Below are 288,358 nucleotides of genomic sequence, written 5' to 3'. Positions count from 1 at the left end.
ACGATGATAACTGCTAACTGTGGTATATTGCAGGTATGAATATGTAATGAAGAAAAGCAGCTAATTTGAAAAAAATTCACTTCTCTGCCTCTTATACTACTCAATTGCTGTACTTATCTACTGCATAATATTAAGCACACACATAACTTAATTGATTTCAGATAGCAATATACACTGGAAAAGTTAACTACATGTTTACTATAAACAGTAGTGTTTTATCCTAGAAGTGAAATATGCTGATAAATTATAGGAAGAGTGGCTAATAAGATACTCTTTTAATTTATTTTTTGATTTCTACTTCTTGTCTAGGGTTTCTGTACAAGTATTATTTTTTTGGCAGCCAACATTTTAACCCATGGATTCCGCTTGTGACCATATCATATTGTCAGCTTATTCCCAAGAATTTTCAGAGTGCGGCCAACAAATAAAATGGAAATAAAGGATCTGCTAAGTTCAAATGAACTGCGCAGATAGCCACCTGTTTTGAGAAATTCTGGAGCATTTTGTTAGTGATCTTGCTCAGAGCTGTTGTCTGCTCATGAAATTATTCCCATGATGTGTGCACTGGAACTGACCTATGTTGCAGGCCAAGGTTACCTTGTACCACTTAGGGACTACTAGTGAGGTGCAGTTTACATTTATTGCTTACAGCAACAAATGGAACTGTGGGAAGATGGTCACATGCAATTCTGAGGGATGTGGTCACAGCATTGGTTCAAGAAGGAACGCTCTCTCTGCTTTCAGCCTCTGACCTGACAAACACAACCTTCCTTTACACTCTTAATGCTCCAGACTTCAGTCCACTGTAACTTAGCTTACCTCCCTTTGCACCCTATATACTGAAGTATACCATGCTTTTTACCTATTTCATTTTCCTGTTATCATTTAAAGCTGTCCTGGTTGAATGCCCACTTCCTCATCCTTCCCTGTACCTATACAAAACTGAAATAAGTTTAGCATGAGTGTCCACCTTATGATCCTTGAACTAACATATTTTCAAGCTGGAGGTCACCATATGCATGTAGTCATTGGTCAGGTATGGAGTAGGCCTATGCTTGGCATGCCTGTGTCTGGGTTTTGTTGGTTGACACTGTGGGGCATAGATCCTCTGCCTGTCTCACCATGCACGTTCCTCTGCTGATAGATGACCAGGCGGCTGCCACATGTTTATCACCAGTGTGCTTGTGTGGGTTGGGTCCAGTTAGCAGCCCATGCATCAGCCACACTGAGATGCAACCATAACCTCCCTGCCACACCGTGTCCCTGCCAGCAGTGCATCCTGCCTCCAGCCTCAATTGCAAGGGTTCAAACTTCAACACTGACAGAGCCACTGTATCCCTGTCTCTTTGAGGGTCAGGGATCATCAGATCGTCACTGCACGACACCACTAAGTGCCACGAAGCTGTCGTCACAAGTACGTGTTGCTAGCTACACATTTCAATCATCCTGTCACTGCTCTGCTAGTGGAAGACAACAAAAACACGACAGCTGAGATGAATCAGATAACTTTCTTCTTTTTCAGGTGTGACCTCCAGAGGACAATGTTTCTTTGCCTTACTTTATCATATTTTCGTTAATTATTAAGTTTTCATCCCATTATTTGTAACAATGCCTCCTGCGCACTCACAATTAGAGTGTGGAAGAGAAAGTGATAGTGAAGACCCCATTAGAGTTTTGCAAGAGCAGATGTATAAACTCACTCTTAAGAATAGTGACATAGAGAAGAAGTTCAAGCAGACACTGGAACAATTATCTATGCCAAAGAAAGATTCAAAATTCAGGCTACCCCTGGGGGCCTAGGAAACTGACACTAGCACTGCCAACACACAGTCTAACATAGTGGGCAGCTTCCCTCTCATTACTTTTAACCCTTCATTATCAGCAAAACCTACAGAGAATGTGCCTACTTTCTTACAGAAGTGTCTCTGATGTTCATTATTTTTGTTCATGAGCAGATGGCTTTCTGCTGAATGTGGTGCACCTGAAGCTTTTGAGTGATGCATGTACCTGAGTGGAGACAGTCCATGTATTACAAAATACAGAAAGCTTTGATGTGTCAGTGAATGAGTTAGCAGAGAGGTACACATACAAAACGAGGTGAGGTATTACCAGGACCAATTACCCATGCTTATACACAGGCTGGGAGAAGATTTCATAGCATTTGCAAACAGGACTCATATAATCTTGTGTTGATTACAGTACTACAAATGTAGTGTGGAACCTAATCAGGGAAATGGCTTGGAGAGGGGTGGGGAGGGGGGAGGGAGGCAAGTATAGTCACCCCTCTGCACCCCCATTAGGAACAATGAACTTTGTTAATTTTCATTGATTGAAAGAGATGACAAATGTTATTGTCCTTCAGAAAATTCATAAAAGGAGTGTAGAATCTTGATTGATACAGGCACTCAAGTGAGCATAATGTTTTTACCCCCTGGTGATGACTGGATGTTAAAGCCTCCTTCCTGCTGCATTAGTAGGTTCGGGGCAGAAATAATTAAGCTATGGGAACATGCCATGTGGAACTAACAACTGCAGGGAAAAAATACGAGTTTGAGATGGAAGCATTAAGGAAAAGGAGGCAGGATTTTGATGTCATCCTGGGAATTGATCTCCTGTGCCATTTTCAGGTTGTTATTGACTATAGGTGTTAAACTCCCCAATTCAGTGAAGCAATTCACTGTTTTGGCAGTGACAGCACTACACAGTCTCGACAAACTCAAGAAAAAAGGCCTTAATTCCCAAGTTTCTACTGAACCACTTATCTTGGTGTAAAAAGCAAACATCCCTGCAATGGTTTGTGGAATTACTGTAATAATTCTCTCTGTGACAGCAAAAATTCAAGAGCTTGAGAGCATTATATTCCTGGCACAAAGGAATTAAGGGCACTAGCTCCCAATGGCCATTGATTTATCTTAGTGGGGCAAGTTGAAAATTTGTGCTGGATGAGTATTCAAACCTGGGTCTGCTGCTTACCTTGCATCTTGTGCTGACCACTATGCCAGCCAGACACAGTGGTCACCACAACTACAAACTGTGCCTCCCATCAGACCCAAATTTCTAAACCTATACCAGACATTACTGATGCAGTGTCCCTGCTCATTAGCCTGATTACTCATTGCATCTCACTGATTCCTGTAAGACTTTGAACTTGGTGTGTATCTGCACTAAGGGATCATTGGTTGTCAGCAGTTTAATTCATTATATATGTGGTGCCTGTTCTTTCAGATGAGTTGTCTGTTCTTTTGGACATGTCCAAAAGACCAGACACCACATATATAATGATCTTCCTGGTTGACTCACTCACCCAGAATGAAGTTCTAAATTAACACCAAGCTTGTTTGGAACAGGGCCTTTGCAAGACTGAGACCATAAATGGAAGAATGTGTGTCCCATTGTGTTTAGGTAGTTCTGAGATTAAGGGTGAAATTTCATGTGTAGCTACCTATACTGGCCAGTATAAGGTAATAGTTGCAACCTCCAGTTGGAGGAAAGAAATTCCAATAGATTAAGTTTTCGTAGTTGGGGATGAGACACTCCTGTCTAATGCCTAACAAATAATTGGAAAAATAAAGTTCAAAATGAATACACCTTTTTAGCTTACATGTATGTGCAGCTGATAACTAAGTGAGAAATAATGGCGCTCATTACCTTTTCTTTTTGTTCCCTGAAGAAAATCTTGCTTGTAAAGCATTCTATCTTGCTGCAAATAACAAAGCCCATGTCTGGTACTTATGATCAGGCTGAATAATGCAGGTTAGACACTGATTGTGCCTGTTTCTTCATCACTTGATTTATTTTCTTTATTTAACACAAATTAAACTTACATTGGAAAACAAATATTAACAAAATATTTTCCAGCCAAAACCAAATGGGAACTCAGCACAACAGGTCATACCATAACTCATGAACTTGCAGCTTACTAATCCATAACTGACTCAACTGTTGACAAATACAAAGATATGGAAATTTTACAGACAAAAATATGTACATGCGCATTTGACGTAATCAATGTGAATTGTGAATTGTGATTTATTATTCTCATAACATACACTTACAAATCATGTGATTATGGTACACGAGACATGTCAAAAATTAGAAACTAGAATCTAATATTAATTTTTAAAACTATATTTAGTCTATGTAGCAGTATCTATATTTTCTTATTCTCCAGCATAGGTAAATATCTATCTTGATAATGGACCTTTTTTTTTTTTTTTCACAGTATAATGCTAATTTGCGGTTGGATTCTGCTCAAATGATCAGTTCATCTTCCATGAACTCTTCTAATGAGTAATAACATTTGTGTATAAGAATTTCATGTAACTTCTTTTTTAGTATTATATGGAACTACATGTTTAGAATGTTTTTGCCTTTAAGTTTGTTGTAGACTGAGCATATAATTTCAATCTATGGCAGGAAGCATAAAATTATCTTTATTCCTTGTACTGTCATAAATCTTGAAAATAGATTTGACCTGTTGCCTCAGTCAGAATCGGATAAGCCTCATGTAGCTGAAGCTGTAGAAAGGGCACAACAAGCTTTCAAGGACTTGAAAAAGGTAGGGAAATTTGTAAAGAGAAAGAAAGTTCTGTTGTTAGTAGTTCCCATGGTAGAGGTGTTGGCCAACTACTGCAGGAAAATCTAGGTCCAGAGTACCAGGTCACAAACTTTTTCAAGCCTAGTGCAGATCTGGGTCAGGTAACAGAGGATGTAGGTTCTTTATGTAAGGATTTCACAAAGGAGGATGCCGTGGTTATAGTGAGTGGTCCGGGAAATAGCATTGACGGAGACTCTGACTATTTCATAGAGAGTGACCTGGTGAAGAAAGCATCAGCAACAAAGCATAAAAGTGTGGGATTTGTGTCTGTGTTGAGATGCCATGATCGGCCTCATTTGAACTTTTCTGTAGGGAGGGTGAACTTGGAGATGGAGTGGCTGCTTAGGACGGATATAGGGTTCCATATTGCTTTGATTCCTGTGGATGCTGTCGATAGGTGGGACTACACTAGAATGGACTTCACCTCAATAGGAAAGGGAAGGGAAAACTGTCTGGGCTGATTGCAGAAAACTTAAGGGGGGGCACTGTCACAAGTGGTAAAATACCAGTGGTCACAGGTGTCAGATCGATGCCTTTTTTAGGATAGGGAAGGGGGAAAGAAATCGAGTTTTAAGAGAGATTGGCAGACACACTCCGTTTGAGAAAACAGATTAACAGAAGTCAGATTTTAGCATACAGCCTCCATTTAAACAATGTTTAATAGAAATTAATTGGAAACAACCAGTTCATCTTCGCCAAAGCAGGTATAATCCCATTAGTATGCAGTATCAATTATCTTTATTACACCAGAACTTTCCAAGACTCAGAAATAAAGTTGATGAACTACTCATTTTTATCGATGAAATGAATTCATCTAACCAAATTGACATAACCTGCCTCTCTGAACATCAAGTGACCACTGGTATAGATATGTTAGACATTTCAGGATTTAAGCTAGCTTCCTACTTCTGCAGAGTAGATATGGATGGAAGAAGAGCTGCCACATTTATTAAAAACTGCCATAAATTGAAAAACATTGACATTAATAAATTCTGTTTAGAGCAGCATCTAGTAGCATGTCCAACAGAAGTACAGAAGTAGAGTTCCATAACAGATCCTATATAATAGTAACTATTTACAGAGCACCTGCAGGAAAGTATAATCTATTCATAAATCATCTAGAAGATCTTTTGCATTATTTAACAGGAAGAAACATAGAAATTTTGATTGCTGCTGACTTTAATACAGATTTTCTAATGCAATCTTCCAGTAAACATATACTGCAGTTAGTCTTTCAATCTAACTCACACTGTAAATTTTCCAACTAGGATCACTAAATCCTCAAGGACAGCCATTGATAACATTTTTATAGACAAATCAAAGGAACAAAATTATATGATAAAACCTGTTATAAATGGACTGTCAGATCATGACATGCAGCTCCTTGTTTTAGATGTAAATTCTAAGCAGATTTTCAAGACTGCTAAATCTGAGTACAGGAGAGTAGTTAATCAACCAAAAATTGAGAGTTTTATAAAAGTGCTCAAAGATATGAACTGAAAAGTTGTTTATAGCCCTCATGACATGAATGAAAAATATAACACATTCATGAACAATGTCAGTACCATGTTTGAAAACTGTTTTCCTCTAAAAGTTACTCAAATTAAACAGAAGTCTATAATAAAACCATGACTTACATAAGGAATAAAGATTTCCTGTAAGACAAAAAGGAAAATGTATCTGTCGACCAAGAATAGCTCCAATGCCGATGATTTAGTTAAATACAAGGAATACTGTAAAATATTAAAAAAAAGTAATTCAGACATCTAAACAAATGCACTATGAGAAGAAGATAGCAATGTCAGGGAACAAAATAAAAACAATATGGGATATAGTGAAAGAGGAGACTGGTAGAACCAGAAAGGAACAGGAGCAAGTAACTGATGGGCATAGTGTGGCAAATCTATTTAACAAGTACTTTATATCCGTTACTGATAGAATGGGAATGTCAGGATCAGTAAATAATGCCCTTGAATATCTGAAACTAGCCTTTACAAATAGCTTCAGGTACTTGAATATGTCACTCACTTCACCAAAAGAAATAACTCATCATCATCATTTCATCGTCATCATTTAAGACTGATTATGCCTTTCAGCATTCAGTCTGGAGCATAGTCCCCCTTATAAAATTCCTCCATGATCCCCTATTCAGTGCTAACATTGATGCCTCTTCTGATGTTAAGCCTATCACTTCAAAATCATTCTTAACCGAATCCAGGTATCTTCTCCTTGGTCTCCCCCGACTCCTCCTAACCTCTACTGCTGAACCCATGAGTCTCTTGGGTAACCTTGCTTCTCCCATGCATGTAACATGACCCCACCATCTAAGCCTGTTCGGCCTGACTGCTACATCTATAGAGTTCATTCCCAGTTTTTCTTTGATTTCGTCATTGTGGACACCCTCCTGCCATTGTCCCCATCTACTAGTACCTGCAATCATCCTAGCTACTTTCATATCCATAACCTCAACCTTACTGATAAGGTAACCTGAATACACCCAGCTTTCGCTCCCATACAACAAAGTTGGTCGAAAGATTGAACGGTGCACAGATAACTTAGTCTTGGTACTGACTTCCTTCTTGCAGAAGAGAGTAGATCATAGCTGAGCACTCACTGCATTAGCTTTGCTACACCTCACTTCCAGTTCTTTCACTATGTTGCCATCCTGTGAGAACATGCATCCTAAGTACTTGAAACTGTCCACCTGTTCTAACTTTGTTCCTCCTATTTGGCACTCAATCCATTTATATCTCTTTCCCACTGCCATTACTTTCGTTTTGGAGATGTTAATCTTCATACCATAGTCCTTACATTTCTGATCTAGCTCTGAAATATTACTTTGCAAACTTTCAATCGAATCTGCCATCACGACTAAGTCATCTGCATATGCGAGACTGCTTATTTTGTGTTCACATATCTTAATCTCACCCAGCCAGTCTATTGTTTTCAACATATGATCCATAAATAATATGAACAACAGTGGAGACAGGTTGCAGACTTGTCTTACCCCTGAAACTACTCTGAACCATGAACTCAATTTACCATCAACTCTAACTGCTGCCTGACTATCTATGTAAAGACCTTTAATTGCTTGCAAAAGTTTGCCTTCTATTCCATAATCACGTAGAACAGACAATAACTTCCTCCTAGGAACCCGGTCATATGCCTTTTCTAGGTCTATGAAACATAGATACAATTCCCTGTTCCACTTGTAACACTTCTCTATTATTTGCCGTAAGCTAAAGATCTGGTCCTGACACCCTCTAAGAGGCCCAAACCCACATTGATTTTCATCCAATTGGTCCTCAACTAATACTCGCACTTTCGTTTCAACAATGCCTGAGAAGATTTTACCCACAACACTGATTAAAGAGATACCACTGTAGTTGTTACAATATTTTCTGTTTCCATGTTTTAAGATTGGTGTGATTACTGCTTTCGTCCAGTCTGATGGAACCTGTCCCAACTCCCACGCCATTTCAATTATCCTGTGTATCCATTTAAGACCTGATGTTCCACTGTATTTGATGAGTTCTGACTTAATTTCATCCACCCCAGCCACTTTATTGCACTGCAATATATTGACCATTTTCTCCACTTCCTCAAATGTGATCCTATTTCCATCATCATTCCTATCCCATTGTACATCGAAATCTGAAACATTACTCATCGTATTTTCACCTACATTGAGCAACTCTTCAAAATATTCTCTCTCTCTGCCCAAGGCATCAACAGGATTCACCAGCAGTTTTCCTGACCTGTCCATAATACTTGTCATTTCCTTTATACCTCCCTTTCGAAGACTGCTAATTACACTCCAGAATGGTTTTCCAGCAGCTTGACCTAAAGTCTCCAACCTGTTTTCAAAGTCTTCCCAAGACTTCTTCTTGGATGCTGCAATTATCTGTTTGGCTTTGTTTCTTTCTTCAACATACCTTTCTCTGACTACCTGAGTTCTACAAGGTGCATTCAAGTTCTAAGGCCTCCGATTTTTTTTCTCCAGACTGAAAAGAGATAGAAACATGTGCATTGTTTTAAAATGAGGCCGCGTTCATTGTCAATACATCCCAGAGATGGCAGCACTGTACAGCAGATGGAATTTTACCACCAGCGGCGAGAATGTGAACTGTTTTAAATACTTAAAATGGCAACGTTTTCCTTACTTGAACAGTGCGCAATCATTCATTTCCTGAATTTGCATGGTGTGAAACCAATTGAAATTCATTGACAGTTGAAGGAGACATGTGGTGATGGAGTTATGGATGTGTCAAAAGTGCGACAGTTTAATGAAGGCAGAACATCATGTGACAACAAACCAACACAACCTCAGGCTCGCACAAGCCGGTCTGATGACATGATCGAGAAAGTGGAGAGAATTGTTTTGGGGGATCGCCGAATGGCTGTTGAACAGATCACCTCCAGAGTTGGCATTTCTGTGGGTTTTGTGTGCACAATCCTGCATGACGACCTGAAAATGCGAAAAGTGTCATCCAGGTGGGTGCCACGAATGCTGACGGATGACCACATGGCTGCCCGTGTGACATGTTGCAACGACAGCATGAATGGGACTTTCTTTTTGTCGGTTGTGACAATGGATGAGACGTGGATGCCATTTTTCAATCCAGAAACAAAGCACCAGTCAGATCAATGGAAGTACACAGATTCACCACCACCAAAACAATTTCGAGTAACCGCCAGTGCTGAAAAAATGATGGTGTCCATGTTCTGGGACAGCGAGGGCATAATCCTTACCCATTGCATTCCAAAGGGCACTACGGTAACAGGTGCATCCTACAAAAATGTTTTGAAGAACAAATTCCTTCCTGCACTGCAACAAAAATGTCTGGGAAGGGTTGCGTGTGTGCTGTTTCACCAAGACAACGCACCCGCACATCGAGCTAATGTTACGCAACAGTTTCTTCGTGATAACAACTTTGAAGTGATTCCTCATGCTCCCTACTCACCTGACCTGGCTCCTAGTGACTTTTGGCTTTTTCCAACAATGAAAGACACTCTCCGTGGCCACATATTCACCAGCCGTGCTGCTATTGCCTCAGCGATTTTCCAGTGGTCAAAACAGACTCCTAAAGAAGCCTTCGCTACTGCCATGGAATCATGGCATCAGCGTTGTGAAAAACGTGTAGATCTGCAGAGTGATTACATCGAGAAGTAACGCCAGTTTCATCGATTTCGGGTGAGTAGTTAATTAGAAAAAAAATCGGAGGCCTTAGAACTTGAATGCACCTCGTAGTATGTAGCCATTTTTGATACGCCATCTTTTTCCTTTTACAGGCTGCCTTGACTGTGTCATTCCACCAAGCTGTTTGCTTCATCCCACCTTTACACACTACTGTTCCAAGACATTCTTTAGCCACTTCTAGTACTATGTCCCTGTACCTTGTCCATTCCTTTTCCAATGACTGTAATGCCTACATTCAACTAACTGGTACCTTTCTGAGATCACTGTTATGTACTTGTGCCTGATTTCCTTATCCTGAAGTTTCTCCACTCTTATCCTCCTACATATGGACCTGACCTGCTGCACTTTTGGCCTCACAATATCAATTTCACTGCAGATTAAATAGTGACCAGTGCCACCAAAGAATCCCCTGAATACACGTGTGTCCCTCACAGCCTTCCTGAATTCCTGATCTGTTATTATATAGTCAATGGCAGATCTGGTTCCCCTGCCTTCCCAAGTATACCGGTGAATGTTCTTATGTTTAAAAAATGAGTTTGTGATTACTAAGCCCATACTAGCACTGAAATCCAAGAGTTGTTTCCCGTTCCTGTTGGCCTCCATATCCTCTCCAAATTTACTCTTAACCTTTTCATACCCTTCTATTTGATTTCCAATCCTGGCATTAAAATCACCCATGAGCAGAACACTGTCCTTGTCCTTTACTCTAACAACTATGTCACTGAATGTGTTGTAAAAACTATCCATCTTATCTTGATCTGTCCCTTCACAATGCGAATATACTGACACAATCCTAATTTTCTTGTTGGACACTGTCAAATCTATCCACATCAGTCATTCGTTTATGTATCTTACTGCAACTACGCTGGATTCCATTTCTTTCCTGACTCTTGCTTTGACTCCTGACAGGTAAACCTTGTATTCTCCCACTTCCTCTTCTTTCTCACCCCTTACCCGAATGTCACTAACAGCTAAAATGTCCAACCCCATCTTACTTGCAGCCTCTGCCAACTCTACCTTCTTCCCAGAGTAGCCCCCATTGATATTAATAGCTCCCCATCTCGTTACCATTCGTTTGCCGAGTCGTATCTTAGGAGTTCCTGGTCTGTCAATTGGAGGTGGGGCTCTGTCACCTCCAAAGGTCTGAGGCATTTTGTTCTGATTGTTGCCAGCATCACATTTAAAGTACCAGGGAAGCAGGTTGCTAGCCTTACTTGCCCCGGGTCACATTGGGTTTTACCCCTAACGGCTGAGGGACTAACCGGTGGATTTGGTAGTCTTTGCCGTCTGAGCACAAAGGTGACCATGACTCAGAATATGTCCGAGATGCCCAGCCTTATTACAATGTAACTGGTATCCTGACTTTCAGGACCACTTACTTGGCCACTCATACGTTGCCCGTGGTTCATGAACTAGGACATGACAACAGGAACCCATAACATGAACCACAAGAAATAACTTCCATAATAAAATCTTTAAAACAAAGAATTCTAGTGGTTACAATGAAATATCAACAAAGTTAATTAAGGCATGTTCTTGTGAGTTTAGTATAATTCTGAGTTACTTGTGTAACCAGTCAATTTCAACTGGGACATTTCCTGACTGACTAAAATATTCAGATGTTAAGCCTTTATTCAAGAAAGGGAATAAAGAGATACCATCAAACTACAGACCGATTTCACTTTTGCCAGAATTCTCAAAAATTTTAGAAAAAGTTATGTACAGGCAGCTTCTCAGCCATCTGACCACAAATAACATATTATCAAGAAGACAGTTTGGATTTCTGAAGGGTTCTGATATCGAGAAGGCTATTTACACCTACAGTGAAAATGTACTTAATTCATTAAATAACAAGTTACAAGCAGCAGGTATTTTCTGTGATTTGTCAAAGGCATTCGATTGGGTGAACCACAACATCCTTTTAAATATGTTAGAATTCTATGGTGTCATGGGCAGTGTTGCAAAATCGTTCAAGTCATACCTCGCTAACAGGAAACAAAGGGTGTCAGTGCAAGGGGCTAGTGAATTAAGTCATCAGTCATCATCAGAACGGGAAGAAATTACATGTGGTGTCCCACAAGGATCCATCTTAGGGCCATTGCTTTTTCTTGTGTACATTAATGATCTCTCATCAGTGACACCTCCAGAAACAGAGTTCGTTTTGTTTGCAGATGACACAAGTATTGCAATAAATAGTATGTCGAGTGTAGCTCTAGAAAGATCTGCTAATGATATTTTCATGGATATTAATAAATGGTTTAAAGCCAACTCACTGACATTAAACTTCGAAAAGACTCTCTGTATGCAATTCAGAACCTGCAAGAGATTTCCACCCAGCATATGCATAAAGTATGAAGAAGAGCAGATAGATGAGGTTGACAGTCTTAAATTCCTGGGATTACAACTTGATAATAAATTCAGTTGGGAGGACCACACCACAGAACTGCAGAAACACCTTAACAAATCTATATTTGCAATTCGAGTGTTAGCAGACACAGGTGACATAAAAATGAAAAAGCTTGCGTACTTTGCCTACTTTCATTCCATAATTTCATATGGTGTAATATTTTGGGGTAACTCTTCAAGTCAAACAAAAGTTTTCAGAGTCCAAAAGCGTGTAATATGTATTATTTGTGGAGTAAATTCATGGACATCCTGTAGAAACCTCTTCAAAGAACTGGGTTTACTAACTACTGCCTCTCAGTATATTTCCTCCTTAATGAAATTTGTCCTAAATAACATATCTCTTTTTCCAACAAACAGTTCAGTTCATACAAACAATACCAGGAACAAAAATGATTTGCACAAGGACTTAAAAGCACTTACTTTAGTTCTAAAAGGGGTCCACTAGTCAGGAACACTCATCTTCAATAATTTTCCAGCAAACATAAAAAATTTAGTTATTTCTCACTGTCCAAATCCTTGGTCGGGATGTTCGCATGCAGGTGGATACTGGTTCTGCTGCCGCTATCATCAATTCTCAGACGTATCTTCAGTTGGGTTCTCCAATCCTGTCACCTGTCACTAGGCAATTACAAACTTACAATAAACAGAAGATTTCTCTCTTGGGACAATTTGATGCTGAGGTATCTTACAAATCTGTCATTCACATTGTTCCCATATTTGTGGTTGACCACAGTAATGCAGAGAATCTTTTTGGTTTTGATGCCTTTCGTGTTTTTGAGTTCTCCATAGATGACTCTCTCAATATCATCTCTGATGCTATTCCTTATGCTCAATTGGATTCCTTGTTGACGACATTTTTGTCCCTTTTTTCTTCTGGTTTAGGCCGTGCAAACGACTTTGAAGTTCATGTCACACTCAAACCCACTGCTCAGCCTAATGGCCAATGGGTTCGGTCCATTCCTGTGGCCCTTTGTGATCAGGTCAAACGGGAGCTATATCGTCTGACTACTTCAGGGGTCTTGCTTCCTGTCACTTCCAATGAGTGGTCCTCTCCTGTCATAGTCGTTGCTAAGCCAAATGGTGATATTCGTCTCTGTGGCGATTTCAAAGTCACTGTAAATGCTCAATGCCTTATCGACACTCACCCTATGCCTTCACCTGAAGAATTGTTCACTAAAGTTGCTGGAGGCCAGTATTTTTCTAAACTTGACCTGTCAGAAGCTTATCATCAACTTCCTCTCAATGCTGTTTCCTAGCAGTTTCTGGTCCTTAACATGCCCTTTGGCCTCTATCAATACAAACGATTGCCATTCGGGTTTGTCAGCGCCCCTGCTCTCTTTCAGCAATTCTTGGAACGATTATAGCTCACTGTCCCTGGGTGTATAAATTACCAGGACAACATTGTTGCCACTGGCTCCACCACTGACGAACATCTTCAAAATCTCTGCACACTTTTTCATGTCTGCCAGTCTTAAGTGTAATCTTCAGAAATCCAAATTTTTTCAGGCATCTATCACGTACTTGGGGTTTCAATTCTCCCGGGATGGTATTCGTCCACTTCAGCAAACTGTCGCTGCAATCAGTGCCCTTCCTCACCCTACATCTGTTAAGGAACTGCAGGCCTTCTGGGGGAAAATGGCATACTATCACAGGTTTTTATCGTCTGCAGCTTTGGTGGCTCAGCCATTGCATCACCTGTTGCATAAAAATGTGCCTTTTCACTGGTCCGCGTCATGGGATGCAGCTTTCCAGAAATTGAAGACTATGCTGAAACAGGCCCTGTGCCTGGCTACTTATCAACCTGGCCAACATCTTGTTCTTGCCATGGATGCCTCTCAATACGGGGTCGGTGCAGTCCTTGTGCACTGTTTATCTGACGGTTCTGAACAACCCATTGCTTATGCCTCCAAAACGCTCACGGATGCCCAAGAAAAGTATTCTCAAATTGAAAAAGAAGCTTTGGCTATTATTTATGCTCTTCATAAGTTTGGTGTTTTTCTCTATGGATCCAAATTTCATCTTGTTACGGATCACAAACCACTTGTTTCCTTGTTTCATCCATCAACGTCACTTCCCGACAAGTCTGCACTCCACCTCCAGCATTGGGCTCTTTACTTGTCTCGTTTCAATTATGAGATTCATTTCTGGCTGACGGCTCAACTTGCAAATGCTGATGCACTGTCTCACCTTCCCATGGGTCCTGATCTGGCATTCGATAGGGACAAACTGTTGTGTTTCTACCTGGATGTTGCCGAGCAGTGGGTTGTGGACAGGTTCCCCATCACCTAGGACCGGCTGGCAACTGCTACCGGTTCTGACCCTACCCCCTACTGGGTTTTACGCTGTATTCAGAAGGGTTGGACAGATCATTCATCTGCTAAGACTTCTGATCTGTTGTGGAACTACTATGCATTGCGTTACCGCCTCACGGATAGGGATGGTGTTATCCTCCTTTCTACCAACAATGCTTATCCGCGTGTTGTTGTACCTGCGTCTTTGCATGCTTTGGTCTTACACCTCCTTCACCAATGGCACTGGGGTGTCTCTCACACAAAATCTCTGGCACGCCGTCATGTGTACTGGCCCGGCATCAACTCTGAAATTGCACACATGGTCGCTGCCTGCGGCCCTTGTGCATCACAGGACGCCGCCCCGAAGGCATCTTTGTCACTGTGACCTTCACCTGAGAAGCCCTAGGAGCGTATTCATGCTGACTTTGCGGGACCTTTTTTAGGTAGTTATTGGCTTCTCCTTATTGATGCCTACTCTAACTTTCCCTTCATTGTCCATTGCATGTCGCCTACCACCGCGGCAACCACCAATGCTCTAGCTCACATTTTCTCTTTGGAAGGCCTTCCCTCTACTCTTGTTACTGATAATGGTCCACAATTTGCCTCTTCTGATTTTGCGGATTTTTGTGCTAGTCATGGCGTTATGCATGTCACAGCCCCTTTGTTCCATCCACAGTCAAACGGTGAGGCTGGATGACTGGTCCGCACATTTAGGGCTCAGATGAGGAATCCTGACTTCTTCTGCTGATGATGCGCTTCTTCAATTTCTGGCTTCTTACGATTTCACCCCCATGGGCGATCACAGCCCGGCTGAGCTCTTACTTGGCCAACAGCCCCGCAAGCTACTTCATCTTCTGCGGCCTTCCACCTCATGGCTGCGGGTGCCTTCGCTTGGCCGGTTCACTGCTGACGACCTTGCACGAGTACGGGGATATGGCAGGTGGCCAAAATGGAGTCCTGGCCACATCTTACGTCACCGTGGCCAGTGCCTGTATGAAATCCAGACGGGCACGGGTGTTGCAATGCATCATTCAGACCAGCTTCGTCCTTGTGTGCTGGCAATGCCTGTTCCGGATGCCGCTACACCACCTGCGGCTCTACCTGACACTCGGGATACTGGAATCTCTCATTACTCACAACACAGTCCTCTCACCATCGTATTGCAGACAGCACAAGAACTGACGCCACCAGGAGACGTGCCCATGCAGGAACCAGATGAACATCATCTGTCAGAGAAACTCTACTCGCCTCCTTCTCCTACGGATGCGGACGCATCGCCCATGTCTCCTGTTATAACAACCGGACTTGCCACAATGGGCTGATTGGTGCATGGGGCCCCAGCAGATTCGACCCTCATGTCTCCTGTCTTATCGACCCATTATCATCGGGGACATTTCTGTCCATACGGGGAAGCCTCCTCCTCCTGGAGACTTTACGGCCAGTCAAACAACACCTATGGACATTAGCAACCTATAGGCCACCTCCATCAAGGCCTGTGCAAAAAATTCAAAGGGGGGAAAAGTGTTGTGACTCGCCAATCTTTCAAAGTGCTGCCACACAGTTAGGCGCATCCTCTACATGCGGCACTGTCTGCCAGCCATGCAGCAGCAGCGCCACCTAAGTGGCCAGCCAGCCAGTGGCTGCTGGACTTGGACTCAGTTATGATTTGACTGTTAAAGTGTACACACCCCTTCCTCTGTTTACTTGATCTGTGACTTTCATGTATTGTGTCTTCCTTGAAATATATTTGTTCAACTTGAAGTTATTACATTATGAGGGGAAAGAAAAAAAAACAGCTCCATTACATGTTTCACAGTAATTTTGAATTTTTTGTAGAATATCATATTTGCCATTGACTGTAGAGCTTGTTTATTTCACAATTGCAGTTTTAGCTTAAGGCCATTATGAAATGGCACAGTAAAAGACTGTGCTTCAACACATGTCAGACTTTAAAATCTTCTGACATATGTACATATAATCATCAGAACAGAGCCTTTTCACTGTAAACAGTGTGTAATAAAATCAATTTACTGCAGTTTATGTAAGAATGTGAACACTGGCAATATTTCACATAATTTACTTTATTTTATGATGTTCAGACCTTCATGCCCTTTCAATGCTGCTGTATTTTTTACAGTGAAAAGGCTCAGTTCTGATGATTAATGCATATATCTCAAAGGAAAAGGAAGTTTGAAATGTGTTGAACCAAAATTATTTCCAGTACCACCAGCCTTAATGCTAAAATTGCAATTATGACATAAACAATCTCTACAGTCAATGGTGAATATGAAGACCTTTAAAAAATTTCAAAAGAATAGGAAGCAGAAGTCATTACCCATGGGGAAGTTTATATAGTCACGTAACATCATAAAAATTGCATGCAAGAAAAAATGTCACATTTATCGGTATCAAATCAAAGACTTCTACGAGGGTTGACTGAAAAGTAATGGCTCCACCTTCTTCAACAGTTGGCAGAATTGGTATGAAGCAGGTACTTGCTTGTTCTGTAGCCTCTTCTCTACAGCTCCAGTTGGCAGGAAGCCTTGGCACTGAATGGTTGTGTTGTTACAGTGTAAAGTATGGAACCCTCCATAGATGGTTGGTCAATGCGATTTAAGCAATGTGCAGTCACTGTGTGTCATTGTGTAAGTAAGTTAAAGATGTTGAGGTGGGAACATCTGACCTGCATGACAAACAAAGAGTTGGACATCCTGTGACAGCAACCACTGAGTTTCACAAGCAAAATGTTGACTCATTGATTCAGGACAATCATCGTATCACTCAGAAATTGTCAGCACTATTGGCATTTCACAAGAACGTCTGGGTCACATTATTGCTTTGCTTGGCAAACCACACACTTCACATGCCACCACAGCAGAACTTCAGAGACTGAATCTCACCACCGTACACACTTGGTACAGTCCAGATTTTGCACTGTCTGACTTCCATCTGTTCCTGATAATAAAAGAAGATCTGGGGTACACCGTTATGCTTCTGATGAAGACATTGAGAGAACTGTGAGACTGTGGTTGCAGAAACAGAGTGTCGACTTCTTCCATGACAGCTTCAGAAAACTTGTTCATCGTTGGCAGAAATGTATCCAATTGGCTGGTGATTGTGTGGAAAAGTGAATATTGGTAATTAAAGATCACATTCTAAGAATTATTTCTGAATTTGATTTATTAAAATATTCCCATCCAAACCCAATTAATGAAAGTGGAGGCATTACTTTTCATTCAACCCTCTTATATTTGTATGTGATGCTGGAGGAATCTGCATGACTTTCTGAGGAGAGGTAATACTTGCCAAACACAGGACATACCACGAAATTTTCACTGGGAATGCTGGTCTGACAGTGCAAAAATGGTATCAAGTGCCCTATCACCTCCTATCAGTGGTGGAAGAAAGTATTCAACAGTACTTAGACTCCAGAATCATTCAGCCATCATCTAGCCCCTGGGACCCTTCTATAATAATTTTGCCCAGAAACCCTGTTAATGGTAAGAAAACTATCACTTATGTGCTATATCAAGCAGTGTATAAAGTGTATGAAATGAGAATATCCTTAATTTCCTGTTGTGCCTCAAGACAGTCATATAACAGAATTTTTAGGGCTCTCAGATTTGTATGAATTTCTTAGAATGCCATTTGCTTTGAGGAAAGCACCCACTGCATTTTAGTAGTTTGCAGAGTTATTCTTAAGGGGTGTGAAACAAACCATATGTCTGTCTTACTTAGACAGTATCATTGTCTTTTCACAAACATTTGAAGAACATATTGAATGGTTCTGTCATCGTGAAAGTTTTGTAGATCAGGCCACAATTCCTGTTGCAAACCTTGCCTGAAGCCTTTGAGTAATTTGAGATTGTTGTGTTCAACATTATGGGACCCATTCTGCAGGTAAACAAGTATATTTTGTCCATTGTTGAGCATTTTCCATGCGATTTTGTATTGGTTCCAGTTACCAAAACGACAGCAGAGACAGTGGCAGTAGCCTCAGTCACACTCTTAGTGTTGCCTTTTGTAAGTCCTGATGCTATTATCATGGGTGTTCACATTTAAAAAAAAGAAATCTGTCAGAATCATATTAAGAAGAAAAACATGAAGAAACTGCTTCAAAAGACTAGGCATCTTAAATATTTACTCCTTGTACTTCTATAAAAACATACTGTATGATTAATGGAAAATCTCATATACTACTGTTTTATATGTACAAGTATGTATAATTTTAAAAATTAATAAGTGCAGAACTAATGCCCTTTCACACTAAAGTTAATGACAGAATGTAATGAGTTCATGAAATGATTGTAAAAATGTTATTTTATTATGTGAACAAGACATACAATGATTGGGATATGTATTTGCCATACATTTTGTCCACTTATAACAGTACAATTCATGATTTAGTGGGGATGCATCGTGAAAAGTAAGATATGGACACCGTAAGCTCTCTCTTTGAGTTAAATTCTTTCTGGGTGTTGATTTGGGGGAAATGAAGAGTTTAGCCCAATGACTTAAAATGTGTTGATGAAAAGTACAGCAGGGTAACTCAAAAGTAACTGTAGATTATATTAGATTAGATTAGATTAATACTAGTTCCATGGATCATGAATACGATATTTCGTAATGATGTGGAACGAGTCAAATTTTCCAATACATGACATAATTAAGTTAATTTAACAACATAATTAAGTTAATATAACAACTTCTTTATTTTTTGTTTTTTTTTTATATTTTTTAAATTTTTTTATAATTCTTTTGTTTGGTTTTTTTCTTTTTTTCTTAATTTATATCTAAAAATTCCTCTATGGAGTAGAAGGAGTTGTCATTCAGAAGTTCTTTTAATTTCTTCTTAAATACTTGTTATCTGTCAGACTTTTGATACTATTTGGTAAGTGACCAAAGACTTTAGTGGCAGTATAATTCACCCCTTTCTGTGCCAAAGTTAGATTTAATCTTGAATAGTGAAGATCATCCTTTCTCCTAGTGTTGTAGTTATGCACACTGCTATTACTTATGAATTGGGTTTGGTTGTTAATAACAAATTTCATAAGAGAGTATATATACTGAGAAGCTACTGTGAATATCCCTAGATCCTTAAATAAATGTCTGCAGGATGATCTTGGGTGGACTCCAGCTATTATTCTGATTACACGCTTTTGTTCAATAAATACTTTATTCCTCAGTGATGAATTACCCCAAAATATGATGCCATATGAAAGCAACGAGTGAAAATAGGCGTAGTAAGCTAATTTACTAAGATGTTTATCACAAAAATTTGCAATGACCTTTATTGTATAAGTAGCTGAACTCAAACGTTTCAGCATATCATCAATGTGTTTCTTCCAGTTAAATCTCTCATCAATGGACACACCTAAAAATTTGGAATATTCTACCTTAGCTATATGCTTCTGATTAAGGTCTATATTTATTAATGGCATCATACCATTCACTGTACGGAACTGTATGTACTGCGTCTTATCAAAATTCAGTGAGAGTCTGTTTACAAGGAACCACTTAGTAATTTTCTGAAAGACAGTATTGACAATTTCATCAGTTGATTCTTGTTTGTCAGGTGTGATTACTATACTTGTATCATCAGCAAAGAGAACTAACTTTGCCTCTTCATGAATATAGAATGGCAAGTCATTAATATATATTAAGAACAATGAAGGACCCAAGACTGACCCTTGTGGAACCCCATTCTTGATAGTTCCCCAGTTTGAGGAATGTGCTGATCTTTGCATATTATGAGAACTGCTTACTTCAACTTTCTGCACTCTTCCAGTTAGTTACGAATTAAACCATTTGTGCACTGTTCCACTCATGGTTTCTTATGAGTATATTTATTTCTTACGAGTATATTTAACTATTTTCTTGGGGAAGCAGTTTTCAAATGCATTTACAAAAGTTTTCAACTTCTGACTTTTTGTTCATAAAGTTTTCATTCAATTTGATGGTAATACTGTCTTCCTGTGCTCTTGGTTGACCTGTTTCTCTTTTAATAATATTCCAAATTGTTTTAATTTTATTATCAGAGTTGCTGATTTGAGACATGATACACATACTTCTGTATTTTTTAATAACTTTTCTTAATATAGCACAGTAGTTTTTATAATGTTTGATAGTTTCTGGGTCACTACTCTTTCTTGCTGTCAGATACATTTCCCTTTTCCGGTTACAAGATATTTTTATACCCTTAGTAAGCCATGGTTTGTTACATGGTTTCTTACAAGTATATTTAACTATTTTCTTGGGGAAGCAGTTTCCAAATGCATTTACAAAAGTGTCATGAGACAAGTTCAGAGAGATAGTAAAGCAGCAGTGCTGCTCAAGTATCCACCATGTGATCGGGTCTTGTTATGGAACACAATGATCATAAAAGGGAAAACAAATAACTTCTCCCCACCCTATGAAGGGCCATACCAAATTACATGTCTGACATCCCCAGTAAACACTGAAATACAGTTGTCAGACCAATTTGTAATCATGCACTTCAATATAATGAAGCATTATTGTGGAAAACCAGTGCTATTCCCATCTGTGGTTTCATGGAACCATTGCAAGTCAATCCTCACACCCTAAAGTGCACAATGAAGCAAAGAAATCTTCTACCCTCGCACCCTCTAGCTATGACCTGTTCTAAGCACCCTTATGCCCTGCGATCATGAGATTAGGCATGATAATCTCTAATTTTTTTGAGCTGTCGATGATGTTCAGTCACAAAATGAAAACTAATCCTCCATGACCTGGTAACTTTCAGAAGTTGACACAGCCATGGTGTTTTCCAGCAGGTTGTAGCAGTCCTTCAGTTTCTGTTTTCCTGTTATGATTCATCATGTACTCTGTCATCCTTGCTGTCATTGTGTAAGCAGTGAGCCCAAATTTGGGAATTTAATCTTGTTAACCTATTTAACTTGTTCTATTGTATATGATTCTGTGACTACTAGCACATCAAGTGTTGCTAAGCTGCATCTTTGGTTCCTCCCATGGTATAGCATCCCATTAACAGAACTGGCACTGTTTCTAATATGTTAGTTAGGGTGCACTTCACCTCACTTTGCAGCTGTTCACATCTTCATTCTGCTGAATGTGTGTATAATATTCAGGATGTAGGAAATGCAGTTATTTGTAAGCAATGGGAGTAGACACCCTTCTGCACTTTGATAAATTGTCAAGGCCAGCCTCCTGCCTTTCTTTACTCTGGAATGAGTAAGTATTTACATCACCAGACATCTTGTCCCACCTTGCTCCCCAGCTCTTGTTTCTTCATGTGGTTATTATTATATTCAATGTTTTATGTCTGGTTTGTACACCTGTAATGGGTGTATGGTTTCTTTGTCACATTGTGGAGGTTGTACAAACAGAGGTTCCTGCTGTTATTTTCATTAGCTCACTGATTCTGCTCCCTCATGTGGAGTGTCACATTTGAAAATTTGTATTTCGCTCTTCAGCTTAGCCCCTGAGCTAAGCATCTATTGTTATCAGTACATCCGCCATGTATTGTGAATACATGGACAGAAAGACCATTTATTGTAAGATTATGCAATTACAGAAAATAACTGGAAGCAGTTATTTCCATAAAATATCCAGGAGTGTGTGTACAGAGCAATTTGAAGTGGAAATACCAAATAAAACTAATTGTGCAAAGGCAGATGCCAGACTGAGATTCAATGGAAGAATCCTCAGGAAATGTAATCCATCAACAAAGGAAGTAGACAACAAAACACCTCTTTGACCAGTACCCGAGTACCAGTCTGCATTCAGAACCAGATAGGGTTGATAGAGAAAATAGGGAATATTCTAGAAGAGCAGCATATTTAGTAAGTATGCACCCTTCAGATTAGATTTTAGATTAGATTAGATTTACTTTCATTCCAATTGATCCGTAGTGAGGAGGTTCTCCAGGATGTGGAACATGTCAGAAAAACAACAATACATGACAAATATTTACAACTAAAACAAATAAGCTAATGTACCATTCCACAGGTCCCAAGTGGAATGATAGTCATTTTTTAATGAACACTAAGAGTCATTTTACAAATACTAATGCACTGAATTTAAAATAAAAAAGTTTTTTATTTATTTATAAGGTAATAAACATGTAATACAACTACTGTAATACTTATTTACAATGAACACATTACTGCACTGAAATGGTGCAGAAGTTAGATTATACTTACACACAATCACACACACACACACACACACACACACACACACACACACACACACACACACACACAAATTTTCAGTGAACACATTACTGCACTGAAATTGTGCAGAAGTTATGTTGTACTTATATACAAATCAGTTGGTGTTACTAAGAAATTCATCAATGGAGTAGAAGGAGTTGGCCACCAATAAATCCTTTAGGCTTCTCTTAAACTGAATTTCATTGGTTGTTAAGCTATTTATGGCTGCTGGCAAGTTATTGAAAATGGGTGTTCCTGAATAATGCACACCTTTTTGTACAAGACTAAGTGACTTTAAATCCTTGTGAAGATTATTCTTATTTCTAGAATTGATTCCATGAATTGAGCTGTTGGTTTGAAAAAGTGATATATTTTTAATGACAAATTTCATTAAGGAATAAATATATTGGGAAGCTGTAGTTAGTATCCCTAGTTCCCTAAACAGGCTTCTGCAGGATGTTCTTGAGTTCACACCACATATAATTCTTACTGCACGTTTTTGTGCCCGGAAAACTTTAGCTTGGCTTGATGAATTACCCCAAAAAAAATGACTTGGCATCTGGTAATGTTACTGATGAAAGGTCATTGATATACACAAGGAAAAGTAAGGGCCCTAAAATGGAGCCTTGTGGGACCCCACATGTAATTAGTTCCCTGTTGGATGATGCCTGATAGCTTGATACATGTCTCTTTCCTAATAACACCCTTTGTTTCCTGCCAGAGATATAAGATTTGAACCATTTTGCAGCATTTCCTGTTACACTATAATATTCTAGTTTACTTAAAAGGATATTGTGATTTACACAGTCAAATGCCTTTGACAGATCACAAAATATACCAGTTGCCTGCAATTTTTTGTCTAATGAATTAAGCACATTTTCACTGTAAGTGAAGATAGCCTTCTCAATATCAGAAACTTTTAGAAATCCAAACTGTGACTTTGACAGTATGTTATTTGAGATAAGATGGTTATAAAGACGACTGTACATTACTTTTTCGAAAATTTTTGAGAATGCTGGCAACAGTGAAATTGGACGGACATTTGATGCTATTTCTTTATCTTCCTTCTTAAACAGTGGATTAACTTCAGCATATTTCAGCCATTCAGGAAATATTCCACTGATAAACGACTGGTTACACAGATAGCTTAATATGTTACTTAGCTCAGAATCACATTCTTTAATTAACTTTGTTGATATTTCATCATACCCACTAGATGTTTTTGATTTTAAAGATTTTATGATGGACATTATTTCTGTTGGGGTAGTGAGGGTAAAATTCATATTATGGAAGTTACTTGAAATGTCTGGTCTAAGGTAATCCATAGCAGCATCTACCGAACCTGACAACCCCATCTTTTCAGTAACAGTTATAAAATGTTTGTTAAAAAGTTCTGCAACACTATACACATCTGTCACCAATGTATCATTTACTCTTAATGCTATTTGTTCCTCTTCATGTCTGGTTCTACCGGTCTCCTCCTTCACTATATCCCATATTGTCTTTATTTTGTTATCTGATATGACTATCTTTTCCTTGTAATATATTTGCTTTGACATCCGTATTACAGTCTTTAATATTTTGCAGTATTTCTTGTAATGTGCTATAGCATCAACATTGGAAATGTTTTGGATTGACAGATACAGTTTTCTTTTTGTTTTACAAGATACCCCTATTCCTCAAGTAATCCATGGCTTCTTTGTAGACTTTGCTCTAACCTTGGTAAGTTTTGAGGGAAAGCAGTGTTCAAATAAGGTAAGCACTTTATTAGCAAAAATGTTATATTTTTCATTCATGCCATGAGCACTGTAAACATCAGTCCAGTGAATGTCTCTGAGGAGTGTCCTAAAATAATCAATTTTTGGCTTACTGATTACCCTCTTGAGCTCAGATTTAACAGATTTTATATCCTGTTCAGTATTAACATTTAAAAGAAGGAACTGCATGTCATGGTCTGAGAGGCCATTGACTATTTGTTTTGTAATATAATTTTGTTCATTGGACTTTTCTATAAAGATATTATCAATGGCTGTTTGTGAGCAAGTGGCTATCCTAGTGGGGAACTTTACTGTGGGAATTAAGTTGAATGATAGTGTTACTAATTCAAATAAGTTCTTATTGGGAGAGTCTTTAAGGAAATCTACATTGAAATCACCAGCAACCACTATTTCTTTGTTTTTGGTTGTTAAATGTGCCAGTACAGCTTCAAGGTGGTTTACAAACAGATTAAAGTTACCTGCAGGTGCTCGATATACACTTAATATTATGAAAGATTTTTTGTGAAAATCTAATTCTGTTGCACATGCTTCCATATGCTGTTCTAGGCAAAATTTATGAATGTCTATGTTATTAAATTTATGACAGTTCCTGATGAATGTGGCAACTCCTCCTTTCTCCATTTCTGATCTACAAAAGTGAGATGCTAACCTAAACCCTGTAACACTTAAAAATTCTATACCAGTGGTCACATGTTGTTCCGAGAGGCAGATTATGTCAGCTGGATTTGAAGACTCTAATTCATCTATGCAGATAGTTAATTCATTAATTTTATTTCTCAGTCCTCGAATATTTTGATGCAATAAAGATAGCTGACATTTCACATTGACTGAGTTAAAATTGGGTGGAGTTAAAATATCTGTTGACAGTTGAAAATTCTTAACCAATGGCTGTTTATGTTGATGTAATAAGCTGGAATTATGTTTTTTGATTTCTTTCTCAAACTGAAGGTTTGTCTCAGTTCTAACCTCTTCTCAGGAAGACGAACAGCCAGCTTCAGTGGCAGATGCACATGCACAGCTAGGCACATGTGCATGCACACACACACACACACACACACACACACACACACACACACACACACACACACACACAATTTCCTAAAATTAGCCTTCCAACATCTATTACAAATTATCAGTTGCTTTTTGCATGTAGTGGTAAGAATTGACAATACAGATAAAGCTGAATTAATATTTATTGTGCTTTCATAAGGCATGCCTGCTAATAGTTCACAATTTAGCAAAGATGAAATATGAAGACTGTGGTTCCCAGCCAAAATCACTACCACTAAGGACAAACATACATGTCATTTGTTATTAGATTCCTTTGACATTCATTTGAATAATATCTACATTTCATTTGAAATTGTGGATACATTAGAAGAAATAAAAAATAACTGTGATGATTCCATGAATTGTGGTTTAGACAATGTCTGTTGTGCCAGTAGCAGTTCTGAAGAAGAATACCTTCCAAACCTAAACAAAACATGTATCGGTATTGCAACAGCTTTCAGTGACAAAGAAAAGGCAGTGAAATATTGGTTAAATGAACACAGTGTGCAAAGTTGTTTTTGTTTCATAAAATTGGAGCCTGAGCCGTACAGATGAAAGAATGAGTTACATGAAGTAAGAAGTATGCATCAAATGGAAACCCAAAACCATCTGAATGAAAAACAGTTGAAAAGATTTAGAATTGCTCATGAGAGGATATGCACCATTACCAATGTAGATCTAAGAGACTAGGACCTCCAAATTGCTACTGACATGAACATTGTTAATTTCCAGGCTTTGTCGACCTGGCTAATCAGGTTCAAGAAATCGTACAGAATAGGAAGTCACAAAATTACCCAGTTTACATAACGTAAACATGTAGTTCAGTTGCCAGTGATAGACAATGCTATAGAGAAATTCATAGCTGATGTAAAGATGAAACTTCCTGTTATTCCCACAACTGCTGTTTATAATGTTGATCAGTCATATTTCATGAAAGAACTGCTTGCACACCACACTTTATCATTTTGGGGTGAAAAAAAGACAGAGTTGGTTGCCCAGTCAATGAATACAATGACACATTCATATACAATAATGCCAGTGATAATTATGAGTGGTTAACTGTTTCCGCAGCTGTATATCTGCCTTCAAGAACTGCAAGGCAGATTATGACAAAAATTATGTAATCAACATATCAAAATCTGGAAAAATGGGAAAGAATAAGTAGTGGTTCACCTGCTGTAATTCTTCATTGATTGTCCTTGGTGTCAACGTACTGTCTGAAAAAATAGTGAGTGGAAGTGCAGTACTGTCTACTGTAAATGACGTATTCGACAGGTGCACATTTGCATTTCACAGTTATTTACTTTCACTTTTCACAACCCCCACATATACACATTTAATATGGCCAGTGCACTATTGTTTAACTTTTGATAAGCCTCATTAATAGTTTTCAGGTGAACATCCACATACTGCTTCAGTAGTTTATTGTTGTACATCTACGAGAAGTAAAAATCTAAGCACAAAGTTCACAGTTCTTGAAGAATAGAAAGGTACATATGGAGCAGACACTGTCAGTGTTTTAACACATGGCCAAATTGTGTAACACTTATTTCAGAGTTAATTTGATGCATTTTTGTTGTTCTAACCAACACAGGTTTCTCGTGTAAAACTCAGCCACAGACTGAATGTTTCAGGACCAAGAATTGGGCCCATATATATCCTCACAATAATGGGTACTGAAACTCCACATTGTTTGAAGTTGAATTTGCATAAATTACAATTAAAACTTAACTCATTAGATTAACTGAATACATTGAAAAATTCATTCCTTTTAACAGTTTCTGCTACTACAGTGTTTAGGCTGAATTATTTGTTTAAATGATGAAATTAACATATATCATTATGCAAACAATACTTTTCACAAAACTGTTAATCACTTTGGAATCAATTAAGGGCTGGCTTTGCTAACATGTTTTTGAATAGAGCCAAATAGGCCCTTTAAGAATATACTTGTTTGTTCCTGCAAATGTTTATAATTAGTACATAATTTATATTTTTTTATACATCAAGAATAGAATTTATGTTACAAAACTATTACTGATTTCATCCTATAACAAAAGATATAGAAAATCAATTACTTACATACAACTAAGCACAAAAATTATTAAAATGTCTTGTGGTATTGATGGAATTCCAGACAAGGTAATGAAACATAGTTCTACCAGTATAGGTACTCACCTACCTGACATTATTAATACTTCTTTCAGGACTGGGGTTTTCCCATCAAAACTAAAACTCTCCATAATAAAGCCACTTCAGAAAAAGGATAGTACAGCTGACAAATAATTATATGCCAGTGTCATTATTGTCAGGTTTCTCTAAAGTAATTGAAAGAGTAATGTGTGAAAGGCTAGGACTTCCTGAATAAAAATAAAATACTGACTAATGATCAAAATGGGTTTAGAAAGAACAGATCCACAGAAACGGCAATCTTCCAATTCATGAAAATGGTTCTAAATGCCTTGGACAAGAACGAATTAAGCTGTGGAATATTCTTAGATTTATCTAAAGCATTTGATTTAATCAGCCATGACTTACAAAACTAGAATGTTATGTCTGGGGACTTGCCTTCAAATAGTTCAAGTCTTATATCTCTGACAGACAACAGAGAGTACAAATATGTCATGAAGGCAAAGAGTATCTTTCAGATTTAAAAAAAGCTAGCTATGGAGTGCCCCAGGGTTCCGTGTTAGGCCCTTTGTTGTTCTTGGTGTACATAAATGATTTGCCAAACCATCTGACAGTTGCAGAGATGGTGATGTTCACTGATGACACTAGCATTTTTATAAAAGTATACACTGAGGATGATCTACAGCAGAGTGTCTCTAAGACAATAAATGAGACAGGAAAGTGGTTTAGTGATAATGCTTTGATCATAAATAAGGATAAAACGGTATTGATGAATTTCAGTAATATTAAAAGTAAAGCTAGAATAAGAGTAAAAGCTGAGTTAGGGAACTATGTTATTGCACAAACTCTGTGCACAAAATTCCTCGGTATATGGGTGGATGACCACTTGAGATGGGAAAAGCATCTAGAAGTTTTGAGTAAAAAATTAAGGAAATGCTGCTATGTGCTAAGAATGCTTCAGGAATGCTGCAACACTGAATCATTGCTGTGTGCCTATTATGCTTACATGAACAGTTTGCTTAGATATGGGGTGATCTTCTGGAGAAATACAGGTACGGCAACACAAGCTTTCAAACTTCAAAAAACAGCTATTAGAATAATGAAAGGGGTTCCCTGCAGAGTATCATGCAAGGAAATATTCAAAGAATTTAAAATAATGATTCTTCCTAGCTTATACATCTATGAATGTGTATGCTTTCTGAAAACTCACCGGGAATTTTCAACATTAAATAATCAGGTTCATAACCATGAAACAAGGAACAGGGATGATTTTCACAGAGACACCCACAAAGGAGCACTCTACCGAAAAAGTGTAAACTACAAGCCCAAAATAATTTTTAGTACATTGCCTTCTACAATAAAGAAAATCAAAGAATTTCGTAAATTCAAGGTAGATCTTAAACAGTTTTTACTAACACCTAGTTTTTATAGCACTGAAGAATATCTGAATATGGAAAAGTAATAGATATATATATATATATATATATATATATATATATATATATATATATATATATATATATATATATATATATATATAGTGATATAAAATATTTGTATTTATTATCCAAGTTTTTGAAACAAATTAAAAATAAGAAACTATATTGTAATTGACTACACCCACACAATGATTATTGATTATTGTTAACGGATGAATAAAGAGATGGATTGATTGATTGATTGATCTTGTTTCCTCACATCATCTCCTCATTGGATGGACCAGATAGATATTGCTAATAGCTAACTCAGCAATTCAATGATCACAAGTGATGCCAAAAATTTGGCTAAAAATCCACACAAAAAAATATTACATAAGAAATCTTATAAAAAAATACCGTACATATGTTTTTTTCAAATTTATACTTACATGAACTTTCCATGTGAAAATCCCCACACAACATATTTACATACAGTGTATTGTACAGTTGCACAAAATATCCACAAGTTATACTTTTAAGAGCAATTACGCATCTTCATAGTAAGTGATGTCCTTTTTTGGGTAAACAAAGACTACATTTTAAAACGAATACCACTTTGTATAAGTGCAGTCTTGCTCAACAAAATAAATTGTCATGGGTTGCAAAAAACTAAATTACACTGCAAATTAGATAGAAAATTTCACTTGCACAATGTTTAGTATTTTCCTCAAGCACTTTCACACTTTTAATGAGCTTTTACACACTTTCTCACCAAGTTTTCCATGCCTTCAATGGGTCCAAGTGGCAGTTAGTAAGGAAATGCACTGCTATCAGTTCCCTTGGAGATGATTCTCCTCCACCACAGTAAATCAAAAAATTAGACCAAATGCCCAACTTTAGTGCACTTACTTTTACTTCTGACTTAGGTATAAGAAACAATATGATCAACGCTAATGGCAAATGATAATCATTTCATCATATAAAGATACATTACATAGTTCTCATGACATTAGAATAATGAGCACTAAAATTGACCATTGTACAAAAGGGGTTGACTGTTAAAATTTTACAATGAAGTGCACATTACATTACTAAACATTAATCTTAAGCCGTCGGCACACGGACCGTGCTGTCGAACGTTAACGTTGAGCGTGCCAAGTTCAACGTGCTGCTGAACACTCAGGAACGATGCGACTTGTGCATACGGCACGTGGGCCGCAACGTGGTATACGCGATCGCAACGCACTCCAGCGGCACTTGTTTCTAGTAGTTCGTAAATCCCACTATTTACTCAACGGGCGTGCGTAAAATTCCCACGTTAGCCCTATTAAAACGCACATTTTCTCCATCGTCCACGAAAAGAAAAGTATCATGTCCAATCAATAAGGACACAGGCTTATAACAGTTCCATTACAAACAGCGAGGTACAAGTTGGAATACTTCTCTGCATACGATAAACATTATTTCATCATTCCCACATTTTAGTAAGACTCCAGTGTCAGGCTTACTTGATCACTGTTCCTACCCAGTAGCAGAATCCTTGCAACATGTGAATTACGAAGCGTAAAAGGAAAAGGAACAAAATAACTTTATACAAGTAGCGCAAGCTGTCCTGTAGATTAAGCCAATCGAACAAAGTCACCCCTCAAAAAAAGGTGAACCTATATTTACATAACATCAAATATTATAGCGTATAATTATATTAAACTAATAATAAAGTATCAGAACCTAATAATGCGAATGTTAGGGAAAAAATTTTTTGTAGTGTTAAGACGCGAACCACCGCCCCAACAAAACGAGCTTTTTAGACAGAGACGCTAACCATTACGCTAAACCCCTAACACACTTGACGTACTTAATCATATTGTATTACCGCGTCCTAAAACCGTTAATCGTAGATAATTATGTTACTAATTGCAATTTAATTATAACAAATTGTACCAAGAACAATGCGTTTTTGGTGGATCTTCAGTGTGTCGCTGCCTTCAAATAGCCTACTCTCATAATACACAGGTTACAATAATTCTTTTGCCACGAATACGATGTTCCTCACAATTTTATTGGAACGAATCACACAACTAACAACGGGTTTTTCAGTGATTCTCAATTTGCTGGTGCTCAGAAACGGCATATATACATATAGGTTTGAAATGAACGCCAATATGGCGCCTCACAACTCTGTACTGAAGGGAGACGGCGTGCATGTGACGTAGGTGGCGTTGTGCCATCTGATTGGTCAACGCTCAGACGCACGCTCAGAATATCTGGCATGCCAGATATTGCTCTGCACGTTCGGAAAGACTCCCGAACGTGCAATTCAACGCTATGACGTCAGAATCTCGGCACACTCAACGCTCAACGTTCGGATGCACGATCCGTGTGCCGACGGCTTTAGACAAAACTGTCTGAAACTTGTTAAACTTGAAAGATTTTTGTTTCTTTCCCATTTGCAAAATAGCAAAAGCTCAAGATTTGCAGTAGCATAGACTTACTAATCATTATTTTATGAAAAAAGAATAGAATCACCATCACATAACAAAAGTACCATTCAAATCAAAGTTACTGGGATGGAAGTTGTACCTAATCATCACCCCATTCCTCTACTTAGCTCTGAGCATTACTCTTGTGGAGATTGAGATGTTACGTATGGTAATATCGAACCCAACATTAAGTATTTGCTCATTTATAATGAATTAACTTTATTTTGATCATGTCGGTACAAACACATCTGCTCGAATACAGAGTTCGGAACACACTGAGATCAACAGTTTTCAAAGACGTTCGTTCTCAAAGATGAGGCGGTCAACTCTTGCAGTCAATAACCACCACAGAGCCCCTGCTGGTAGTGCAGAGCATGGTAAGGATGATGAGAGGCATGTGTGCACCCAGCCGGCTGATGGCACTGGTGCGCGTGACCAATCGTGTCGTGGCAGGCGCTAGTGCGAGGCGCGATTGGACCGTTTCTCGATGTCTTGGTAGGCACGACCAGCAGAGGGAAGGAGGCGCAGAAGGTGTCCACAGGTTGACCGTGCCATGCTGCTGATGGCACAGTGGAAGCAGAAGGCGGCAGTGTGTCAGTGGGGAGAACATTGTCATGCCGAGGCCGTGTGACGCAGCGGGGTTTTGATCTGATCAAAGACGCGGAGTACATCAAAGATGCGTTGCGATGTATTGCCAATGTATTTGCCGGCAAGCACCGCGGTAAGTGCAACATGTCTGGTGCCAGTTTGTTATTGGCCATAGGAAATAAAGGAGCAAGCATTTTGTGGCTTAACAGGTTGCAGAGATGCTGGATGAGCAACACTCATGGTAATGATGGAGTTATAGAGGCGCTTGATGTCACAGCAGGGGAGAAAACAGCAAGCTGCACATGACTGACCTTGGTGGTGAATGACTTTGGTGTAGACGGAAGCATCACCTCAGAGTCCATGGACGGTGAGTGTGTTACAGCGGTAGATGGCAGGATGTTCCAAGCGGAGTTGACAGTGTCGGTGTTTTGATGTGCAAAACAGCCATGATCGAAGGTAGGGGGGCGAGGCTGCTAGCCCTGTGCATGAGCCATGGTGACGGCAAGAGGTAGTGGGAGGCATGTGATCGGCGAAACCATGTTCGGAGCAGGAAGGCGATGACACGTAATGTGAACGTGAAGAAGTAGAATCGGCGAATGAACTACTGGTCCGTGGTAGAGAGGCGACACAGTTCGATGAAACTGGAGCTGTGTGTGTGCTGTCACTGTCAGTGCTGTGGTGGAGTCGTATGGCTGCAAGCTGCTCACGTGAAACTGCTGCACGATCGTGTGTCGGAGCGGAAAGATGCTCACTCGCCGAAGCAGAAACGGCAGATGTGTTGGTCGTACATTGCAGAGGTAGTGAGGAGGGCAGCAAAGCAAGCAGCACTGGAATGCAGTGGTACAGAAACAAAGTGTCTGGAACTACCAAGGAAAGGTGGCAGTGGCATAAATAAGTTGTGCATGTATCACATCAGTAACGTAGAATTTCCACTTGAGGTGGCGTGATGATGACAGTTGTGACATCTTGGACATAGATCAATGTAGCGTGATCATCAGGGTATTAGTTGTAGCGGGTAGTAACAGCAAAGGATCATCAGCAGTCGGAGGCGGAACAATGACAGGAGCATCTTGTTGCATGTCGTGCTCGGTCGATGTCAGCTGCAGCATGTGTAACTGATCTTGTACCAACAAGTTGTATGTCACAATTTGCTCATGTAGCTGTTGCAGTTGTTCAGGCAAAAATGTATATCGTGAAGCAGTCTGCTGTGTATCACTGAGTAAGATGGGGTTGAAACCAGAATCTATCTCTATCAAAGGGTAACCTGGCGTACAAGACAAGGTTGGCGGCACAGTATTGACGTAAAAGTTCGAGTAGAAGAGATGGTGTATGCAAATACGAAACTCAGTACTCGACGGTGGTGGAGTGAGAACACGTTCACTGCTGTATGAAGCATTGATACGGCTGAAATCATCTTCTGGGGTGGGTGAATAAGTTGTGGGCACAATCGAGTAGTGAACGGCCAGGCGGTAAGCGTGCGTAGTGTCGGTGAGTTGTTGACAAGATGCGGGTGTGGTAGCCGTAGTGGGATCATATGTCGCACAGCCGCACCTGTTTGTTTTGACTGGATTGAGGTCAGAGAGCCAGCAGGTGGCAGCCATGACGTCGCTGTCGGTAGCGGTTGAGCAGAGTCGGTTCGGCTCGGGTGCTGCGTAGAGGGAGGCGTGGCACGTCCAGTGTTGCACTGAGAAACAGCCAGCATTGTCATCGGTGTAATTGGTGCATTGTCATTGATCGGTAGGATGTCCTAGATGAAATTATACCTGTGAATTCGACCAGGCATGTGATTTAGCCGTAGTTCGGGGTTCGTGCAAACTGGGATTTGCAACATAATCCCTGTTTGTTGCAGTCCATTGTTTGGCATGATTGTCTGGTATCGAAGCACTGCACAGAGTTAATTCATTACACAAAAGCAAGTCAAAATTGTCCAAATTAATGGGCAAAGGAGCACTGCACAGTCCGGAAGTGAAATTACCGATGTGTTGAGAGGATTTCGAAGGACGACGTGTGCGCCTCGGTCGCATTGCCGATGTGTGAGGAGGTGACAAAAGTTACCGAAAAGCACAATTCATACAAGAGTCAGAAATTTACACACTAATTACACTTCCTGTACACTGCATCCAGATGCGGCGCGATGCGAAGTCGATGGACGTAGAAATCCAACCAAGGGTTGCTACATTGTTTGTCCATGGCATTGTTCCAGTACACATTTCTGGCATCGTAAGAAGCGTTCGTGAGCATTGGGGTCACCAGTGTGGGAATCAAGACGTTTCGTATGGTAATAGCGAACCCAACATTAAGTATTCACTCGTTTATAATGAATTAACTTTATTTTGATCATGTCGGTACAAACACATCCACTCGAATACAAAGTTCGGAACACGCTGAGATCAACAGTTTTCAAAAAAGTTCGTTCTCAAAGATGAGGCGGTCGACTCTTGCAGTCGATAACCGCCACACTCTCATTCAAACAGAAAATTAAATCCTCACAAAATCACAAATGACCTGTCAGAAATATTCACATCACTCTAACATCACAGTTCTCATTAATCAGGAAACATATTGTTCTTCATTCCAGTATTACCACTTTAAGCTCATAATTCCTCAGCACAAATAGAAGTTTTCTGATAATCTGTAGATCTAATAATGCAACATTATATGACTTGTGCCTCACTAAAATATTGTTCTTTCTGTTAAGCTCTCATTCCCAGCTGCAGTGTCATGACTTGCACAATATACCCAGTACCCAATGTTACATAGTTCAAAATTAGATCATCATTACAGTTACTCCACATTTGTTTGTATACTGTTATCTTTTCATTACTCAAGCACGTCTGTCAGCTCCATTCTTTTACTTAATTTCTTACGTCTTTAATTAGTGGAGTGCATTCTCAAAAAATATCCCTACTGCAAAGACAGGGTCCCTAACCATTAAGACCCTAACATTGCTCATTATTTTATTATTTCCTTATTGCTTCAGTAACTAATTAATAAACACCTGCTTTGCTTATCCAATGCAAAATTGACCCTACTGAAAAACACTTCACCATAACAGATCCTTATGCTAAGGCAAACTTAACTCTCATTACCGATCAGACAAAATTATCACTCAGAAAAATTATTACTTCCTTGTATTCCATCAAATTGCTTAAGATTCTAGACTGAAGGATGATATACATGCAACTCTTGCTTATTCTTTCCACACATTATTCCAGGCAATGATGCTTAAAGTTGGAATTCCTTAATGTTAGAAAAGAGTGTACCATGACACTTCTGTGGGTAGATAATTATCTCCATATACTTATTTCACTGAACACAAACACTTGTATTATACCACAATTAATATTAATAACTTGGTATCCAAGATGGTTTTTACTGCATATTGCTGCTGCTGCTGCACTCATGAGCTAATTACTTCAGATGTCAATTATCCTCCACATATGCTGACAACTTTCTTTTTCTGTTTACCTTACGTCTTTGTTTGACGGGAAATCCTTTTACTGTGGTACCAATTTATTTTCTCCCATCCTCTTATGATTCCATTACTAATAACTTACACAACATAATATACAGGGTAATTATAATTAAGTTAAACTTTCAAAGCACTGTGAAAAAAACTCCACTTGCCAGAATGACATCAAATCGCAACAGAATATTATCAGAGCAGGGGGAAAACATATGGCCGAAGAAAAATAAATAGTTACAAAATGTAGCAATAGATGGCGCTGTAAGCATCATATAATGTAATAGTGGTTGACTACAAATGACAAATGAATCATACAACAATGCCTAAGGTGCACGTTTGACACTAAACAAACTGTACTACTCAGTGTGCATGGGTGTACAGGTGTGATACTGTTATTTACATAAACCCATAAAAACAGCAAGGTCATATCTCATCGGATGGGCAAAATCAGTTTTTAATTGTCCTGAGGCCAAAAACCACTTAAAAAGCATCACTCACATTGGTTTAAAGTGTCCTGAGGCCAAAACAGCCTAAAAAGCATCAATCAAAATCAAATTTGATTATTATCTTCTGTGTGACTGGCGAAAAACATGTTCCACATTCAGAATGTGTTACGCAATGCATGCCTTCAACGCAGCTAAGTTTGCTATCAGAACACTGAACACAACATCTTTCAGATAGCCCCACAGCTGGAAGTCACACAGATTAAGATCAGGTGATTGGGATGGCCAGGCTGTAGGGAAATGGCGGCTAATAATTCTAGTATTTCCGAAATGGCACTTCTGCAGCTGCTTAACTGCATTTTCAATGTGTGGATGTGTGCCATTTTGCATAAAAATAATCCCATCCACACATCCATGCTGTTGGAGAGCTGGTGTGATGTGGTTGCACAAAACACACTCATAGCACTTACCAGTGTACAGGTAACAGGACTGGAAGCACATGTCTCTTTGTAAAAATATGGCCCTATGATAAATGATGTTGCAAACCCGCACTGCACAGTGACCTTTCCAGGATGAAGTGGTACAGGTTGATTTGTGTGCAGATTTTCCATTACTCATATTCGAGAGTTATGTGTATTGACATATCCTGTCAAATGGAAGTGGTTTCGTCTGTCCACAAAACCTTCCACGGCAAATCATTGTCCACTTCCATGTGAGCAAGAAATTCTAAAGCAAAGGTCTCTCTTCCTGGCAGATCAACAGAAAGCAACTAACGCACATGGGTAATTTTGAATGGATAGCAAAGAAGGACCATGCTCACAAATATGTCCAATGTTAAGGTAATTCACTGTGCACTACACATTTGCACACCACCGTTAGTCTCCCCCTGGATTGCTGTGGCCACTGCTTCCACTGATGTCAAATCAATTTGTTTCCTCACTCTACCATAACGCACACCAAAAGAACCCATCTTTTTGAATTTATGAATCATTTTCTCCAGACCCATGTCAGTCATCAAATCAACGCCTTTTTCCAAACCCTTCAGTGTCTGGAACTTCTGTAGAGCAATGTGTGCACAGTCATCATTCTTGTAATACAGCTGTACAAGCAGAGCCTGATCCTGCATTGAGACAGACATGGCAAACATCGCAGACGTGGAAGGAGGAATAGCTGTGTACCTGGTGTGTTTATACCAACTTCAATGGGTCATGTGCATGACAGGTGTTTTCATTTACATATTCTGTCACACACAGCGCCATCTATTGATCAATTTGCACACTATTTTCTTTCTTCTGCCATACATTTTCTACCTTCTCTGATAATATTCCATTGCAATCTGATGTCATTCTGACCAGTGATGTTATTTCTACAGTGTTATGAAAGTTTAACTTTAATTATAATCACCCTGTATATAAATAATATTGAAGAAACCTTTTCTAAAATATTCTTATACTTAAGTATCCTGCTGTACAAAATCATATGAAAGTTGAAGATGGAATGGTACTGCTTCACTTATGAACTACAAACAGGACAGGAGAAGAGTTTGACAGCCTGGGGAAACATGAAAAATGGGACACACAGCTGGGGTAAGCATTATCGCCACATAATGAATCCAACACGGAATGTTGAACCCCCTACTTGCTAGTTGCTCATGAAATTAGTGTCAAATATTATATCAATTCTGAGATTTTTAATCACCAACAAATTACACTCCAATAGCTGTCCCATCCATTCCACAGTTAATAGTACATCTTGTTTCACACTCTTTGATAGCTTAACAGTAGCACCAATAATTTTTATTTGAGACACCTGCATCACTACTGTAGCCTCTGGGTTTTTATAGATTCAAAAAATGCCTGTGACATGTCATCCAAAATCCTACCACTGTCCAGTAAACACTTAAGATGTATATATTGTACACTTGTTGTTATTACAGGTTGATGCACTTTCTTTTTACTTACCATGTGATCTTCTTCATACAACAAATCCTCATTAATACTTTCCCTGAAAAAACTATCATCCTGTCTATGAAAGTGATTATCAGACACAGTCAAATGACAGATAGCATGGTCCTCTTCCTCATTACCACTCTCGAACTTTAATTCTTCCATGGCCTAACATTCCCCTCCTTTAGTCTGTCTTCACTTTACACATTGTCATCATTATCAATTATAAATTCAAACACCTCATCCTCATCACTACTGGATTCATCATTGCTGTTATCATTACAACTGCTGTCAGAATCAGACACACTGTCACTTTCTCTACACTTTAGATTTTGTTTCTCTTCCACCTTCTTCTCCTTTTTAGTCAATTTTGAAGCTACTTTTCATTTACTTTTAGTGGTTTTTGCTCTACCACTACTACACACTTGTTTTCTATCTCAGTTTCTAAATCATTTTTAATATGATCAATTTGGTCCTCAGGTTTAACCCTATTTTCAGCACAAAACTTCTTGGCAACTTGGACTTTATCTTACACTGTTTCTCAGAAGCCTCCTACTATAGTCATCACAAAGCTCCTTTCTCTCTTCTACGCATTTACTACTCATTAATGTTAATTTCTCATTAGTATTCTTCTCAACTTTCTTTATCTTTCCATCACAATTTTTAACTGCCACTTCAACCTTCCTATTTGATTTGGAAAGATTTCAGCTGACTACCTTAATCTCATTTTTAATTTCTTTCTTCAGTTCATCCTTTAAGGTAACCATGAAAGTTCTAATGCAATCAGTTTTCTTTTCCACCCTACCAATGTCTTCTTTCACACTACTTTCCACGATATTAAAGTCTTTTTTCATACTAATTTTCAGACTATTCAAACTACTCATAATTTGCATTAACATCACTTCCCCTTTTCCGTCTGCCATACACTTTTGCTCTTACTGACTTTTGCTCCTAGATTCCTCCGCCTCAACCTCAATGACCTCATCCATTTCAGTACTGTTTTCATCCATTTTGCTCTTTACTGGACTTTCGTCCCCATCCTTCAAAGCTACATTCATGTCTGATCTCCCTAACTACTAGGGTCTACAGAACCCACTTAGGTCTTTCTGTTCACTTGAAAACTTAACCTCTACAGATTTGTTCTCAGTCACACTGTCTTGTTTTGTTATGATCACTCATTATGTATCACTTAATACAAAACAGCTTTTGCAATGAATTACCTTATTTTTAATTACTCATCTGCTGCTGCTTTGGTGTAGTTGTCATCTCGACTTGTCTTCTGCTGCAAGCTGTAATTCTCTTGGTGAGGCATCTTGTTTATCTCGGTCAGCTGTGTCCACCTGCATGCTGCTCCTATTCTCAATAGCTGCTTCCATAGAACCCACTTGCTTTTTGTCTGCTGTCATTCTGTGGCCATGAAACCCTAGCACTGATTTGCTGTATTATCTCTTTCATTGAAATCACTGTAAATCACCCGATTTCATAACTGACAAAGTTTGTGAGTTCTAAATCTACATCTACATCTACATTTATACTCCGCAAGCCACCCAAGGGTGTGTGGCGGAGGGCACTTTACGTGCCACTGTCATTACCTCCCTTTCCTGTTCCAGTCGCGTATGGTTCGCGGGAAGAACGACTGTCTGAAAGCCTCTGTGCGCGATCTAATCTCTCTAATTTTACATTCGTGATCTCCTCGGGAGGTATAAGTAGGGGGAAGCAATATATTCGATACCTCATCCAGAAACGCACCCTCTCGAAACCTGGCGACCAAGCTACACCGCGATGCAGAGCGCCTCTCTCGCAGAGTCTGCCACTTGAGTTTGTTAAACATCTCCGTAACGCTATCACGGTTACCAAATAACCCTGTGACGAAACGCGCCGCTCTTCTTTGGATCTTCTCTATCTCCTCCGTCAACCCGATCTGGTACGGATCCCACACTGATGAGCAATACTCAAGTATAGGTCGAACGAGTGTTTTGTAATCCACCTCCTTTGTTGATGGACTGCATTTTCTAAGGACTCTCCCTATGAATCTCAACCTGGTACCCGCCTTACCAACAATTAATTTTATATGATCATTCCACTTCAAATCGTTCCGCACGCATACTCCCAGATATTTTACAGAAGTAACTGCTACCAGTGTTTGTTCCGCTATCATATAATCATACAATAAAGGATCCTTCTTTCTATGTATTCTCAATACATTACATTTGTCTATGTTAAGGGTCAGTTGCCACTCCCTGCACCAAGTGCCTATCCGCTGCAGATCTTCCTGCATTTCGCTACAATTTTCTAATGCTGCAACTTCTCTGTATACTACAGCATCATCCGCGAAAAGCCGCATGGAACTTCCGACACTATCTACTAGGTCATTTATATATATTGTGAAAAGCAATGGTCCCATAACACTCCCCTGTGGCACGCCAGAGGTTACTTTAACGTCTGTAGATGTCTCTCCATTGAGTACAACATGCTGTGTTCTGTTTGCTAAAAACTCTTCAATCCAGCCACACAGCTGGTCTGATATTCCGTAGGCTCTTACTTTGTTTATCAGGCGACAGTGTGGAACTGTATCGAACGCCTTCCGGAAGTCAAGAAAAATAGCATCTACCTGGGAGCCTGTATCTAATATTTTCTGGGTCTCATGAACAAATAGAGCGAGTTGGGTCTCACACGATCGCTGTTTCCGGAATCCATGTTGATTCCTACATAGTAGATTCTGAGTTTCCAAAAACGACATGATACTCGAGCAAAAAACATATTCTAAAATTCTACAACAGATCGACGTCAGAGATATAGGTCTATAGTTTTGCGCATCTGCTCGACGACCCTTCTTGAAGACTGGGACTACCTGTGCTCTTTTCCAATCATTTGGAACCTTCCGTTCCTCTAGAGACTTGAGGTACACGGCTGTTAGAAGGGGGGCAAGTTCTTTCGCGTACTCTGTGTAGAATTGAATTGGTATCCCGTCAGGTCCAGTGGACTTTCCTCTGTTGAGTGATTCCAGTTGCTTTTCTATTCCTTGGACACTTATTTCGATGTCAGCCATTTTTTCGTTTGTGCGAGGATTTAGAGAAGGAAATGCAGTGCGGTCTTCCTCTGTGAAACAGCTTTGGAAAAAGGTGTTTAGTATTTCAGCTTTACGCTTGTCATCCTCTGTTTCAATGCCATCATCATCCCGGAGTGTCTGGACATGCTGTTTCGAGCCACTTACTGATTTAACGTAAGACCAGAACTTCCTAGGATTTTCTGTCAAGTCGGTACCTAGTATTTTACTTTCGAATTCACTAAACGCTTCACGCATAGCCCTCCTTACGCTAACTTTGACATCGTTTAGCTTCTGTTTGTCTGAGAGGTTTTCGCTGCGTTTAAATTTGGAGTGAAGCTCTCTTTGCTTTCGCAGTTTATAGTTTATAGTGCCCACATACAATAGCCCTTATCCAGGGCACCACATGTGCTGCTTTAATGCTTTAATGCTTCATTGATTGTCCTCAGTTTCGATGTAATGGCTGAAAAAATAGTAGGTGGAAGTGCACTACCGCCTACTGTATATGAAGTAGCCGATAGGTGCACATTTGCGTTTCACAGTTATTTGCTTTCACTTTTCACAAGTCCCATGTATACACATTCAATATGGCCCATTCACTATTGTTTAACTTTCGAAAAGCCTCTTTAGTAGTTTTCAGGCGAACATCTACATACTGCCTCAATAGTTTACTGTTGTACATCTACGAGCAGTAAAAATCTAACCACAAAGTTCACAGCTCTTTAAGAATAGAAAGGTATGTATGGAGAAGACACTGTCATTGTTTTAACACATGGCCTTATTGTGTAACACTTGTGGTGTCGATCCATGGATCGATAGGCCAAAACATCATATGTGTAGTATGTCTTCGAGTTGATCTTTGTTTTGTATACTTCCGGGACCCCAGTTCTGGCCTAGTCTTTGACCTTTATATTTGTCATGTAATAAAAGTATTGATGATTAGAAGAGAGAACCATGGTCATTACCTTACCACCTTGATATCTCCTTCAGTGGTGACCCCAAAGTTCGAATAATCCGTCAAACCAAGTACAAAATGACTACAGCGGCAGCTTCTGTGTTCTGCATGGACCTTTGTCCACTACACAAAGGCCTTCTACAACAAGCCGCCACCGCCCGGTTTTCACCAGCAACAGCAACTAAATTCAAGCATGTCAGCTGTATTGGTGCCCGACGTGAATTTCCGCAGTCAAAAAAATGTTCAAATGTGTGTGAAATCTTATGGGACTTAACTGTCCCTAATCTTACACATTACATAACCTAAATTAATCTAAGGACAAACACACACACCCATGCCTGAGGGAGGACTCAAACCTCCGCCGGGACCAGCCGCACAGTCCATGACTGCAGTGCCCTAGACCGCTCATCTAATCCTGCGCAGCGATTTCTGCAGTCCTATAGCTTCGAGAACCCAGAGACCGAGTCAGGTGCAGTGGTTTTGAATGTGATACCAGTGGTCTCTGACTCCAGCTTTGTTAGCCCCAAAGTGCTTCAGTTTTCGCCGCACAGCAGTAGAAGAAACCACTACACACTGATACCGAACTTTAATGCAAGTACCGTAAATAGTGGGGAGCATAGTTTTCATAATGTACCACAACAGGATGCCTTTTTGAATGTGCAAGCTCCATGTGTGCATCACTCTGCACCGGTTGCACACTACATGAATGACATTTGCCAGCCTGTTACTCCGAGTGTTCATCAGTGCAGTAATTTGAGTGCGTCAGGTTCCACCAAGATCATCAGTGACTATGATGGGCATTTCGCTGCAGATGTGGAGGACCAATTGCATAATAAGCTGTCAAGCAACTGCCATGACCACTTTGACCTTCCACCACAACAACCGGTCCCGCTTCGCTCCTTGCCGGGCTTCCTGCTAACGGATTTCGCTTCCCCTCCAGCTACTATGAACACAGCCGGCACATCTGCTTCCTCTCTACTGCCATCACGACACACAGTTAACTTTGACTTACCTACTCCTGCGTCCGCAAGCAGCTGCCCGCATTCTTCGACCACCAGTTCGTCGAATCTACTGAAACTTCCGGCATTCAAACCTGCCCACCTGGAATTCTGGTTCAACCTGGTCGAGCAAACTTTCAGTGTCTGTGCACTTAATTTATGACCTGGTTAAGTCACCTCCTCAGAACGAGAAGTACACTATGGCTAAACAAGCAATACTGGAACGTGTCTCCAAGACAAGAAGAGAAAACGTTCAACAGCTCGTCTATGAAGAACGCCTCAGCGACAGATCTCCGTCCCAGCTGTGGCGATGCCTTCAACTTCTCGTCAGTGAATGCGACATGCCAGATGCCATGCTCACCAAGATTTGGACGGAAAAGCTGCCTCTGCCTGTCCAAACAGCCATCTCCGCTTACGAAGATAGACCAAATAGCGAACGCTTGCGCCGCTGACTGAGTTTACTCTGCTCTATTACGTGAACACTGTGCCCAGCGTTCCGGCAGCTATGCCAGTTTCCAACCACAACCAGGGCCCCAACTCGGACACCCCACTAAACCTAAGTCTGTCAAGCTCGCTGCACTACCGGCACCTTCATGTCCGCACAACAACAGCACATCTGACTCTGCAGCAGATTCTGGGCCGCCGCCGTCTGATCACTCGCTGGAGCAACTGTCCACCCATAAATATTGTTTCTTCCATGCAAACTTCGGGGAACAAGTACGCAATTGTAAACCACCATGCTCCTACCCAAACTTCAACAGCAGGTAGGCAGCAGTGCCACCTCCTGCGACGTAAGCAACAGGCGCATTCGCACGCTCCATTCTGTGTCCAATACTAATGCTTCGAATGGACAAGGCTATGTCTGCGACTTGAACTCTGGCACAAACTTTCTCATTGACATGGGCGCAGATGTTTCCCTGCTTCCATCGTCTTGTTACCGAAAAGATACGACTACACAAAACTGTCCTACGTGCTGTAAACTCATCTAGTTTGTCGTACTTAGGTTCTACTTCATATGCAGTGTCCCTCTCGCCTGAGCGCAACCTGAAGTGATCCTTCTTGGTGGCTGACATCGATGATCCCATTTTGGGCATAGACTTTCATACAACACCACAAATTGTGGCCTGACCTCGTCAAGAATACAGTGCTCTACCACCCTATGAAGGAACACATCCCATGTGCTTTGTCGAGTGTCAATAGTACTGTTAAACAGGTCCACCTGGCTTGGAAGTGTAATAACCCCTCCTCCGATCTCTTGTAATGGATGAATAAGTGGCTCACGGAGCGTGTCGAGTCTACATGCCTGCGCTTGGAACAACTTGAGCTACATCGTCGCCTCAGCGACTTAAGTAACGAGTTATCTTCAGCATGGCAGCAGCTTGCAGCAGACGACACCTAGGCAACACACAAGGTTAGTCGGTGCCACTACAGTGTTCTCAGCCCGAGTGCATTTGTGACCATGTGCCACATAAACTGTACAGTGTCCGTGCTCCCACCAGCTCTAACTGTGTTAATTCAAGCGCACGTTCATCCCCCACCTCGCTTGGGCAGCTAACTTCCCAGGCGCAGGTTAATGTTTTTGATTTACTGCCATCAGCTGTTCATTTGCGCCTGCTACAGCCACCAAGCTCGACAGCGGTGCCATCAGTGACTAATAAACAGTGTACCAACCTTGTTTCGCAAAGCTCACTTGTTTGTTACTCCCAGCCACCCAACAGTTGACACTTATGCAAACTTTCACCATCCGTGCCACAACCCAGCCTAGCGGCCACCACGCACACTTTACCACAGACAGTCGCTTCGTGTACCGCGTTGCGCATTTCTGTGGTTACAGATGGCACCATCCACAAACTTTGCTTGCAAGGCAGACCGCCTTTCTCTTGCCGACCACGCCGTCTCAAGCCAGAACTCATGAAAGTGGCTCGCGAACAAATAGACGATCTCTTAACAGCCGGCATCATTGAACCATCTACTGGATGCTGGGCCTCACCTATCCACTTCGTCACAAAAAGCGATGGCACCTGGCATATGGTTGGTGACTATACTAAGTTGAACTCTCATACTATGATAGACAAGTACCCAGTTCCTACCGTCGCGGATTTCAACCATGCTCATATTTCTCGGTAGTGGACTGTAGGAGGGCCTATCATCAAATTCTGATGGCACCAGAGGATATTGAAAAGACAGCTGTTACAACACCTTTTGGCCTTTTTGAGTACCGGTTCATGCCCTTTGGCCTCCGCAATGCTGCACAAACTTGGCAGAGATTCATAAACAAGGTGTTGTTTCATCCTAATTTTTGTTTTGTTTACTTGGACGACATTCTTATTTTCAGTCCTACTCTGCAAAAGAGCAAGGAACTTTTGCAGATTGTTAAAGACACTCTTACCACTGCTGGTGTTGAACTGAATAATAAGAAGCTCCAGTTGCACCAGACTTCAGTAAGATTCTTAGGCTGCATCATGTCAGCTATGGGCCTCACTCCTCCTGAGGATAAAATCAAACCTGTTTTGGATTTTCCACGCCCTCACTCATTTAAGGAGCTGCGCAGGTTCATCAGAACAGGTAACTGTTATACGAAGCACTTGCCTGCCGCAGACGAGGTTCAGGCTCCCCTAACAGACGCCCTTGCTGACAAAAGTATGACTGGTATCCACCTGGTCCCATGGAGCCCTGCCATGGAACAAGCTTTAGACAAACTGAAGCACCTACTAGCAAACACAGTGACTGTTGCCCACCCACATCTGGACGCTACATTTTTTATTACCACGGATGCCAGTGATACCGCAGTAGGTGCTGTCCTCAGCCAAACTATCAAAGATTCTACCTCTCCTTTGCAGTTCTTTTCTAAGAAGCTCAACGGCGCTCAAAAAAAGTACTCAGCCTTTGATAGGGAGCTCTTGGCAGTTTTTGAGGCTGTGAAACACTTTTGCGCTGAGGCTGAGGGTAGGGACTTCTACATTTTAACCGACCACAAACCTTTGGTTGCTGCTGTAAAGAACCCCTTGACTGACCCTCCACCTACGCACTTCCGTCATTTGGACTTTATATTGCAATTTACCTCTGAAATACCATACATCAAGGGTGCAGATAATGTGGTCACAGATTTTTTGTCTCATGTCAGTGCTCTCACAACTCTGATAGACCTCTCTAACTTGCCTCAGCTGCAGTCTGCCAACACGGATACTATGGACCTTATTTCTGATCACAGCTCGTCACTCAAATCTGTGGTATCCACCTTTCCCTGTGTCATAGGTGAGGTTTGGTGTGATGAATCAACTGGTACGCTGCGTCCCTTCATACCCAAACCTCTACAGAGACAAATGTTCGACAAATTACACAACCTAGCTCATCTAGGTGTGAGAGCCTCTACCAGACTTATTTCAGAGCGCTCCGTCTGGTGCGACATGCGTTGTGACTGCCAAGCCTCGGCCCATGCCTGCATTCCATGTCCACAAAATAAAGTTTCGCGACACACATTGCCCCCACTAGGCAGCTTTACCGCTCCTCCCAGTCACTTCCAGCACGTTCACATTGACTTGGTGGGCCCCCTCACCCCCTCCGAGGGTTACAGATATGTGCTATCTATTATAGGCAGAACCTCTCGTTGGGTGGAAGCTGCCCCGATACCCAATATTACATCCAAATCAGTGGCACGATCCTTCATAGACGCTGGATTTCACGCTTTGGCTGCCCTGTTTACTTGACGACTGACCAAGGCCGTCAATTTGAGTCTTCTTTGTAGGCTATGCAGCATCAAGGAAATTCATTCAACAGCATACCACCCCCAAAGCAACAGCCTCGTGGAATGTTGGTGTAGGACACTTAAGATGGCTAAACAGGGCTAAACCTGCTCACGTTGAGTTTTCCCCTACCTCACCCACCATTGAAGAGACCACACCCACTGGCCACCCTCGGCCTTATTCCTCTGCTCATGATTCGAGTAAACTCATACCTACACCAGCCCTGTCAATGAGTCGTCCTTTGGATGGAAACCCTGCCATTCATCTTACTCGGTTTGCGGACCACTTTCAAGGAATACCTTAAAGGCTTAGTGGCCGAGTTCGTCTACGGCCAGTCCCTTACACTGCCAGGCGAACTTGTTGCTTCTACTCCAGCCGCTAAACCATCCGAACTGCCATCCTTGGTAGAACGGGTGATGTTACACCGTAATGAGCTTCAACCCCTGCCACCTTCCAGCCACACTCCGCCACACACATATGTTCCCAAGGCGCTCGACACTTGCAAATTTGTGTTCCTTCACGACGACACTGTAAAAGCCCCGTTACAGCCCCCTTACACAGGCCTGTACAGAGTTGTCAAGCGAACCAGTAACACAATGGACATCGTAATTAAGGGCTCAGTAAATACTGTCTCCCTCAACAGGGCTAAACCTGCTCACGTCGAGTTTGCCCCTACCTCACCCACCATTGAAGAGACCACGCTCTCTGGCCACCCTCGGCCTTCTTCCTCTGCTCATGATTTGAGTAAACTCACACCTACACCGGCCCTGTCAATGAGCCCACACTCATTCCAGGGTTTTCCGCCTCCCAGCTCCCATAGCAGAGGCCCCAGCTCCCAGGACTCTAATATAACAGTTCCATCTTCGTGCGACAGCACACTGTGCTGCTCTTCTAACCGGTGCAGCCCGCAGGTTCCTACCACGCCCACTCAGACCTCACTGTCTGACACTCACCCCTCTACTCGCAGCATACCGCCCTCACCATGCTATGGTTTCCCCACCCCACCGGCTCAGCATAGTTCTCCGCTAGCAGGCGCCACTTACGAGCTCTCTACCTACATTCATTCTAATGACATTTGTGGTTTATCTGTCATCGTTAGTGGTGATACCGCATTAGTGCTGCTTGCGTGTGATGATTCGTATGATTCGTTAGGTGGTGTATCACAATGTGTAGCGAAGCGTTTCAGAATCTCTCGAAGTGCTATGTGTGGCAACCTATGTGCTTACATTAGGCCAAGTGGAAAGATGATCATTACATTCCCTGCCGACGACACCCTTCCAGAGCAGTGCTCCCACACCAGCCAACGACTATGACCACAAACGTCACTTCAAGACTTCAGCATCAGCATTCCAGGATTTGCTCCATGCTCTCCTCCCACACGTGGCCCGTACCATTAGATGCGGAGGGACTCACTGTAACACACTTAAACTCTTGCCAACACCCCCACCTTTGGGTACGTACTCCATACTGCAGGGGGGAGGGGGAGGGGGGGGGGGGGGGCGCTATGTGGCGCAATCCACGGATCACGATAGGCCAGAACATCATGTGTATTATGTCTTCAAGTTGATCTTTGTTTTGTATACTTCCGGGACCTCAGTTCTGGCCTAGTCTTTGACCTGTACATTTGTCGTGCCGTATTGATGATTAGAAGAGAAAACCGTGGTCATTACCTTACCACCTTGATATCTCCTTCACACTTATTTCATAGTTATTTTGATGCATTGTTGTTGTTCTAACCAACAGAGGTTTCTCGTCTGAAACTCAGCAGTGGGCTGACTGTTAAGGACCAAAAATATCCTCACAATAATGGGTACTGAAACTCTACATTGTTCAAAGACCAATTTACAGAAATTACAATTAAAACTTAACTCAATAAATTAACTGAATAAATTGAAAAATTCGTTCCTGTTAACAGTTTCTGCTACTACAAGGTTTAGGCCAAATTATTTGTTTAAATGTTGAAATTAAGGTATATCGTTATGCAAAAAATTCTTTTGACCAAATTGTTTATCATTTTAGAATTAATTAAGGGCTGGCTTTGCTAACATGTTTTTGATTATAGCCAAGTAGATCCTTTAAGGATACAATTAGTTGTTTCTCCAAATGTTTATTTTTAGTACAGAATTTATATTTGTTTATATGTCAACAATAGAATTTATGTTACGAAACTATTACTGATTTCATCCTATAACAAAAGATACTAACTAGGAATAGTCAAAATAAATTAGAAAATCAATTACATGCATAAAACTAACCACAAAAATTATATCTGGTGTTAAATTCTTTAAATCTGATGGCCAACCTTTCTTTTATGAAAATACAGATTATTTTCATATAAGTTAATGGTAATTAGTTAAGGGGGGACATTGATGAAATTGACCAAAAATGTCAACTTTCGATTTATTTTTTATTTGTTAGTACAATGCATGGACAATAAATTACCAAAGTTTCAATGTTGAAATCGCATCCGAAGTGCCTGAAAATTAACCTCTAGAGACCTGAAGTCAGAGTTATACACTAAATCGAACAAAACAAGCTTTAATGAGTTGGTTGGGACCACTAATACTAAAATATTCATGAATAATTTTTTTTTAATTTACACACTGCTGCACTCCATGTATCATATACAATACTTTGGGCTGCTAACAAGAAAATCTGCCACACAGTGAAGAAATAGATGTTACTTTATTTTTGCTTATTTGCAAGACATACATTCCTTCTCATTCTAGAAAATGCACAAAATTGTTACAATTGTCTCATTACATGTTCTTGTTGAAATATAAATTGTTAAAAATGTGATAAATAAAAAATTACAAAAACCTTTTACAAATTTTTAAAAATGTTGCAGGATATTCTTATGAAGTATGAAACTTTTTGAAACAGTTTCTTTCTGAAGTAAAGCACAAAAACACCATACTTTCAGAACATCTCACATTCGTTAGCTTTGAACAATCTGTTCCACCCTCATACATAAAGAAATCTAAGTGAAGTCCTCTTGATAAAGACATTACAAAGTTATTCAGGCACACAAGTTGAGGTTCTCCTCTAACATATTGTTTCATGTGGACTTGTTCATGGAATTGCACCATTTAATCGTTAATATAAACCATTTTTGGATGAGGATGTTGCAGACACCCTTTTCTAATCACTGACAACATTGGTCTTACTTTACAGTATTTCTCGGTTGTTTTTTCATTGTCACTGGCACCATTGTCATCAACATCATTGAGAAATGCTCTAAGGCAGTAGAAACAATCTCTGATGATGTTTCCTGCAACCATTGGATATCTAGTACATTGTTCTGATCCTATCCTAATCTTAGGTAAAGCGAGAAGTGAAATCACAATACTTGCAGCCCAAGATTTCTTTATCTCAAATGGGGTGGTGTTGAAAGATTTTCCATGTGATGAAACATACTTCAGGCTTGTTTTTTTCTGCCATATTACTGAAAAGATCTTCATTTAAATACTTATTAAACTGACATGTGGAATAATCAGGTCTACTGCCAGATGTTTGTGTTTCTCTGGCACAATATTTCAGCCACGTAACTCTCGTTGCCTTCTTCAGATGCTACCTAAGACTGCCGTATTGGAGAATCTTGTCCAGTATTTAAGCCCAAAGGGCGCTGGGTGCTATCTCTGCTGTCTGCGCCCACCTGGTACTGCTTGTAAGGTGTTGTCTCTTCCCCGGTGCTCCCTCGGACATCCGAGCCCGACTTTGTCTCCATTTGTGGCAGCTCTCTGAGGCCCGTCCTTTGTCGGGTGCTCCGTTCATGGTCCGTGCCTGCCTGGCGCTGCTCCTGAGGTGTTGGCACTTCCCTAGTGGTCCGACGGTCATCCACACTTGGCTCGTCCATCATCTGCAGTCGTGGTGGCTGTCAGAGGCCTGTCCTGCGTCGGGAGTTGCGGTCGCGGTCTGCGCCCACCTGGCGCTGTTCCTACGGTGTTACTACTTCTTGAGGAGTTTCTTGGTTCCTTTTGTTGGGCCCTCATAAGCTCCAGAGCCGGACTCCACACTGAGCTGAGCTGGTAACTGCTGTCTCAGTTTATTAGGTTGTCTGTGACCTTGATCTCGATGGCCTCCTTTATGACACTGTCCCAAAATCTTGGAGTCTGTGTCACAATTTTGGTGTTGTTGTAGTCCATTGAGTGACTGAGCTCCAGACAGTGCTCCGCTATGGCAGATTTGGTTGCCTGTCTGAGTCTGGTGTGCCTCTGGTGTTCTTTGCACCTGTCGTCCACCGTCCTGGTTGTCTGGCCAATGTATGATTTCCACACTGGCACGGGATGTTGTAAATGCCTGGTTTACGTAGCCCCAGGTTGTCCTTCACACTCCCTAGCATTGTCCCAATTTTGGAGGGTGGATAGAAGATACTCTTTATATCATATTTTGAAAGAATTCTGCTGATCTTTGCAGAAATAGGTCCAGTGTATGGCAGGTATGCCACCTTCTTTGCCTCCTCTGGCTCCTCTTCTGTACCCTGTGGTTGGCTGGGAGCATGAAGTGTCCTTTGGATGTCTGTGGAGGAGTATCCATTTCTGTGGCCAGACTTTCTGTATCCGACAGAGCCTGAGCCCTGTGAACTAATATTTTCAAGACTCCATTCATCTGTACCAGGTGGTGGCAGCTACTGGCTTGAAGGTATAAGTCAGTGTGGGTGGGCTTACGATACACACTGTGCCCTGGAGTGCCATCTGCCTTCCTCTTGACCAGGACACCCAAGAATGGGAGCTGTCCATCCTTCTCTAGCTCCATAGTAAATTTTATACTTGGGTGGCGTGAATTTAGATGTTCCAAACAGTCATCTAGATTCTCCCTGCCATGGGGCCAAATGACAAAAGTGTCATCAACATACCTAAGAAAGCACTTGGTTTGGTAAGTGGCTGATGCAGGTGCCTCTTCTTCGTACCTTTCCATGAAAAGGTTGGCTACCACTTGTGATAAAGTGCTGCCCATTGCCACTCCTTCCATTTGCTCATAAAATTGGCCCCCGTAAAGAAAATATGTTGAGGTCAGTACGTGCTTGAACAGGTCGAGCAGGGCACCATTGAACTTCTCTCCAATGATATTGAGTGAATCGGTGAGTGGCACTAGTGTGAAGAGCGACATCACATCAAAATTGACCATGTCAGAGTCCACAGTGTGTAGCTGCCTTAGCCGTTTTAGGAAGTCCTCCGAGTTCCAAATGTGGTTTGCACAGTTGCCCACATATGGTGCCAATATCTTCTTCAGGTATTGTGCAGTGAGGTATGTCACTGCACTGATGTTACTGACAGTAGGTCGAAGGAGACCCCCTCCTTGTGGACCTTGGGAAGTCCATAGAGTCTGGGTGGTACAGGTGCTTTGGGATGAAGCTTTATGATGACCTGTTCAGGTAGACCTGTCTCCTTCAGCAACTTCCGGGTCTTCTTGTCCACCTTGTCAGTGGGATCGCCATCTAGTGGTTTGTAAGCAGTGTCTTCCAGAAGTTGTTGCACCTTCCTATCATACTCCAACTTGTTTAAGATGACCGTGGAGATACCCTTATCAGCTGGCAGAACTAAAACACTGTCATCCTCCCATAGCTGCCTGAGTGCCACAATCTCCTCGCTCGAGATGTTGGATTTGGGGAGGCTTTGTCCTGGTGAGTGCCCTGCAGGTCTCCCTGCGGATCTCTTCAGACACATTGGAAGGTAGTGTGTAGATGACCTGCTCAACTAAACTGACGAAGGCTGCAACAGGTATGCTTCTGGAGTCACTGCAAATTTGAGGCCCTTTGCTTTTGAGGTGGCCTCATTGAGCTGCTTGTCACTCAGGTTGACCACTGTCCAAGTGTCCCCATCCTGTTGTACCTTCTTGTTAAGGTTCTCAGACTTGGCCTGTTGACATGCTGTTGATTTCCTCACGGTGCATTCAGCCAAGGACCAGGAGGCACCATTAACCTGGTCCCAGTCTTCTCGGGTCAGCATAGCTGCTATGGAAAGGTGGAGATACAGCAACTCCCTGGACATGACATCTAGATGGTGGCGCATGTCACACACTCTTTCTCTTACCAGTGTGAGGCTGGCATGGTGTTTGATTCTGTTCACAGTTCTGGTGTTAACATGATGCTTGAACCTGGCAAAGACAGGAATTACATCCCCCTCTCGGCATCTCAGAAGGGAACTGAGAGAACTCAGCATCCTCCCCTTCCTCTGTTGAAGCTTACCCAGCTTCTTGACATTAAGGTACATCTCCTCCCCGTAGAGTCTTCTGTGTAACTCTACGGGGACTTCTGTGTAACTTTCCCGGCGAGATCTTGATGTGTGGAATAATCGGGACTACTGCCGGATGTTTGTGTCGCTCTGGCACAATATTTCGGCCATGTAACTTATTGCCTTCTTCAGGTGCTACCTGAGACTGCCGTATTGGAGGATCTTGTCCAGTATTTATGTTCAGAGGGCGCTGGGTGCTCTCTCTGCCATCCGCGCCCGCCTGGCACTGCTTGTAATGTGTTGTCTCTTCCCCGGTGCTCCCTCAACATCCGCGGTCGACTTGGTCATCATCTGAGGCCCGCCCTATGTCGGGCGTTCCGTTTGTGGTCCGCACCCCCCTGGTGCTTCTCCTGGGGTTTTGGCCCTTCCCTGCTGCTCCCACGGAAGTCCACACCCAGCTCGTCCACCATCTGTGGTCGTGGCAGCTGTCTGGGGCCACACCCGTGTTTGGCGTTCCATTCATGGTCCATGCCCACTTGGCGCTGCTCCTGCAGTGTTGGCACCTCCCTGGTGCTCCCACGGACATCCGCGCCCACCTCGTCCACCATCTGCAGTTGTAGCAGCTGTCTGAGGTCCGTTCGTGGTCTCCGCCAACCTGGTGCTGCTTGTAAGGTGTTGTCTCTTCCCTGGTGCTCCCTCAGACATCCGCGCCCGACTTTGTCTCCATCTGTGGCAGCTCTCTGAGGCCCGTCCTTGGTCGGGTGCTCTGTTCGCGGTCCACGCCCGCCTGGCGCTGCTGCTGCTGAGATGTTGGCACTTCCCTGATGCTCCAACGGTCGTCCACGCTTGGCTCGTCGATCATCTGCACTCGTGGTGGATGTCAGAGGCCCATCCTGCGTCGGGAGTTGCGGTCGCGGTCTGCGCCCACCTGTCACTGTTCCTACAGTGTTACTACTTCTTGAGGAATTTCTTGGTTCCTTTTGTTGTCCTTTTGTTGTCCCTGATAATCTACAGAGCTGGACTCCACGCTGAGCTGAGCTGGTAACCGCTGTCTCAGTTTATTAGGTTGTCTGTGACCTTGATCTCAACGGCCTCCTTTATGACACTCTCCCAAAATCTTGGAGTCTGTGTCACAATTTTTGTGTTGTTGTAGTCCATTGAGTGACTGAGCTCCAGACAGTGCTCCGCTATGGCAGATTTGGTTGCCTGTCCGAGTCTGGTGTGCCTCTGGTGTTCTTTGCACCTGATGTCCACTGTCCTGGTTGTCTGGCCAATGTATGATTTCCACACTGGCACAGGATATTGTAAATGCCTGGTTTACATAGCCCCAGGTTGCCCTTCACACTCCCTAGCATTGTCCCAATTCTGGAGGGTGGACTGAAGATACTCTTTATATCATATTTTAAAAGAATTCTGCTGATCTTTGCAGAAATAGGTCCAGTGTATGGCAGGTATGCCACCTTCTTTGCCTCCTCTGGCTCCTCTTCTGTACCCTGTGGTTCGCTGGTAGCGTGAAGTACCCTTTGGATGTCTGTGGAGGAGTATCCATTTCTGCTGAACACAAGCTGTAGATGTTCTATCTCTGTGGCCAGACTTTCTGTATCCGACAGAGCCCAAGCCCTGTGTACTAATGTTTGAAGACTCCATTCTTCTGTGCCGGGTGGTGGCAATGTGTTACTTTCATGTAAAGCGTGGTACAAAATTTCATTGCCATATCTCCAAAACTGTGGATTTGGTGCATTTTTGTAATAGTTTTTGTTTTTCATCAACATCCCCACTTAAAACTGAAAAAAAAAAAAAAAAGCGAATTTAAGGAGGCAGATGGCAAAACAAGAGGGGAAGTAAAATTATCCAAGCTCGCTTTGTCACAACATTTTGTTCAAAACGTATTCCTACCAGCTGCATAAACTAATTCATTGCTTTTGTTGGATTCATAGTCTGGACATAATGACATCTCTGTTTTTGTTGAGGATGACAAAAACTCTGTAGATGTAATGTGGATTCCACCAGGAACTACTAGTGCAATTCAACCTCTTGATAATTTTTTTGACAGTGGAAAACATTTTTCAGAAAATTATCAGACAACATAATTTCCGATACCTCTCTTTCATTTCAGGTTCATCAGTGGAACAGTATTCTTAAACTCGAGTCATTCGTGTTTTACCAGTTTTCTTCACCACTCTTTATGAATTTGATCAAGTATGCATGGTATGCAGTGCAATATGCAGAACAACAGCTGGGACCATTTCTCACTCCATCCCAGTTCTGTCTAAATAAGATTAGCGGTCACTGTGAAGTGCCTGCTGCATCATTTTTCCTTTGTCTGGCGTGCCTGGTGCAAGAAAAATGTTTGTTTTTGTCATTCAATAGACACTTCACTTTTATGAGATGATTACAGGGAATAAACATGGAACTGTTTCACTGACAGTCAGATGTGCAACATTCAAAAATTATTATAAGAAATGGCCTACAGGAATTGTTATAAAATGTAGTACTGCAAGACACATTTCATTTAAATAAATTACTAGTCATCATTCATGGATGTCTTCTGTAACATCAAATGCTGCTGTGATTTTATTTTTTCTGCTAGCCACTTTTATCAGAATTACATGTCAAGAATTGGCTGTTTATATGAAGTTATTCAAATTTTTTTTGTATATTTTAAGCCAGGTCTTCACCAGAGCAAACAAGCTAACAAGCATGAGAGAAAGAGAATTCTGTCTGGTGTACCTGGTAGGCTTCTTGCAGGTCTTTCAACTGGACGCCACTGTAGCTACGTATGTGTCCCTAAACTAGCCCAGTTACCTGATCAGAAAATGGAGACCCGCAGTTTAATGTGGGATTTGAACCACGTGCTTTGCCACAAGACCTTTTTTTTCTAAGGGAATATGATTGTTAGACCTTACATGCATAGTGGAAACACTAGCAGTATCATCTCTTGAGATGAAGTTTGATGTCAGTAATTAGTGTTTTGTTTATAAATTTCTCCTCAATGGTAATGAGAAGCCAGGGAAAAATGGCAGCTGACATACAAGGAAAATTTTGGAACAGTGCTAAGGAGAGATGGAGATGCAATTCCGTGTAAAGTGCATAATCTCCACATGTGTCACACTTCCATACAAATTGAGACACCTAAATTCTTCCTTCCCTGTGACATTTTGCATATTCCAACAAGTACAGTGTGCTCGCCATGTAAAATAATCCTCACTGAATAGCAAAGGTTTGCATTGTGTCTCTAGCAAGACAGAGTTGTATCCTGTATGCCGAATATCAATTCCAAAAACTAAAAACACAGAATTCATAGGCAATGTTCACTACCTCATATTCTCTTCCATTCCCTCTAGTATAAATGATTCTACCCATATACAAGTGAATGGTAGTGAATTTTCTGCAAATTCTCTTTTGCACGTGTTCACTTCCATTCACCCCATTGTAATCCAGCTTTAGGTGCTTAAAATTGGTATCTGCGAACTCCAGATTATTCCGCTATGTGACGCTGTGTGAGTGATTTGCTGAGTCACGTACTAGTCAGGCAGGGCTCTACAAACTGCTGTTATGAGCTGTTCTTCATGCGGCAAAAATGTGTAACTTCAAAATTTTTTACAAAATACTTAGCAGTGCCTCTAAATTTTGGCAGTGCATTTCTTTTGTTGTCTTCTACCTGTGTAAAAAATTTCAGGGTAAGTTTCAACATGTCTTATTGGACCATACCCTTGCCAAAGACCAATTACAATCAATTACAATCAATTGGACTGGTTGCACCAAAGAATATTCTGTTTTCATGCAGCATAGTATAGGGTTTGTAACGCCGGAAATGCATATCCTCCTATTTCCATCTATTGTACTATAAATTTGTTTTCCTTATTTTTGTTACCTGGATATATGACATTTCTGTGTCTTTACATATTGTAATTGTTTTATTATTTGTATATATATATATTTATGCTTTTATGTCGATGTATAATTGGTTTGTTTCGTAAATATTATTTGTATTTTTACGCTGGGTCTTGCCTAGGGATAACTACTATCGAACTAATTACATCGATAGGTCGTGTGAAGAATCAAAGTGTGTAGTATCTTTGGTAGTTAACTCGGTTGTGTGGAGCGCGGGCAGAGGGGGAGTCTGGCTGGAGTAGCGAGTGGAGCAGGTGTGTTGTGAGAAGCTTCTGCGAGTTGCCGCGCTTTCGGGGTTTGGCAGCATGTAATTGCGCTCGACTTGCGATGATAGTTTCTGACATGGTGTCGCGGACGGGAAGCATTAGCTAGCACACATCAAGAGCCCGTTTCGCCTGGTGACCGGGTCCAGAAGGAGGCGCGCCAACATCCAGCTTCTGCAACAGCGACAGCCGACAATGAGTGACTGTCGCCACCTCCTCGATCGACAGCTTCAAACCTTCAATCAACCAACAAGGAAGACTGGAAACACATAAAGTTTTAGAACTGTATGGCAGACCTCAGCTTTTAAAATTGTTCCATTTGCCTCGCAAAATTACAGCAACTTAGCATGAACCTTTGTTGCTCATTGTCCCAATTGCATTACCAAGCAGGGTCCCTTCCTTTTCCGGAATGAACCCGAGTGTCATTGAGATTCAAATGCCAGCATCATTTTATTTCACTGCTTTAATTTCAAAGTTCAGTTAAGGTATTCATAGCTGGCTACAGTATTTAGATTGCACAAGCACAAATTAAGAGTGCGAGTTTTGTTACCGTATTTTAGCTTACCTGTGACTGCAGCTCAGCTTGGTACATACTAAATTTTACTATTGTTAATTGTTCAGAATCATTTAATTCAAGTTCAAAGTTAAATCTCTTATTTCTAAATTGCATAGATTCAAGTAGCTTTTGAAATGATTGTTAAGGTAGTCCAAGACTAACCGTATTTTACTAAATTTCGATGTGCTTCAGAAAGAAAGCTCACTATTAACTTCAGTCACTAAATTAACTTTCGATTTTCCTGTTTTATTAATTCTTTTGCTAAATTAAGTCAGAGTGTAGCGAAATTTATTACTTCTGACAAACTTTCAGTTTTCACACTGCACGTGTCAACCTTCAGTTGCCACGCTTCTAGTGCTAATTATATGTGTAATAACCTTTCTTTTTCAGTTACTATAGTAATTGTCCTTAGGACTGGCGACCGTAATTTTCCCCAAATCTCAAATATCTAATTACCGCTAGTTAATTGTTAACGTAACGTCCGCACATTTACTTTCTTTATTAACTTTACCCCTTTTCAAAATTAATTTCCACCAGTTTCATTAGCATTTTTCCTTTCATTTAGATGTAACCCTTCCCTCCCTCTTTACCAACAAATTAAACTCGGTGACGATTGCTTTTCCCAAATTTCCATTAGGTACACGCGGTTTAATTTTTCACTGTCATTAAGGTCGATAAGTGAGGGGGAGGTTACAGGTACCCATCTTGCTAAGAGGAAATTCATTGTCCCTGTTTGTCCAATTGTCTGCCAATCTAATTTCAATTGCCTCTTTATAAACACTGTTCCAAAAACTGGAAGTGTTGGCCGCTATCACAGTCTCATCAAATTTCATACCGTGTCCTTCATTTAAGCAATGTTCCACTACTGCCAATTTTTTTAGTACTGTAGCCTTCCATGACTGTGATGATGTTCCGTGAACCTGTCCTGAACTGTGTGAATTGAAATACTGATGAAACTCTCACACACTGACACAGAATTTTAAGTGTGCCATGCTTGCTAAGTCGCAAATCATCTTCCACAGAGCCAAGTAGTGCCCTAATCTTGTAAGGTGGACAAAACACACTTTTAATGTTAAAACGCCATAAAATTCTTCCACTATTAAATTATTTGCCTCCAGCATAATGAATAAAGGCCACAAATCTGTGCTCTCTTCATGCAACTCTGGGGATGGTCCAAACTCCATAGCCTGACGAATCTGCTTCTCAGAGTATCCATTTTCCTTAAAAACAACTATCAAATGTGCAAGTTTTTGAGTTAAACTATCCACATTGGAATGGCATAACCAGAGTCCTAAGGATGTCACTGCATTGGTATGGTGGATGGCAACTCTTATCATGCAGATAATGTGTGTCGGATTTTGGTGAACACTGTGTCAGACAGTACCATAACATCCAAGAATGGATGTATCCCATCCCTTTCAACTTTCTTGGTATTTAATGTTAGGATGAAGACAGGTGGAGCGGTCCAAAAATCTGTTGAGAGTATCATTTCCATGAGCCCACAACAACTTTCCTTATAAACCACAATTCCAATTCCATTCCAACTCCTTTTACAACTACCTTACAACTTGGAATATAAGATGCCTGCCATTGTTCAGGTATCATATGGAGACGGACTACATAAATGTTTTTGTGGTCACGATAACTTATTTGTATTACCTGCCTGACTGTGTTGCTGTGTCTTGAGGCAGCAGAATCCTTTCTTAAAGATACAGAGTCCATACCAGCTAGAAATCTCAAACTCCAATTACAACAAAACAAATTCACGTGCTGCTTCTTTACGACATGTGTGTTTCACCTCACCTCCATTATATATATTCCATTTTATATTTTATCACAGCATAACTCTTTAACAAAGTTCACAGTACAGATTAGTCTTTATCATTTGCATGCTGTACATTCTCTCTCACTTTCCCTTGACAAGTGACCTCTTGACCATTGTCATACACAGCAAGGTTTTGTGGTCCACAGTGAATCTCTGAGGTAGGACAGTGTTTTTGTGAATAACTGCCCCAACCAACAGGTGTCTCCAAGTGAAGGAATCCAGGTGCCCATTGGCGCTGCCTTGCAGATATGCTTCATTTGGCCAAAAGACACAATTATTTGAAGAACCAGATGCTTACTCAATGTCATGACTGTCCTTTTTTCTTTTCTCTTTTTTTTTTTTTTTGTTAGTGTTCTAACCCAAGAACTCTGTAACTTTGTTACATTAAAAAGGATAAAAGTGTGAGAGATAATGAACATACAACACACAAATGGCCAGCAGAGCATTGTGCTCTGACCTATATAGCCATTAGCTCTAACAGAGGATGCACATGCAACCGCTGTTGTACTAGAAGGCCAGGTGATCACTGGTGACTGAATTAAGCACAAACCTAATGTGTGAACTATTTTTCTTCTTTTGTGAGAAAGTGAGCACTGTGCTCATGTTTATTTCTTCTGTTGTCAACATTGGTTGCTGAGTCACGTAACATGCTGCCACTGGTGCATAGGGTCGGAAGCGGTGCAAGCGCAGACAGCTGCAGCACCTGCCCCCCCTGTGAGAGATGTTATCTTAGGACAGTTGAGACTGGCATGGCTTCTTTTCCATATCTAAATCCTACCCCACTGTATGAGGTGGCATTGAAAGTGGCTGAACAGGTGACGCTGGCTGCGATGGAGGCAGCAGCGGTGGAGATGGTGCCTGTGGTGGTGTGGGAGCTGGGGTCCCATCTCAGTCCCCGACAACTGAAGGAGGCACCCACACCAGGGGATACAGTTGTGAATGCATTGGCAATAATGGAAAAGAATTGTAGAGGACAAGGGGTAATTTTTAGGAAATACGGTGCGAAATTCTGATTTAGTGTGTTTCAGTGCGTGATGCGCCAGCCTCACGGTAGACGGCGGATGAAGGCTGGCCGGTGCGTTATCCAGGATACACAGTTTTGCAATGCACATTGGTTTGTGTGTACGTGTGTGTTGGTATGTGTGTACGTGTGTGGCAGCCATCAACAGCCAGAATGCAGGATTAGCAGAATTACGCAGTTGCGGCCCGCACGGTGCAGTTGCGTTAGCCAACTCATCAAGAACATTTTAATAAACACGGTGCTGCACATAACCAGCAGATTCAGCAGCGGTCTGCACTATTTAAGGGCATCAGAGGTGAACGTTGGCATTGGTTCGACCAATTGGGCGTTCGGTCGCTGTTATGTTGTCGCCATCAGTGACGCTGTCCCCAAGGACCGGCTGGCGGAGGGCGTTGCCCGCTGCTGCACCAGCGACTCCCATGTGTCGTCACGAGCCGTAGTGTGTGCAGGAGGCGAGCTAGGCCAGGCCTCATGCTGCTAACATCCTACCGCCTGCACAGCCACTGACCGAGCACAGCGTCCCATTCCCTGGGATGCGCACATCAGCACGTATCCACCACGACGCGAGCACCACGACCTACAACCCTGACCATGTCAACTGCTCCGGTCATCCTATTACAAGTGGTGTCAGTCGGGCAACCTGTGCATCACATACTCCTGTAACAATTGGTGATAGTAGTGGTCTTCTCCCTGGATTTGGAGGAAATTGTGGCTGGTTATCGATGAGGATATGTGGCACATGAGAAGGGTAACAATGGAGAAGCAACTCCTGCAGCATCACAAGTAAATGCCAATTTTTCATTTGGTGGTTTGTCTGAACCTCTAGCATAGTCCATCTTCCCTTCCTGTTCTTCTTTCTGGGCTTACTGTAGTCTTGATTCGATAGCTGGTAGTGATGGAGCAGTCTGTGTCAGCCAAGGTGGCTATTCAGCAGCTACTTGAGCGAGTGCCAGAATTAGAGATAGAGCTTGCTCGGTCTAAAGAAGCGAACAATGAATGGTTTCCTGTTAATGCAGTAATTCTTGACACTAACGCTGTCACCCTTGGTCACCCCTTTCTCGGGAAAAGCTGGGGAGGATGTTATGATTTTTTTGAGAACCTTAGCACGGCCGCTAAATTGGGAAATTGGGGTGCAGAAACACTTTTGCATGTGGCTAAGTTGAAAGTAACTGAGGATGCCAGAGCGTGCATTACATGCCATGAAGAATCAAGGGATGCTCAGACATTTGAAGTATTCAAAAAATGGTTGCTGGTAAGGTATCAGAGGAAAAATATGTCTAGATATTATCGGGAACAATTGAATAGAATGTATCAAAGGAAAGGGGAATCAATAGAAGCTTTTGTAGATTGAATTTGAAAAATTAATGTTAATACCTATGAGCTAAAGGATTCTGATAGGGTAATGAATCCATTCTGCAGGAAGCTGAGCAGAGGGCACTAGACGCATTTTTGCAGGGAATACAACCAGAAACCTCCCGTAAGATTAGGCTGGAATTCCCTAAGACTCTCAATGAGGCAGTCGGAATCGCTGAGGTGTTAGAGGAAGTTGAAGCAGTAACAAAGATGCGGAACAGGAAAGCAGTGTTTAATGCAGAAATAAAATGTTTCAGATGTGGTCGGATGGGACACATTAGACACAATTGCAAGGAAGTGCAGTGCAGTAAATGCAGACGTTGGGGTCATCAGGAGCGTAATTGCAATTGGTCCTGGCAGAAACATGAAAGGAAACCGCAAGGTGGGTCTCACCCCCCCCCCCCCCCCCCAGTTAAATGGGACAGAGGATGGTGTGTCCACTGTACAACACTCCCGGTAAGGATTAATGCTAGTGCAGAATCGGTGGCAGACTTTTATCTGACCGGCTTGGTGAGGGGCAGACCGTGCAAATTTTTATTGGATATCGGGTCTCAGGTATCTGTGGCGAGTAGAAATTACTCAGTAAAGTAGAATTAAAACCACCATGCTGGGCGTTAAGTGGCGTGAGTGGGGGACAGGTGAAGTCACTCAGATCAGCGGTGTTAAACTTCCGAGTGGAAATGAGGAACTTACAGGTGTAGGTAGAAGTTCTTCCAGTTAGTGGCAGCAGCTATGATGTCACACTTGGATTGGATTTCCTGGTTGCGCATCATGCAAAAGTTAAACTGGAACAGTGTACAGTAGAACTGGACGGAATACAATTTCACCTAGGTTCTGCAGCCGAAAAACCATTACTGTCCCAAGGAACCACCCAGACATCGGGTGGGCCACCTAAAGTGTGTACAAGGTCCCTTAGGGTTAACTCATGGGATACTATACTGAAGGGTACAGGGAAAATAATTTGGGCAGATGTTGGAGCTAGCGTGCCAGTAAATTCGTTGTATGTCATTGAACCTTTGTTTGAGAATGAGCCGCTGGATAAAATGAAGTGTTTTATGCGCCGTAGCGTGTCCTTCTTGCAGGAGATAGAAGGAAAATAGGTTGTGCCTGTCAGTATTGATAATTTTGGCCTTGAAGAGGTGCATTTAGCATGGGGTACTGTAATAGCAAATCTGGAGATAATAGGGGAAGGTGAACTGGATAAGGATTTCGCAGCAGATTACACAGTGCCGGGAAAGTCTGTTAGCTGGTCCACACTGAGGGGTAAAATAGCACATTTAGAAGGGCAAGACAGAGAAGTCATGGAGAACCTTTTGACGGAATATAAAGAGTTATTTAATTCTCATGGTCCACTGCCTGCCGCACCGTTAGTTCAGCATTTACATCCCCACTGGGAATGAAGCACCGGTGTATAAACGTTCATATCGTGTTCCTAAAAGTTTACAGCCTGTCATGGGAGAATTTATTAATCAACAGCTTAGGGATTGGATAATAGAAACCAATAGTAGTCCCTGGTCCGCTCCTGTCGTAATAGTGGGTAAAAAAATCACCTGATGGGGGCAAGGCATATCGTTTTTGTTATTGTATCAATGCATACCCAGTGCCTAATACCACTGAAATTTGGGTCAGTGTCGGCACTTCATGACCTTCGATCTTCGAAGCAGGTACCCCCTGTTGGAGGTTGCTCCGGAAGACCGACCAAAGACAGCTTTTTCAACACATACAGGTCATTTTCAGTACCGCAGAATGCCTTTCAAACCCAAAATTGCTCCATCAACCTTCCAACAGTTACTAGATAGTGTGTTATGAGAGCTGAAACCTAATCAGTGTACGGTATATTTGGACGACATAATTGTTTTCTCAAAGGACGTGCAAGAAGATGTGCACCGTTTGCGCGAAGTTTTCGATCATCTGAAAGCAGCGCGGTTAACTCTTCATATGGAAAAATGTCATTTTTTGTTGCAACAAGTCTGTTATTTAGGTCATATTATAGGACAGGAGGGTGTCCACATGGATCCAAAACTTGTAGAGGCGGTAATGAATTTTCCGACACCTACAAAAGTAAAAGAGTTGCAGTCTTATTTAGGTCTCACCAATTTTTACAGGAGGTATATTCCAAAATTTGCAGAAATTGCAAGGCCCCTCATGCAGCTGTTGAAGAAGGGAGCAAAATTTCACTGGGCAGCAGAATGCGAGGAGGCTTTTCAGAAGTTAAAAAATTTGTTAACATCTAGTCTGGTTTTGGCTTTTCCAGATTTTAGTAAACAGTTCATATTATCTTGTGACTCCAGAAATTTTGCTTTGGGTATTGTATTATCTCAGGAAATAGATGGGCAGGAACACCCTATAGCATATGCTTCCAGACAGCTAAACAGTGCAGAAAAAAATTACTCAACAACCGAGAAGGAGTTATTGCCATTAATTTTTGGAATAACCTATTTCCGTTGTTATTTGTATGTACAATGTTTCAAGGTGATTACTGACCATGCAGCACTTAAGTGGTTGTTAGGGCTTAAAGACCCAATGAGTAGATTAACTAAGTGGGCTTTGCGTCTTAGTGAGTCTGATTTTGAAGTGATTCAACGACCGGGTAGATTGCACGGAAACGCGGATGATCTGAGTCGTAAAGTATGCGCCATGGAATGCACAGGAATAAATGAGAATGAATGGGAGCAGGCACAAATCACCAACACAGATTGTCAGTGATTTACCTTGCTGCAACAGCGCATCGTGGAAGATGAGATATTGTACCAAAAAACTAGGAACGGTCCACGCATAGTCGTACCAGAAAAATTGTGAAGGGAAATTTTAAGACAAGCACATGATTCAATGTTTTCTGGTCATTTGGGTCAAAGAGCAATGGAAAGGAGGGTAGTACACAGTTATTGGTGGTCAACACATAGGCAAGATATCGATCAGTATGTAAAGAACTGCATTCCGTGTGCTCAACGGGCGGAATTGAGTCATCAGAAAATTGTGTTGCAATGACTACCGGAAGTAGATAGACCTTTTCAATTACTTGGCTTATATGTCTTGGGACTGTTTGTGCAAACACCAGTGGGTAATTGCTACGCTTTAACAATAATAGATCATTTTTCACGCTTTGTGTCTATGACAGCTATTCCAGAACAGCAAGCCGAAACAGTGACTCATGCCATGGTAAATAAATGGATATTGAAATTCGGAACACCTTAAACTATAATTACAGATCAAGGGACAAACTTTATGTCTGATTTGATGAAACAGTTATGCAAGTTGTTGCATGTAAAGAAATTGAGAACGAGTGCATTACACCCACAGGCTAATGGTTGGACTGAGAGTTTTCATCGTACAATAGCTAAGATGTTAAGTTATTATGTAAATTTGCAACACAACAATTGGGATACCCTGTTGGCATTTGCAACTGCGGCATGTAACTCAAGAGTGCTTGAAAGTACATGATTGTCTCCATATGAAGTACTGTTTGGTCGGAAGATGCCATCTCCGTTTGAATTGCTCAAGACCCCACCAGGAACCGATATTTTGGCTGTTAAGGAGTTATCTACAAAGTTGAAAACAATCTAGTGGCAGGTGAAAAAAATGAACACTAAAGCATTAGAGAGACAGGACAAAGTGCACAATAGAGAGGTTGCTTTACCCAAATATCATGTAGGACAATGGTTGATGATGACTAATCCGTAAGTGCCAAAAGGCAAAATAAAAAAATTTGTATCCTGTTATCAAGTTCCTTTCCAGGTGATCAAGATGACATCACCGGTGAAAGTAAAATTACAGCTTCCAACTCACCCTACTATTGTGCATGTGAGCCGAATTAGGCCTTTCAAGGGGAACTTTGAGGAACTTCCTTCGTTATCTACAGTAATGTCTAGTGGAGAGAAAGATGAATCTAAGGAAAAGAATAAGAAAGGAGTAGATAAACAAGAGAACCAATTTAATTGTGGAAGTGATCAGACATGCTATTATGCTCTTAGGCCACGCGTAAAAAGGGAGAGCTAATGTGACTTGTTTTTCCTTTGTTTCTCAGGAGGCGTGACATTCTGGTAAGACCAGCAGTTCCAGTGTCATGGGTTGCACTGAAGAGGGAAGAGGGAAGGTGTGCACTATCTTTCAGCATAGTTATTCTGTCTTGCTGTTGCAACTTAGCCGAAACCTTGAAGGTATGTCCTATATCAAGTGGTGTTTTGTTCTCATGACAAGCGGAAATAATTATGTCTTAACATCAATGGACCTTAAGCGTGGACTGTGATATTTGGGCAGTTGAAGACAAAATCTGTAAATTAGAAGATACATTTAATGAACTTCATTCCATGGTGGCTAATCAGTCAAGGTTTAATGACACAAAGGTGGAATATCAGCTAGTACAATCAGCTTTTGCACGCTTACAAGCTCAGTTGCGGCAAACTGCAGGTTTAAACCTGCACATCCATAGGAAAACAGGATGGTTAGATGCAGGTGGCTGTATCCTAGAAAGTGTTTTTGGGACCATTGACACGGAAGATATTAAAAGTATTAATGAAATGCTATGGCAGGTACGGGATAATGTGAATAGCAACCAGGGAATGCTAGATCTTCACACAACCCAATTAGAGAGTTTGGAGAGAGATGTAGTTAATAATACATGCCAACTGTGAGCTTTGGCCGTGACCTCGATGTCCCACATTAAGGCCACAGCCGACACAACTTGGGTATAATCAAGTACTGGTCGGATAACATTGATTCACAGCTGATAATCCCTAAGCTGCTCTGTTTTCTTGCTGATAGTATTACGGAAGCACACATAGAAACCACAGAACTACAGGAGGCTTTGTTGCATGCAATGTGCGGGCACCTAACCCCGGTACTGTTACCTTCGGAACAACTTCGGGAAGGATTACGGAAAGTTCAATCGGAATTGCCGCATCCCTGGAGCTACTGACGACATTAACAGATGAACACTTATCTCTGTACTACAAAATGGCCACTGTTACCAGTATGCGGATGGGTACAAGAATTCATATCATAATACCATTAATATGTAAGGATTGTAAATTGGAATGTTACGCCTTGCATATGTATCCAGTGAAGTGAGAAATTTTGCAGAAATTGGTACAATTAACCGTACGGGAAATACTGTTAGTGGGATGTAACAGACAAGCTCATGTGTTCCTCACTGCACAAGACTTGCTGCGTTGTTGAACAGGTCCAGTTACCATCAGCCCCGCGAAATTGTTACACACTGTTCCCAAATCTTGTGAGTATTCTCTATTCCACTGTCAAGAACCAGTCACGGAGTGCCCTAAGGAAATTATAGCAGGCACGGTGCAGTTCTTTCAGCAAGTGGGTCCAATTTGGGTATTTTCAGTAATGCAAAACACAGTCGTTATTTGCATTTGTTACGAACAGGGTAAGCAAGGGAGTATGCAAAGAATAGAACTGCAGGGGCAGGGAATGTTAATTAATGGCACACAGTGTGACATTTCAGGGTCAACTTTCTGCTTACCAGCCGTGATTACTGGAGCTACAATCATGAACATAAACACACATTGATCTATGTACCCGACCAACCGGTGCTATTCGTCATGAAAGAAAACCTCATTCTTTTGAATAGCACATTAGACCCAACTTTGCTCACCTCTATGGACCAGATGCTAGCAGCTCAGGATGGACGTATAACTATGGAACATCTTTTTCAACAAGTGCATGAGTACCATAATGAGCATAAGCAACGCTTACTAGTTATTGGATCATTAACCACCGCCACCTGTATTTTTATCTTTGGCATAAGATTAGTGTACTATCGGCTCAAGAGGAAGGTAGCCCAAATCCTGCCCCTTCCAACCTTTTACCTAAGGGTCCAGACAAAATCACTGAATGGTTGTGAGGCACTGCAGCAGAACACTGAGTAATGTTTATGAACAAAGATTAGACTGAGGATAGAAGTGAATGAACACAGTGTAAACAGTGAATCAATCGCATTTTGTGGTGTTTGTGAAGTGAGCTGTAGTTGTTTTGACTTTTTGGTTGAATTTGGGAACGAATTCTTTTCATACGAGGGAGGAATTGTAGAGGACAAGGGATTATTTTTAGGAAATATGGTGCGAAATTGTGATTTAGTGTGTTTCAGTGCATGATGCACCAGACTCACGGCAGACAGTGGACGAAGGCTGACCGGTGCATTATGCAGGTGACACAGTTTTGCAATGAGCGTTGGTATGTGTGTACGTGCATGGCAGCCATCAACAGACAGAATGCAGCATTAGCAGAATTACGCAGGCACGGGCCGCGTGAGGTGCAGTTGCATTAGCCAACTCATCGAGAACATTGTAATAAACATGGTGCCGCGTAACCAGCAGATTCAGCAGCGGTCTGCACTATTTAAGGGCATCAGAGGTGGGTGTTAGCATCAGTTCGACCAATTGGGCGTTTGGTCACTGTTACGACGTCATCATCAGTGACGCTGTCCCCGAGGACCATCCAGCGGAGGGCATTACCCACTGCTGCACCGGTGACTCCCGACATCATCACGAGCCACAGTGTCTGCAGGAGGCGAGCTAGGCCGGGCCTCAAACTGCTAACCTCCTACCGCCTGCACAGCCACTGACCAAGCATGGCGTTGTGTTCCCCAGGCTGCGTACATCAGCACGTCTCCACCATGAAACGAGTGTCACGCCCTACAACCCTGACCATGTCACCCGCTCCGGTCATCCTATAACAGAAGGCTAGGGCACTCACTGTGATTTAAGAGTGTGCTACACAGAGAGTACAAGCGAAATGACTAGTGTTTACAGTGCTCTCGAACTCATTAATCTTGAAGTTGCTATTGAACTAGGCTGTCAGTAGTAGGTCACAATGCTTATGTCCTCTTCACATAGAGGACACTGCAGTCACATTGTGATCCTGGAGGGAGGTCCAGTCAGCTTGTGATCGGCTGACTTCTTCTCACAGCCTTTTCTTCTCTTTCTTTCCTGACTGGTGTGCTGGTGCATGACTTTACACCGTAACATTCCTCCCACCCAAAACAATGGACCATCATCGTATATGGAGCATAACAACAGGAGGGGAGGCAGGAGCATGGACCCTCAAATGGACTGGAACATCAGATTTCTAGTCATAACCTGTCATCCAACCTTCGCTATGGTGGAAACATCTCCCGGAAAACACCCAGAAGGGTATGCATCCACCTCCTGTGGCCCATCCATTCCTTGATGTATAAGGCATCAGCTGCTGTGGTGTGGGTGGGTGCAGCTCCATTGGTAGGACAAGAGGAGGCAAAGGAAGCGAAGGCTCCATCATCTTTGGGTCAACTGCAGTGGCATAATGACAGCTCCTGGCGGCTCTGGCTGCGCTGTCCCCAGGATTCATGAATCTGGGGGAATAGATAGAGATACAGAAGGATTACTGTGCACAGGACAGTGGAGAATTTGATTGTGATGTCGGCACTGCAATCCATCTGGGCCTAAAATGAGATATATGGTTGCGTCAAGTCAACAAAGGATCGCGCCCTGCGCCCACCGTTTGCTGCTGCTAAAAACCCTGAAAAACACAATATCATGCAACATGAAGCAATGCTTGTGGCCTTTCTTTAGTGCCAGATACCGAGGAGGGTGGAGTAGTGTCTGATGGCAAGGCCATGAAGCAATTGCGCCGGTGATGGACCATCTCGTGGATGCGAATGATGGGAGGCAAGAAACAGCTGCAATGGTTGATCTGCGGTGTGTATGGTGTGAAATTTGGCCATCTGCTGCCTGAAGGTTCTGACAGAATTTTCCTGTTCGCCATTTGGCTGTGGATGGAACAGTGCACCAGTTAGATGCCATTGCATTCACAGAAAGTTTCAAATTCATTGGACGTGAACTGAGGGCTGTTGTCTGACCTATGACTTCAGGCAAACTTTCAAGGAAAAAGGTAGAGAACAATGCCTGAACTGTGCTACATGATGTTGAGTTCATTGCCACAGCAAAAGGAAACTACCACAATTAATGAACAAATGATCCAAAAAGCACCCAAAACGTCTATGTGCACACATTGTCATGGTGATTGCAACTTAGGCCAAAAAGAGAATTTTTGTGGTGGAGTGAACTGATTTTCCACACATGCCGGACACTGTGACGTCATCTGTTCTATTTAGGTGTCCATACCTTGCCAAGTATGGTATTGACAAGATAATTCTGTTTCATATGAACAATCCCCCAATGTCCTTGGTGAAGTAACTGCAACACTTCTTTTTCCAAAGCATTGGGGATCAACACTTGTGACTGTCCATTGTTATTTTGAACAAGTCTCACACCTTGCTGTATAGCATGGCTATGCCAACATGCAAAGTATTGGTGCATTACAGAGTTCTTTATGCTATGCACTGAGCAAGGTGGAGATGAGTGAATATATTTTAGCAAATATGTTGAAATCTAAATCAGCTGCCATGGCCTCTGCAATTTTCCTTGAGCATCAATGTGACAAGATGCAGCAGAAGCATCAAAGTCTGTACCATGGCCAATCAGAAGACATGACAGTGCATCTGCATTGCCATATTTAGCTGTCAGATGATACACAATCTTGTACAGGTATTGACACACCAACAAAGCCCATCATTGCACTTTTTTGGCAGTTCATACAGGAAATGGCTTCATCAGATGAAACAAGGACTGCAATGGCTTGTGATCAGTTACTAAGTAGAATTTGCTGCCATACAAATAGTGGTGGAATTTGATGACACCATACACAATAGCCAATGCCTCTTTCTCTATTTGAGAATAGTTACACTGAGCTTTGGACAATATTTCTGATGGGAAAGAAATAGGTCTTTATCACCAAATCTGCATGAAAGCACTGCACCAATTCCATTAGAGGAAGCATCAGCTTGCAACACAGCTGGTTTTTCAGGATCGAAGTGAGCAATGCATCTTTAATTTTTTGAAAAGCTTCTTAGACTCATCTGTCCAAACAAAGGGGATATTCCTGCAATGCAAGCGATTCAATGGAGCTGCAATTTGTGCAGCATTCAGTATGAACCGAATGTAATAGTTCATTTTTCCTAAGACTGACTGCAATTCTATGACATTGCAAGGAACTGGAGGTCATGTAGGGCTAAAAAATGTGACTAAAGATGATGTACACCTTGACTGTTTATGACATGACCAATATACTGCAACTCAGGTTTTAAAAAAATCACACCTGTCCAGTCTACACTTTAGTCCTGCATCAGATAACACAAAAAACAAAGCACACAAATTTGCAATGTGTTCTTCAGGTGTACAACCTGCTATGACAATATCATCCAAATAGTTTGAACAGTTTTGTACTTAGGCAGTCAGCTGTTCCAAATACCATTGGAAACTGGCAGGTGCAGGAGCACTGCCAAAAGATAAATGCAAATATTTAAACAAGCCCAGATGAGTGTTCACAACACACATGGTTTGAGATTCTTCACCTAGTGATATTTGAAGATATGCATCGTGCAAATCAGTTTTTTAAAAAGTAGCAACCAGTGCCTAATCTGTCCATGAGATCCTCTGGGCATGACAATGGATGAGTATTGATGACAGATTGTGGGTTGACTGTAGACTTAAAGTCAACACAGAGGCGAATGTGACCTGAAGGTTTGGGGAGCAAAACCAGTGGACTTGCCCATTGACTAGCTGATATTGGCACAATAACTCCGCTATCTTGCAATTCTTTAAGTTCAGCAGTGACTTTGTCCTGTAATGCAGTGGGAACAGATCTGGCCCAGCAAAATTTTGGCTGAGCATTGTCATTCATAGTAATATGTGCAACAAAATTGTTATCCTTGCTAAACCTCCAGTAAAGAGTTCTGTCTTTGGCATGTAATGCAGTCACTGACATTACATTGTTCTGAATGTTAAAGCCATAAAATATGTTCTCACAATCATGTGATTGTAGCACAGTGAAGGTAACAGTTCATGTATGTCGAGCGAAAATATGGCAGGCAAAGTACATTTTCTGAGAACAGGAATGTCTCATCCATTATAAGCCATCAGGTGTGTGCAAGCTTTAGACAGGCATGGGGAGCCTAACAGTTCTTATGTGTGATGATTTAGCAATGTATAAGACGCACCCGTGTCTAACTGAAATTTCACGTTTTCCACAAAGAAGCAAATGAACAAAAAGTTTGTTGAACTGGTGTAGCACTGAAGAAACTGTTTGATTGCTAGTTTTGCTAATGAATGCAGCAGGCTTTAAATACACTGCATTGACTATGTGGGCCTTGTGACTAGATTTTTGTGAGTGGGCAGAATTCTTGTGTTTGTTCTGTTGCAAACATATGGATTGTAAGTGACCTTTCTTGCCACAAGCATAACACTGGGCTTGGATGGACGAGCATTTTTGGCATTTGTGCTGTGAATAGCACATAGGGCATGAGTTAATTCAGTTCACCAATTTAGAAAACTGTGCACACAGCATGGTGTGCATGGGCTGTTGCTGCCTACTGGGCCAGTCGTGAGCAAGGGATGACTCAACCTGACAAATTGGTGGCTTCTCCAGTGTATTAGCCACTACAGCTCCTGAATCATACTGATCTAGAATTTGCACTACCTGTTGAAATGATGGATCTGACTTTATCAAAATCTGTTCTCTAAATTGACATCAGTTACATTGTACATGATTGCATCATGCAACTTAATATCTGAATATAAAGCCCCAAAAGCACATTTGAATTTGCATTTCCTAGCCATATCCTGCAAATCTGTTACCCATTCACGATAAGTTTGTTCTGACCTTTTCTCACAATGAAATAATTGTTACCTACCTGCCACCTCATTCACTTGTTGGTTGTAATAGTTAGTTAGAGAACCTACAACCTGATCACAAGACAGTTCACTCGGAGTGGCATAAGGGAACAATATCTGAGTGAGGCGAAAGATGGCACTTCCTACCATTGGCAAAAAGTCATGAAGTTTCACAGTACCTGACACTTTGTGAACAATAATGTGGGCTTCATGCTGTTGCAACCGCTTGAGCCATTCCTCTTCTTTTTCATTAAACTGGCAAAAAGGTGGTATGGCACTCGGATAGATAGAGAAGATCCAATGGAGAGCAGCACGCTTCATTACAGGATCATTTAGTAATCGTGAAAGCGTTATGGAGATGATAGATAAACTCCAGTGGAAGACTCTGCAGGAGAGATGCTCAGTAGCTCAGTACAGGCTTTTGTTCAAGTTTCAAGAACATACCTTCACCAAGGAGTCAAGCAGTATATTGCTCCCTCCTATGTATATCTCGCGAAGAGACCATGAGAATAAAATCAGAGAGATTAGAGCCCACACAGAGACATACCAACAATCCTTCTTTCCATGAACAATACAAGACTGGAATAGAAGCGAGAACCGATAGAGGTACTCAAGGTACCCTCCGCCACACACCGTGAGGTGGCTTGTGGAGTATGGATGTAGATGTAGGGACTACAGTTGTAGTTTATGCTGCATTCATCACTTGATTGGTTAGTAGCTGCTGTGTCTGAAACTGAAAAATCTGTGTTAGCTGCATTGTATCTGTCACTTGCAGCTGAGGTGCCTGATCAGGGGGTGGAAGTGGTGGGTTGCTCATTTTGGAATAGCCAAATGCAATAAATAGACAAGCAAGCAATAAAAATAAGCACACAAGCAAAGAAAACTTCTGCAATGCCCCCCGACAACACTGAATAGAAGAAACACTATAAGATGCTGTTAAAACATGTAAACACACCACTGCAAAGAAAAGACAAGGCAGAATGAAGGTGCCATCAAAACACAAAACTCTTTGACAAAACAAAATTGTGGCAGCAGCCAGGCTTTGGGTTGCCACTGTGGTTTTCATTCATCTCATCACCTAATACGTAGTGTCTAGGAAGCCTGCATACTTGGTTTGCTAGACAAACAATGAAACAAGTCGTGTTAATGAGTTTTATTACAATAAGAAAAATTAATATACTTAACTTTGACAATTACACAGATAGGTCACAAGCAAAGGGCAACATATGAAATAATCAATCTTCTTCAGTATATCCAAGTCTGTGCAACATAGAGAGTACAAGCAAAATGACTAGCATTTACACTGCTCTCAGAGTTGCTAATCTTGAAGCTGCTATTGGACTGGGCTGTCACCAGTCAGTCATGGCACTTATGTCCTCTTCACATAGGGACTGCTGCTGTCACATTGTCATCCTGGAGGGAGTTCTGGTCAGCATGTGATTTGCTGACTTCTTGTTACAGCCTTCTATTCTCTTTTGTTCCTGACTGGCATGCCGTTGCTTGACTTTACACCATAACATTTCCACATTTGTGTTTCATTGAGGATGGAAGGGAGGAGCCATGCCTTGGCAAACACCACTTTTTTACAAATTTCTTCAAATTCCTGAGGTATGATCTGGGGCTGTTTCTGTAAGTAACATACATAGAAGACCTTCCATTGCAAAAACTTTTGATAGAGCTTGTAACGGAACATATTAAAGGCTTTACTGTACCGAAGTATGCGATACCCTCCAAATTCAACCAGTTTAACGAGTATTTATGATTATAGCAAAGGTATTGTGTATGTTAACAATGATTGCATAACAAGTCTCCATAAACAGTCAACCCATTAAATTATACTGAGTAACTGACCCACACAAAAGTTAATATCACTTGATCACTGATACAGCAAATGTCATCATGTAAAAACACTGAGTTCATCGTAAATAATTAATATGAAGTACGAAAAATAGTGGCCAACTTAGGTATTTTGGATCTCCTTAAATAAAAATCACCCAGTGAAACCTATTTGTTCACTAGGAGCGTTTTCACTCAGTATTCACAAAATCAATCCTATTTTAGACAAAAACCAATGTAATTCTTAATAATTCATGTTATTTACTTATTTATGCAAATTAGAGAAGTCAATTGACAAACTTCTAAAAAACGGCCTTTTTGTAACAAAGAATTATTCTGTCAAGTCAACAAATCTGTCTGTCATTTCAATAACCTGTTAAATTATGTCACTCGATGCAAATTAATAACTTTTCTGCACAAATTATGATAACAGATGTACATGTGACTTGTGGACTATATCTCTTTTTAGTAGTTCTTTGACAATGTTATAAATACAAGCAGCAAGAACGGTCGAGAGGCCAGTCGGAATGTCACTTTGGTAAAGTGTGTTTGTGTGTTATTGTTTGAGGTGGATAAACAATGCAAAGAACATGTAAAGAAAATACCACTTTGTGTTGTGTCATGGTCTTTGGTGGACAGTGGAATTAAGATGGCCACCAGAGTAATAAATATTTGAAGTTTACATATTTGTTGGTTCCGCTCGTTCTTTATCATCAAAAGCACATAAAAAACACGGGACCTCATGTTTTTAACCCTAGACAACCAGATTTAGAGCCAGCATCAGCATCGAGAGACAGCAGCGATCCAGCAAGTAGCAGCGATTTCCACAACACAATGCATTTTAATGGCGCCAACCTAACATCAAGTGCTAACAAGCTCCATAAATGGGAGTGAAATAGTGTGATTATAGCAATTAGCAATATCTACGACCAGGCGACCATTACAAAAGTTGGGGCTCATCCGGGATCTTTAAGTGCATCAATGATAATAGTGCAGCGATAAATTTCGTAAGTGCTTATCATTTCCAAAAAAGTTTATTTGTGCAGTGTGGCAACAGTGAAAATATGTCAAAATTAAATAAATTGTGTTTGTGCGACTACCAAAAACCATCATCACACCGCTCGGAAGATTAACGTCTGGATTATGTCAATGGAATTCATCAATCAAGACTTCAGCTTCGATAAAACCGAATAGAAGTGAAGAAAGCCAACAAGAACACCGATCACGACATCATAGCATAAAGCAAGGTATTTTGTTGTTGTTGTCATTTAAAATAATTAATAGTTAACATGTCTCTACCTGAGAGTGATGAGATCGTAGGACGCAGCATGTTATTCTCAATGGAGAGAAGTCTTCCGAAGTAAGAGTAATTTCAGGTGTGCCGCAGGGGAGTGTCATAGGACCGTTGCTGTTCACAATATACATAAATGACCTGGTGGATGACATCGGAAGTTCACTGAGGCTTTTTGCAGATGATGCTGTGGTGTATCGACAGGTTGTAACAATGGAAAATTGTACTGAAATGCAGGAGGATCTGCAGCGAATTGACGCATGGTGCAGGGAATGGCAACTGAATCTCAATGTAGACAAGTGTAATGTGCTGCGGATACACAGAAAGATAGATCCTTTATCATTTAGCTACAAAATAGCAGGTCAGCAACTGGAAGCAGTTAATACCATAAATTATCTGGGAGTACGCATTAGGAGTGATTTAAAATGGAATGATCATATAATGTTGATTGTCGGTAAAGCAGATGCCAGACTGAGATTCATTGGAAGAATCCTAAGGAAATGCAATCCGAAAACAAAGGAAGTAGGTTACAGTACGCTTGTTCGCCCACTGCTTGAATACTGCTCAGCAGTGTGGGATCCGTACCAGATAGGGTTGATACAAGACATAGAGAAGATCCAACGGAGAGCAGCGCGCTTCGTTACAGGATCATTTAGTAATCGCGAAAGCGTTACGGAGATGATAGATAAACTCCAGTGGAAGACTCTGCAGGAGAGACGCTCAGTAGCTCGGTATGGGCTTTTGTCAAAGTTTCGAGAACATACCTTCACCGAAGAGTCAAGCAGTATATTGCTCCCTCCTACGTATATCTCGCGAAGAGACCATGAGGATAAAATCAGAGAGATTAGAGCCCACACGGAGGCATACCAACAATCCTTCTTTCCACAAACAATACGAGACTGGAATAGAAGGGAGAACCGATAGAGGTACTGAAGGTACCCTCCGCCACACACCGTCAGGTGGCTTGCGGAGTATGGACGTAGATGTAGATGTAGAAATGTAAAAATTGAACCAGGGGATGGTGAACAATTAAACTTAACAGAGTGGCTAGCAGGGTTTGCAACTCAAATAAGCTCGCAACTTAAACAATCCAGTGAACAAGTACGTTTGGATTTTAAACAACCAAGTGAACAATTAAGTTTGAAGCTTAAAGAAAACACAGATAGACTGGATAAGTTAAGTTTGGATTTTGATCTATTAAATACTCATCTCAATGAGAAGTGTGAGGAAATTAAAACTACCCTCAGTAAGGACACTAGAGAACAGTTGATACACTTCAGAAAAGAATTTCAAGTTAAAGTTGAAAGTTTAAATGAAAACATACAAGCTAACACAGACAGCATTGCTGTCATCTACAACAGAGTAGATACTGAAGTTGAAAGATTAGATCAGAGAATAGACAAAACACCAGAAAACCTTAAACATGAATACAACCTGTATACCACTAATGTAGATACAAAAGTAGAAAATATACACACTAAATATACACAATTGGAAGATGCATTGATGTCAAAACAAATGTTTTACAATCAAAATACAATGTATGGGCACATCCAAGTGAAATGCTTTCCTGGTGAAAATCTGCACCCTATTGACTTTATTCACCAATGTAAGGATATGTTTGTTGTAGGAATGTCAGATAACATAAAAATTAAGTTAGTAAAACGGTTTCTAGAAGGGGAGGCCCTATCCTGGGCAAATGAGAATAATGACTCTTGGAATACTTTTGAAGAGTTTGAAGCTAAATTTATTTGCAAATTTTGGTCACAATCCATACAAGCCAGATTAAAGTCAGAATTTCTAAATGGACCAGTGTATAGAGGGAAAGTAGGAGGAATGCAAAAATTTTGCAGAGATCAATTGAAAAAACTTGCTCACTCTGAATAACTCTTTTGATATTATGACACAAATTGATGTTTTAAAAAGAAGGTTACCAGAGAGACTGCAGTGGGAATTGGTCCATGGACCAGACGATTCAATGGAAGAGTTCCTGAAATTTGTAGATAGATTAGATAGGGCCTTGGAAAGAGAAAATAACCAAAGTTTTGGCTCTGGCAACAACCAGTATGGGGGGTGGAACAGGAATGTAAATAGAGATTGTTATGGGAGGAGAGATTTTGAAAATTCTGGAAATAATGCTCCAAATAGGGGAGATAGGAGATATGAAAATGATTTCAGAAACAATGCACAGGAGGGAGGATGGAGGAGAGATAACAGGAATGATAGAAATAGGTATTGGGGAAGAGAACAAGATAGAAGGGGGTTTGCTGAAACTAGTGAACAAAACGACAACAACAAACGGACAGACCGAGGGAACCAGCCGGGAAACGGAGGACAGTCCCACTAGATGTCCGTAGTTTTGGGGCTAGACAATATTATGACAGGACAACACATAACCGAAACTGGAAAAGGAGAGGATACAATGTAAAGAGTAAATACCATGAAAATACTGATGTTGTTAGAATGAATAAATTAGAATTTAATAAGAGGTTTTGGGATACTATGAGTAAAAGTGATACAGTTAATAAAAACAGTGTTCAGGCACAGGTAGTTAGTGAAAGTGCAGAAGTTGAAGGGATTGCAGAGTTCCATAGTTAGGCTGAAAAAGATACTGGTGTTAATAACAAGTCAGACACACCACAAATAGAATCTATTTTGGGGGGTTTATTTGATAAGAAGGGCGATGACGAAGTGTTTAATGGAGCCAAAGACTCAATTGCTGAGATTCAGATACATAGGGGGGAAACTGAAGATGGGGTTGTTGTGGAGGAGGAGGAAGTAGTAATAGAGGGACATTTAAATAATGATCCTAAATCAAGTGATGTTATTGATGAGAGTGTGGAGGAAGAAATAAAAGTATTTGTAGAATTGAAAAGTGATTATGTGGTAAAGGTAAGTGATGTGACAAACATGGGTAATAATGAGGTTAATTTAAGTGAAATGCAGACTAGGGAATGTGTATCTGAGGACAAGCTATTGCCGATTGGGAACTATGAAACACTAATCTATGAGAATGGTAATAATAATAATATTAAAGAAAATATACAGGGATGGAATGTAAATATGTGTTTTCAAGAAAAAGGGGAAAAGTTTTTAGAAGTTTTGTGGAACAACTATGGAAACTGTATAAACAAAGATGCCTTTTGGAAAGAATTAGCAAAGGTAAGTGCAACCTTGTATCCTACATGGTGCACAAGAATCCGTAGTGGACTTTATAAAAAAAGGGGGTGAAAACAGTAGTTTGTTAAGTGACAACACAGTGTTAAAAGAAACAGATGAAAACAAAGGTTTATGTTTAAATGTCAATTCTTTGCAACCAGAGAGGGATGTGTCTAAGTGTAGGAAAGAGACATTAGACTTAGGAACTAAAGAAATTGAAAATGATCTATTGTTTGAAAATACTGAAATAGACAAAGATGTTGAGCTAGGTTGTCCATATGTAAAAGTAAACATTGACATTTGTCCATTTGAAATAAAAGAAAGCCCACATCCTAATGCGTTTAGACTTATCTTTCCCAGATCAAGAAGGTTATTTGGATTGAGAAACATCACTGAACTGAAACCATATAAACATAATTAAGCACACTTCCCTGTTTGAATACAGTTACTTACCCATTTTCCATAAAGCATGTTATCAGCAAAGTTTTTACTGGGTGTGTCAAATAGCAACTACCACTCATCCTACAGACCCTGGAAAAGTTCCAGATCTCTGAGATAATGTTTTTATATTTTTATTGTCACTATTGAATATTAAATTTTGAGACATCTTCTTTACTTGCAATGGGCAAGTTTAACCATGCACCCAAAGAGGTGACAAACATTTATTACTTTCCTTTTTGTATTATTGAATATGGGACATACTTGCACTAAATAAAAGACAATGTAAAAATTGTTGTGCAAGACCCATCATTGTGATACTATTGTGTTCTTAGGCATAAGATTTGTGTACAATTTTCTACAGACTAATCAGATGTTCACCAAGTTTGATGTTTGTGTTATGTTGTGAGCAATTTAAGTGTCCAATTTTAGTATTAATATGTTCTTGTACTATCTTGACTGTGTCTCAGTGGGAGACAATATTTAAAAAACTCTTCTTTTTTTTCCAAATGCATATTATATTCATACATGTGACTTCTCTAGTGTTTGTGTTTATATATCATATCCATACTTATAATTATGTTCTTTGTTTTCATTTCTTTTATGTGGCTCAAAAAGAACAGACAGTTGCAATATTTTCCTATGGACATATGACCTGTCCATCTATGTAATATATTTATGTTCCTTCTATTATCTTGATTAATCTGTGACACAATGAGAACTGACTTTGAAATAATTTACATATATTTTTTTATATGTCTTAAAATCGCATGTGATATATTTGTGTCTGTTTTTGATCATTTTCCATGTGGCTCACTGGGAGCAAAGATTAATATTTTTTTTACTTTCATATATTACTAAATATTTTTATTATGCTGTCATACTGAATGACATAACACAAAGTGCATTTGAAACAACACAACTAAAATATTTGCAGGAAAAAGTCATTTTGAAACGTTGTAACGGTCATTGCATACATACACATTATGCATAGTAAAACAAAAAAATTATTAAAGTAGTACTTTTCCAAATTTTAACCATTTGACACATTTGTCCTAGTCGGCTAATATCATTAACATTCTGTAAATGATATTACGCGAGGGGGGTATTGTAACGGAACATATTAAAGGCTTTACTGTATCGAAGTATGCGATACCCTCCAAATTCAACCAGTTTAACGAGTATTTATGATTATAGCAAAGGTATTGTGTCTGTTAACAATGATTGCATAACATGTCTCCATAAACAGTCAACACATTAAATTATACTGAGTAACTGACCCACACAAAAGTTAATATCACTTGATCACTGATACAGCAAATGTCATCATGTAAAAACACTGAGTTCATCGTAAATAATTAATATGAAGTACGAAAAATAGTGGCCAACTTAGGTATTTTGGATCTCCTTAAATAAAAATCACCCAGTGAAACCTATTTGTTCACTAGGAGCGTTTTCACTCAGTATTCACAAAATCAATCCTATTTTAGACAAAAACCAATGTAATTCTTAATAATTCATGTTATTTACTTATTTATGCAAATTAGAGAAGTCAATTGACAAACTTCTAAAAAACGGCCTTTTTGTAACAAAGAATTATTCTGTCAAGTCAACAAATCTGTCTGTCATTTCAATAACCTGTTAAATTATGTCACTCGATGCAAATTAATAACTTTTCTGCACAAATTATGATAACAGATGTACATGTGACTTGTAAACTATATCTCTAGTAGTTCTTTGACAATGTCATAAATACAAGCAGCAAGAACGGTCGGGAGGCCAGTCGGAATGTCACTTTGGTAAAGTGTGTTTGTGTGTCATTGTTTGAGGTGGATAAACAATGCAAAGAACATGTAAAGAAAATACCACTTTGTGTTGTGTCATGGTCTTTGGTGGACAGTGGAATTAAGATGGCCACCAGAGTAATAAATATTTGAAGTTTACATATTTGTTGGTTTCGCTCGTTCTTTATCATCAAAAGCACATAAAAAACACGGGACCTCATGTTTTTAACCCTAGACAACCAGATTTAGAGCCAGCATCAGCATCGAGAGACAGCAGCGATACAGCAAGTAGCAGCGATTTCCACAACACAATGCATTTTAATGGCGCCAACCTAACATCAAGTGCTAACAAGCTCCATAAATGGGAGTGAAATAGTGTGATTATAGCAATTAGCAATATCTATGACCAGGCGACCATTACAAGCTGAAAGTGTTGTCACTGCAGAAGTAGACAGAAACATGGTTTAAGTATCTGTTACAACAAGCCAGTAGAAATTCAAAAAAGATCCCACCAAATCTACATGAATGCATTCCCAAAGACGCTACTGATCTCGCCATGGTGACAAAGATGCCTTGTTGGCTGCCTGATGGATGGCACACTGTGGGTAGCCAGCAACAACATGTGCTATATCCTCATAAGTGCCTGGCCAAAAACATATCTGCAGGCTAACTAACACACCCAAGTATTCGATGTGTAATCAACACATAACCTCACACTGAAGGGCACACTGGACTATAACCTGGGGAGCGGTTTCCTCTGTAGCTAACAGCAGAACTCCATCCCAAGCAGAAAGATAATTTTGTAATGCAAAACAATTTCTAAAAAGGATCAGGATGGAGGTTTGTCCGGCCAGCCATGTTGCACTGAAGAAACAACTTTATATAAGACAGGATCTGTGGCTACTGTGGCTGCAATTTTAATGCTACTAATAGGAAAACCATCAACAACTTTTTGAGCTTCCACTTCTAAATGTAAATAAAGCAATTCCTTTTCATCAAACTTTGGATGCAGACCAATTGGCAGATGCAATAAGTTGTCAGAATTTGCATGTTGCACTGTAGGTTGAAAATGTATCTCATAATTGTAGCATGACAGTAAAAGATCCCAAACACTGTAAAGCAGGGTGTGGCTTTGTCGACCAATGACTTTGAAAGGCTAAAAAGAGACATCAGGGGTTTGTTGTCTGTGATCAGGTGAAACTTAGACCCATATAGAAACCATGAAACTTTCTTAGAGCATACACAATTTCTAAAGCCTTCTCTATATGAGAATAATGCTGCTGCACTGGGTTTAAGGTTTTAGAGGCATAACCATTTCAGCATTCTCATTTGTCCACATACTTAGGAAGTACGGCACCAGTCCGAACTGAGATGTGTCCATGGGTGAAAAGTGACCAAACAAGGAGGCAACTGCAGCTTATTTGAATGGCCATTGGAAAGGAACATCATTACGTAAAAAAGCATGGAGTGGTTGTGCCACAGTAGCAGCATATGGTATCAATTTGTGGTAGTATGCAATATTGCCTACAAATGCCTGTAATTTCTTGATGGGCATGGGATGTGGCAGTGTGGCAATACAATCAATATGCTGATGCAATGGTTTAATGCCATCATGTGACATTGCAAAATCCACACAAATAATAGATGGTTGAAGAAACTGTGTCTTGTCCAAATTGCACTTTAACCCTGCATACTATTAAACAAAAAATAGAGCATGAAGATTCTGCAAATTTTCCTCTGTAGAGGCTCCTGACAGTGCTATGTCATATAAATAGTTTATGTAGCTTGGAACTGATGCAATAAGTTTCTCTAAAAATCATTGAAAAATAGGTGTTGTGTGTGCCATACCAAAAGGCGAACACTGATATCTGATAAAGCACAAGTGGTGTATTCATAAGTAGCATGTGTTTATGTTTCTCATCCAGCAATAACTTCAAATATACCCCTGCCACGTCTGTCTTTGAAAATTAATAATTTTATTATTTTTTTTATAAATAATTGTGTTAATAGTTCATTAGGCTGCTGTAAGCCACAGGTGCAAAAAACTGTTCAAGATTTGGAATCTGTTGTTTGTTATACCGTATAAGACTCCGCGACACTGGGTTCAGATGGGGAGAACCGAAAAACATGTTTGTTTGAAAATTCACCATTGTTTCTACTGCACCCATGTCCACCTGCATTCTCAGGGGTTAAACACACACTTTAATATATAACTTGCTTGGACACACTGTTACTGCTGACACACTGTTCGCATTCATGTTCATTTAATCTTCACTTAAGTTCGGAAGAGAGTTACACTCAGAAGTAATGAGTTACTTTTCACGGCACCAACTGAAGGCTGGGAGGGGTGAGAAGAAGTGATTTCTGAAACTTTGGACCAGATTTTTATCTGACTACCTGCAGCCCATGAAACTAAAAATGGCCAAGGTATGTTTAATACTTCTGTAAGTATAGGATTATCACACTGTAGAGCTCACTCTCAAACTTCTGTTTCAGGAGGAAGATGTATGGTTGCATCTCAAACCATCTGACTTGCATAGAATTCCTTATCAACATTTGTCACAAAATTATGATGATGACTAAGTCCATGTAGTTCTGTTGCCCATGTGCTGTATAACTGTTTTGGCCATATTTGACAAAGGTAGAACCTCACACAGCCAGCAATAATTTGAATATGTTTACAGTGATAGGTAGAAAGTAGTTCACACACCTTAGCAAAAGCAAGACTTGAAAGTTCTTTCAAGGGGCGATCTGACACAACTGATAACACAAGATGAAATCCACAACCGAAAGAGAGCCTTGCACAGGTTTACGTCTGCCTCCCCAAATGCCTGGAAATGTTGTCGCAAGCATTTTTCACAAGTATCCCAGTCTTCTGCTGCATCGTCCTATTCAGGGAATGGCAATGGATATGTTATTGGTGGGACTGCATGTCGTGCCACTGTAGTCATTATATTGGAAATAGCAACATGTGCTATTCCTTGAGAAAACATTTCACACCACATTCCTAGCTCAAATAAGAACAAGCACCAAGACCAACCATAATTGTGACTCTGCACACAGACTTTTCATACATATTTGTCACTGCACTTCTGTGCTCTAATGATACATGAACCAATCTCAGTTGAATTGTGTCTTCCATATGAACTATTGTTTGAGAAACATCTATATCTATTGTAGCTGACTCGCAAACTCTGATTAATGGACAATATTGTGTGTGAACTCGGTGTACCCTGAAGCAATATTGTGTGGAAGAGATTTAAGGAGAGACATTAGTAACTGGTAAAAAAGTTACCATTGGATAGTAACATTTCTCTTGAACATCAAGTTATAAGGTTGCTTAGCTTGGTTGCCTGACAACATTGTCATGGAGGAAAGGGGACTGATTAGATCATATGAGAGTTACTGATTAAATGGTCATTGAAGTACTGTTAGGAAAAAACTGGTGATTGCTTGTTTTGGTTGTGATAAAAATAAACGTACCAGTAAGTAAACATAAAGTACATGGTACTGCATCTGTTATTTATCTATTTACTAGAAGAACATAAACAGCTTTCAGCAAGAGACTCAGAAGCATTGGTACTAAAGAGGATAGAAGATTTACAACCAATTGAGTAATCTTATAGCCTAGTTAAAACAACAAAGCAAATCAGCTATTTCTGAGCACTGTAGTTTCTATTTGAATAAGGTTTGGGATGTAGCACTCAGTTTATTAAGGCCTCACTGTCAGTTTGACCTATCAGAGCTGCAAAAAACTGAAAGAATGCACATTTCATTGAATAACAATGTGAGATCTGAAAAACAAATGTGCATCAAAATGGTGCACCTGGTGCCAGGAGGCAGGAATTGAACTCAGCTATAAATAGTGACCCATCACCAACAATGCTTTACATTTTGGTTGGAGTCTAGACAGCATGTACACATAAGAATACAGTTTGCCTGAACACCTGAAAGCACACCATTAATCACCTTTGTTTGTATCAAAAAGAAACAAGTGTCATCTTCAGTGTTTTACATAAGCTTTGTTCTATGAAAACACAGTAAATAGAACAAAATTTAAACCATAAAGCAGTATTTCTTTCATTTTTGATTGAAATTGGATTGTTCTATATAATGTCATTCAAAGTTGGAAAAAGATGGTTTAATAAGTAAGGTAACAAGAGATCTCATTATGTATAAATACTCCATGCTGTTTAAATTAAAGGTCTAGACAGACGAGGGAGTAAAAGTTTTTAAATGCAACCAGAGGATGAAGGTAGCTGTGCCAATGTGCTTTGAAATATAATTTCCCATACGGAAGTGATGAAAAGATGCACAGTCAGTGATTGAAGTGCAAAGTGTTTTGTATTTAAGGAAAACATCCCCAACTTCACTTCACAATTGCACTCTTGTTTGGAAGACTGCTCATTTGGAATATTTATCTGCACCGGGTGGTGCTGCAACTCTCAGACAAGAGTAAAGTGAAGTGAAAAATGATGATTCTCCAGCACTCATTAAGGTATTGGGCAGAGAGTGTTCCATTCCTGCACTTTATCAACAGGGGATGAAATGTCACTGTATCATGTAACGTGAGAGGAAGAAAGCATCAATAACATGGAAATAAAGACTCATCTCCCCTCTCAGATAAGAAAGCAGTGCCCTCGAAGAAAGCCACAGTCTTTTAAGACATAGAGGGTGTGATGTTGGTTGGTTACCTTACTCCTAGAAAGTCTGTGAATGCTGCCAGTTATTGTGCCATGTCTGAACAAGTGCAGAAGGTGGTTCAGAACAGATGACTGGGTTTGCTTTAGAAAGGTTTTTGTATGTTGCATGATATGTCTGATCCCAGACAGACTCAGTTACATAAGATTTGGTACAATGTTTCTGGTATATTGTATTGGAACACTTCCATACAGCCTGGATCTCATACCAAACAATTCACCATTTTGTGGAACTATTGAACTATTGCTGACATTCAGGTGGCTGTTGTCAAGTGGCCTCTAGACCTGGACTGTGGTTTTTTTTTTTTTTTTTTTTTTTTTTTTTTGAACAAATGCTAATTAATACTTGCCTTAGTATTTTTGTGTAACTCTTTGACTTCTTGGATAAACCACTTCTAGTGGAGCAATTGCAACTTTAATTTTTGAACCACCCTCTTAAGTAATATCTGGTAACAAGACATAATCACTGAACTTCCTGTTACATAAAATGAATCTACACATTAATTTACTTAATACTGGCAGAGTACACTTCTTGTTGCTAAAAGTATACTCCATTCCATCTGACAATAAAATAGTGAATAGTATATTTCATACCCTATTCTTTGGTATTTGTTTTATTCTCATTTGCTTTCAGTATGCTGAAAATAATTTTCTGTTACAGATACGAATGACGCTTTTTGGAAAAATCCATCAAAAATTGGATGTACCTTGTTTTGCACCGCAGTTTACTTTTGGTGAGGAAGAGAGTGATGAAGATGACAGCCCACATGTTGATACTGGAAGTAGGGCTACATACATTTGCTACCCTAAGTAAAAAAAAAGTTACTGAGAATTTTAACATTTTTGGTGTCATTTGGAGATGTTCTCATGTAGAGTCAATATATTCCGCCTTACAGTTTGAAATAAAATTTCATACTTAATTGTTATTGTCATATTGCACAGTTACACTAGCCGTTTGAATTTGATAGTTTGCATAGTTAGCTGTTGTATTCCAGAATAAGCAAAATCTACAGTAATAATAATGAGAGCAGTCCCAGGCATCTGAACACAGTTGTGTCTGTATATGTGCGGATGGATATGTGTGTGTGTGTGTGTGTGCGAGTGTATATCTGTCCTTTTTTCGCCCTAAGATAAGTCTTTCCACTCCCGGGATTGGAATGACTCCTTACCCTCTCCCTTAAAACCCACATCCTTTCGTCTTTCCCTCTCCTTCCCTCTTTCCTGATGAAGCAACTGTTGGTTGCAAAAGCTTGAATTTTGTATGTGTGTTTGTGTTTGTTTGTGTGTTATCAACATGCCAACGCTTTCATTTGGTAAGTATAAAAACAAAGATGATGTAACTTACCAAACAAAAGGGAGAGGGTAAGGAGTCATTCCAATCCCGGGAGCGGAAGGACTTACCTTAGGGGGAAAAAAGGACAGGTATACGCTTGCATACACACACATATCCATCCGCACGTACACAGACACAAGTAGACATTGAAATGTCTGCTTGTGTCTGTGTACTGTGTGTCTGTGTGTGAGTGTATACCTGTCCTTTTTTCCCCCTAAGGTAAGTCTTTCCACTCCCGGGATTGGAATGTCTCCTTACCCTCTCCCTTGAAACCCACATCCTTTTGTCTTTCCCTCTCCTTCACTCTTTCCTGATGAATCAACCGTTGGTTGCAAAAGCTTGAATTTTGTGTGTATGTTTGTGTTTGTTTGTGTGTCTATCAAGCTGCCAGCGCTTTCCTTTGGTAAGTCACATCATCTTTGTTTTTAGATATATTCTTAAAATATTACAACAGTTTACTTATAAGGATAATATAAAAAGAATGGAATCTTTTCCATGTACTCCTGTACTTTAACTCAAATCATTCTCATGTTATTGAGCTCAAAATGTACATTTGCAAAATGTCACTTAGTATTTGTCAAACTTTCTACCTTTTTAGTGTCAAATCCAGTTAGTTGTTGACTCATTGTATTGTATTACTCTATCAACACCTTATTCCTCTCTTATCATTCTCCATATTGGAAAAGGAAATAGAACATGCAGCACACCATTATTACTGCTTCACCAAAGGATTACACTCTTAGCCAACCTCTCATTACCAGTGTCATACATCTACATCTACATGATTACTCTGCAATTCACAATTAAGTGTCTTGCAGTGGGTTCATTGAACCACATTCAAGCTATTTCTCTATCATTCCACTTTTGAATGGCCACAGGAAAAATGAACATTTAAATCTTATTTTATCATGATGATCATTTCTATCTATGTAGGTGGGCACCAACAGAGTTTTTCACAATTGGAGGAGTAAACTGATGATTGAAATTTCATGAGGAGAAGCTGCCACAAAGAAAAACTTCTTTGTTTTAATTATTGCCATCCCAATTCATGTATCACATCTGTGACCCTTTCTCCCATGATTCATGATAATACAAAAAGACCTGCACTTCTCTGAAACTTTTTGATGTCCTCCATTGGTCCAGCTGGTGTGGATCACACTCTGCACAGCTATACTCCAGAAGATGACAGACAAGTGTGCTGCAAGCAAACGTGCTGCATTTTCTAGGTGTCCTGCCAATAAATCAAGTCTAGGGTTTGCTTTCCCCCCCACGTTATCTATGTGACTGTTCCAATTGAATTTATTTATAACTGTAATTCCTAAGTATTTAGTTGAATTTACACTCTTTGGATTCATGTGATTTATCATGTAACTGAAATTTAGAGGATATCCTCTAGTACTCATGTGGATGATTTCAAACTTTTCATTATTTAGAGTAAATTTGTTCTTTTTGCACCGTGCAGTTATCTTGGTTGTTTCAAATGGTTCTGAGCACTATGGAACTTAACATCTGAGGTCATCAGTCCTCTAGAACTTAGGACTACTTAAACCTAACTAACCTAAGGACATCACACACATCCATGCCAGTGGCAGGATTCGGACCTGTGACCGTAGCGGTTTCGCAGCTCCAGACTGAAGAGCCTAGAACTGTTCGGCCACACTGGGCGGCCTGCAGATATCTTGTCTAAATTTTTTGCAATTGGTTTTGCTCATCTGATGACATTACAAGACAGTAAATGACAGCATCTGCAAACATTCTGAAAGCCATATTACTTGTTAAAAGATTACTGTGCAACATTTGTTCTGATTTGCATCAGTACAATACAAGACATAAAGTAAAATTTACATTTATCATACTTACATCCACCATAAGAAATGCTGTGAAAAAGTAAGTAAATAGTGTTAAGCAAACCATTTTATTTGTAATTTAATAATTTTCTTAATCAATTCAGAAGAATGTATTATTGTGTTATGTATCAAGAATTGTAACCTGTTTTTATACATTTGCAGTGAATCATTCAATGTTGAATAAAGTATTATTATTATTATTATTATTATTATTATTATTATTATTATTAAACAACCAAAGGAGGCTGCTCAGATTGTCTCCTATGTCTTTTACATAGACCAGGAAAAGCACAGGGCCTATAACACTTCCTTGGGGAACACAAGATATTACTTCTGTTTTACTCAATGACTTTCCTTCAATTACTATGAACTGTGACCTTTCCACCAGGAACTCACAAATACAGTCATACAACTAATGTGATGTTCCATAGACACACAATTTTAATAGAAGTCTCTTGTGAGGAATGGTGTCAAAAACATTCTTGAAATCTACAACTATGAACTCAGCTGGACATACAATGTTGTAGGGCTCATACACAAAATGTCATACACAAATAAAATATACAAACACACACAAACACAAATAATGTACAAAACCATTACAAGTTGACTAACTGATAAAAGATATTTCGCTACCCAAGAAAATGTCATGTGGCAGCACAATCTGGAGCAAGTCTTTCAACTGGATGCCACTTCAAAGACTTGTGTGTCCTTAAAACCAATGGCACCCAGTTTTCCCCAGATGATCACCCTTATAAATACTAACCAGACCCATTGTTGCTCATATTTGGGAGTCAGGCAGGAACCATTGCTAACAATGTGGCAAGACCGTTGGTTCTTTCACTACCCAAACCTTGTATGTATCGGTACACAGTTAACATGTTATACTTACTTATGCCTGTTATTACCACCAATTACTTTTTGTATAAAACTCTGTTAACTAAAGGAGTGCATCCGCCATACACACTCTAATGGAAAGACAGTCTTCCTAACCTCTGTACACCATTATCTCATTAAACAATAAATAACCACCTGATTTTCTCAGCACAAAATTAACTTTAAAGAATAACCCTCCACAGTAGCACATTATAATCATATGGACAAACCATATCGTTCATAGTATAACAGACTTAAGACTTACTGATGATTTCCATCATTTTACTTTAATTTCTGAAACTTGAGGGGCAAAACAGATAACAAACCTTGCTTCCTCATTCCAAGCATATTATTATAGGCAACTGTACTTCAACTTCACTTTGACTGACTGATGCCTGTAGACATATAGCTTGGCAGATTTTCAACTGAGATGGACAAACCTTCTCCCTAAATAACTGCACTGAACATATGACTTTTATATATCACCACAAAAGATGTTCCCTGCATATTAAAATATGCTACTGCAAAGTTTGTTACTGTCTTCTGTTGTTTTATTGAAAACTGGATATTAAAACAAACATGAACAACAGAAAAATCAATGGGTGATTATTAACCTCTCCTGAAGAAATCCATGTAGTCTAGTGACAAACTGTGTTTTATCTATAAGACAACATCTTTTTCATGTTCCACATAATGTTTAAAAGAACATATATTAACTCATCCATTGGCAGGATTTCATTTGTTGGGGGCAGAACCATGGTTACGTAAGGAGTATGACCCCAGGTAGGGGAAAAAAAAGAAAAAAAAAGTTCAAGAGCATGTAGGGAGAAGAACCTAGACAGTAAAGACCAGTGCACAGAAACTAAGAATGGCCACACCTAGCTAGGGAAAGCACAGTTTACCACATGGCGTGTTTGCCAAGGTCAGCAAACACCCTACCTAATTGGTTTATTCTTGTCTCAATAGGTTTTTGATTCTCTCAACAAGATTAATGTTACCCAAATTCAGAAGTAGTTTAAATGGTTATATATCAAATATCAGACATTTTGCATGCTGTACACACGGTTTTAAGCCAATCACATTCTTCAAACCAAAAATTCTGCTGGATCTAGTGTAAGCTAATTCATAAGCATTGTGATGTGCATTGTGAATAACTCTGAACAGACTATGATGCAAGAATATCTTAATCTCATCATTAAAATTACTTGATTTTTCTTTTGTCTTCACCAGGACTAAATCTCCAGTCTTAAAACTAGTGGGTTTTACATTTTGATCATCTCTCTTCTTTGTCCCTAAGACTTCCTTCTTCACCATTTCTTCAGCTAGCTTAACTGTCTCATCTTGTGCCAATTCATTTACCATTGGAAATTACTCCTGTTGTGTATGGATGTTAATAGGTTTCTCCCCAAACATAAGTTCACATGGTGCAAAGATAGTGGACTCATCCCATAAATTATTAATAACGTTTTCAAAATGCTGTATATGATTAGCCCATGCAGTATGTTTCTTGCTGTAATACATTCTACAGAACTGATTAATTTCTTTCATGACTCTTTCACTCAAGTTGACCTGCAGAAAATATGTAAGGATTCTGAAGTGGTTAATTTTGCATATCACCATACAGTGTGTAAATCTTTCTGAAATAAACTGTGGTCCATTATCTGACAAAAGTGATTTTGATACCCCCACAGTGTGAAAATAACTAGTTTCTAATTACTCAAGTACAGTTTTGGTGTTTGCTCTTTTAACTGGATACAGTTTGACATGTTTGGAAAATGTGTTGAATACTACAAAAATGTGGGTAGATGCAAGAGAAGGATGTTTTAAATCCACTGTAATTAAGTATTTTGATTCATTAGGAAGAACTGGATGTGTCAAATCTTTACATTGTACCCCAATAGTTTTCATTCTTTGACATTTATCACACCCTTCCAACCTCTGCTTCACCCTTCACCACAAGCTGTAGAAAGCCACTGTCTCCAAAATATTTGCTAGATGTTTCCTTGTTCCAACTTTCGTGTAGGTCATTAATCAGTTTATTATTATGCTGTTCTGGGTAGCACAATTGCCATTTCTATTGGCCTAAAGTTTTCCTTCTGAACAACAACCCCTTATGTATTTTATAATACTGTTTCACTTTGTCATCTGAATTGTAATACTGCTTAACTAGTCTTAAATTTGGATCCTCATTTTGTTTCCTTCTGACATATTTACAAATTTTCTTAATCAATTTTTCATCTTTTAGCCCCTGTAAATTAAATAACCTGATCTGACTCCCATCATCCTCCCTTCTGTCATCATTCCATCTTCGTGCTGGCATCCTAGAGAGCACGTCAGCAATGATATTATCTTTTCCTATGATTTAGCGAATTCCCAGATCAAATTGTTGGAGATAAAAGGCCCATCTGGTTAACCTAAAGTGTTTTAACCTACACTGCTGGATAAAACTCAAGGTTATGTGGTCTGTGTATACTATAGTTGTGTGCTCTAGGAAATAATACTCAAATTTTCTAAACCCAAAAATAATTAACGAAGCTTCCAGTTCCAAAATGTAATACTTGTTTTCATGGGCATGTAAGGTTTGGCTTGCAAATGCAATCATCTTATATTCAGTCCTTGTGTCAGTTTGTACCAATTGAAAAATTTCAAACCCCTAATCATAAAAACTTGAGTCTGTTTATGTAACAGAAAGATAACGAAAAATCAGAATGTAAAGAAATTTACTGTTGACTAACTCCTCCTTTAAATTTTGAGAAGCTTTTCACGTTCTTCAGTCCAATTCCACACTTTTCAGTAAATTTTCTGAACAAGGATGCTTGAATGATCTGTTACAAATTTTCAATAATACCCAGGTAGACAAAACATAGCTTTCAGTTCTTTCTTCCTTCTAGTTGATAGGAAATCAGTTATAGCATTTAGTTTCTCTGGATCTTGGTGTATATCTTCTTCATTAATCATATGTCTCAAACAGGAAATTTCCCTTTTATGAATTCAAACTTGCTTAGCTTCAGTTTCATTCTCCTCTGTACATGGTTTTCAGTACCTCATCCAAAATTTTATAATGCTCAACCATTCAGAACTAGCAGCTACAATGTCCTCAACATATTCAGTTATGTTATTAACCAACTCATCACCTAACACTTTACAAACAGAACAAATTTAACACTAGAACCGTGGGTGGGTCACTCATGACCCATTTGATAATTCCTTTGTTTGTCATTCTTTTGTATTATTGCCTAGAGTGTTACATTTCTGTGAATTTTTATGAAATAAAGTAATTAGTGACTATATTTCATTTCACATATTATGGCGAAAACATAAAAGAGAAATATGAAGATTCACCTAGAACTGCGGAAGGGTCAGTTCTGACCCACATGGTGCAGTCGCTATAACAATCGCATTTTTCATGTAGCTTCATGCCTATTGTTTGTGTGTGTTTGGTCAAAAATCACAAAACTCATTTTTACTTCACTTCCAACTGATGTTCCAGTTTTCAGCAGGGGACAAGAGGGAGAGGGTTCAAACAAGTGTGACCCTGTATGCAGATATTGCGCACCCAGAGTTTTGTACCGTGAAAACAGGTTTAGTAGTGCATTCTGTCTGTGTAGATAGTGCTTGTAACTTACGAATGTATTATGGCCAAATTTCTGTGCACAGAAGAGGACATTATAAATGCTCTAAATGAGATTTTAGATAATGAATCTGAGCCCGAACTGGTGGAGTCTTTATCTGAGGAAGAATTTCCATCGCCAATAGTTCCGGATTCTTCATCAGAAGACGATCTTACTCCTGAGAAGGTTCTACTGAATGCTGATGAGAAAGGTATGCTTGTTTATGTTTCTGTTTTATAATAATTTTTTTTATGTATATGTTGCATAGACACTAATTTCAATTGCAACACCTATGTTTATACTTTGTTTTGTGTTGAATTTTTACAAGTTATATATTACATTTATGAAGGTGTTTTTTTGTTCTAATGTTACACAATATATTCAATATTAAATCATGCTCTAATACATATAACTACTATTATGGGAACAGCTACCACAAAGACTAAGTCAACTCGAAGAAGTGGACGTCCTCAAGGTTGGCGTGGACAACAAAATGCCCAGGGTTCTGGACTACTTCAGTTTCCTTCAGGTAGCAATATTGTAGCACCTGATTGAACAACCTGGAAAGTTGTAGTGATAGGTGACTGTTCAGCTGGAAGATATGGACAACAGAATGTTTTCAAAGATAGGACAAGACCATCTCCACATGCAAAACAAAACGTGAATGAGACCTGTTACAGTGCATGGCATCTAATGATAACAGACAAAATTTTGAAACATATTGTAAAATGTACAGAAACTGAAGCACATTGTGTTCTGAGCTCAGATGAGTGGACTATAAAAATTGAAGAACTGGAAGCTTTTATAGCTATATTGTACATCCGTGCTGCTATTGGAGCTAAGAGCTTAGAACTAGACACATTGTGGTCAGTGAAGTGGGGAAATAATTTTGTGAAATCAACAATGGCTCGTTACAGATTCAGAGAGATAATGTGTTATCTCAGATTTGAGATCCACAAGACCAGAACAACTGAGAGAAGACAAGTTTGCTTTGGTACCAGAAATCTGGAATGAGTTCATTGTGAATGCACAGACTAACTACATACCAGGTCCATATAAAACAATCGACGAACAGCTTTCTCCTTCAATGTGCCATTGCAGATTCACGCAGTTTATGGCCTCAAAACCAGACAAATAAGGACAAAAGTATTAGATGGGTCGATAAAGACTCAAAATATATTGTGAATTCTATCCATTATCTAGGAAAGGATGACAATAGGTGGAGTGATGAGCATCTTGGTGACTTTATTGTAAAAAAATTGATGCAACATTACCTCAAAAAGGAATAAATGTCACGTGACAATTTTTTACCTCCTTAGTGCTCTCTGAGACACTAAAAGCTAATTCTACGTGTCTTGTGGGCACAATAAATCGATCTCGCAGGGAAATACCAGCCTGTGTCAAGAAGGCAAGAGAACAGTTATACAGTACGGTATTGTTGAAAAAAGATGATACCACACTGACTATTTATCAGGGTAAGAGCAATAAGAATGTCCTGATTCTGAGCACTATGCATCCTTATGTGATGATTGAGGATGTTATAAAAAAGAAGCCAGATACAGTTATGTTTTATAACTGCTCTAAATATGGAGTGGACATGGTCAACCAAATGGCTCGCAAATACTCTGTCAAAGCACTATCGAGACGTTGGCCTGTTCATACATTTTACAACTTGCTGGATTTAACTGGGATAAATGGGTGGGTATTGTTCAATTATGTAAATGATAAAAAATTGAAACACAGGGATTTCATCCTACAGCTGGGGAAGGAGCTTGCTGAGAAGTACGCAGTGACTAGAGAGATTAGCATCCCTGTCAGACCTGAAGATATTCCTGACAGACAAAAAAAGCAAACACATTGCCTGTGAAGGAAACAAATCATTTGTAAAGTGGCACATCTGCAAGAAAACTGTGTACAACAAATGTACATCAAAAGACTATTAATTGTGTTCATTATGTAATGGTAGCCAGTAAAAACACTCAGCAAGTACATGTAAGTTTTAAAATATAAAATTATAATTTGTGTAAACCTTGTTTATTTTTGATAATTTCATTCTAAATTTCCTAGTGCTTCTAACAATGGATCCATTTGCAGTAACAATAACCCATTGACATAGGGGAAATAAAGGAAAAGATTGTGGGTCATTAGTGACCCAGCCGTGGTTCTAGGTATGTCCAAATATCAGGGTTCTAGTGTTAAAGGACACCACACAGTACTGGTATCACCTTCATGTAGAAAATGTGCACAAGGCCTAGGTTCATTGGCCAGGCTGATATTCCAATACCCACAAGTTACATTAAAAGAACTCAAAAACCTGTAACCATGGAATTTTTGCAACATTTCATCCATATAAGCATGTCTGTAGTTTTCCCTCGAAACCATTTCATTCAGCATCCTAGCATGTAACACAACTGTGACACCACCATTTCTCATATTTTACAATTATTATTTCCCCCCCCATGAACCATGGACCTTGTCGTTGGTGGGGAGGCTTGCGTGCCTCAGCGATACAGATAGCCGTACCATAGGTACAACCACAACGGAGGGGTATCTGTTGAGAGGCCAGACAAACGTGTGGTTCCTGAAGAGGGGCAGCAGCCTTTTCAGTAGTTGCAAGGGCAACAGTCTGGATGATTGACTGATCTGGCCTTGTAACAATAACCAAAACGGCCTTGCTGTGCTGGTACTGCGAACGGCTGAAAGCAAGGGGAAACTACGGCCGTAATTTTTCCCGAGGGCATGCAGCTTTTACTGTATGATTAAATGATGATGGCGTCCTCTTGGGTAAAATATTCCGGAGGTAAAATAGTCCCCCATTCGGATCTCCGGGCGGGGACTACTCAAGAGGACATTGTTATCAGGAGAAAGAAAACTGGCGTTCTACGGATCGGAGCGTGGAATGTCAGATCACTTAATCGGGCAGATAGGTTAGAAAATTTAAAAAGGGAAATGGATAGGTTAAAGTTAGATATAGTGGGAATTAGTGAAGTTCGGTGGCAGGAGGAACAAGACTTCTGGTCAGGTGAATACAGGGTTATAAATACAAGGTCAAATAGGGGTAATGCAGGAGTAGGTTTAATAATGAATAGGAAAATAGGAATGCGGGTAAGCTACTACAAACAGCATAGTGAACGCATTATTGTGGCCAAGATAGATACGAAGCCCACACCTACTACAGTAGTACAAGTTTATATGCCAACTAGCGCTGCAGATGACGAAGAAATTGAAGAAATGTATGATGAAATAAAAGAAATTATTCAGATAGTGAAGGGAGACGAAAATTTAATAGTCTTCGGTGACTGGAATTCGAGTGTAGGAAAAGGGAGAGAAGGAAACGTAGTAGGTGAATATGGATTGGGGATAAGAAATGAAAGAGGAAGCCGCCTGGTAGAATTTAGCACAGAGCACAACTTAATCATAGCTAACACTTGGTTTAAGAATCACGATAGAAGGTTGTATACATGGAAGAACCCTGGAGATACTAAAAGGTATCAGATAGATTATATAATGGTAAGACAGAGATTTAGGAACCAGGTTTTAAATTGTAAGACATTTCCAGGGGCAGATGTGGACTCTGACCATAATCTATTGGTTATGACCTGTAGATTAAAACTGAAGAAACTGCAAAAAGGTGGGAATTTAAGGAGATGGGACCTGGATAAACTGAAAGAACCAGAGGTTGTACAGGGTTTCAGGGAGAGCATAAGGAAACAATTGACAGGAATGGGGGAAAGAAATACAGTAGAAGAAGAATGGGTAGCTTTGAGGGATGAAGTAGTGAAGGCAGCAGAGGATCAAGTAGGTAAAAAGACGAGGGCTAGTAGAAATCCTTGGGTAACAGAAGAAATATTGAATTTAATTGATGAAAGGAGAAAATATAAAAATGCAGTAAATGAAGCAGGCAAAAAGGAATACAAACGTCTCAAAAATGATATCGACAGGAAGTGCAAAATGGCTAAGCAGGGATGGCTAGAGGACAAATGTAAGGATGTAGAGGCTTACCTCACTAGAGGTAAGATAGATACTGCCTACAGGAAAATTAAAGAGACCTTTGGAGATAAGAGAACCACTTGTATGAACATCAAGAGATCAGATGGAAACCCAGTTCTAAGCAAAGAAGGGAAAGCAGAAAGGTGGAAGGAGCATATAGAGGGTCTATACAAGCGCAATGTACTTCAGGACAATATTATGGAAACGAAAGAGGATGTAGATGAAGATGAAATGGGAGATACGATACTGCGCGAAGAGTCTGACAGAGCACTGAAAGACCTGAGTCGAAACAAGGCCCCCGGAGTAGACAACATTCCATTGGAACTACTGTCCCAAAGAAAGCGGGTGTAGACAGATGTGAAAATTACCGAACAATCAGTTTAATAAGCCACAGCTGCAAAATACTAACACGAATTCTTTAAAAACGAATGGAAAAACTAGTAGAAGCCGACCTCGGGGAAGATCAATTTGGATTCCGTAGAAAAATGGGAACACGTGAGGCAATACTGACCTTACGACTTATCTTAGAAGAAAGATTAAGGAAAGGCAAACCTACGTTTCTAGCATTTGTAGACTTGGAGAAGGCTTTTGACAATGTTGACTGGAATACTCTCTTTCAAATTCTAAAGGTGGCAGGGGTAAAATACAGGGAGCGAAAGGCTATTTACAATTTGTACAGAAACCAGATGGCAGTTATAAGAGTCGAGGGACATGAAAGAGAAGCAGTGGTTGGGAAGGGAGTAAGACAGGGTTGTAGCCTCTCCCTGATGTTATTCAATCTGTATATTGAGCAAGCAGTAAAGGAAACAAAAGAAAAATTCGGAGTAGGTATTAAAATCCATGGAGAAGAAATAAAAACTTTGAGGTTCGCCGATGACATTGTAATTCTGTCAGAGACAGCAAAGGACTTGGAAGAGCAGTTGAATGGAATGGATGGTGTCTTGAAAGGAGGATATAAGATGAACATCAACAAAAGCAAAACGAGGATAATGGAATGTAGTCGAATTAAGTCGGGTGATGTTGAGGGTATTAGATTAGGAAATGAGACACTTAAAGTAGTAAAGGAGTTTTGCTATTTGGGGAGCAAAATAACTGATGATGGTCGAAGTAGAGAGGATATAAAATGTAGACTGGCAATGGCAAGGAAAGCGTTTCTGAAGAAGAGAAATTTGTTAACATCGAGTATAGATTTGTGTGTCAGGAAATCATTTCTGAAAGTATTTGTATGGAGTATAGCCATGTATGGAAGTGAAATATGGACGGGAAATAGTTTGGACAAGAAGAGAATAGAAGCTTTCGAAATGTGGTGCTACAGAAGAATGCTGAAGATTAGATGGGTAGATCACATAACTAATGAGGAAGTATTGAATAGGATTGGGGAGAAGAGAAGTTTGTGGCACAACTTGACCAGAAGAAGGGATCGGTTGGTAGGACATGTTCTGAGGCATCAAGGGATCACCAATTTAGTATTGGAGGGCAGCGTGGAGGGTAAAAATCGTAGGGGGAGACCAAGAGATGAATACACTAAGCAGATTCAGAAGGATGTAGGTTGCAGTAGGTACTGGGAGATGAAGAAACTTGCACAGGATAGAGTAGCATGGAGAGCTGCATCAAACCAGTCTCAGGACTGAAGACCACAACAACAACAACAGGGAATTATTGTATCTACCATTTTGCTATTTAATAATACCCCATTCAAGAATTTCCCTAATTTCATTTTTACAGCTTCTTTTTTAACAAATGGAATAGAGCAAATGGTTTTCTGAAAAACAGTTCATATTCCTTGACTTGTAGTTTACCCCCCAAAGTCTTTTACCAAACCAGATGTGTCCAAAAATTCCCTACGATATTACAGCAAAATTCTCTCTCAGTCATCCTTTTAATTTGCAGTTATACCTTCAATGTCCTGAACTTTCCTCCTTATTTCTAATCTAACTGTTTCCTCTTCGACTTCTCTGTGACAGGTGCAGTAGCTAAATACCTTAATGGCAAATTCATTTCAGCATACACTGCTGTACCCATTTTCTCTAAAAGTGACATTTCATACACATTTTTATTAGATACAAAATTAAAATTTTCTTCAGCAAAATCAATTTTACATTTTATTCTAAGCGCTAAGAAAGTGCTTTAAGTAAATACTTATTCTTAATTTTACTTTATCTTCAACATGATTATTTTAAATCATTTTGTGTAATTATTCTGTATATTTACAATTAGAAAGTAGCTTTAAACTGATGAGTCACCTATGTCCCAATCATCTGATTGTATATGACATGTTATGTGGCAATAAAGTTTCTATTCTATTCTATTCAACATTTACTCTCCATTTACATAAAAACTCTGTGCCAAGAATTGCTTCAATGGTGAGATCAGGTATCACCAAGAAATTACACATTAATTGTGATCATGCTAATTCCTCTCCCCTGCTTAATACCTTTTGACATATTTCCAGTAGCACCTATGACTATCATTCCTGAAACATACGTTGCTACCATTCCTTCCCTATCTTTAACTGACACAAAAAATTAAATAAAAATAAAAATAAATAAGAAAATAAAAAAAAAAACTTTGCATAATACAATTTAATTCACTACCACTGTCTAGCAAACACTTAACAGCTAAACCTTGGATATTAGCCATCACTACAGGATGCCAGATTTCATTAGTCCCTATTATAGTGTCTTCCACATACAACTTATTTTACTTACTATTATCTGTCCTGTGGATCAAATCAGTACAGTTCCTTGTACAACTGATGTGGAGTAAGTAACTACAAAAATATCTATAACACAAGATAATACACTACAAAAATACATATTACATGGAATAAGTCAATATAAACATACATATTATAACGTATAAAACATGAATATAAGTAGTATATTTCTACCAATTCTGAACCAATGAGCATATTGGTTAAAAAGTTGCAGGAAGGACACCAAGATTATAATTTTGCAGTAACCACTTATGAAAACATCTATCTATACCCACAAAACAAAATTTTAATTTAATTAAAATTTAATATTGAAAAATTAAATTTAAAAATCCAAAAAATTCTAAATTTATTCAAATTCAATAATATGAATTGAACGATCTTTTTTTATCACAATAATTAAAATGTAATCCTACAATTTTATCTAATTTATCGTTGTCATTTGTAACAATTTCAGTATAACACTCCGAAAGAGAAACTTTATATTTATCATCTAAAAGTGATAAACCTTTATCACCAAATTTAGTAGGCAAACTATCAGCATTTGAAATGTCATACGACTTATGTTTTTCAGCTCTGATAATTTAATGAACTTTTCTGCACAACCATTACTATAATTGATAATTTCAGTTAATAGAATTTCAATGCTACCATATGCATTAATTTTTATTTATATAGAAACAAATTAAACGGTTTCAAAAAACTAAAACGTTTGGAAAATGTGTGGAAAACATTTTAATTTGTGTTAATCTAAAGTATTCAGTTTTTTTTATCTTCTCTCTATCATTTTATTCTTTTATATATTTATGTAATCAAAAATTTTCAGTGAGCATTCTGTGTTGTGAATCATAAGGCAAATTATTTTTACCATACATAACGACATATGGAATTGTATTTTTAGCTATGTTTTCATTAAAGAATGCAGATAATTTGATTGTTGTTTTTTGAGTTGTTACAAAATTCATTCTTCTAACCATATTGTTTAAACAGATAAAATAATTTTGAATAAAATTCGAAGTACTTACATTTACATCGTTAGTTAATTGTGTTATTCTTTTAAAACATGTAAAAGTGTTGCAAGCTTTTAAGAAGTTAATTGGTTTACTAAAATTCCAGAACTCTTGAGGAGAAACTTCATTTCTTCCATTTTCTTCCATTTTTGCATAGAAGTTTTCTTAGTTAACATAATCAAATAAAGAATAATCATTTAACTGATTATCATGTGTGGAAAACAACGAAAATAAAGTAAGGCATATCAAATTTGGTAGAATTATAATAGTTTGTAACATCCAGTTCAAGGTTTCTCTTTCCATGTAATCCTGCAAATTCAGTTGTTTGGTGTTCAATGAAATAAATTTGATTTTTTTATTTTTAAGTCTTTCTTGCCCTGGTACAAATGTATACTTTGGTTCATTTTTAAACTCAGCAACTTGAATTTCCATAGTTTTAAGAACAATTTTACATTCTTTAGAAAGAGTACTATTATCTTTATCAGTAGTCCAATGAAGAGTAACGTCTTCTTGATCTTTTCTGAACTACAAATAAAATTACAGTTAAATCTCCATCCCATATAATTTCTATATAATCTTTAAAATATTCAGCAAATAATTCTAATATATTAAGAACTTCATTTTCTTTAGATTAATTCTTTCTGTTGTTAAGAATATTTCCTTCCACATTTCAGTCATTGGATAGGGATGAAGTTAATCAAATAAGAGTTGATGAAGAAATGAATGGATGTTCTAAATAAAATATTATTCCCTTTTTCAATTGTAATTGTAATAACATCAAACAATTTTAAACCTTAATTAGCAATTAGTTTAATATTCGATTTTGCATCATGAGCTGAAAAATCTGTATCATCTGTGTGAATAACATCAATAAAAATGTGAACAATTAGGATGACTGTAAACATCACCAATATTAATATAAATTTCTGTTTCCTTGATAGAAAGATTTAATTTTTTTTTTGTTTTCTCGTTATGGAAAATGAGAAAAGCTTGTAACTCACAGTTTCATTCATGATTTATGATGGGAAAAATTTATTATAAAATAACTGTTACATAAGCACTGTTGAAGTCAATCAAAATATCATTTTCATCACTTACAGCTCTTTCTAAATTTTGAATAGTATAAAAACTTGGAATATTTATTGGATGATTTGGTTCATAAATTATTGGACAACCAAATTCAGCACTAGGTTTAAGTAAAGCAATCATATTAGTTTCTCTATGAAAATGAGCATTATATTTAACAAACATTCCATCAGCCAAATTAAAGTTTACATTAATTAATTAAAACAGGATGATTTTAGGAACATAGTTAGCAACAGTTTTTTATTAGCTTCGGTAATTTAATTATTAAATCCTAAAACTTGACCAACACTAACTTCTTTATCGATAAATAATTTAACACCACATTCAGTAACAACTCTTTTTAAAATTTCATTTGCTTCAATATGAATAGTCGGCTTTTTCAACTGAATAAAATTTTCTAAATTTTTTAAACTATATTGTCCAACAGGAATTTATATCGTTCCTGTAACAGTATTTAATTTATTATTTTTGATAAATTTATTTCTGCACCACTGTAAAGTGGGATTTAAATAAATTGAATAAAAGCCAGGTAGTGACACGTTTTTATAAGTTTTATTGAAACAGTTAACCTTCTTTCAGAACAGACGAATTATCACTCAACTGAAATAATCTACTCATTTATACTAGTAAAAATTATGTAAATAAATAACAGGTTGGGAACGAAAAATAAGGGTTCCAGAAAAGAATTTAAAAAATTACATGGAAAACTTTTACCAAATTCTATCTAATGTGTAATCATAGGAACAAGTGGTTCTGGAAAAACAAAGGTAATGTTTGGCAATATATTCTAGCTCCAGGGTAGTTAAATTGGAAAAAAATTAATCTTGTGTACAATTATTCAAAAAGTTTAGATCTGTCAAAATATCAAGAATTTTTAAAAAGATGACAAAAATTGAGGATAAAATTAATGAAACAGTTTTTATTTTTATTGAAAGTAATGATGAAATTATTCCATTAGATAGATGTGGAGATAATTCAATGTAGTTTTTGATCATTTCATTCTTGTAAATCAAGACACAGTTACAGAATATTGTACTAGAGGTAGGCAAAAGGAATAGATATTTTCATTCAAGTCAGACGTATTCAAAAACATCAAAACATTTAATTAGAGACGATTTTAATTTTTTAAATTTTCTTAGAAAGAATGATACAAATTTAAATCATATTTGTCATGAATTTCCACTGGACTGAGATTTACAGCTTCTCTGCCAGGCTATAGAGTTTCCACATTCATTTGTTAGCTGCAAAAATACGGAAAGCATGATTTTTGTTGAAGAAAGAAGGGTGGAAACAGCTGATGACTTTAAATTAATTTGTAATTCGTGTGGCTACGAATTTTTATTTTCCTTCTTGTTATTGTGTGCTTTTCTGAACATGCCTCCACCTTGTGCAAGGTTTGAATAAATAAATAAAGAAAAGTCTGATGTTGTATGCAATACTAGCAAAGTTTCCATGAAGAAATCAGTGGAGGAATTGGTGGAAATAAACCAAAGGAAATAGATCCTGGGGTAGATGTTCATGACAGTGAATCTACTACAAATGTTACTGACCTGTGTGTGTCTGAAGATGGGACCTGGATGAAAAAGGGTCCACATCTCTGTATGGAGTTGCATCTGTTATTGTTACTGACTCAGGTAAAGTTTTAAACGTAGAAATTACGTCTAAATACTGCCACCAGCGTGCAACAAGGAAAATGTCCAGGATTGAAGACATTGAGTAACTGTGTGGCACGCTCTAAAAATTATAGTGGCTCATGTGGGGGCATTGAGGCTGCTGCAGTTGTGAGGGAGTAAAAACACCGAACAGTTGGCGGTTAAAAACAAATTTCAAGTTCTTTCCATGAGTGAAGAGGCGGATTTAGGCCTAACATCGGTAAGGGAACATGAACTTTTGAACAAACTTGGCTCTGAGTTCAGCATTAACGCAAACAATGAAGGTGCGAAATTGAGCATGCCATCTATTGCACGTAGTATTGAAAAAGACACTATCAATCAAAACGTACAACAGTGCAAAGATGAAAGTAATGTATTATTTTTAACGGACAGTCACGGCAGAAAAATGACGAGACTATTCAAAGGAAACACGAAATACGATGCAACAGGTTTTGTGAAACCAGGAGCAACAGCAAAAAACATTATTGGTGTTGATTTGCAAGACAAAATGTCGGGAAAAAATGACTATGTCGTGTGTATAGCGGGTGCAAATGATGTTGTGAAAAACGAAGCAAATAACTGTCTCACTGACCTAAAGAAATTCCTGGAACGCAGTAAACAAAAAAATACGATAGTTGCAACATTACCACACAGATATGATCTATGTGTGTAAATAAAGAAATTCGTAAAACTAACATTAAAATAAAGCAGATGTGTTCTTTGTTTGGAAAATGTAGCGTCCTTGATATGGGCAAATCGGGCAGATGCCAGCATACCAAACACGGAATGCATCTAAATTATGAAGGAAAAAACATTGTATGTAAAATGATAAATGAAATCATTGCGAGCAGAGAGAGAGCGAACAGAAAAATTCCATGTAGTGGTATGGGACCAGTCTCAGCAAAAGAAAAAGAAGCATCCTCAAAAGCAGCAGAATCGTCAGTGGCGGAACCAACAGCTAAAACAACATATTCAGCGATGACTATTGCCCGCCCCACACGCAACAGAAAACAAACTAAACGTTTTTTATGGTGAGTAACACGAGAGATGAGGATTCAAAGTTGTGTGAAGCATCTGTCTCGTGTGTTCAATATGGGTTTTCCACACCTCAAGCAATACTATCAAGTAATGAACTGAAAAAAGCCACTCCCAGCAAACATCACGCAAATGCAGAGGTGAGAAAAAATCAAACTTTGTCTTTTTTCCACCAAAATATATGTAGCCTCAAGGATAAAATAGACCAGTTGCTAACAAATTTAAAAGACGAGTGTGAAAGTGAGCCTGATATACTGTGTTTCTCAGAACATCATGTTATGAGTGGGATCCACATGATACAGATTGAGAACTTTAGTTTAGCTACTCATTACTGTAGATCTGTTATGGATAAAGGTGGTGTTGCAATATTTATAAAAAATAATATATTGTATAAATCCCTAGATTTAAGCAAATACTGTGATGAACAACATTTTGAGGTGTGTGGCTTTGAGTTAACAGCAGACAGTGCAACTGTTCATGTTCTGCCTGTTTACAGGGCACCTGCTGGAAATCTAATTGTATTTCTAAGACAAACTGAATCACTTCTGGCCCACCTATGTAGAAAAACTAAATCTATCATTGTTATGGGTGACTTCAATGTGGACCTTTTAACAGAAAATGGAAACAAGACAGACTTTGAACATTTAACGTATTGTTACAATTTAGTACCATTGGTGGACACTCCAACTAGAGTAACTGCCAGCTCTAGCACTTTAATAGATAATGTATTTGTAGATAAGGATATTTGCAATAATTTAACCATGAAAAATATTATAAATGGTCTCTCTGATCATGAAGGGCAATTCCTCACTCTAAACCAAATGAATGTACAAAGAAAAGAAAATTTCATTTGGAAAACATTTCAGATTATAAACAGACACACCACTGAAAGCTTTAATCAGCAATTACGGCTTGTGGAATGGTCTCCTGTATATGCTACAGTTGATATTAATTCAAAATTTAATATATTTATAAATGAAGTTACAAGCCTTTTTGAAGAAGCGTTTCCTAAAAAATCAGTGAGAGAAAACCTGTTCAAATCTGGAAACAAGCCTTGGATTACTAAAGGCATCAAAATCTCTTGTAAAACAAGAAGAGAACTATATGCTGCAGCCAGGAGTTCAAATGATAACAGTAGGATTACACAATATAAAATCTACAATAAAGTTCTGAATAAGACCATTCAGGCAGCAAAGAACATGTGCTTGAAGACAGAAATTGACAACTCGAGCAATAAAGTAAAAACTGTCTGGATATTTGTAAAGAAGGAAACGGGGAAAAATGCAGTTTGTAGCGAAAATATCCAAATCAAAGGTGAGGGTAATTTTGTTAGCGATCCAAAAACAGTTGCAGACACATTCAAAAACAATTTTTTAACAGTAACAGAAAAAATAGGTTTACAAGGGTGCATAAAGCCATCAATCTTTTGAAAGCTAGAGTACCTGGTTCAGTACAACACATGAAGGTAAAAACAGTCACTGTTCAAGAAATTGAAAGAGTTATTAAATCCCTGAAAAGTAAAAACTCTGCTGGAATTGACAACATTTCTAACAAATTATTAAAATACTGTTCCAGCCATGTAAGTAAAGTCCTTTGCCACATTTTTGAAGCATCACTTAAGCAAGGAATAGTTCCTGAGAGGCTTAAGTATGCAGTTGTAAAACCACTGTATAAGAAGGGGGATAAGACGGATACTGCTACCTATAGGCCAATATCACTACTGACAAGCTTTTCAAAGGTTTTAGAGAAACTAATGGATGCCAGGATAGTTAAGCATTTCAGTGAACACAATAGCTTCAGCAAAAGTCAGTTTGGATTTCAGAAAGGTTTGTCAACAGAAGATGCAATATTTGCATTTACTGGCAAACTCTTGGAATCTATCAACAAAAAACTAAAAGTGATTGGCATATTTTCTGACCTAACAAAAGCATTTGACTGTGTAAATCACCAAATTCTTTTACAAAAAGCTGCATGTCTCGGTATAAGTGGTGCAGCAGGGAAATGGCTCGACTCATATCTGTCAAACAGGAAACAAAAAGTTGTAGTAGATAGTCAAGATGGTGTCCCAGTATCTTCAGAATGGGGTACCATCACATGTGGAGTGCCGCTGGGCTCAGTTCTGGGCCCCCTACTTTTTATTATATTTATAAATGATCTTCCTCTCTCTACGGAATATTGTAGTTCACCATTTTCACAGATGACACTATACTACTTATTGATAATTCAGTAGATAAACTTGAGGTAATGGCAAATAAGGTTTTAAATGAAACAGTGAACTGGTTCAACATTAATGGTCTTATTTTAAATTACTGTAAAACAAACTACATTCAGTTCCACAAAACATCCGAAGATGAGGAAATATTTGTAAAGATAGGTGAGCAGACAATAACCAGGGTAGATTCATCAAACTACCTAGGCTTGCATATTGATAGCAAACTGAACTGGTCAAACCACATTGTGGATCTGTGCAAAAGACTAAGTTCAGCAACATATGCATTGCGCATTGTTTCTTCTTATAGAAATATGGAAACCATGAAGTCAGCGTATTATGGTTACTTTCATGCAATTATGGCATTTGGAATTATATTTTGGGGAAATCAGCCACTGGCTAAAAAAGTACTGTGTGTACAAAAAAGAGCCATAAGGATCATATGTGGAGTCCATCCTAGAGCCACATGCAGGAATCTTTTTAAGAAGCTTGAAATATTTACATCCACTGCGCAATATATATTCTCGTTGATGTGCTTCATAAGGAAAGAAAAATCCGTCTTTAAGCTGAATAGTGCATATCACAGTCACAATACTAGAAGGAAACATGATATCCACTATGAACAGCCAAATCTAAGTATGGTGCAGAAAGGAGTCCATTTCAGTGGCTGTAAGATTTTTAATGCCCTCCCTTCAGGAATTAAGTGTTTGGTAGATGATGATCACTTGTTTAAAAAAACCTTAAGGCAGTTCCTATTGCAAGGATCACTTCATACATTAGAAGAGTTCCTGAACCACAGTGTTTAACACCTCTTGTACTGTATGCCCAAATTTGTATTTGTAATACCGAATATTTTTATTGTAAACATATATTTTGCAATATTTATTTCTCTGTAACACTTATTATTTTGTAATCTTTATCTATCTCTAAAATGTATTTTTGAGGTGGGACCTAAGTTACTGTTTACTGTTTTTTGTTTTGTAATCTCTACCTATCTCTAAAATGTATTTTTGTGTAGTGGGACCTAAGTTACTATTTAGTGTTTTTGTTTTGTTTTATGTATTACCATAAATTCTGGCCAAAAGCTTGTAAAATTGACACGTTCCATATCCTGTGATAGTGTCAGAACATGGATCACCAGAACAAGAGATAAATAAATAAATAAATAAAAAGGATGTTCTCCAAATCTGAGAACCAGTTTGGTGTTAGATATACTAAACTATGTATATGTATCTTTGACTGTGTTTTACATATTTGTCCCTACATGCTGTTCCCATTCGTTCCCAGTTCATTCACTTGCGGATGTGTAAGCTAACATGCGAAGTGTAAAATGTGAACCATTAAAATAAATTATATAATGTGCACAAGTTTATCATGTTCTCAATATCCATCAAAATTCAGCAGGTTATGGGCCCAGATACACAGATAACCCGATCGATAAAAGTATCGAGAATCACTGTTTAAAACCCATGTGTCATGATTCAAAGACCCGTTTGCTGTTGTTCACAAAGAAGATATGATCGAATCAACAAATATGGCGACGAATTTTCTAATTAATGTGCCGAAGCTAAAAGGACATGACAACTATGGAGATTGGATGTTCGCTATTGAAAATGTGCTTATTCTCGAAGGATTAAGGAAGTGTGTCTCAGAAGTAGTTTCATCAGAAGAATCGAAGGCCAAAGCGAAGATAATTCTTACAATTGATCCATTCTTATATGTGCACATAAGAGAAGCAAAAACGACAGTCGATTTGTGGAAGAAACTGAAATCAATGGTTGATGACTGGTTTTTCGAGAAGAATAAATTTATTCAGAACACATATCCACACGTCTAGAAAAATGTGATTCAATGATGAGCTCATGAACCAGATAGTAGATAATGGTCAGAAATTACCTGGAAGAGGTTTTGCTGTTAATGATGAATGGATTGGTTCGTTATTGTTAGCAGGAATGCCAGAAAAATATTCTCTCATGATAATGGCAATTGCGCTCTCAGGAATTCCAGTCACAATGGATGCAATCTGAAGTAAACTTCTTGACATGGAAGAAGAGGTCACCACAACTGGTAGTGCTTTTAGGGACGAAAGGTGGCAAAGTAAACCAATGTTTTCTCACCAAAATGGAAATGCAGTGGCAAACGAAAACTGGAAGGACATTGTTTGCTATAAATGCAAGAAACCAGGACATTTTGAAAGTAAGTGCCCTATCAGTGAAAATGATACAAGACAAAACAAAACTTCAAATGTTTCCAGTGCTGTATTTATAAGTGGTTCTTCTGACAGAAGTGACTAGTATGTTGATTCAGGTGGCAGTGTGCATATCACAGCAATTAAAGAATGGATACAAAGCAAAGTGAATGATGTTAACATTCAAAAGACGATGGCTGCAAATCAGACAGAAATGTCCATGTTGTGCTCTGGAGAAGTTGAGTTAACAACAGTGGAGACGAAGAACTTTTAAGATATTACTGTAAGAAATGTTATGTGTGCTCCAGAACTAACTACAAATTTGCTCTATTTGAGTAGGTTGATCGAACAAGGAAATTTTGTTAAATTTAACAATGATCATTGCAATATTTATAACAGGCATAAAGAACTAGTTGCAACTGCAGATCTGTTTAATGGTGTGTACAAGCTAAACATTGACAGAAGAAGTGATTTTTTGGGAATGATCGCAGCAGCTAATTGGCATAGAAGATTAGGTCACTTAAATGCAAAGAATTTTATTAACATGAAAAATGGTGCTGTCAAAGGACTGGTATGTGAAGACATCAGCATCAACAGTAGCAAGCAAAACTGTGTAGTATGCAATGAAGGCAAACACACAAGACAGCCATTTCCACTTGGAGGCACTAGAGCCTCTAATCCACTTGAAGTAGTACATGCAGACCTGTGTGGACCAGTGGAGGTCTTGTCATTAGGTGGTGCAAAATATTTTTTTTCATTTTGGAAGATAATTACACCAGAATGGTATTTGTGTATTTTCTGAAGACAAAGAATGAGACTTCAGAAAAATTTCAAGAATTTCAGAAAATGGTGGAGAATCAGCAAGAAAGGAAAATCAAAACAGTATTCAAAGAATTGTGTGATGTGAATTTTGACAGATTGTTGAAAAAAACATGGTATTATACAGCAGTTATCAAACAGCTAAACACCAGAACAAAATAATTTGGCAGAAATGTTAAATAGAACTGTTGTATAAAACGCAAGATGTTTACTCTTTGATGGCAAACTTGAATAAAGATTTTGAGCTGAAGCAGTTAATAGTGCAGTATACCTGCAAAATAGGTCATCAAGTTCAAGTTAGAGAATAAATACCCTATGAATATGGACTGGCAAGAAACCCAACATTGGTTATCCACGAATAATTGGAAGCAAGGTCATGATGCATGTTCCTCAAGTCAAGGGATCAAAATGGGATAAAAAGGCTAAAGAAATGATACAGTATTAGTGGGATACAGCAATACTACAAAAGGGTGTAGACACTATGACCCTGAAGCAAATAATATTGTGGTAAGCCGAGATGTGACTATAATAGAAAATGCAAGTGATGCAGAAACCGAAATAAGGAATTGTGAAGAAGTCACTTCTTCAGTGGGGGATGATGAAGAATATGCAAATTCTGATATTGTATTAAAAGAGGACTTACATGATGTCTCAAAAGAAGCAGTCACATCAGGGAAAGAAACAGATTATAAAATATATGGTATGCAAGAAGATAAAGTGAGAAATATCAGAAGATCACAAAGGCAGCAAAACCAAATAGAAGATTTGATGGTTATGAGGTTTATTTTTCAGCTGGAACTTCAGATCAGCTCGAGCAGCCAACAAACATGCAGAAGACCCCTAGTAGACCTGATGCAGAAAAATGGAAACATGCTATACATGAAGAGATACAGGCATTTGAATACAATAATGCCTGGGAAGTAGTAAAAGTTCCACAAAGTGCAAGTATCATGTAGTGTAAGTGGGTGTTTAAGAAAAAAAACAACAGTGAAGGTGAAGTTAAGCATCATACTATACTAGTGGCACAAGCATTCACTCAGAAACCTGGAATTGATTATTATGAGACCTTTTCTTCTGCAGTAAGGCATTCAACATTTAGATTTCTAATGACTTTATCCATTGAACTAGATTTAAACATTACACATTTTGATGTTAAAACTACTTTTTTAAATGGTATTCTCAAAGAGGATATTTTCTTAGAACAATCTGAAGGATTAAACCTTTGTAATGATAAAAGAAATGTTTTGAAGTTAAAAAGGGCTATGTATGGTTTAAAACAATCATCCAGGGCATGGAATCTGAGAGTAAATGATGGCTTAAGGTGTATGGGTTACAAAAGATCTGATTTAGAACCTTGCTTGTTTACAAAACATAAATATAAATACTTAGTTACTATGGTAGCTTTATCTGTGGATGACTTTTATATTTTTTCAAATGACTCAAGTGAGACTGAATTTTTAAAAAGTAAGTTAAGGTCAGGGTTGAAAGTAAAGGATTTAGGACTGGCTAAAAATTGTTTGGTCATAGAAATCAAATATGACAAAGCAAATGGACTATTAGCTTTAAGTCAAGAGAACTATATTGATCAGTTGTTGAACAAGTTCTGCATGATAGATTGTAAAACTGTAACGACTCCTGTTGAAACGAAGCTTGTTTTTCTAAATCAGACTAGTGATGCCCCTTGTCAAGCCCTAATTGGTGTCTTAATGTATTTATCAGTACTTACAAAACCTAACATCTCTTTCAGTGTGAGCTACTTACGCCAGTTCAATAATTCGTATACTGAAAAACACTAGATATGTGCTAAGCAAATATTGAATTGTGCTTCAGACAGAATATCATACACTGGTTTTATTTTCAAACTATGTGGGTCTGTAGTCATGGCAGAGAGCTAAGGAAATATTATTGCTCTTTCTAGCACAGAAGCTGAATATATGGCTCTTTCAGAAGCTTGTTGGGAGGCTATTTATTTAAGGAACTTGTTACATGAACTGATAAGCTAAAATAAGTATGTCACATTATTCAATGATAATCACAATACACTCAACAAATCATAACAGCTCAAAGCATATTGATGTTCGACATCATTTTATAAGGGAAACTGTGTGCAATAAAGTTGTTAAATCTGTTTACTTACAAACAGCTGATATGCCTGTTGACATGATGACACAGGGATTGAGAAGAAGAAAACATTAAGTTTTTTTTGGATTGTGTGGGTCTAGGTATTTTTTAAGAAAATCATTTAAATGTTTCGAAGTGGGGGTGTTAAACTGGTCAAACTTATTTAAATTATATCGATATGTGGTTAACTATGTACATGTATTTTTGACTGTGTTTTACAGCTTTGTCCCTACATCCTGTTCCCAGTTCGTTTACTTGTGTATGGTTCAATGGCTCTGAGCACTATGGGACTTAACTTCTGAGGTCATTAGTCCCCTAGAACTTAGAACTACTTAAACCTAACTAACCTAAGGACATCACACACATCCACTACACTTCATCCAAACCTCTAACAAATAAAAATTCACACAAGATGACAATAGAAAAGTTGGAATGTGTTGGCAACATCCAAAAGAGGCTTGGTGGTAGGCTTTGTTGCTTGCTGTAAGAGAAGAAAGGTGAAGAACTTGAGGATGGAAAACTATTAGGAGAAAAAGTCAGGCTTACTCTGAAAAAAATTATTTTAAGGGACAGCTATCAGGAAAAACACACATAATTTAGAGGCAATGAGGCGTGCTGAGTGAGCAATTTTTTTCCGCAAACTATCCACTGACCACACATCAATGCAAAATCTGTGTCCTGAAGATGGTTGGTGTAAATTCAACAACAGACTAATATGTGTACACGTAAATACTCATTACCAGAACCAGTTATGAATGCAATGAAGCCCACACTCAGGTTGGTTGAAAACCCTGATCTATAGAGGAAGTGTCTTCATGGAAGGAAACAAAATGCAAATGAAGGCCTCAATAATTAAATTTGGATTACATGTTCAAAAATGACTTGAAGTGCTCAAACTAAGTGTCTATGATGCAGTTTTATATTGCAATAACGGAAATAATAACAGAATTAAAGTGCTGATGAGAGTTGGTACAGATTCTGGTGAGTTACAAACAAAATCATTTTACACCATCGACGAAAGCAGGGCCAAGAAAGCTAACAGATCAGCATCTTACTTGCAAATACAGGCCAGGCAGATTCGAAGAGGAGAGAAGAGAAACCTGGAGGATGAGGAGTATCAACACATTCTAACATAACAGTCGCGACACTTCGCCTCGATTTTGTTACCCCAAGCGGCCGGTAACTTAAACTGTGAGTTCGGCGTGATCATGAAAACAAGTAGTGGTCGTTTATTATACTTTCTTCATTGGTTTTTACAAGTGGGACAGTTTGTAGCGCAATAAATTGCAGCAACAACAGGAAGAAGGCATCACAGCTGTCTTTTTTAGGTTTCCTAAGGATCTTGAGAGTTATATACCACCATGTCACTAAACTGTATCGTCAGGTTTCACTTGCAAACTACATGTGTATTAATGATTGATGTTTCATTTAAGGATCAGAAAATGGCTAGTTAATAGCTGATGACAATACCTTATGAAAAAAGACCCAGTTTACCTGTACAATAATATTAGGTTTTATTCGCTACATTTCGAACAAAATCAGTTCATGAGCGCAGACAATAATAAATTCATGTGGAATACAGTACCCACACTGTTTGACATCTCAAATAAGCCACCTCAACTGACGACGAAGAGGAAACTGTTACAAAGATTCAACAATCCATCTAAAGCTGTAAAACAGTCCTATGACAGAGAAGCAGCCAGTTCAGCTCTCCACGTATCAGTGCCAGATTCGTGTAAATCGTCAACACAGACCTGCTTTGACGGTTAGATTATTGGAGTTATTTGTGTCTTACAAAAGCATAATGCTTGGTATGTATTTCATTCACTTCTGTTGTTAGTCACTTAATTTTTCTTGCTTCCATCTTGTGAGGACGTTGTTTTGTTAGCACCTTGTTCACTGACAGATTGTTTGAAAATTATTCAAATGTTTTGTTTTGCATGAACTGAAAAGGAATCAGCTCATTATAATGTTTTCAACATATTTCACCCACTATTTGGCAGTTGCTTGTCCCACTTAGAATAATATAAAGGTCGTACTTGTGGCAACAAGGGACAATGACAAACACAGTAGGCCTACTGAACGATAAATGAGCTGTCGATCGCTTTTGCATGTAGAGGTAGATGTCTGTGCTTCTTACGTGTGAATCCGTGTGTTTATATTCTTTTGATATCAACGAGGTAAGCTGCAATTCTATCCAACGTCACAAGTGTTTCTTCATGAATGTGTTGTAGCGTGCCACTCGATTCATGGTTTTTGTCCATACTTGCGCTTATTTTAGAATCATTTTTAGACATAGATATGCCTTCTGATACTATACCTTGGAGGCAAGAAAATAACTCCAATATTTAGTAATCTACGTAGGGAATGGATGCAAAACGAACATTACGCATACGACGCATCTGGTGTTCACCTTACTCTCCGTTTGGGGCGACAGTGTCGCTCCAACTGTCAAACGGTAACAAATTTTACAGCAGTGAGTGTAGCGACTGTTACATGAAACTGTTGTATCAGTGTGGAGGATTTTAAAATTGAGGTAAGCTTATTACACATACATGCATTAGAAGAAAATCTTAGAACGTCATTCCCTCTGTTTTACATTTTTTATATTATTAGAAGCCTTATCTAAGTAAGTATATGCACTGTGCTATGAAATTTTCAGGAACTGTTCACATGTTGCTGTCTCCATGGAAATAAAAAATATGAACCTGCATTTACATTTTGATTTTAGATGATTGTATGTAAAAAAAAAATTTTTTTGGATATGCACATTAAAAACTCTGATAATTATACAATTTGTACCATAAATTAATAACTGTAGTTCAGTGGCCTTATAATCTTTTCAGGACACCACAATACAGTTTTCTGATTAGTTGTGTGATTAGAATATGAGTTATGGTTTATCATAAAAAAGACAATAAAAATTAAAAATTCAGATTTCTGGAAAAATATTATTCCAGCATATTTTTTTGTTTTCTTATGTTAAAACACAACTCTTTTTCTTTACACATACAAAATTTTCGATATGTACATTAATAAATATGGCTGTAATGATTTTTTAAATAATTTTCCGTTACACCCCTGCATGAACGCTGATCACAAAAAGTTAAACAGAAAACGATAAGCATAAAAACTTTGAACATAGAAACGCTGAAAATAAAGGATGAATGTAAAATGAAAATGGTTATTATGTTTTTATCCATAAAAATGTTTGTAAAATACGATCCAGAAGTTATCAAAAAGCCAGATGAAGTAGAACAGTCAAGGAACAATTAATACAAGAGTAATAAAGGGAAAAAACAACCAAGTGCAGATAGGAGATAAAGTTTTAAAAGCAACTGATAAACATAGAGAAGTTGAAAAATAAATGGTTCCTTATGACCGACATTATTTATTAGAATTTAATGATGTACCAAGAATAATGCGAATGGGTTGGTGATAATCCTAATAAGTATGAGTTTACATTAACTGAATCTCAAATAAATATTTCGATAGTGAGTTAAGAAAATGTAATTAAAGGAAAAAGAAGTTAAAAATTAAATATAAGAGAAAGAATGTTAGAACATATCAATCATGGTGAAGACAATTTTTTGGATTAAGGCCTGTTGATACATTCTAAAATATTTGTAAATTTCCAGATATTATATTAATGATACATTAAAAATTGGTGAAAAAGTATATGAAGGAACAGATGGATTATTGAATATTTTAACTAAAAAACTAAGAAGTATTGATGATGTATGCACAGAATTTAATTCTCTTGATTTACAAAAGTATGCTAGGATTTTATTTGATGCAAATACAGTATTTTATGAAAGTAATCGAAATCAAATAAGATAAAGGAAAGAAAAATAATTATTTGATAAAAACAATTGTTGAAAAACATTTTCCTAGATTCTCAGAAAGAAATCTTAATGATTCATCAGTAAAAGTTGATGAAATTTCAGAAAAAAATGATCATAAAAACCAATTGAATGTGTTTGAATGAAACATGTCTGACAATTAATGGATAGAATAGCAATATTCCATGGAAAAGAACTAGCTGGAAATAAAAATTATCATAATGAGAAAGTTGGAATAAATGAAATGTTAACTAAAAAATTCAGTGATTTTTTTACTAATGATTGAAAAGGAATTAAAGATTTAATTGGAATTTTAAATAAACTATCACATACATTTTGGAAAAGTGTAAACTATGGGGAAGACTTAGTTAATACTTTAACAAGTAAATTGCCATTTCAAATTCATCTTTTAAGATATCGATTTTGGGGGCTGGGAATAACATTAGAACAAAGATTAGGAAGCGGCGATAAAGGAATTAATCCACCAGATGAAGCTTAAAAGGAACATGACATTTTTTATAAAGGTAATAAATATTTAGAAAAAGACTTAAAGCTGATAAAAAAACTGTAATCAATTGCAAAATTATGACTGCAGGCAGGTGACTCTTCGCTAGGAGCAAAAAAAAGCTTCAGCTACAGTTAGAGGAATAATCAATGGAAAACGAAAGTTAGAATTGGGAATGCAATCTGGAGATTACAAAAATTCTTTACTAATTTTTAATCTATATAAATGAATAACTTTTCAGTTGATTAACATCAATAATGAAAATTAACTAGTATTGCACCATTTTTAACTGATATTCAAAAAAAGATAGAAGAAAAAATTGGTAAAATTTACTTGTTTCACTAGCTATTCCTGACACCAAAAATAATTGAATTCCTTATGAAGAAGAAAGAAACAAAACAAAAAGGTGGATTTTTTCCATCGCTTTTGGCTGCATTACCATAAGTAATTGCACTTTGTTGACTTGCTGGTAACTCTGTGGTAATTTCAAAAGCTGTTGAGAATAGAAAACTTCGATGAAATAACTTGTGAACAATTGTGTCTATTTAATTTAAAACTGTTATGTATGACATAATGTTAATGATACTTTAAATGTGATAAAAGGATGTTTTTTGAAATAAGCTCAATACTGATTTAGAAAAAATTAAAAATTTTTAATTATTAGAACCAAAAATTAGTAATGACTTAACTTCAAAAAGTAAAGTTATCAATAAAAAATCTAAAACATTCAGTCATCAATAGTCTGAGACGTATTTAATGTAATTAAAAAATTTCAGAAAGAAATAAATGGTTATTTTTAAAATAACTATAGGCTGTAATGGATTTAAAGGTAGGAGAACTGCCAATATAAATGATCCAATGAATGCAAAAAAGCAGTTAACAAACATTATTTACAGAATAAGTCATCAAATCTTGTTACAAAACCCAAATATATAAGATTAATAATTATATTACTAAACAAGAACTAAGTAAATACTTTACAAAAAAGAAATTGAACAAGTTATTAAAAGGAGCTTTAACTTCATACTCAAATGAAATAAGAAATTTTAATCATAAAGTATATGATTAGAAATTATTGAATTTTCTATTGTGTCTGGAGGCGAACAGAAACTGCACAATTACAAAGAATGTGATTTTATTCTTTAAAAAGTTGCTGTTGGTGGTGAAAATATGAACAGAGATTTAATGTTTAATGATTTTGGTATTTGGATCAGTGTTCTAAATGTACTTTACAAAATTACTGCTGGAGTCCAATTAATAAAAATAGTGCATGAATCAAAATTTGTAGCTGTAACATGAAAAGATTCTGTTAAAACTGTTCCAGTTGATGCAAAGATAACTTAATTTGGTGAAATAATTTAACAACTTTTTATTTTATATAAATGAAGAATGATGACCATATTTACTGAAGTGTAAAAGACTTACAGAAACAGGTAATCCTCATAGATTAACAACTACAAATTAAAGGAAAAAAATTCATGGTTTTTCTGCAGTATGTATGAGTAAAATGAGTAAATTCGTTTAAAAAAATTGTTGGCCTAAGTATCTGTGAACAAATTATTAATGAGTCGCATAAACCAATGACACAAGAGTTTAAGCGAAAAAGTGTAATTTCTTTTGGAATAGATGATTTATGGCGAACTGATTTAGTTGCAATTGATTCAGGTAAGTTGGAAGGACTTTCGAGATAAATTAAGGATATAAACACTAATTGTCTGTTTCAGGTACTTTTTCACAATTTCTTGGGCTATTTCGGTTAAAGATAAAGCAGGTAAAATATAGTTATATCTTTCGAAAAAATATTCATAGCTAGATCGTCCAAAAATTTGCAAACTGATAATGGTAAAGAATAAAGAATATGAAGAATTCATGAAAAAGTTAGCATTAATCATTATTCAACTCGTAGTGAATTAAAAGCATCTGTTGTTAAATAATTTAATATAACACAATAAAAAAGATGTGCAAAATTTATTCTTCATAAAAATTATAAATGGGCTAACTTAATTTCGAAATTAGTTGATGAATATAACAACAAAAAACATCCAGCGATAAAAATGAAGCCAAATGATGTAAACAAAGAAAATGAAAAAATCTTATTAATAAGTGTTTGTGTAAGGAATTGTTTAGATACTGAAACTAAATATAAAATTGTTGATTTAGTAAAAACAGGTAAATTAAAAAGAATTTCTCTAAAAGGTTATACCGCCTGTCAACTCAATTTTTTGAAATTGGAGATGTTATTCATTCTAAACCAATCACACATAAATGGAAAGATTTTAATGGAAATCAAATAAAAGGAAATTTATTATCGGCAAAAACTACTGAAGACTATGGGAAAGAAGTTTTTCACAATGGCACTTATATGTAAAACATTTTCGGTGTTCTTGTCGTGGCAGGGCTCAAGCTTTCGATGGTCAACTCCATCGTCGTCGTCAGGAGCAACTTACTATTGTTGCTCCTCATGATGATGATGATGATAGAGGTAATTGTTGAAAGCTAGAGATTTTATCCAGAACAGACGCGGCAAGAATACCGAGAATGTTTTACATGCTATTGAAGAAAAAGTTTCCAGAGATCTACCTTGTTGAAAAAATTTTAAAAATGAAAGGTAATAAAGTATATGTCAAATGGTTAAGTTCTCATAATTCACAGAACAGTTTAGTTAATAAAAGTAATGTAATTTTTTAATATTCCAGTAAAAAACTTTAAATATAAATGTACAGCATTCTTTTTGGACATTGAATATAATATTCATTAGGCTTGTTGTTTTATTGAAGAAAATAGAGCTTGTTTTGATAGTCAAATAAAAATTTCCATAATAGAAATAACATAAAAATCATTGAATGGTTTTAAATTTGAACTGATGGAATCATATGGTTTTAATGAATTTAGTTTACTAGAGGTATTTAAAATTCTTTTTGAACGTTGCTTTAATTTATTTTTGCAAAAGTATTTGGAAATTTAGTTTTATATTCCAAACACCGTCACTCGAGTTGTTATGTCTACAAACAATTGTTCTGGTGATAAATTATCCAAATTATTGAAATAATTTCGATGACGAATATTTCTTAAAGTTTCTTTAATTTGTTAATATAAATTTACTGAATTTGATACATAGTTAATCCTTAAAAATTATTCATAATTTATTCATCTATTTCTAATAATATCTAGATGATTTTCAACATTTTTTTATTGTGTAAATTATGCTCGAATAACATAATATTTATAATTAAAATTATGTAAACTTAAAATAACAAAATTGGACTTGTTTTTGTTCACTTAATTGAGAAACAACATGTGGTAACATACTACTATTATTTAAACATATTCTTCTTCATTATTTAAAGTTGTTGATAATTTATTTCCTCCTCCTTGTTATCGTGATAAATCTTTTAGTAGTTAATATTTTTTCATATTCTATATCGACTTCTAATGTATAACCAAATTTATTATCAAATGAAACTTTAAGTACTTTTTTCAGCGTTAAAAATTTTTTTATGCCAACCAAAGTCTTTACTGGGTAAAATCTGAGACATTTCCCAAACACATAATTATTTGCATATAAATATGCAATATAAATTGATATTTTCATCAACTTAAAATTTATCATATTTACTTTGGTTTAGCATATCTCTTAACATATATGAAAGAACAGTTACTGTTGACGTCCATGCACCCTTGCTAGAATGAAATGATAATTATATGGATACCCTAGCTGCAAACAGGCGTTGATTCACTTCATTGGGGACATGTTGAAAATGTGTACCCCGACGGGAACTCGAACCTGTGATCTCCTGCTTACTTGGCAGATGCTGTATCCTCTGAGCCACCAAGGCCACAGAGGATAGTGCGCCTTCAAGGACTTAACACTTGCACACTCCCCGTGAGACCCACATTCCCAATATGTACACACCACTATATTCATAGTGCACCTAATAGATGTTTGCCCATCATACTCATTACTCATGGCAGATTAATCTACCAAGTCCCATATGAGTTCAGGTATTCGCACAAGAAGGTCAATGGCCGAGAAGACATATGCCCGTTCAGGGCACACATTTTCAACATGTCCCCAATGAAGTAAATCAATGCCTGTTTTCAGTTAGGGTGTCCATTTAATTATCATTTTATCTCTTAATACTTTGAGAAATTCCACCTCGAATACCATTATCAAAAAATAAAATAATATCAATACCATTCAATTAGTCTAGTACAACTTTTGTCATTTTTAACATAGAATCACAAGATAATACTGGTGTAGTAAAATATCAGACTGGACCGAAATTATAGGATTTAATACCTATATCTCTAAAACTTTCAAAATATTGGTCAGTATTAGCCCCCATCAGATTTATTGTACAACTTTGTACATTCATCTATATTTTTAACATTGAATTACTTCCAAACTAATTTTGCACAATTATAATCCCTATCAGAAATATTATCTTTATTAAATTTCGAATAAAATTATTCTTTTTTAAGTAATTGTATTCTTGAATGTTATCTTAAGAATCCATATATTTCTAAGGATAAACTCCTTTTTCAATTATTAAATCGAATTATTCACCTTAAAAAATTCATATCTGTTTCTCGAAATTGTTCTATTGTAAGATTAGAAGACAGTTTAACAGTACTTGAGGCAATAAATTTAAGTGTATCTAAAAGTCTTCTTGTTAATCTATCTTCTTTATTTTATTAATAGAAGTATATTTTTGTTCATTATTTGGAAAGCATGTCTTTATTATCTATTGCTTATTGTTTGATAATCAAATGAACATCAAAATTTCTCCAATTACAAATAATAACTGGAATTAATTTAGGATTTTGATAATTAGGATTACATTCTTAATGTGCAACACCTCGATATTTTCCTGTTCAATGATAGTGGTGTCTTAATCTTTTATCTACTTTAGTTTTTTTTCTATTTCACAATATTCCAAATTGTTTTAATTGTATTATCAAATCTGCTAATCTATAGACAAGTTTGGGAAATTATAAAATTTATGTTATCTCCATTTGTAATTATCACTGGAATATTTATCCCATTTATTTTATCAATTTATCTAGTTTCATCTTTTAACATTTAAGCAAATGATTTTGCTGCAACTTTGCCAGTATATGTAACATGATTTCTATAAGCTTCGTTAGAAGGTTTAACATAATAACTGAATCAAATTGTTGAATGTTTTTGAAATCTGTTACCATACTATTTTTCAGGGTTTGGTTGACAAGTGTTAATACCTTTTAATAAATATGTGGTATGTTCATAAATTATAAAATGACCCTTAATAAATGATTATAATATTTCGAAGAAATTTTAAGACCTCTCACAGGCATAAAAATATATTGAAAAAAAAAGGGAACTGTATCTTATATCTAGTGATCCCGAAACATTATAACATTATAAAACCTACTGCATGGTTTAAAAAAAGTTATTAAAATGTCCAGAAGAATGTGCATTATATCTGAGTTCAGCAGATCTGATAATACAATTAAAACAACTTTGAATATTGTTAAAAGAGACGTAGGCCAACTAAGGGCAGAATCACAAACACAATGAAATGTTCGTTAACAAGAAGTCAGAAGAAGAAAGCACTTTTAATAATCATTTTTAAGTGTTGTAAAGAAAATAGGATACAGCTATTCATTAGAAAATGCAAGGCAGTGTATGGAAGAGGCAATACCTAAACATTTTGATAATATTGAAATTCAGCCCACCACACCTACTGAGATTAGGTAAATAATAAATTCACTCAAACATAAAAGCTCACATACAATTGATGGTATTTACAACAGAGTAATAAAATGTTTTTCCCAACAAATAACCAGGATTCTCAGCGACATATGTGGTAGCTCACTAAATATGGCATTTTTCCAGATGAGAGTGAAATACACTATTGTTAAACCATTGCATAAAAATGCACTTCGTATAAAATTCTACCCGCCTGCGACGTGATAACAACTATTTTCTTTTTCTATCAGAGTCTTATGATCTAACGTTATAATTTAAGCGCTAACTCAAATAACTTCGCTGTAAGTCAACGAATATGTACCCCCAGAATAATGTGAGTGGCGTATCATTATTATCTGTGTTTTGTTCTATATAAGAATGTGCGCAAGTCTTTTTTTCTCCTCATCTTCTTCTTTAATCGCACTTCTTTCCGACAGCATCTTACGCTATCAGGCTCTTATTTTCTTCCATTTTTGTTCAAATGAACTAAACTTCTATTCCTGTTAGGAATTTATTTAATCATTCCACTATTATCGTAAAATGCGACTACTGATAGGATTTTATTATCAATACTTTATTCTTTTGGTACAGAGCTGAGCAAAGATTATTCTAATTTCCAAGTATTTCGCCAAAATACGACACAATTCTATGTTATGTTCAAAACTGTGAGAATTTTTCACAAAATGTTAGATTTCTTATTCTGTTAAATCATAATTGATTTATTTAACATTCCTATTTTCATTTCATAGTAGCAATCACAAATTTCCAATTTATAAGTGTTATAGATTTTGTATTTACTACATTTTTTCTTACAATGCCAACGCGATACTCATGAGATTAAATTAAATAATTCTGAATCTCTCACGAGGCGAGAAGCTACTTAGAAATTTCTATGAGATTACAAAAACAGAAATTAATCGCTTTTCATCACGCTACCAGTCTACTGACCTACACTTTAAGCAATAAAAGGTAAAAAAGAGTAGAATAAACTAAAAATTTTCATGTGTGTAATACTTAATTCATTTATGATTAGTTAATGATAAGAAGTGATCCCTCTAATTAATCCACATACTAATAGTTGTGTGTGATATTCAAGTAATAAAAATAACCAGTGCCATGCTCATATTTAAAAATAAAAAATCAAGGATAATTGGGATACATTTAGTTGTAGAAATTTTGCTTGGTAATAAAATATTATTCAATTACTCAACTATTACAACTATATGAATATACCTAAGCTTATTTCACATCCATTACAATTTATGCTAGTCAAAGCATAATTTTTCATAATTCCATAACCATATCCACCCATATTTATAAAATACCATTGTTAAAACCTTTGTATATTCTGACAGCTGGATTCTAAATTCTTGAAAAAGTAATGTATTCAAGAGTAGCAGCACATATTTGTAAAAATGAAGTACTAACATAATTGCCATTTGGTTTCCTGAAAGGCTTTTCTACAGAAAATGCTACATATGCTGATCAAATATTTAATGCATTGAATAACCAAATATCACACATTGGGATATTTTGTGATCTCTCAAAGGCTTTTGATTGTGTGATTCAATTAATTCTTCTAGGTAAGCTTTAGTATTGTGGTATGAATGGGAGAGTGCACAACTGGTTTAATTCATACTTAATTGGAAGAATGCAGAGGGTTGAAATTAACAGTACAGATAGTCTGTAAAAACCAGCAGAGTCCTCTAACTGGGGAGGTATAAAGAATGTTGACCTACAGGGTACAGTCTGGGGTCCATTTATTATTCTCTGTATTCATGAAGATGCAAAGCTAGCTCTTTTTGCTGATGATACAAGTATAGTAATCACAACCAACAAGCAAGAATCAGCTGAGGAAATTGAAAATAATGTCTTTCGGAAAATTATTAAGAGGTTTTCTGCAAATGGACTCTCACTAAATTTCTGGTAAACATAGTTTATACAATTCTGTACGGTAAATGGCATAACAGCATTGATAAACATAGACTATGAACAGAAGTCTGTTGCTAAGGCAGAATACTCCAAATTTATGGCTGTGTGCATGGATGAGAAATTGAATAATAAGAAACATATCAAAGGTCGAAACTTCCTGGCAGATTAAAACTGTGTGCCCAACTGAGACTCGAACTCGTGACCTTTGCCTTTCGCAGGCAAGTGCTCTACCAACTGAGCTACCGAAGGACGACTCATGCCCGGTACTCACAGCTTTACTTCAGCCAGTACCTCGTCTCCTACCTTCCAAACTTTACAGAAGCTCTCCTGTGAACCTTGCAGAACTAGCACTCCTGAAAGAAAAGATATTGCGGAGACATGGCTTAGCCACAGCCTGGGGGATGTTTCCAGAATGAGATTTTCACTCTGCAGTGGAGTGTGCGCTGATATGAAACTTCCTGGCAGATTAAAACTGTGTGCCCGACTGAGACTCGAACTCGTGACCTTTGCCTTTCGCGGGCAAGTGCTCTACCAACTGAGCTACCAAAGCACGACTCACGCCCGGTACTCACAGCTTTACTTCTGCCAGTACCTCGTCTCCTACCTTCCAAACTTTACAGAAGCACTTGCCCGCGAAAGGCAGAGGTCACAAGTTCGAGTCTCGGTCGGGCACACAGTTTTAATCTGCCAGGAAGTTTCATATCAGCGCACACTCCACTGCAGAGTGAAAATCTCATTCTGGAAACATCCCCCAGGCTGTGGCTAAGCCATGTCTCCGCAATATCCTTTCTTTCAGGAGTGCTAGTTCTGCAAGGTTCGCAGGTGAGCTTCTGTACATTCATAAAACATGCTTTACTGATCTTTGTCCTAGTTGAACTACTGTGGTTTTTCCAAATAAGGTTGCCAGTTATGCAAACCTTCAATAATTTAGTTTCATTGACCAATTCAACATTAATATTGTCCAGTGATATAGCTTGTATGAGCTGATTTATAATTTGGGCAATTTGAAGATTTAGTTCGAGTGCTTTTTTAACATTTAAGTAAAGCAAAAACAACAAGGGCCCTAGGACTGACCATTATGGAACAACTTATTTCATAATTTGTGCAGATGAATGTGCAGCACTGGCTGTTCCCAAGGGCTTGATTTTATTTAATTCAACGTCCTGCTGTTGCTCTTTCTGATAGCTTTTTACCCAGTCATGGGTGGTTCCTCTTATTCCATAGTAATACACCTTTTGCAGCAGAGTCCTCTGATTAATCATGTCGAAGGCCTTTGTGAGGTCTACATATGGCAGGAAGTTTTCTGGTCGGCAAAATCCATAGCAAGAACCAATAACTCTTGTATTGCAACAGCTGTAAGTTTCTTTTGTTGGATGCCAAATATTCTATTCTACACTGGTCAGGTGACAAGATTTCTGCTTTGTTTAGAAATGAATTCAGCCTGATGATCATTAAACACTGAAATATTTTACGAAATATTCAGAGCGCTGCAAAGATTTGTTAGTTGCTAGGATATTTATTACTTCCATATTTATGAACAGGTATTATGTTTGCAATTTTGAGCTTACTACAAAATGTACCATTCAGGAATGAGGAGTTTGTTATCTGAGGCAATGGTTTACTGATAAGGTTACTGCAGTTTGAAGATGAAAGCACAGGATTTGATCTTATCCAGCAAATGATTTTTTTCTTTATTTTGCTATGAGTTATTTGTGCTGTCTCTGTTTCTTGTATTAGCATTAAGAATTGTGTGTGAGGGCATAAATTTGGTTCTAATTGTAAGAGAGCATTATGTTTGAGTTGGTCGCTTAGGTTTTCAATATTTTTGTAAAGTAGCTGTTGAATCATCTGCTTTTTCTTTCTCCCTGAAGAATGATTTTCCATTTACTTTTAGATTAATGTCAGTTTGTTGTTGTTTTTCTCTACCAGTGACTGTATTAATGGTTTTCCACAATTATGTGCTTTTATTTGACAACTGTTTGAGGAGATTATCATTTTGTTGCTATTTGGCTGCCCTAAGTATATTCCTAATTATCTATTTATATTAAAAAAAAGTATTTCTTAAATTCTTCACTACTGCTTAGTTCACCTATGCTAATAAGAGCAGTTCTCCTTTCCTTTGAGGTGTTCTGATGATTCCTGGTGTGATCCAGTTGGAGGGTTTTCTGTCCCTTTTATTACATCAAAATGGACTAAAACTAAATGTAACTAAAACCAAAATGATGCAATTTGAAGCTAAATCAGTAGAAAGGAGTGAAATAAAGATAACTTGCAATGATCAGGATATCACAGAAGCAAACCACGTGAAGTTCTTAGGCCTAAATCTTGACAAAAATTTAAATTGGAAGGTACACATAGATTACTTAGCGAATAAACTGAACAACTTAGCATTTGCAAGGTGTATTTTGTCAGGTGCCACAAACATGGATACCAGAAAGATAGTTTATCACTGCTACTTTGAGTCAGTTATTCGTTATGGAATAATCTTCTGGGGAAATTCAGCAAATGTCACTAGGCTCCTAGTATTACAAAAGTAAGTAATTAGAAACATGTGTGTTACAAAAAAACGGGAATCCTGTCGACCACTGTTAATAAATTTAAAAGTACTATCTATCCCCTCACTTTACATATAAGAGATGGTGGTGTTCCTATATAGAAATCAACATGCACTAGACAATTTCCGTTTTGACCACAACTACAGCACTCGCCACAGAGATAACTTCAAACTTCCAACACATCGTTTAAAACTTTATGCCCAAACGCCAGAGTATATGGGGTTAAAAATTTTCAATAAAATAAAAGGCAGTAATATATTTAAAATGGAGATTGGTTCACTGAAAAGATTGCTCTTTACTCTCCTGGTGGAAAAGTGTTATTATTCTGTCGACAAATTCATTGAGGACAGCTTCACAATCTGAACACAGGGATTGTAATACATTTACTATTTTATGTACATGTGTAGCTGTATCTTAGAAATGTAAAATATAATGTAAACTTTTGTATTTCTCTTTAAAAAAGTGAAACCTTGACATGTCTCCTGTACATCAAATCAAATGATTTGAAAATTGTATGTAATGAGATGAATAAACCACATAACATAACATAACATCCTGTTTGTAAGGGAAATGATAATTATGGTAACAGCAAAAATGTCAGGGATGCTCCATATTTGCTGTCTACATTTTGGGCCTATACATGTTTTGCCCATATTGTTTCTGCATTTCAAAGAAGAAAGTGTTCATACTGTTTTTGCAGAACTTTCTTCTCCGCACAACTTTCTTTTCTTTTCTTTTTTTTTGGGGGGGGGGGGGGGGGATGAGGCTTGTTCATTGGGAAATGAACATGCAAAATTAATGCACTGGATTCTGAGAATCCTAAATTTTCATCGAATGCTGTGCAGTTAACATTACTGGCTACTGGTCCAGACAACTAATACTATGGTTTGTTATCCTGGTTACTCCCAAGCCAAGGTTGTAGCTGTTCATAAAATGTTTGAAGCTTAAATGGCTGATGATGTCTTCTGAAAGAAGATTTGTGTTAAAATCATCACATATTAAAATACAATGAGATTTTCTTACACTTAATTTTTCTGTACTATGACTAGATTTTTGTAGAAGGAGCTCATGTTGCCGTAGGATGATCTGTAAGCTTTATTATACAAACATTCAGTCTGTAAGTTCTATGTGTGACAGTTACACTTCTTTCCCAAAACTATGGGCATTGCATATGCCTGGTGGTGTGGCAGTAATTTTCTGTTTTTCAAATATGCAGCTACTTCCACCTCTAAATGTTTGTCTTAAAAAGTGACCCAAAAGTCTAAATTGTGTTAACACAACTCTTTCTACTTTGAAAGACCTTATGATATGTTCATTAATACACAATACATGTCCGCTGCTCGTGGTCTCGCAGTAGCGTCCTCGCTTCCCGAGCACGGGGTCCCGGGTTCGATTCCCGGCAGGGTCAGGGATTTTTCCTGCCTCGAGATGACTGGGTGTTGTGTCGTCTTCATCATCATCATCATCATTCATCCCCTTTACGGTCGGAGGAAGGCAATGGCAAACCACCTCCACTAGGACCTTGCCTAGTACGGCGGTGCGGGTCTCCCGCATTGTTCCCCTACGCTTCGTCATGGAGTATGGGACTGCATCATCATCATCATCACACAATATCTCTGCATATGACAGATCACTTCCAATTGTAATTAAAATTTCTAATTCATTTAGTTTCTTTTTTAGACTTGGTACATTATGAAAATAAAATTTTTGTTCAAGGAATTTTTTCTTAGGTTGCATTGTACATTGATGAGATTTATTAGGCACTATCTTGCTAATTATCGCCATGGCCTTGCCGCAGTGGATATACCGGTTCCCGTGAGATCACCAATGTTAAGCGCTGCCGGGCATGGCCAGCACCTGGATGGGTGACCATCTAGGCACCATGCGCTGCTGCCATTTTTCGGGGTGCACTCAGCCTCGTGATGCCAATTGAGGAGCTACTCGACTGAATAGTAGCGGCTCCGGTCAAAGAAAACCATCATAACGAGCAGGAGAGTGGTGTGCTGACCACACGCCCCTCCTATCCGCATACTCAACTGAGGATGACATGGCGGTTGGATGGTCCCGATAGGCCACTTGCGGCCTGAAGACGGAGTGCTACTGCTGCTTGCTAATTATGATTGGCTGATGAGGTTCATTGGAAGCATTACAGTAGATGTTACCCTCATTTGGAGATGCTAAGTTTTCTATTTTCTTAGATGAGGGTAAAAACATTCTCCTTGATCTTAGGTGTGTTCTGACTTGGTCTTCAATTCACACTTACTGGTGGAGATGGCCTGGATGGTACTTTTGAGGGTCAATCTGCTGTTGCCACTGCTTCTGCTAGTGGTTTCCAGGTCTTAACTTGGTTGTAATTTATATGTTCTTCTGGGGAGGTATCTTCGAGGGTGAACTGATGAGTCTTTGGTGGGACAGGTAGAGATGTTCTTGATAGTACTTCTCATGTTGGATCTGCTACTGCTGTTGTTACTCTAAAGTTACCATTATTTCCAACATCAGTATCTCTAGAATATCTTCTCTCATTTCTGCCTCCATTTGGACCATTGTCCACAAAATTATTCCTAGGGTCACCATTATTCTTCCCCAAAGCTGCCCTGTTCATCCTATTTGCATGATAATTACTCCTGTTGCTGTCTATGATTGCTGTAACTGCTTTCATGTCTACCACACAAACCAGAAAGTGAGCTATTTTATCTCTTGGAGCTGGTAAAAGTACTTTTTTACCACACTGAGGCAGTCTATATTTCAAACATATAACAGAGGATGTATTATTTAGTTTTTCATCCAAGTAAATAAGCTTCTTAGTACAACAATGACAAAAACTTTTCACAGTGCATCTTCTAGTATCATATTTCTCTCCCCACCCTAAATTCACTTGCCAGCTTCTTCTGGTTTTTCTTTGACCTATATTGCTTCAAAAATGATTTCCTAAATTCTTCCTATGACTTAGATGAATTTGCAATTCCAACTGCCAAACTATAAGAATCTCCTTTCAAAAACCCTCCCTAACAAATGACATTTTTGTGTTCTCAGTTTAATTTTCAGGTAAACCATCATATTCCCAATTTGATCCTCATACCACTGAAAAAAAGAATTAAATAAGTATCAGTGTCAGTCTGTGACGAAGCAAGCTGGGATAATTTTAATTCCCCTCTTGTTTTGGCTTCTGCCTCCTTCAATTCGTTTTGTTACTTTTAACTATTTATCATTAGCATATGTGAACATAATCTGCATTTCCATAAAAGAGGAAGATTGGCCATCAGTTTTAAAGTAAATAACACCAGATCTAATTTTGTGCTTAGTTTTATGTATGTAATTGATTTTCTAATTTACTTTGACTATTCCTAGTTGGTAGGGTGAAATCAGTGATTGTTTAATAACTTAAATTGTATTGTTGACACATAAACAAGTATAAATTCTATAATAATTGTAAACATTTGGAAGACGAAGTACTAGTAATCTTAAAGTATCTATTTAGCTCTCTTCAAAAACATGTTAGCAAACCCAGCCCTTAATTAATTTCATTAATTTAATTAATTAACGGTTTTATCTAAAGTATTTTTGCATAACTGTATATGTTAATTTCATGATTTAAACAAATAATTCAGCCTAACTCTTGCAGTAGAAGAGACTTTTCAAAAGATGAAATTTTTCAGTGTATTCAGTTAATTAAGTGAGTTAAGTTTTAATTGTAATTTCTGTAAATTTAACTTTAAACAGTGTGTAGTTTCAGCACCTATTATTGTGATGATATATAAGGACCCGATTTTTGGTCACGAGACAGTCAGTTCACGGCTGAGTTTCAGATGAGTAACCTGTGCTGGTTAGAACAACAACAATGCTTCAAATTAACTGTCAAATAAGCGTTAAACAATTAGGCCATGTGTAAAACCCAGCAACAGTGTTTGCTCCATACATACCTGATTATTCTTCAAGAATTGTGAACACTTTGTGGTTAGGCTTTTACTGCTCATAGATGTTCAACAGGGAAGTATTGTAGCAGTATGTGGGGTTTCACCTGCAAACTAATAATGAGGCTTATCAAAAGTTAAACAGTAGTGCATTGGCCATATAACTGTGTATTATTGGGGGGGGGGGGTTGTGAACAGTGAAATTTAAGTACTACGAAACACAACTGTGCACCTGTCGGCTACATAATTTATTTGCCATAGTCAGTGTCGGAATCCACAACCCATTTTTTTCAGCCAGTGTAGCAATTCAGTATGTCAACACCTAGGACTAAGCAACAAATGAAATAATTAAAAGCAGGTGGAACTGCTACAAGTGGTGTTCAGAAACAGCTTTAACATTAAAACTCAACAAAGCTCCGGGCACAGAAGGAATCCTTATCAGATTCTATACTTAATTTATAGCTGAATTAGCCCCTCTTGTAACTTTAAACTATTGCAGATTCCTCAACCAAAAAGCTGTGCTCAGTTCTTGGAAAAAGACTCAGGTCACACCCATCTACAAGAAGGGTAGTAGAAGTGATCCACAAACTACCATCCATTATCCTTGACATCGATTTGTTGTAGAATCTTAGAATATATTCTGAGCACAAGTGTAATAGGGTATCTTGAACAGAATGATCTCCTCAATGCCAACCAGCGTGCATTTCAAAAACATCAAGTATGTGAAACCCAACTCGCACTTTTCTCACATGACATGCTGAAAGCTTTGGATCAAGGTAACCAGGTAGATGCAATGTTTCTTGATATCTGAAAGTCATTGACTCAGTATTGCACCTACATTTATTGTGAAAAGAACTATAAGTAAATTTTTTGGCTGTTTTGGTAGGGAGGACACAGCATGTTATCTTGGATGGAGAGTCATCGTCAGATGTAGAATTAACTCTGGTTGTGCCGCAGGGAAGTTTGTTGGGACCCGTGCTGTTCATATTACACATTAATGATCCAGACAACATTAGTATTAAAATCAGGCTTTTTGCAGATGATGCCTTTATGTATTATGAAGTACTATCTGAAAGCAGCTCCATAATTATTGAGTCAGATATTGATAAAATTTCAACATGGTGCAATGATTGGCAACTTGCTTTAAAAGTTCAGAAATTGTGAACTTCACAAAATGAAAAAATGTAGAATCCTATGACTATAACATCAATGAGTCACTGTTGAAATCAGCCAACTCATACAAATACCTGGGTGTAACACTCTGTATGGATATAAAATGGAATGATTTCGTAGGTTCACTCATGGGAAAAGCAAAGGGTTGTGCAATAACTTCTTTTAATTTTTCTTGCAATATCTATGAATGTTTTCTTTTCCTCATTAGTAATAAGAAATTTGTACATTGCTGCTGAAGATGGCAAAGACAGGCTTTTAAAATTATCTTTCTAACAAAAAAGCAATGTCTGGAGAATATTCAATTTTTTGTAACTACTTTTGTTTAAATCTTGCTTGAGGACACTGATGTTTTAGATATCACACAAGAAGGAGATGTAATTTTTAGTGGTGCATCAACAATAAATGCTATGTGTGTTAAAGGGAAAAAAAAGGATACATGTATCAGAGTTATTGTGGCACAAGAAAATTTTCATTCATTACACCAGTATTCACTCCCAAGCACAACTTTTACATGTGATCATAAGAGGAGGCTGTAATTTTTTACATTCTGCAAGACATCTAAAATTATATATGCGCCAATCATCAAGATTTGGTGGATGGACTGTATGATTGGCAGCTACAGAAAATTATGTCAGCATAGTTTAACAGTGACTTATATTAAATACATATATGTGTAATAATCAAACAATTGACTTTTTGTTAAGCACCAAGTTTGCTGCAAAATACAGTTTGTGTGACCTCAGTACTGGTACATATACATCTACAGTGATACTCTGCAAATCACATTTAAGTGCCTGGCAGAGGGTTCATTGAACCACCTTCACAAGTCTCTATTTTTCCAATCTCGTATAGTGCGCGGAAAGAATGAACACCTATATCTTCCCGTATGAGCTCTGATTTCCCTTATTTTATCATGGTGATCATTCCAGCCTATGTAGGTTGGTGTCAACAAAATATTTTTGCATTCAGAGGAGAAAGTTGGTGATTGGAATTTCGTGAGAAGATTCCATCACAACAAAAAACGCCTTTCTTTTAATGATTTCCAGCACCAATTCCTGTATCATTTCTGTGACACTCTCTCCCATATTTTGCAATAATATAAAACATGCTGTCTTTCTTTGAACATTTTTAATGTACTCCATCAGTCCTATCTGGTAAGGACACCGTGTTTGCAGCAGTATTCTAAAAGAGGACGGACAAGTGTATTGTTACATTTTCTAAGTGTCCTGCCAATAAAACGCAGCATTTGGTTCGCCTTCCCCACAACATTTTCTGTGTATTCTTTCCAGTTTAAGTTGTTCATAATTGCAATACCTAGGTATTTAGTTGAATTTACGGCTTTTAGATTAAACTGATTTATCATGTAACCGAAGTTTAAAGAGTTCCTTTTAGCACTCATGTGGGTGACCTCACACTTTTCATAATTTAGCATCAACTGCCGCCGTGCGGGATTAGCCTAGTGGTCTAAGTTGCTGTGCGGCTAGTCCCGGCAGAGGTTCGAGTCCTCCCTCGGGCATGGGTGTGTGTGTGTTTGTCCTTAGGATAATTTAGGATAAGTAGTGTGTAAGCTTATGGACTGATGACCTTAGCAGTTAAATCCCATAAAATTTCACACACACACGTCAACTGTCACTTTTCGCACCATTCAGATATTTTTTATAAACCATTTTGCAGTTTGTTTTGATCTTCTGATGACTTCATTAGTTGATACACGACAGCGTCATCTACAAACAACCGAAGACAGGTGCTCAGATTGTCTCCCAAATCGTTTATATACAAATATTGCATTGTATTTTTCTTACACTGTATGGAAGACTGTTCATGGCACCAATTTAGTGACAACAAGAATTAATGCTTTAATTCCAGTACTGCAAGTAGTAATTACCTCTTATTATGTAAATTTCATACTGATTCTTACCCTTTGTGTTAGCTGTTGGGCTGCCTGCCAAAACGGTTATTCCAAAATCGACCAACAGAATGAATACAATTAGCGACTGATTTTTCAGGACAAATCCATAGCTAAACATGAACAGATTTTTTGTAGTGAGTGTTAAATAAATATACGCAAAAATTTTGTCATTATTGTGTGCATGAATATGAGTGCAACAAAAGCCATATTATATGAATATGAGGAGCATAATATAAAAAAAACCAAGAAGCAGAGAATTAACAAGACCAATTTATCCTCCAATGGGAGACATAAGTGAGCTGCTTGACTATGCAGAGGTGGTATGAAATTTGCGCAATAGCTTGCATGATTACACTTGCTAGCACCTCTCTTGTCGTAGTTAGCTTTCTTTCCTTTTTCCTCACCATTTCCGTGGCAGAAAATTTCTTAATCAAAAGGACTCAAAAATCATACCAAACTTTGACTAATCAGTATAGTGTAAATTATTATGAAAACTTCTGACAGAAAACTTACTTACAGAGATGTCTGAAAATTTAAAAGAAATGGAAAAACACTTAAAACAGGAGGTTATTTCTGACATTAAAAAAGTATTGATGTTTTCAGTGAAAAGGTAGGCTCAATTAGTGACAATCAAGAACATGTAGATCATAAATTAAAGAAAATTAAATTTAAAAAAATCAATAAGAGCAAATCAAAATCACATGAGTAATACTATAAAGAAAGCGACCACTACTGCCAATAAACTACACAAGGACTATGGAGGTTTACCATTGGCCGTAGAGGAGCTAACATTAAGAGTAGAAAACTTAGAATTAGAGTCTGAATGTGCCAAAAGAGAAAGAACTCAGAGAGGGAAAAATTTAGATGATATAACCAAAAGGGCAGAGCAGGTAGCTTAGAGCAAAGTAGTACATTAGTGCAGAAGGTAACATCTAAATACAAAGTATATGTAGACATGGTAGATGAGGCCATGAAGAAAAGGGAAACTAAATCATCAAATGAAATAGATCAGGTTGCTAAAATTCAACTACCTGTTCCCAAGGTGGATGTCACAAGCCTGACAGCAAGTGCAAGTAATGATTGTAAAATTCGTAATTTACCTACAGTAGTACCTACAACATATGTGCATTTGCCACACAGTGCCCCGCACACTTGTAACAACACACTCATGTCTGTTAATGCCACATGTTTAACATTCATCTTTGCTGATGAAGAGTCGCTTAGACATAGGCAGTTTCCCACGTATTCAACAGATCGAAAGTGGATGAACACAGTAGTTCTTATCAGTGCATTCCACAATGGATTTCTGCCTAACTGGACAGAGAGGTTACACCCAAGGTGATGTTCTCTTGTGACCACTGAAATAACACAATTTTGTCATAGTTATGAGCAATTTGAACGTGCTTGCTTAGACAAGTAGTGGTCGGCAGCCATTAAAGAGGGGTTAAGACATGAAGTCTTTAACTTGGTTCCATTTAATAGCAAGTATGGAAGATTGTGGGGTTATTTCAAAAAGTATTTAAATCAGACTAGCTATTGGACCAATACCATATCACAGGTGGATGTATTGAAAATATTAAAGAGCCAAATTCCACCACTCTTAAGGGAGAAATTAAAAATAAAGCCAGGACACGAGACTGAGTACATTTTGTCAGTGTTGGGTTGCACTGATCTGATTTATGAAGGTGGCAACATAAAGCAGCAGATAAACAAACACCTGAACATGTCTTTGGAAACCAACCTGTAAATAATAATGTTACCACACAAGAAGCATGGGAACCATATCCAACACAATACATACAAAAAGGGAATGGATATGGTAATGGAAATGGTAAAAAAAAAATTTGAGTGAGGTTATCAGAACAACAGGAACAATTACAATGGACAAGCAAACTACAGTCCACCAGTACAAGGCTATCCATCCACCCTTAAGTGGCAAGCAGTTGGCAACAATCAAATGCCATGCGCTGTGCTGTGGCCAACCTTCAGACAACATAATAACACTAACTATAATTTTACAACCACCAACATGAATTCGCATGAAGATGGGTCAAGAGTGGCCAATGACATGAATTGGCATAACACAACACACACTGCACAGCTCGCTGATATTCTCCGGTCACTGAGGTCAATGCTCCTGCACCAGCGGAAAACTCCAAACAGTTGCAGTGAGGCCCACACTGCTGACCAAGTAGGGAGTGGGAGCAATACACTTATAAAGACATGTTTTGTGAGATAAAATGAACAAGATGACGAGAGATTATTTATACTGACATGAGGGGAAAGTTCAGGAAAACTTGTAGGAAGAGCAGGTACAGGAGAGAGAACAATATTTGACATGGAAGTACACTTAGTTCTACACACAGGTGCAATGACTAACTTCATGTCAATGGAGTTTTTCCAAGCACTAAAGAAAAGAGGTAAAATTCCCACATTCCCATTGCAGAATTGTAGAATACAGACAGCCACTAGAAACAAATTAAAAGTAGTGAAGTTAAAAGCACTTATTTCATATAAAATGGGACACTGTACTGCCAAATTAATTTCCTCATCATTGACAAATTAAAAGTAAATTGTTTGACTGGGATGCACACATTTAGAAATTGTCATAGGAAGTGGGAAATGCTACTTCAGTGTAAATGAATTGGTATTTTCTGCCAATTTAATAAAAACATCAGACAAGAAGGTCAAGCAGAAGGAGGTGTCATATGTGGCACTTCAGTGTGTATTTCCTACTGTGTTATTGTAAACACACACTATAATGAACAAGTGCCAGAATCAGACGTAAACTATGAAGTCGTAGAGCAAAAGGTAAGTCAGTCCAGCACCTTAAGTCAACAGGAACAACAGAAACTTACAGATCTGTTTTTTAAGTGTGCACATGTACTTGGAAAACCGCCCAGAGTTATCAGGGATTATTAGTATAAAATGGATGTACACCCACGTGAAATTTTTTGTTTATCACATTATCCCATTCTTTGGATGTAAAAAAAAAGATATTAGTTAATGCAAATACGCTTAGTCACTCCGACATGGGGAAGGACTTCTGTCTGTGCCCAGATGCCTTCTTGCAGGGTCTGGGGGCATGTCGGTTCCAGATGAGAGAGATAGCAACTGTACACAGTGTACATAATAGTAATTTAATTTCTGTTTTCTTTTAAATACTAGTGTTGAGGAAACATGTTTAGATATAAGAGATTTTACTTGCATTTTGATATATAAAGCAGCAGGTAAGTTAAATCTAGAGGGATATAAAACAATACAGCACTTTGCTCGATGCGAAGAGCAGCAAAGCAGAGCAGAACTTGCGACACATACTGCAGTGTAACTGCAACAGTAAGCTACATCAACAGATGAGGTCGAAGAAACAACTGACAGGCAAGTGCATGTAAAAACGGCCACAGGAGGTTTAATTATTAGACAGCTGACATGATAAATGACCACCAGCTAATGCCATTGAATGCAACTCCCCCACACATATATTTATAAAAATAACATACATATAGGAAGAAAGAAGGAATGTAAAATTAAGGTGGACTACATCTAGACTATGAGTAATATCTACATTCTACATAAAATAATAGTGTTAGCCTACCATATACAGATATGTACACGCATTTACAGAAAGTGAACTGCAGGACATGTAACATACACTTAAGGATATGAACAATGACAGCTGAGATGAAAGCAGGATACGGGATAGGAGCATACGTATCTCAAGCTTTATAGAATTTTGTAGGTACTTTTCTTTACAGGGTAAAGGTAAGTGAAACTGGTGACGTACTGAGCAGGACAGGTGAATAAAATGGCTGCATACTGACATAAAAGAACTAGAGCTGCTACACATTTAATTTTAAGTTAGTTTTAAGCTTTTTCTTTTCAGTGACCAGTGCATCGACACAGCGTGAAAAAAGAGATGATAAGCTTTGAGAATGGCATGGTACCTTACAAGTTTAACGGGCTGCACCTCAAGCAAATAAAATTTTGGTGTAAGAAAAATAATATATATAAGTGATATGAATGAACGATTCAAAGTAAATGCAGTAGAAGTCCAGAAAGTAATGTTGTAAAGATATAGGTTCGATGCTACTGAACAAGTAAAGGGCCGACCTACACCCAGGGTACAGTCACTGCACCAGAAACTCCCAACACCCATTTTTCTCTTTATAATATGTATACGTACGTGATCACTATAAACAGGATTATTATTTCTACACATCAAATGACAACAACTCTTATGGCAATTAAATACATGTCATGAGCACTCTTATGTTACATGTCACCTGAAGTAAACAATATCTATTTCATGTAGTAGGAACATAACAAGAATCTATCATGAACAATCTTCCTGAGTAATCCGAATAGATTGCTTCCTTCATTCCTAGAGGTGATGCTAAGCATAGGTAAACAAGCAGTGCATAGTGTATTTCAAGTAGATGCCAAGGCTTTCCCACCTGCTCCATAAATAAATAACAACCTGCCATGAATAATGTGAAAGGAAATATAGATAATGTTTCTTATGTAAAGATTTGTGATACCCAAACATACGGACATGTATATGTATATAAGGATGATCGATGTAACTGAGGTTACCCATGTTTGTTCTATAATAAGAATGTAAATGAATCTATTATTTACAAACTAAAGTGATATGGCTGTTTATGAAAATAATCAAAATGGAATTCAATATGAAGTAAGTCTGAGTGAAATGTCAGCAGTAACATGTAATATATGAGTGTATTAAAATTGTTACTATGTAAATAACAGTTTGTTTAAAGAGTAAAAGCATACAAAAGCAGGCACTTCATGCAAAATAAGTGATTAATACATTTGGGCAGTAGTTCGGCAAGGAACCTGTGTAAAAGTGATATTTTTTTCCAAAAGTGAAATGTGTTGATGGTTATTACATGTGTGCAAGCCTACAAAAATTTTTACTGACCTACACTCAACTGTGAATAGATGGAGAAGTGTTTCACAAGGAACTTATCTCATCGGCAGGTGCTGATTGACAGATTTCCTCTCCAATGAATATGAGCGTTATGGAGGGTAAACAATAGGCCCTGGGCACAAAAATGGAGGTTTTCTGTCATAGCATCACAATTACCACAAGCACACACACCATTTCAAAGAAATAAACAAATAATTGTGGAGGAATCCACAGTGCAACACACGACCGCTTCACTGTTTTACTCCATGTGAATTGGACATGCACAAGTTAAAAGTATTCGATGAGGATGCAGCCATTAAAGTCTCACTCCCAGGTTGCCAACAACTTGACAGGCATGTGGGCACAATAATGAAAGACTTGATCAAGCATTGTTGAATACGCACAGTATTTGATATCTGTACCACTTTTTTTATAACCTGTTTTCCTTTTCATTATTTTTATTGATATATATCTAAAAAGAAAGATGATGAGACTTACCAAACAAAAGCGCTGGCAGGTCGATAGACACACAAACAAACACAAACATACACACAAAATTCTAGCTTTCGCAACCAACGGTTGCCTCGTCAGGAAAGAGGGAAGGAGAGGGAAAGACAAAAGGATTTGGGTTTTAATGGAGAGGGTAAGGAGTCATTCCAATCCCGGGAGCGGAAAGACTTACCTTAGGGGGAAAAAAGGACAGGTATACACTCGCACACACACACATATCCATCCGCATATACACAGACACAAGCAGACATTTACATTTCTGCTTGTGTCTGTGTATATGCGGATGGATATGTGTGTGTGTGCGAGTGTATACCTGTCCTTTTTTCCCCCTAAGGTAAGTCTTTCCGCTCCCGGGATTGGAATGACTCCTTACCCTCTCCATTAAAACCCAAATCCTTTTGTCTTTCCCTCTCCTTCCCTCTTTCCTGACGAGGCAACCGTTGGTTGCGAAAGCTAGAATTTTGTGTGTATGTTTGTGTTTGTTTGTGTGTCTATCGACCTGCCAGCGCTTTTGTTTGGTAAGTCTCATCATCTTTCTTTTTAGATATATTTTTCCTACGTGGAATGTTTCCCTCTATTATATTTTTATTGATATATGTAGATACAATAAAGTAAAGCTGACATCACCACTTAATGTGACATAAGTCTACCTAAAAGACTGAGAATTAAAGTCTTTGACCCCCTCACATCAGTAATAGATAGCAACAGATCAAGCACATGATACTGTCTAACACTGTACAACTACATAAAATGTCACTGTACAGGTGAGTGGGGCAATTGTGTAATAGCTTTATTTTATTTTGCCTTGCAATATCTATGAATGTTTTCTTTTCCTCATTAGTAATAAGAAATTTGTACATTGCCGCAGAAGATGGCAAAGACAGGCTTTTAAAATTATCTTTGTAACAAAAGAACAATGTCCGGAGAATACTCAATTTTTTAAACTACTTTTGTTTCAGTCTCACTTGAGGGCACTTAATGTTTTAGATATCACACAAGAAGGAGATGTAATTTTTACTGGTACATCAACAATGTAGTAGAAAATGCTACGTGTGATAAAAATGCAAAAAAAATACATATATTAAGAGTTATCATAGACACAAGAATATTTTCATTTATTATGCTAATATTCACTCCCAAGCATGACTTTTACCTGGAATCGTAAGAAGAGGAAGTAATTTTTTCCATTCTGCAAGACATCTAAAAATATATATGTGCCAATCATCAAGATTTGATGGATGGACTATATGATCGGCAACTACAGAAAATTAGAGGTAAAATAATGTCTGCTAACTTAACAGTGACCAAATTTGCTGCAAAATACAGTTTGTGTGACTTCAGTACAGGTACATTGCATTGTATTTTCTTACACTGTGTGGAAGCCTGTTCATGGCTCCAGTTTAATTACAACAAGAATTCATGCTTTAATTCCAGTACTGCAAGTAATAATTATCTTTCATTACATAAATTTCATGCCTATTCATACTCTTTGTGTTAGCTGCTAGCCTGCTTCCCAGCAGGGTTATTCCAAAATCAACCAACAGAATTAGAATTAACACATAGTAGATTTCAGCTTATTGGTAAAATACTGGGGAAGTGCAATCAATCTACAAAGGAGATTGCTTTCAAAACACTCATGTGACTGGTTCTAGAATATTGCACAAGTGTGTGGGACCCATACCAGATAGGATTAACAGCAGATATTGAACGAGTACATAAAAGGGCAGCATGAATGTGGTAGGTTTGTTTAATCTGCGGGAGAGTGTCAGAGAGATACTGAAAGAACTGAACTTGAAGACTCTTGAAAATAGACATAAACTATCCTGAGAAATTTTATTAACAAAGTTTCAAGAACTGCCATTAAATGATTACTCTAGGAATAGACTACAACGCCAATGTGTCACTCACTTAGGGATCATGAGGATAAGATTAGAATAATTATTGCACACAACAGAAGCATTCAAACATTCTTTCTTTGCAGGCACCATATGTGAATGAAACAGGAAGAAACACTAAAACTGGTACAATGGGACATATTGCCTCCATGCACTTCACCATGGTTTGCACACTGTAGATTTAGATGTAGACATAGATGTAGATGTCCACAGGGTGTACTTCCCCATACGGTTCAAAATTAGTGAATTTCTACAACTAACATAAGAACATTTATTTAACACTGCACATGCACACTACATTCTCCACTGTGCTTTGTTAACTTTCCTTTCAGTTTCAACAAGTTCAGAATGTACATCCTTATTAACCCACTCCATTTCTTCTTTAATAACAAACACATTTCCTTTCTACTCCTGTTTCCACTGTTCCTAACCTTCCCTCCAATTCAGTTTTGATCTGATCAATTTGACTTTCAAGTTCATCCCTATAATTAGCATAACAATTTTCTGTCACTTGTAAATCATTTTTGCATGATTTGTGAACAGCGTCCACTCTCTTTTTACACTCTTCCCAAACTACCCTTTTATTATTTCTACAAACATTTTTAGCTTTTCTCAACTTCACATTTGTTTCCTGTACTATATTCTTTAATTTCTTTTCACAATCTATTTCTGTCTCCTGTATTTTCTTATTTAATTTTTTAAAATGTGTATCAATTATACCATTTATTTTTAAAATTCCTTTTTAATGACACTACTGCTTGTGTCTATCTTTGAATTTGAAATACTAATGTCATTCTTACTACACAAGTTGTTCATTTTTGAATTAATGGTGGTGTTATCTGATTTTAATATGCCATTAACTTGAACATTTGGGGCGATAAGTTCTCATTTACTGGCACTTCCTGCTCTCAGCCTGCATTTCTTGTTCAACAGTAACTTTTTCCACCAGTTTGTAACTGTTCTCTTCTACATCTACACTACAATAAGCAGACATTTTTTCACTAATTTGACTGTCACTCAATTCATCATAAAAAGGCAAGACTATTCCTAATCTAAATCCATTATCATTTACAGGTTCATCTTCAATGACTTCTTTATGCTAATTTACTAACTGAAATTCTTCTGTTTCTCCCCTAAGTACATTACTTTTCTCATGTGTATCTTCAATGTTTACTCCCTGTCCATCAACATTCATCACACTGTCTTTAACTTCACTGATACTCTTTTTTTTTTTACAAATAATTACAATGTCTGTTTACCTTAATAAACTTCTGCACTAGTAGAGGCTTCTGCTGCATAATCTGTTAATGTCTGCATCTTTAATTCACTTTGTGTCACTCAACTGTCATGCTGTGGGCTGTGACATCACTTGTACACTGAATGGTGGCTGTCCAAGATGGAGTTGTTGTTGATGACATCACACAGTACTATATTTCTCATTGGTTAAACGTTTTCTCCTTAATGGCATCTGCTACAAACTGTAAATTCAAACATTCAAAATTCCACTGTTCTGAGAAATCATCTGTGCACAGTCTCATCTTCAAACCACATGTCATTTCAGTTTGTTTATGCCACACAAAAGTATATTTATTGTCCCTGACCACTGTTGTTATTTATTGTCACTGTCATAATTAATTATTTCACCACACATTTAGTAAGTTCACATGAATTCCTGAACACTACACTGCAGTGCATGATTTGATTGATTTGATTTATTATTGGTCCTGTGGTTCATACAATTTGTACAGCAAAGCACATAATGATATAAGACAAGTCAATTTGAAAAATTATGTTAAGATGGTATACGATGAGAGATGACAGTAGTGGCACATAACTCACATAGCAGAATACATATGGGATATATAGAGACAATATAAAAAACGTGGTGTGTGATGAGAGATGACGGTGGTGCATACTGCACATAGCAGAATACATGTAAGAGATACAGGCAGAATATGAGTAACAAACAATAATTAAATTATCTTACTAAGTGGAAATATCTACAAGTGAATATACAGCTTATTACAAGTAATTAAAATATTGTGGTAAATAGTTCACATAGCAGAATACATATATGAGATACAGACAGAATATAGATAAGATACAATAATTAAATTATCTTACTAAGTAGAAACATCTAAAACTGAATAAACAGCTTATTGCAAGTAATTAAAATTTTGTTTCAAGAAATTCGGTACAGAATAGAAACAGTGATTTAGTAGCAATTCCTTTAATTTAATTCTCATTATTTTTGGGTTTTTGCTTGTTTTTATGTCTGTTGGGAGGTGGTTGTATATTTTAATGCCCATACATTTAACCCCATTTGCATATAATTGTGTGTTATGGGCTATAATTTGTAACTGTGTTTTGTTTCTGGTGTCGTGTATGGCGGTCTCATTTCTGTCGAGGGCGCCCAAGTGCTGTACTGTAAAACAATCTAGTTCCAATATATAGAGGCATGGCAGTGGCAGGATTTTTAGCTGTAAAGGTCCATTTGTGCGTATTTTATGGTCACTGTAGAGTATAAACTGTACCTTTTGGCACTTGAAAGTAGTTGAAGAAGTATCATGGCCAGGGTATCTTGGCTTCAGGCTCCTTTTCTTCTATTGCAATGTCTATGTCTGCCTGTAAAGTCACTTAAGATACCTGCTATTGCTAAATCGTCTTCTTTGCTCTATATGTATTCACTTTCCCAGTTGGTTATACTCCAAGTTATAAAACATTTGCCTTGTACATCTCTTAAATATTCTGGCTACTGACCAATGACTGATTTATGTCCTTAGATACATCAACAATCAAGTTTCCAACTCCCTGGGGATTTCATGGATCAGAGCATATCTCCCAGCTGAGACATAAGTGGCATGGAATAATCGCTGACTGTGGTAAGTGCTGCAACATGCCATAATAGTATCACCCACTGCCCCGTTTCGCAGATACACTGCATTCACCCCAGCATATGGTACATGTACAAGCAAAATGAAAATTCCTTGCACGGAAGGCACATTGTACATGTCTAACAAACTAAGAATGAAAGTTATATCTATATTTTTAGATATATTTTTCCCACGTGGAATGTTTCACTCTATTATATTCATAAGAATGAAAGTTCCTTTATAAAAGTACAGGACATTACTAATTGGATTTAAAAGGTAAAGTACAACACATTGCTTTAAGCCAAAAAAATCTGCTACAATTCATAGTGCTCACTTAGGCAGATGATGTCATGATCATCTTATCCCATACCTAAACTAAATCTAAATTAACTACTTTTCAACTCACACCTGCTGTAATCCATAATAATGATAGTTATTGATTTATTGTCTTTTACTTATGTGCTCCATCCCAAACCAAATAACACCTTACTTTACAATGAATTGGTCTGTTAGTCTTAAAACTGTCTTTAACCATCTTAGCTTTGGTTTCAACCCCTTATGTTTACATGTGCTTCTATCAGACCATGAATTTAACATGCAAACCCAGTAAGAGAAAATCTGTTGTTTTAAATATTGTTTTTCTTATCACATGATTCTTTTTTGAGTTCACTGTCAGGAATGTGTGTGCTATAAACACATAAGATTGTTCATCAAGTACATTCCAGGTTCAGCTACTAACTGCTCACCCTAGTTACTCATGGAACAGATGATTCTTTAGTATAGAAGACTAATGCTGGCATCCATGTTGCACCCACATAAACATTTAAAAATCAAACCATCTAAATCAGTACTTTTAACAAAATTCCCAATTAGTAGCACTTAATCCAAATTATCTTTAGGTACCCAGCCAGGACCCATGCACTGTACATGCAGATGTATATTCATAATTTGTGTCTGTCTTTGACACTTTACCTAATCTAACAACTATTTGTGGTCATCTAAGGTTGTTTTTCTTAAGGAGTTACAAGCTAAAGTCAACTCATAATCTTTGTTGCTTCTTACCTGTTACTAATGTTCCCTGTGCCTTATGTACAGGATAAAGCTCAGGCACAAGTGTCTTTATTCATTCATGTAGCCAAATACGGAAAGCCAAGAAGCTGCACTATCCAGGAAACTTCCTCTGCTTTACTATCTTCTACATCTACACTTACATCTACATCTACAGTATGAAAACCATTGTGAGGTGCATGGCAGGGGCTACATCCCATTGTACCAGCTTTTAGGGTTTCTTCCTGTTCCATTCACATATGGAGCACAGGAAGAAAGATTGCTTGAAAGGTTCTGTGCTTACAGTAATTATTCTAATCTTATCCTCATGATCCCTATGTGAGTGGCACATTGGGGTTGTAGTATATTCCTAGAGTAATCATTTAATGCCAGTTCTTGAAACTTTGTTAACAGACTTTCTGAGGATATTTTATGTCTATCTTCAAGGGTCTTCAAGTTCAATTCCTTCAGTATCTCTGTGGCACTCTCCCACTGATTAAACCAACCTGTCATATTCATTGTGCCCTTTTCTGTAAATGATCAATAACCCCTGTTATTCCTATCTGGTACGGGTCCCACACACTTGCACAATATTCTAGAACCAGTCAAATGAGTGTTTTGTAAGCAATCTCCTTTGTAGACTGACTGCACTTCCCCAGTATTTTACCATAAACTGAAGTCTACCACTTGCTTTCCAAATGACTGAACCTGTATGATTTCATATCCCTACAAAGTGTTACACCCAGGTATTTGTATGAGTTGGCCGATACCAACAGTGACTCATTGATATTATAATCATAGGATACTATGATTTTTCGTTTTGTGAAGTGCAAAATTTTACATTTCTGAGTATTTAGAGCAAGTTACCAATGTCTGCACAACGTTGAAATTTTATCAAGACTTTACTGAATATTTATGCAGCTCCTCTCAGCTAGTACTTCATTATAGATAATTGCTGGATCTGAAAAAAGCCTGGTTTTACTATTAATATTGTCTGCAAGGTCATTAATATACAACATGAACAACAAGGGTCCCAAAATTCCTCTCTGGGATACACCCAAAGTTAATTCTACATTTGACGATGACACACTGTCCAAGAAAACATGCTGTGTCGTCCCTACCAAAAAGTCCTCAATCCAGTCACAAATTTCACCTGATACCCTGTACGATTGCACTTTTGATAATAAACATAAGTGTGGCACGGAGTCAAATGATTTTCAAAAATCAAGAAACACCACACCTACCTGGTTACCTTGATCCAAAGCCTTCAGTATGTCATACGAAAAAACTGAGTTAGGTTCACATGATCAATGCTTTTGAAAATCATGCTGGTTGGCACTGACGAGGTCATTCTGTTCAAGTTACCTCATTATGTTTAAGCTCAAAATACGTTCCAAGATTCTACAACAAATTGACATCAAGGATATCTACTTCTACTACCCTTCTTGTAGACATGAGTGACCTGTGCCATTTTCCAAGAACAGGGCACAGTTTTTTGTTTGTGGGACCTATGATAGATTATAGTGAGAAAACTGCAAAGTTAGATTCTAACAGGTATTCCATTGGACTGCACCTCTGTTCAATTTTAATGATTTCAGCTGTTTTCCAACACTGCTGACATTAATACTTGTTTCATTCATCTTTTCAGTGGTACAAGGACTATATTGGGGTTATTCTCCTGGCTTTTCCTTTGTAAAGGAACATTTGAAAATAGAGTTAAACATTTCAACTTTTGCTTTGCTACCCTCAGTTTCAGTTCCTTTCTCATTTGGTAGGAACGCAACACTTGGAGTAAACCTTAGAATAACAGCATCCCACCCTTATGAGACTGTCAAACACACTGCTTAATGCAGAAAAATACTTCCAGCACAATCCTAAATTGTTACAGCAATAATGCCCCCTTATCTACTTTTGCTCCCATTGTAGTACAGGTCCTTCCTCGATAATGTCCACATAACCAATTTATATTGAAGTGTATTATGCTGTACATCATGAAATGTCTTACCACCCTTGAACCATGTTTCTATTCTCGAGGCAGTTTAGCCCGTTTTAGCTAGAACTTATTTCTGAACTGCCTAATTTACATGTCTATTGTGGTTTACATCTTTTTCTCTCCCCTGCATTATCATTGCTCTGTTAGTTCACCAGTAACTTTCTACGGAACGCTAACCTCTAGCTTTTGTATCAATAGCTGAAAAGGTATTGTTTAATATAATATTTATTATGTTATTTTATATTAGGCATTGGCTGTTGTATGAGTTTTACTGTAAATGTCTGAAGATGGCCTTGTAAGCCGAAAACAGGTTTACAATAAAAGTAATATTGTAGAACAAAAGCAAACTGGTGCTTTTTATTTATTACTAGATGTATTTTATATACTTTGTGTTTGTTGTTGTCTTTCACTTTCTGGCACAACTCACATGTTCTTATGATAGTTTTCACTTTGCTACTCATACTTTTAAGATAACAAAATTAGGCTACATATTTAATACACTTCCTTATACCAAAATGGCAACAACTGTTGTGCAAAACACAGACCAATTCTTTTGCAGCTACCTGTGAAATATATAACTTCCAGGACCTGGACTCCTTCATTGATCTCCAAAATGAGGTTCCTTCTTGTGACATCCATGAAGTTAGAAATGAAAGCTTTCCTGAACAGGTCATAATATTGAAGAACAAGTTGAAGTTCAATCACAGGGCACTTTGCATGCAACGATGTCTATAATACAGAAGTCCTCAGCCTTGGAGACACAAATCCAAACAATATTAAATTTAAAAGCAAAGAAACAGAGCCACTTTCCACAAAAACAAAACAGTAAATAAGGGATATGATTATTTCTAATTACCACAGATTCTTGGCAGCAACATGAAATATTCTCTATGTAGAAATATGCAAGAGTCATTGGCGGTAGTTAAAAGACTAAGTTTATATCCTCAAAGGCTTCACTGTAAATGGGTTCATTTCTGCATTGCCATGTTTGGGATATATAACAATGGAGACCTGGAGTATAAACTAAATAACAATAGTAATTATCAGTCCTGTGGTGAAGTGGTTTCCTTTGTTTCTGATGCCACATCAAAGCCTTGTAATATTCTGTGGAACATTCAATGCTACTGAGTCTGTTATCGGTCTCTGATATGCTTCACTACATCTGATGATTCTGTTGTGTAAAATGAGATCGAAATGGTGTCTTTGTGGCATTATGGTCTAATCTTCAATAAGAAACTAGAACAAACAAACACAATAAAAGTACAAACATTATGATTTTAATGGATGATCATCATTATCTTTGAATAACATCCATATTTGAAGCACAAAATAAGCACTTTCGATATGAATAGCAACAGTATCTTGTGAGAAAATCTTTATGGTTGTTTACTGTAGTTGCTTTCCCTTCCACTTTAATTTTTTCCTTACAAATACCCTTAAAATTTTGGCAGTAGTGTCTAAATGAAACAGACATTAAACACAAGACTGACACAGTTCATTTGCACATAACAGATTATAATCTACTATAACCGTTTCAATGCAGTTCAATGATCAGTTATTTAAGCCTGAGTGACAATGTTTTACGACATGCTGCTATACTTATATCACAGGAGAAAATAAAATAGCTTTTTCTTTAAAAAAAATTCACAAATTTTGTTGACAAAATTTTGTTAATTTAAATGATATATTAACCAAGAGAAATTATTATCTATAAAAAGGAACAACCTTCAAAACTCGAGAGTCATTCAATTTTCTTTTAAAATAACAAAATATTTATTTTTAACAGGTTGGATTTTATTTTATATCACAATCTTAAACATTATAAAAATGTTCATTGGTTCTCTAACAATAAAAGAATTTTTTTGATGTCTACAATTCTGCTATAACATGTAAGTACAGGTACAGTAAGCACTAAACTGTATTTTGTATTTTCACTTTGAAGAAAAAATGTATTAAAATAGTACATCAACTAACATCTTATATGCTAAATGAATGGATGATGTTTCAGGACAAGAAATCAATTTTGCACATTATAATAAATAGCTGTCATGTCTAATGTGATGGGAGATTTTTTTCATATCTAAAAATTGTACAAGGCACAGAGCTACAGGCACGTGTGATATTACGTTGCTTCTCCCCTGCATTAGTTTAAAGTATGGCACATATAAGAAACTAAAGTTCTTTGGTTACCATGAGAGCAATAAATCAAAAGTAAAGCAAAAGCATTAACATTCATTCATTTAGTCATTTATGGAATACATTAAGTGTGTGTGTGCATGCACGCAGCAGTGTGCACTTCTGTACCTGATGATGTAGCCATAATAAAAACTGATTTCTTTTAAACTGTAGGAATGAATAATAAAACAGCAATAAAGTGCCATTCTGGTAGACGATGAAAATTCACACTTCATCATTTTCTAGTGAAGCAACTATCCCTTACTTTAAAACCGCTAGTAGAAATATAAATATAATTCCTGTTATTCACATAGAAATTGTTTTAAAAATCAGAAAGTAATCAAATTCGGCTGCAATGCTCACCTCCTTTTATAAAAACAAGATGTGTCTGGTAGTTCTGTTTGCAAATTTAGTGATATGTTCAGTCTCCAATAATTTTATTGAGGTTAAGGGATAATTATGCTAAAGCCTTTTTGTGAAAAAAAGCAATTTACAAACTTTCTAAAGGCATATAAAAATGAATCTGTGATATAATTCATAGGACAATGTACAATGGAATCAGTTCTTTTGGAACAATTTCAATTAACTGCACTGAATGCATCAGATAAGCAGTATCAAATAATTAAAACTGCAAGGATAAATTCATATATAAGTCTAAAACAAATGCACACAGATATCTAAAGGCTGCAGCATACACCATATGTTTCTTAACTGATTATCAGCACTGTAAACTAAAGGGTACCCCACAGCTTACACAATGAATAAAAATACCATTATTAACATGTGCACACAATTCACAACAAAAGTCACCACATGCAAAAGCATGTCATATGTGAAAGACATGAAAAATGTTGAATAACTGAAACACTGTGCTTTTAAACAACAATTACTAATTTGTTAATACATATTCATAGCTATGTAATAAAAACATTATATTATAACAAATCTGGTCCATGAAATGTATAAAAACATATACAATAACAAAAACATTTAAGGTTGAGATCAATTCACAAACAATAAGATGTCTAGGAAATCACTTTTCTATCAGTCAAATGGAAAGATCTCTCTTAACATTTTTATTATCTGTGGAAATGGAAGCAATGCACAATACCCACTGGTACTTTTATCAGTCAAAATGTTATGTGACTTGTGGCAACCGATAAATAAATGGCGGGTACTTACTGTAATTGCAAGTTTTTGTACCTTTTAAGGCATGTGTAAAGGCAATGTAAAGAAGGAACCAGAGGGATGAAAAAAGTTGATAGGACTTTGGTTTAAAAAAAGACAAAGAGCTGAACTGAGAGCAAGAAGGAATACACAATTTGAACCTCAAGCAGCTAACACTAGATATTCAGCAAAATAATAAGATATAATGAAATTGTGTAAATGGAGGGACAAGGAGAACTTGTGTTCAGAAGTTCAGGGCAACAGACAGATCAATAACACCAGGGGAAAGGAGATGCAGATAGTGCAAAAATAAGATTATACGGCTAAAGAGAAAAGCAAAAAAAGATGAGAGCGAACAAAGAGGACAGGTAAGCAATGTGAACTGGAAGACAGGACCAAAATAATAAGGAACAAAAAAGATGTAGGGAAAAAATCAATAGTTTCAAATCAGCACTGTCTATTTATTATTATTATTTGTTACAACATATGGTTTTGATTTTGAGTTTCAAGGTGTTTGTTTCAACCACCAAAGACAGCTGAAACAAAATTACTATGAAATCTTCATTTATTGTTAATTCAGGAGCTCTCCACTGATACAAGGATGCCACATAACAAAGTGAGAATGAGAGTGGTGAGGGGCAGAAGAGGAAGGAAGAGGGAAAAATAAATATTGGGGGGGGGGGGGAGATAGATAGATAGATAGATAGATAGATAGATAGAGAGAGAGAGAGAGAGAGAGAGAGAGAAGGCAAAGGAAAAAGGTAGCGGGGGGGGGGGGGGGGGGGGGGGGGAGAGGAGGGAGAAAAGACACAGTACCTCACAATGATATTATCAATGCTTTAAAAGTATGATACATTTTCTGGAATGGGTTACTTATTTATTCTTATCAAAATCATTTGGTATTGCTTCAGCCAATTCAACAACACAACAGCGGGGGAACCATCCTCGATGTCCAACTACCTTGGACCCTTTCTGTTTTTCACCAAACAGCCAGTATCTGTAAATTATATCAATTCACATTAAACTCAATGTACAAATAATACAGCAACCACAAAAACTGATGCCTCTTTGCTGTTAAAATGGGAAAAACAACAAATATAAAATAAAAATTACAAAACATTTGGTAGTGATGGTGACAAAAGCAGAAGATTATAAAATTACTAAACTTCCTCTCCACTGCAAAGAGTATTGATATCTTTACTTTTCATAGTATAGAAAAAATAATGAAAAGAAAGATGTTCATGAGGTGCAAGCAAAGCCAATAAAAATACTTGGAAATTAATGTGTCACCATTCTGGAAATACAAGTACATACATGCTCTGTGTCACTACAGAAATCAAGCAGTTACTTTTCTTTTGACACATCACACAGGAAAGCCAAGGTGAAATGATTACATGGAAAAAAAAAGAAAAAATGTTATCAGAAGGATTCATTCAGCATACAGAAAAACCAAAGAGTGCACTGAAGGCTTTAGGAGGGAGGGAGGGAGGGAGGGAGGCAGGCAGGCAGGCAGGTGGGGGGCAGGGAGGCTAGAGATATAATTGAGGAAGAAATGGGAGTCAATATGGAAGACATAGATGAACCAATATTAAAATCAGAGTGTAACAGAGGTTTGAACAACCTGCAGTCAAATAAGGCAAATTGTCTGGCTTCAGCTGCCGGAGACTGTGGTCTCGTGTGTGTGTGTGTGTGTGTGTGTGTGTGTGTGTGTGTGTGTGTGTGTGTGTTTCTGACAAAGGCCTTGCTGGCCGAAACCTTATTTTGTGACAGTTTTTTTGTTGTCCTAACTGCGACTTATATCTCCACTGTATGGGTAACTATTCTTTTCATAAAATTGTTACATTCCAGCTTGGATTTTCCATTGTTTAATAAGGCAAAAGAGATAGATAATATCATTAGAATTTCTGAAATCATTGGGGGAAGTGGTAACCAAGTGACTATTCAAGTTGGAGTATAGAATCTATGATCTGGAGACATACCATCACACTTTCAGAAAAATAACGTACACAAATTCCTGAACATAGCAAGGGCAGGAAAGTGCGAGAAGTATCACACAATCACCTTAAAAGCTCAGGCATCCAAGTTGTCAACAACAATAATATACTGAAGAATGGAAAAGAAAATTGAGGATTTGCCAAATGAGTATCAGTTTGGGTTTAGGAAAGATAAAAAAACCAAAAAGGCAGCTCTGATGTTGCAATTAATAATGGAATCTAGATTTAAGAAAAATTAAGACATATTCTGAGGATCTGTCAACCTAAGCTAGCAACACTGTAAAATAGTGCAACATATTTGAAATATTGAGAAAAGCAGGAGTAGGCTATAGGGATAGATGGCTAATCTACAATATCTATAAGAAAGAAGAAAGAATAATAAGACCAGAAAACCCAGAATGAAGTACTTGCATTAAAAATGATGTAAGATTTGGATGTAGTCTTTCACCCCTGCAGTTCTGTCTACACATCGAAGAAGCTATGCTGAAAATAAAAGAAAGGTACAGCAGGAGTGGAATTAAAATCCAAGGTGAAAGGATATCAATGATAAAATTCACTAAAGACATTGCTATCCTAAGTAAAAGTTAAGAAGAATTATAGGATGTGTTGGATGGAACACACTATTTACTGAGTGAAGAATGTGGATTACAAGTAAACTGAAGAAAGACAAAAGTAATGAGTAGTAGTTGACATGAGGTTAGCGATAAACTTTACATCAAAGCGGGATACCACGAAGTAGACAAAGATTCTGCTACTTTGGAAGCAAAATAACATGATGGACGAAGGAAAGAAGACATAAAAAGCAGATCATTATACGTGAAGATGGCATTGCTAGTATCAAACAATGGCCTTAATCTGAGAAAGAAATTTCTGGGAATGTATGTATGAGGCGCAGCATTGTATGGTGGTGAATCATGGTCAGTGAGACAACCAGAAAAGAAGAAATTTGAAGCATTTGAGATGTGGCACTATAAAATGATGATGAAAAGTAGGTGGACTGATAAGGGATGAACAGGTTCTCCATAGAACCAGCAAAGAAAGTAACATATGGGAAACTGCCTCCCCCCCCCCTCTCTCTCTCTCTCTCTCTCTCTCTCTCTCTCTCTCTCTCTCTGTGTGTGTGTGTGTGTGTGTGTGTGTGTGTGTGTGTGATGAAGACTAAAAGTACAGCAGAATGGAAGTTCATTGGCGACAATTATGTACGCATTAAATGGAATGGCATCACAGTCACATCAATTAGTGACACTTAAGTTTGGACAGAAATTTATAGTGTGAGATGAATCAAAATAAAACCCAACATTTTGCAGAAAAGACTATGAGAACTAAAAGAGAAAAACTGACAGTAAAACACATGAAATGAAAGATGCAGAAGACTGGCACTGTATACCACAGGGTAAGATAAAACATGGGAGTGTGATATCCTCCACTTTTGCATGCCCACAGCCTGAAACTCTGATAATCCCATTTCTACATCCTTACACTCACTCAATTCCAAAAGTAGGGGACTGCAACTGGATGTCTAATTGTGTTGTTAAATGAACAGTTCACTTTATAAGTAAGCCACTGAATTGTTTTAAAAAATGTCTAGAGTATGAGGTTTTTCCAGAACACCAGATCTCTAAATTATTATCATATTCAAAAAGGTTGATAAACAACTCTCTCATAACTACTGACAAATTTCTATTGTCCCAGTATTCTCAAAAATATTTGAAACACTCATGTACATTCAATTAAGCAATTATATTTAAAAAGAAAGATGATGAGACTTACCAAACAAAAGCGCTGGCTGGTCGATAGACACACAAACAAACACAAACATACACACAAAAATCTAGCTTTCGCAACCAACGGTTGCCTCGTCAGGAAAGAGGGAAGGAGAAGGAAAGACAAAAGGATATGGGTTTTAAGGGAGAGGGTAAGGAGTCATTCCAATCCCGGGAGCGGAAAGACTTACCTTAGGGGAAAAAAGGACAGGTATACACTCGCACACACACACATATCCATGGGATGGATATGTGTGTGTGTGCGAGTGTATACCTGTCCTTTTTTCCCCCTAAGGTAAGTCTTTCCGCTCCCGGGATTGGAATGACTCCTTACCCTCTCCCTTAAAACCCATATCCTTTTGTCTTTCCTTCTCCTTCCCTCTTTCCTGACGAGGCAACCGTTGGTTGCGAAAGCTAGATTTTTGTGTGTATGTTTGTGTTTGTTTGTGTGTCTATCGACCAGCCAGCGCTTTTGTTTGGTAAGTCTCATCATCTTTCTTTTTAAATATATTTTTCCCACGTGGAATGTTTCCCTCTATTATATTCAATTAAGCAATTATTTGAAAAGTATGACCTCCTTTGCAAGAATCAGTACGGATTTTGGACAGGTAAAAATACCACTGCAGCTGTTGTGGAAACTGACCTCACTTTAATGGCTTTTGAAAATCAGAAAAGTGTGTCACATGTATTGTGCAAACTAAGTAAAGCATTCGACTGCATTCCTTTTAAAATATTGCTAGCAAATTTAGAGTATTATGATGCACCTTATCTACATTAGCAGTGTTTTCTTCCTACCTGAGCAACAGAATACAGTTTTTCTCAATTAGAAATAGTCCCTCCTAGAAGAAATTTGCACATTTTCCACAGGACTCTGTCCTTGGTCCCTTCTTTTTCATTGTTACTGTTAATCACCTGCCCCACTATGTATCACAGTCGGTTACTTCACATCACAGCATCACAACTCTTGAGAAAATTGAGCAAGAAACTCTTGACTTTGTATTAAATTGGCACAGCCAATAAACTTGTTTCTAATCCAGACAAAACCCAAAAACTTGTGTTAGGACTGTCCAAGAATATAGATAATGTGTCAAAGCCTTAGGAATACATATTGATGCTAAACTCAACTTGGAAGAGCAAATCAACCAAGTCCGTAAAAAGATATCATGAGTGTCCCACCTCATATTGAAACTGAGATATGTTGTCTGCAATAAGTACCTCTGTATGACTCTTTCAGTCATATATATCATATGTCCTACTCATATGGGGACATTCTCCTTATATCATTAACATTTAAAAAATAAGTCTGTACTATGCAAGGATGGTCCTACAGAGCACTATCATCCTCTTTTTAACAGGCTTTGGACGCTAACAATGATGAATCTGTGTATCTATGAGTCTGCACTCTTTGTCAAGAACAGCATTAGAGAATGTGTGATCAGGGAAGTAATTCACGAACATGACACTGGAAATAATACAAACACTCATCTCCCAAGGTGCAGTGTAGCAACAACAGGAAATGCTCATGAAGTGAATGCCCTAAAGTTTTTAACGAGTTTCCTCTCACTGCTCGATCCTTACCAACATTACCTTTGACTCACGCCCCCCCCCCCCCCCCCCCCTCTCTCTCTCTCTCTCTCTCTCTCTCTCTCTCTCTCTCTCTCTCTACTTATACTGAAAACCACTTGTGTCTACCTCACTATCATGTCTCCCATTACCTTCTCATGCCTTATTTGAACAGCAGCTCTTCATACTCCACCCTAGTTGCTATTCATATTACTCTGTGATATCAAAAGCTCAGAATAGATGTGTTTATGTATCTGTATGGTTGCTTGTATGAGACTGAGTGTATACACTATAAAAAAGCTGTAGCTTGGAAGTCTCTTAATGAGTCTGTGCTTTTACATGTTTCTATGCACCAAGCATCAATTAGTTAGGTGAGTGGTTACCTTGCCTCCGTTAAATTATTGTTTCCAGCTTACAATACCTATTATTGTACTGTTACTCACTATAAAATGTAAATTACGTGCAAGCAACCTGTAAATAACAAATATAAAAAACTAAAGAAAATACTATGAACTCAAACTCCATGTTAATACAAACCTTCTCCATCTTGTAACTAATACAACATCGCCTTGATCAAGAGGAAGACGATGTTCATCTGTACAAGGTGCATAAAATAATATGCGCCACCCTTTGGATACAGGAACCCACGAACCACAGTAACTGTCTCTAACTATGTATGTTCGAGACTGACTGCGTTTTTCAGCCTTTTGTTCTTTTTGCTCCATCTGCAAACGACAACATAAAGGATCAAAAACATTCTCCTGTAAGCTAATAGAAGAATTTACTATGTAATAGAGATACATCATCATCTTCATCATATTGTTTTTTTTTGCCAAGTCTAATAACTTCATGGTTGTCAGAAATTAAGAAACAGATTTTTATAGATATCACAGTAAAGTGAACACCTGCTATTCTTTCTAACACCAGTTCTACCACAAAATGTGAGTCAATTATAATAATAATATATACAATCTGACAATAAAAGTTAAGCCCCCAGAACGCATCCTCAGATTTCAATGTAACTTTCTACACATACGCAATGTTGGCAGGTATGTAAATGATTAGCATTTTAATTCACTGTGACAGGTAGAACAGCCACAAGAGTGCATTAGTGTTGTTACCAGGCCAGGTATATAAGGGGTGTGAACAGCATCCAATGTTGAGTGATCACTGTGAAGGACATAGCAGGTACTTGTATGAGACAGCATTATCAGCACCTGACGTAGTCTGAAAGGGCCCACATTGAGAAAACATTACTGGAATTTTCGTTTTGTGTCTCATGTTGAGATTACACACAAAAATAACTGTGAATGAATGCTCCGTGTGTGTGTGTGTGTGTGTGTGGGTGTGTGTGTGTGTGTGTGTGTGTGTGTGTGTGTGTGTGTGTGTGTGTGTGTGGGCGCGGCGTTCAATGGTAATGGTAAAATATTCTTTTTCTGCTTCTATATTACATTAATTTTACACCACAGGGAGAACTGAGTGAGGTGGCACAATGGTTTACACACTGGACTCTCATTCGGGAGGACGACAGTTCAAACCCATGTCTGACCATCCTTATTTAGGTTTTCCACATTTTCCCTAAATCGCTTCAAGCAAAGCTGGGATTGTTCCTCTGAAGGGCACGGCGCACGGCAAACTTCCTTCCCCATCCTTCCCTAATCCAATGGGCCCGATGACCTCACTGTTTGGCCCCCTCCTCCCACATCAACCAACGAACCACAGGAAGTCTCTTGGAAGTGGAAAAAATCATAGATACAAATTTTGTTAATTTTCAGTATAACAGAATGACTTCACGGCAAAAAATGAATTACTAAGAAATGGAGAAGAAACTTCTTACTTACATTATAAATGGGATTAAAGAAAGCAACAAAGGTAGACTGTGATATACAATCGAGACGTTGACACTGTGCTACCATAAGCATCGACAACATGACAGTCTTGATGGGTCACTTTATTGGGAACATTATTTGACCGACTGCTCACCTACCTGCACTGCAGACAATGCAGTGGGTCAGCAGCAATCCCCGACTAGATCTGAATGCATAATGACTTGTACAAGGCACTACATTCATTTTTCTAAAATTTAATTCTAGTATATATTTTATGCACTATCATATTATTCATGTGATCCAAATCAATTGAATGCTGTTAGATGATCCTTTGTGGAATCATTACTCTACTGCACACACATTTGACAGCAAAATAATAAAAAAAGTATCTGAGATGTTCAAGTGCAATTAAAATGAACCTCATTAAATATCTCTCTACATAATTTAAGTTGGGATTATTTTAAATATAAATGCACACACAATGCTAATAAGAAGAGTAAAAGATGTATATAAAAATATTTCAGGCCATTAATACAACATCCAGAAAGTTACGTGCTCCCTTATTATTCCAGCTGCAGCATTTATTTAGCTCCAATAGGAAAGAGAAGTAGCTTTATTCATTTTAATAGTTCGCCCCCCCCCCCCCCCTTCCCTTTCCCTACTGTTTCCACTGTATTGATATTTTGCTCTATCTGATGATACAATTTAATGTTTCCCCATTTAAGCTCACATACTGCAGATGCTATTGTTTCCAGCTTCTCACTTTGAATCATGCTGGGACGTCACTGGACTCCTTTTTCTCTTCAGCTGCTGAATCAGAACATAAGAGGCGTGACTATAAAATAAACTATGGCTGAAAAGAATTTTATTTAAAAAACACACATATCACGCTCAGTATACTCCCCCCTCTACCCCTACAATGTTCCATGTGAATTTTCCATTGATGGAAACAGTGCCGGAAGTATTCCTCTATGAGCTCCTTCACGACGCGTGCCATTTTTTGTTTCACTGCTTCAAGAGACTGAAATCTTGTTCCTTGTAATGCAGATTTGACTTAAGGAATAGATAAAAGCCACATGGTGCTAGTACAGGTGAATAAGGTGTGTGCTCTAACAATGGGATGATGTACTTCACTAGAGGCCTCTTAACAGACAATGCAGTATGATCCAGTGTGTTGTCTTGATGCAGAACCCATGACTTCTTCTTCCACAACTTGGGTTTTTTTCCATTCTTATTTTCTCACAGAGTTGAGAAAGAACCTCAAAGCAGTAATGTTGATCAATAGTTTGATCTTCAGTAACCCAGTTTAACATATTAATTATGGGGAAAGATCCCTTATCATTTAGCTACAATATAGCAGGTCAGCAACTGGAAGCAGTTAATTCCATAAATTATCTGAGAGTACGCATTAGGAGTGGAATGATCACATAAAGTTGATCGTCGGTAAAGCAGATGCCAGACTGAGATTCATTGAAAGAATCTTAAGGAAATGCAATCCGAAAACAAAGGAAGTAGGTTACAGTACACTTGTTCGCCCACTACTTTAATACTGTTCACCAGTGTGAGATCAGTACCAGATAGGGTTGCTAAGGGGGGGGGGGGGGGGGGGGGGGGGCGGGGGAGAGAGAGAAGATCCAACGGAGAGCAGCACACTTCGTTACAGGATCATTTAGTAATTGCGAAAGCGTTACGGAGATGATAGATAAACTCCAGTGGAAGACTCTGCAGGAGAGACGTTCAGTAGCTCAGTACGGGCTTTTGTTGAAGTTTCGAGAACATACCTTCACCAAGGAGTCAAGCAGTATATTGCTCCCTCCTACGTATATCTCGTGAAGAGACCATGAGGATATAATCAGAGAGATTAGAGCCTACACAGAGGCATACCGACAATCTTCCTTTCCACGAACAATATGAGACTGGAATAGGGAGAATCGATAGAGGTACTCAAGGTACCCTCTGCCACACACTGTCAGGTGGCTTGCGGAGTATGGATGTAGATGTAGATTATTGGTCAGTTAATTAAAATATTGTTTATTTATTTATTATTATAAATAAGTATTCTTTATGTGCACTTTTATTTTAATTAATGGTTTTAGTTGGTTTAGCTTAGTTCCGTATTTCCTTTTATCTTTAATCTCCTGAAAACTTGGAAAATATAAATATTTCATTTTAAATACCACAGGAGAGCAAGAGATGTCTTCTGCAGTTGTGATCTCGCAGAAATTCCTCATCACTATCTGCTCCACCTGAAATCTCCAAAACCTTTACTCGCACTCGCTATGCAGATCGTTTGGCACAACTGTGTGGTATGTTATTTGATGAGTCTGGATGATAGGTCCAACAATTCAGCAAGTTAAAGTTTATTAATTCGGAGATAATCTCTCAACAAATTCTGACTGTGGAAAATGCAGGTTCACACTATCATTCCAAACTTCACCTCCGAGCGATCTACGTGTCGTAATATCTGTACCGTGATAATTAACTAAATTCGGTATGGAGATACACACACCTTGAATACTTTATGTTAGTTATTGTATTTTATTTTGTGCAAGAAATTATTTGAACATTGACTACATACCATAATCGTGTCTCACAACAAAATGATCTCTCTCCTCCTCCTCCTCTAAAACTAAATCCTTGGTTCAGTAAGACACAGAGATGTGCCCGTAGCATGGAACGTCCAATTCTCACAGTCGGTATATGCTGTTCAAGACAATATCAATATATTTACCCGAGCTTCTTTCTGTTCGACTGTGAGTATTTTTGGCACCAGTTTCGCATACACTTTTCTCATGTTAAATATGTTATATAAAATTTACCTTAAGCATCCTTTGTCAATTCCTACAGTTTCAGCAATCGATTGAGTACTCAACCAGGAGTCAGATCGAATCATATCACCTACTTTTTTTTTAATATTTTCATCGTTATTGATGTTGAAGGGTAACCCAAACGTGGGATATCTTCAGTGTCTTATCGTGCATCTTGGAAATGCTTGAACTGCTCAAAAACTTGTGTATGTGATAAACAATCTTTGCCACATACATCTTTTAATAAAAGATAGGTTTCAGAAGCAGTTTTTCCAAGTTTCTTGTGAAACTTCATGACAATTTATTACCCGATTATTACAGTGATCATTTTTCCAGTGCAACAAAATAAGAGAACTTACATAAAAAGAAGGCCACGACTACAATTATCTGTCCATAGACAACAGAGATGTTGCATTCAACTGAGAAAGCTTCATGCTTCACAGCTACTGATTGTTTATCTTTGGTGCATGCGTACTTACTCTGTGACAGCATCAGTCCCGTTACTTTATAGTCATATTTCATATGTCTTTGTAACCCTCACATTAAAAGCTTATGTCATTATTTCCATTGGGTACACCCTGATTTCCGGCATTTTACAAAGCACCATTTTTGGAACATAACTGAATTCTTCCTTGAAATCAAATCAGGAAGGACCTAATTTAAGTGTGGGTCTGTAAACATGTCCAGAATTCATTACATAATTTTTTACTAATGAGTCAAGTGTCAAGCATATGACATTGTACAATCTGTGCTACTAAAAGAAATATAATTGATAGTAAAGATCTTACTCCACTCCCTCTTCTCATCACTGACACTTATAATTATCTTCACTTTGATTCAACGTAAGGTTAATAAACCCCCAATTTATCCAGTAGGAAAGCAAAAGGAAAAAATTAATAAGATCAGCATCTGACATTCCATTATTAGTAGATTATGTTTCTCTTTAGTAGTAGATAATAAGATATTTATGTCTCTCTTCTCATGCATAAATTATAGTTAACGTATTTCAGAGTAAACGCATACTACATTATTTTGGAGAAAATGATGAAAGGTGCATAAAAAGGGAATGTGTGCATAACATGAGTGAAGGGTTGTGAAATGGACATAATTTATGCAGTTAAAAAGCACAAATTCAAAAGAGAACTACATCACATAGCAAAGAGTTGAAATCAAAGAGGTAAGTATTTTCTTTTAAATATGGCTATTCTCCTTTCTGATTTTTTTAAACCAACAATTGGATAATATTTATCTTATTCAGACTCCTGCCATTATCTCATTTCTCTGATTACTGCAACTTTACTTTTCAACAAATTCAATAGCAAACACTTTAAGCATAATAAATTAGTGTTTTATCATCTTCTCTCATTATTATGTCCAGATCACTTCCACCATTTTTAAAAGGTGAATACAGGTAACTGGTATGAGCAGTAGCTAATACCACACTATACTACAAGTTTTACAAGACTTTTGTTCATTCATTAATTAACAGTTTTGTTGGGTTGAATCTTCATCAAAGTCCTCCTTGGCACTCCATTGGTGTGGGCAGCACAATGGAGCACCTGATGTGAAAGGAATTTCTGGTGTCAAATTCTGTCTTGCACATGCCACCCAAGCAGTATTTGAAACAAATAATAGAAACACAAAACAAACATATGAACGTACACAGGATACCACCAATATTTAAAAAACAGTTTTTGTGCTTTTAAATAATATTAAAATGATAATAAAATTAGTTTACATGCACTTGCTCATTTATAGACGACACAGATATGGAAAATTTCACACCTCTAATGTTTATGAGAAAACAGCCGAATCCTGTAGCCCCACATACACTATGTGATCAAAAGTATCCGGACACCTGGCTGAAAATGACTTTCAAATTCATGGCGCCCTCCATCTGTAATGCTAGAATTCAATATGCTGTAGGCCCACCCTTAGCCTTGGTGACAGCATCCACTCTCACAGGCATCCATTCAATCAGGTGCTGGAAGTTTTCTTGGGGAATGGCAGCCTATTCTTCACGGAGTGCGGCACTGAGGAGAGGTATTGATGTCGGTTGGTGAGACCTGGCATGAAGTCGGCGTTCCAAAGCACCCCAAAGGTGTTCTATAAGATTCAGGTCAGGACTCTGTGCAGGCCAGTCCATTACAGGGATTTTATTGCTGTGTAACCACTCCACCACAGGCCATATATTATGAACAGGTGCTTGATCATGTTGAAAGATGCAATCGCCATCCCTGAATAGCTCTTCAACAGTGGGAAGCAAGAATGTGCTTAAAACATCAGTGTAGGTCTGTGCTGTGATAGTGCTATGCAAAACAACAAGGGTAAAACACGACCACATCATAACACCACCGCCTCCAAATTTTACTGTTGACACTACACATGCAGACAGATGGCATTCACTGGGCATTCGCCATACCCGCACCCTGCCATCGGACTGTCACATTGTGTACCGTGATTCATCACACCATGCAACGTTTTTCCACTGTTCAGTAGTCCAATGTTCATTTACATCTACATCTACGTCTACATCTACATCTACATCCATACTCCGCAAGCCACCTGCCGGTGTGTGGCAGAGAGTACCTTGAGTACCTCTATCGGTTCTCCCTTCTATTCCAGTCTCGTATTGTTCATGGAAAGAAGGATTGTCGGTATGCCTCCGTGTGGGCTCTAATCTCTCTGATTTTATCCTCATGGTCTCTTCACGAGATATACATAGGAGGAAGCAATATACTGCTTGACTCCTCGGTGAAGGTATGTTCTCGAAACTTCAACAAAAGCCCGTACCGAGCTACTGAACGTCTCTCCTGCAGAGTCTTCTACTGGAGTTTATCTATCATCTCCGTAACGCTTTCGCGATTACTAAATGATCCTGTAATGAAGCGCACTGCTCTCCGTTGGATCTTCTCTATCTCTTCTATCAACCCTATCTGGTACGGATCCCACACTGCTGAGCAGTATTCAAGCAGTGGGCGAACAATCGTACTGTAACCTACTTCCTTTGTTTTCGGATTGAATTTCCTTACGATTCTTCCAATGAATCGGAGTCTGGCATCTGCTTTACCGATGATCAACTTTATATGATCATTCCATTTTAAATCACTCCTAATGCGTACTCCCAGATAATTTATGGAATTAACTGCTTCCAGTTGCTGACCTGCTATATTGTAACTAAATGATAAGGGATCTTTCTTTCTATGTATTTGCAGCACATTACACTTGTCTACATTGCCATTCCCTGCACCATGCATCAATTCGCTGCAGATCCTCCTGCATTTCAGTACAATTTTCCATTGTTACAATCTCTTGATATACCACAGCATCATCCGCAAAAAGCCTCAGTGAACTTCCGATGTCATCCACAAGATCATTTATGTATATTGTGAATAGCAACGGTCCTACAACACTCCCCTGCGGCACACCTGAAGTCACTCTTACTTCGGAAGACTTCTCTCCATTGAGAATGACATTCTGTGTTCTGTTATCTAGGAACTCTTCAATCCAATCACACAATTGGTCTGATAGTCCATATGCTCTTACTTTGTTCATTAAACGACTGTGGGGAACTGTATCGAACGCCTTGTGAAAGTCAAGAAACACAGCATCTACCTGGGAACCCGTGTCTATCGCCCTCTAAGTCTCGTGGATGGATAGTGCGAGTTGGGTTTCACACGATCATCTTTTTCGAAACCCATGCTGATTGCTACAGAGAAGATTTCTAGTCTCCAGAAAAGTCATTATACTTGAACATAATACGTGTTCCAAAATTCTACAACTGATCGACATTAGAGATATAGGTCTATAGTTCTGCACATCTGTTCGACGTCCCTTCTTGAAAATGGGGATGACCTGTGCCCTTTTCCAATCCTTTGGAACACTACGTTCTTCTAGAGACCTACGGTACACCACTGCAAGAAGGGGGGCAAGTTCCTTCGCGTACTCTGTGTAAAATCGAACTGGTATCCCAACAGGTCCAGCGGACTTTCCTCTTGAGTGATTTTAATTGTTTCTCTATTCCTCTGTCGTCTATTTCGATATCTACCATTTTGTCATCTGTGCGACAATCTAGAAAAGGAACTACAGTGCAGTCTTCCTCTGTGAAACAGCTTTTAGTCTGTCATCCTCTGTTTCAGTACCATTTTGGTCATAGAGTGTCTGGACATTTTGCTTTGATCCACCTACCACTTTGACATAAGACCAAAATTTCTTTACTTTTGAATTCATTGAACGCCTCTCGCATAGCCCTCCTCACACTGCATTTCGCTTCGCGTAATTTTTGTTTGTCTGCAAGGCTTTGGCTACGTTAATGTTTGCTGTGAAGTTCCCTTTGCTTCCGCAGCAGTTTTCTAACTCTGTTGTTGTACCACGGTGGCTCTTTTCCATCTCTTACGATCTTACTTGGCACATACTCATCTAACACATATTGTACGATGGTTTTGAACTTTGTCCACTGATCCTCAACACTATCTGTACTTGAGAAAAACTTTTGTGTTGAGCCATCAGGTACTCTGAAATCTGCTTTTTGTCACTTTGCTCCTTACACCAAGCAAGGCATTTACCAGCATGATGTGTGGCTTATGAGCAGCCATTCGACCATGAAATCCAAGTTTTCTCACCTCCCGCCTAACTGTCATAGTACTTGCAGTGGATCCCGATGCAGTTTGCAATTTCTGTGTGATGGTCTGGATAGATGTCTGCCTATTACACATTATGATGCTCTTCAGCTATCAGCTGTCTCTGGCAGTCTGTACGCTTTTGTGCTGTACGTGTCCCTTCACATTTCCACTTCACTATCACATTGGAAACAGTGGACCCAGGGATGTTTAGGAGTGTTGAAATCTCGCGTATAGACGTATGACAGAAGTGACACCCAATTACGTGACCACGTTCGAAGTCTGTGAGTTATGCTCTCTCATGATGTCTAATGATTACTGAGGTCGCTGATATGGAGTACCTGGCAGTAGGTGGTAGCACAATGCACCTAATATAAGAAACATATGTTTTGGGGGTGTCCGGATACTTTTGATCACATAGTACCTGCTGCCCCACATAAGCCTGTTTCTGTTTCCTGGGCCATCTAATTAAAATACAAAATATTGTAAGAAGAATCACTCCTTTCATTTGTACAACAAATACTGATGTTTACTTTTTCATTAAGTAATTACTAATTCATTCAAAACAATATTTTTGCTTTGTTTTTGAAAGTGACTAGCTTACGAATTTTACCAGGTAAGTTTACAAATGTTTTAGATTGTGTGTTCATCATCGTCAGTTAAAAAGCTATATGAACTTCAATGGTACTAGTTATGCTTATGTCAAAATATCTCAATATAGGGTGTTCCTGGAGGAGTAACCATTAGAGACAAAAAGTCTAGTAAACATGGGCTCTGAACTGCATACCTTAAGAGCAAGAACACATGGGCATCTTTGCTACTCGAAAACACATCTATTCTACTGAAGAAGTGCTCCTAACTCTTAAGGTATGCATTTTAGAGCCCATGTTTAGTAGACTTTTTGGCTTTGAATGAATGTTCCTGTCATGTCCCTGAATACTGACTATTCCTCATGGGACACCCTATATAGGACAGACCTTTTAGACAACTAGCAACACATGCAGCCCATTCTTAAATTTACTGGCTTTGGCAAAAATTAGAATAAGCTTGACTTCTTATGCTATAGTTAAGCTAACCATCCTTAAAAATTATACCATCCCAACCATGTTATCACTCAGAAAATTCCAAATAGTACAGTCTCTTTGTACAATATCTATACCATATTAAAGTTAACACCCTGTAGAGAATAGTATGAACCCTTACCGGTTGTCACCATGTAACAAATAAAAATCAATGAAAAAATCAAATCTATAAAAATAAATAAAATTATACACTACTAAGCTCAACCCAGATAGTTTTCAGGGGTCTGATGTAATCATCAATTTAGAACAAGTCTCCAACAGAGGAAAACTCCCACAGGATGTTCTCCTTCCTCCAGCATTGCCAACACTAGCATTACCATTCCTGGTAGACTCTCCTACATGGGCTTGATTCCAACCATAAATTGGTACTTAGTCGTAATAAGGAAAAAAAGTACTGCCCTGCACAGAGGACACAGGGTACTATGGCCATGGTAATTATTTGTAGAAGCTCCACGAGTCTTCATTCCTTTACTCTTCATCAATATACACCACTATCAGTGCCTACCCCTTAAAAAGTAAATAAAAAGAAAAATGTGGTTCCCAGACCACAATAGTAAATAATGCTACAACTCTTCAGGAGTTTTCAGATAACATAATCTATCACAGTACACTGTAATTGTTGATGCCGGCCCCTATCAAGTGCACAAAGGGTCTCCGCTATATGATGAACAGCAACTATCATTTTCATAATACTATTATGAAAGGAAAGTTGTGCCTATCTGCGACTCAGTTGTATGATGAGTAACTACTTCCCTTTTCATTATATTGTCACATTCCATCCTGGATTTTCTATTGATCTTTTCATAATACTGTCACATAAAACAAATTTACATGTTGTATGCTAAATCTTCCCTTGATCCTTCCAATTAATTTCTCACTTTTTATGCTACATTTGTGACTTAACAAGGAATAAATCTCCCACTTTCAATTGCACGTGGGTGCCATTGCCCATATTTTCTTCTGTTTCTCTCCTTCCCTGAATAAACACACTTCAATATTTGTTGACTGCATTTCTGGTACTATTACAAAAATGTATGCCTTTGCTCCCCAACCAAGAGGCAGTGGACCAAACAGGTCCACAACCACAAGATCCCAAATGCTTCCTGTTATTATTGGTTATAAAAAATGTGTGTATGTGAAGTAAATACTTCCCATTTCTGACATGTACTGTATGTTCCCAGTATTTTCTGTGCTAGTCTAAAAATTTACACTTATGTGATCAAAACACAAATCCTAATTCTTTGCTTGCCTCATGTCACACACATTCAGAGTTTCCTTAATAACTGATATGTGAACCCACTGTTATATAATGAGGTTCTTACCTCAGCTTGTACAGTAGTAACATAACGAGTAATTTATTGTCTATCAAATTCAGTCCTTTCCACAATCACAGTTCCAATTAATTTCAAAATACCAAAAGCATTTCAGCATTCTTAGTTTTGACTTGCTCTAAATTACCATTTGTGTATTACTTATTTCTGTAACATCTGTACTATATTCACTAGAATATTCTACACCAAACTGGATATAAATGCTCAACTTTGCTTTCTACCTTTTCTTCCATGAAGTCTACACAATCATCTCAATCTTGTGCATGTTTTAATCCTCATTCCATTTCATTTTCTAGTTTTTCCATTCTCCCACTTAATTAAGAACCCAAATCAAGCCGTTTATCATATGAATTAAAAAGTCTTTCATCTAGTTGAGAAAATCATCAGTTTTTGCTGTTGTGTGTGACAATAGCTACACAACTGTCTCAAATGCTTCATTTTCTTCTATGAGAGTCACGGCCATCAATGTCCTCACAAATAACAATTAAAAAATTACAGAAATGTTAATAACAATAATGAAGAAGGTATATCGTAAATGATCTATGTTTCTTTTATCCAAGTTGTTCATAAACTAATAAACTTCACTGAAAAATTTCACTATCTAAATTAAAACCTGACTAATATGTTCAATGTTTAAACTGACATTCACCTGGTGAGGTCATTGTATAAATAAAAATTAAAAATCAACTGCACAATACACAGTGTCTTATTTAATCACAACACACCGGGTTTTGAAGAAATGAACTCCAATTAGAGTTTGTATAGGTCAGTCTGACGCTGATCTGTAGAGGCTGCATGAAGTCGACTGTCACTGGATGCAAACTGCGCCGGCTGCCACGATGTGTGGAATGACTGCGTATGAACTGCCGATTAAACAGATCTAAAATGCTCACTGCACACACTGTTTCCACTGTCCTAAATTATTCTTCCTGGAAAACATCTCTCTGACTTCCTGCTTTTGATTGTTCATTTCTCAAGACCATTCAAAATTATATTAAATTTGTAGTAAACCTTTTTTTTTTATTTACTAGCAACCACCAAGTATTGCAAAACAATCGTTATTTCCATTTTGCTCTCACTGTTGAATATGTTGATGACTCACTATTGATAACTGTTGCTATGAAAAATTTACAATTACATATTCTATGAACACACATGAAATGTTTCAGAATAATTTCAAGTTCAAATTCTGAAGCATTTAAAAAATTTTGTCATGTAATTAATTAAGCATTAGTTTCATTTCCGATCAATGGTGGCTTGTCACTATTGTAACGTTATATAAATATGAAACACACACACACCACTGATGCACAGTGCTTCAATATCACTTTTTAAATAATCTGTCTACTCACGTTAGAAAGGAAACTGTTTGTCCAATCTTCAGTTTTATAATAAAAATAGACACAAAAGTCTTCACTTCTTTTTATGTTGTACAGTTGCTCAGTTTTTAAAAATACACCAGAATGCTTCAATGCATAATCGCTTAGTTTGAAATTTGCAGCAATGCAGAATGGCTTAAGTTTGAAATTTTTTTCAACTTCTCGTGTTTGTTTTATTCATGCCTCTTCTCCTGTTTGTATTTTTTGAAATGAACAACCAGGTAATATTTATCAAATTAAGACTTTTTCCACCAACTTCTTTCACCAGTTAGTGTTGCTTCCTTAAATTATAATGAATTAGTGTTTTCTTATCTTTTGCAATTATTTTCTTCAAAGACTTCTGGCTCTTTTAAACAACAATGAACCTGTATTATAAATGTATGTGGATACAGATATCTATGTATGAGCAGCAGCTAAGATCGTTATACACTGAAAGTTTTACAAGAGTTTCATTCATCCACTGAAGTACATTGTGATGGTCAAACTCCACCTGCCACACACCACCCAAGGAGTACATCAAACGAATAATAAAAACACAAGACGAATATTTGAACATATATAAGGTTCATCTACATATAACTAACAAGTTTTCCTACTCAAATATTGTTAAAATTATAATAAAATTAGTTGTACACATTTGCTCAATTATAGATGATGAGGTTAAAGAAAATTTTGTATCCCTAATGTTTATGAGAAAGTTTCCTATTTCAAATCGGTCAAATTCTGTACCATCACAACTTCCTCAACCATAACTGGCTGGCTCTGTGTGTCTTCCTTGTAAAACATAGCTACGGAAGCTGTTTCATATCAAGTTAATAAGCTGAGAAGAGAAACAATCTGCCTGATACTCGCCTGGAATGTTAGATGGCAATCATCTTAATTTTTTTTCCTCTTTCTTATTGGGTAAATTGGAGTAAGCAATGGAAAAGCATGTATCACAACTGAACACTTTACTTTCTCTCTTCAGTTGAATGGACAATCACCTACTGTATCTTTCAGGTGCTTGCTTTTTGTTGTTGGATACATCATATACAATTTAAAACAAAGCAAATAGACCAAAATCCGAAGTACCTACAGTCAGAGTGAACTGATTGCACCCATCTGCTACAGGCCAGTAGACACCATCACCGGCAGGAACCAGCGACCAATTTATCACCTGTGACAAACAAACACTAATAATTACCAAAAATAAAAGCAACTGAGTGAACAATGAATTATGACCATTTGTTAACTTGTAAACTTTACCAAGTATTCACCTCTCCGATATAAGACATGCGAGCATATGTTTTCATGTTGTTTAGGCATATTTTGTCATTTCCTATCTGTCTCCATAGCAGTACTTATTTCTTTTTTAGGTTCACGATCTTAACACTTATTCCATTTTTGGAATTGTTGGAGAATACATTGATATGGACACATAACCGGTATTACAATATTTTTTTGCAAGAGTATGAATTTATTTACAATGCATACAACAACTGATAAGACAGTAATGGAACATTTGTTCCCTCCTCACTGGTGTGGCACTTATGTCACATTCTGGATCATAATTCAATTTCAATACAGAATTAAATTCACTGCTGTGGCACTGCATGTCTGAAGAGGTGTAGTTTGGTTACCTGGTCCATTATGACATGGTCAAGACATGCAGAACTGAAGTGTGCAAAAGTTTCAGTCAGAAGGAGACTTTGTCCTTGAGCTATAGCAGACCACAGAAATTCCTGTACAAAATTGGCGGCAATGTGCATACTTATAGCGATGATAAGTACTTTATTAATACACCCAGCTGACCTTACTGGAATCCGGATTTTTTCGTCAAACTGATGTTTCATATCTGCATTGTGATGTATTTAAGACTTTCAGAAAATAAACAAATGAATCAAATTAACATGATGAATGTTGGCAGAGATGACTGATCTTTCATGGAAATGCCTCTGCATGGGCAAGTGAGAAACTGCTAGGGATATTCATTAAGCAGCCTATCTCACTGTTTGGTGACATTCACATGTGACTCGTTATTGAACAAACAAGTTATAGTTTTGAAGTTAAAAGTGAAATAAATGTTAAAAGTACCTCAGGTATTGTTTGAAGCAATCTTAAATGACTCTCAAAATTAGCAGAGCCAGTAATGTATCACGCCGTTAATATTCCATTCTTTTTGAAAGTCTTGGAATTGCTATATTGATACTGTGATTTTTTGGAGAAAAAAGCATTCTTTGCTGCCGACTAAAAAAGTAAAGAGGGTGACACCAATGGAATCCAGGCTAAACCATCACACTGAGATTTTCCACTACGTGGAAGCCATTTTAAGTATGTTAGTAAGCATGAACCATGGACAACGGAGGGGTATCTGTTGAGAGGCCAGACAAACATGTGGTTCCTGAAGAGGGGCAGCAGCCTTTTCAGTAGTTGCAGGGGCAACAGTCTGGATGATTGACTGATCTGGCCTTGTAATATTAACCAAAACGGCCTTGCTGTGCTGGTACTGCGAACGGCTGAAAGCAAGGGGAAACTACAGCCGTAATTTTTCCCGAGGACATGCAGCTCTACTGTATGATTAAATGATGATGGCGTCCTCTTGGGTAAAATATTCCGGAGGTAAAATAGTCCCCCATTCGGAGCTCCGGGCGGGGACTACTCAGGAGGACGTCGTTATCAGGAGAAAGAAAACTGGCGTTCTACGGATCGGAGCGTGGAATGTCAGATTCCTTAATCGGGCAGGTAGGTTAGAAAATTTAAAAAGGGAAATGGATAGGTTAAAGTTAGATATAGTGGGAATTAGTGAAGTTCGGTGGCAGGACGAACAAGGCTTTTGGACAGGTGATTACAGGGTTATAAATACAAAATCAAATAGGGGTAATGCAGGAGTAGGTTTAATAATGAATAAAAAAATAGGAGTGCGGGTTAGCTACTACAAACAGCATAGTGAACGCATTATTGTGGCCAAGATAGATACGAAGCCCACACCTACTACAGTAGTACAAGTTTATATGCCAACTACCTCTGCAGATGATGAAGAAATAGATGAAATGTATGACGAGATAAAAGAAATTATTCAGGTAGTGAAGAGAGACGAAAATTTAATAGTTATGGGTGACTGGAATTCGTCAGTAGGAAAAGGGAGAGAAGGAAACATAGTAGGTGAATATGGATTGGGGGGAAGGAATGAAAGAGGAAGCCGCCTTGTAGAATTTTGCACAGAGCATAACTTAACCATAGCCAACACTTGGTTCAAGGATCATAAAAGAAGGTTGTATACCTGGAAGAATCCTGGAGATACTAAAAGGTATCAGATAGATTATATAATGGTAAGACAGAGATTTAGGAACCAGGTTTTAAATTGTAAGACATTTCCTGGGGCAGATGTGGATTCTGACCACAATCTATTGGTTATGAACTGCAGATTGAAACTGAAGAAACTGCAAAAAGGTGGGAATTTAAGGAGATGGGACCTGGATAAATTGAAAGAACCAGAGGTTGTAGAGAGTTTCAGGAAGAGCATAAGGGAACAATTGACAGGAATGGGGGAAAGAAATACAGTAGAAGAAGAATGGGTAGCTCTGAGGGATGAAGTAGTGAAGGCAGCAGAGGGTCAAGTAGGAAAAAGACGAGGGCTAATAGAAATCCTTGGGTAACAGAAGAAATATTGAATTTAATTGATGAAAGGAGAAAATATAAAAATGCAGTAAATGAAGCAGGCAAAAAGGAATACAAACGTCTCAAAAATGATATCGACAGGAAGTGCAAAATGGCTAAGCAGGGATGGCTAGAGGACAAATGTAAGGATGTGGAGGCTTGTCTCACTAGGGGTAAGATAGATACTGCCTACAGGAAAATTAAAGAGACCTTTGGAGAGAAGAGAACCACTTGTATGAATATCAAGAGCTCAGATGGCAACCCAGTTCTAAGCAAAGAAGGGAAGGCAGAAAGGTGGAAGGAGTATATAGAGGGTTTATACAAGGGCGATGTACTTGAGGGCAATATTATGGAAATGGAAGAGGATGTAGATGAAGACGAAATGGGAGATAAGATACTGCGTGAAGAGTTTGACAGAGCACTGAAAGACCTGAGTCGAAACAAGGCCCCGGGAGTAGACAACATTCCATTTGAACTACTGATGGCCTCGGGAGAGTCAGTCATGACAAAACTCTACCATCTGGTGAGCACGATGTATGAGACAGGAGAAATACCCTCAGACTTCAAGAAGAATATAATAATTCCAATCCCAAAGAAAGCAGGTGTTGACAGATGTGAAAATTACCGAACTATCAGTTTAATAAGTCACAGCTGCAAAATACTAACGCGAATTCTTTACAGACGAATGGAAAAACTGGTAGAAGCTGACCTCGGGGAAGATCAGTTTGGATTCCGTAGAAATGTTGGAACACATGAGGCAATACTGACCTTACGACTTATCTTAGAAGAAAGATTAAGAAAAGGCAAACCTACGTTTCTAGCATTTGTAGACTTAGAGAAAGCTTTTGACAATGTTAACTGGAATACTCTCTTTCAAATTCTGAAGGTGGCAGGGGTAAAATACAGGGAGCGAAAGGCTATTTACAGTTTGTACTGAAACCAGATGGCAATTATAAGAGTCGAGGGGTATGAAAGGGAAGCAGTGGTTGGGAAGGGAGTGAGGCAGGGTTGTAGCCTCTCCCTGATGTTATTCAATCTGTATATTGAGCAAGCAGTAAAGGAAAGAAAAGAAAAAATCAGGTATTAAAATCCATGGAGAAGAAATAAAAACTTTGAGGTTCACCGATGACATTGTAATTCTGTCAGAGACAGCAAAGGACTTGGAAGAGCAGTTGAACGGAATGGACAGTGTCTTGAAAGGAGGATATAAGATGAACATCAACAAAAGCAAAACGAGGATAATGGAATGTAGTCAAATTAAGTCGGGTGATGCTGAGGGTATTAGATTAGGAAATGAGACACTTAAAGTAGTAAAGGAGTTTTGCTATTTAGGGAGTAAAATAACCGATGATGGTCGAAGTAGAGAGGATATAAAATGTAGACTGGCAATGGCAAGGAAAGCGTTTCTCAAGAAGAGGAATTTGTTAACATCGAGTATAGATTTAAGAGTCAGGAAGTCATTTCTGAAAGTATTTGTATGGAGTGTAGCCATGTATGGAAGTGAAACATGGACGATAACTAGTTTGGACAAGAAGAGAATAGAAGCTTTCGAACTGTGGTGCTACAGGAGAATGCTGAAGATAAAGTGGGTAGATCATGTAACTAATGAGGAGGTATTGAATAGGATTGGGAAGAAGAGAAGTTTGTGGCACAACTTGACTAGAAGAAGGGATCGGTTGGTAGGACATGTTTTGAGGCATCAAGGGATCACAAATTTAGCATTGGAGGGCAGTGTGGAGGGTAAAAATCGTAGAGGGAGACCAAGAGATGAATACACTAAGTAGATTCAGAAGGATGTAGGTTGCAGTAGATACTGGGAGATGAAGAAGCTTGCACAGGATAGAGTAGCATGGAGAGCTGCATCAAACCAGTCTCAGGACTGAAGACCACAACAACAACAACAACAGTAAGCAAAGACTAAAAGGACTAGCTTGAAACATTGAAAGAATTTGTTTGGTTTACACAGAGTGAATATAAAGTATTAAAATGTGTGTCACCAGTATCATTTCAAACGTGATAGTCACTTTTATGTGTAATAAGTGTCAACGATTGTGTATAATAAAGGAGTTTTCATCTTTCAACATACACCAGGCTTAGATAATGTACAATGTGTCTCGCTCTTCAGTGTATGCCATTACATGTAGCTATGGTAAGAGCAAATATAGAAACACAAAAGTAATTATATTTTAAAGACACTGAAATGTTCTTGTTATGAAAGAAGATCAATTTTTTCAGTGATTCCAGGGCATTTGCACTTTTTCATAAACATTCATATGCTCAGTAGCAGTGTGTGTGCGCTACTTGAAAGTCGGACAGTCACTGAGTCCAGCAGTGAATAAACTTAACAGCATAATTTGCAGCACCTGAAGCTGACTGGGTTGGTCAGAGAAATGCTGTGCACAAAATGGAAACAGCAACTTGAATGAATAACCAGCACAACAGTTAATCAATAATGAGAAAACCTGAACAATTTAGTTTTGCTCTTATTTTCCTAGACAGGAACAACAACTTTCAAGAGGATAATCCTTATATAAACAGTGCATACCCTGCAGAACTGAGCTCTAATCATCATAATGATCTAGAGTGGTCCCAAAACTCTCATCATGCAAGAACACAATAAAATGAAGCATCACATTCCTTAGCCAATTCCTCTCTTACACATCAACAATGAAAGATGCTCTGCATGCAACTTGTTTCAACTCATCCATATGCAAGACTACTTCTAACATCCTACTACAAAGTTTCAAAGTCAAATCACTTCTCTACAGAAAGTGAAAGGATAACTGACTGATTATTAGGTTGGTGGTTTGTTTGTTTTGTTTTGTTTTGTTTTAGGGTGCAGAAACAACTATGGTCTACAGTCCCCCATGTCAAAACTGTAGAACACAAAGACAAAGAGAGGAGTTAAAAATGACTACATGTCAATCCCAAACAACGGAAGACAAGACAGCTAAAAACTGGGAGGTGGAGAAAAGTCTATAAAATATGCCATAGAGAAATGGAGGTCCAGAACTAAAAATTAAATGGCCTTTGCCTTACTGCTACAACAGATAAAAAATAAAATGTGGTGGACAGCCTGAGCGTCATTCACTAAAAACATCCGATAACTCAGCTGGCAATACATATGGGAACATAAGTGGTTAAGAAAAGGGCATTCCATAAAGAAACGTCAGACAGCCAAAAGCTGGGCACAATGGGCACAAAGTGGTGGGGGAGCACCTTTTAACAAATGGCGATGGCTAAGAGACAATGCCTAATTCTAGTTAAAATTATCTCCTCGGGGCAAGGGAGCTGAAAAGATGTCCTCCAAGCTGCTGGGACAGGCTTAATAGCCCAGAGGTTGTTCCCTTGAAGGAAGGACCAATGGTGATGCCAAAGTGACACCACCTGCTGACAACCGGCAACAGAGATCGTGCGAGGGAATGTAAGAACTAGAGGGCTAAGCTATGAGGACTGCAGCCTTAGCAACAGTGTCAGCAGCCTTATTTCCTGTTAGATCGATGTGACCAGGAACTCACATAAACATCACAGTGGATCCATCAACAGTGAGCAAGTGACAGCTTTCCTGGGTCCATTGCACTAAGGGATGGACAGTATGCAGCACAAACAGACTTTGAAGGGCGCTGAGATAGTCAGAGCAGATGACACAATTGAAATGCCTGTGTCGCCAGACGTACTGCTTGGCTTGATAGATGGCGAAGAGCTCTTCTGTAAATACTGAGCAGTGTTCAGAAGCCGAAACCAAAAAACATCGGCGTCAACAACGAAGACGCGCCTGACATCTTGATCAGTCTGAGAGCCATCAGTGTACACATAGGTAGTATCGCAAAATCCCATGCAAAAGTCATGAAACTGAAGATGATAGAGCAAGGCTGGAGTAATGTCCTTACAAAGCAAGTGAAGGCCAAGGGGAACATGGGTCGCCGCACGAAGCCAAGGTGCTGTAGGATTCACACCCATCGGAAAAGTTCCAGGTAACATGAAGTTAAGCTACCGCAGGAAAAGCCGAAGGCGAACTCCAGGAGGTAACAAAGAAGAGGAACGTGCCCCATACTGGCAATCAAAGGAGTCATCGTAGGAGGAGGCATAGGATGGGTGGCCACGCCTGGTCGACAAATGGCATGCGTATCTGCTGAGGAGGAAGTCACGGGGAGAGAAAAGCAGTAGTTCGGCAGCTTCTGCATACAGACTCTCAACCGCACTAGTGTAAAAGGTGCCAGTGGCCAAATGGATGCCACGATAGTAGATAGTATTGAGATGGTGTAAGAGGGATGGATGTGCAGATGCATAAATGAAGTACCCATAGTCTAGATTCAAACAGACCAGGGACCAGTACAAAAGGAGGAGGGTGGTTCAAGCTGCACCCCAGGAAGTACCACTGAGGACACGTAGTTTGCACCCGTGGTCTAGGGGTAGCGTCTTTTACTCATAATCTAAACGTCTTTGGTCCCAGGTTTGAATCCCGCCACTGCTTAAATTTTGATTAATGATCAGCATTGACGGCAGAAGACTTCCGGCATAAGAAATCACCCTCATTCTACCAATGGCCTTATCAAAGAGGGTGGAGGAGTGGACAGAGGTCCGGGGCACTCTTGTCCTAGGGGTAGGAAACTCCCCCTAAAGGCAGAAGAATCAGCAATGACTAAAAGGCATGAGGATGCAGAAGGCAATGGAAACCACTGCATTAAAGACACACAACGTGTATCCACAGGACACATGGCCTGTAATTGAAGAAGTGTCATGATGATCTCTCCAATTGCAAAAGATTCTGGAATAGTCCCCCATCATTCGGATCTCCCAGAGGGGACTGCCAACAACAGAAGGCTAACGTTCTACAAGTCGGGGCGTGGAATGTCAGAAGGTTGAACATGGTAGGGAAACTAGAAAATCTGAAAAGGGAAATGCAAAGGCTCAATCTAGATATAAAAGGGGTCAGTGAAGTAAAGTGGAAAGAAGACAAGGATTTCTGGTCATATGAGTATAGGATAATATCAACACCAGCAGAAAATGGTATAACGGGAGTAGGATTCATTATGAATAGGAAGGTGGGGCAGAGAGTGTGTTACTGTGAACAGTTCAGTGACAGGGTTGTTCATATCAGAATTGCCAGCAAACCAACACCAACAACGATAGTTCAGGTATACATGCCAATTTTGCAGGCTGAAGATGAAGAGATAGAGAAAGCGTATGAGGATATTTTAAGGATAATACAGTATGTAAAGGGGGATGAAAATCTAATTGTCATGGGGGATTGGAATGCAGTTGTAGGGGAAGGAGTAGAAAAAAGGGTTACAGGAGAATATGGGCTTGGGACAAGGAATGAGAGAGGAGAAAGACTAAGTGAGTTCTGTAACAAGTTTCAGCTAGTAATAGTGAATACTCTGTTCAATAATCACAAGAGGAGGAGGTATATTTGGAAAAGGCTGGGTGATACGGAAAGATTTCAGTTAGATCGCATCATGGTCAGTCAGAGGTTCAGAAATCAGATACTGGATTGTAAGGTGCACCCAGGAGCAGATACAGACTCAGATCACAATATAGTAATGATTAAGAGTAGGCTGAAGTTTCAGACGTCAGTGAGGAAGAATCAGTATGCAAAGAAGTGGGATACGGAAGTACTAAGGAATGATGAGATACAGTTGAAGTTCTCTAAGGCTGTAAATACTGCAATAAGGAGTAGCTCAGTATGCAGTACAGTTGAAGAGGAATGGACATCACTAAAAAGGGCCATCACAGAAGCTGGGAAGGAAAACATAGGTACAAAGAAGGTAAATGCGAAGAAACCATGGGTAACAGAAGAAACTTCAATTGATCAATGAAAGGGTGAAATGTTCTGGGAAACTCACGAATACAGAAATACAAGTCCCTGCAGAATGAAATAAATAGGAAGTGCAGGGAGGCTAAGAGGAAATGGCTGCAGAAATAATGTGAAGACATCAAAAAAGAAATGATTGTCAGAACGACAGACTCAGCATACAGGAAAGTGAAAAAAACCTTCCGTGACATTCAAAGCAAGGGTGAACATTCCATCAGAATTTCTAGAATCATTGGTGCAAGTGGCAACAAAATGACTGTTCATGTTTTTGTGTAGAATGTATGAGTCTGCCAACATACCATCTGACTTTAGGAAAAACCTCATCCAAACAATTCTGAAGACGGCAAGAGCTGACAAGTGCGAGAATTATCGCACAATCAGCTTAAAAGCTCATGCATCCAAGTTGCTGACAAGAATAATATACAGAAGAATGGAAAAGAAAATTGAGGATGCGCTAGATAATAATCATTTTGGCTTTGGGAAAGGTAAAGGCACAAGAGAGGCATTTCTGACATTGCAGTTAATAGTGGGAGAAAGACTAAAGAAAAATCAAGAAACTTTCATAGGATTTGTCTACTCGAAAAAGCGTTCGACAATGTAAAATGGTGCAAGAGGTTCGAAATTCTGAAAAAAGTAGGGGTAAGCTATAGGGAGAGATGGGTAATATACAATATGCAAAAGAGCCAAGAGGAAATAATAAGAGTGGACGACCAGGAACGAAGTGCTCGTATTAAAAAGGGTTTACACCCTTACGACAAGGATGTAGTCTTTCGCCCCTACTGTTCAATCTGTACATCAAGAAAGCAGTGATGAAAATAAAAGAAAGGTTCAGGAGTGGAATTAAAATTCAAGGTGAAAGGATATATATTATATGAATCGCTGATGACATTGCTATCTTGAGTGAAAGTGAAGAAGAATTACTTGATCTGCTGAACGGAATGAACAGTCTAATGAGTACAGATTATAGATTGAGAGTAAATTGAAAAAAAAAAAAATGAAGGTAATAAGAAGAAGTAGAAATGAGAACAGCGAGAAACTTAATATCAGGATTGATGGTGACGATCTAGATGAAGTTAAGGAATTCTGCTACTTAGGCAGCAAAATAACCAATGACGAACGGAGCAAGGAGGACGTCAAAAGAAGACTAGCAATGGCAGAAAGGGCACTCTTGACCAAGAGAAGTGTACTAATATCAAATATCGGCCTAAATTTGAGAAAGAAATTTCTGAGAATGTATGTCCGGAGTACAGCTCTATATGGTAGAAAAACATGGACTATGGGAAAACCGGAACAGAAGAGAACCGAAGCATTTGACATGTGGTGCTACAGACGAATGTTGAAAATTATGTGGACTGATAAGGTAAGCAAAGAGAAGGTTCTGTGCAGAATTGGAGAGGAAAGGAACATGTGGAAACACTGATAAGGAGAAGGGATATGATGATAGTACATCTGTTAGGACATGAGGGAATGATTTCCATGGTACTGAGGGAGCTGTAGGGGGCAAAAACTGTAGAGGAAGACAGGAATTGGAATACATCCAGTAAATAACTGAGGACACAGGTTGCAAGTGCTACTCTGAGATGAAGAGGTTAGCACAGGAGAGGAATTCGTGGTGGGCCGCATCAAACCAGTCAGAAGACTGATGACAAAAAAGACACTAAGGGACCGCATACAGTGGGCTGGGGTTGTCAGGTAAGAAATGTAGGAGGGCCAAGAAAATTTCGAATCAAATATGAGCCCCAGAAATTTCAAAGTTTCAACAAATGGGAGAGCAACACACCCAAGATGTAAAGATAGTAGGAGAAACCAATTGCGTCACCAGAAATTCGTACAATTGGTTTTCTCACTGCAAAAGCAAAAGCCAGTTTTAATGCTCCACAAGTCGAGGCAATCAAGACATTGCTGAAGACGTCACTCAATGAGACAGGTCCATGCGGAACTGCAATAGATGGCAAAACCGTCAACAAAAAAGGAGTTGGAGATGCCAGGTGGGAGACAGGCCATAAACGGCGATAGCAAAGAGGACGACGCCCAGGGCGCAACCCTGAGGCACACTGTTTTCCTGGATCAATGTGTCCGACAAGGCAGAACCCACATCTTTTAAAAATTCCTCAAGGAAACTGGGCAGGCAACCCCACGTGGAGAGAGTACCGAGGATGTCAGTCCTCCAGCAGGTGTCATACGCTTTCTCCAAATCGGAAAACATGGCCATAGCCTGGGATTTCCACAGAAAACCGTTCATGACAAGGGTGAAGAAAGTCAGGAGATAGTCAACTGCAGAAAGCCATGCTCGAAATCCACACTGTGCAGCTCTTAGTAAGTTGCGAGACTCAAGCCGCCATACCAGCCGGCCACAAATCGTATGTTCCATCACCTTGTAAACACAACTAGTGAGAGAAATGGGGCAGTAGCTATACGGAAGGTGTTTGTCCTTACTGGGCTTAGGTATGACCATGATAGTGGCTTCACTCCAGCAACTGGGAAATGTGCCCTCTGCCCAGATGCAGTTGTACATATTAAGCAGAAAGTGCTTGCCAGCAAGAGAAAGATGCTGTAACATCTGAATGACTAATGTGAACGGCACCTAGCCCTGTGGCAGAGGATCAGGATGAAGTGAGAGCATAATCTAGCTCCCTCATAGTAAAGGTGGCCTCGAAACACTAACAATTATGAGAAGAGAAGGTTATGGAAGAATGCAATGACACTGTGCATGCATCCCTTTATAATGAATGCAGTTTGCCATCATAGAATGACAGTTAAAAATGCGCAGAGCATATCTCCGCGTGCGAATAGCGCCACAGCATCAGTCGGCCAAGAGACATAGTGTGGTAAGGAGGAAGTGTGAGGAATGGAACATTCTGCGGCTGTTAAGGATAACGTTTGTAAGATATTCCACCTGGTCATCACAACTGGGGAAATGTTGTTCATCAAAGGTTGCCAGGGAGGAATAAAGCCTCTAGTCAGCCTGAGTCAACAGAGTGTGTATGTAAGTGGGGTGGGAGTCAGCAAACGGATAGCGCAAGGGAAACGATTGCTCGAGTATGTGTTAGAGAGAATGAACCACCTGAGACGATGGGCCAGCTGGCCAGTGCAGACTGATAGGTGCAAATGGGAACAGGTGTGCATGGAGTCTGAAAGCTCCTGTGTTAAGGCAGAGGTGGTTAAGTTGATTGAAAAGGTTCTTGGAGAACCCCATAGGAGATGGTGTGCATTAAAGTCACCAAGCAGCAGAAAGGGGTGAGTTAGCTGCCCAAGAAGCTGGAGGAAGTCTGCCTTGGTGGCATCGAACAACAGAGGGACGTAAACGGTACAAGAGAAACAGTTCAAGTGAGGAAGGAAAAGATGAACTGCAACAGTTTGAAGGCGAGTAGTCAGTGTGATGGGTTGACTATGAACATCGTCCCGTACGGGCAGCGTCTTCCCCATGAGATGGAATGTCTACCAGGAGGGACGGGGGAGGGAGGGGGGGGGGGGATGGTCAAAATGGCAAAATGGACCAGGAAGAATTGTGAGAGCTCAAAGCGGTCGTAAGGACGCAATTTCTTTTTTGAAGCCAGAAGACCCATGGATGCTGTGATTCTACAAGCAGCCATAAATCCTCTGTGTTGGACCAAAGGCCACAAACGCCCCAATGGAGGAGACTCGTGACAAGGAAAATATGAAGAGGTGTCACCTCAGCAACTGCCAAGTGCCAGCCTTCGAAGACTTGCTGCTACAGGGAACAGAGGCAGGGGGATCCTGCTCCATGAGGTCTACAGGAGCGTTGGCATTCTTCTGCTGTTGGCCTCCAAAGTCGGGTGCAGTAAAACGGTGGTGTGCACAGGCGACGTGGAGGTCGGCTGGGCGAGGGTATCACGTGGTGTCACCAGCGAAGAGGATCTTAGAGTCAGCGAAGGAGAGGACCTTTTGCCTTTGTTCAACTTCTTCGAGCCTTTCCAGTTAGCAGAGGAAGATTCAGATGCTGGATGGATGTAGGGACATAGGAGATCTTCACGAGAGTAGTCCTTCTGTCCTTTCTGGCCTGCCAGCTATGTAGCTGGTGATTTCACCCCATGAGGCAAAAGTTTGGTGGCATGTTGCACAGCTGGAGGAGGAGATGGGGTCACTTCCATGACACTGGGCTACTTCACAACCGTGGTGCTAAATTTGATGTTGCACGGCTGTGTGGGCATGTCCTTCTTGGAGCAAGAGGTAGCAAGAACAGTACTGTACATGCAGATGGTAGAATATAGGGTTTCCGACTAGCCAACAACTTGCAAGAGGCCAGATAATGCAATTTTTTTCCTTCACCCAGATCTCCTGGACAGTCCGCCCATTGAGATACAAGGGACAATCATGGGAGGAGGCAGCGGCATTGTCACCATTGCAGTTGATGCAGTGGGAAGGAGGCAGCAGAACAAACCTTCACATGAGCATCCCTGACACAGGTTACACTTTTGGCCAGGTGTCGACAGAACTCTCAAGTCTGGTTGTAAAGATGACACTGACAGCAGTGCTCTGGGTTCGGAATATATGGACTGACTATGATCACATGACTAAGATCACACATAATTCTGTGTTGAAGACAGTTAAGTCTTAAGGACACAATCCGAGAAAACACTAGAGCAACCAACTGAGGCCCCCTGTTTACACTCATCTGTAAAGACAGCTACGTAGTTGTGATGCTCATATAAGAAGTCACAAAATATCAAATGTAAAACTGAGGCAGGGCTGCAATCTCTCCCGTACAGCACCAAATCTAAAATTACTCTGGGCCTCTGCAGTAATCAGCGTAGCAGGTGGTTAAACCCCTGGATTCTGGGTCGTACTTGCTCCACACAGAGTGACTCCAGCACATGTGGATCCCAAACAGTATTGTGGCTGGTGGACAGTTGGAGAAAAGGTATTCCAGAGGCAGATGAGCAACACTATGTTATGTGGGTGAAGTCAAAGCTTTGCAAGGAACTTGCCTGACACACCATGAAGAGCTGCCGCCAGATGGTAAGTGTCAGTTCCCCAGCTTCAGCACAGAGAATAAGTAGGGGCACCCGTGGCCATCTGAATCCCCTCCTGACAGACAGTCAATGACTTTCAAATAAAAAGGCCACACTGACCCATACACCATGCACCCTTAGACCAGCCACAACTGCACAAAATGCCTATAAAAATGGAGCAGATGCATCCTGTCCACTCCACAAGACCTGTGGCTAAGGCACTTTATGATCAGTGCCTTCGAGGTTCTAGGTTCCGGGTCTCTCAGGTGTGGCAACCACAATAATTTGGAGTCAAAAATGAGGCCCAGAGCCTCACTGAATCTAAAATGTAGGCTGGTGTCCCTCATATGCAAGTCAGGTAAACTACACACACACACACACACACACACACACACACACACACACACACACACTCTCTCTCTCTCTCTCTCTCTCATCTGCAAGAAACAGAAAACCCGTCTTTTCAGCCCACTCCTCTAACTTCACCTCCATAGCTTGCAACTGATGTGTCACTGTTGCAACACTTGAGAAGGAACAGAAAACAGCAAAATTGTCCATAAATAAGGAGCACTGTACAGGACTCCTTACCACAGACATGGTACTGTTGATGGCTTTGGCAAAGAGGGTAACACTTAAAACATTCCCCTGAGGGACACCATTCTTTTGCTCAAAACAATATGACAGTCTGTCACCACCTTGGGACCAAAAAGATCACTGAGACAGGAAAGACTGTATAAAGATGGAGAAGGGGCCACAAAAGCCCCATTTATGCAGCTGTGCAAGAATTCATTATCTCCAAGCAGTATCATACGTCTTAATGACGTCGAAGAATATGCCAATACATTGATATTTACATAGGAAAGCCTGCTGAATAGCCACTTCTAGTACGGTTAGGTTGTCGACAGTGGACCAAAATCTCCAGAACACACATCGAGAGCAGCTAAGGAGTTGCCTGGTCTCTAACAACCAGGCCAGATGACAGTTAACCATTCACTCCACGATCTTTCCTACACAGCTAATTAAGGCGATACTCTGATAAGTACTGGGACATATGTGGTCCCTTCCTGGTTTGAGGAGAGGTATCTGAAATACCTCTCTCCACAAGTTGGGGAAGTTACCTGTCTGCCACATAAGATTAAAATGTTCAAGGAGAATTTCCTTTGATGCTGCTGCAAATGTTGAAGTGTGCAATAACAGATTTGGTCATCACCAGGTACAGTATCACAAGTATCAGACAGGGCCGATTCCAACTCCCATGTGGAGAAAGGGTAGTTGAAATACTCACAATTGTAGGCTCCAAAGTCCAACTTGCCCCTCTCTACAGCCACATGTTAACAACAAAATGCTCGATCCTTGCTTGCATTGGAAGTAGCTGTTACAAAATGCTCTGCCAATGTCTGAGCAATATCTCCAGGTGTTCTTTGCAGATATCCATGTCAGCACTCGGGCTATTGTTAAACTATTGTGTTTACCAGAAGCCCTCCTGATAGCTCCCCATACTTTTGAAGATCAGTGGAATGGTTGGTGGAGTCCAAGAATGCTTTCCGTGACCTTTTCTTGCTCTCCTTCATTACATTTTGTGCTTTGGGCTCCCGTGCATCAAAATGCTCTGTGGTTGTCTGCTGTTGGGTGGCATGTAAAACATCGAAGAACTGCACGCCTGCCCTGGATCGCTGAGTAGCACTCATCTGTGCACGAAGGTACAAGTTGCCTCTTAAGACGACCTGAAGACTTCATGGTGGATAAGTCATAAGCCATTTTGGATCACTCGCTTGATGTGGTCCACCCATTCCTGGATGTTGTTGTGATGTTCAAACACAGCCAGTTGGCTGAGCAACATCCAGTTAGCCCTGCTGACCATCCATGTTGGTGACTGCTCTTCTCGTAGTGTTCCAACTAACGGTAGTAGGTGAATGCAAGTGGGAAGTTGTCACCGGAATGAAGATCATTTTTGACGTCCCACTGGACAGTGTCTGCGAGGGCTGGAGAGCAAAAAAAGATATTGATGTCTGAGAATGACACAGTAGCAATGCAGATATGAATGTGTGTGTGTTTGTTGAGGATGCGCAGCTCATGAGACGGCATGAGGCTCTCCAAAACCCGGCTCTGAAGACAAGTAGAAGTCAAGTCCCAAAAAGTCCGAAAAGACGTGATGGGCATTGAAGTCTCCCAGGAGGAGAAATGGTTGGGAGAGTGGTTCTATAAGACCTGTGAGAGTCTCATAGTCTATTGCATCTTCTGGAGGTAAATACAACGAGCAAACAGTGATCCTCCAATACACATGAATTTCGACAGCAACTGCTTGCAGGTCAGTAGACAGGTGGAGAGCAGAGGAGTTATGTGCACTGTTGACAAACACAGCCAGGCAGGGATTGGAGAAGTGGTGCGTGTTAGTGAGAACACGGTGAACTCTCCCTTGGCTCTTTCTCCCACCAGGTCATCCTTGCGATATAACATATAGCTCTGTAGCACAGGGGTCTCAGTGCTAGATGTTTCAGTTCCTCCACACGAGTCCTGAACTCAATGAAGTTTCACCGTAGTATAGGAGCGTTTTCATAGGTGTGGTTATAATGTATCCCTATCATATCCCTATCCAGGGATATGAAGCAATTGTAGAGTAAGGGTGAGTGGAGATGCTGCCTATATCCGAGGCATCAAACTCCAAAATATCCTCCTGATCAGTCTGAAGTCCCAGCATGATGTTTGACCCAAACATCATGACCCTTTCCTTGCACCCTGTCCCTTTGAGAATGAGGTGGGAAGGGACACTGAAAGCCACACTGCTTCTCGTGTGATTTCTGGATGCTCACTGTGGAATTGTTGCTGGGCTTTGCTGTTTCAGCTGCTTGGATTGCTCTGCCCTTACTCGCTTTACCTTGGCACACACACATACAAGTACAAATACAGTCACTTGTGGTGGATAGTGGCACACAGGATGATGTCTGCAATGAAGTGTCCACCTTGGGAACAGATTTCTGCACCATGGAAAAATACAAAGTGGCAAAAGGGGAGGGAGGTGTTTTACTGCCTTGTATTCTTTTTTGGCTACGGCATTGGGGATCTGCTTGGTCACTTTTGCTTTTTGTAGTTTGCATTCCTCAACAAAAACAGAGCAGTCTCAGGTCCAGAGTGGGTGGCCCCCAAAGCAGTTGATGCAGCTTGCTGGAGACAGTCAGTCAGTCCCAGTGTCATGCATGGGCTTCTTTTCCGCACTTCCTGCAGGTCGCTTCAACTCCATAACTCACACTTGTATGGCCAAAACTCTGGCATTTGTAATATCAAACAGGGGTTGGTATGTAAAAATATGTTCAGGCTCCGATGGAGAATTGAACGTGACCGTGAAAGTGGCAATCTTTTCAGTTTCTACATAATTCCTTCACATTCGTTGCTCCACATCAACTGCCCCCTGGGATGCCAAATCTCATTTCATCTCCACTATGTTCATATCCACGATATCATGGCATGTGACCACGCCCTTGCTTGAGTTGAGATAGGTTTGCTTCTCAACAATGATATCAGAGTCACTCATTTCAGTGATTTCTTGAGAAGTTCCGCCTGCTTTGACAGATTAGCTTTGGCCAAGAAGAAACCATTACACAGTTGTTTAATAGATTTTAAAGTGCCAGCAAGTCCTTCCATGCCTTAATGAATACAGAAAAGGGACACTTTTTCAAACATTTCCTCCTTCCTCTTTATCACCAAAAACACATTATTATTTGTGACTCCATGAGCCCTGTTACTTAAGGCCCAATGATCCTTATCAGGAGGACTAGCCTCCCTCATTCTTTTGGATTAATGAGTGCCAGTACAACCATGTGGTGCACATGTCACACTAGGGGGGAGGAGGGGGAGGGGGAGGGGGAGGGGGAGGGGGAGGGGGAGGGGGAGGGGGAGGGGGAGGGGGAGGAGGAGGAGGAGGAGGAGGAGGAGGAGGAGATTCCGAGGGATAAATTTTGGTTCCACGAGCAACGAGGGGAAATAAGGGTCCAGTCAGACAGAGCCCCACACACCTAAGTAAGCCCTGTACAACTAAGTTGGGAAAGGTTCCCCAAAGGTTGCCACTAACAACTGTTCCACCTCAACAGCTATGCATCTCATCAGTGTGCAGCACACCTTGAAATTGAGGGGCTATTTTATAGAGGGTTTTACCATCCTCAGCTGGTCAAGCCAAGATCCCCATTCCCTGTATACACAACAATCCCCTGCTGCACCACCTGCTGGTCACTGAAGCATATCCAGAGCTTATGATGACAGAGGACTGGCAGCACTTACTAGTCCCCAGCTCAGGAACCCCGAGGTCGCCAAGCCCATACCCAGCAAATGAATGCTGAGCCCCCGAGGGGCTTTTTTTGTGGAGCTGCCACAGGATGTGTATACACTGACTGTCATTATTTTGATATCTTGTGTAAGTCAAACTACATAAAGAACAAGAAAATAAATTATTTCCGACACTGACTATAAAGTGAAATAATTGCAGTATCTGAAATTAAGTAATGGGCAAATACATTATCATATGTTTCAGATAACACTTAGTCAATTACATATTGAAACGATGAAAACAGTTCTCATATTTACTTTTAAGTTTTTTCCCATGGTTTTGCAACTATATTTATGTCCCTAAGAAGTCCAAGCAGTTTAAGTACTATTTCCGCAATTTCAACTGAAGACCATATTTGTAACGCCAGCACACTGCCTTATTTGTAGAACAAAGACAGCAGTTCTTCTTTAGTCAATTGCTGATTCTGACAGTCTTACATGTAGATCTGTTCTTATAACGAAGCCCAAACCAGCAATGGCCTGGAGTATGGCTACTACAAAAATGTTCTCAGGCAAAGATTTTTCTCTTGACACCAGAAGTAACTTGTCTAATTCTTTCAGTTCTGCCTCTTAAAATGAAAATTTTACATAAAACTCCAGCAAAACAGAAAAAAATACCTGTCTAAAATTATGTTTCCATCCCAAGTTATACGGGAAAATGAAAATTTCATCTGTGCCCTTACGACGATGTTTTGCTTTCTCCATTATCCAATCTTCAATGGCAGTCCGATTTCTGAATACTGCACGGAGCTGTGAAACAGGAATAATAATATAAAAATTTAAGATATATATTAACATTAATCTTAAATCAAACCACATACAGTTATAATTTCACAGGATTATGTTCGTCAAAAATGTTCCTTAAAACTGGCTTAGAATGTTCACATACAACAGTTACACAAAACAGTTAATTCTACTACAAGTATTACAAAACACTTGTTTGAAATATGATACTCAATAAAGAAAATCAGATATACTACTTATGCCATACTGTTTCTTAGGGACAGCTATTGCTCACATGGCCTTTGTGCAGAAAATGTACCAAACGTGGTGGAGTGTCAGACAAAGTGAAAGATGGCTAAGTTATAACTCTTAGAAAATCTATAATTATTCACAGTGAAGTATTAAAGAAAATATGAACACAATGGTGCTCTCAGATAAATTAGGCACAGCCAGTGACACACTACAGAAGTTAATATTTTGTGGTGACTGAACATTTACACAATGAATCAATAACTTTTAAACACTTCACATGGTTTCAGCAAATGATATCTCCGATGACAGTATTAAACGATGGCTTTCATCCAAGAAAGCAATTTACCTGTATCCATTCCACTTCTTGATTGATTGTTTTTTATATCTTTCCATTACGCAAATACCTAACAGAACATCGTATTCTCCACAGTAACACAGCGAATAAATGCAGGCATGAATACCTCATATCTTGTCATACTACTGTAGTTATTTAATGAATATGTTACTATTTACTTAATTACTGATTACAATTGCTAAAAAAAATAGTAATAATTTAAGAAGTTGTCAAAATTGCATGTGTAAGCTGACATAACAATTGGAAAGAGGACCAAAACATGCTTCTGTCAAGCGAGCTTAAATAATTGTTTAAACAATATTTAATGGCAAACTCTCATCATTTGTCGAGAGCACACTTGCTTAAGAATGCTGGTTTATTTATGAGTAAACAAACTTTTATTTGCAATTATTGTTAAAGATCTGAATGTAACCAAATGTTTACAACATTTCTTTATTTAAATATTGTTGTGATATATTAAGTTTAGTCTGGGAAGTGATCAAGCTGAGTTAAATCATGTTTGTAGAACTTATGAACAACGTAATTTTGGTGGGGATGGCCTTTAACCAATGAGAGTTCGATAGTGACGGAACACTGCTGAAATCAAGTGGATATGGATGCTTTTTGAATGAAGTGCTCAAAGGAGCGATTCTGGACACTTTTACATTAGTTCTTGAAGAAGGCCTGTGGTATCATGAAGTATTTGATCTAGTGGGTGATTCTGGGCACTGAACAGTTGCTATGAGATCCGCTTTTCATTTAGATATTGAAGAGGACACCATTTCAAGCACTGGAAGATGGTAGACCTGCCTGTAGTACCAAGTGTGATTCAGTCATGCAGGTAACTGATTCTGGCTGGTGAATGGCCACTATCATACTTTAACTTCTGAAGGGCCTTAATATTTTGAGAGGTCCGAATGAGATCCAGTGTAGGATACTAACTTTTTCTGATTGTATTATGGAACTGAAGACAGACAGGGCATGAGCTACTTTTTTGTACCATGTGTATTAATTTGTGAAATGTCGTGTTGAACTCTGACCTGTCCTGAGCTGGTGAATATTTTGGGTACTGCGATCTTAGTTTTCTCAAGTCTTTGATGCCTATTTAGTTTGGGGATTTTGCTACCATTCACATAACATTCTGGACGTAACTTTTGATAAAGGTATTTTCTGTCTCTCTTTTAACTGGATATTGTAGGACCACTTTCCCTTTATTTTAAGATGTTTTTTCTTGAATTAACATTATTCAACATAACTATCTGTCACCTATACCAATTATAGACTTTACAATACAATGTTTTTTATTAATTATTCACTTATATATTACTGTGTATTTATTAACTCATAATTCTAACCAATGCATGGACTATTTGATTGCAGGGCTACAGCATTAGGTTATTATGTGCAGCGAGTTAACAGCTGGGCGTGAAAACAGTCATGTGCTGCTTGACTCTACAAGTACATTGAGCTATTCCTTTTAAATAGAGACATGCACAGCCCAACTACCTCAGGTGCGAGCAACATCAGGTAAAGTCGCAACTGGTTTGCTCCTATGGGATGCTGTTTAGAAGAGCAGCTCAGCAGTAGAAAACCACAAGGTAGCATTACGAAACACACACACACACACACACACACACACACACACACACACACACCCCTTGCTGGTCTCCTTTACTCCTAAATTTTGTATACACTTTCCATGCTATATTCAAGCTAACACTACAGTCACAGCAAGTCCAGAGAATGACTCAACAGCCATTCAACTATTCTACATCTACATCTACATCTACATCTACATCTATACTCCGCGAGCCACCTTACGGTGTGTGGCGGAGGGTACTTATTGTACCACTATCTGATCCCCCCTTCCCTGTTCCATTCACGAATTGTGCGTGGGAAGAACGACTGCTTGTAAGTCTCCGTATTTGCTCTAATTTCTCGGATCTTTTCGTTGTGATCATTACGCGAGATATATGTGGGCGGTAGTAATATGTTGCCCATCTCTTCCCGGAATGTGCTCTCTCGTAATTTCGATAATAAACCTCTCCGTATTGCGTAACGCCTTTCTTGAAGTGTCCGCCACTGGAGCTTGTTCAGCATCTCCGTAACGCTCTCGCGCTGACTAAATGTCCCCATGACGAATCGCGCTGCTTTTCGCTGGATCATGTCTATCTCTTCTATTAATCCAACCTGGTAAGGGTCCCATACTGATGAGCAATACTCAAGAATCGGACGAACAAGCGTTTTGTAAGCTACTTCTTTCGTCGATGAGTCACATTTTCTTAGAATTCTTCCTATGAATCTCAACCTGGCGCCTGCTTTTCCCACTATTTGTTTTATGTGATCATTCCACTTCAGATCGCTCCGGATAGTAACTCCTAAGTATTTTACGGTCGTTACCGCTTCCAATGATTTACCACCTATGGCATAATCGTACTGGAATGGATTTCTGCCCCTATGTATGCGCATTATATTACATTTATCTACGTTTAGGGAAAGCTGCCAGCTGTCGCACCATGCATTAATCCTCTGCAGGTCTTCCTGGAGTACGTACGAGTCTTCTGATGTTGCTACTTTCTTGTAGACAACCGTGTCATCTGCAAATAGCCTCACGGAGCTACCGATGTTGTCAACTAAGTCATTTATGTATATTGTAAACAATAAAGGTCCTATCACGCTTCCTTGCGGTACTCCCGAAATTACCTCTACATCTGCAGATTTTGAACCGTTAAGAATGACATGTTGTGTTCTTTCTTCTAGGAAATCCTGAATCCAATCACAAACCTGGTCCAATATTCCGTAAGCTCGTATTTTTTTCATTAAACGTAAGTGCGGAACCGTATCAAATGCCTTCCTGAAGTCCAGGAATACGGCATCAATCTGCTCGCCAGTGTCTACGGCACTGTGAATTTCTTGGGCAAATAGGGCGAGCTGAGTTTCACATGATCTCTGTTTGCGGAATCCATGTTGGTTATGATGAAGGAGATTTGTATTATCTAAGAACGTCATAATACGAGAACACAAAACATGTTCCATTATTCTACAACAGATTGACGTAAGCGAAATAGGCCTATAATTATTCGCATCTGATTTATGACCCTTCTTGAAAATGGGAACGACCTGCGCTTTCTTCCAGTCGCTAGGTACTTTACGTTCTTCCAGCGATCTACGATAAATTGCTGATAGAAAGGGGGCAAGTTCTTTAGCATAATCACTGTAGAATCTTAAGGGTATCTCGTCTGGTCCGGATGCTTTTCCGCTATTAAGTGATAGCAGTTGTTTTTCAATTCCGATATCGTTTATTTCAATATTTTCCATTTTGGCGTCCGTGCGACGGCTGAAGTCAGGGACCGTGTTACGATTTTCCGCAGTGAAACAGTTTCGGAACACTGAATTCAGTATTTCTGCCTTTCTTCGGTCGTCCTCTGTTTCGGTGCCATCGTGGTCAACGAGTGACTGAATAGGGGATTTAGATCCGCTTACCGATTTTACATATGACCAAAACTTTTTAGGGTTCTTGTTTAGATTGTTTGCCAATGTTTTATGTTCGAATTCGTTGAATGCTTCTCTCATTGCTCTCTTTACGCTCTTTTTCGCTTCGTTCAGCTTTTCCTTATCAGCTATGATTCGACTACTCTTAAACCTATGATGAAGCTTTCTTTGTTTCCGTAGTACCTTTCGTACATGATTGTTATACCACGGTGGATCTTTCCCCTCGCTTTGGACCTTAGTCGGTACGAACTTATCTAAGGCGTACTGGACGATGTTTCTGAATTTTTTCCATTTTTGTTCCACATCCTCTTCCTCAGAAATGAACGTTTGATGGTGGTCACTCAGATATTCTGCGATTTGTGCCCTATCACTCTTGTTAAGCAAATATATTTTCCTTCCTTTCTTGGCATTTCTTATTACACTTGTAGTCATTGATGCAACCACTGACTTATGATCACTGATACCCTCTTCTACATTCACGGAGTCGAAAAGTTCCGGTCTATTTGTTGCTATGAGGTCTAAAACGTTAGCTTCACGAGTTGGTTCTCTAATCTGGAATCTTGTCCATAAAAGCACTGACAACAAACAAATACTTTGCAATTTCATAAAATTCTAATGACACTACTGTAAAATCTGGATACAAGCAAAGAAGTTAAACATGTAATCTATTCTGAGAAATTACAAGAGCTCATATTCACCAAGGGCAGAAAGAGGTATAGAACCAGCAAAGATGTAAAGGAAATTAAGATATATATTTGATAACTGTTACAAGATAGCAGAAGGGAGCAACTGCTTATGACAGACTGGTTTCACTCAAGTGTGTATGCCCAGCCGGGCATCCAAGGGTAGAGGGTGCAAGTAGCACGTGCAGGCAGTATGTCTGTCGAGTGACCAAGGGCAGGGGTGAGAGAACAAAGTTTGAAAGTAGGGCAATAGCGCCACCTGATGAATAGCTATACTACCTATACCTGCCCATGGACAAGCTCACACAATCTCATTGGGCAGCATTTAAAATGCTTCGCCTGTGAGAATCTTGAGCCAAGGAAGAAAACAAAGGGAACAGAAAACAATGATGGGAGAGGAGACTGGCAGAAATAAAAATATTAATACTAACTGTCAATCAAAACAAAATTTCACTTGTAGAGATACATACATAAGTACATAGATAATAACAATATTATGAAATGGATAGTTGCTGCTCATCATATAGCAGGGATGCTGAGTCACAGACAGGCACAACAAAAATAGTGTCACACAATAAGCTTTTGGCTACCAAGGTCTTTGTCAAAAATAGACAATTCGGCCTTGTTGATCGAAAGCTTATTGTGTGACAGTCTTTTTGTTGTGCCTATCTACAACTCAGCATTTCCACTACAAGGTGAGTAGCAACTATCCTTTTCATAATAATGTTACATTCCATCCTGGATTTTACATAGATAACAATACAGATAAAAATTCAAAAGAATATTTTTAAGTACATTTGATGAGGTAAGGGGCCCAAAAATAGACATAAAAGAAGTGTGAGAGATTGGGAATGATAATGATCACAGCCTTATTATTGGTCATGTTTTGCATCTATTACCCTAGTTCTAAGATGATATAATAATTAATATTAAAGGCATGAGTGTCTCAGTTTATTAGGATACAAAAAGCCACCAGATCATCAGGTGAGATATACGGTTATTACCAAGGAATGCATTTTTCTGAATCCTCAATACCATATGAATATAGAATTACCACAAGAATAATTCTATCCCAACAAAGATTTTAGCAATGATTGCCATGAATAATTCTATCCCAACAAAGATTTTTAACCCCATTAAACAATGATCAGCAATCACAACTTGAAAATTAGTTATGCAAAACTGCCCATTGTCTTAGTTTTAACCAATATTGTAATCTCTTTCACTTTCTATCTGAATTTTTTTACCACCAAAATTACATTAATTCTTCTCTAAATATTAATCTTTCGATGGCAATAACTCTTCACTAATGAAATACTTCACGAGTGAATAGCCAGCTGTCACTGTCCAACAAACACAATGTTTGGAAAGTGACCATGCTTCTATCATTAAGTGCACTGATGAACTGCTTAGGAGATAGTATGGTGCCTTTACATCTCTACCACCCCTTCCCACCCATTCACTCCCTCCTAGCTGCCACTCAGTCTGTAGTCCACCTGCAGGCAGTGGGTGGAAGTCCAGGTCTCCTTCTCCTCCCTCCTGCTGACACATTGCTCTGTCCTTGGTCCACACCCAGGGACACATGCTGGTGGCACCTTTGCTGCTGTTTCATGTGCTCCTGGCGACAGTTCATTGGGGGATATCTCCTTCCTCTACTTTATCAGACTAACTGAGGGTTCCCATGCTTTACTAAAGATGTTACCGCTATCATGATTGATCAGCAGATCCCTTACTCACATCTTTATACATTCTTTGATGACACCATCCCAGAAGTTAGAAATCTGTGATCTTAGTATGGTCATACTTCATTACATGGGTACATTGGATACTAACATATGGCCATTCACCTGTGAAGTATTTCATCCTGAAATATGCTGAGAAAAGCCAAAGAACCACAGCTACACATTACATATCAGGCTCTCCCTTGCCATCTATCTGATTTTCTTCTTGTTTGTTTCCTTTTTTGTCCACGTTTCCTTCTACTTTCGTCCTTCCACTTTGATGTTTCACAACTGTTCCTCAAAAATCATCCTTGATCCCTTACATTCTCTCTCATCTCTTCGCCCCAGCTCCTCTCCTCTCTCATAATTTCTTTTATCCGTTTTCTGTCTATAACAATTCTCTTTCCATTCTACTTATCTTTCTTCTCTTCCACAGTATTTCCCCCTATAAGAATAATTTTTAACCCTTTTTTTAACTTCTGGATCATTTATTCATTGCAATTATGTCTCTATCAATTTTTTTGGTTAGTGGATTTCTTCAAAAATGTAATAAATACTACTGCATACCAGTTGTAATGTGGTTCATTTTGTTATAACGTCAAGTTGAACACATATATTTCAAAAAGGACACAACACATGTAAGTCACAGAGCAAGTAGACAAAGTAAGACGTGTACACGCTAACATTCAAATCAGAACTGAGTCCAAGTCTAGCGGCCGCTGGCTGGCTGGCCACTTAGGTGGCGCGGCTGCTGCATCACTGGCAGACAGCGCCGCATGTAGAGGATGCGCGTAACTGCGCGGTGGCACTGTGAAAGAACGGCGAGTCACAACACTTTTCCCCCCTTTGAATTTTTTGCACTGGTCTTGATGGAGGCGGCCTGTAGATTGCTAACGTCCATAGGTGTTGTTTGACTGGCCGTGAAGTCTCGAGGAGGAGGCTTTCTGTACGGACGGAAGTGTCCCCGATGATAACAGACCGAGATGACAGGAGACGTAGGGGCCGAATCTGTTGGGGGCCCATGCACCAATCTGCCTGTTGCGGCAAGTCCGGTTGTTATAACAGGAGACATGGGCGATGTGTCTGCATCCGTAGGAGAAGGAAGCGAGCAGAGTTGCTGCGAAAGATGATGGTCATCCGTTTCCTGCATGGGCACATCTCCTGGTGGCGTCCGTTCTTGTGCTGGCACCGAGATGATGGTGAGAGGGCTGCGTTGTGAATAATGAGAGATGCCAAGATCCCAAGCGTCAGGTAGAGCCGAAGGTGGTGTAATTGCATTCGGAACAGGCGTTGCCGGCACACGAGGCCGAAGCTGGTCCGAATGATGCATGCAACACTCGTGTCCGTCTGGATTTCATACAGGCGTCGGCCACGGTGACGTAAGATGCGGCCAGGACTCCATTTTGGTCGCCTGCTATATCCCCGTACCCATACATGGTCGCCGGCGATGAACCGGCCAGGCGAAGGCACCCGCGGCCGTGAGCTGGAAGGCCGCAGAAGATGAAGTAGCGTTCGGGGCTGTCAGCCAGGTAAGAGCTCAGCCAGGCTGTGGTCACCCATGGGGGTGAAACAGTAAGAAGCCAGAAATTGGAGAAGCGCATCATCAGCAGCAGAAGAAGTCAGGAGTTTCCTCATCTGAGCCTTAGATGTGCGGACCAGTCGTTCAGCCTCACCGTTTGACTGTGGATGGAATGGAGGGGCCGTGACATGCATGACGCCATGACGGGCACAAAAATCCGCATATTCGGAAGAGGCAAATTGCAGACCATTTTCAGTAACAAGAGTAGAGGGAAGGCCTTCCAAAGAGAAAATGCGAGCTAGGGCATTTGTGGTTGCCGCGGTGTTATGCGATGGACAATGAAAGAAAAGTTAGAGTAGGAGTCAATTACGAGTCGGTGGAGGCAGTGTGCAGCCTTGTCGGGAAGCGACGTTGATGGATGAAACAAGGAAACAAGTGGTTTGTGGTCTGTAACAAGATGAAATTTGGATGCATAAAGAAAAACACCAAAATTATGAAGAGTATAAATAATGGCCAAAGCTTCTTTTTCAATTTGAGAATATTTTCATTGGGCATCCGTGAGAGTTTTGGAGGCATAAGCAATGGGTTGTTCAGAACCATCAGAAAAATGGTGCGCAAGGACTGCACCAATCCCGTATTGAGAGGCGTCTGTGGCAAGAACGAGATGTTGGCCAGGTCGATAAGTAGCCAGGCACGGGCCCTGTTTCAGCATAGTCTTCAATTTCTGGAAAGCCGCATCGCATGACGTGTACCAGTGAAAGGACATGTTTTTATGCAACAGGCGATGCAATGGCTGAGCCACCAAAGACGCAGATGGTAAAAACCTGTGATAGTATGTTATTTTCCCCAAGAAGGCCTACAGTTCCGTAACAGACGTAGGGCGAGGAAGGGCATCAATCGCAGCGACAGTTTGCTGAAGCGGAAGAATACCATGTTGAGAGAGTTGGAAACCCCAAGTACGTGATAGATGCCTGAAAAAATTGTGATTTCTGTAGATTACACTTAAGACCGGCAGTCAGTAAGACGTGAAAAAGTGTGCGGAGATTCTGAAGATGTTCTTCAGTGGTGGAGCCCGTAACAACAATGTCATCCATGTAATTGATATACCCAGGGACAAGGAGCAATAATTGTTCCAAGAATCGCTGAAAAAGAGCAGGGGCGCTGGCAACCCCGAATGGCAATCGTTGGTACTGATAGAGGCCAAAAGGCGTGTCAAGGACCAGAAACAGCTGGAAAGCAGTGTCGAGAGGAAGTTGATGATAAGCTTCTGACAGGTCAAGTTTAGAAAAATACTGGCCTCCAGCAAGTTTAGTGACCAATTCTTCAGGTTGGGGCATAGGGTAAGTGTTGATGAGGCATTGAGCATTTACAGTGGCTTTGAAATTGCCACAGAGATGAATATCACCATTGGGCTTAGCAACAACAATGACAGGAAAGGACCACTCACTTGAAGTGACAGGAAGCAAGACCCCTGAAGCAGTGAGACGATCCAGCTCCCGTTTGACCCGATCATGAAGGGCCACAGAAATGGGCCGAGCCCGAAAAAACTTAGGCCGATCAGTGGGTTTGAGCGTGATATGAGCTTCAAAGTCATTTGCACGGCCTAACCCAGGAAAAAAAAAGGGACAAAAATGTCGTCACCAAGGAATCCAATTGAGCATAAGGAATGGCATCAGAGACAATATTGACAGAATCATCTATGGAGAACCCAAAAACGCGAAAGGCATCGAAACCAAAAAGATTTTCCACGTTACTATGGTCGACCACAAATATGGTAACAGCGCACAGAGGTTGCATTTTCCGACGTTGCCCCACGCCTCTATTTGCGCTCCAGCGGCGCGAGACATTTCAAACGACTGCGCAATGGATAGCACTTCATCTAGAGATGGATTTGCCAACTGAAAGGCACGTTGCCTAACTTCTTTGCCGGATTTGTAAGATACCTCAGCATTAAATTGTCCCAAGAGAGAAATCTTCTGTTTATTGTACATCCGTAATTGCCGAGTGATAGGTGATAGGATTGGAGAACCCAACTGAAGATACGTCTGAGAATTGATGATAGTGGCAGCCGAACCAGTATCCACCTGCATGCGAACATCCCGACCAAGGATTTGGACAGTGAGAAATAACTTCCCTGAAAGGGAAGAAGTACCATTGACAGACAACACAGAAGCAGAATCAGCGTCACGGTCAGGAACATCAGGTTGCAACTGTGACACACGGCCCAACGTTGGGGACAATCCTCCCGTGAATGTTTCGTAAAACATCACGGACATGAAGGAAGTTGCTAGGGGTTTTGCTGCAGTTTCTTAGTGGTTTGTTTACGGTTAGGCCGAGGCTGCACTTAGGAGCCTACTGCAGCCACATCGGCCAGCAGGGACACACTGCACGCATCGTCAACAGCGCACAGAGGTTGCATTTTCCAACGTTGCCCCACGCCTCTATTTGCGCTCCAGCGGCGCGAGACATTTCAAACGACTGCGCAATGGATAGGACTTCATCTAGAGATGGATTTACCAACTGAAAGGCACGTTGCCTAACTTCTTTGCCGGGCGCCGTCCAGATAATAGCATCCCGTACCATGGAACCGGCGTAGGATTCTTTGTGAACTTCAGTAACAAATTGACACTTTCTACTGAGGCCATGAAGTTCAGCAGCTCAAGCACGATAAGATTGATTCGGTTGGTTTTGACAGCGATAACAGGCAACACGAGAGGCTACCACATGCGTATGCTTGTGAAAATATACGGACAGAAGTGAGCACATGTCAGCAAAGGACAAAGATGCAGGATCTTTCAAAGGAGCCAATTGCGACAACAACCGATACATTTGAGGTGAAATCCATGAAAGGAACAGAGACTTACATGTTTGTTCGTCCTTGACATGAAATGCCAAGAAGTGCTGTCGAAGACGTTTTTCGTAATCAGACCAGTCTTCCGCCGTCTCGTCGTATGGAGGAAAAGGAGGTATAGACAACAATGAGAAATGCCCCACATTTGATGCTGCGACAAAATCGCGAATCGCTGATGTGAGAAGCGTTTGCTGTTCAATGAGACCATGCAATAGTTGCTCTAAAGTAGCCATGGAAACCTGTGGGTCAACGATGAAAAGGAAAAATCTACTACCTCGTCGCCAATTGTTATAACGTCAAGGTGAACACATATATTTCAAAAATGACACAACACACGTAAGTCAGAGAGCAAGTAGACAAAGTAAGACATGTGTACACGGTAACATTCAAATCATAACTGAGTCCAAGTCTAGCGGCCACTGGCTGGCTGGCCACTTAGGTGGCATGGCTACTGCATCGCTGACAGACAGTGCCGCATGTAGAGGACACGTGTAACTGTGCAGCAGCACTTTGAAAGATCGCCGAGTCACAACAAATTTTCAGTTTAAAAGCCTGTCTATCAGCCAAGCTGAAGTTTATAATTTAGATGACCTTTGTCCCCTTTAACTAATTTTTCTTTGTACAATTCTCTTCATCCTACACTGTGTTCAGCTTTCATTAATGGTTCTCACCATTCATTATGTCTGCATCATGGGGTTCTCATTACTCTCACCACAAATGGCTGTTACTAACAACACACATATCAACTTCTCTTTTACAAATATATTTTATAGAAGATGTGTTCTGGTTGTTCATGTGGGTTTGTGATCTAATTTTTCTCACAATATCTTTCTTTTTATTTACAGAGTATATTCAGAAAATACTACCAGAGGAAGAGCCACTATTACTTAGGGCAAATAAGGCTAATCAAAAATTTCAATTCCAAATGAAAATATCCTCGGAAGTAGACAGAAAAAGAGAGAAATAAACTGAAAAATATCTGGGACAGATCTTACGTTGTTTGTAAACCCAAGCAATAATAAACAATAATGTATGTGATCTTAAGCTTTGCTTTACTAAGAGTAATCCACTGTCTGTAAGGATCCGGTCATCAGCTACACACATTTCAACAACCTCTTTGGAAAACAATCCCAAAATGACCAGGGCTGTCTTAGCAGTTCCATTTGCTCATATTTCGTTGAGTTCCCTGTAGCTATTCAGTGTTCCATAACCACAAATTTTGTTGGTTCCTTGCCTTTGGTGTTTCTGCTGTGCAGCATGCACCTTTGTTCGAATGTCCGCACAGTCAGCCCAATGTAAGCATTACTCCATTTTCATAGACTGTAGCAGACACTCAGTTTATGGAGCCTCAAATCATTTTTCACCAAAGGGACTGATGACCGTAGAAGTCTGGTCCCTTTAATCCCACAAACCAACCAACCAACCAACCATTTTTCACCATACCTAGCAGTGTACACATTTTTGGAAGTGGACATAAAACACGTTTAATGTTAGGTTGCCAATTTTGTTGACACTTTGCCAGTGTGCTGGAGATAGGCCTCTTATTCTTCTCTTAAATAAAGTGTTGCTTTCTGATTCTCTCAAGCTGATCAGGGAGAAATTCAACTTCACTTTGAATTCGTTCTCCTATCTATATTTTTTCTCTTCTTTAGAAGTATTATGAAGAAAATAATGGCGTTACCACGGGGTGCCCTATGGCACTGGCAGTAGCACACTGATTTTGAAGAGAGAGCTCAGGAAAAAGTTGCACTGAAGCCTACATGCTTTTTCACACATCCTGATGATACATTTAGTGGAAAGCTTCGGAATTTTCAACAACATGTGAACACTCTACACCCCAGCATCAAACTCACTATGGAGGTGGAAGAGTGTGGCGAACTCTCCTTTTTCAATGTTTTAGTCAAGCACAAAGTAGATGGAACTATGGGACACAGTGTGTACAGGAAAACCATCCACACCTATATGTATCTCCATGCCTCCACATGCCTTCATCCTTCACAGTGTGAGGGTGCACTATGTGCACAGGACCACAGGGTCTGTGCATTAATAGACACAGAAGGCCTACAAAGACAGCACGATCACCTTGAGGGAATATTCAAGCAGAATATATATGCCACGAGACACATCTGATGTGCTTTCAGGCAAATGGTACACACATGAACCAGATAAGGAGAACAAGGCAATGGTGAATCTTCGACATGCTGGAAAGCTATTGAAAAAAGTTGGTAGAATATTGGCTCAATCTAACATTAAATGCATTTTCTATAAATTTCAGAAAATCTGTGCTCTATTGGGTACAGTGAGAGATGACTTGGGAGACAGTAAATCAAGTGTCTACCGTATTCCACACAAATGCATAAGGTATACATCATGCAGACTGCAGACAGTGGAAGGAAGGTGCCAAGAGCACAGGAAACACACTGAACTCAAGCAACGAACAAGATTTTCAATTACAAAACACTGCATAGCTACAGGTGACTCAATGAAGTATGAACCAAAAAAGTGTTAAGACAGCCCAGGTCATTTTGGGATTGTGTTCTAAACAGGGTATTGTAATGAGTGACCGATAACCTGATCTTAAGAGAAAGTAATTCCACTTTAAGTCAAGCATGGAACCCAGCACTCAGCCAATGGTACTCTCAACGACAGCTGAGAGTGACTTCCACATCCAACGGCAGCAACAGAAGCAATGATGGACCAGATTTTGCACCCAGCATTTATCAACCGTGTCCCTCCCACCATCACTCCACTCGATATGGCATACAGCTAGCAAGTGAGGGAAAAGATGGGAATGCTATGAGCATAAAGGAGGTACGACATATGAAAGATGCTCATTCTACAGGCATCACATGAAGATAATGGCAAAATATGCTATTTACATGTCATGTCTTGTGAACAACTGTACCCGGCTGAATACCCAAGACTAATATGAACAAATGATACACTGAACACACAGCTGAGATCATGTAGTGCCAGGTATGCTCATCAGCACTTTTAGATTTGTAACACAATATTTTGCTTAATGGTGTTGGAGATGTGCTACATTAAGTAAAAATGCAGGCGATATATTATCAACTCTCTTTTAAGTGGAAGTAACCATTTCACTGCAAACTAAAAATGTTGATCACGTTAATAGCCATTACTGCAATCTACATGTGATGATGCATATTTAAATTAGACCTATTCTCATCACATAGCAATTTAAATGTGTTGCATTATTAATAAAGGCCTGTATGAATATCATAAAGCAGAATTCTACTTCAAAAAGGGAGTCTCATGAATCATTCAAGTTCCTTTCATGCAGGAAAAGTGTTAAAGTTAATTTCTGTGCAGGATACTTGTAAAAGGTTTATACAATATGAAACATCAACGTACTACCAGAGCAATATTTAAAATTTTTGTTTTGGAAAAAAAATAAGAGTGTATTGATTAGTTTACCTGGAAGTAAAGCAGCATTCCGACAGCCAAAACAACCCCAATTGCAAGTCCAAGGGCCAATACACACAGTACCAACATTGATGTTCCAAGGTAAACAATTGGTTCTGTGCCATTACCATAGTATAGATACCAAACCTAAAAACAAACAATGGTATGTCGAGGACGGAATAACTACAATACTATGAAAATGATAGATTGCTGCTCACCACACGGAGGAGGTGACAAGTCACAGACAGGCACAATGACAATAGTCCTAAACATTTAAGCTCTGGACGGACAGTCGTTCTTTGCAAACAAACAAAAAAAAGGCACACGCATAGGCATTGTCTCCAACCGCTGTGGCTCAAACGGCCATAAGGTGTGCTTGTGTGTGTATGTGTGCATGTGCATGTGCATGTGCACACTATTTCTGAGGGAGGACTTTTATATCCAGAACTTTTATATCCAGAACTTTTATATCCAGAACTTTTATATCCAGAACTTTTATATCCAGAACTTTTATATCCAGAACTTTAGCACTTTTTTTCACTGCACCTATCTGTGATTCAATGCCTTCCCTATGTGGCAAGTGTGGTCTATCTTTTCATAATAACCCTAAAAACAAAACATTTATTACAGCCAATGTAATTACAGTCAGTGCCTATCTAAAAACAGGACAAAAAGAACAAAAATATTAAATCCTACTACTTATATACAAACACCATATACTGTGTGAATTGATAAAAGTTGCAAGAGAAAGTTCAATAATGGCACGAAGAACAAAAGTACATCTAGAGATGTGTGTACCTGCTCATGCAAAAGAATGAAGTTAAATTTAGCTGTTTCCACAAATAACGAACTAAATGGAAGATGTAATCTATTCTATAACACGCACTTTTCCCTCCCCACCATCACCTCACCTTTTACTCTGTCACTCAATCACTTCTCAATGTGAGTTTATAATGCTGCTCTCTTGATTTAAATAACTCTTATATAGCAGTAGTAGCCTTATACAGGGAACTTTCAGGTAACTTAAGCATTTTTTTTGAAACAGTTAGATGCACTCTTAACACACATATTTAAACTCAGTAGAGATGTCATAGTTGTTGGAGACTTCAATGCAAATTTCCTAACGAACTCCAGAGACAGAGTAGATCTTGAGAACTTGATGTCCTCATATAATCTTGTTTCTGTTGTAAATTTTCCCACCAGAATAACTTCACAAACAAAATCATTAATTGATAATGTATTTATTGACATAACCAAGATTGATGATATAGCTGTCAGGCAAGTTCTGAATGGTCTCTTTGACCATGGACAAAGACTCACCATTAACAATTCAAGTATTTGTGAGATTAATAGTGGTCCCAGCTGGAAAATTACTAGGAAATCTACTGATGAAACTATTCAGATCTTTAAATCACGTCTCCAAAACATAGACTGGAGTCCAGTATATAATGTAGAAAATGCCAATTCCAAATACAACCTTTTCAGTAATGAAGTGGCTCTAATATTTGAAAGTACCTTCCCAAAAAGAATATCTAGTGCCTTCTGCCGTGGAAGTCGAACACGCAGCAGAACAAATGGACGTGGTCAGCCCATAGAGGGCTCCGCTTCCGCGGCGGCTATTCTGCGCAGTGGCTCTCGCGCAGCGAGGGCACCACCGCTAAGCCACGTGCAGAAAGCGGCCAAGAGCCGCTCCCTCCGGTTTCGTATATAGGGACCCGCTCTGCCCTAGTCCAGTCAGTCTGGTACTCACTCTGGATTTCGTTTCTATCTTGGCGGTACTGCGTTCTGGTCGTTGCTCGTTGTTGACATTTGCCTGGCTCTGGTTCCGAGTGGATTTACGTTTGGTGTTTGGTGTTGTGGCTTCCACAAGCCTCCGTTGTTTATCTTTTCCTTGTGTTGCTCATAGTCGGTCGTGGTCGGTTGCTGTCAGTTGTCGTTGGTTTGTCGTCCGACTCGTCCTGTGTTTACCCATTGGTGCGTGCTCCACCGCCGGCGGCTTCCCCACCTGGCGGCTCCGATCCACAGCCCAAGGCGTTCCCGCTGTTGGTTGTGGTTACAACAGAATATATAAAACCTATACTAAAAAATCCACCAACAAGCCTTGGATTACCACTGGAATTAGGATTTCTTGCAAAAGAAAGAGAGAGTTGTACATTGCCTCAAAAATATCAGATGACCCTAACCTTTTAAATCCTAACTATAAAAAAATACTGTAAAATATTGAACAAAGTCATTCTGAAATCAAAAAGGGTGTATCTGTGTTCAAAAATTAATAACTCCACTAATAAAACCAAAACTATATGGGAAGTGATACGAAATGAGACTGGTGCAAATTACCCCAACAAGACCCTAAATATTGCCCTTAACAATGAAGGTAAGCTAGTTCAAAATCAAGATATTGTAGCTAAAATCTTTAATGAGCACTTTCTAACTGTTGCTGAGAAAACAGCATGCAAAGGCTCTTCAGAAAAGGCAATAAAAACTTTGAAAGAACTTTTCCCTAACTCTATAGACATGATAGGTAAGGCCCCCATAACCGTGCAAGAAGTAAAAAAAACCATAGTGTCTCTAAAAAGTAAAAATTCGTCAGGTGTAGACAATATTTCCAGCAAACTGCTAAAAGCCAGCTGTAATCAACTCTAAAGTTCTAGCTCATATATTCAATTCCTCTCTAAATCAAGGTATCTTCCCTGACAGAATGAAGTATGTTACTGTGAAGCCCCTCTACAAAAAAGGTGATCCCACAGATGTTTCCAACTATCGTCCTATCTCTCTTGTAACAGCATTTTCTAAAGTCTTTGAAAAATTAATATACGCCAGGATTGTCAATCACCTTGAAAAATTTGCACTAATTAGTAAACAACAATTTGGTTTCAGATCAGGCATATCTACATCCGAAGCAATTTATGCACTTACAAATAATGTTTTAGAATGCCTTGACAGGAAAAAATTGGAGACACCAACGTATCAAAGTCTGTGTATTTTTGCTACTTTCATTCGGTGATGTGCTATGGAATAATCTTTTGGGGCAACTCACCACTTTCAAAAAAAATTTTTGTAAGCCAGAAAAATGTAGTCCGATTTATATGTAGTGACCCTCCAAGAACCTCATGTCGAAATCTCTTTAAACAGTTAGGTATATTAACAACTACCTCACAATATCTCACTCATGGCTTTCACTCTTCTCTTCTGAATATGAAACAAATGAGGCATACCATCATTATAACACAAGGCGGAAAGGTGATATGCACTGTGAACGGAAAAATCTCTCTCTGGTGCAAAAAGGGGTAAAGTACACAAGTACAAAAATCTTTAACGCACTCCCAAGTAATATAAAGTGTCAAAGAAAATAAAATGCTATTAAAAAAAATAGCTAAAGGAATTTCTATTGGAAAAATGTTTCTACTCTTTAGATGACTTCTTCAACAGAGATAAGTAATTTGAGTAGTAATTCAGATTATTTCCTTTGTCATTGTTATCTGTATTGTTTTTTTATCACTATTGTATTTTTGTATTGTATTGTTTATTATCTTGATTATATTATTGTATTGTACCAATTTTGAATCATTCATCTACCATGTGTAATATACCAGTATGTATTGTATTGTATGATATCTACAGGGTTATTACAAATGATTGAAGCGATTTAACAGCTCTACAATAACTTTATTATTTGAGATATTTTCACAATGCTTTGCACACACATACAAAAATTCAAAAAGTTTTTTTAGGCATTCACAAATATTCGATATGTGCCCCTTTAGTGATTTGGCAGACATCAAGCCGATAATCAAGTTCCTCCCACACTCGGCGCAGCATGTCCCCATCAATGAGTTCTAAAGCATTGTTGATGCGAGCTCGCAGTTCTGGCACGTTTCTTGGTAGAGGGCGTTTAAACACTGAATCTTTAACATAACCTCACAGAAAGAAATCGCACAGGGTTAAGTCGGGAGAGCGTGGAGGCCGTGACATGAATTGCTGATCGTGATCTCCACCACGACCGATCCATCGGTTTTCGAATCCCCTGTTTAAGAAATGCCGAACATCGTGATGGAAGTGCGGTGGAGCACCATCCTGTTGAAAGATGAAGTCGGCGCTGTCGGTCTCCAGTTGTGGCATGAGCCAATTTTCCAGCATGTCCAGATACACGTGTCCTGTAACGTTTTTTTCGCACAAGAAAAAGGGGCCGTAAACTTTAAACCGTGAGATTGCACAAAACACATTAACTTTTGGTGAATTGCGAATTTGCTGCACAAATGTGTGAGGATTCTCTACCGCCCAGATTCGCACATTGTGTCTGTTCACTTCACCATTAAGAAAAAATGTTGCTTCATCACTGAACGCATCCTCTTCCACGAGCTGTTGCAACCGCGCCGAAAATTCAAAGCGTTTGACTTTGTCATCGGGTGTCAGGGCTTGTAGCAATTGTAAACAGTGAGGCTTCTGCTTTAGCCTTTTCCGTAAGATTTTTCAAACGGTCGGCTGTGGTACGTTTAGCTCCCTGCTTGCTTTATTCGTCGACTTCCGCGGGCTACGCGTGAAACTTGCCCGCACGCGTTCAACCGTTTCTTCGCTCACTGCAGGCCGACCCGTCGATTTCCCCTTACAGAGGCATCCAGAAGCTTTAAACTGCGCATGCCATCGCCGAATGGAGTTAGCAGTTGGTGGATCTTTGTTGAACTTCGTCCTGAAGTGTCGTTGCACTGTTATGACTGACTGATGTGAGTGCATTTCAAGCACGACATACGCTTTCTCGGCTCCTGTCGCCATTTTGTCTCACTGCGCTCTCGAGTGCTCTGGCGGCAGAAACCTGAAGTGCGGCTTCAGCCGAACAAAACTTTGAGAGTTTTTCTACTTATCTGTAGTGTGTCGTGACCATATGTCAATGAATGGAGCTACAGTGCATTTATGAAATCGCTTCAATCATTTGTAATAGCCCTGTATATTCTATCTGCTTTGACTTGTTCCACATCCATGTGTAATCACGCCATACTGGATCTATGGAATATGTATCTCAAATAAAATAAATAAATAAATTGCTCAATGTAAATATTACGACCATAAAAATGGGCAACTAGCAACTACACAAATATTGCATAAGCACGTAAATAACAAACATCAATAAGTAAATGGACTATATGTAACTGTACTGGGATGTATCCAATGCAACTGGACAACAAGCAGGAAATAAACAGTTTAAACTTGACACTCTATATGATGCATTTATTTATGTCATAGGTTTTGATACTTGGTGGGATCAGTTAACTCATTGATCTGGCTATGTGCTTGTACTTTCCTTCATTTCTTTGTGATTTTTCATAGACCCATGAAGAAAGAACTTTTATGGAAGCAGAACAAGTGAAGAAATAACACAACACAATAGAAACAACTCACAGAAACTTAATCTCTACACTGTATTAACAATAACTAATCACCATTTCTCATTCAATAATGTTCCAAATTGTTTTTGCTTTATTCTCGGATGGTTTCATTGATTACTTGTAAATAATGTATGTTCTTCACTCTACAGCAGACTGAAAATTTTACAATGCTAGTGCTAATGAAGTTTCAACTCTTGCTACTATCATCTCTCTGAATTACGAAGACCTGTCTGTTCCTAGCACAAGATACTTTCTAACTCCAGCAGTTAAACACTCCCAGTCCCTACTTCTGTTTAGTTTAACTTTACTCTCGTTTGTGTTGAGCGAACAAAAGATTACACATTGTTATCAGAATATGTTTACAACAAACTTAAACTTCCCTTTTACTTTGTCTTATTTATGAATATTCCTAGTATTCCCCTCATAATTTCTCACTGCACATTGTGACTGAATCACTATTTATGATTCTGTGATGCATTTTTCTTCTATGATCTGTACCTAACTGGCTAGCACATTTTACTTTTAAAATTTGACTGTCTTGGACCAATAACTATTGCTGGTACATGTAAATGGCTGAAAATACTTATCTTTAAAAACAATGCACTATGTCTTTCAAATCTTGGTGGAAACTTTACTGCCAAAAAAAAAAATTGAAGCTAGAAATCACTAACTCCACACATCTGTGACCTGAATAATCTGTCAGAAAATTTCCACACACAATGACTTCCCAGTCAAGTCAGCATAATCATATTAACACTAACTATTTTATTAAGCATAACATATCTTTTGATCCCACCAGATGCATCAATCTGTTGATACAGTACGGTATGCCTACATCTAATGGGGTCAGTATAAGTGGGGAACAAACCAGCTTCTCCAGCCAGCAGGTCCCGTGAACCTGCCAATTTAAGGCCAAGCAACTGCACCATTCGCATTTCTATCCACAAGTTAATATGTTCACCTCCACGGCAGACTGAAGTACTGATGGTGACTCTGCACTACACCAGTTACTATTTCGACTGTTCACGTTATAACTGGGCCTGCTTGGGATCGAAGTACAATGAGCTCCACCTACTGCTGCTGACTTCTACTCTAGCAGACTGTGCTACCACTAGGCTAAGTGATTAATCTCAGGCTCGCTTACGAGTGATTTCCAGCAGTGTAATTCAAGTTGTGGTCCCACCGAATGTTTTCATCTGCAGTCCTGGAAAATTCACAAGATCAGTAACTCTTATGAACTGAGTGTCATTCATTTTGTGACTAACTAATTAAGATGGTTTATGGGACCAAACAGCAAGGTCATCAGTCCCGCAATTCTGAAGTTACTCACAGAAGAAAGAGGGTCCACTAAAAGTGGACAGATCCAGTCAGGGGAGTCAAATGATAAAATAAAGAAGTTAAAACACACACAGTAAAGGGCATAAAAGGTGAGACCAAATCTAAAAACTGGAAAAAAAAGAATGGTCTTTCCATGGGGGAATGGTCATGGGGTCCCAGACCGAGAAGAAATGAAGAGAGGTTTCAACCACAACCACCCTGTCTGTGCTCCAGGAGTAAAGCAAAATCTTAAATCTGGAAATAAAAACCACTTTCATGGAGGAAACTGAGGACCAGTTCAACCAACCATGAATCGTTTGCTAATTTTAAATTTAAGGAATTTAGAAGACTATACTTGGCACGAAGGGCCAAAAGAAGGGGACATTCCACTAATATGTGGGATTCTGTCAGTCTGACTCCACAGCCACATTGTGCGGACAGTTTGTTATGGAGGAGGAAACAATGGTAGAGCGTGGTATGATAATGCATAGACAGCATAAAACAGTACACTCCTTCCAAGAGGAGCAGAAGGAAGAGTGACAAACTGCAGCAGATGCCTTGATTGTGCGGAGTTTATTACTATGAACAGTAGCACACCAGATGGCATTCCATTTTTGGGCAAAGAGAGATTTGACATAGACCCGCATACCCGCAGCTGGAATCGTGAAAGCAAATTTGGGAGGGGGGGTGGGGGGTTTAGTATCTGCTTCTCTACCCAAATGGTCAGCCAGTTCATTCCCTGGGATGCCCACATGACTTAGGAGCAGGCAGCACAGCCAAGGGCAGAGAGAAGGTCATGGATAGAAGATACCAAAGGGTAATGAGAGTAGCACCGTTCAATAGCCTGCAGGCTGCTCATTGAGCCGGAACAAATTAAAACACTGTGGAGGAAGGCCTGAGAAACAAAATGGAGGGCTCTGTGAATGGGTAGAAGCTCTGTCGTGGACAAACTGTATGTTCCCAGCAATAAATGGTGTTCCACGACAGTACAAGACGTGAAATTATCTCTCACCTTCTCGACAGTGTAGAAGATCGTGAAATCCTGGAACTCTGCAAGGATGGCACGTAAAAAACACCAGAAAACCAATGGGGCGATAGAGACCTTAGGACCCTGGAATAGGTAGGTCCTAATCCATGGCCTAGGCACCATCCAAGAGGGGGTGTGAAAGAAAATACATGGGTTGCATTCCAGTGAGTGGATACAGAGATCCCGACAGAGGGAAGTGAGATGCATGCCAACCGGCAACACCACCTGTGGGTGGTTGTCAGGAGGGAGACATCCTTCATTTGAAAAGAGGACAGGGTACACAGGATGGTCAGGGAATTGGCAAATGGCGACTACATAAGAAACCAGGAGTTGGCTCTGTTGTATCTGTAGAGGAGGAATACCCTCTTCTGTGAGGAGACTGTCAATGGGACTAGTGCGAAAGACACCAATAGCTCTAGGCACCTCACAATAGAGAACAGGCTCAAGTAGTTGCAGAGTGGAAGGAGCCGCTAAGCCATAAGCCTGACTACTGTAAGCTAGTCTGGACAAGACCAGTGCATGGTACAGTTGGATAAGAGTGGTATGGCCTGCATCCCAAGATGTGTGGGCCAAGAGTTGGAGATCTTTAAACTTTCGCATGCATATAGTCTTTAGGTGGCAAATATGGGGCAGCCATGTAAGCTTCTTATCAAAAATAGCACCCAACAAATGGGACTGTGCTACAACTTTGAGGAGCTGGTTGCCTAAATAAAGTTCTGGATCAGGGTGTACTGTGGGTCAACGACAGAAATCCATAACCTGTGTTTTGGATGGAGAGAACAGGAAGCCACGGCAGATGGCCCATGTAGCAACCCATCAGACGGCACCTTGGAGCCGGCGCTCAGCAGATGTTACCAAGTGGGAGCTGCACCAGGTGCAAAAATCGTCGACATACAACGCCGGGGTAACCACAGGCCCAACAGAAGTTGAGGAAGAGTGTGACACTTAGCACAGAACCCTGTGGGATACCATTCTCCTGAATCCGTATGAAGTGCCAACTCGAACCCAGAAGAGCTGATGAGATAAAATCTCATGGATACAAATCATGGAAGGTAACTAAAATGTGATGGCACCAGCCATGTTGTATCCCTTATGTAGGTCAAAAAACATCATTACATGTCTACCCCAGCTTCAGCTGGTTCTCCCATCCCCCTCCACCTCCCTCTCCTCTTCCCCTGCAGTTCCCGCAACCTCTTGTCCAGGAGCTACTCCCCTCCCCGGCCAAAGAAGTGCCCCCTTCTTTGGCACCAGCTGGTGATGCGGCTCTCCCTCCTACCACAATTCGGCCACAAATCCTGCCATCTGTGCACCCCAAGGTCGCCCACTCTTTTGGTTTCGGATCTTATTTATGGATGTCACCCCACCCTTGTCAGTGACGACCACTGACCAAGTGACACGGCCTCCTCTCAGCTTCTTTATGTCTAACATGGACTCTCGCCACATGATCATTCAGTGGAATTGCAGTGAATACTATCATCACCTACCAGAAATACAACGTCTTCTCTCCTACTATTCTTCGTTCTCTCTTGTTCTTAAAGAAACACACTTCTGTAATGGCTGCTCTCCAACATTTCATGGTTATCATGGTTATCAGCTGTTCTGTTGAAACAATGCTGGCCCCGGGGTACCATCTGATGGGGTCTGCACTTTGGTTTGCTCTGATATCATTAGTGACTGCTGGTACTGGCAGTAGTTTGTGTAAAATTCTCTGCCAGCATCTGTACAATGTCTCCAGGCACTGTTTGGAGACAACCCTCTTTTAGCATTGCTGCTATTGGTAAATGACTGCATTTACCAGAAATCCACCTGATGGCTTCCCAACCTTCCATAGAACAGCACAGAGTCCAGGAACACTTGCCATGACTTATTCTTTCTCTTCTTAATTATGCTCAAGCCACGGCTCTTGTGACTCTACAGGCTATGAGGCTGTCTGCAGTACGGCAGCATTTAAATGGTCCCAAACACACGCCTGTCATGGAAGGCTGAACAGCACTCATCTGTCCACCAAAGTACGGATCACATCCTACTAAAAAACAACCTGGAAGCAATAGCGGTTAGACTGCACATGACTCCGGCAATGTCTACCACCCTGCAGGTAGGCCATTTCCTTATGTTGAACTGTCTACCTTAATACAGCAACTCCTGCCCCCGTTTCTCCTCTTTGGAGCTTCAATGTCCACAACCCACTGTGGGGGAGTGCCGCTTCAAGGGTTGGGGGGGGGTCTCCTAATTGACCGACTTATTACAGACTTCAATTTGTCTCTCCCCAGTGACAGTTTCCCTACCCACTTCAGTGGCGCTCAAGGCACCTTCATTGCTATCGATCTCACAATCTCCTCCCCTTCTCTCATGGATTCCCTACATTGGTCATCCCACAATGACCTTCATGACAATGACCTTCATGACAGTGACCACTTTCCGGTGATTCTATCGTTCCCCGGCAGTTGCCAGGCAGGCAGGCTTCCACTTTGGGCATTCCGCAGGGCCAGTTGGCCTTTGTATACGTCTGTTCAGCACTTCAAAATCTGCCCCTCTAACTGCATTGATGCAGTCACGCCAAGCATCTCTGCCACTATTCTTCATGCTGCTGGCACTGCTGTCCCTTTGTCCACAGGTCACCTCATCACCAACCAGTACCATGTTGGACCAAGGATGTAGCAGTTGCTGTTCAGGACTGCCAATGGGTGCTACAGCGATTTAAACAGCACCCTTCACAAACTAACCTTCTTGCTTTAAAGTGTCTCTGTACTAAGTCTTGTCACCTTATTAAGCAGAGTAAAAAGGAATGCTGGGAGCACTATGTTTCCTTCCTGGGGACATGTGTCTTTTCATTGCAGGTTTGGTCCAAGCTCTGTAGCCTTCCGGGCAGCCGGCAATAGTCAGCTATCCAGAGCCTTAACCTCCAAGGCGCTCTGTCCACTGATCCATTGGTTCTTGCAGAACACTTTTTGACCCTGTAGCAGTGTGACTTCTGGATAGGATGATCTCCAGCTGACCATTTACTCAGATTGGAAACAGAAATATGACATGCTTTTACTAACCGCAAGAACCAAAAGCACCTCATGGTTGGTGGGTTATATGGCTTCAAGTCACATCCATAGAACATAACTTTGACCTTCTCTGGGATGGTATCTCCCTCAAAAGCCAGAAAGAAGGCACCAGTATTTTTGTGGTTGTGTTTGTGACCCTTCTGCACACTTTGAACAAAATGAATGCCGTGTCACTCCACATTAGCCCAGAGTTCCCATCAGTTTGCAGGATGAGGTCTCTGTGAAAAATCACTTCGTGGAACGTATCCAGAGATTAGTGTCGAGTAATAGACATTGGGACATTGTCAGCATGAAGAGCTGCAGATTGGGTGGCAGGAAAAGCTTTGACCAACAGGAGTCCAACCGCATCCTAGTAAAAGGCTCCACTTCAACAAACTTGTCCTCGACATTCTCCACAAAAAACAATGGCTTTCTGGAGGTGAATGTGGCCCCATCCATCCTAGCATAGATGAGGTAGCAGGGAAAGTGTTTCATCCCAAGACAGTGAATCTGGCCCTCCACCCCCACTGTAGCCAGGGAACGGAAGGCTGCCACGTCATATGAAACAGAATTCAATGATCCTTCCCATTCAAAGAGATGGCTGTTTGAGAATGGCCCGCTTGATACACTTCATGTGCCAAGCATCCGCCCTGATAGCACTCGCACCAATCAGGGGCTCTCCCCATGGGCACCACGCAGCCAAGAAGACAAGAAACCACTCCTTGACATACATGGGGAGGGAACAGCTCAGGTATCAAAATCGTGATCCTCATGTTGTCAGGGGGCTCATTCAGGTGGGTACATAACAGCCCCACCACACGGACTGGCTACATGTGCTGGTGGCCTACCAGGCTGGAATGAGGCTAAAGCAGGGAAGGGAGAGGAGGAGGAAGGGGAGAGAGGAATCCACACCATGGATGCTAGGGAGGGAGTTCTTCCCTACACAGCCTGTACTAAAAACAGAAAATTGTGAAGGTCATGCCTCAAGCGGGGACCTGAATGCCGAAAAGGATGAAAGAACAGGCAGAAGGGACAAATCGCAAGCATTACAGAGAACCAGGTGGATAGCTGGGTCGATGTAAATCAGAACACAGAGAGAGGTAAAGGAGGGGGCAAGAGGGAAGGAGTGAGGATAGGGAGGGAAGGCAGGGTGAAGGAAATGCAGCCAGGGGGAGAAGAATGGGCTGCAATAGCTCGGGGCCCCACGTGTGCCATGCACAACCTCACAAAAGAACCATGAGCCCCCAGGGAGGATTTATTGTGGGTTTCAGGGTATTTAAAAAGTGTTAATAAATGAGTTTTAATTGGAGACTGAAAAACCGGTGATGAGGAGGTTCCAGTTCAGTGGGATAGTATGGCTACCACGGACGCTCAATTTCTGTAATTTTTCAACATCGTAAATTGGACTGACACTTCATGGATTACAGATCTACAAGAATTAAAAAGGAAGTATAAATTTATTGAAAGTTTAATTTGTTTTGCGCTTGATAAAGAGGTACACACAAAAGCTTTATGCCCATTAGATCCATCATTAGCAGAGGTGTTACATGTAACTCGTGCTTTTCAAATTTCGTAAGTGGCTCAGCAAATGTTTTCACTGACTTTGAAGCACCTATGAAGGACCTGGTGGGACCAAGAAACTACACAGAAATTTTCCTTTCAATCCCGATACATTAAATATGTCTCATCTGATGGTGGCCTGCCAAGACCATTCTGGCTCCAGTCATATGGTTAAGATGCAATATATTCATTTATTGCCTAATTGTCCTGATTTTTTCACTTTACATCCATATCACGAATTCCCTCACTCTGAAACTGAGTGCCAACTGTGCTTCCACAAGGGACACACAGCGAAAGTGTCAATGTCCAACAGGAGCCCTGTCACATGTTTCTATAAGAGACACCCACAAGATTACTGGAAGCGAACATGCAGTGCATTGGTTCTACCACAAATAATGAGACATGTGGAAATTAAGAATGTACCTGTTACATTTTTATTTGATACTGGTGCATCTGTCACTATGAACAATGAATAAATGTGCTTTAGTATAGGTGCTCTGCCTTTGGACTCTGTGCATTTCAAATTGTAAGCTTAAGGACATCATAAAATTCTGTCTTTCCAGCCCACACTTCTAACCACTGCGCTGTGTAAGTTGCAGCTCACAGCTACATGTTGTAACACTGGAGCAGGAACAGAAAACAGCAAAATCATCCACAAATAAGAAGCACTGTACAGGACTACTTACCTAGATGTGATACTGTTGATGGCTATGGCAAAGAGGGTAACACTTAAAACATTCCCCTGAGTGGCACCATTCTTTTGCTCAAAACAACATGACAGTGTGTCACCACCTCGGGTCCTAAAATACCAATGAGACAGGAAAGACTGTATGAAGATGGAGAAGGGGCCACAAAAGCCCCATTGATGCAGCTGTGCGAGAATACAGTGTCTCCAAGCAGTATCGTACGTCTTAATGACATCGAAGAACATACATTGATATTTACATAGGAAAGCCTGCTGAATATCCACCTCTAGTAGGGTTAGGTTGTTGACAGAGGAGCAGAATCTCCAGAACATACACAGAGAGCAGCTAAGGAGTTGCATGGTCTCTAACAACCAGGCCAGACAACAGTTAACCATTCACTCCACGATCTTTCCTACACAGCTCATTAAGGCGATACTCCGATAACTACTGGGAGATGTGTGGTCCCTTCCTGGTTTGAGGAGAGGTTTGAAAGTGCCTCTCTCCACGAGTTGGTTGGTTTGGGGGGGATTAAAGGGACCAGACTGCGACGGTCATCGGTCCCTTTTTCCAAAAAAAAGTAAAACCACCCAAAGAGAATAAAAAACGAACAACAGGAAAGACGTCAGACGACACAGGACAAGAAATACTCCTACAGAGATCAGACGAAACAAATTAAAATCACACAGAGTGTGACAGTGGTTGGCCGACCATAGAGATAAAAAGGAAAAGCCAACCACCGAGAACACATTAAAAACTCAGCGTAAAAGCGTAGGCCAATGGCCAGAATCAACACAAAAGAACAGAACAAACACACAGAGTAAATAATAAAAACCCCCTGCCCGAATAAAACGGAAAACTAAGTCAGCCATACCAGGGACATCACATAAGAGGGCAGGGAGCGTATCAGGCAGCGCAAATGTCTGCCTGACCACAGCTAAAAGGGGGCAGGCCAACAAAATGTGGGCCACTGTCAAAGCCGCCCCGCAGCGACATATTGGAGGGTCCTCCCGGCGCAGTAAATAACTGTGTGTCAGGTGGGAGTGGCCAATGCGGAGCCGACAAAGGACGACAGAGTCCCTGCGGTTGGCTCGCAGGGATGACCGCCACACAGTCGTCGTCTCCTTGATGGCACGGAGTTTATTGGGCATGATCCGATTGCGCCATTCAGCATCCCAAAGCGCAAAAACTTTTCGGCGGAGGACTGCCCGCAAATCAGTCTCTGGGAGGCCAACGTCCAGAGACTGTTTACTCGTGGCCTCTTTCGCCAGGCGGTCAACATGTTCATTGCCCGGGATACCGACATGACCGGGGGTCCACACAAAGACCACAGAGCGGCCGCAACGCGCAAGAGTATGCAGGGACTCATGGATAGCCATCACCAGACGAGAACGAGGAAAACACTGGTCGAGAGCTCGTAAACCGCTCAGGGAATCGCTACAGATAACGAAGGACTCACCTGAGCAGGAGCGGATATACTCTAGGGCACGAAAGATGGCGACTAGCTCAGCAGTGTAAACGCTGCAGCCAGCCGCCAAGGACCGTTGTTCAGAATGGTCCCCTAGAGTTAGCGCATACCCGACACGACCAGCAACCATCGAACCGTCGGTGTAAACAATTCCAGAGCCCTGATACGTGGCCAGGATGGAATAAAAGCGGCAGCGGAAGGCCTCTGGAGGGACCGAGTCCTTCGAGCCCTGTGCCAAGTCGAGCCGAAGGCAAGGGCGAGGAACACACCACGGGGGTGTACGCAGAGGCGCCCGGAAAGGAGGTGGAACTGGGAAAAACCCAAGCCCGCAGAGAAGCTCCTTGATGTGTACGGGCGATCGGACAACCCGACCGGGGCCGACGGTCTGGCAGATGGACGACTGACTGCGGGAACAGGACACGATAATTTGGATGCCCGGGCAAGCTAAAAACATGGGCAGCATAAGCGGCCAGCAAACGATGGCGTCGGAACCGCAGTGGAGGTACACCTGCCTCCACTAGGAGGCTGTCCACAGGGCTGGTGCGGAAAGCACCAGTGGCAAGGCGTATCCCGCTGTGGAGAATTGGGTCCAGCACCCGCAACGCAGATGGGGATGCTGAGCCATAAGCTAGGCACCCATAATCCAGGCGAGACTGGATTAACGCCTGGTAGAGCCGCAACAGGGTAGAGCGGTCGGCGCCCCAGCGGGTGTGGCTCAAACAACGCAGGGCGTTGAGATGCCGCCAACACGCTTGTTTAAGCTGCCGGATATGAGGCAGCCAAGTCAACCGGGCATCAAAAAGGACACCCAAAAACCTGTGGGTCTCCACCACAGCAAGAAGTTCGTCGGCAAGGTAAAGCCGCGGCTCAGGATGGACCGTTCGGCGCCGGCAGAAATGCATAACGCGGGTCTTGGCAGCCGAAAACTGAAAACCACGCGCTACAGCCCAAGACTGCGCCTTGCGGATTGCGCCCTGTAGCTGACGTTCAGCTGCTGCAATGCTAATAGAACTATAGTAAAGACAGAAGTCGTCAGCATACAGGGAAGCGGAGACCCGAATTTCCTACTGCCGCAGCGAGACCGTTTATTGCAATTAAAAACAGGCAGACACTGAGGACAGAGCCCTGGGGTACACCGTTCTCCTGGACGAGGGAGGAACTATACGAGGCCGCGACTTGCACGCGGAAGGTACGATACGACAGAAAATTTCTGATAAAGATCGGCAGAGGGCCCCGAAGACCCCATCCATGAAGCGTAGAAAGGATGTGATGACGCCATGTCGTATCGTACGCCTTCCGCATGTCGAAAAAGACAGCGACCAGGTGCTGACGGCGGGCAAAGGCTGTACGGATGGCCGACTCAAGGCTCACCAGATTGTCGGTGGCGGAGCGGCCTTTACGGAACCCACCCTGAGACGGAGCCAGAAGGCCCCGAGACTCCAGCACCCAATTTAAGCGCCGGCTCACCATCCGTTCAAGCAACTTGCAAAGAACGTTGGTGAGACTAATGGGACGGTAGCTGTCCACCTCCAGAGGGTTCGTTCCAGGTTTCAAAATGGGGATGACAATACTTTCCCGCCATTGCGACGGAAACTCACCCTCGACCCAGAGACGCTTGTAAAGGTCGAGGAGGCGTCGCTTGCAGTCCACTGAAAGGTGTTTCAGCATCTGACAGTGGATGCGATCTGGCCCGGGAGCGGTATCAGGGCAAGCGGCAAGGGCACTCTGAAATTCCCACTCACTTAATGGAGCGTTGTAGGGTTCAGAAGCGTTGGTGCGAAAAGAAAGGCTCCGACGTTCCATCCGCTCTTTAATGGAGCGGAAGGCCTGGGGGTAATTCGCAGAAGCGGAACTCATAGCAAAATGCTCTGCTAAGCGGTTTGCAATGACGTCGGAGTCAGTACAAACTGCTCCATTCAGTGAGAGCGCAGGGACGCTGGCAGGGGTCCGATAGCCGAAGACCCGTCGAATCTTGGCCCAGACCTGCGATGGAGTGACATGGAGTCCAATGGTGGACACATACCACTCCCAGCACTCCTTCTTGCCTTGGCGGATAAGGAGGCGGGCCCGCGCACGCAGCCGTTTGAAGGCGATAAGGTGGTCCATGGAGGGATGTCGCTTGTGACGCTGGAGCGCCCGCCGGCGATCTTTAATCGCTTCAGCGATCTCAGGCGACCACCAAGGCACAGCCCTCCGCCGAAGGGACCCAGAAGAATGGGGAATGGCAGACTCGGCGGCAGTGACGATGCCGGCGGTGACCGATGTAACCACCGCATCAATGGCATCAGTTGAGAGAGGCTCAATAGCGGCAGTGGAGGAGAACAAGTCCCAGTCAGCCTTATTCATAGCCCATCTGCTAGGGCGCCCAGAAGAGTGACGCTGTGGTAGTGACAGAAAAATCGGAAAGTGGTCACTACCACACAGGTCGTCATGCACACTCCAGTGGACAGATGGTAAGAGGCTAGGGCTACAGATTGAAAGGTCAATGGCGGAGTAGGTGCCATGCACCACACTGAAGTGTGTGGAGGCACCATCATTCAAAATCGAGAGATCGAGCTGCGACAATAAATGCTCAACGGTGGCGCCTCGACCTGTTGCCACTGACCCACCCCACAGAGGGTTATGGGTGTTAAAGTCGCCCAGTAATAAGAAAGGTGGCGGCAATTGGGCTATCAGCGCAGCCAGGACATGCTGCGCGACATCACCCTCTGGTGGAAGGTAAAGACTGCAGACGGTAAGAGCCTGCGGCGTCCACACCCTAACAGCGACAGCCTCTAAAGCTGTTTGTAGAGGGACAGACTCGCTGTGAAGAGAGTTAAGGACATAGATGCAGACGCCACCAGACACCCTTTCATAAGCTGCTCGGTTCTTATAATAACCCCGATAGCCACGGAGGGCGGGGGTGCGCATTGCTGGAAACCAAGTTTCCTGCAGAGCAATGCAGAGGAAAGGGTGAAGGCTGATAAGTTGGCGGAGCTCAGCTAGATGGTGGAAGAAACCGCTGCAGTTCCACTGGAGGATGGTTTTGTCCATGGCTGAGAAAGGCGTGCCGGGACTGGGACGGCAGATTACGCCGCTGGGTCACCTGCTGCCTCCGATTGAGCACCCGTGCTAGTGCTATTGCTATTGCTATTCACGGCGTCTGAGGGACCGGCGAGATCGAGGTCCTCAGCGGACGCCAGAATCTCCACCTCGTCCTCAGACGCAAAGCTAGAAGGTAGCGATGGGGTGGCTACCACCGCGCGTTCCTTGGGCTTAGAGCTGCTCTTCTTTGATTTCTCACGCTGCTCCTTGGGTTTAACTGGCTGGGAGGGCTTCACCGATTCAGTCTCCGGGACTGAGGAGGATCGGGAAGCCCTTCGACCTGCAGATTGTGGGCACTTACGCCACTGTCTATCGTCAGCCTTCCCGCCGGTGGAAACCTGGGAAGGGAGGGACCCAAGGGACCCCTTGCGAGCGTGAGAAGCCGAAGAAGTTTGACACTTCTCCGGCTTAGAAGCGGGGACCGACGTCCCCGATGGGGGGGATGGTGTTGCTCCTGAGGTAGGTGGCACAGGAGCAACCCGGTGGGTAGAGCCCCCCACTGGCAAGGGGGCAGGAGGAGTTGTACCACTCGTCAATCCGGCCGGAAGGCGCGAAACTGATGGGGCTAGCACAGGTGTTGTAGCAGCGGCGTAGGAAGTTGTCATTCGCACTGGATGTAATCGGTCGTATTTCCGTTTGGCCTCAGTATAAGTCAGTCGGTCCAGGGTCTTATATTCCATGATTTTGCGCTCTTTCTGGAATATTCTGCAGTCTGGCGAGCAAGGTGAATGGTGCTCCCCGCAGTTGACGCAGATGGGAGGCGGGGCACATGGAGTATCGGGATGAGATGGGCGTCCGCAATCTCGACATGTGAGGCTGGAAATGCAGCGGGAAGACATATGGCCGAACTTCCAGCACTTGAAGCACCGCATCGGGGGAGGGATATAGGGCTTGACGTCACATCGGTAGACCATCACCTTGACCTTTTCCGGTAACGTATCACCCTCGAAGGCCAAGATGAAGGCACCGGTAGCAACCTGATTGTCCCTCGGACCCCGATGAACGCGCCGGACGAAATGAACACCTCTACGTTCTAAGTTGGCGCGCAGCTCGTCATCAGACTGCAAAAGGAGGTCCCTATGGAAAATAACACCCTGGACCATATTTAAACTCTTATGTGGAGTAATAGTAACGTTAACATCCCCCAACTTGTCACAAGCAAGTAACCTGCGTGACTGGGCGGAGGATGCCGTTTGTATCAGTACTGAGCCAGAGCGCATTTTAGACAAGCCCTCCACCTCCCCAAACTTGTCCTCTAAATGCTCGACGAAGAACTGAGGCTTTGTGGAGAGAAAAGACTCCCCATCAGCTCTCGTGCAAACTAAGAATCGGGGCGAATAACTGTTACCTCCATCCTGGGACTTACGCTCTTCCCACGGCGTGGCCAGGGAGGGGAACGTTTTCGGATCGTACTTCTGAGCATTAAATTGAGCCCGAGAACGCTTAGAGACTGCTGGCGGCTGGCCGCCAGCGAGAGATGATGTACCACGCTTCATTGCGGGTCATCCGCCCTGATGCCACCTACTCCGACCAAGGGCCCTCCCCACGGGCGCCACCCAGCCACAGCAAAGGCCACCTGGCAGGATGGCCGTTGCCGGGAGTCCTGATACCCCAGGAGGATAGGCATCTACTCCTTGGCATACGTGGGGAGTTAACGGCGCAGGCATCAGTAGAGCGATCCCTGTGTTGTCAGGGGGCTACAACCAAGAGGGTACATGCCGGCCCCACCACAACGGACTGGCTACCGTGCTGGATCTTAGGTGCAAAACTGTCCAAGGTCGTCGTCGCAGTTAAAAGAAACACTGCAGAGGGCAGCGTGGTAATCGCACCCAGGGACGTATCCCCGCCCTAAAGATCGAAAACGAGCGGGACACCATTGCAACGACGTGAAAGCTGGCTAAAGGTCTAATTGCACGACGGATACAGTGCACCATGTAAGGCGCCCTTCCCCAATTGGCTCGCTCTTCGGAATAATTTAGAAAGATGGAGGTCAAACCCGAGAGGGGACCATCACATAAGGCCAAAACATGTGAGACTCCTTTTAGTCGCCGCTTACGACAGGCAGGAATACCGCGGGCCTATTCTAACCCCCGAACCCGCAGGGGGGTCCACGAGTTGGGGAAGTTACCTGTCTGCCATATAAAATTAAAATGTACAAGGAGAATTTCCTTTGACGATGCTGCAAATGTTGAGGTGTGCATTACCGGATTTGGTCGTGACCAGGTACAGTATTATGAGCCTCAGACAGAGCCAATTCCAGCTCCCATAAGGAGAAAAGGGTAGCTGTAAAATCTCATAATTGTTGGATCTGGAGCTCAACTTTCCCCTCTCTACAGTTGCATGGTAGCGACAAAATACCATTCTAGCTGGTACTGGCAGTAGTTTGTGTAAAATTCTCTGCCAGCATCTGTACAATGTCTCCAGGCACTGTTTGGAGACAACCCTCTCTTAGCATTGCTGCTATTGGTAAATGACTGCATTTACCAGAAATCCACCTGATGGCTTCCCAACCTTCCATAGAACAGCACAGAGTCCAGGAACACTTGCCATGACTTATTCTTTCTCTTCTTAATTATGCTCGAGCCACGGCTCTTGTGACTCTACAGGCTATGAGGCTGTCTGCAGTACGGCAGCATTTAAATGGTCCCAAACACACGCCTGTCATGGAAGGCTGAACAGCACTCATCTGTCCACCAAAGTACGGATCACATCCTAACATGACCTGTGGACTTTGGGATGGGTAAGTTGGCAGTATGATGGATCACTCACATGATGTGGTCCACCCATTTCTGAATGCTGTTGTGGTGTTCAAACACAGCCAGCTGGCTGAGCAGCATCCAGTTAGCCCTGCTGACCATCCATGTTGGTGACTGCTCTTCACGTGGTGTTCCAACCAGCACGTGAATGCAGTCTGAAGTGGTCACTGGGATGAAGGTCATTAGTGATCTCCCACTGAACACAGTCTACGAGGGCAAGAGAGCAGAAAGAGATGTATATGGCTGAGAATGACACAGTAGCAGTGCAGAAATGAGTGTGGGTATCTATGTTAAGGGTGCACAGTTCATGAGATGCCATGAGGCTTTCCAAAACCTGACCCCGAGGGAAAGTAGATGTCAAGTCCCAAAAGACATTATGGGCACTGAAGTCTCCCCGTAGGAAAAATGGTCGTAGGAGTTGTTTAACAAGTTCTATGAGAGCCTCAGTCTATTACATCTGGTGGAGGTAGATGCAGCGAGCAAACAGTGATCCTCCAATACACATGAATTTTGACAGGAACTGCTTGCAGGTCAGCAGCCAGGGGGAGAGCAGAGGAGGTATGCGCATTGTTGACAAATACAGCAACCCCTCCCTTCGGGTCTGTACCAGCGAGGTCATCCTTTCAGTGAGTGGCACAGCCCCATAGCACAGGATTGTAAGTGGCTTTAAAATGTGTTTCTTGTAAACACAAGGGCCGTTGCTGCACATGTATATTTAAGCCATTAATGTTCCACTGTAATATGGGAGCCATCTATCACCGGGGTTGCACTTTCACCCTCTCTTTCCACCAGGGGGTTCACAGTCTGATATCAAGTTCCATTAGCTCTACTGAAGAGTCAAGTGAAATCTCAGATAGTACACGTCGACATCATCAGACTGTTTACTTCCCAACTCTGTTGGTGGTGGATGCTTGGCCTTTGAGTTTTTGCCCCGGGTAGGCTTTGGATTTGATTTCTTTATTAATCCGTGAAAATATTTACATTGCATGGATTTCGTCATTGAATAATAAACAACTTAACAGTTTAAATTTGTTTCTTACACAATAGTTGACAGTGAAATTTTCTTATAACCTAATTTACATTTTTCAGTCTTATATAATTATTATTTCTCCATATAGTTTAACACAGAACTTTCAGATTTTAAGTAACCTTTTTTAATTCAAGTACTCTATTACTGTACAGTAACTTTTATTTTGCAAAAATTTTTTAAGTTTTTCTTTGAAGGAGGTGATTGTCTCTATGTCTTTTATGTTTTGCGATAATTTATTATATAATTTGATGGCATTCTACAGCAGACTCTGTTGCGTTTTAACTTTATTTTTTCTATCCAGATGCAAATTATTGCAGTTCCTAGTTTCGTAACCATATACAGAACCATTGTTAACATAGTGTCCAATATTTTTTTTTTTTTTAATGTACATAACATTCTGAAAAATATATTCACATGGGACAGTTAAGATTTCCAGCATTTTAAAAAATTGAAGGCAGTGAGCCATGCTGCCACTCTTGGTCATTATACATAATGCTCTTTTCTGCAATTTGAATATAGCTTCAATATTTTTCCTGTTCACTCCCAGAATATTATCCCATAACTAATAACAGAATGGATGTACGCAAAGTATACTGATCTAACACATGAAATATCGCATGCTGAAGTAAGAACTCTGAGGGCATAGCTTGCTGTAGAGATTCTGTTACGAAGTATTTTTACGTGGTCTTCCCACTTCAACTGACTATCAACTTGCATGCCAAGAAATTTTGTACTTTCCACCCATTGTATGGTTTCATTACCTAACTTCAAGTTATTATAATATGGTTTTTTGTTTATTTAAAAGTTCATAGCACTTGTTTTCTTAATATTAAGCGTGACTTGGTCGTTAGCTGCCCACTCATATACACTTTTTAGTGTTTCTTCAGCTTTCTCTCTTAGATCTACATGTGATGTGTCACTGATTAGCACATTAGAGTCATCTGCAAACAATATTGTATGCTCATGCTTTATACTTTGTGGGAAATCGTTAATATAAATTAGAAATAGTACTGGACCTAGGACACTACCCTGTGGCATACCTATATTTATATGTTTGAGGTCAGAAATAAGTTTTTCAATACAGTTGGAGTTACATGATAAATGTGTTATTTCAGTCATCTGTATTCTATTTTCTAGATATGACTGGAACCATTTTTTTACAATCCCCCTTATTCCTGGTTCATCTAGCTTAACCAACAGTGTTTTGTGATCCACTCTGTCAAAAGCTTTGGTTGGATCGAGAAATATACCTGTTGTATAGTTTCCTTTATCGAGTGCTTCTGGGATATATTTAGTGAGATATGCTGTTGCTGCTTCTGTGCCTTTCCCTGTTCAGAATCCAAACTGGTCCTTGGCTAGGAGGTTGTGCTTATTTAATTAGCTCATAAGTCTATCTTTCACAATAGTTTCTACTATTTTTGCAAAGCACAAGAGCAGTGAGAGTGGCCTATAATTTACTATATTTCCTGTGTCTCCTTTTTTGAAGAGAGGCAGTACTTTAGCATATTTTAAGTAGTCAGGAAAGTAACCCTGCTTGAATGATAATCAAGATTTACATGTACAGTTTTCACATACAACACTAAAACAAAAAGGACCCTTGCAAGCAGGAAAAAAACTGTATAACAAACTACCTAAAGAAATTAAGGCAATAACTGGCATGCATGAATTCAAAACTGCAGTGAGTGACTACAAGCTACAGAATTGTTACTATAGTGTTGATGAATTTTTATCTACAATGTAAATAAGTGAAAATTTTTAAATAATTTATACAATTAAGGCCAAAATAAGAAATGTGTACATTAGATTGAGGAGTTCCTAGATAACAGGACGCAGCATGTCATTCTCAATGGAGAGAAGTCCTCCGAAATAAGAGTGATTTCAGGTGTGCCGCAGGGGAGTGTCATAGGACCGTTGCTATTCACAATATACATAAATGACCTGGTGGATGACATTGGAAGTTCACTGAGGCTTTTTGCAGATGATGCTGTGGTGTATCGAGGGGTTGTAACAATGGAAAATTGTACTGAAATGCAGGAGGATCTGCAGCGAATTGACGCATGGTGCAGGGAATGGCAATTGAATCTCAATGTAGACAAGTGTAATGTGCTGCGAATACAAAGAAAGATAGATCCTTTATCATTTAGCTACAAAATAGCAGGTCAGCAACTGGAAGCAGTTAATACCATAAATTATCTGGGAGTACGCATTAGGAGTGATTTAAAATGGAATGATCATATAATGTTGATCGTCGGTAAAGCAGATGCCAGACTGAGATTCATTGGAAGAATCCTAAGGAAATGCAATCCGAAAACAAAGGAAGTAGGTTACAGTACGCTTGTTCGCCCACTGCTTGAATACTGCTCAGCAGTGTGGGATCCGTACCAGATAGGGTTGATAGAAGAAGTAGAGAAGATCCAACGGAGAGCAGTGCGCTTCGTTACAGGATCATTTAGTAATCGCGAAAGCGTTACGGAGATGACAGATAAACTCCAGTGGAAGACTCTGCAGGAGAGACGCTCAGTAGCTCGGTACGGGGTTTTGTCAAAGTTTCGAGAACATACCTTCACCGAAGCGTCAAGCAGTATATTGCTTCCTCCTACGTATATCTCACGAAGAGACCATGAGGATAAGATCAGAGAGATTAGAGCCCACACAGAGGCATACCGACAATCCTTCTTTCCACGAACAATACGAGACTGGAATAGAAGGGAGAACCGATAGAGGTACTCAAGGTACCCTCCGCCACACACCGTCAGGTGGCTTGCGGAGTATGGATGTAGATGTAGATGTAGATGTATCTGTGTATTATATGTGGTCTGTATAATCAAGGCCAAAAGTATGAAATGTGTGCAAGTAAAATTTATTTGTGAAATGTTATTCCCATATGTTAGAGTTATATTGCTATATACTGAAAACCATACAACAGCTTTTTCTGTTAAACTTTATTGCAAATTATTTGACTTGTCCTATATCATTATGTACCCCTGTACAGTGTATGATTCACAGGACCAATAAATATACAATACAATACAATACAATATAAACTAATGGTGGTAACAGGCTCTCTATACAGTCTTTAATTAGAAAAACTGGAACTTCATCTGAACCAGCTGAATTTTTATTTTTCAGTTTGCAAACTACTTTGTACACTTCTTCCTTTGCTGTGGGCAGTAATACCATTGAATGTGGTACACTTTTGTTTAGCTTTGTGATCTGAGGGACTTTTTGCAATTTTTGCGTAATTTTGTACCTATACTGCTGAAATAATTATTTACTTGCCAAATATTTTGGATCTTTCATTAGAATCCTGTCTTTTTTTATTTTTATGTTTGAAACATTCATTTTTCTGTTGCCGGTTTCCTGTTATACCATCTTCCAGACTGCTCTGCTTTTGTTTTCAGCACTCAGCACCAGTTTGGAATTGTGAGCCCTCTTAGCAGCACACAACACTTTTCTGTATGTTTTCCTACACCTTTTATAAAAGAATAGAAAGATGGATTTCTTTGACTGTGTTTGATATAGCTGAGGTACTTCAGTGTTTGAGATGATTTTTTGATACCTTTCGTCACCCATTTGATTTGTTCAAATGTTGAGAACGGACGTAACACTTTAAGAAAGATCTCTTAAAATTTTTGTTTGAACAGTGTCATGAAGTTCTTGAATTTATCATTTGCATCTACCTCTGAGTACACTGTTTCCCATGTTTCACCTGCTATTTGTTTAGCAAAACTCCTGTCTTTTTGGTTTGGAAAAATTTCGCCTCAACCGCACCAGTGGTAATGGCAGCATTGGACGATGAACCCCACTGAACTGTAGGTGGAGCAGGGAGCCTCGCAATGTTAGTAACCACAGACTTTTCCAATGTTTTTGGAGGAAGGTAGACTATGAAGTAACTGCAGCAGCACAAGTACGCTGACAAATGCAGATACTAGTGATAACACTAGCTATCTCTGATTGTGTAGCAGCATCAGTTTTCTGTACTGGCTGTTTAATAGCTGATGCAAAGAAGGTAACAAATGTTGCAGGCTTTATGGTCTTATACATGTGCTTGGCCTCACCACAGGGGATCCATCATATGGTTTTAATCTCCCATATCTTCTGTTTTTCAAGGAAGACACAGAAGTCCCTACTCAAAACAGGGTTAGCCCCACTGCAGTTCACACACTATGGAGGAGATGAACATCTGACTACTTCACAGGCAGCCTCACCATATTTGCCACAAGTGGCTTCTCCCTTACATCCAAGTGTGGTGGACTGGGGACGAAGAGCCTCATAGTTACGTGAAGAAATCCTGCCTTAATATGTTCAGGGAGTTCTGTGCTATTAAAAGTGATGATTAACGAGTTGGATGTAATCACAACACCCTGCGCTCTTAATAATATTCTGCACATTTAAAATGCCTCCTACGGCCCATTCAACTTTCAGGTCTTCCAAAGAAGATGGATGTCCACCAGGTCTCTGCAGATCACAACACCTTTACTGTAGTTAAATGTGGAGTGGAGCTCAGTCTCAATGGCATATTACCCAAGGTTTTCGGTCTTCTGGAGGTTTGTTATTTGTTGAGAATTAGATGATTCCACCAACAGTGTGTCATTTCATAACGACTTAACTGATTTTAAATTACCAGCAATCGCCTCTAACTCTTTTGTACGTAAAAAGGTGATACTTTTTCGAAACCCCCCTCTTTCCACGCAGCCAATAAAAACCTCTCTGACCAGCAGCATGCATTCTGTTACTGAACCCGCTTGAATTCTTTAATATCCCTGAGTCCAGAGGACTGGCACCACAAGCCCTCTTATTTGATTGGGTATTAGTACCTACCAGCAGCCCACGCATTCTGCTGGGAGGTGGAACAGAAAACTTAGAAGGATCCATAAACAATCAGGGAAATAGAAAGTCCACCTAGACAGAGCACACATGCCTAGGTAAGCCTTATACAACTGAGGTGCAGCAGGTTCCCCAGAGGTTGCCCACTAACGACTGTTCCACCTCATCAGCCACGCACCTCATCAAAGTGCAGAATACCTTGAAATTAAGAGGATTTTCATAGAGGTTTTTACCTTCCTCAGAATCCAGGTGGTCAAGTCAAGACTCCTGTTCTCTCTGACACACAACGTTCCAAAGTGGTCGCTGAAGCATCCCCAGAGCTTAGGGCAACAGGGGACTGGCAGTGATTAGCAGTCCCCAGCTCAGGAACTCTGGGGTTGCCAAACCTGTGCCCAGCAAACAAATGCTGAGCCCTTGAGGACAGTCCAACTAACTCTCTTATGAATTTTATCAGAAAGCCTTCCAAGTACTGCTCTTTGTGGCAGTCAATCTGAAAACAACACTTTCCTGTCTGTCAAATTTGAAATCTGGACACATGGGGAGTATGCCTTAGAATGTTGATGGGGTGGGCAGTAATGTATCAAGTGCTGGTAATTTGAAAAGTGTAAGATACAATAATGAAGATCGTGAGCTGTTTGTTCTGAAAGTTTAGCCTTGGGCCCAACCAAGACCACAAAGGCTTGTAGTATTCCCAAAAAGAAAATATAGTACTTACGCACTTCATATGTGATAGCCAACATTTCCTTTTCTATTTGCAAATAATGTTCCTGAGCCTTATAATTAAGGTTTTGGAAATGAACGTTATAAGCTTTTCAGAACCGTCCAGGAACTTTGGGACAGGATGGCCTCAATGCCATGAGGAGAGCACTATTTGTTCTTAATAAATTGCATTAATATTGGTAGCTAGTTGCTGTTTTTACTTTTTGTAAAAATGAACTTGTATCTTTACACAATTATGGTCACACCATTACAATTTTCAATCTATAGCAGTTCATCAAACCTCAGGCTGTGCCTGTTTACAAGCAATGAGGAGCTAATATAAGCATATATATGTCGTTCAAAAATCTTTGTTTTTCTGATAGAAGACAAGACTTTACACAGGCAGAAAGCAACAAGAGGAAAAATTTCTCTTATTAATAGTGCTCAGTTATCCTATTAATTTAATAAAATGGTTCTGACCACTTACACTGTTAAATAATTTCCCACATCTCAAAACTGATACATTTTGAAACTTAAACAAGCATAGAAAAGATCTCATCTGCTTGATAATAGGGGTCCAGTATACTTACCCGATTAAGTGCTCTGTACAAACAGCACGTCAGCTCAATGCTTGCTTGCAAGCAGCCACATACAGCAAAAAATAAAAAGGCAGTAAAATACCCATGGTTACGATGTCCCACACAGTTGTTGATCCATGGACAGTGATGATCCATCTTCATCACACAGTGACCACCTGTCAATAACAGAAATTCCAATTGTTTTTCTCTTTAAGGATAGAGAAATAGTCCTTTTTAAGATTAAATATCTAAAATATGAAATATTCTTCTCACATTTTTCTTTTATAGTCACAAAGTTGGGAATGACAAAGTAACAACACATAATGAGAAAGATGCTTGGTATAATTGAAAATTAACAGTTATATTACACTACGACTTTGTGGAGTAACTTTGGTAATTAACAATCATACTGACTTCAAAGATTTGTAAGTATTGAATTGCTAGGAAAATTACTTTGGGTTAGGAAGAAATTAATTTAATGCTGAAGAAATAAATTAGAAACATACTTGCTCCAACTTTTTAAAATCAAATAGCTGAGGTGTAATACACATTTAAAATTTTAAACAATGGAAAATCCAGGATTGAATGTAACAATATTATGAAAAGGATAATTGCTAGTCACCATATAGCAGAGATGCTAAGTGACAGGCAGGCAAAACAAAAAAGACTGTCACACAATAAGCTTTCGGCGAACAAGGCCTTTGTCAAAAACAGACAAAAAACACACAGTGTGACAGTCTTTTTGTTGTGCTTATCTACAACTCCGCATCTCTGCTATATGGTGAGTAGCAACTATCCTTTTCATTGTTAACATTTAAAATTTAAAAATACAAGTACAGGGCTATTACAAATGATTGAAGCGATTTCATAAATTCACTGTAGCTCCATTCATTGACATATGGTCACGACACACTACAGATAAGTAGAAAAACTCAAAGTTTTGTTTGGCTGAAGCCGTACTTCAGGTTTCTGCCGCCAGAGCGCTTGAGAGAGCAGTGAGACAAAATGGACAGGAGCCGAGAAAGCGTATGTCGTGCTTGAAATGCACTCACATCAGTCAGTCATAACAGTGCAACGACACTTCAGGACGAAGTTCAACAAAGATCCACCAACTGCTAACTCCATTCGACGATGGTATGCGCAGTTTAAAGCTTCTGGATGCCTCTGTAAGGGGAAATCAATGGGTCAGCCTGCAGTGAGTGAAGAAACGGTTGAACGCGTGCGGGCAAGTTTCACGCGTAGCCCGCGGGAGTCGACAAATAAAGCAAGCAGGGAGCTAAACGTACCACAGCCGACGGTTTGGAAAATCTTACGGAAAAGGCTAAAGCAGAAGCTTTACCATTTACAATTGCTACAAGCCCTGACACCCGATGACAAAGTCAAACGCTTTGAATTTTCGGCGCGGTTGCAACAGCTCATGGAAGAGGATGCGTTCAGTGCGAAACTTGTTTTCAGTGATGAAGCAACATTTTTTCTTAATGGTGAAGTGAACAGACACAATGTGCGAATCTGGGCGGTAGAGAATCCTCACGCATTCATGCAGCAAATTCGCAATTCACCAAAAGTTAACGTGTTTTGTGCAATCTCACGGTTTAAAGTTTACGGCCCCTTTTTCTTCTGCGATAAAACGTTACAGGACATGTGTATCAGGACATGCTGGAAAATTGGCTCATGCCACAACTGGAGACCGACAGCGCCGACTTCATCTTTCAACAGGATGGTGCTCCACCGCACTTCCATCATGATGTTCGGCATTTCTTAAACAGGAGATTGGAAAACCGATGGATCGGTCGTGGTGGAGATCATGATCAGCAATTCATGTTATGGCCTCCACGCTCTCCCGACTCAACCCCATGCGATTTCTTTCTGTGGGGTTATGTGAAAGATTCAGTGTTTAAACCACCTCTACCAAGAAACGTGCCAGAACTGAGAGCTCGCATCAACGATGCTTTCGAACTCATTGATGGGGACATGCTGCACCGAGTGTGGGAGGAACTTGATTATCAGCTTGATGTCTGCCGAATCACTAAAGGGGCACATATCGAACATTTGTGAATGCCTAAAAAAACTTTTTCAGTTTTTGTATGTGTGTGCAAAGCATTGTGAGAATATCTCAAATAATAAAGTTATTGTAGAGCTGTGAAATCGCTTCAATCATTTGTAATAACCCTGTAAGCATCAGCCAGTTTTCACTATCTATATACAACAAAACCAATTCCATCACAATTACAAATAAACCAAAATTTCTACCACTCAGTCAATAATCTGGTAATGATAAAACTAAAAGATTGTTGTGGTTGGCCATCCTTTCATCTTGTACGGGAAGTCTCCCCTGACCCGCAGTTCCGCGTGACTTTCCCAAAATTTACCCCTTTTCCTAGACCTCTCCAGTCCTTTTCCTTCACACTTCTTCCTTCCCCTTCAACCCTTCTGCCTGAAGGAGCCACTCGCTCCGAAAGCTTGTCAATCACAACAATCTTGTGTGTGTGTTCTGCCGCCACTTGGCGAGTAGATTTTTATCCATCTAGGTAAATAATTTTATCAGTCAATAACATAGCATCTAACATGAAACAGAAGATACACTACGGTAGTACAGTCAAAAGATAAAATTTGAGGATTAAAATACAATCACACAATCTGGTGCATTAGGATTAATAAAATAGTAATTCAGAAGCAATACGTGTTCACTAACCTGAATATCTACCAATAGGCACACCTTTATAGATGGGACAAAATCCAAGGAGTATGATGATGCTCAACAACATGGTTGTGAGTGCCCTTGCCGATTATAAATGTATGAATTTTGTGAAATGCACAAAGTAACCATTCAGAAGTAATCCTACTGTGATAGTGGTGGTGATGAGAGGTTGGCATTGTTCAACAGCATCCCTTTGAATGGTTGGAAGTTAAAATTGACAATGCATGCTGTTACAAATGATGGAGATAAATTACATAGAATATGAAAATGGATAGTAAGAAAAATGTGTATCTGAGAGGGAAAAGGAGCAAGGCCATTAAAAAATAGTTAAAACTGACTGCTCACAAATTACATTAAAAACTTTTTAACATCTTGGTTTTATGTTCATTTGACTACATGTTCATAGTAAAAAAGATCACACCTGAGAAAATACGAGAGGTAAAATCACACTACTGACTAATTGTGACTGGTTGTTCACTTGATAAAAAACATTCCATAAGAGCAGGCCCCATAAAAGATAAAATTTTGAAAGTTTTACAATAATAGTGTTGTCAGCTACAATTGATGACAAATCTTTGGAAAATCTAAAGGCCACTCTTTGTTACAAAATAAAATGCATTTAGCTAAAAGACAAGGTTATATTGCACACACTGTATACTGGAGGATCATTTTGTCTAAAAGGGTAGCTGCAGATTGTGGGAAAAGGTCATTTATCAGTTTGGACATCACCACTTCCATCCATCTCTGTGGGTGGCAGAACAAGTATTGTGGTCAAATGCTGTGATTTATTGATTACAGTTTGTTGATCATTATTAGAAAATGCTCTTCTTCGCATACTCACATCTTTTCTTCTCATTAGTAAGATAAGAGCATTAAGGGGACAGGATGATCTTATTCTATGCTATCCCAACATGCATCTTTGGCTCCTGCATCCCTATGTCACTGCCCCTGATTCCCATTTCACGAGATCCAACAAGTATACTGCTTTCCTTGGTTCTGAATGTTTACGACAGTGTCTTGAATGTTATGAATCATTCTCTCTTTTGGGTATATTTCCACTACTGACTAAAGGGCACAGAGGGAGTTTGTGACGTTTTCTCAAAATGAAATACAGTTGTCAACTTCACTATTTTATATTGAAATTTAGGAAAAAATTCATCAGTAGAAAATGGTCAAACAGGTATGTAAAGTACTAGAAGCATACTACAAAAAACACTAAATATTGGCTTATAGCACATATAAGCAGATATAAATATCTTCATTAATGAAGCATAATGCCATGACATATCACCAAACGTACACACTGTATGCAATAATTACAACCATAGATTTTTTTATAGTGAATTAATCACACTTACATAAATGTCAAGTTGATGCACTAGCAGAACTGAACAAACACTTTTTATGTGCTTTTATATAATTAAGGTATACTAAAATAGTTATGCATGTGATAAAAATCCTCTGCTGCCATTTTCTAATAAATTATATTTTCCTAAGGTTTGTAGAGTTCCACTCATGACAGATTAATCTGTCACAGTGATGACAATTTCATATTGCAAAAATATATACCACCTTACTGCAAAAATACTGCCTATGAATGAAATCATAACTTTGTGATGTGTTAATGACTCTGGTAATAAGAGGACAGGCAGAGCATCCTCACAATGAGAAGACTTGCCTTCCCATATTTTCACTGCCTTTATTCATCAGGCTATCAATCACTTGTATTTCAACAGCCTCCTTTAGAATACAGACCCACAATGAACATAGTCTATCTTTGCAGCTCCATTTGTTCATATTTCATTCAGCAACATAATGTTCCGCAACCACAGATTTTCTCGGTTGCTTGAGTTTGGTGTGTCTCCTGTGCTTCCGGCACATTTCTTTGATTGTCTGCACAGTCTGCTCATGTCTGCCCCACCAACTTGGATGAACTACAGTTGAAACCCAGTTTATGAAACCCCATCACTGTACCTAATAGGGCACAAACTTTCAGGGGTGGACGGAAAAGGCATTTAATGTTACACTGAGCCAAGATACTGCGGACTAAGGATGTATTCAAGGAGAATGGGTACGGAGGGAGACATACGACTTTCAGGCAGAAGGTGCAGGCCGAGAAAATAGAACACAACAATATGGTTAAGACAATGGTGTATCCATCATAAGTCGGCAAAGTGTCGAACAAAACTGACAATTTTGACACAACATGACATTAAATGCTTTCTCTGACAACTTCCAAACACACATGCATTATTCTGTTTGGTGAAGGATGACTTGGGGTACCATAAACTGCGTGTCTATCACATTCCATTCAAATATGTTAAGGTATAAATTGGGCAGACTGTGCAGACAGATGATGACAGGTGCCAGGAGCACGGGAGACATACTGAACTCAAGCAACCAACAAAATCTGTGTTTGCTGATCGTACAGCTACAAGGAACTCCATGAGATATGAATAAAATTGAAATATGAACAAACAGAAGAGCTACAACAGCCTTCATCATTTTGCGACTGTGTTCTAACAGAACCTGTTTACATGCAAGCTGTCTATAGCCTGATCCTTAGAGATAGCCGTTTCACTCTCAGTGAAGCACAGAACCCACTACTCAATCAACTGCAGTCACACTCTTGACTGAGAATGATTTCCGAACCCACTGGGATGACAGAAGCACTAATGGAGCAGAGTTCACACCCAGCATTCAGTGAGTGCATCCCCTCCACCACACCACCTGACACGATGCTCGGCCCTGCAGTGAGGAAGGGGGTAGGGAGTATTAAGACCATAAATGATGCACAATGTAGCAAAGCTGCTCATTCTACAGTATCACCTGAAGATGATGACATTGTGCTCTTGTCAAAATAGTGTGTTATGTTAATGTCTGCATTCATTTGGCAGCCGACAGCAATACAAACATTTTACAGTTGTTTACTTTTGTTTCCAACCATGCATTTTAAGAAATGCTCAAGATAAAAACCAGTGCCAAAGGAACTTTCCTGGCTCCCAGCAAAACCCATATACTTACATTTCCCACAATGGTGAGATCTTGGAGCTTTATAACCATGACACACATTACAGAACTGCAGGTATTCCGAATCATCTGGATTCTCCTATCCACCATCAAAAGAGAAAAGAACAAAGTCTTCAGTTACTGCTAGAAATGTACAAAACTAATTAACAACACTGATTCTGAATTTTGAAAGAGTTTTAAGTGACACTAGCTCATGACAAAACAAGGCTGACCCAAAACTGACCTTACTAACACTACTTAATCTGATAAAGTTTCAATAATAATAAGTGGTTCACTACATATACCTGGTTACATTTAATGATAATAACTGGTTACATTTGGTCATAAACCTGCATAGTGTGTTTCAGTGCATTTCACCATAACAATATGTGAAGATAATTACATTGAAGTCCCAATTAATTTACATCTACAGTAAAGAAACTGTTGAGTAGATTACTCACTGGTTGCCAGTTTGGTGGTAGGTATCCTGGGCCATCAAAAATGGCATTTAGGAAATTACATATTGTCAATCCACTAAATAGCATGAAAACTGCCAAGTTAATAAAGCCACTAATGGATTCTGCTGGTGGCCACCACATACTGCAGCAGTGTACCATCATGAAAGTAATGATTTTGACAATTCCTGTTTTAATCAGAAAAGTGAATATATTACATCTGAAGAATCATATGTCTTAAATAGTCATAGCTCAGCAATTGTAAAGCAATAAATCAAACAACAAGATTCTTTTCTTAGCACATAAAAGGGTGTATACAACATTCGGGAACACTTTCAATTATTTATTGCACAAGAACTGAACATTGTACATATGTCATACATATTGCATTTTGAAGAGAAACTCTGAAAGTTTTATTTTATTTTATTTATTCATTTTTTTTTAAATTACAAACATTTGACATGCGAACCAGGAGTGACCCGGCAGACATTAATATGGTAATCTTGTACGCGCTCCACATTCACTTCACTCACACTGGGACATCCGCCTCTCTTTGCTGGGCACAAGCAACCCGTCTTAACGAATTTTTGTGCCAGAGGTAAATGGCCTCCCTTGTTGGTGGTTTCTTACCGTACATGGTTCTAAAGATACGTTTAACAGCTGTAGCACACTTGTTTTTGTCAAACTCCAACACACAGAAAGCTCGCTCCGCACCTGAACTCGCCATGTTTGCAACTAGCGCTGACTATCGGCAAACTACCAAACTACGCTTTGGCGGTATACATTTAAAAAACACTTTCAGGGTTTCTCTTCAAAATGACATATGTATGATATCTGTACAGTATTTGGTTCTTATGCAATAAATAATTGGAAGTGTTCCCGGACTTTATGTACACCCTTTATTACAGGATTAAACCTACAGTAAAAACATGTCCAGCTTTACATTTGACAAGTTTCGATAATTTATTTTTCCTTTTCACTACTTGTTACTGACTTCTTATATTCAGACTATCTGCTTCAATTTATCACTTCAAACTTTTTGTCGGGTATCAGAATATTACTCAGACTATCAGAAGAGTTTACTTAGCATCAAGGGACACAGTTGATAATGGGCTTATTTCACGTTACAAATTGTTTGTAAAATTACAAGCCAAGTCATCAGATCATCAAAAAGTATCCTATTCAAGAAAAAAATAAGCTCCTCTGGCAACAGGTAAGACCTATTTGGAACAGTGCACAACAATGCGACAGGAAAAATTAGTGAGGAAATGAGGTAAACAATGAAGTGATCAATGATAGTTCTCAAAATTGCAGATACTTTTAATGACTTTTTCTGTGTGTAGGAGACAAATTAAGCCTGACAACATACTTTTTAGGTAGCCTACATTTTCAGCGTTCCAAAACAAGTTTGATAAAATCCAATTATTTGCTACATCTCCAAAATAAGTTTTCAACTCTCTTAAAACTAAATGCTTAGCCTAGTGATTACATTGTAATTAGTGGTAAAATAAAATCAGTTCAGCTGAACGCTGTAATGTTTTAATTTACTTAAATAATGAATCTTTTCAAAGCAACATCTTCCCAAACACAATTAAATATGCCATTATCAAGCCACTTCACGAAAACGGTGATAAAACATTGATAAAGACTTAATGATTCATCTCATGAGAGACAGTATTTGAAAAAACAGTGCACAACAGAACTTATAAAACTCCTACTTAAAAAAAAATAAAGTAGCAAATAAATTGGATTTCAAACATCATTGTCAACTGAACTGGCTGTGTAGATGATATGCTAGAGTCAATTAACCAAAATTTATAAGATTGAGAGTATTCGTTTATCTGTGTATTGTTTCGGATCGTGTGAATCATGATGTCTCATCATAGCCAAGATACAATCATACAGAGTACCTCTGAACATATATGTGATTAGCTCGATGAATATTCGACTGACAGGACTTGGTAAGTTATAGCAGATGGGCACTGTTCTACTGCAGATAGACTTGCGCAAAAATTCCACATGGTGAAATGAATTGCAGCTCGCTTTAAATGGGAATACGTGTGACAATGCCTACAACAAAGAGAAAGAACCGAATAACATCAGACTAGAAGCTTAGTGGAGAATATCTTTTAACACAACACACTGTACAAGTATTTAGGAGAAATACTAGGATGCGATATGAAATGGGACAGTTACAGAAAATCAGTATTCAGTCAGGAAGGCAAATGAAAAACTTCAATTTGTTGGAAAGATTCTGGGAAAATGCAACATGTCTGTAAAACAAATCACCTACAAGATGCTAGTGTGACCAAATCTAGAGTACTGTTGCTGTGTTGAGGGTCCTTTTCAAGTAGGCATGACGATGGGCATCAAACAAATTCTGATACATTTGGCTAGGATACACCACAGGTTGGCAGAGTCAATATGAAAGTGCAACAGTAATGCTAAGGGAACTTAAATGGAAATCTTTGATGAAAAATTGTGAAGCCACAATGCATTAATTTCGACAATTCATATTCAAAGAAGACTGCATGACTATTATGCTGACACCACCTTATATCATATGTAGCTGTCATGAGAATAAGAGAGATTTTAGGGTATATACAGAGGCCTATATAGTCACTTTTCCCTTGCTCAATATGAAAATGGACAAAACAGAAAATAAAAAATACAATGTACCATCCACCGTGCAAAAGACAGTACCTTGCAGAGTGTACAAGTAAATACAGATGTAACGTTTTAGATATTATGGAATAATGGGCATATCAGTATCATTTTGTCTTATATGCATGGAAGAAAACAAAATGCTTCAGTTCCATGTTGTTCATGTCGAAATATGCACTCAGAATGTGAACCAATCAGACACAGGTTGGACTGGGTTGAAATGGGGGAGGAGATTAAAAGGTGAGGTTATCAGATGAGGGAAGGATGGGGAAGAAAAGCAGCCATGCCCTTTCAAAGGAACCATCCTGACACTTGGCTAGAGTGACCTAAATCAGGATGGCCACATGCAGGTTTGAATGTTGTCATCTGAAAAGCGAATCAAACGCGGCACACCACAGAGTTCTATTTTGGATCCTCTGTTGTTTCTCATATATGTAAAAAAATTTCATTTTCATTGTCAGAAGGTGCAAATTTTGTCCTTTTTACAGTTAATACAAGCATAGGAATAAAAACTAGTAGCAGTTTTCTTACTGAAAAGTAGTTAATAAGATATCTGATGAGACTCAGTATACATAATTCAGAGCTTCTTAAACTTCAAGAGGTATAAGGATAGTCTACTATTATCAATGAATAATTTGAAGTAGAAAGAGTTACATTATCTGGAAAATCCATATCCTACTATTAATATAATGTCTTAGGTCAGTCACATTTTCAGTATGCATGATTCCTGAGATAGGTGATATAGAACATTTATTGGGGAAGTTGGACTTAGGGTGGCAGAGTTTTTAGCATACTGAAGCATTAAAAAATTATACTGATTGCTTGTTCTAGAATATCCAGCAGAGCCATCTTAATAACAGAATTTCGTACTTTGAAAAATGCTTTACAACATATACATCACCAGTTCTCTTTCCCCCCCTCCCCCCCCCAAAAAAAAAAAAAAACCTGTGTTATATAAGTATGTTACAATGTCACACTAGGATCAAATACAATCTCCCTAAATATATCAATAAATTAACATTAACACAAAAAGGACTAATATACAAGGCTACGTAAGAACTCAACAATCTGTCAGAGCATATTAAATGTCACATTGGCGATATGGTTGTCTGCAACTGAATTTAAAAATTTTTTGCATTACTACTCTTTCTCCACTGAAAAGATGCTTCACAAAAATTCTTAAAACGGAAGTGAAAGAATTTGGATTAATCAGATTTAACAATGGGGTTATTAGTCACTCATTTCCTAGTAACACTAATAGCTGTATAAGAAATTGCATGTCAGTATAAGAATGGCCTGTGAACCACCCCTTCCCCTTTCTCCCAGAACAGAATCTTGTTGCAGAGGGCACGATCTCCCCATGTTGTCAACAAGGAAGGGTCACTGCAAGGGATAAGGAAAAATTAAGAGAGACATTACATGTGGTTTTTCTGATTTCTGGAGGAAAAAAGCAATTAATGGCATTAAATGGTGGTGCTCTACCTATGTAACAAATTATTGAAATACGAATATGGTAAATGAAGAGACATGATTAAATAAAAAGTACAATAAAGAAAAAATGAAGATGGTAATGAACATATGAAATACACTAGGATTGAAAGCCTCCAGGGATACAGGGTTCTCAAGTTGTATCTATTGATAAATTCAATTTTCCTAACAAGGAAATTAGATTTTGTGATAATAACTGTTTTCTTGTAGTTATTTTAACAGTGCTGTAACTACCAATGTTGTGTGTGTGTGTGTGCACGCCACTTCACAGTTCGTGTGTAAAGTTTGTGCTTGATTTGGTCACTAGAGGCCATCTGGCTTGCTAATACGACAGCAGTGCATGCGCAGCTCGCCAGTCGTGCCCCCTGTTGGATCTAATGTCCATATAGGCCGGAGCGCAAGGCTCCTCTGGCCACTTGTGTATTGATAATTGTATTGTACTTTGTCTTCCATGTGCTTGTACTGTTTGAGCAATAGTTTAGAGTGTTCTTGGGTCAGAACACTTTTTTGGCGATGAGAATGAGATTCAGCTCCACGTTTCACTTCCGTCATTGGTTCTTTGAGTTTAATTCCTGGAGAGGCAGTGCTTAAATCACTTCTTGAGCAACAGCAGGTGCAGACATTTGCTATTTCCAGTTTAACAACTACACTGGCAAAACCTGCGGCCCCATCAACAACATATCCACTGCTGTTTCCTCCAAACAATGATGCACCAGAAGACTGGGATGCTTACAAAAAACACAAGCGGCAACATTTCCAGGTATCTTGGGTGACAGATATAAACCTGTGCAAGGTCCTTTTTTTGTAGTAAATTTCATCTTGCATTATCAGTTGTTATGTCAGCTCACTCCCTTACAAAAACCTTCAATTCTTTCTTTCAGTCAGCTGTGTGAGCTACTACTTTCCACCTATCACTGTAAACATACTCTCACTATTGCTACTCATGTGGAGTTTTACCTCTCCCAAAAACAGCCAAAACAGTCATACAGGCCATGGTCAGCAGAACTACGTGGTCTTAGACATCGTCATAACTCTGTGACAAATGCAAATCATAGGTTTTGCTCCTGATAGGGAAGTTCGAGAGCAAGTTCTACAGTGTGAAAATTCTACACTTGCAGGTGTATTGAACATAGATCAGTCATTTGAAGTTTCACAGGCTGCAAGTAGTCAGACAGAAGTCTGGTCCGAAGTTTCACAAATCAGTTCCTCTCACCCCCTCCCAGACTTCAGTCAGTTTGAAATGGAACAGACACTATTGTAACAGTCCAGCAGACATCTCAGCATCGTACACGTAATCATCGTCTACAATAATAACAGTCCACATGTATAACAGCAACAGTCCACATGTATAACAGCAACAGTCCACATGTACAACAGCAACAGTCCACATGTACAACAGCAACAGTCCACATGTACAACAGCAACAGTCCACATGTACAACAGCAACAGTCCACATGTACAACAGCAACAGTCCACATGTACAACAGCAACAGTCCACATGTACAACAGCAACAGTCCACATGTACAACAGCAACAGTCCACATGTACAACAGCAACAGTCCACATGTACAACAGCAACAGTCCACATGTACAACAGCAACAGTCCACATGTACAACAGCAACAGTCCACATGTACAACAGCAACAGTCACATGTACAACAGCAACAGTCACATGCTCCGCTGGTCTCATGCCCGCACTGCTTCATTCAACATGAATGGACCACATGTCTCAAGCACTGGGCAATGTGTAATAGGTGCCATAAGAAAGGTCACTTTGCTTCTGTATGTAACTCCTTTCCAAACCTGAGTGAGGATGAAATGAACATGGATGTGCTCGGTGAGTCAGCAGTGACAGTGTCATAACACAAGTCATACACTGAAATGCATGTGTTTAACAAACCGTTCAAATGCAGGTGGACACGAGTGGAACAGCAATGAAATCTCAGATTTATGTAGATTTGGGTTCTGTCCCTCTGACTCCAGTGTCACACAAGCTGGTGAGTTATAACAAGCAACAGATTCCAATTCTTGGACAGTTTTCTGAACCTGTAACTTACAAGGCTGTGGTTCATTAACATTCCTATTTGCTGACAATGCTTACACTGAAAATCTGTTTGGTTTGGATGCTTTTAAGCTGTTTGGATTCTCCATCAATGATGAAATGCATGTGGTTTTTGATAAAGTTCCATATCAACAGTAAGGTGCTCTCTGTGCCAAATTTGCCTCCGTTTTCTCTGGGACTGGGTTGTGCAACAGAATTTCAGACCTGTATTACTATGAAACAGTTTGTCTGCCCCTGTTTTTCCTGGGCCCGCATGGTGCCAGTAACTTTACAGGATCAACCAGATGCAGAATTAGATCAATCTTCAATCCCTTGATGTTATTCAACCTATTTCTTCCAGTGAATGGTCAACACCAAAGGTGACAGTAAAAAACCTACCAGTAAATTATGCCTCTGAGGTGGATTTTAAAATCTATTAATGTACAGTCAATGATTGAGACCAGTCCTTTGTATTGCCCTGATGAGCTGTTAGCAAAATTATTGGGATGGGGTAGGGGGGGGGGGGGGGCATTATTGTTCAAAGACTGACTTGGCAGATGCATATCTACGGCTGCTGGTAGATGAGAAATCTAAATGCCATCTAGTTATCAATGCCCCATTTAGGTTTTATCCATGCCAGCATTTGTCTTTTGGTGAGGCATGAGCACCAGCAGTTTTTTAGTTTTTCTTCTCTCTCTCTCCCTCTCTCTCTCTCTCTCTCTCTCTCTCTCTCTCTCTCTCCTGCATCAACTATTAAGATGACACAGTATTGTCTGGTGACTAAAGAGGATCATCTGCAAAACCTTTGTGCTCTATTTTCTGTTTTACAGTGTGCGGGGTTAAAGTACAATTTTAACAAGAGAGCTTTCTCAATCATCAATTATTTATTTGCATTTTGAAGTGTCGCATACTGGCATTAAACCACTGTGCCACCATATTGAATCTATTGCTGCGTTGCCACACCCCATGTTCACCATGAAATTACAGACAAAATGGATGCCAGTAGTAATCTAGATTACGCATGGCCAAGCCTTTGCGACATCCACATGGCTGCGGGGAGGGTGTCACGATGCATCGACCAGATACGACCTCGTGTGGGCGGCTGCACGCTGTGTGCACCTCCACCGCCTCGTGCCTTCATCTGCCGAACCATTTTGTACATCATGGCTAGCGCCCTCGCCTTCACTGCCACTGCCGATGTTTTCAAAACTGTCTCTTCTGCTGTGGGTGCCTTCTTCAGCTGTCAGGGGCCATGTTGGGAACCCGGCTACACTGTTGCAGCCAATGCTTCCATCTCTACCACCTCCAGCATAGTTGGTGCCACCAGTTCTGCTGCCATCTCCTTCCCTGTGTCTGGACTCTGATGTGGATATGGAAGCTGCACCAGCATTGCCTGTCCTCCTATATGGCCTCTCACAGGTAGGTACGCACTGCACACCAGTCCGCACTTGTGCCACATATGACCCTATGCACCGGTGGTATCTAATCACGTGACTCAACAACCTACGTCGACCGCAGAAGAATGGCTGTGAGCACAGTGCTCACTTCTTCGTAAAGGAAGAAGAGTGCTGGAACTACCAGTTTGTGTGCGCACCGCTTCATACTTCAAGCATGAAGTTTGTGCTCAATTCATCTGTCAGAGGCCACCCGGCTTGCTAACACAACAGCAGTTGCGTGAACAGCCTGGTGGCTGCAACACCTATTGGAAGTAATGTCAATATATGCTGGAACACAAGGTTCCACCGGCCAATTGGGTATCGCTAATTGTGTTGGTCCTTGTCTTCCTTGTGTGGGTAGTGTTCAACCATTAAATCATAGTGTTCTTGGGTTAGAGTAAACACTGTTTGCATTAGTCATCCATCAGAATCTGTGGTAAGGATTGTTTTAACTGTGTGCCACAGCTTTCATATATCTAGGCATTCAACAATATTTGAATTGTTGAAATTTTTATACAGCGACACCTGATCTGGTGTCTAGTAGGAAGATATATCCACATGCGAGCTTAATGTGTACAGTGTGAATATGATACAGGAAAATCAACTTTCCTTGGGAAGAGCTATGGAGTAAATTCTTTTGTTTAGTGTTATCTTATCATCCTGAGTATGTTGAGATAGGTGCTTATTTGCCACACCTCTTCCAATTTATGCAGAAGCTACATCCTTACACCAGCTCCAGGGGATCGAAGCATCAACAGTTCCATCTGACAAACTGCCTCAGTTACCTCATCAATGTGACCATTACTTAGGATGCCAATGTGGCTCAATTCCAAATGTGTTCCCTATTCTGTAAAGGTTATATAAGAGCACTATGATACCATAGACTAGGCTGCACTGGAAAGCATCTTATTATTGCCCGGAGACTGCTGAGAATCACAGAATTGAAGAGATTCTTGGATGGAGCAAGTTCTGGTATGGATGAACAATCAAAGTAGAACTATCAATTCCACTACACAAATGCCTACATTCACTTGGTAGAGAGTAGTGTTTGAAGAAATTCTTATTGAAATATGGATACCAACTGTTTATCCACCTTTGGAACCATATGCCTATATCTTGCAGAAGCATCAAATTTTTGCAGTACAGAGAAGAATCAATAGTGGTAAATTCCTGTAACTGTCATTCTTAATGGCATGCTTGAGATCCAGTAACGTGGCAGGAGAGAGGATGTGCTATGGTGAGACTAACGTTGTCATGAGCAGAGCTTGAGTGCCCAGGGCCTAAGAGGGCTCTTTGTAAACACCAGTAAAACATAACATAGCTGACCACCATTCTATAAATGATCTCTAAATAACCAAATGTTAGTATGTGGAAGAAGACTGAATAACAAAAGTATTTTGGCATTTTATTTATTTCAGGCCCACTATTAATTAGAAGTTGCTGAAACACTATTTTCAATGGAGTATTACCTACCTCCACCAGAAGGCTGTCTATTGGGTTCATATACAAAAGCTGTTGTGATCCAGATCCCACTGTGATATACAGCACTTAATAACACTAGTGCATATGGCTTAGTGGACCTATAATGATGCTCCCATAACAGTAGTCAAGTTAAGGTACATGATACACAGAATTTTTGGAGACTTCATTTCCTCCCAGAAGATATTTCCAAAGTAATATAAATTTCTGTAGACAAGTAGCCTTTGTCTGCTTGATGTGTGACACTCACACCAGTTTACTAATGAGTAGTAAGAACAGGAACTGGGCACAGTTAACAACTGTTAATGTTTGGTGATATAAGTACAATTTGCAATGTGGATGAAAAGGGCTAAGTTTGCAAAAGGGTACAACATGTGATTTCATCAATGAAATACAACAACCACGCTTTAACCTATGTCTGTGTTCCACGTAAAGGCATTTGGAGATATCTGTTGGACCGGCCAGGTGCGGAACTGTACTAGAAGCTAAGATCTCGTCAACATATACTGCCAATAAACATTAGGTTCTGTGGCAGTTACAATTCCATTTATTGCAATGGCTAAAAGGGTGGTATTTAAAACAGCCAACTGCAGTATTCAATTTTCTTGTTCACATATTACTAGGAGTCGATCCAACACTAAGACAAAAGACTTAATTTGCACAGAAGGGCAATTAAGCTAATCAGTTAATAATTGTCCTAACTGTGAGGTTTCTGTCAGTTTTCATAATTTGTATCGTTACACTTTATTTCTTCTGGGTTAGCAAAATTCCTTTTTGGCATATCTTGTTGAATGTTGTTAGTATGCCTGATTTCCCACTATTAGTGAGGTGATGGCAACATATTCTGTCAGGTATTGAGGAGGCATCTCTCACTGTGCTACTGCACAATTAAATTCCTCATCAGTAATTACCATTAAATTCCTCATCAGTAATATGGGTGTTGTATGTTTAATGCTTCATGGAGTGGAAGGAGAGAGTATTATATTCCCCAAAAGTACGATGTACGAGTGCTGGAGACACTGGAAGATATCAGAGGCAAATTCAGACAGAAAGTACAAAAGGTACAAAGCAGGAATGGGTCAACGAGATACAGATAGCTGCAGAAACATTAATGACTATGCGAAGGTTGGATGTTGCCCATATATAAATTTAAAGAACTTTGGAGGAAAGAGAAGAAGCTGTATGAATATTAGGAGCTAATATGGCAAACCAGTACTAAGAAAAGAAGGAATGACTAAAGTGGAAAGAATATATAGGCCTAGAAGGGCCATACAAATTAAACTAACTCTAAGACCCTCTTATGGAAAAGGAAGTAAATAAAAGTGGGATGGGAAATATGATACCACAAGAATTATTTGATAAAGACTTAAGTGGAAATAAGGCATGAAGTAGATGACATTCTCTCAGAATTATTAAGATCCTTGACAGAACATACCCTGATAAAATTATTGCACTTTGTATGCAAGATATATGAGGCAGTCAAAACAATCACAGACTTAGATTACAATTTTTTTATAGCAAAATGGAAAGACAAAGAGGCCAACTTCGACGAATATCAGTTTGGGTTCTTAAAAAATGTATGAACAGACAAGGCAGGACTGATCCTACAATTTATCTTAGACAACTGAAGAAAGATAAACCCACTTTTATAGCATTTGTATATTTGAGAGAGTTGTTGACAATGTTGATTGTAATACACTATTTGAAATTTTTAAGGTAGTAAGGATAAATTTCAGAGAGTGAAAGGTTATCTACAACTTATATAGAAACCACACTGCATTTATAAGCATCAAAGGATCTAAAAGGGAATTCAAAATTGAGGCAAGAGTGAGACAGGATTGTAGCCTATACTCAGTGTTATTCCATATGTACACTGCACAAGCAGTAACTGAAACCAAGGAGAAATTTAAAAAATAATAATAAGTTGATGAGAATATTTAAAAACTTTGAGGTTTGTCGGTGATACTGCAATTGTATCAGATAAGTCAAAAGACTTGGAAGAACCATTGAGCTAATGGGACTGCAAGATGCACATCAACTAAAGGAAAGTAAGGGTAATGGATGTAGTCATCTTAAGTCACGTAATACTCAGGGAATTAAATTAGGGAATGAGACACTAAAAGTATATGAAATTTGCAATTTGGGCAGAAAAATAACTGACAATGGTCACATTAGAAAGAACATGGAATGCAGACTGACAATAGCAATAAAAGCATCTGTGAAAAAGAAATTTGCTAACTCCAAATAAAAATTGGAAGATAGGAATTACTTCCTGAAGGCATGTGTCTCGTGTAGCCTTTTACTGAAATGAAATTTGGATAATAAAAAGTTCCGACAAGAAGAAAATGGACCTTGCAATGTGGGTTACAGATGAATGCTGAAGATTAGAAGGGGAAACTGAATAACTACTGGAGGTATCAATTTGGTACTAGAGGGATGTGCGGTAGCTAAAAACAGGAGAGGTGACCATGACTTGACTACAGCAAGTAGGTTCAAATGGTGCAGATTGCAGCAGTTATGCAAAGAAGAAACAGTTTCCATGGGAAAGATTAACATTGGAGAGCTGCACCAAACTAGGTAAGAGACTAAAGACTATTAACAACTATACATTTTATGCTGAGTATAAAAGACTTCATTGCTGGCAATTATAGCCATTTTGGCTGGAAAGGCATATCAACTTATGCACTTCAACTTTTCACACACTTAAGCAGGCAGTGAATGTGCAGTCACTGAAGCAACATGTATTCCAAACAGTACTTTTTCTGTTGTTTTGTAAGATACTGTGCTCTTGCCATTATCCATTTGAATTTGCTGACCTATATGACATGTTTTTAAGGTTGTTTTCAGTAAGCTGCAGAAGTTTCACCAGGAAGCCCTTACACATCCTCCTTACAGTCTTGATCTCTCCCCACACAATTTCCATATTCTTGGTGCCCTGAAGGAAGACATTTGTGGCCATCGATTTGTTTCAGACGAAGAGGTGCATGTGCAATTCCACAGGCAACCACAAAATTTTTCCATTTTGCACTGACCATCTTCTCTCACAACAGGATAAATGTATCAGCAGTTATGGTGATTACTTTCGAAATAATAAACAGTTTACTTACTTACTGCCTCATTTTCATTTGACTGCCCCTTATAGAACAGTATTTGTATCATCCTGGATGATTCAGTCAACGTCTTTCACTTGGTTTTAGTCGGCAACATGAAACCACCAAGAAGGTGGGGTAATGGTCACTGTTAAGCTACTCTTCACGAGCATGCCTTTGTATCATTGGTACTAAGCTTGAGCTACATAGTTTAACATCACTGGTGGCAAAAGCACTGTGTGCAACATTAAAGTATTTCTATTAATCAATAGAAAAATGTCTAATTTCTTAAAGAGATTTTCTGACAACTTCCATCTATTGCCCATATTTGTGCTGCTGCAAAAACTTGCCAAGGTGCTGGAGGGTGGATGGATCATAACTGCATAAATTCTTCAAGATCCTGATTTTCTACGAGGGTCATTCAGAAAGTAAGGTTCAATTTCTTATAGAACATAAACTACCACAGATTTATTTTCAAAAGACTGTTTTTATTTAATTCCTTACATGTTTCTCTATTTTTCTATATAGTTTCCATATTTATTTAAACGTTTGACATAATGTTCCACAAACTTTAGTATCCCTAAGTCATTAAGTCCGCTATCTGTGAAGCTAACGAGTCTTTAACTGCTTCTTTCAACTTGTCATCTGCTGTGAAGCACTTGCCACTACTTTAGGTTGTGAAACAAGTGAAAACCACTGGCTGCCAAGTCTGGACTGTACTCAGGGCAGACAATCTGTTTCCATCCAAAAGATCGGATCAGATTTTGGGTGTGAATGACACAATGGGGTCTGGCATTGTCATGCAGCAACAAAACGCCAGACGTCAGAAGGCCATGTAGCTTATTTTGTATTGCATGTCGAAGTTTAGTGAGGGTAGTGCAGCAACTGGCTAACACAACTCCAGGTCAATCCCAAAACACAACTGCCATAACATTCCAAAATACAGTTGCTATAACACTGCACACTGAGATTATCTGCTTGGCCTGGACTTTGATCAATGATGCCATGTGATGCAATTCCATTGACTGACATGTAGACTCTGGGATGATGCGAGGCATCTTGTCCCATGAGAATATTCTGAAAAAAACAATCACCTTCCTTATGATACTGGTCAAAAGAACAAAGAGCACAACCCATTCTTTCCATTTCTTGTTTCTCTGTAAGCAGCCTGGGAACCCAACAAGCGCACAATTTGGGAAATTGCAGATTCTCAGACACAATTTTGTGCACAGCTGTTCTACCCAAATTCAAAAATTACAGAGCTAAAGTTGAAATTGTGAATCACTGGTGTTCACAAATCTTTTTGTAGACAACATTGACCAAATAATCTGAGATCACTGATGGTCAGCCTGCTCATGGTTCATCACGGGCATTTCCCCCACCCATCCTTGAAAGCTCTCACTTCAACATTTTGCTATCACTCATCACATTTGGGCCACACGCCTCACTTATCTGTCAATAAATTTCCACCACTGCAACATTCCTTTGCCGTAAAAACCCCGGGGGATTGACCTCATCTGACAGCTGGCAAGCTGATCATTTGTTTTAAACCATTTTGGACTGGCACTGTAAACAGCACACTACGACAATACCAATGCAAATGGTGGTGTTTGATGAGCGAGGCATGCCATGAATCAGTGTGTATTCGTATTTCAATGTTCACGCAAGGTTCAGCAGAAGGGTTGAAGGGAGGGGTGAAGGAAGAGGACTGGCAAGGTTTAGGAAATTGGGGAAGTTACAAAACAGGCACCCAGAGCCCTAGATCAAGGGAGACTTACCGGACAGGATGAGAAGTAAAGACAATAATTATTACATTTCTATCTGCACAGATAGTTGAATCAGTTCCATTATTATGTGGGATATGCTTGATTTCATGTGCAAAGTATGTTTAATGATATCCCCCTGTGTGACACAGAAATTGCTTCGCGATTGCATACTACAGGCTCCCTGCCGACGTATCTCCAAGAGACTAATCTCGCCCTCAGGTCTCTAGTAGCTTGTAACTGCTGCCATTTTACTGTAGTCCCCACAACCACACACTGACGATGCGTGCGACACAGAAATTACTCCACAATTGCATACTACATGCTTCCTGTTGACGTACCTCCCAGAGTCTAATACCAGCCTCTGGTGTCTAGTAGCTTGTAACTGATGTACCACTGCCACTTTACTGTAGTCCCCGCACCCTGAAACTGATGATGCGACACAGAAATTGTTTCGCACTCTCTCAACTAGTGCCACCCAAACACATCAATAACCACCTGGCTTAGATGGTTTTTAGTGGGAGTTTGGTGTCCAAAAAGAAAAGGCATCTACTCCTTGGTTGGCATACAGATGGTTGGTTGGTTGATTGAGGTTTAAGGGACCAAACAGCAAGGTCATCAGTCCCTTGTGTCAAAGGTGGTCAATTGGGACGGATTTACATCTCAGAGAATCATAATAATAAAAGGTAACAGGCTAAAAAACGTAAAAGTGCAGTCATGTTGTCAATGGTGAAAAAAGAGGAGGGTAGTCAGCAAGTGGGCAACTCCAAGGCTATGCTAGAGGCAGGAAATATCCCACCTCTGATGCAGTACAAGCAAGACCACCTGCTATTCAAGAGCGTTCAACAGCTAGAATGTAAAAATGCGTATTGTAACTAATCAAATCTAAAAAGCGATAAAAACAGAGTAAAAGGGAGAGAAAACAGGATCTTGGCCAGGGAGGGGAGTCAGGAATCTCCAAACACAGCTTACAGTGGGAAACACCCCAACTCTCACCACCCTGCCCCTACTCCAGAGGGAGATTAAAAACCTTATAACTGAAAATAAAAACCACTTTCATGGAGGAAACTGAGAACCAGTTCAACCATCCTGGAATCGTCAGCCAATAGCAAAGGTAAAGTGCAGGGAAGTCTGTACTTAGTACGCAGAGCCAAAAGAAGGGGGCATTCCACCAAAATGTGGGCTACTGACTGGAAGGCTCCACAACCACAAAGTGGGGGTGGCTCATTACGCAAAAGAAAACCATGGGTCAGTCTGGTATGGCCTATGCGGAGATGACACGAGTGGTAGAGTCCTTTTGGGAGAGGCAGAAGGAAGAATGCCACGGGACAAGTGTCACCTTAATCGCATGAAGTTTATTAGACAGGGAGGTAGCCTCCCAAGAGTTGGCCCATGACTGTGCGAAGTAGGATTTGATATGAAGTCATAAATCCACTGCAGGAGGGGTTACAGAGAAGGTGGGGTAAGTGACTGCTCCCCCAGCCAAACGATCAGCAAGCTCATTACTTGGGATACCCACATGGCCAGGGACCCAAAGGAAGTCAACGGAACAAGCATCATGGTGAAGATCAGCGAGACGGTCATGGATGGCCAAGACCAAGGGATGGTGGGAAAAACACCAGTCAATAGCCTGAAGGCCACTCATTGAGTCTGTACATAACGAAACGAGGTCGAGTTGGGACCATTTAATAAAAGTAAGGGCCTGGGAAATTGCCATGAATTCCGCAGTTAACACCTCACAAGCAGTTGGCAGGAGATGATTTTCCATGCCAACACAGGACAATCAGCAGATTTAGAGCCATCAGTGTAAGAAACAACAGCATCCCGAAACTCCCATAAAATAAGGTGGAAAAAACAATGGAACACCATACACCATCGGGGAAACAGAAACTTTCGGACCTCGGGGGAGATCCATCTGAATCAATGGCTGAGGAACTAACTGGGGGGTGGGGGGGGGGGGGGGGGGGGTGTTTGGAGAGGGAACGTGGGAGACAGGACGAAGCTTAAAATCACGGCGAAGAAACGCAAGGTGCAGCCCAATCGGTAAACTTGCCTTAGGGCAGAAATCAGGTGAGCGACGTCCTTGGTCTGGGAACAGGATAGAATAGAGAGGATGAGCGGGAGAGAAACAGACAGCGATTGCATAAGAAACCAGAAGGTGGAACCGCCGAACAGAAAAGGGGGGCGGGATCCCAGCTTCACCCAGGAGACTATCAACAGGGCTAGTAGGGGAAAGCACCGGTGGCCAAACCGATACCACAATGGTGGACCGGATCCAGGAGGCGCAGTGTGGAAGGAGCAGCCGAACCATAAACTTGACAACCATAGTCCAAGCAAGACAGCACTAAAGGTGGAGAAGAGTGGAATGATCCGCACCCCAAGAGGTGTGAGCAGGGAAGTGAAGGACACTGAGTTTACAGAAACATCCTATCTTCAGAAGTCTGATATTAGGCAGCCAAGTGAGCTTGTTGTCGAAAAGAAGACCCAGGAAACGAAACTGTGTGACCACAGGTAATCATTGTGCATTGAAGTAGAGCTCTGGAGTGGGGTGGACCGTAGTACAGCGACAGAAGTGGACCAACTGCATTTTTAAAGGAGAGAATTGCAACCCGTGTGAGAGGGACCATGCAGAGGCACGCTGTATAGCACCCTTGAGCTGCCGCTCTCCAGAGACAATCAAAGAGGAACTAACCCAAATGCAGAAATCATTCACATACAGAGCAGGGGTGACCAAAGGCCCGACGGAGGCCACAAATCAGTCTAAATCAATGAGGAAAAGAAATACACTCAATACGAAACCCTGTGGGATGCCATTCTCCTGGGTCTGTGGAGAACTAAATACAGTACCAACCCAAACCCTGAATGACCGATGGAACAGGAACTGGCAGATAAAAATCGGGAGTGGGCCCTGAAGACCCCACTCATGAAGTGTAAGTAAGATATAATGGCACCAAGCCGTATCATAGGCCTTGCTATGGTTTAAAAATACTGCAACCAAATGGTGGCACTGGGAAAAAGCCTGCTGAACTGCGGATTCCAATTGAAGTACATGATCGATTGGAGACCGTCCCTCTCGGAAGCCACACTGCTAAGGGGACAATAGATCCATTCGAGGACCCAACTGAGCCGACGGGCTACCATCCATTCAAGTAACTTGGAAACAACGTTTGTCAGTCTAATTGGCCAATAGCTTTCAACAAACAGGGGGTTCTTACCAGGCTTAAGGATGGGAACCATAATGCTATCCCTCCATTGAGAAGGGAAGTCACCGAGGAGCCAAATACAGTTAAGCACCTGGACAAGATGTCGTCATTGTGGTGCACTGAGATGTTGAAGCAATTGGTTATTAATGGAGTCTGGTCCAGGGGCCGTATCATGAGAAGAAGAAAGTGCGGAAAGAAGTTCCCATTCAGTAAAAGGTTCGTTGTAAGATTCTGACTGACAAGGGGCAAAATATAAGGCGGAAGCTTCGTCCCGCTGTTTCTGGTGAAGGAAAGCAGCCGGATAGGAGGTTGATGCTGATGCTGTTGCAAAATGGGTCGCAAGATGTTCCGCAAGAATCAACGGATCCGTGAGAAGGCCGCCCGGGAGGGTAGATTGCCAATGGCAACCTCGGAGAGAGTGAAGTATAGCCCATACCTGTGACTTACAGACATTAGAACCAAGGGAAGAACAAAGCATTCCCAACACACCCGTTTGCTACATTTGATTAAGTAAAGGGCTTTGGCATGAAGGCGTTTAAAGGTAATAAGATTGGCAGCGGATGGGTGTCTCTTAAGGTGTTGCAAAGCTCGATGGTGATCCCAGACGGCAATGGCAATGGCCGTATTCCACCACAGGACTTGCCGGTGGCGAAATGGTCCAGACAAGTGTGGGATAGCAAGGCTAGCACCACAAACAATCGCATCAGACACGTCACGTAGGACATCATCAATAAAACCCAACAAAGAGGTAGAATAAACGACCTGTGTAGTACAGAGAGGCCAATGAGGTAATCTGTCCATCGGGGAGCGGGAATGGAGCGAGAGAATCAATGGGAAGTGGTCACTATCGTATAGGTCATCATGTGGCGACCAGTGTAATGAAGGGAGGAGGGGCAGAGAAGAAAGAGAAAGATGAATGGCAGAAAAGGTACCATGACCAGCTCTGAAATGGGTGGGGGAGCCATCATTAAGAAGGCACAAGTCGTGGTCTGCAAGAAACTGGTCTATGAGAAGACTCCGACTAGATGGAAATGCACTGCCCTACAAGGGACGATGAGCATTAAAATCCCCAAGAAGGAAGGAGGGAGGAGGAAGTTGCTCAAGAAGGGCAGTTAAGGCAGCAGGTGTAAGAGTCCTGTCAGGAGGGAGATAAAGATTGCAAACTGTGACCCCAGAGTCCAGATGTACAAACGCCACCAGAGGCCCGCAGGGGGCCAAACTGATTTCAACAAAGCACGGAAACCACAGAGAGTCAGTGACAGATCATCTGTAAAATGAGATTCCTGTAGAACCATACAAGTTGCATAGTAAAAAGAAATAAGGGGTTTCAACTCTGGAAGGCGACGGTAATATCCATTACAATTCCACTGGATAACAACAGAATGATGATTCAAATGGGCGGGAAACAGGCGAAAGCCAGTCATGATGCCATGCCACCATCCGTCACAGACAAGGAGGGTTGATTTGTTTTGGGGTTTGATGGGGCTAAACATAGAGGTCATCAGTTCCCTGTTCCAAACAGACATACTTGTAAAAGGCATATACAGTAAAAGCTTAACCTCTGCACTCAGAGGGAGGGAACACCAAGGGGTACAGAGCTAAAATGAGCGGGAATGGAGTGAGAGAATCAATGGGAAGTGGTCACTATTGCAAAGGTCGTCGTGTGGCGACCAGTGTAATGAAGGGAGGAGGGACAGAGAAGAAAGAGAAAGATGAATGGCAGAAAAGGTACCATGACCAGCACAAGGATAACACAAAATAGAGGACACTTAAAAGGAGCAGAGCAAATAGTTGACTAGAGTAAAACAGGCTACAGTGTTTGATGGATCAGGTAAAAGGTCAACCACTCAACTACAAACAAAGAACCTTCAGCTGGAAAGCGTTGATAGAGGTACCAACACAACTTGTTACCATAAAAGACACTATTTTGGTATCCACGTCACAATTAAAAGTCGCTGGAGTGGGTGTAGCCTGAGAAATCATGCGAGAGCACCCACACTAGAGCGAGTGATAAAACCCAGCTGCACGGATAAAACATATAACTGAGTCAGCTATAGAGGCATCGTCACCTAGAATTAAAGGAAGTGCAGCTGATAAATTAAAGGACTGCCGCAAGGGGGCTAAAAGGGGGCAGTCCATCAGAAGATGGACCACTGTCAGCCCTGCATCACAGCGACACTTGGGTGGGTTCTCACGACAAAGGAGATAGCTGTGGGCCAACCGCGTATGTCCAATTCGGAGACGGCAGAGAACAACTGAGTCCCTAAGCGTGCCCCTCAAGGATGAGTTCCATACGGCCGTGCACGACTTGACCATGCGGAGCTTATTTGGCACGTTCAAGACAGACCATTCAGAGCTCCAAACGTTGCGGACCTTGCAATGTAGGGCTGACCGGAGGTCTCTTTCCACAAGACCAAGCTCCAGGGGTGGCGAAGTGGTGGCCTGCTTGGCCAACCAATCGACACGTTCGTTTCATGGAATGCTGATGAGGCCCGGGGCCCACACAAACGTCGCTGAATGACCACACTCGGTGAGAGCAAAAACAGCACCTTGAATACGGCGCACCAAAGGGTCCGGAGAAAAACACTGGTCGAGTGCTTGCAATCCACTCCGGGAGTCACTGCATATGACAAATGACTCCCCAGGGCAGGAGGAAAGGTGAGCGAGTGCATGATAAAGAGCAACCAGCTCCGCAGTGAAAACACTGCTCCCACAAGGCAGGGAGTGCTGCTCAACATAGTCGCCATGGATGAAAGCAAACCCAGTGCGTCCATCGACCACAGAACCATCGGTGTAGACTACTTCTGCATCGCGAAACGAGGCAAGAAGAGCCAAGAATTGTTGACGAAGACTGGCAGGTGGAACGGAGGACTTGGAGTCGCGGGACAAACCCAAGCAAAGCCGCAAGCCGGAAGGATGGAGGAAGGGGTATAGACTCAAGTGATGAGAGAAGGGAACGAAAGCGGACCGCAATCGTGAGACCCAACCTAGGCCGCCGTCGTGGGGAGGGGAGTGCAGAAGATGGAAAAAGGAGCCTGCGTTTTGGGTGGTCGGGCAAGGCATGGACACGGGCGATGTATGACGCAAGCAACTGTTGTTGGCAGAATCGTAGCGGAGGGAATCCAGCTTCTACAAGAAGGCTAGTCACCAGACTAGTGCGGAAGGCACCTGTCGCCAGTCTGACGGCACAATGGAGAATCGGGTCGAGGATCTGCAACGTTGAAGGTGCTGCTGAGTCTTACACCACACTCCCGTAGGCAAGACGGGACTGGACTAAGGCCTTATAGAGCTGTAGGAGGGTTGTTCGTGCAGCCCCCCAAACGGTGTGGCTGAGGCAGCGAAGAATGTTGAGGTGCCGCCAGCACTGTTGTTTAAGCTCACGAAGATGAGGTGTCCAAGTGAGCTGAGCATCAAACAGCATGCCAAGGAAGCGATGTGTCTTCTCAATATGAAGGAGTTCATTGGCAAAGTAGAGCTCTGGATGGAGGTGGACAGTTTCGACGACAACAGAAATGCATCACTCGGGTCTTAGAGGCTGAGAACTGAAAACCATGGTTGGATGCCCAAAAATGTGCCTTACGGATAGCTCCCTGCAGCCGCCGTTCAGTGACACTTGGGGAACTGTAAAAAGACAAAAGTCATTGGCATATAGGGAAGAACAGATCGATGAGCTCACCGCAGCCACAAGACCATTAATCGCCACCAAAAAGAGGGGAACACTGAGAACCAAGCCCTGTGGGACACCATTTTCCTGAATATGAGCAGAGCTAAAATAAGTGCCAACTCTAACCCGAAAGGAGCGATTGGAGTGAAAACTCTGTAGAAAAATCGGAAGTGGACCCCGTAAGCCCCATTCGTGCAGTGTAGCAAGGATATGATGGTGCCAGGTGGTATCTTACGCCTTCCGAAGATGAAAGAAAACAGCAACTAAATGTTCTCGTCGAGTAAAAGCTGTACGAATAGCCGACTCTAGTGAGACTAAATTGTCGATCGCTGAGCGGCCCTGACGGAAGCCCCCCTGTTGCTGGGATAGGAGGCCCCGAGCTTCAAGGATCCACATGAGCCGCCAACTCACCATCCATTCCAGGAGTTTGCACATAACGTTGGTAAGGCTGATAGGGCAATAGCTATCAACCACCAGCGGATCTGCACCAGGTTTCAGCACCGAGATGGTAACGCTATCCTGCCAACGAGGTAGGAAAATGCCCTCCGTCCAGATGCGGTTAAAAAGGGCGAGTAATTCACCCTGACAGTGCGCCCAGAGATGGTGAAGAAACTGGTTGTGAATTCAGTCTCGATCTGGAGAGGTATCGGGGGAAGCTGTAAGGGCCTGCTCTTTAATGGCGTGGAATTCTGCGCTGTAGCCTGCTGTCGCGGAAATACGAGTGAAGTACTCTGCCAGATGTTCGGCAATGGCGACTGGGTCAGTACAAAGTGTACCCCGAAGAGAAAGGCAAGGGACAGGCGCGTGAGGGCGAAAGCCAAAAATGCGCCGAACCCGCGACCACACCTGAGATGGGGAGGTGCGAGAACCTATGGTGGCAACATATCGTTCCCAGCAGTCCTGTTTGCTCCGCCGGATTAACCGCCGAGCCCAGGCCCGCAGCCGTTCAAAGGCAACCAGATTCTCTAGGGAAGGATGACGCCAGTGACGTTGCAGGGCTCACCGGTGGTCACGGATAGCTTCTGCAATCTCTGGTGTCCACCAAGAGACTAACTTATGCCTTAGGGTACTTGAAGAACAGGGGACAGTTGCCTCGGCAGCAGAAACAATTGCCATAGTGACCTCGTCCACTGCCATATCAATGTCACCAGGAAGCGGAGTAATGGCCATAGCAGCTGAGGTGTAGGCTGCCCAATCAGCTCCATTAAGAGACCACCGTGGCAGCTGGTCAGGGGGTCAGGGGGTCAGGATTGAAGAAGAGAAACCAGGATAGGAAAGTGGTCACTACCACAGAGGTCGTCGTGGACCCTCCAACTGAGGTATGGAAGAAGACCCAGGCTACTAAGAGAGAGGTCAATGGCCGAGTATGTGCCATGAGTCAAGCTAAAATATGTGGGAGCACCAGTGTTAAGGAGGCAAATGTCCTGCTGTGCCAAGAGAGCCTCAACGTTCCTACCCTGGCCCGAGATCTGGGCCCCACCCCATAAAGGGTGGTGGGCATTAAAGTCCCCCAAAAGGAGGAATGGCGGGGGGGAGCTGGGCGAACAAGGCAGCTAGGTCAGCAAGAGGGACAACCTCATCTGGGGGAAGGTAGAGGGAACAGATGGTAAGCTCCATTCCTGTCCATATTCTAACAGCCACAGCCTCGAGAGCCGTGTTAATTGGCTCTGGGGCACTAGGAACAGTGGCAAGAACATAAACATAGACACCGCCAGACACCCTGTCGTATTCTACGCGGTTCTTATCGTAACCCCAGTAGCCACAGAGGGAGGGGGGTCCGCCGAACAGGAAACCAAGTTTCCTGTAGGGCCAGACAAGTGGCAGAGAAGTGGCACAAAAGCTGTTTCAACTCAGCAAGGTGGTGGAAAAAATCACGGCAGTTCCATTGAAGGATAATGGTGTCCAACTGTGAAGACATGAAATGACCTGGGGAGGGACAGGATACACCTTAGAAGTGCTCGCCGCCACCGATTGCGAAGTAGCCTGATCAACTTCCATAGGAGCTGCGGGTCGAGCAACATCTAGCTCCTGAGTGGATGCTAGATGCTCCACATCATCTTCAGGTGCAGTGGTGAAGTCCTTTTCTGTCTCTATGTCCTTCTCCTTTTGCTTTTTCTTCTTTTTGGTAGGGTCCCTTTTGTCCTTCGGTTTAACAGGCTGGGTGGGCTTTTCTGACCTAGTCTCATGGACCGAGGAAGACCTGGAAGCCCTACAGCCCTCAGGTGGTGGCTTTTTCAGCCACTGGCTGACATCTGGAGGGGCAGTAACTGTGGAAGGAAGGGCACCAAGCAATCCCTTCTGCGCAAGGGGAGCCGGTGGAGGCAGGCACTTCTCCGGCTCAGAGGTGGGGACTGAAGTCCCCAAAGAAAGAGGGGTTGTTACTCCCGATGTTGATAACAGAGGAGCAACGGAAGAGGGTGTTCCCCCAACTACCTGGGAGGGGGGGGGGGGGCAGGAATAGACGGCCGGGCTGGAGCGCCCACAAAAAGTGGCTGAGTTTGGGGACTCGTCACCAGGGATGGCAACATCGAAGCTGCTGCAGCAAACGTCGATGAAATGCGCACAGGGTGAAGTCAGTCGTACTTGCATTTAGCCTCTGTGTAAGTGAGCCTGTCCGAGGTCTTATACTCCATAATCTTCCGTTCTTTTTGATAAACCGCACAGTCTGACGAGCAAGGTGAATGTTTCTGTCTGCAGTTGACACAAACAGGGGGCGGCGAACACGGGACGTTGGGGTGGGAGGCACGTCCACAATCCCGACAGGTTGGGGGTGGCGTCACATCTCGATGACACATGCCCAAACCTCCAGCACTTAAAGCAGCACATGGAAGGAGGGACGTAAAGCTTAACATCACATCGATATATCATCACCTTTACCTTCTCGGGTAGGGTGTCTCCCTCGAAAGCCAAGATGAAGGCGCCGGTGGCGACCCTACTATCTTTAGGCCCCTGAAGACACGTCGTACAAAGTGGACACCGCGGCATTCCAGATTTGCACGGAGCTCGTCGTCAGACTGCAACAACAGGTCACGATGAAAAATAAGTCCCTGAACCATATTGAGGCATAATGGAGACTGTAACATCACCAAGCTTGTCACAAGAAAGCAGTGCTCGTAACTGTGCTGGGGATGCTGTCTGTATGAGAACCGCTCCAGACCTCATTTTAGACATGCCCTCAACTTCTCCAAACTTGTCCTCTAAATTTTCCACAAAAAACTGAGACTGTGGTCAGAAATGAGTCCCCATCTGTTCGGCTGCATGCAAACCAGAAATCGAGGAGAATACGTCTCACCAGGTAATTTAGACTGCCCCCCCCCCCCCCCCCCTCCCCGGTGTGAGCAGGGAAGGGGTCATACTGTAAAGCAATGAAGTTTCCTTTCTTAGAGACTCGTGCTTCTGCACTATTCGTATTTCTTTTCATGGTGGTCCCACAAGCAGCTAGGGAAAGGAATGTCCACCCAGACAGAGCCCCGCTTGCCTGGGTAAGCCTAATACAACCAGAGGGGCGGCAGGTTCCCCAGTGGTCGCCTGCTAGCAACTGTTCTACCTCAACAGCCATGCGTCTCCTCGGTGCTCAGCACACCTTGAGACTTAGGGGTTTTTATAGAGGTTTATACCATCCTTGCAACCCGGGCTCTGTACCGTACAACATTCCACCGTCGCGCCTTACGGTGGTCGTTGAAGCACGCTCAGAGCTTACGGTATTGAGGACTGGTGGCGCTTCCCAGTTCCCAGCTCAGGGACCCCGGGGTTGCCAAGCACGGACCCAGCAACTAAATGCTGAGCCCCCTGAGGGTACAGACAAGGAGGGGGCGACATTTATAAACAGCAGGTCAGAGTCAGGTTGCAAAGGTGGGGACGGGACCTCTGGCGACACCAGAGGCTCCTTGTCCCAGGACTTATGTTTCTTCTTCTTTTCTGTTTGAGATTGAGGAGGGCTGTGCTGCAAAAAAAGGGGGCCAGCTGCAGCAAGATCTGGAACAGAAAAAAAGCGCACGACCTGGGGGCCCACAGACCATGGCTCTTGTGGTCGTCGCGTGGCAGCAGACCTTTCGCCTGGAAGGTGCCGGGAAGGGGGGTTCCGGGAGTGGCGCCCTTGACTGGCAGACGCTGAAAAAGTGGGACACTTCTCCGGCTGGGGAGGGGGAGCGGTGCCTGGAGGGGAGGGCGTGGGAACTGCAGGGGAAGGGGGTGGTGGAGAGGGGTTCAGGACTGGGGTAAGGAAGGGGGAGGAAGGGATGAAGATGTAACTAAAGCATAGCTAGATGTCATTGACACAGGATGAAGACATACATACTTCTTACGAGTCTCAGTGTAGGTTAGACGATGAAGGGACTTACACTTCTGTACCTTCTTTCCATCTTATAAGCCGGGCTATCTGGTGAATGTGGAGAATGATTGCCATGACAATCAACATACACAGGAGGGGGAACACAGGAACTCCCCTCATGGAGTGGAAAGCAACAGTCACCACAGAGAGGGGTTTGCGAACAGTGGGAAGACGTGTCCAAAATGCAAGCACTTAAAACATCTCATAGGTGGTGGTCACAGCGATAAACCATAATCTTGACCTTCTCAGGGAGGGTATCCTCTTCAAACGTCAGGATAAAGGCACCAGTATCTATGCAATTGTCCTTCGAGCGCTTCTGAACACGCCAAGCAAAGTGAACACCCTGCCGTCCTAGATGGTCTCTAAGTTCCTCATCAGTTTGAAGGATGAGGTCCCTGTGAAAAATTACACCTTGAACCATATTCAAAGACTGATGGGGAATAATGGACACAGGAATTGTGCCAAGATGGTCACAGGCATGAAGGGCCGCAGACTGGGCAGCTGAAGCAGTTTTGATCAACAACGAACCCTACTGCATCTTGCTCAGAGAGTCCACTTTGCCAAACTTGTCTTCAATGTGTTCCACAAAAAAATAAAGGTTTGGTATTGGTGAAAGTATCCCCATCAGTCCTGGTGCAAACCATATAGCGGGGGAAATGTTTCGCCCCTAGCCGACAAACCTGACCCTCCTCCCAGGGGGTAGCCATGGAAGGAAAGGCCAAAAGGGCAGAAGAAGCAGCACAAAAAGAATCATTTCCATTCAAAGAGACAGCCGCAGAACAACGGCCAGAGTTCTGGACCCATACACATTTCATTTGCATAGCATCCACCCTGATACCACCCACTCCAATCAGGGGCTCTCCCCACAAGCACCACCTAGCTACAGCAAGAGCCATCTGGCACGGCGGCCATTGCCAGGAGTTCCAATGCTTCAAGATGACAAGAAACCACTCCTAGGCTTACATTAGCAGGTCTCAGCACAGGTATCAGAAGTGTGATCCCTGTAGTTTCAGGGAGCTCAACCACAAGGGTACATAGCGACCCCACCACACGGGCTGGCTACCGTGCTGGCTATGTACTCTAGCATCAGACAACTACGTGAAGGAAAAGATGGAAGGAACTAGGAGGACACATGCCGGAGATACTAGGTAAGGTGCTCTTCCCCCAATGGCTCACACTACAGAATAGAAATTTAGTAATGGAGGTTAAACCCCAGAGGGGGACCAGAAAATGACAAAAGGATGAAGTAATTACTCAAAAAAACCAAATCGCAAAGCCAACATAACCGGGATGACAGCAGGGCCAACATAAACAAGGACACCAAGAGAGGGAGGGGAGAGGGCGGAGTGGAAGAAGCTAGGACAGGAAAGGAGGGGAAGGGAAAGGAAATGCAGCCCAGGAAAGAAGGAAGGCTGCATTAGCTCTGGGCCCCGTGCTCACCACGCACATACTCACGAAAGGGAACCGTGAGCCCCCGGGGGTGGGGGGATTGGCATAGAGAGGTAACACCTCAGGCACAATCTGCAAGTGTTGCATTGTCAGAGGATAATGATAGAGAGGGTAAATTTTAGCCTCACTGAAATGAATTGGCTACAGTATTGGCTCTACAACCAGAGTAACTCCCAACATGGTTTGAAAACATAGACCACTGTACATGAAAAGGGCACTATCCACAGTATCCCTCACAAAAAAGTCCAGTGTAATGTCATATTTTGGAAAAATGGAGAACTACATTTTATTTTACTGAGAAAGTGATACAGAGAAGAAAGAAATGATAACAATGCAAGAGTCAGAAACCAAGACATAACACGGACCAGTAGTGTCTGAGGAGGTGTAGATAGAGAAGAGAGGGATTGCAGCATGGGAAAGGCAGAGAAAGTATTATGCAGTACCTCGGGGCCCATATTCACATTGCAAAGTACACGTGAAATAAGTCATGTGCCCCTTGTGGGACTCTTAAAATTAATATTCCTCTCATTTTCCCATTCCTTCAACTAGTTTTCATCAACAAGTCATGCTGCAATATTTGTCTAAGCATTCATATGTACATGGGCTGAAGCTATCAAACCTTTTATTTCTTTATATATGAATGTAGACTTTCCCAATGTATACAGCTGATGAAATTTTTTCAGGCTCCCATCTAGGTAAATACGTCCAAATTCCACAATTTTTCCACGAGTGTCATTTTCATCATCTTCTGGCAAAGAGTAAAGCTGGCATGAGTGTCCCATTTATATACCTAAGCAGCAGCTCGTCTCTCCCCACCCTTTCCTCCAAGTGCAGGTTCTGGAGGGGTCAACACTTACTGAAACATCAGAGAATTTTGACGCAGCCACCCAAGTGGAGGCCCAAGAGGATTTCATCAGCTTTTATTTCTTGTTATTTCAGTCATGAACCTTAAGTTGGTTTCATTCATGTCTCCATTCCTGTTATCCTCTTCATTTCAGCATTACTGCTGCATCAGAAACGATCTACTTCATATATTTATATTTGGGTCTGCACCAGCGATGTATTTTCTTTCACAAAATCTTCAATTACAGTTCTGGGCAAAGAATCATGTTGCAATACATGTGAAACTATTACTCACTCAGATTACTACATCCTTTATAAAGATTTTTCTCTGACTGACTTATTACAGGATGTCTTCTCTTCTTAATTAATCCATTTGATCTTCAACATCATGTAACATCACATTTCAAAGGCTCCCAAGAGATCCATTTCCATCTTTACCATCTTCAGCAGCAAAATTAAGTCATCTCTTCAAGAGCCTCTTGAACAACTTTCACATTTAGCCCTTCAGCAGGTCTACCTGCTGGGTCATTCCATGTCAAGTGCCCTAGAATGAAAAATGGTCCCCACTCTCCCATCTCACATTCGATTCAAAACTTGTTTAGGGCGCAAAACTTCTATGGTCATTAGCGCCCAGCCCGTGACTTAAGACAGTAAAAAACCGAAATTGAAAACCAGCAGCAATGGGAACAAAGTCATAAAATTGGAGAAACTAAAAATAGAAGGAATGCTTAAAAATCCACTACAGAAAGGGGGTGGTTGTCCCCAAAAAAAGCTTCAAATGACTGACGTCATTTCACTGTCACTAATAAACTGGAGAACGCGGTCGGCTGAGCGCGTGTCATCTGCTAAAATCAACGATAGATCAGGCGATAGCTGTAGACGGGAGCATAACGGATTAAAATAGGGGCATTCAATTAAAAGGTGTCTTACCGTCCACAGCTGAAAGCAGTGGGGACAGAGTGGGGGAGGATCGCCGCTTAAAAGATGTCGATGGCTAAAAAGACAGTGCCCTATCCGGAGTCTAGCTAAAATTACCTCCTCCCGACGACGCGTTCGGGAGGAAGAGGTCCAAGCACAAGGAAGGGCTTTCACTTCCCGCAATTTATTACGGGAAAGTGTTGACCAATGCGCATGCCATAAATGAGCAACTTTGCGACATAAACCGCTCCGTAGATCGGTGAAGGGAAGCGACTGAATAGCTGGCCGAGGAAGAGAGACTGCAGCCTTGGCCGCTATATCGGCCGCCTCATTCCCACAATACCAGCGTGTCCCGGGAGCCAGAGGAACGCCACCGAGACGCCCCCCAGGTGGAGCAAGCGCAGACAGTCCTGAATCCGGTGGACCAGAGGGTGCACAGGGTAAAGAGCTTGGAGACTGAGGAGAGAGCTGAGAGAATCTGAGCAGATAACGTACTGTATCGGCTGATGGCGGCGGATGTAGTGGACAGCCTGGAGAACAGCGTAAAGCTCCGCAGTATAAACCGAACACTGGTCGGGAAGCCGAAAGCGATTTGGGGTGTCGCCAACAATATAGGCACGCCCTACACCTAACGATGTTTTCGAGCCGTCGGTGTAAATAAATGTGGCGTCCATCATTTGTGCACCTAGAGCAGCAAATGCCCGACGATAAACAAGTGTAGGGGTACCATCCTTGAGAAATTGACAAAGGTCACGGAGCAGGCAGATCCGGGGACGGAGCCAAGGCGGTGCTGTACCCCCAAGTTGTCAAGAAGGTTTTAGGAAAGCGGAAGGAAAGAGAATGGAGCAGTTGACGGAAGCGGACTCCCGGGGGTAGTAGGGAGGAGGAGCAGCCTGCATACCCTACATCAAAGGAGGCGTCGAAAAAAAGGTCATGGGCTGGATTAGCAGGCATGGAAGACAAATGGCTAGCATAACGACTCAGGAGGACTGCTCGCCGATTGGACAGCGGAGGTTCAGCAGTCTCAGCATAAAGGCTTTCCACAGGGCTAGTGTAAAAAGCTCCAGACACTAAACGTAATCCACGGTGGTGGATAGAGTCGAGACGCCGAAGAATAGACGGCCGAGCAGAGGAGTAGACTATGCTTCCATAATCCAATTTCGAGCACACTAAGGCGCGATAGAGGCGGAGAAGGACCACTCGGTCCGCTCCCCTGGAGGTACCATTCAGGACACGGAGGGTGTTAAGCGATCGCAGACAGCGAGCCGAAAGATAGGAAACGTGGGAGGACCAGCACAGTTTTCTGTCAAACATAAGACCCAAGAATTTAGCGACGTCTGAAAACGGAAGGTTGACAGGACCTAGATGTAAGGAGGGCGGAAGAAACTCCTTACTTCGCCAAAAATTGACACAAACGGTCTTACTGGGTGAGAAACGGAAGCCGGTTTCGATGCTCCATGAGTGGAGGCGATCGAGACATCCTTGAAGACGTCGTTCAAGAAGGCTGGTCTGTTGAGAGCTGTAGTAGATCGCAAAATCGTCCACAAAGAGGGAGCCCGAGACATCAGGAAGGAGACAATCCATAATTGGATTTATGGCGATGGCAAACAGTACAACACTCAGCACAGATCCCTGGGGTACCCCGTTTCCTTGGGAGAAAGTACGGGAGAGAGTAGTGTTCACCCGCACCCTAAAAGTGCGCTCTGCCATAAATTCGCAAAGAAAAAGGGGCAGCCGGCCTCAAAAGCCCCAAGAGAACAGTGTGCGGAGGATGCCTGTCCTCCAACAGGTATCGTATGCTCTCTCCAGATCAAAAAATATTGCTACCGTTTGGCGTTTCCGGAGAAAATTGTTCATGATATAAGTGGAGAGAGCAACAAGATGGTCAACTGCAGAACGATGCTTCCGAAATCCGCATTGGGCTGGTGTTAAAAGACTGCGGGATTCCAGCCACCAAGCTAAACGGTAATTCACCATACGCTCCAAAACCTTACAGACACTACTCGTGGGAGAAATGGGGCGATAGCTAGAGGGGAGATGTTTGTCCTTTCCAGGTTTCGGAACGGGAACGACAACAGCTTCCCGCCACCGTCTGGGAAAGGTACTGTCGGTCCAAATTCGATTATAAAGGCGAAGGAGGTAACGCAGACTATGGGTTGATAAATGTAGCAACATTTGGACATGGATACCATCCGGTCCTGGGGCGGAGGAGCGAGAAGAAGAGAGGGCATGTTGGAGTTCCCGCATGGAGAAAACAGTATTGTAGCTTTCGTGATTTTGAGAGGAGAAAGCAAGATGTCGCACTTCCGCTGCACGTTTCTTCAGGAGAAACGCTGGCGGGTAATTTGAAGAGCTCGAAATCTCAGCAAAGTGCTGATCCAACGAGTTAGAAATTGCGACGGGGTCCACTAAGGTATCATGCGCGACAGTGAGCCCAGAGACCGGGGAGAAACTAGGCGCGCCTGAGAACCGTCGAAGCCGACTCCAAACTTCTGAGGAGGGAGTGAAAGTGTTAAATGAGCTAATAAAGAATTTCCAGCTTGCCTTTTTGCTATCGCGGATGACGCGACGGCATCGCGCACGGAGCTGCTTATAGCGGATACAGTTGGCCAAAGTAGGATGGTGACGGAAAATGCGAAGAGCACGTCGCCGCTCACGTATTGCGTCACAGCATGCCTCGTTCCACCAAGGAACTGGGGGGCGCCGGGGCAATTCGGAGGTGCATGGTATTGAACGTTCCGCAGCTGTAAGAATAACGTCTGTAATATGTGTGACCTCATCGTCGACGCTGGGAAAGCAACTGTCATCGAATGTCGCTAGAGACGAAAAAAGTGTCGAATCGGCTTGGGCAAATTTCCAGCATCGCGAGCGCATATATGGCAGTGGAGGCTGCAGTCTAAGGACACATGGAAAGTGGTCACTCTAGTGTGTATCATCGAGGGCGAACCATTCGAAGCGCCGAGCTAGCGGAACAGTACCGACCGCAAGGTCCAAATGAGATAAATTTGTCGTGGAGGCAGAAAAAAATGTGGGGACCCCAGTGTTGAGGCAAACTAGATCCGCTTGGTGGAAGACGTCTAGCAATAGAGAGCCACGTGGACAAGGATGTGGAGATCCCCAAAGCGGGTGGTGGGCATTGAAGTCCCCAACCAGCAAATAGGGGGGTGGAAGCTGACCAAGAAGATGAAGGAGATCAGCTCGTGCCATTGGTGTGGATGACGGAATGTATACAGTACAAAGAGAGAACGTGTATCCAGAAAGGGAAAGACGGACGGCGACAGCTTGGAAGGAACTGTTTAAGGGGATTGGGTGATAATGGAGAGTATCATGGAGAAGAATCATGAGTCCTCCATGGGCTGGAGTGCCTTCAACAGAGGGGAGGTCATATCGGACGGACTGAAAATGAGGGAGAACAAAGCGGTCATGGGGACGCAGCTTTGTTTCCTGAAGACAGAAGATGACCGGCGAGTAGGATCATAAGAGGACCGACAATTCATCCCGATTGGCTCAAATGCCGCGGATATTCCAGTGGATAATGGACATAGGGTGAACAGAAAATGGAGGAATGTGACCAAGGGTGCTGTCAACTCAACGACTGCTCAGAGCTTGCGACCGACAGCATGGAATGGCATTCAGCCGAAGGCAGAAGATCCTGATCCATAGGTTGGTCAGGAGCAGCCCCTGCCACCAGCGATCGGCCGGTTGACCGGCCACCAGCAGTGCGCCTCGGCGACACAGAAGACGGCCGAGGGTGATTTCCGCCAGGTGGTGCTGTAGATGGGACACGCCTTGGCGGAGAAGGAGAGGAACTGGGTTTCTTTGTAGCCTTCTTGGAAGTATGATGTTTAGATGAAGGAGGAACCGATGGTTGTGAAGTTGCGGTACGTAAAAACTCTTCACGAGTATGCTCTTTTGTCGAAGACTTGGCGTCTGACTTTTGGGCTCGAGATTTAGCAGAACCCGACGAAGGGTGAGCCATAGAGCGGGCAGGCGAAAGTGGTGAGGTTGAACGGGCGATCTTTGCGCTGGCCGATCTGACAACCGTGGTACTAAAGGTGAGGTCGCAAGTCTGCGTGGCCGCCTCCTTTGTTGGCCGAGGAGAAGCAAGGACAGTGCTGTATTTTCCTGCCTGGGGCACGGTGGGCTGTCGACTGGCGAATAATTTTCGAGCAGCAAAGGTCGACACCTTTTCCTTCACTCTTATTTCCTGGATGAGCTTTTCGTCCTTAAAAACGGGGCAATCTCGAGAGGAAGCAGGGTGGTCACCCATACAGTTGATGCAGCGAGGGGATGGAGGTGGACAAGCACCCTCATGGGCATCCTTGCCACACGTAACACATTTGGCCAGATTGGAACAGGACTGGCTGGTGTGATTGAACCGCTGACACCGATAGCAACGCGTAGGGTTTGGGACATAAGGGTGAACGGAAATTATCTCATAGCCTGCTTTGATTTTCGATGGGAGTTGAACTTTGTCAAATGTCAAGAAGACAGTGCGGGTTGGAATGATGTTCGTGTCAACCCGTTTCATAACTCTATGAACTGCCGTTACGCCCTGGTCAGACAGATAGTGCTGAATTTCTTCGTCAGACAATCCATCGAGGGAGCGTGTATAAACGAATTGAAGGTACGGTGCGGTTCCACCCGGACAGGGAAGGTGTGGAGCAGAGAAGTACGCAGCAATTTTTGTGCCTGGAGGGCACTGTGTGTTTCTAACAACAGGGTGCCATTCCGTAATCTGGAACAAGACTTTACAGGACCTGCAATTGCGTCGACATCTTTCTGAATAATGAAAGGGTTGACCGTGGAGAAGTCATGACCTTCATCAGACCGAGAAACAACAAGGAACTGTGGCAACGATGGAAGAATCGTCTGTGGCTGAGACTCAGTATACTTACGTTTGTGAGCAGACATAGTGGAAGGTGAGGAAACCATTGCGGAAGAATCCCCCACGATTACCGGCGTCTCCGATGGCGCGCTCCTCCCTTGTGGGGGCCCTCTCTGAGGGCACTCCCGCCTTAGGTGATTGTTCACACCTCAGGTCACACCTCCCGACAAACGGACGGAGGGACCAATCGGCACTTTCGGAAGGTATCAGCTCGGGTAATCACCCCTCCCTGGGCCTGGCCGTTACCAGGGGGTACGTACGTGTCCTACCTGTCTACCCGGGGCGGGGAATTACGCGTTACCCCGTCACCGGCTACGCACAAAAGGCGTGGGTCGGCCTTCAGACACGCACAGGGAGGAAGAAAGAGAAAGGGAAAGGAAAGAAGAGAGGTCTCAAACGCCGCAGCGGAGAAAAGGGAAAGAGAAGAGGTAAGGAAAAGAGAAGGACAAAGGAAGGAAGAAGACATAAAAGCAAGGAAGGCGAAGAATGCAGTACATTTACGAGCGTCCGTCTCCGGACGTAGGCACAAACCATACTCCCAGATGGGGAGAAAGGGAAGGAAAGAGCCAGAGGTGAGGGGAGGAGGGGCGAAGATAGGGATGGGGAAGGATGCGGAAAGGGAAGGTATGCAGCCCGGAAAGGAAGGAAGGCCACATTAGCTCGGGGTCCCGTGCTCGCTACGCACGTATCCACAAAAGAGTTGTGGACCCCCTGGGGGGAGAACTTGTTTTTGTATACATATGTATGTGTAAGGTCAATGTGCAAAATTTTGGCTCAATGGTTATATAGGTTCCAGAGCTAGGGCCACCTCAGTGGACCCATACCTAGTCACAAAGTGCACGGTGTAAAGATGTCAGTTAACTTTGTTATAACTGTGTGCACCTTCTGTGATATCTAGCACTCTAAATTTTTGTATGCTAGAACAACTTTTGTTGCTGAATGGAGCTAATGCATTCAAATTCCTTAGAAATGACCATCCATTATGCTACTTGGTCTGAAAATGCCTTGTAAAATTTATTGCGAAAGATTGAAGCCCTACTTTAACCACCCTTTACTAAAGGGAAAGGCAGCTAGAATCTTAATTTTTGGGCTGCTAGCCAACAACCAGGTACTCACTACACTACACCATGAGTAAATACACACATCAAAAAAGTTTTTCATCACCCCGGTTCCGAGAGTTCTGGAACCTGTACAGAAAATTTAAAGAGAGATCAACATAAACATCATTTCCACCCTTTTTATTGCTCATGAAAACCACACATTGCATGCTGTACTACCAAACAGCGAGACCTTCAGAGGTGGTGGTCCAAATTGCTGTACACACCAGTACCTCTAATACCCAGTAGCACATTCTCTTGCATCGATGTATGCCTGTATTCGGCATGGCATACTGTCTACAAGTTCATCAACGTACTGTTGGTCCAGATTGTACCACTCCTCAATGGCAATTCAGCATAGATTCTTCAGAGTGGTTGGTGGGTCATGTCGTCCATAAACAAATCTTTTCAATCTATCCCGGATATGTTCGTAGGGTTCATGTCTGGAGAACATGTTAGTCACTCTAGTCAAGTGATGTCATTATCCTGAAGGAAGTCATTCACAAGACGTGCACGATAGGGGCACGAATTGTCATCCATGATGACAAATGCCTCGCCAATATGTTGCAAATATGGTTGCACTATTGCTCGGAGGATGGCATTCACATTTCTTACTGCCGTTATGGCACCTTCCATCACCACCAGCGGCGTAGGTCGGCCCCACATAATGCCATCCCAAAGCAGTATGGAATCTCCACCTTGCTGCACTCACTGGACAGTGTGTCTAAGCCGTCCAGCCTGACCGTGTTGCCTCCAAAAATGTCTCCAAGATTGCCTGGTTGAAGGCATATGTGACACTCATTGGTGAAGAGAACATGATACCAATCCTGAGCGGTTCATTTGGCATGTTGTTGGGCCCATCCGTACCGCACTGCAAGGTGTCGTGGTTGAAAAGACGGACCTCGCCATGGACATCAGGAGTGAAGCTACGCATCATGCAGCCTACTGTGCACAGTTTGAGTCATAATAAGACGTCCTGTGGCTGCATGAAAAGCATTATTCAACATGGTGGCATTGCTGTCAGGGTTTATCGACATCTCTGAACAGTCAAAGGGACTGTGTCTTTGATACAATATCCACAGTCTATGTTTACTTTCAGGCGTTCTGGGAACCAGGGTGATACAAAACTTTTTTGATGTGTGTAGTTCTGATTTTATTGACCCTTGTCTCAAGTGTCAAATTGAAAATTTAAAATTTTTATCACTTTTCAGGATCAGTTTTCTATATTGCTATCAACTCTGATCATCTTTTTATTGACACTACTGAAAAGAGCACTTTTTTGCTATAAGGGACTTGAAAAAGAAGAAAGGTCATTTTCCATATAAGGCGTTTAAAATAGATCAAAAGAAACCTAAGATGTTACTCTTACCGCATGTATTACATTGTTGGCAGCTGTTGTGCAGGAGATGTGGAGGCACTTGTGATGTGATTTCTTAGTACAAATTATTTTAGCATGGTACCTTTGTTCCTTTGATGTGCAGGTACAACTATTTCATATATGGGTTCCAGAAACTTCTGGAAATTAGATATACAGATATGACTGTTTTATAATGCAGGGCAGGGGTTCCAGAAATTTCTGTAAACTGAGATGCAAATATTGCTGTTTTACAACACAGGGCATGGATTCCAGAAACTTCTGGAAGTTTGATATTGAGGTACCACTGTTTTATAAAACAAGGCATGGATTCCAAAAACTTTATGCTGGTACAACAGTTTTATAACAAGGCACTAGAAACTTCCGGAACTTTATGTAATGTTATGGAATGATCTCCAGTATTCTCATTTCATACATTCTGATTTGGGTAGCACTCATCTTTGTACGCAAATTGTCAATCAGTCCTTTTTTCCAGGGCAGATTCAGCTGGCTTCATCAGTGTCATAGAATTTTGCTACATTTTCCTTAATATCTTCTTGCAAAGTCTTTCCTCGCTTTTAATCTGGTTTCGCTAATATGACTTTCTCTTCCCTCAGCTTTCTGGCAGTAATTACCATTCGCTCAGACATGTTGAATTCTTCCATTGTTTTTTAATGCCCATTAACTCGTGGTGACCAAAGTTAAAATCTGAATTTTCTCAGAAGCTGAGAACACCTCCAGCTTTGCTTTCAGTTCATTGATGAGAACTTTGTATGAAGAGCAATCGTGGAATTTTTGACCTGGTTGCGGTGCTATAACATCATCTGCTTTAAGTTTGCCAATTTCAGCAATTGTGGTAGCTACAACCATTTGAAGTTGCCTTATCTTTTGTTTTGCATATCCGCTGGAATCCTGGTTTGAAACGTGCTGAAATTTTAATGGTGACACACCAATTGCTGTCAAGCTAGAGTCAAAGCCGTCTGAAGCAACTGTAGGATCATTTTCATTAGACTCTGATGGTGGCAATGGCTTGACCTTTTTTGCATTGGCATCAACTCTACAACCAGGGCAAAGTTTCTGTCCAGACTTAACACCAACCATCGTAAGTTGTTTCAAAAAGTCGGCTATTGCTACATCAATAAGACGCAGACCTTTGTTGAACTCATGATTCTTCTTTTGAAATGGATTGCAGCAATGATTTCTGCAGGTATTGAAACCTGATCAACAGTTCTGCTTCATGATGTAAACATATGTTGGCATTGCAATCAAGCTAAAATGCAACTCGCCGAATCAGCAAGTTCTGATCCTCCTCAGAGAGGTCACTAATTGACTTCAGAAGGTGTTTGTCCTTGGTGAATTTGATTAAATGGCACACAGACTTGTTGATTTGTCCAATGGTGCACTGCTCTAGATCCATATTTCCATTGTTTGAAGCCACAACATGTTGTAACTTCAACAATGATTCAACAATGAATTGAAGGAATCAGCCAAGTTTCAAGGTAAATATTCACAGGTAATAACCACAAATAATGCAAGGACACCAGCTGGCCCAAAAGTTCATATGCAGAAACGTCTGCTGCTTTGTAACTCCAAAGAAGCCTATCAAGAATACTGCAGAAAAAATTTACCAAAAGTTGGCTTTTCCAAATTTTGTGGGCTCTGGCCAAAGTGGGGCATCACAGTTGGTTCAGCAGGAACACACTCAGTTTGTGTTTGTACAGCTCATCAAAATGTCAAGTTGATGCTAGCAGCAACTGCAATTAAGGATGACTACAAGAGTTTGTTAGCCAAAACAGTTTGCAATACGGATTCAAAAGATTGCACCACTCCGACAATCTGACCAACGCCCTGGATAAGAAGTCTTGGAAAGATTTGTAGAAGCTGCATTTGAAGGGAACGACATTGATGAAGCAACTGAATACAAGGAATGGATACACACCGACCAAGATACCCTGGAGACAAAGCAGTCAATGATTGAAGAATTTATCCAAAACATCATGACCAAAATTGTGAATATCTCACCCCATCATTACATAGCAAAGCATCAAAGCAACGACCTAAAAGAAGCTAAGGAAAATCTAAAAGGTGGAAATCCGGTTGTTCTGATGGATTTAGCAGAAAATTATTCATTTATCGTGCAGTACGCTGTACAAGGCTTCCACTGGGAAAATAGTCAGGCCACATTATATCCCTTTGTTATTTATTACAAGGCTTTGACTGGAAAGATTGAGTCTCTTAGCTTCTGCATCATCAGTGTTTGCTTGCGACATGATACCGTTGCAGTTCATGTTTTCTGCTCCAAGCTGATTGATCACCTGCGAACCCACTTTCCAGTGCTGAAGCACATCAGCTATTTCAGAAATGGATCAGCCGCCCAATAAAAAAATTTCAAGAACTTCATGAATCTATGTCAGCACAATGACTTTAGTAACAGTGCAGAATGGAACTACTTCGCCACAAGCCATGGAAAGTCTCCATGTGATGGTGATGGGGGCACAACAAAGTGATTAGCAGCAAGAGCAAGTCACCAAGATTTGAAAATGGTTGCACAGTTGCAGGGACCAGAAAAAACCACTGCTTCAGACCAATCAATGAAAAATGGTTACAAATTAGCAGAGTATCCAATGACACAGTGTCATTTATTGCAAGTATTGATCAATCAGTAAACTCTGAGTGCTCCAATTGAGAGATGCCTTAGTCAGTTTCATGCATCCACATGGTCCAGCTAATTCATTACATTGGCCCCTAAGAAAGGACACCTACTGGATCCCAGAGCAGCAGATAGTCGACATTCTGCCAGCTCTAAGTGCCAATTCCATGGGTCGGAAACACACTTACCTATCAGGGGTGCTGAAGAGCATTGAAGAGAATTTTAGAGCCATGAAAATGGTTTCACGAACTCCGGGAACAAATTTAGGATGCTTGGTTCATTTTGTGAACTTATTGCTTTGTTATGTTCACAACAATGTTGTTTATTTGCTGATTTTTGTATGCATTCATTAAAGATATTATGTCAAGCATGCGGTATGTGCAAAAGCTAAGGTATCTTTGAAGCTAGTTTAAAAATCTTAAATGGAATATTACCATTCTACTTTTTAATGTTCCTTGTAGCAAAAAACTGAGCTCTTTCCAATGGTGTCAGTTAAAAGAAGATCAGTGATGGTAGCTATATTAAAAACTGGTCTTTGAAAAATTTGTAAATTTGCAATTTTCAATCTGACACTTGAGATAAGGGTAAATAAAATCAGAAGGGGTCAACAGAAGCATCCAATTCTGCCGCCTGCCCTGACCCATGACATAATGGTGACGTAATGTGTGACGTCATTACGGCGCGGAGTTTATTATGTTTGACTTTTGAATTTTTGAGGTGTTGTGGTTTTGGTTTTGTTTTTTGTAGTTGTAGGTGTTGGTTTTTTTCGTATCAATAGTTGTGGTTGATCTATATAGGTTAAGGGAAATAACCGATTCAGATTTTTGTAGTTTTATCTACATCTACATCTACATTTATACTCCGCAAGCCACCCAACGGTGTGTGGCGGAGGGCACTTTACGTGCCACTGTCATTATCTCCCTTTCCTGTTCCAGTCGCGTATGGTTCGCGGGAAGAACGACTGTCTGAAAGCCTCTGTGCGCGCTCTAATCTCTCTAATTTTACATTCGTGATCTCCTCGGGAGGTATAAGTAGGGGGAAGCAATATATTCGATACCTCATCCAGAAACGCACCCTCTCGAAACCTGGCGAGCAAGCTACACCGCGATGCAGAGCGCCTCTCTTGCAGGGTCTGCCACTTGAGTTTGTTAAACATCTCCGTAACGCTATCACGGTTACCAAATAACCCTGTGACGAAACGCGCCGCTCTTCTTTGGATCTTCTCTATCTCCTCCGTCAACCCGATCTGGTACGGATCCCACACTGATGAGCAATACTCAAGTATAGGTCGAACGAGTGTTTTGTAAGCCACCTCCTTTGTTGATGGACTACATTTTCTAAGGACTCTCCCAATGAATCTCAACCTGGTACCCGCCTTACCAACAATTAATTTTATATGATCATTCCACTTCAAATCGTTCCGCACGCATACTCCCAGATATTTTACAGAAGTAACTGCTACCAGTGTTTGTTCCGCTATCATATAATCATACAATAAAGGATCCTTCTTTCTATGTATTCGCAATACATTACATTTGTCTATGTTAAGGGTCAGTTGCCACTCCCTGCACCAAGTGCCTATCCGCTGCAGATCTTCCTCAATTTCGCTACAATTTTCTAATGCTGCAACTTCTCTGTATACTACAGCATCATCCGCGAAAAGCCGCATGGAACTTCCGACACTATCTACTAGGTCATTTATATATATTGTGAAAAGCAATTGTCCCATAACACTCCCCTGTGGCACGCCAGAGGTTACTTTAACGTCTGTAGATGTCTCTCCATTGAGAACAACATGCTGTGTTCTGTTTGCTAAAAACTCTTCAATCCAGCCACACAGCTGGTCTGATATTCCGTAGGCTCTTACTTTGTTTATCAGGCGACAGTGCGGAACTGTATCGAACGCCTTCCGGAAGTCAAGGAAAATGGCATCTACCTGGGAGCCTGTATCTAATATTTTCTGGGTCTCATGAACAAATAAAGCGAGTTGGGTTTCACACGATCGCTGTTTCCGGAATCCATGTTGATTCCTACATAGTAGATTCTGAGTTTCCAAAAACGACATGATACTCGAGCAAAAGACATGTTCTAAAATTCTACAACAGATCGACGTCAGAGAGATAGGTCTATAGTTTTGCGCATCTGCTCGACGACCCTTCTTGAAGACTGGGACTACCTGTGCTCTTTTCCAATCATTTGGAACCTTCTGTTCCTCTAGAGACTTGCGGTACACGGCTGTTAGAAGGGGGGGCAAGTTCTTTCGCGTACTCTGTGTAGAATCGAATTGGTATCCCGTCAGGTCCAGTGGACTTTCCTCTGTTGAGTGATTCCAGTTGCTTTTCTATTCCTTGGACACTTATTTCAATGTCAGCCATTTTTTCGTTGGTGCGAGGATTTAGAGAAGGAACTGCAGTGCGGTCTTCCTCTGTGAAACAGCTTTGGAAAAAGGTGTTTAGTATTTCAGTTTTACGCTTGTCATCCTCTGTTTCAATGCCATCATCATCCCGGAGTGTCTGGACATGATGTTTCGAGCCACTTACTGATTTAACGTAAGACCAGAACTTCCTAGGATTTTCTGTCAAGTCGGTACCTAGTATTTTACTTTCGAATTCACTGAACGCTTCACGCATAGCCCTCCTTACGCTAACTTTGACATCGTTTAGCTTCTGTTTGTCTGAGAGGTTTTGGCTGCGTTTAAACTTGGAGTGAAGCTCTCTTTGCTTTCGCAGTAGTTTCCTAACTTTGTTGTTGTACCACGGTGGGTTTTTCCCGTCCCTCACAGTTTTCCTCGGCACGTACCTGTCTAAAACGCATTTTACGATTGCCTTGAACTTTTTCCATAAACACTCAACATTGTCAGTGTCGGAACAGAAATTTTCGTTTTGATCTGTTAGGTAGTCTGAAATCTGCCTTCTATTACTCTTGCTAAACAGATAAACCTTCCTCCCTTTTTTATATTCCTATTAACTTCCATATTCAGGGATGCTGCAACGGCCTTATGATCACTGATTCCCTGTTCTGCACTTACAGAGTCGAAAAGTTCGGGTCTGTTTGTTATCAGTAGGTCCAAGATGTTATCTCCACGAGTCGGTTCTCTGTTTAATTGCTCGAGGTAATTTTCGGATAGTGCACTCAGTATAATGTCACTCGATGCTCTGTCCCTACCACCCGTCCTAAACATCTGAGTGTCCCAGTCTATATCTGGTAAATTGAAATCTCCACCTAAGACCATAACATGCTGAGAAAATTTATGTGAAATGTATTCCAAATTTTCTCTCAGTTGTTCTGCCACTAATGCTGCTGAGTCGGGGGGTCGGTAAAAGGAGCCAATTATTAACCTAGCTCGGTTGTTGAGTGTAACCTCCACCCATAATAATTCACAGGAACTATCCACTTCTACTTCACTACAGGATAAACTACTACTAACAGCGACGAACACTCCACCACCGGTTGCATGCAATCTATCCTTTCTAAACACCGTCTGTGCCTTTGTAAAAATTTCGGCAGAATTTATCTCTGGCTTCAGCCAGCTTTCTGTACCTATAACGATTTCAGCTTCGGTGCTTTCTATCAGCGCTTGAAGTTCCGGTACTTTACCAACGCAGCTTCGACAGTTTACAATTACAATACCGATTGCTGCTTGGTCCCCGCATGTCCTGACTTTGCCCCGCACCCGTTGAGGCTGTTGCCCTTTCTGCACTTGCCCGAGGCCATCTAACCTAAAAAAACCGCCCAGCCCACGCCACACAACCCCTGCTACCCGTGTAGCCGCTTGTTGCGTGTAGTGGACTCCTGACCTATCCAGCGGAACCCGAAACCCCACCACCCTATGGCACAAGTCGAGGAATCTGCAGCCCACATGGTCGCAGAACCGTCTCAACCTCTGATTCAGACCCTCCACTCGGCTCTGTACCATGTTTATTTGTAGATATTGGTGTTTTGGTATTGTCAGCTGTGGTCAAGGGAAATGTCTTGATTCCAATTTCCATAGTTTTTGCTGCTGGCATTGGTTTGGTATCGTCAGCTGCGGTTGGCCTCTTATATGTGTTTTCGTGTTTGTTGTCGTGTGTATGTAAGCACATCATCGGCACCATTATGGAGACACTTAGAATAGCCATTTCCGCCATATTGATGACGTCATGGGTCAAAGCAGACGGGTGGAATCGGACACTTTCGTAAACCCATCAGAAGCATACACTCACAAATGCTAATACTAATACTGGTGTGGTATAATGAGCACCAGGTTGTTGGCTAGCAGCTCAAAAATCAAGGTCATAGCTGCTTTTCCCTTATAATAAAAGATGCTTAAAGTATGATGTAAATCTTTCATGATAAATTGTACAAGATACTTTCAGACCAAGTAGCAATAGGGGGTAGTAATTTCTGAGCAATTTGAGTGCTATAACTACATTCAGCACTAAAAGGTTTACTAGTGTACAAAAATTCAAGGTGATATATGCCACAACAGTTGCACTAAGGTATACCAGAGTTGGCCAGATTATTCACCCCGTGCACTTTATGATTTGGTATGGGTCCACTAAGGTGGCCCTAGCTCTGGAACCACTGAAAGAATTGAGCCAAAATTTTGAATAGTGACCTAACACATACATATGTATACACATATCAATTTTTAACAGAATCTGAGATGGTTGAGTGGGGACCCCTTGGACACTTGTGCAAAGATCCCGATGTTTTAATTTTTATGCATATTATAGCCATTGTTAATAGATGCTCCACTGCATTAGGTTAGGCACCTAACTTTATTCCAGGTCACTTTCAGCTGTTAAGTATTAGCGGTAACAATGAGCATCCTTGCCTTATACATTTCCTGATTTTGGTATACAGTTCCTTATTTTTCAGAAATCTGATCTTTAATATTCCTGAAGCGAGTCACACATATACCTACCTTTCTTAGCATCAAACCAGTTATTCCTAAACTATTTTTAATTCTCTTTTCTATTCTTCAGTAAAGCACTCTTGTACATATTTGCTTCCTTGGGTTCTAGTTTCCAACATATCGGCTACTTTATCTTTAAATTATTGAATTTCAATTGGTTTTCCATTAATAATAGGTTACAGTGACTACCAATGTCGGAATCTAGATAAATCTTGCAATCTTCATTTGATTTCTGAATTATTGTTTCACCAAAATATCCAATCCAATACATATATTGAGCCTCCTCAAGCCATTCCGAAAAAGTGTGTTTGCAATGAGTAATTCATGGTACAGAACTCTGTTTATACTTCTCTCACCTCATTTCACTTGCCAATAAGCCTACTGAATTGGCCTGTTGTATTCTGTTCCCTATCTTCACCAATAACTGTATACCATTCTCTCATTATAATTAAACTACAAAATCCTTTGACATATTTCAGGAATTCATTAATATTATCATACAATTCTTAAATTTCTCTATTATCTGCATCTCTGCTTGGGATGTATACTTGTGTGATTGCAGTATTCGTCAGTTATTTACTCCATTTCAAAATCAATGTTCCTTGTGGTTTACTGCATATAACTCTTTACTCAATTTGCCAATCACCCTATTCATTGTTATTCCCACTCTATCATTATCTGATCCAGCATCAACATTCTTATGATACCCCATCCAAATAACTCTTCTGATCATGTGTCACAGATAATTAAAATATTAACTGGCTGCCTTTTGATTTCTACATTTACATTTTCCACTTTCTCCACTCAATATTTGTATTCCCACATCCATTTAACTCTTCCCCTTGCTTTCCACCCAAATCAGCATTCTACTTTTGACTGATGGATTCTCTTGATATCCAATGATCTACTCATTGTAGATTAATATTTTGACCAGAAGGAAGCAAGACATTTTTAGCAATAATCATTCCAACCATAACTGCATGTAGGATCACAGCTGCCATCCAATTTCTCTTGATTTCTGCCTTTGTGGTTACTGGAGGAACTGCTGCCTTCTTTCAGAATGTAGCTTCTGTGTGTACCAATCCCATCAGTGATGACACTGCTTCTGCCTGTGAGTCATATTTGTCACCTTCTGGTCTCATTCACCTCCCAGACCATTGCAATTTTCAACATAATTCTGACAATAAGTCCATACAAGGTGTTACCAGCTGGGCCAGTTGGACTAACTTTTTTTTAAAGTACATACCATTATTCCCACAATCCCATTTATCACAACTAGTGACAACAAGAACCTGGCCTCCCAAAAGAGTACTGATATTCTGTGTATGAAGTAGTATTGAGAGAGGTGGTGTTTGTACATTTGTTGAATCTGACATACCTATAATAGGAACGTTCTGCAGAGAGTAAATAATTTAGAACAACAGGAAACCATTCACCAAAAGTGGAAATGTCAAGTCTTCATCAGAGACACACAAAAGAGCATGAAAACTTTGTTAGCTTTTGGGAAGAAATTCTTTGAATGGTCTTCTTTAATAATAAATTATTTATATTTCTGAATTTGAAATAATTGTTGAATTTGCCACATAATTATGTATGTATGTAACTTTTTAAAAGTTACATTATTTACCGTCTTCACCAATGTTTATGATGTGCAGACTTATGTAATGAAATTAGTGAGAGGGGCACCAAACCCTCAATCGTTTTCGTCACTTCACAGCAGCTCTCTTACACACCTAGTGAGACCTGCACTCCTGAAAGAAGACTTCGTGAAGAACGTGGTTAATCACCGTCAATGTGGTTTTTTTCACTCTGTAGCAAAGTGTACACTGGTTTTGAAACTTCCTGGCAGATTAAAACTGTTTGCCAGTCCAGAACTAGAATACAGGAGACTTGCAGAAGGAAATCTGCTGACATCTGTAATCTTTCTAAAGTTAATTGAAATTAAAAGTTAGCGTCAATAAGATAAAGTGAAATACATGGTGTCGGTAGATTCGGTTAACCTATATAGTGCTCCTAGCACAAATATGGGTGTTACACGCCTTGATGTTTGGTTTTAGGAGTAAAATTATTGGTAAAGTAGCAGATTACACGCTTAAGTACGACGCCTGCTGACGTTACCGACGTAGATTTTCTATTCTTAATACATGGGAAGGGGAATCCCATCTATAACATAAGCTGTTCATTCTATCCATACAAAACTGGTGCCAGAAACCTGTCTGCACTCAGGCGAGAATAACAGCAAATATAAAAAGTGGTCACACAGTTTCCAAGATCTGTCACAATGCATATTGGTACGATGATTGAAAAATGTAAACCAACCTAAAGCCGTCAGTGGACCCCAGTGAATTATTCTCCTCCACTCCAGTTTTGCCATAGTGCTCAGCTGTGGTTGCCGCAGTTCATGACAAACGTAAAAGCATATCACAACACCTGAAGCTTCGTAAGAACTTTACTCTGACGCCGCAAACAGTCCCCGAAGACGCACATAAACATCCACACATTCATACACACCCACATTTTCCCACAAGTTTATCATATCTATGGAGTATGGAATTTATTGTCTCTGGTATTCTGTGATACAAACGAATCTTGGGCCCCTAGTCCAACGCTGTGCCCAAATATTGATGATCGTTGAGAAATGAGAACAGAGATCGTATAACAAACACTAATTTAATTCGAATTTGAAAACTAGTCTAAATATTTCATGCCAATGTATGCAGATGGATGTCACTCACATCGTTAGCTGAAGCCAGCTACTTTGTCGTTTATAAAGATAAATGTACTTTGTACAAATCTATATGTTTTGTTAAGAGCAAAAGTGATAACGCTTATGTGTTCTTAGAGTTTCAGCTGTTGTTGGATAGGCAGACAGTTAATAAGCTAAAAGTTATCAGAACAAACAATGAGATAGAGTATGTTAATGATGAACTTCATAATCATTCCAAGAAGATTGGCATCATAGATGAAACCAGTACGACGCATATACAAAAGCAGAATAGAACTGTAAAGCTGAACATGAAATCAGTTCATTAATTGAAAGTGCTTGCACAAAGTATCTCGATTCTGGCCTTTCAGAGACACTTGGACATAAGCTGCCAAAAAGAAATTGTATACATTAAGCTATTGTCCATGGTGTAGTTCTTTAAATCATCTACACAAATAAATAAACATTTGTAATGATTCTTATTCGCACCATCCCCACGTGATGATGGTATCATATGGAGGAATGATTACATCTGAGTAAGCTGGCAGCAAATTGAAACCTATACTATCAATTTTTTATGAACCCCAATGCTTTTTTCACCGATCTTGGTGTCTGTTGGCTTTTTTAGCTGGTACGATAAAGACATATGTACTTGCACTCTCCCAATATTGTGTTAATTAAAAGTTATAACATGCAGAAGTTGCAAGTTTTCGTTTTCTTACCTAGCTACGTCCTAATCTGCACATCTCAATTCTATGAGGACACGCACTTTTTGGAGAAGAAGTCAACACAAAGAGAGAGGCTGTTAATAGTAGCTCCAAAGTTAATGTTCTGTCTCTAGCGAATGAGACAGGAATTGAAATTAAGGGTAGCAAACCAAAAGCTAAAATGCTTAACTCTGTCTTGAAATGTTCCTTTAAAACGTAAAACCCGGAAGAATTGACCCAATTTAATCCTCGTACCGCTGAAAACATGAATGAAATAAGTTATTAGTACCAGTAGAATTGAGAAACAGCTGAAATCGTTAACAAACTGAACAAAGCTCCAGGCCTGATGGGATCCCTTTCAGACCCTATACTGAAGTTGCAGCTGAGTTAGCCCCTGTTCTCACTATAACCTAATGCATACCCTTTGAACAAAACATCGTACCCGACACAACAGGTGACATCCAACTATAAGAAGTATCGTAGAAGTAACCCATAAAACTGCCATCCTATATCCTTGACATCGATTTGTTGTAGAATATTAGAACATATTCTGAGGTTACGCATAATGAGATATCTTGAACAGAATGACCTCCTCCATGCCAATCAGCCTGTGAAACCCAACTCGCACTTTTCTCACATGACATACTGGAAGCTATGGATCAAGGTTGTCAGGTAGATACAGTATTTCTTCATTTCCAAACAGCATTTGACTCAGTACCACAAATACGCTTTTTACCAAAAGTTCAATCATATCGGGTACCAAGTGAAATCTGTGACTGGATTGAGGACGTTTTGGTAGAGAGGACACAGCATGTTACCTTGGATGGAGAACCATAGTCAGATGTAGAAGTAACTAAGAGTTTGCCACAGGAAAGTGTGCAGGCAACCTTATGTTGTATATTTAATGACTTTGCAGACCTTATTAATAGTATCATCAGACATTTTGCAAATGATGCACTTACCTGTAATGAAGTACTGTCTGAAAGAAGTAGCATAAATATTCAGTTACATCTTGATAAGATGTCAAAGTGGTGCAAAGATTGTGAAGTTGCTCTAAATGTTCAGAAATGTAAAATATTGCACTTCACACAACAAAGAAATGTAGTATCCTATGACTTTAATATCAATGAGTCACTGTTGGAATCGGTCAACTCATACAAATACCTGGACACAACACTTTGTAGGGGTATGAAATGGAACGCTTACATACGTTCAGTATGAGTAAAGTAAGTGGTAGACCTTGGTTTATTGATAGAATACTGGGGAAGTGCAATCAGTCTACAAAAGAGATTGCTCACAGAGCACTCATATGACCCATCCTAGACTATTGCTCAAGTGTGTGGGACCCATAACAGATAGGACTAACAGGAGATATTGAATGTATACAGAGAAGGGCAGCACCATTGGTAACGAGTTTGTTTAATCCATGGGCGAGTGTCACAGAGGTATCAAAGGACATGAAATGACAAGCTCTTGAAGACAGATGTAATCTATCCTGACAAAAGTTTATCAACAAAGTTTCAAGAACTGGCTTTAACTGATTTCTCTAGGGATATACTACAACCCCCAACATATTGCTGACGACCGCTGTGGCGGAGCGGTTCTAGGAGCTTCAGTCTGGAACCTCGCGACCGCTGCAGTCTGGACATTTGTTTTGATCCACCTACAGCTTTGACTTAAGATCAAAATTTCTTAGGATTTTCTGCCAAGTCAATACATAGAACTTTACTTTCGAATTCGTTGAACGCCTCTCGCCTAGCCCTGCTCACACTACATTTCACTTCGTGTAATTTTTGTTTGTCTGCAAGACTTTTGGTATGTTTATGTTTGCTGTGAAGTTCCCTTCGCTTCCATAGCAGTTTCTAACTCGGTTGTTGTACCACAGTGGCTCTTTTCCATCTCTTACGATCTTGCTTGGCATATACTCATCTAATGCATATTGTACGATGGTTTTTAACTTTGTCCACTGATCCTCAACACTATCTGTACTTGAGATAAAACTTTTGTGTCGAGCCGTCAAGTACTCTGAAATCTGCTTTTTGTCACTTTTGCTAAACGGAAATATCTTCCTACCTTTTTTAATATTTCTGTTTACAGCTGAAATCACCAATGCTGTAACCGCTTTATGATCGCTGAGTCCCTGTTCTGCGTTAAGTGCTTCAAATAGTTTGGATCTGTTTGTCACCAGAAGGTCTAATATGTTATCGCCACACGTCGGTTCTCTGTTTAACTGCTCAAGGTAGTTTTCAGATAATGGAATGAAAATAATTTCACTGGATTCTTTGTCTGTCCCACCCGTTATAAACATTTTAGTCTCCCAGTCTATATCTGGTAAATTAAAATCTCCATCCAAAACTATAACATGGCCGGGAAATCTACTCGAAATATTTTCCAAATTTTCCTTCAGTTGTTCTGCCACAACAGCTGCTGAGCCAGGGTTCCTATAGAGACATTCAATTACCATGTTTGAGCCTGCTTTAACCGTGACCTACACCCAATTTATTTCACATTTCGGATCTCCGTCAATTTCCTTCGGTACTACTGCACTTTTTATCGCTATAAACACGCCTCCCCCTTCACTGTCCAGCCTGTCTCTGCGGTATACATTACAATCTGAGTTTAGAATTTCATTACTGTTTACATCTGGTTTCAGCCAACTTTCCGTTCCTAGTACTATGTGGGCATTGTGACCGTTTATTAACTAGAGCAGTTCTGGGATCTCTCCTGCAGTTTACTATTACCACATTAATATTGTCATTCCCTGTTGCGTTTTGCCTACTGCTACCTTGTCGCATCTTAGGAGGCGTCTTGTCGGGCCTAGGGAGGGAATTCTCTAGCCTAAAAAACCCACATGTGCACTCCACATGTACTCCGTTACCCTTGTAGCCGCTTCCTGCGTGTAGTGCACGCCTGACCTATTCAGGAGGACGCTACATTTCTCCACCCGATAGCGGAGGTCGAGAATTTGCACCCCAGATCTCTGGAGAATCGTCTGCGCCAAACCAGAGGACCGCGATCGGTTCTGGGAACAACACTACAAATAGTTAGCTCAGATTCCACCCCGCAAGCGAGGCTTTCCGCCTTCACCAACTCCACCAACCGCCTGTATGAACTGAGGATGACCTCTGAACCCAGATGGCAGGAGTCATTGGTGCTGACACGAGCAACAATTTGCAGTTGGGTGCACCCAGTACTCTCTTTCGCCGCCGGCAGGGCCTCCTCCACATCTCGGATGAGACCCTCCAGCAAGCAGACCGAGTGTACACTGGACTTCTTCCCTGACCTTTCCGCTATTTCCCTAAGCGGCTCCATCACCCGCCTTAACATTGGAGCCCCTAATCACTAATAAACCCCTCAACCCGTGTGTCTGCTCAGACCTTGCTGAAGAGCAGCCATATGTCCACTCACAGGCAGAGCGAGCTATGTTACATGGCCAGCCTCGACATTGTCCCTCTGCCTCATGCGACGTGAACGCCGTTGAATCCGCCACTCCCCTTGGGGAGAGGGTGGTGCAACAGCACCCGGTACCCGCGAAGATATCTCGACAGCAGGGATCATGGGTGAAGCATGTAGCACCTGGAGTGTACCATGTGATGCACCAGACTCCCCACTGCCTCTACACTCCGAGGCAGTAGCCTGAAGACGGCTGACCACGGCCATCAGCACGTTCAGCTGTTTCATAGTGGTATCTTTGCTATTATAAAAAGAAGATTTCGTTTTCAACAGTATTCCTCTATTTTTTCATTTCATAAAATTATAAAAAAATGAGCACACAAGAAAGGCATATTGTTGCCAGTCCATTCCAGTTAGCCAGGTACAAGATGTCGTCAAAATGGCTGTGGCAACAAATGTAATCGAAACTGAAAATGTTGCCCACAGTGACAACGACCTATTACATTTTTCAATTAACATGGATACTGATGATAGTAACGTTATCGTTCGAAATGATATGATGATGACAGTAGATGAGACTGTATCACATTTTCTCCAAAGAGTATTTTTTTTCCTTGGTGAATATGTAACATGTGACCGCACGGACTTATTAAACCATTCTTTGTCAGCGTCACTTTCCCATAATGCAATCGTGATTGGACAAGTGGCATTGCACACATCAGAAACCCCGATCACAATGCACATCTGACAATAGACATTTAAACAAAGCTTTCAGTTTTAAGAACAAGTTTAAGGAAGTGCAAAATCAAACACTTAGGCAAAGCATCGATGAAAAATTTAATGATTTTACAAAACAGCAGACAGATACACAGATGGATTACTTGAACAGAAGAAGCAAACTCTTGATGCTTTCAAAACCGACATAACACAACAGTTCAATGACTTGGCAAAAGATCTGCGTTCTGATCTTTCAAAAGAATTATTGGATAAACTTGTAAGTCTGCAGAAAGATATAAAAATACAATTTCTCACTGACATATCACAAGATATAAATAGTTTAAACCAAAAAGTGTCATCAGTAGGCGAGACACAAGAGCAGTTCACGAAAAAGATGAAGGAGGTGTCTGAGGTTCGGACAAAAATGCAGGAGTAGCAGTTAAAATTGTGCCAGTATATAAATAAAATGGCAGGTACTATTGATGGGCTGCAAACAGCGTACAAAGGTCTATCATTGTAAAAAAAAGTAGCCTAAGTTTAAATACTAAGTTCTGAGAATGTAGCAAGAAAGGATGGATAAAGATATTAAAGAAATAATGGATAGAGCCGAGGCTGGTATCGTACAACAAGACAGTACAGTGGTGAGGAAGGTAGTCTAAGAAAAGATGGGTTATGTAGATGGGGTCGAGGAAGAGATGAAGGTACAGAAGACAGAACTAAGAGCCGAAATAGATCAGAGGTCGAAAGCAGTGGGGGAAAAATTGCGGCCAAACATCCTTGGTAACACTGAACAGGAAAGGAAACATTCAACCTCATGCTATCAGTTGTCAACAGAGAGGATGGATAATCTGAACATTTTTCTGCACTTGAATCCTAGACTATCGGGAGGAATTGGTAACAACTATAAAACTCAGCAGGAGCTGCCGACTTCTGTCCCTGCCGTGCAGAGAATACGGATTATGATCCGATACATCAAAAAATGACACATCAGTACCCGCAGATGACGGCTTACTACGACTCAGGCAGTTTCCGATTTTCTCTTCCGAGCGTAAGCAAACAAACAGAGTCATGTTCACAAGAGCTTTCCAGAACGTTTTGCCAAGGAACTGGACTGCAGTGCAGAAGATACATTCTGTGGTATCTTATATACAGGCGATGTCTTGCTGTGGGCCGCTGACATAGCGGAAAAATGTCACACCTAAGAATAGTTTGAAAGGGTCTTCCTAGACAAGTTCAATTCCCTCACAGTAGAAGAGAGATTGAGGAGTGAAGTGTTTAGCCCAGCACCATTCAGTAGTAAACACAAGGGCTTAGAAGATATTTCGAGAAGTATCTCAATAAAGCCCGTTTCTGGACAAACCTGATATCACTTGCAGAGGTCCTAAGAATTTTGAAAAGTCGACTACCTCTCGCTTCACGATTCTATCGATCTTATCTACGAAGAGAGTTCTGTCCAACCACAAAGTGCAGCACACAGGCAGTCCCCACACAA

General features: G+C 40.3%; 1 protein-coding gene across 1 annotated transcript; it reads right to left on the bottom strand.

The window, feature by feature from the left end:
• Window positions 1-151,138: 151,138 nt before the first annotated feature.
• Window positions 151,139-281,884, bottom strand: LOC126182163 (palmitoyltransferase ZDHHC6). The gene is made up of 9 exons (XM_049924828.1): window positions 281,665-281,884; window positions 236,099-236,280; window positions 235,653-235,737; window positions 229,943-230,106; window positions 202,504-202,638; window positions 188,109-188,240; window positions 169,825-169,905; window positions 156,240-156,427; window positions 151,139-151,379 (listed from the first exon to the last, which is right to left on the bottom strand). Exons 1-9 carry the CDS (start codon window positions 281,717-281,719, stop codon window positions 151,256-151,258), a joined length of 1,146 nt encoding a protein of 381 aa, XP_049780785.1. The 5' UTR covers window positions 281,720-281,884; the 3' UTR covers window positions 151,139-151,255.
• Between the last annotated feature and the right edge of the window lie 6,474 nt (window positions 281,885-288,358).

The sequence above is a fragment of the Schistocerca cancellata genome, chromosome 1, assembly GCF_023864275.1.
Source record: "Schistocerca cancellata isolate TAMUIC-IGC-003103 chromosome 1, iqSchCanc2.1, whole genome shotgun sequence".
Classification (NCBI taxonomy): Eukaryota; Metazoa; Arthropoda; class Insecta; order Orthoptera; family Acrididae; genus Schistocerca; species Schistocerca cancellata.
This window is presented reverse-complemented; position numbering and strand designations above follow the sequence as displayed.

What these genes read in the sequence shown, in the direction of transcription:
- LOC126182163 (XM_049924828.1), bottom strand. Translation starts at nt 281,719, where the DNA reads ATGGCAAAACTGGAGTGGAGGAGAATAATTCACTGGGGTCCACTGACG. An exon ending in GGGTCCACTGACGGCTTTAG is followed by an intron (nt 236,281 to 281,664) that starts GTTGGTTTACAT and finishes TGATTAAAACAG; the next exon opens with GAATTGTCAAAATCATTACT. An exon ending in GCAATCAGTTCACTCTGACT is followed by an intron (nt 156,428 to 169,824) that starts GTAGGTACTTCG and finishes TGTCGTTTGCAG; the next exon opens with ATGGAGCAAAAAGAACAAAA.